The following is a 233,808-nucleotide window of genomic DNA, read 5'->3' on the forward strand; positions in this document are numbered from 1 at the left end:
GATTCAATTTCAGAGTCAAGAACCCATGGCGGGTCAATGAGCATAATTCATTAATAATAATTTAGTCTTGCTAATTCTGTAATATAATATGTAAAGTCATCTAACCTGATGACCTACTTGTCCAAGCTAAAATTAGACAGGTAAAGACACTAAATATTATTTAATGGCTCCCAAACGTGGAGCTTAATTATTATTTTATTATTCAATAAAATAATAATTAATTATCATTGACTCTGCTATGTAATGCTTATGCCACCACAATATGTGCATAACTATTTCCACTACAAGTACATGTCTTTATTACTTCAAGGCTAGACTATTGTATCGTGCTACTGCCAGGATGCACTAGCAGGAATTTAAGTAAACTTCTAATAGTTCAAAAGGCTGCAGCCAGAGTCTTCACAAAAACTTGAAAATTTGACCAGCCCAGGTTCTATCATCACTTCATTGACTGCCTGTTAAATTCTGCCGATGCTCCAGCTACCACCACCCTGACTTGGACTAGCTGCCCACCCTACATTGAAATTTTCATGGACTCCTAACTACTACTACTAGGGGTGCAACAAGGTCTCATGACACGAGATCTCGTAAGATTAAAACAAGCTTGAACCTGTCTCGCGTGGGGAAAAAAAATCAGTTGGTATTGTGAACATTTTAAGAGGGATTTGGGAGCACAGTGGCAATGGCAGTGAGTGTGACAGCTCAGCAGTTAGAGCAGCTCTCAGCAGAAGAGGTATAGCTTGTAATTCAATCTTATTTTGTCAGTTACAGAGTTAGAGAAAATTCTCATAGAAGATGCTCACACTAATTTTAAGTCATACTCAGAGTCTCAAATACAACTTTTTTAAGCTGGGTCATTCACAATATTTCATTCATTCATTCATTCATTATCTGTAACCGCTTATCCAATTCAGGGTCACGGTGGGTCCAGAGCCTACCTGGAATCATTGGGCGCAAGGCGGGAATACACCCTGGAGGGGGCGCCAGTCCTTCACAGGGCCACACAGACACACACACACATTCACTCACACACACACACACACACCTACGGACACTTTTGAGTCGCCAATCCACCGTCGTGTGTATCGTGTGTTTTTGGACTGTGGGAGGAAACCGAAGCACCCGGAGGAAACCCACGCGGACACGGGGAGAACACACCAACTCCTACAATGTTTCATATAACTAAATAATAGGAAATAAAACACGAACATGCTCCATTTGTGTGTTTCTGGGGTTGTGTTTGGGGCTGCACGTTGGCCAGAGCTGTGGCTCTGGTTAAGTTTCTCCGCTGTTCACAAGCTCAGCCTTGGTTTATTCAAAATTTAATTTTTATGTTCAATTTGTGGAAATCTATACCCATTTAAGTCTCAGAAGAGTTCATACAGGAGAGAAACCAGTCTGTTGAGTTTGCGTTTTTTAAATTTGTCAAATAAAATATTTCCCAGATATATTTTTCATCTTTCCTTCCGTTTTCTTAAAAATATTTAAAAATCTCGACTTGTCTCTTTCTTGAGAACCCAATATTGTGCCTCATCTCATTCCTAACTACTACTACTACTACTACTAATTATAATAATAATAATAATAATAATAGTAATAACTAGAATATTGTCATCATCATATTATATTATTATATAATCACATTATATAAACTATGATTATATCAGTACAAAACAGCACTATAAATACAAATCTGATTTGATTTGATTTAATGATGAGGATGTAATGAGGGTGACTGATGGACAACATACTGATAATGTAACACATGAAATATGGCATCATCACATAAGAACACTGACATCACTCCTAACAGAGTTCACACTGCTTTTATCTGTGGTGTCTTTTTCTCATCAGTAAACTTCACTGTGTTCCTGCAGTGCAGGGAGACTGTGTAGCAGTGCATTGTGGTAAGGAAGTTGGGAGATGGAAGTTAAAAGCTCTCATTTCAAGTTTTGTTTAAATCATAAGCAACTGATGAAACTGGATTTTATGTGAAAGCTTGACTTGGATTAATACTCTCCTCTGACTTTATGAACCACATAAACTACATGCAGTACTTTCAGTAGAAATACACAACATTTACTTACTGTTAAACTTTCCTAAATCATCCAAGAGAAAGAAAGATAAAATATGAAATATTAGAGAGAAATGTTGACTGTACACAATATATAAACACTATAGACAATGTATTATTTGTAAAGTGTGAGAAAGTCCTGCAGCTCCGTCTGTTAGATTTTCAGTTCAGACCTGGGGTCATCCATTTTGTAAATAAATGAAGGTTTAGATCTCAGCTGCTGTTTTATCCTCTTAAACATTTACAGGATGTTTGTTTATGCACCGATGATGTAATTAAGGAGACTGTAGTGATAATGATTATGATGTAATAAGGAAGACTGTAATGGTAATGTAAATAAAGAGTCAGTCATGATGATACACTGAGGGACACTAATGGTGATGACGATGCAATGAGGGAGATTGTTATATGATGTAATGAGGAAGACTAATGTTGCTGTAATTAAAAAAACTTTAATGAAAATGATGATGCTGATGTAATAATGGAAACTGTAATGATGTAATCAAAGAGAGTGCAATGATGATGATGATGAAATAATTGGAGAGACTGTAATGTTAATGTAATAATGAAGATGGTAACAATAATGTAATAAAGAAAACTAATGATAATCATGAAGAGGATGACTAATGATGATGTAATGAGAAGATTAATGATGATGTAATGAGGGTCAGTGTTATGATGATATAATGAGGAAAAACTGTAATGATGATGATGATGATGATGATGTAGTAATGAGGGAGAATGGGTGATGATGTAGCACCTGAAATATTGCATCATCACAGAAGAACAGTGACATCACTCCCAACAGAATCCACACTGCTTTTATCTGTGGTGTCTTCTTCTCATCAGTAAACTTCACTGTCTCTAAGTTCCTGCAGTGCAGTGGGATTATGCAGCAGTGTGTTGTGGGACGGAAGGTGGGAGATGTAAGTTAAAAGCTCTCATTTCAAGCTTTGTTTAAAACATAAGCAACTGATGAAACTGGATTTTATGTGAGAGCTTGACTTGGATTAAAACTCTCCTCTGACTTTATAAACTATACAAACTACATTCAGTAGTTTCAGTTGAAATACACAACATTCACTTACCACTTCAGCTCCCTAAAACATCAACGAAAAACAAAGATAAAAAGATGAAATGTTAGACAGAAATGTTGACTGTACACAATATATAAACACTACAGACAATGTATTATTTGTGAAGTGTGAGAAAGTCCTGTCTCTCTTATTTACTGCAGCTCCGTCCGTTAGACTTTCAGTTCAGACCTGGTGTCATCCACTTTGTAAATAAATGAAGGTTTAGAGCTCAGCTGCTGTTTTACCCTCTTAAACATTTACAGGATGTTTATTCATTTAATGAGGGAGACTGTAATGATGATGTAATGAGGGAGACTGTAATGATGATGTAATTAAGGAGACGGTAATGATGTAATCAGTGAGTGTAATGATAATGAAGTAATTAGAGAGACTGTAATGGTGATGTAAGAATGAAGACCTTAACAATAATATAATGAAGAAAACTATAATGATAATCATGAAAGAAGATGACTAATGATGATGTAATGATGGAAACTGTAATGATGTAAAAATGAAATGAGGGAGGCTTTAATGATGATGTCTTGAGGAAGACTGTAATAATAATATAATAATGGTGTTGGGGAATAATGGAATATATATCAGCTTTACGTTTTCAAAATACAAAATATGAGCACAAAATATAAGTAACTGTATTCGGTTACAGTGACAATGAGAAAAGACTGTATTCAGTACAGTGTTTAATTTGTAAAATTAATGGATTACATTATTTATCTAATTAAACACAGAGTTTAAATTTCTCAGTCAATGTGGCAAATATTCCTCACTGTCAGTGTGAGATTTACCTTAATAGAGGGTCTGAATAACAGAGGATTAGAATGAGCCAACATTTGCGACACCCACTGACAGAAAAGAAATTACAGCTTCAAGATGAAGGAGAAATCCCTGCTGACGGAAACAAGCTATATAAAACACATCCAGTACTTTCAGTGGAAATACACAACATCCACTTACCGTTATACTTTCCTAAAACATCAAAGAGAAAGAAAGATAAAAAGATGAAATGTTAGACAGAAATGTTGACTGTACACAATATATAAACACTATAGACAATGTATTATTTGTAAAGTGTGCACTCTAAAAAGAGAACAGTTGATCCAACTTAATTGAATTGCTTCAATTGGTAACAAGTAATTCAATTAAGTTTATCCAACTTAATTTTTTAAGTTCAACCTTCAAAAACTTAAAAAATTAAGTTGGATAAACTTAATTGAATTACTTGTTACCAATTGAAGCAATTCAATTAAGTTGGTTGTTTTTAGAGTGTGAGAAGGTCCTGTCTCTCTTATTTACTGCAGCTCCATCCGTTAGACTTTCAGTTCAGACCTGGGGTCATCCACTTTGTAAATAAATAAAGGTTTAGAGCTCAGCTGCTGTTTTATCCTCTTAAACATTTACAGGATATTTGTTTATGTAATGAGGGAGACTGTTATGATGACATAATGAGGGAGACTTTAATGATGTAATCAGAGAAAATGTAATGATGATAATGAAGTAATTAGAGAGACTGTAATGGTGATGTATTAATGAAGACTATAACAATAATGTAATGAAGAAAATGGCCATGATAATCATGAAAGGAGGATCTTTAATAATAATGTAATGAGGAGGACTAATAATGATTTTATAAGGGAGACTGTTATTATGATGTAATGCGAAAAAATAATGATGGTGATGATGATGAAATTGATGTAATGAGGGAGACTGAATGATGGTGCAACACCTGAAATATTGCACGTAAGAATAGTGACATCACTCCCAACAGAGTGGACACTGCTTATATCTGTGATGTCTTTCTCATCAGTAAACTTCAATGTTTCTAAGTTACTGCAGTGCAGTGGGATTATGCAGCAGTGCATTGTGGGAAGGAAGGTAGGAGATGGAAGTTAAAAGCTCTCATTTCAAGCTTTGTTTAAAACATGAGCAATTGATGAAACTGGATTTTATGTGAGAGCTTGACTTGGATTAAAACTCTCATCTGACTTTATAAACTACACAAACTACATCCAGTACTTTCAGTAGAAATACATAACATTCACTTACCCTTAAACTTTCCTTTACCTCCTCATCTTCCTAAAGTATCAAAGTGAAAGAAAGATAAAAAGATGAAATGTTAGAGAGAAATGTTGACAATGTATAAACACTATAGGCAATGTATTATTTGTAAAGTGTGAGAAAGTCCTGAGATTGGCGACTCAAAAAGTGTCCGTAGGTGTGAGTGTGTGAGTGAATGTGTGTGTGTCTGTGTTGCCCTGTGAAGGACTGGTGCCCCCTCCAGGGTGTATTCCCGCCTTGTGCCCAATGATTCCGGGTAGGCTCTGGACCCACCACGAGCCTGAACTGGATAAGCAGTTACAGATAATGACTGACTGACTGAGAAAGTCCTGTCTCTCTTATTTACTGCAGCTCCGTCCGTTAGACTTTCAGTTCAGACCTGGGGTCATCCACTTTGTGAATAAATGAAGGTTTAGAGCTCAGCTGCTGTTTTATCCTCTTAAACATTTACAGGATGTTTGTTTATGTAATGATGGAGACTGTAATGATGCTGACAAAGATGATGTAATGAGGGAGACTGTAATGATGTAATCAGAGGGTTTAATGATAATGAAGTATTTTGAGAGACTGGAATGGTGATGTAAGAATGAAGACCGTAACAATAATGTAATGATGAAAACTAATGATAATCATGAAAGAGGATGACATATGATGATGTAACGATGGAGACTGTAATGACAAAGTAATTAGGGAGATTGTAAAGATGAAATGAGGGAGGCTGGAATGATGATGTAAGGAGGAAGACTGTAATAATTATATAATAACGGTGTTGAGTAATGGGAGTAATGGAATATATGTAACAGCGTTATGTTTTCAGAATACAAAATATAAGTAACTGTATTCCATTACTGTGACAATGAAAAAAGATGCTTTTTTTAAAGACGTATAATTTAATGTCCACATATGCATATGTTATTAAGTGTGTGCACTATGCATATGTTAATAAGTGTGTTATTTTTCTAAATTTATATATACAGGGTTTTTTTTTCTCTGTGAGAATGGGATGGGATGTTAGGTTAAGCTTCTTTCCTGGAGGTAGCAAGACAGGATGTCCTTACAAGTTATCTTTCTTTTCCAGTACAGGAAATGATATAAACAAAAGCTAAACCATTTATCTTACGTAGACACAAACCAACCTATATAAGTGAGGAGTGTAGGACCGAACGGAGAGAGATGAAAGGAGAGAGGAATGGAATTGGCTGATTCTCTCCCAGCCTTTACGGCTGGTAAGATGATGTTCTTTTGTGAAATTAAAATGTATTTAAAACTCTAGACAGTGTCTGGCAGAGAATCTTCTACATCACCCACTCCACAACACCCCAGAGGGAACACAACACTAATTTAACACAGGGTTTAAATGTCTCAGTCAATGTGATGGATTTTCGTCACAGTCAGTGTGAGATTAATCTTAATGGAGGGTCTGAATAACAAGATTAGAACGAGCCAAAATTTGCGACACCTGCAGACAGAAAAGTACGACGGAGTTTTAGGGCCACAGCTTTGAAAAAAAAAAAAAAAACAAGATTCCGAGATTAAAGTCAGAATTCCGAGAAAAAATCTCAGAATAATTCTGAGAAAAAAACTCGGAATAATTCTGAGAAAAAAACTCGGAATAATTCTATAATAATAATAATTATTCCAGAATTCTGACTTTAATCTCGGAATCTTGTTTTTTTTTTTTAACGCTGTGGCCCTAAAACTCCGTCGTAGAGACAGCTTCAAGATACAGGAGAAATCCCTGCTGACGGAAACAAGCTATATAAACTACATCCAGTACTTTCAGTAGAAATACACAACATTCACTTACCGTTAAACTTTCCTAAAACATCAAAGCGAAACAAAGATAAAAAGATGAAATGTTGGAGAGAAATGTTGACTGTACACAATATATAAACACTATAGACAATGTATTATTTGTAAAGTGTGAGAAAGTCCTGTCTCTCTTATTTACTGCAGCTCTGTCCGTTAGACTTTCAGTTCAGACCTGGGGTCATCCACTTTGTAAATAAGTGAAGGTTCAGAGCTCAGCTGCTGTTTTATCCTCTTAAACATTTACAGGATGTGTGTTTATGCAATAAGGAAGACTGTTATGATGACATAATGATGGAGACTTTAATGATGTAATCAGAGAAAGTGTAATGATGATAATGAAGTAATTAGAGAGAATGTAATGGTGATGTAATAATGAAGACTATAACAATAATGTAATAAAGAAAACGGCCATGATAATCATGAAAATAGGATGACTAATAATTAAGGCTGGGCAATAAACCGAAAATTAATCGAAATCAACATTCAGAACTTCTAATTGACATTATCATGTGTATATCAATTATTTTTATTCTGTTATGTCCCCCTATGTTTTCATGTACTGGCCCTTTCAAACCACGCTACCAAGTTGTTGTCACGTGACTCTGCCCCTATCTGGCACATAGAAGCAACCTAAACAACTCGAGCAGCTTGTACCAAAGAAAAACACAGTATCTGTGGTTTGGACGTGCTGTGTTTGGTTATAATTAAGACAACACTGAACAAAAAGAAGTCAGATGTAAATGCTGAGAAAAAAAAAAGAGAGGAACAAGCTCCCAGCAAAAAATATAGTACAAGCCTCGTCACTGAACTATGAGGGTCAAAAATACAAAAACAAAATATTCCCTCATTAATCATAATCGTGGTAAGATGTTAAATTAATTGTGATATTGATTTGTGCTCATATCGCCCAGCACTACTATAAATAGTATAATGAAGAAGAAGAATAATGGTTTAGGGAGACTGTTATCATGATGTAATAGGGAAAACTGTAATGACAATGGTGATGATGGTGATTAAAATGATGCAGTGAGTGAGGCTGAGTAAACTTCACTGTCTCTAAGTTCCTGCAGTCCAGTGGGATTATGCCATAGTGCATTGTGGGAAGGAAGGTGGGAGATGGAAGTTAAAAGCTCTCATTTCAAGCTTTGTTTTAAAACATGAGCAACTGATGAAACTGGATTTTATGTGAGAGCTCGACTTGGATTAAAACTCTCCTCTGACTTTATAAACTACACAAACTATATCCAGTACTTTCAGTAGAAATACACAACATTCACTTACCTGATAACGTTCCTAAAACATCAAAGAGAAAAAAAAATAAAAAGATGAAATGTTAGAGAAAAATGTTGACTGTACACAATATATAAACACTATATACAATGTACAATGCTCAAAATAATAAAGGGAACACTTAAACAACACAATGTAACTCCAAGTCAATCACATTTCTGCGAAATCAACATTTTTAATCAAACTTTTGGGAAAATACTCTGATGAGTAGACTGACGAGACAAAAGTTGAAAATTGTGATAAATTGAACCATGAATTCTGCTGTCTACCAAAAAATCCGGAAGGTGAATATCCAGCCATCTGTTTGTGACCTCAAGCTGAAATTAACTTGGGTTCTCCAGCAGGACAATGATCCAAAACACACCAGTAAGTCCACCTCTGAATGACTGAAGAAAAACAAAGTGAAGACTTTGGAATGGCCTAGTCAAAGTCCTGACCTGAATCCTATTGAGATTCTTTGGCATGACTTTAAAAGGTGGTTCATGCTCGAAAACCCTCCAATGTGGATGAATTACAACAATTCTGCAAAGATGAGTGGGCCAAAATTTCTCTAAAGCGCTGTGAATGACTCATTGCAAGTTTCCACAAACACTTGATTGCAGTTGTTGCTGCTAAGGGCAGCCCAACCAGTTATTTTGTGTTTACTTGTGTTGGCTTTGACTAATATTTAAATTTGTTTAATGATCTGAAATATTTAAGCAAAAAAAAAAAAAATCATGAAGGGGACAAACACTTTTTCACACCACTGTATACCCTGCAAACTCACGTCATTTCCACGTTGGAAAAACTTGCTGCATTTGGCTAAAATAACAGGTAAGTAAGAATGTGCATAACATTTTAAGCAATTTTAAGCACATTTATCAGCAATAACTAAGTGTTCAATATATTTGTATGATCAAAATTCAACACCAGTTATTTGTTGAAATGCAGCAACATGCATAAACAAACAAAATGATTTTAAAATATTAGAACAACTAACTATTGTAAGCACCTGATGTCCTTGCTCACCTGACTGTTACTAGTTGGTAATTGCCAGTTTACCAAGTCTGTCACACATTGTCCAGATCATCATGTACAGCAGCATATAATTAATCTTTGCCCAGGTTCAATAAAGTTCATTAAAAAGACAAACAAACACAGCAACAAACAGGTAAACAGCATTGTAGTCTGGAGTCAACAGAGTAGTGTCACCCTATGTTCTGAGTTATTAGTTCAGGTTCTAAGATTTTAAGTTATCAAAATGACAAGGAACTTGAATGAAGTGCAAAGTTTTTTTTTAAGACTCTGTTTCTAGGTGAACAAGGCATGGTGCCTAGTAAGACATGACAGTCTCTTGCTCCAGCCTCTTTCTCCTCATTCCCTACTTTTGGAGTAATAGACGCTACAGATGTAAAAACACCCCTGAAACAGTGATCATGTTTAACAAAGTTTCAGGCTCATGTTTTACTTCCAAAAATCAAAAAACATTGTTTCTCTTAAAACACTATTGGTACTTGATTATATAAATAAAGCTCTTAATGGCTGTGGACATTTTGGTCATTTTTTACAAGACAAATCACTGAAGATATTTTGTGTTTACTTACTCTTATAGTCTTTACTCCTTTACAACAAATGTTGTAAAGCTCTTATACATTTAACTAGTTCTTACAGTAGAACACAACAGGATATTCTTCATGAGTAATGGGGTGAATACCACATTCACACTGTTAAAAATGTAAGAAAATGTTGAAGTATCCAAAAGTATTCAGAGTATGTTACTCATATTGAGTAAAGTAACAGCATATGTTACAAAATACATTTTAGGGCATGTACTTTGTATTCTGTAACAGAATACATTTTAAAAGTAACCCTCCCAACACTTTATAATAAGGGAGACTTTTATGATGATGTAATTAGGGAGACTGTAATCATGATGTAAGAAGGCTGTAATGATGATGTAATGAGGGAAAATAATGATGACATACTGAGGTAGATATAGTGATGATGTAACTTGAAATGTTGCATCATCACATAAGAACCCTCACATCACTCCCAACAGAGTCCACACTGCTTTTATCTGAGGTGTGTTTTTCTCATCAATAAACTTCACTGTCTCCAAGTTCCTGCAGTGCAGTGGGATTATACAGCAGTGTATTGTGGGAAGGATGGTGGGAGATGGGGCATTGTTTAAAACATGAGCAACTAATGAAACTGGATTTTATGTGAGAGCTTGCCTTGGATTAAATGTCTCCTCTGACTTTATAAACTACACAAACTACAATCATTACTTCAGTAGAAATACACAAAATTCACTTACCAGTGCAACTCCCTAAAACATCAAAGAGAAAGAAAGATAAAAAAAAATAAATGTTAGAGAGAAATTTTGACTGTACATAATATTTAAAAAAGATAGACAATGTATTATTTGTAAAGTGTCCTGTCTCTCTTATTTACTGCAGCTCCGTTCATTAGACTTTCAGTTCAGACAAATTAAAGTTTAGAAGACCACACAGAGGTTGATCTGGACCATTTTCATGCCTGTGCATTGTGAGAAAGAAGAGGAACAGTCTTCATTCTGTGATGGGAGACTTCTTCAGGTGAATATTCCCTGAAATAACTGAGGTCACTGTCTGATTTCTGGATTAAACTGTAATAGATGTGATATGTTTATAAACACAGCAGACATTGTGATCAGTATGAGGAGGGAGGAGTGATTTACTCACCACAGGAACTGTGTAAAAGAAAAGAACAGAGCACAGTGTGAGATAAAACCCAATGAGAAAATACTAACATCATGGACGGGGTCATTTACAAAGTTTCATATAAATAAATAATAGGAAATAAGACAAGAACACTCTCTGTTGGTATGTGTTTCTGGGGCTGTGTTTGGCACAAGACCATGCGTGTTCTCCACTGTTCACATGTATTAAACACTTACACATGTATTTCACAGAGCGTGGAGGACTGCAGAATTTATATATTATCATGTGAGTGTGTGTATCTTTGCCTGAAATATTGTAAAAGGAAGTGGTGGGAAGACATTTTGTGGCATTAATATGTTTATAAAACCCGATTTAGATGCACACAGCCACATTAAACTTCACTTGCTTTACAATAATTTGTTACATTGAATAAATAAGTAATTGTAATCCTTAAAATCAACAAAATGTTCTTAGTTTTCTTTGTTCTTTGGTGGTAGATCATCTAGTATTTATTGTTAAATCAAATGAACAAGAAAAACACTGATGCTCTTGTTATATGTTATGGACACAACCTTGTGCTCCTGTTTACATTTCTGCATTTATTAATCTTGCCCTCCATATTTTCTGTACAATACAATAACACAATAAGAACCACATGTAAACAATGACCTAGAAAAGGTTTTAATAACTTTTAATAACGTTATGTTTTTTATGTTTTAAAAGTGTTTTCTATGTAGTCCGTGTATTCTGAGGTTGTTTTGAGTGTGATCAGTAAAAGCTAAACCAGGGGTCACCAGTCATATCCATAAAAGGCCAGTGTGGCTGCAGGCTTTCATTCCAGCCAAACAGGAGCACAATTTGTATTTCTGTTTAAAGATTAGATTAGATTAGATTAGATTAGATTAGATTAGATTCAACTTTATTGTCATTGTGCAGTACAGGGCCAATGAAATGTAGTTAGCATCTAACCAGAAGTGCAATATATAACATTATTTACATAATTTACATAAAGTGCAGTTGTGATATAACATTGTGATTATGGAAGTTGTAACCATATATACATATTGAAATATAAAACATGTAAACAAAGTAACATTGTGTAGATGATGCATTATGTACTGAAGCATGAATGAAATACAACTTTACAGAAGGTGCAGTGAAATTATTGTGCAATTTTTATTTAAAGTGTCTGAATAGTGTTCATCAGGATAACAGCCTCAGGAAAAAAACTTTTACGAAGCCTGCTAGTGCGGGAACGGAGGCTCCTGTAATGTCTGCCAGATGGTAAAAGGCTGAAAAGTCCATGATTTGGGTGGGTGATGTCCTTGACAATATTTCTTGCCTTGCCCAGGCAGTGTTTGTGGTAGATGTCCTCGATGGTAGGTAATTCGGTGCCTATGGTGCGCTGTGCTGTTTTTACCACCCGCTGGAGAGCTTTGTGGTCTGCAACATAGTGAAAAAGTTCACCAGTATCCTGGGAGACAAGTAAGGACAGAGGAGTTCAAGGACCAGGTAAGATCACTGGAAATGTGGAGACCAAGGAACATGAAACTGGACAATTAACCCACAGCAGTTCAGTTGATGTAAATCTATCTATCATTTATATAGTGCTTTTCACAACAAAAGGTCGTCACAAAGCAGCTTTACAGAGATCCGGGTCCAAACCTCCTATGAGCAAACCAGGGGCAACAGTGGCAAGGAAAAACTCCCTCAGCACACGAGGAAGAAACCTTGGAAGGAACCAAAAGGAAGGAACCATCTAGAAATCTGCAAACCAGATTCCAAAAAAGTTGGGACACTAAACAAATTGTTAATAAAAACAGAATGCAATGATGTGGAGATGGCAAATGTCAGAATTTTATTCGTAATAGAACATAGATGACGGATCAAAAGTTTAATCTGAGTAAATGTAACATTTTAAAGGAAAAATATGTTGATTCAAAATTTCACAGTGTCAACAAATCCCAAAAAAGTTGGGACAAGTAGCAATAAGTGGCTGGAAAAAGGAAATTGAGCATATAACAAACAGCTGGAAAACCAATTTACACTAATTAGGTCAATTGACAACATGATTGGGTATAAAAAGAGCTTCTCGGAGTGTCAGTGTCTCTCTGAAGCCAAGATGGTAAGTGGATCACCAATTCCACCATTGTTGCTCAGAAAGATAGTGCAGCAATACCAGAATGGTGTTACCCAGCGTAAAATAGCAAAGACTTTTAAGTTATCATCATCAACCGTGCATAACATCATCAAAAGATTCAGAGAATCTGGAACAATTGCTGTGCATAAGGGTCAAGGCCGTAAAACTCTACTGGATGCTCGTGATCTCCGGGCCCTTAAACGTCACTGCACCTCAGACAGGAATTCCACTGTCAAGGAAATAACAGAATGGGCTCAGGAATACTTCCAGAAAGCATTGTCAGTGAACACAATCCACCGTGCCATCCGCCGTTGCCAGCTGAAACTCTACAGTGCAAAGAGGAAGCCATTTCTAAGCAAGCTCCACAAGCTCAGACGTTTGCACTGGGCCAGGGGTCTTTTAAAATGGAGTGTGGCAAAATGGAAGACTGTTCTGTGGTCAGATGAGCCACGATTTGAAGTTCTTTATGGAACACTGGGACGCCATGTCATCTGGACCAGAGAGGACAAGGATAACCTAAGTTGTTATCAACGCTCCGTTCAGAAGCCTGCATCACTGATGGTATGGGGTTGCATGAGTGCTTGTGGCATGGGCAGCTTGCATGTCTGGAAAGGCACCATTAATGCAGAGAACTATGTTCAGGTTCTAGAACAACATATGCTCCCATCTAGACGTCATCTCTTTCAGGGAAGACCCTGCATTTTTCAACAAGATAATGCCAGACCACATTCTGCAGCAATCACAACATCATGGCTACGTAGGAGAAGGATCCGGGTACTGAAATGGCCAGCCTGCAGTCCAGATCCTTCACCTATAGAGAACATTTGGCGCATCATAAAGAGGAAGGTGCGACAAAGAAGGCCCAAGACGATTGAACAGTTAGAGGCCTGTATTAGACATGAATGGGAGAGCATTCCTATTTCTAAACTTGAGAAACTGGTCTCCTCTGTCCCCAGACGTCTGTTGAGTGTTGTAAGAAGAAGGGGGATGCCACACAGTGGTAAAAAATGGCCTTGTCCCAACTTTTTTGGGATTTGTTGATGCCATGAAATTTTGAAACAACATATTTTTCCCTTAAAATGATACATTCTCTCAGTTTAAACTGTTGATCTGTGATTTGTGTTCTATTCTGAATAAAATATTAGATGTTGGTGCCTCCACATCATTGCATTCAGTTTTTATTCATAATTTGTTAGTGTCCCAACTCTTTTGGAATCCGGTTTGTATATAACTACTTGTAAATTGGTTTTAAGGATGTATTCAACCCAAGTACTCCACATTCATATAAAATATAATGTAGTTGCCGAAGAAAGACTGGAAACTTTTTACCTACAAATTGTCTAATTACAAGCCTATTTTTAAACTACCATTTGATCTTAGATTAAAAGCTGTGGCCCAACAACTCAGTTATCAACATAAGAACCATATATATGAAAAATTCCAAAATGGATTCAGGGCACATCATAGCACTGAGGCAGCCCTAGCCAAGATAACAAATGATTATCTTCTTGCCTCTGGTCTTGTCACGGCTGAGGGAAGGTCGAGGAGGCGGACGTACACGCAAGGACTAACATTTTTGACACAAAAAAAAGTGGCCGGACCTGAGCTGAAAGGAGTCTGGTAAATAGCACACCTGGCCCATAGAAGACCCACCTTGTCTGACTCACTGCCAAAACATGATCATTTTCAAAATAAAGGTTTGTGGTAGATGTCCTCGATGGTAGGTAATTCGGTGCCTATGATGCGCTGTGCTGTTTTTACCACCCGCTGGAGAGCTTTGCGGTCTGCAGCACAGCAACTGCCGTACCATACAGATATGCAGTTAGTAAGTATGCTCTCGATGGTGCAGCGGTAAAAGTTCACCAGTATCCTGGGAGACAAGTAAGCTTTCTTCAGAAGAAAATAGAGGCGCTGCTGCATCTTTTTGATGAGGATGGAGGAGTTCAAGGACCAGGTAAGATCACTGGAAATGTGGAGACCGAGGAACTTGAAACTGGACAACTGACCCACTGCAGTTCCGTTGATGTAAATCTATCTATCTATCGTTACACTTATATAGCGCCTTTCTAGATACCCAAGGACGCTTTACAATCCACACTGTTCAGAACGCTCAGAACACTCAATCCACACACTGGCGAAAAGCGGCAGCCAAACGCGCACAGCGTACTCTCGACCAGGAACGACTGTCCACCTGGAGGACTGCATCGGCCACTAGGATTTCACCCAGGACAGAGTGCCAATCCATATCTGGGTGCACACACATTCACTCACACATACACACTCATTCACTCACACAGTAGGACAGTTATTAGACACAATTCACCTACCCTCCATGTTTTTGGACTGTGGGAGGAAACCGGAGACCCCGGAGGAAACCCACGCAGACACGAGGAGAACATGGAAACTCCACCCAGATGGGATTTGAACCGAAGATCCCAGCGCTGGGAGGCAAACGTGCTAACCACTAAGCCACAATTCCGCCAGTGTTGAGGTAAAGTGCTCCTCAATCTGGCGTTTGTAGCAGTGCTTGGCTATAGCTATTCCTCTCCTCAGGTTAGCTCTGGCCAAGCTGTATGCTTCCCGGTCTCCTGATCTGAAGGCAGCATCTCTGGCTTTGAGCAGAGTGCGAACCTCTCTGTTCATCCAGGGCTTCTGATTAGGAAATGTTATTATTGTCTTTTTTGATGTCACTCTGTCCACACAGTTGTTGATGTGTTTCAGGACAGAGTTAGTGTAGTGTAGATTAAAGACTGAGACGAGTTGATTGAACAAGTAGAATCAGGTGTACTCCTGCTTAATTTGAATAAAAACCTGCAGTACACCGGCAACTTTATGAATAAGACTGGTGACCCATGATCTAAACTCTTTATTGTACTCTTCCTATAGAAGTCTACATACAAAATTCTGACTGAATCTCTGAGCCATGTGGAGATTTCTGTCAGAAACAGAGTTACTGTTAATTTTACTGAAATGCTCTGTCCTTCACTCCACATTACCATCATTTATCCTCTGTGTGATTTACCTCCTGTTTCTGAACACAACTCACTTCTGAACATCTGTGTTTCTCACTTCTGTCTTTTCATGTTTTATTCTGAGATGAGACACTGATGATGAGGCTGAGTTCATACAGAGGGGAGTTCTGAGATACTTACCCACTGTTGCTGTACACTCCAGTGTTGTGTCTCCATCAGTGACCTGACACAGGTAATATCCTACATCTGACCCTATGCTGTTAGTGATCTGTAAGGACACGTTGCTTCTCTGCAGCCCCTGAGTGAACAGACTCACTCTGCCCTCGTAGCCCCGCCCCTCTGTCACCTGTCTGTTCTTATAGAGACAAGCACACTCCGTCTCCTTAAACCACCTGATTTCCAGGTCAACAGCACTGACTTCAGGAGACAGGTGACAGGAGAGAGTGACAGCAGAGCCTAAATCAAATTCATCATCACAGGGCCCAATGAGTTTAAACTCTGTGAAGGGAAACACATCGCAATGTTCACAGTTAAACCTGTTGTAGGAAACAATAATAATATGAAAAACTGATCAATATATGGTTTTTTGTCTCACTGTTGCTTGCAGTCTCCATTTTTTCTCTTTATCTCCTCCTACAGAGAGAGAGAGAGAAAGAGTGAGAGAAAGAGAGAGAGAGTTTGTGTGTGTGTGTGTGAGAGAGAGAGATGTAAGTTTGTGTACCTAGCAGTGTTGTGGTCAAGACTGCAAGAGGCCAGTCCAAGATAAAACAAAGACTTTATCATATAAACATAAGAAAATGGAAACCAATTTGAATTCATTTGTAATTAATTTTAGGGCGGCACGGTGGTGCAGCAGGTAGTGTCGCAGTCACACAGCTCCAGGAACCTGGAGGTTGTGGGTTTGATTCCCGCTCCGGGTGACTGTCTGTGAGGAGTTGGTGTGTTCTCCCTGTGTCCCTGGTTTCCTCCAGGTGCTCCGGTTTCCTCCCACAGTCCAAAAACACACGTTGGTAGGTGGATTGGCGACTCCAAAGTGTCCGTAGGTGTGTGTGTCTGTGTTGCCCTGTGAAGGACTGGCGCCCCCTCCAGAGGAGTATTCCCGCCTTGCGCCCAATGATTCCAGGTAGGCTCTGGACCCACCGCGACCCTGACTTGGATAAGTGGTTACAGATAATGAATGAATGTAATTAATTTTATTTTTCTTATATTATTCCACATTTATTAATACATGTTTCAGCATATATTTTGATATAATTATTAAATATTATTGAGCTAAAAGTATTTTCAATTACTATTTTAGTCTTAGTCAATTTAAGTTGTCCCTCAGTTTTTTTTTTAAACTGAATCAGAAATAATTTTACATTGTCAACTGAATACAAACCAACAACATCCATTGCATTCGTTTATTCATGAATGAGAAAAACATAGTAATTTGCCCTCATACAAAATCGGTTCATTTACGCCGTCTTGGATACTGAAGGAGAATGTCCCTCTATCAGACGGACACTAATTAAATTCGGCATTTCTGTATGAAGATTTCCCTCGTCCTTGTTTTTTGCTGGCTGTCTGTTAACGGACTGCTTAATTGTCCCTTTTAGACCCTGTTTAATATCACTCCGCTATTTTTTTTCTAAATAAATCGTCCGCAAGCGTCGGTGCCGCCCCGAGCGCCTTTGAGAAAACACGGTTACACCGCACGTCAGATTTTTTCCCGCACATATACTAGTGACTTAACGGTAATACTCAATGCGGTGAAGACCTGAAAGCAAGCCCTTCACTTTAAAGGTAAAGTAACAAACTGTGATATAACTATATTGTTTTTAGTAAATGGAATCGACTGCTCTTAAATATGAGTCAGGTTTACTGCTTTAAGTCATTATATTTAATAAGTAGCCCATACAACCATCGGATATCAGTTCAGTTTTTACCATACTATGTACATGAGAAATGGAATAAAATTACTGTACTTATTTTAAAATATTATTTTATGGAGCCTGGTACTTAAAAATTATTTCAATTATTTGTAATTGGACGCCATTTACTCAAACTCTATACAGTAATATATATTTCATAGGTACACAGCATGTTAGACACTGAACTGATATCTGTATTTATTAAGTACCTATTAGAAATGACCATTTTATAAACCGCTTAAGGGCTTTCTTTCTTCTTCACGCGCATTGAGTTTTACCGCTCAGTGTCTGCGCACAAAAATATGACGTGCGGCGAGTGTAACTGTGTTTCTGAAAAGGCGGTTGATTAAACCGGACTCCCGTTACAGAAAAGAGTAGTAACTTGTTTCTCCGTTAGTCAACGGTGCGGATTGAAACCGAGTCCTACAGCACTTCTCACAACACAACACATCCAACAAATGCTCATCTGAAACTCTGAATGTAAATGTGACGGCATTATTGTTTTTGTCCACCACAGGAATTTGAATCCCAGAAAACGGGAAACTGCTCGGCCTCTGCTGCCCTTCCTTTCGCTCTCCTTCAGAGTTATAGGACTGCTTCAGGAGAAACCTGCTCCACTTTAAAGCAGCTCAAATCCGCTCTCTCCACAAAAACGTAAATCTTAAAAAATAACAATAAATAAATAATAAATATAATATAATTTATCCACAAATGCAACACGCACCTCTCTCTCGATTCCAGCGTCCAGAGCAGAGCACTTGAGTTTCAGTTTCTCCTGCAGCTCAGTCCCCCCCCCCCCTACATGTTCCTGCAGTAACCGGAGGCTACAGTTTCAGGATCACAAGTGTAGGACCCTGTGTTTTCGTGACACTGCCCTCTAACGGTATAAGCAGACGAGAAGACTACAGTTTTAGGACCCCATTAGCGATGTACCTAAAGGCTTATTAAACAGAAAAAAATTATAAATTTTTTTTAAAGCTTATTCCGCCCCAAAAAAGTGCAGTCTAAACGGTTATTTATTCCGCCGGTCGGTCCTGTTTCTCATTTCCACTGTCACTGACGTTTTGTTCTCTTCAGTCTGTCCGTATCTCTAGTTTGTCTGTATCCCTCTTTAGTTTGTTTAGCTCTCTGTCCTGTGTTAGTCTGTTTAGCTCTCTGTGTCCAAGTTTAGTTCGTTTAGCTCCCTTTGTCCATGTCTCTGTTAGCTCCCTGTTTGTTGTCTTTCTGTCGAAGTCTCTCTGTTTTGTTATATCTTGTTTAAATAAAAAGTATACTGTGTTTTAGCAAGTGTGTCCGCCTCCGTCAGTCTGCTCCGCGATCCTGACAGTTAAATAATTAAATGTTAGAGACTGACACAGGTGTTTCTGCAGAAAAAAAAAACATGAAACATAATGTGTAAAATGGCCATGTAAAAGATATATGCATTTATATCAAATAGACTCATAAAGCATAAACATCACTGTAATAACTGTGTTTAGTTTACCTAACTGTTGACACCATGGTCTTTATCATTGTTGCTATCATTATTTTTTTAATAATAAACATGAACATTTTCAAAGATCACATTACAAACATTTGATCTCGTTTGTTGATTTGTTCTCATGTAATACCTATAAATATATTTGTAAAAATGTTGGAAATTAACATGGCCCCTGATGCTTTTGAGAAGAATCTTTTCTCAGAAAGAGAAGTGCCCTGATCTAAGAAGATTGTCCTTTACAGGGTTTTATTGCAGAGCTCTAATAACAAAACTGTCTGCTCTGCCCCTGACCCTCAACAATAAATATTCATCTGAACCAATATATAATTATTACACAGTAAACACACAGTGATGTTAGAACAGAGAACACTCCTCTCTTTCTGTAATAAAATGTAAACAGATTTACCAGTTCATTAAACACATCTATTGTGTAGTTTGTGAATTCACCTGGTGCCAGTGTGTAGTGGATAAACTACAGCCGTGAAAGAAGGGTCAGAAATAATGTTCAGAAACACTGCCCTGAGGAAAAAATGAAAATTATCCAGGAAATATATCTATTATTTATCATTATTAGAAACTCATTCATTCATTCATTATCTGTAACCACTTATCCAATTCAGGGTCGCAGTGGGTCCAGAGCCTACCTGGAATCATTGGTCGCAAGGCAGGAATACACCCTGGAGGGAGAGCCAGTCCTTTACAGGGCAACACAGACACACACACATTCACTCACACCTACAGACACTTTGGAGTCACCAATCCACCTACCAACATGTGTTTTTGGACTGGGAGGAAACCGGAGCACCCGGAGGAAACCCACGCAGACACGGGGAGAACACACCAACTCCTCACAGACAGTCACCCGGAGCGGGAATCCTGGAGGTCCCTGGAGCTGTGTGACTGCAACACTACCTGCTGTGCCACCGTGCCGCCCATTATTAGAAACTGTTAAATATTAAAATATTGTTCAACTTCTAGATGTTATTTTTATTGCTTAAGTTATTTTGTGAAAGCCACCGTTTCACTTGTAGATGGTCCACCTTGTAGCTGCAAGGTCAGAGACAGTAGCTCATCTGTTAATGAACAATTTGTGTTGTCATCCTCTAGTCACAGGACACAGGACACTGACCACAGAGCACTGCTGAATATTACTGCTGTGGCCCTGCATAGTGTTAGTCCCCCTTCTACTCTGTTCTTCACTGGTCAGGACCTCCACAGAGCAGGTATGATTTCTGTGGTGGATCAGTCTCGGTGCTGTAGTGACACTGATGTGGTGGTGGTGTGTTAGTGTGTGTGGTGCTGTTATAAGTGCTGTGGTTGTAGAACAATAAAGTGCTACTGTATGGTCAGTGGAGCTCAAAGAATGGACAGTGAATATAGAAACAATGAGGTCCTCTTAATGGTGTAATCTCACATTCTCTTAACATCAGACAACAACTGATTCAATTAAGAATTTGTATTTAAAATATTTTAAAGACTTTGTATTAAAATATTTTGTTCTGTTTGGATTTCAGAAAAAATTACAGACATTTGTAACAAAATGAATAATCATTTACAGATTACAGTTCTGCTCAAATGTGTTTCTCAATCTACATTTTCTGATAAAACAGGAACAAATGTTGTGAGACGTCACATTAATCACAACTCCTAAGTGTCCTTAGTCATAAAGTCATCAATTATGAACTCATCATGAAGTTTCTGGTTAAAGATTTACATCTGCCTCATCCACATTCACAAACTGAAACACATTTACAGACTGACTTTACAAGAAAGGAACAGATTTAACCGACTTGACTCAAGCTCGACTCTACACTGCAAAAAGTGAAATCTAAACAAGTCAGAAAAACTTAAATTTTTTTAATAAATCTTATTTTTTTAATTTTAAGAAAAACTGACTTGAATAGATTTTTTTGTGCAAGATAAATAATCTAGTTTTTAGAAACTTTTTCTAGGATTGTCTTATTAAGAAAAAAAGAGATAATTTTAAGGACAACTTAAAATGATATAAGAAATTTGTTTTAGAGACCAGAAAAATTAAGACGATCCCCACTCCAAATTAAGAAATTCAAGAAAGCTTTACTTAATTTAAGAACTTTTTTAAACATTTCCACTCATACATTTTTCTCTTTCATGACAAAACATTTTTGTGATTAAATAGTATTTTATTGCTATTTTACTTCAAGTTGAGCAAACTTTTAAACTGAGAACAAAGTTTAAAATGAGGTAACATTTCACAAAACTGTAATAAATTCAGCAAAACTCTAAAATCAAAGCATTTTTAGTAATGTAAGTTCATTAAGATTCAGACATTCTGGGTTTTATCACACAAAAACTAAAACAATGAAACTTTGATGGCCAGAATACTAGCAGACATTTGTGCATCTGTGTACTTCAATCACATCACCGAGGTAGTATTTCAGAGGAATGTAGGTATGGTTCTTAAAGCTAATGGCATAGTATGCAGTGTAGTCAACAATCTTATCTGCATCCACCAATGTAGCTTGAGCAAGATTTGGCACCTGAATTTCATAAGAGAGAAACTCAGGGTTGAAAGTTATAGTGTTATACAGCTGACATTCAAAACAATACAATGAAGAATTTGCAATGAATATGTCTTTTATAAGTCCAAATACAGGAGTGCCTTCAACTTCATTACTGATGATCATTGACTTCTGACAAACATACTTATTGCCATTTAGTTCAAGCCACTTTACAGACACAACATGATTCACGTTTTCTATGCCCAAAAAATCTCTCAATTTGTCCTGTACACACTACGCATTTCTCACCTCAGACATTGGCCCTATTACCACCTCCTTTGAGAAAATTGGGTGTTCCACACTGCTGACATTTTGACAGCATTCAAACAACTGGTTGTGCTTTACCAGGGACTTGCACACATTCTTAAAATTTAAGTTTGAAGACCACTGCTTGAAAAAACAATGTTTGGATTCAAACCTCATGCACATATGTCTTACCATTGGTCCTAAAGCTTTCATCTGTGCTGGAATGTGTACCAGATAATGCTGCTTTGGTGTAATGGTGTTTTCAGGAAACAACTGCTTCATATGAAGTAAGTGTTGCTTGATAAGTGATTTCAAGTTTGATATAGTTGCAAGAGAAATTACTGGGGCAAACAGAATCTGAACTATCTGTATTAGTTCAGTAAGTACTTGAATATAGGCATTTCTTTCACAACTGCCCAAAACAAAGGGTAAAATCTTGAGGAGGACAAGCATTTGACCAGAAGATTGCTTCAATTTGTTGTCATTTGAGGATAAGGTTGTAACAGTGATGGGGCATGGCTTGTCTCTGACATCAACTGAGTATGGATATCCCAGTACAGCACAATTAAATGTGTCCAAGTCAAGCTGCCCTGACAGCACAAGATATTTCAACACACTTTTCACTTCTAGAGGCGCTACTCCCTCTAGTACTACATGCATTATATCTTGCGGAGTTTGCTTAATTAGGTCAAAGGATGGAAAGTCAACCAATTTGCTTTTCCTGTTTACTCCATATGTGGTTTTCAAACTATTTTTCAAGAAATCAGTTGTTGCCCTCTCAATTTCATTACACTGTTTGAGATGTCTACTTAATGTCCTTTGAACAAAGCTGTCCTCATCAAATTGAACCTGCATGTCTTCAAAACTGCACTCACAGTGTCTACATTTACAGAATGAAAATCCAACTCCCTCCTTAAACCCTGTTACCTCATGCTGAGCCAAGGTGTCACCACAAAGAGAGACTAATGCACCATATACAGTTCTCTCCTCATCACAGATTTTGATTTTCACACCATGGTACAGCATGTTCAGATCTTTGTATATTCTGTCCAATATTACATCAACACTACTCTGAGCAATATCAGTTGCCTTTGCAATGGCAAGTAAACGGATAGCAGCCAGCTTAGACCTATATTTCGGATTTATATTCCCTAAGGTATAGTACACCATTAGAAGTTTGTTTTTAGAGGCATGTGAACCCAGAGGATTACACAGTTCTATTTCATCCGTGTACAGTATCAGTTGTAGGGCATTGGGTTTAACAGAGAATAATGGATGTGATTTCATAATATCACCATCAATTATGTCTTTTAAAAATCCAGCCTTGCATTTCTCTATACCTTTGTCGAACATGGCTAGAACCACAGGATGTGAAAGTAATTGTTCCAAACTTTTGACCAAAGGTATGTAGTAAAAGTATTGAGATCTTATAGATAAAGCCCGAGAGGATTCCTTTGTTTTATAGCATGCAGACTGGCCAATCTCGATTTCCTCTGCTTCAACTAATCCAAATAACTTCTTGATAGTTGAGTCTTGCATATATGTAGTGGAAACTCTGACAAATGGGTCTTCAAACTGATCAAAAATGTCCATTGCCTCACGATGCAGTTCATCTGTAACTTGTGAATGTCTCTGAAGTACCAGTGCCATCTGATTCCGCAAGTTCTCCAGCAATGATGCTTGGAATTGCTGCACTCCAGATACAATATCATTGACTGCGCTCTAAAAGGTAACAAAATATTTTTGCAAGTTATTTACTCACAATGTGTAATACAGTATTTCTCAATATTAAATCTAAGTCATGTGTAAATTTAATAAAACATTATGACCATGACTACATTCACAACCCTGTCAACATTATAGACGGTCACATAAAAAAAAAAAAATTATAAAAATTAAAAAATTATATGAACCTTTCCATCAATAGCATCCGACAACATCCCAATATTGCAGTGTGTGTAATTTTAAAATCAGAGCATCATTAATTTTTGCTTGTTTTGTTATGTATATGCATGTAGTACTTTCCATGTACAAAATGTAATTCAGTGATTTTCCCCCCAACATTCCCCAAGCTTTATTAGTTACTGCATAAATACATAAATTATGCAATTAAAGCCAGCCAGCAGTACTGACAAAGGTTGGTGTCAGTGTATATGCACAAGCAGCACAAATGACAAATTTTGTAGTCAGTTTTAGATGTGTAAATTTCAGCTTAGCATATTATATCTTACCTGTGATAGATGATGTTTCTCTCTAGCAGAGAGCACAAGGGCAGTGGCATGTTTTCTCAGTACCATTTCCTCAAGCTCTTCATGTGTGGCACCTCCTACCTGTTGCAATTAGATAGGTATTTTAATTATACATAAAGACGCACAGCAATTAATAAAAAACTCAGCTTTAAGTATAATAAATATTATTATTTAATAGTATTTAATAATTCAACGCTTTTGCAATTACTGCCCCGCAAATTTTACATTTTCAAAAAAAATGGTTCAGGATTGACACCGACTCCACGAAGAACCGATATATTCGAGTCAATTCTCTTTACTCCAAGTGTAGTTTTTACAGCTGTAAATACTGTTCGTAATGGTCTTTTTGCTTTTTAGTAATCCAACGCTTATGCAATTGCTATCCCACAAATTAAAATGATCAGAGAAATTGGTGGAGTCGACACCGACTAGTCCAAGAACCGACTCTTAGAAGTCAAACGTCTTAGCTCCAAGTGTAGTTTTACAGCGGAAAATGCTTTTCTTAACGGTCAATTTCTCATTACTCATGAAAACATAGTCATGAAAAATGTTCTGTTTTGTCTATCATGATTCTGGTATTACACACGCTTATCTTAAATGTGCTATAAATGTTTAACTCCGTCATAAACAAAGTGACCGAAAGTTGAACTACGACCTTTATAGTGCACTACAGGCAAAATCTGTGGCTTATGTACCCTAACATTACATTAAATATGTAGCTAATAGTGATGATTAATAGAAAAACTTCTATTAAACACATAGCGAACTTGCTATTTTGCTATATAAAAGTTATTTAATCACACTGTGCGAAGACAGTCCAATTCGGGATGCAGCCTGCAGTCTAATTCAAACTTGGTCACCGTTTTTTTATTTTTTTAAATAAAGCTAATAAGTACTGTAAGCTGAAAGGTACTGGTAAAAGGGTTATATAGAATTAATACTGTGTTATACAAATAAACATGTTTGTGAACTTACTTGTGTAGACTGGAGCTGTGTCGTATTTTGTTGAGTCTGGGTTGTGATTTGGGCTCCAGGAGTAGAGGGATATGGATTATCATCACGGGGAGCTGAAGCTGAGGGACCTCGGCTATATTCACCATCATTCACACAGTCAGTATTACACACTGCATGACCTGCTGCTGGTGGTCCACTTTCTTCCAACACTGACTGAATGCTAGGTATATCAAAATTCTCGAAATATCTCTCTCTCGGTTGAATTCGGAAAGTTGTAGATGCACAGGGGCCTGCATCGTCCTCTGTGGCATTATCAGACCCTCGGACTCCACTCGACCTGATGCATTTGCGACTGAGAAGATGTGAAGAATGGCTCCGTTTGATATGATAATAAAACGAGTTGTACACTCTGTATTCCTGAGTACAACCATCAATACCGCAAATTACTCGAAAATTCGGGCTACGGCTATGCACAGTATTTATGTGGTTCAGCAATGCTCTTAATGTTACTGCCACAAAAAGGCAACAAATAACACACTGCCAACTCATTTTTATTTTATGCTCAACCACAGAGAGGAAAGCCAAAAATACATTAGCGGAAGGTTACATTACTGAGAAAGGGGGTGGCGGTAAGTCACAATTAGTCGACATTTCATTTTATATATAACGTTACCTGTATAACATAAAAAGACAGGTTAACATCCATTCTTATCATAGTCTTCATATTTGAACTTTGGCAATAGAAAAGATTTTCGGTATTTTACTATGTTAACAGCATAGGTTGAACCCTACTGATCCATCGAGTGGAATCACCCTACTTCATCTGAGCGGGAACGTTCGTTAAGCAGAGCTTGGAAAACCTCAGCGCAAAGGTATTTGAGAATGCAAATACATTTTAACTCTGTATAAACTGGGTAAGATAAACCAGATAAATTAATGAATTAAATATATACGTTTATTTTACTATTTTAAGTAATGTTTAACTATAGTTTTTATTTTCAAATCGGCAACTTGGTTTGATTAAACTAATTCAGTTAACTGTCATGCTAGCCTAGCTGAACCTAGCTAGCTATTAGCTTATTAGTCCGTGCTACACTAAGTGTTGTTATTTTAACCTCACATTACTAGTGAACTTTTACCATCAACGTGACCTGTCTGGACGTTACTCCTTTAGATTATGGATGATGTTACAAGAGCTACGTTACAAGGTAAAAATCCTCCTGCCCATTCTCTAAATTGATTCTAATAAGCCATTAATGACTGTTCATTTTCATATTTGAAAGTACAGAATCGTCTTATGCTTTGCTAAAATCATTACACATTCAAGTGATATTTGTTTTTAGTCATGTCTTTAAAAAATCTTTTGACATTTTCTATTTATTTTGTTTCTTAATTAACAGAGTTTATATAATTCGCTATAAAACAATTAATACAGAACAGAAAAGAGGACATATCCAGAATGGGCTTCAACCCCATAAACCCCTTAAAGTGCTAATACAAAACATTTAACAAAAAATATTTTCTTTTTGCATAAGATTCAATGGATTTTATAAAGCAAATTATTTTACACTAAAATGTATACTAACTTTTGTATGTGGACTTACTATAAGCTATCCCCTAATAAGTAATTAAAGTTAGTAATCATTTTTATTCCCTAGAGTAGGAAATGTTCAAGGTTTCACAGTTAAAGGAATTGGTATAAATGTTTACTTAATTCAGACGAATTCAGGAAGTTAAAGACACATTTGGAGTGCATCTAATGTGGTTTTATAGTTTAGTACTGTACTTGCAAAGCTAATTTTTCTAACAGGTGCTACAAATGGATAAAGTTAATCACCCCAAAAATTCTGTTAATAAATGCCCTGCCCTTCTCTCAATCTGCTCATACATTAAGGTCAACCAGTGTTGTTTAGGACATCGTATGTGTTAGTTAAAAATAAATAAAAAACGAAAAACCATATATAGCTTAATACTGTGACAGCCATTTTAGACATAAAATTCGGAGCACCCGTTATGTTCACAAAGGAATGCTACAGATGTGTGTTTTTTGTTGTCTCCTCAGGTTTTTAGATTAGATTGTATGACTTGGGCTATCCTGTTATCTTGTGGACTACTGAAATGGAAACTATAAAATGGCAAATTTGTGTCTGTATGCTTGATGCATGTGAATCTGGAAGTAAGTCGACAAATTGGCTACAATTGCTGTCATCTTCAGCTATATAATAGCAGTTGTGTTTTTTGGCTTTTATAACTTAAAAATAACTTCTTTGTCCCTGACCATGTCAACAAGGTGACGTTAATTAAAATCTGGATCTGCGGTTTGATGCGTCTGAGTTTTGGGAATATGTTTACATAGAATATTTACCTATAAATCCTTGTGTTTGTTAAAAAATGAAACTAAATTTAAAAATAACTAAATGTGTCATTCATGTGGGACTCGATGTCACTAGTTATTTAAATTTAATTATCTTACAATGAAGCTTGAATTGCCTGTGGTATTGGATAGTTATAATGTGGGAGTCCTACTGTGAAAGATCTGTTTTAAAATAAATTTTTGGTTGGGGTACAAGTCCCAGGAATATTAGGGCATTTGTGTTTGTTATTACTTATTACTACTTACTTACTAACTTACTTATTAATAGCAGCGAACATCAGTGAAGCCCTGTTACCAACCCTGTCTCGTGAAGATATACGTGATCTTTTACCTGGACCTGAACATTTTCTTAGAAGAAAGGCGATATGGGACCTCTTTCACAAGGAACAGGAGGTACACATTAAGCTCATCCTGATTGGCTTAGCATGTTTAATGTCATATTATCATTTTATTTCAATAATTTACTAATAGCTTTTTAAGTTTCACAGTAATTTGCTGTATTATATTTACTGTAATTGTTTTAATAGTCCCAGTCATATACATTAAAATATTTTGTAGTCTGCTGCATAATCAATAGCCAGGTTTCCATCCATACGTTTCACAAATTTGATCTGGATTTATGGAATTATGTCAGGAAAAAAATGATATTTGTTTTTTGATATTTGAACAAAAGTTGTTTTCATCCATAATTAAAAGAAAGTTATTAATTGGTTATATTCATGTAATTTTAGCTTAATACTCTTCATCAGGGCCATCAGGCAGCAACCCCCACTCAAGAGAAAGGTTCAAGTGACAGAAGGCTGACTGCAGTACAAATGAACCCCAGTATCTCAGAAACTCCTAGGTCCAGCAACCCTGTCCCTTCCAGACCTGATGTACACAAATCAGTGGATCCTCCAAGAACCCTGCAGCTACCAAATCCTGAATATATAGTATATACTGACAGTGAGCTAGAACATGTTAGAGGGCAGTATTTTGAAATGCAGCGTGTTGGCCAAGAAGATGTATGCTTCCTGTCAAAAGAACTTCGTTGCCGATTAGTGAGAAACACAGTGACCAACATGGTGTCAATCATCAGAGCAACAACGTCTGAATTTATGTATCCATCCAAAAATGATGTCCAAGCTATGGCAAAGCGGCTTGTGGAGTATTATCCTATGCTTCGTGACAACTCTGCAAACTGCAGACACAGTTGGGTAAGTGATTGTTCTGTCTGTGAAATGAGTCTGTAACTTGTTAGTAATGTCATAGAAGACAGCCAAATTACTCTGTGATTGAAAACATATTACACCATGCCCTCTAAGTGTTGGTGTAATACCCAGCAGATTCTAACTATTGTGGAGAATAATGGCATTGAAAAATATCTTATTATTTGAATACATATTTTTGAGCAACTCAGTGTAGTGTTTACCTAAGCTGAAAGTTGAAATAATTATTTGTAATCAGAACACAGTTAAACTTCTGTAAAATTTAGATTCATGACTGTTAAACAACAACACATGGACCTTTTCAGGTGCTGACTCTGTATATTACTTTAGATAGAAAAAAAATGTACATGGCCTTCAGTGTGTAATTAATAATATCTAGAATCTGTTGGGGATATATAGTTAAAATACATTATTATGTCTTGTTACACATGTTTTGTATGCAGGAACAGCTTTTCAAGCAATTAATGAAAAGACTTAACAACATAAAAACACCAAAAAAGAGGCAGGGACCTACACCACAAAGACAGAGGAAAAGAAGACAGTTGGATTTTGAGTGTTCTGATGGCGACTCAAGTGAATCCACCTTTAATACATCAGGAAGCACTGCGGCAACTGTAATCTTGGAGAGAAAAAGAACCAGCACACCATCATCAGAGGGCAATGATTCTATTGAAGGTAAATCCATTTCATTTTAAGAATATCCCATTGTCCAGTAATCAAACCTGAATGTGGCTAGAGAAATTGAACCTAATTGTCAACTGAATTTGGAAAACTGGTTGATTAATTAGGTAAGGGGCAATTTCTTGTTCACTGGGGACAGATAGGGATGAAGAGCATTTTTTTCTTAAATAATTGGAACAATCATTTAAAATCTGCATTTTATGTTTAATCTTGTTGTATTAATCTTATATTACAGTTTTTTACATTCGCTAACATCATTTTTTCCAATCTGTAGTCACATTTATAAAACTCTAAGTTTAATTAGGGAACATAATTGTATCACACTCCTTTATAATTGTAGATTTTAAAGTTGTGTTTATTTCAGTTGTTCTTAAAGAGAAGAGAATGTAATGTACCTTTAGGGAACCCAACTGAACTCCGAAACCGCTGTTGTACCTTCAAAGATACATTCACACTGTTTTTACCTTTAGTGACAATGATGCACCTGTACATTATCTTTTTTTCTCCGACAGTGTACATTTATAAATACTTTTACCATACCATGGTTGTCTACCATACAGTAAATATTATTCATTCACCTCTAGATAGTATGTTACCATAAATGCACACATTTGACCCTAAAGCAAAAAATGTTGTAGATGTCATAACACCTATTGTTTGCTGATAGAACTGAAACATGGAAAGTAAAGCTGTTTCTGGAATGCCATCAACTGTTAGAATTATTAGAGTTGTTTTGCTGTGATTGACTATGTTCCTCTTGGACAGAAAATGTGCCAGTGTTTTGAAAGAATGACTCAATATTGAGGCATGTTTGCCATGTTTTGATAGAGTTTGTGTATGTAGAGAATGTTTTGTTTGAATATTGAAATGAAGACTTGGTATTTAATGAACAAAATCTGGTTTGGAGCAGAAAATTATCTACTTGGCTATGTGTATAAGGTAAGATGAGTTGCTGTGTTATACAGACTGTAATACAGAGTCTTATGTTTATTAAAAAGCAGAAGCTGTTGACCAGAGTGGAGAAGGTATTCATACTGAAGAACTGGAAGGCCATTCTAACACTGACAGTCAGCAAAGCCAAGCGAGACATTATCGCACCCTGCAAGAATTGTATAAAAGACCAAAACCTAATAAGGAAGCTGTTTCTCAGCTGCTAGACCTTGAGTTTGATGCCCGTCGAGCCTTCATCAACTCTGACACTTTGAGAGACCAGGACAGGCCAGCTAACATACTGCAAGCATACCCCTGTTTCAAAGAATTAGATCATGCAAGTATTTATTTTAGCTATGTTCCTAACTTGAAGATTGCTTAAAATTTTATTAATTTTATTAAATCTTTATGTATGATTTTATTTTTCCCATTTCTTATGATAGGTCATGGAAGAACTTGGTCGCATCCTTGACAGACAAAACCCTCAATTAATTTCACATCTGAAGACGCGCTGGGAGAGCTTTTATCGCAAAGCTCAGTTCTATGGGGTTTTTAAAAAGGTTTTGAGGCCACCGACAACACTTGACAAAAGTGAGAAACTTAACAGGATGTACTACTTTTCTGTTATCCTTACAGCTTAACATACACTTAACCCAGATGGTGGAATTCAATTCTGACTTAGACATGAGCTTGACTTTTGAAAAACTAAATGGAATGTTATGATAAAAATGCATTAATACGAACGGACCTTGTTATAGGCAACATTCAGGATTTTAATAAAAAAAAGAAAAGAAAAAAAACACTTTTAACAAAATTCTGAGGATGTTTCATTTGCTGCTCTCCAGTCGGTTTTCATGCTAAATCAATCTAATGTGTTTACAAACCTAAAGTGTCAGTAAATGGGGTTTAAAAAAAAAAAGTGTCTCGGCCCGGTATGCTAGGCTTTGTTTCTGGAAGCTTTTATTCAATGAATCGACCTTTGAAAAGCATGAACTGATATGAGGTTATTGCTCTATTCTTGCTACATAGATGTATAATATTGACTTATTTTTGCTATAGATGGAACTGACTCTAAATTCAGGAGAGAGCGAACTCAAGTTACAAATGACTTTCTGTGGTAATTCCAACAGTGAATAATAACTTACAGATAAGTTTAACATCAGCCACCTACAAGCAACAATCACCCCCCCCCCCAACCATACCATTCCACCTAGACAAATGAAAGAACAGCGTTTTTCCACTTTTGTAGATGTTGCCTTTAACACGCCCTGTAAATTTGAGACACTTTATTAGATTGATAGCAAATTAGTTAGACATCAAATCTATGTCAGATTAAAACGATGAAACTCAAGTCCAATTTTAATGCATCAGTGCAGTGTATAATGTATCATACTGCTTATGTCTCAAACAGTGACCCACTGTATAGCCATGATGAAGGCTCTGCCTGGGATGTTCCCATCACCTGTGGCCCCACCCAAGAAGCTGGGACATCCAAGTGAGGCGATAGTGCATGTTCTTGAGGTAAGCAATTAATGGGAATGCTTTAAGTGAAGTTTATCAGAATCATGAATATAATGATCTGAATAACTAGGAGAGGGATTTTTAATTGCATTTTGTCAAATAATTTCTGTTTGTATATTACTGTCAGAAACAAGTCATGATCCTTACATTTTGGACCCTCTATCCTTGTCCACCTCAGCACATTTTATAATCTTTTTTAATTGATTTTAAACTTTTCTCCATTACAAATTTTGAAAGTAAAGTTCAGTTGAAGTGTTAATAACTCTTATATTTCTAATATTCTAATATTTTTTTATGTTACAGCCCACAGAAGACCCAAACACCTATCTTCAGAGAAGACCTATCTTTAGTCCTTTTTGATGGTTTGTGATAGCAACTGCATGCTGGCCATTGGTTCTTCACCTGTGACAACATTTCCAAAAGAGAACATAGACACAGGTGTGCTTTACCTTCTGGCATACTACTACACATTTCATCTGACCTATCCAAAGTGCATTGCAACACTCCTGTCAGTACTTCAGACAGAAGTCCTACAGGATGCCATTCATGATCGAGATGCAACTTCATCCTACAAAAAAGCCTTATCTGAGTGGAAAAAATTCATTGGAGAATAGGGAAATTCCATTGGCCATTCAGCAGTTGCTGTGTTGCAGTATTGTTACAGTAGGGGTAATAATAATAATGTAATAATAGCATATAATCCAGTTTGATTCACAATATTGAGATTATTTGACATTCTCAGAATATTCTAAACATATTATGGTGGAGAGGGGTGTTGGTTGTCATTGGTAATTAGACAAAACAACTGCATTATATTTCATAATAATAATAAAACCCTTCTAAACAATGCACATTTATCTTATTTTTACATTAGGCTTCCAGAATTTCTTGGTGCATTGTCATACCCTGAATAAAGTAAAAAGCATAATGAATATGTTGTACACACTTATGTAGTGCCTGTTGGTTTCTTGGTTTTTACAATGCATCTGATTTGTTTTGTAAGCAAGTGCTATGCATATTCTGATAATAAAGCTGTTCATTATTATATTTAATTTTCCAATTTGTTTCTCATTTCAAGAAGAATTTAAAAAATGGTGTCTAATTTTAAGCATTATATTTTTAATTTAAGAAAATGTAAAATATATTTATATTTATTTTATTACAATATTTTCCATTTTAAGGTTTAAAGTGTGCTCAATGTTTCTAATTTAAAGTAAATTTTTACCAAATTAGGTTTTTTGAAAGTAAGATTATTAGGCTAGTTTTGGTGATTTTTGAATCATTATTATGAGATGGAATCCAGTGATTGTTACTTAAATCTAGCCATAATGCCTCAAATCAATACAATTTTTACTTATTTCAAGATTATAAGACCATTAACAATGCAAGATATTTTTTCTAATTTTAAGAAAGCTTAACAAGATAAATTTACTCACTATATTGGCAGATAATTTTACTTGATTCAGGTAATTTCTTTCTTGATTTGTGTTTATTTTTCTTATTTTTTGACATAGATTTTTTGCAGTGTATGTAGACAGAACCTCTATCATTGATACTCTGGGCTCAGCTCTGCAGAAACTGCACTATGTAATTCTTAGTGGAGGGTAGGAAACCACCACCCCCTCTCCACTGAGGAGTACAGGAGTTTCAGTACAGTGCTATAAATATGAATTACACTTGGCGGAGCCCCTGGAGCAAAAAACCCAAATCTTATGTAGTGTTCACTTAAATTATCTTTTCATTTGCATATTTTTCTAAGCAGCATTTGTGTAGATGTGATCTGGACCTAAGCAGTCCTCCTTCTGCATCCTGCCACCACACAATATCTACACGCAGCAGCACTGAAGCTCTAAATCCAGGCTGGAAAGCAGTGACACTCTTTGATTGAAGGGGAGAGAGCATTTGTCTTAATAAAACTGTCTCTCTTTCAACAAGCTTGCACTTTGAAATCATATCTCTATGACAATAAGTGTGGTCCAACTCTCCCCTGCTCCTCCGGTCTCCTCGTCCTGTGCAAGACCAGGAACACCCCCCTGTTGATGATTGGCTGGAGTAATGTTTTAATATTCAGTCCAAACCTCTTTGTGTTTCCCATCCTTAGGCTTAGGCTTTTTAGAAGGTCACTTCATTACTCCTCTACACTGAGTTCACACGCTCCTCCTGATGCCCCTCTCTCCATAATCATCACATCAAACTGAATAAATGCCTTTGTGCACAACTGAGTATAATTGTTTCATCAGTGAAACACTGAGGAAACCCCAACTTTATCTAAAATTCTGAATAATCTTAGAGAGGTTGTTGACCCATGGAAACTTTATAAACACTTTTAGTAACACAGTCTAATATGTACCTCTTCTATAATAAAAAAACACGGTTATTTACCACCACAAACACCTGAGCTAAAGATGAGTAGCCCACCGTGGTCAGAAGACCCTCCACACCCTCACAAAAAAAAAAAGAAAAAGAAAAATCTTTTAAGGCGATGATCACAATTTCTTTTTGTTAGTTTCCTCACTGGTCTGTTTGTGTGCTGTCTGGTGTTTGTACACATCCCTGGCTAGGTAACTGGGACCAAAAGTCTTTCATCTCGGTCTGAAATGGTTCAGAAGCCCGCTGCCGTTCAGGCACAACAGAGAAACAGCATCTGGAGGCATTGGACAGTGGGGAGTAAAAAATATTTAAATGAAATTAAACATGAATAGGATGTTGCTTTATTCCTGCTCCATATGTGGGTAATATTGACTTATTTTTGGTTTCAGACGCATAACATAAAGTCAAACCGACTCTGGAGAAATTCTGGAGAGTGCTTACTGCATGAAAGTAAACACAGACCGAGTTACAAATGAGTTTCTGTGATAATTCAAACAGTGAATAAAGGCATACAGACCAGTTAAACTTCGACTACAAACAAGCTACAGTCACTTCTGACTCAAACACACTGTTCCACCTTAAAAGACACAGAGCTTCTGAATGAACACAAACAGCACGGGGAGTTTGTTTTGCTGTGAGAACTGTAGATCTCTGGAATTTTAAAAGTTTCCTCACCCCAGGACCACACATTCTCACCAGCTGCTGCTCTTTGAGCAGGTCCAGATCTCTTGGTTAACTTTAGTGCACACAGTGATTTCAGCAACAAACACGACAAAGACCACCTCCCTTTTCTGTTGTTGTCTATTTCTAAAGAACTCAGAACCATGAACACAATTGGCACTTAAATAAAAAGTAAATAAACAATAATTCATGGTCAGTTATCAATGTGATGATTTGTTTCATTTTCCCAGGTACTGCTCCTCTTAACACCTCCACAGTTGCCTCGTTATAACAACAACTGATGTGGCTATGCACGCACATGCAACTGCTGTCCTAAAATACTGATCAGACTTAGGCCCTTGAGTCTTGCAGTTCGGACACTCAGCCTTTGACTTTGAAGCCAAAATATTTCTCCGGATTTCAGGCAGCAGGATCTTCATTAAGTTTCTCTCTGCTTCAGCTCTGGCTTCTCCTTCATACGTCTCCATGATCTCCTCCATCTGTCTGTGTCTCTCCTCCATCTCACACCTCTTTCTCTCTTCTCTTTCAGTCTCTTCACCTTTTCTTCCATTTCTGTCCTTCGCTCTAACTCTCTCTCCAACTCTCGTTCCAGTCCTCTCCTTTTCTCTTTATCCCTCTCTTCTTTCATTCTTCTCTCTAGGTCAGTTGTTCGGTCGTTAAGTTGTTTTATTTCTCCTTCGTGCTCTTGTACTGCTCCCTCTATCCTTCTCAGAGAGTTCTGCAGCTCCTTTTCATGTTTTTCCTTCATTTCTTTCTCTTCCTTCATCCTCTTTTCCTCCATTTCTTTCATGATCTTTGTCTCCATTGCTCTGATCTGAGCTTCTGTCTCCAGGAAGATCTCACTGCTGTAGAATTCTCTCTGTTTCCTTCCACCTTCTTCTTGATCTTCTCCAGCAGCTCTGAGACCTGAGACCTCTCTCCACTCTCCTTAATGTTGAGACAGTGAAACCTGTTCCCACATTTCTCCACAAGGCTCTGGACCTCCTGGTTTCCTGACTGGACAAACTCTTCAATCTTCTTCTCTTGGTCTTCATCAGTGACGGTGAAGAGGATCATGGTGTTCCTCCAGCATCTCTCTCCAAACATCTCCTCCATTTTCTGCAGCATGTCTCTCTCCTCTCCTGAGGTCTGCTTCACTGGTATGACTAGGAGGAAGGCGTGGGGTCCTGGGGCTGACAGACGGACACAGAGTCCCACGTCCTGTCTCAGCTCGTCCAGAGAGAGTCCAGGACTGAAATAGTCAGGAGTGTCCACCACAGTCACCTGCCTCCCAGCCACCTAGCCCTGTCTGCTCTCACTCTGCTGCCTCACTGTAGACGCTCCAGCCCTGCTCCTCTCCTCTCGGCCCAGGAGCCTGTTTCCTGCTGCACTCTTCCCACTTCCAGTCCTCCCCAGCAGGACCAGCCTCAGCTTTGATACACCACCAGACTCTGGAGGAGACTCTCCACTCACTGCAGATCAACAAGAATGAAGGGGTTAATTTATTACTAAGCATGAGAATGGTCTGTCTAGAGAAACATTTCAGAAACTATATGAATGTGTGATTATTTACTGTGTGGAGGAAGTTCTTCTTTACTGTTTCTCCTCCTGAGTGGAGCTGGGTCTGGAGTCTCTTCACTGACTGAGAAACCACAGAACCAGAATAAACACACATTCTTAAGGAGAGTTTGTGGAGAGTTAATGCTGTAAAATTAAGGTAGACAGTTAATGTTTCATTCAGCCAAAATACCTATTTTTAAAGAGCTGTGTGCAGATATGCAATTATGTGAATTAATGTGGGAATTAGCTTTTTTAAATTAATTTCACAACCTCTACAGAGAATACAATCCTGCAATTTACACACACAATTAATCTTTATTTATTGAACTGTGGCCCTGAACCTACCAGGAATCACTGAGCACAAGGCAGGAATACACCCCAGAGGGGGCACCAGAACTTTGCAGGGCGACACACACTCACACATTCACTCACACCTAGGGACACTTCTAGTAGCCAATCCACCTACCAATGTGTGTTTTTGGACTGTGGGTGGAAACCGAAGCACCTGGAGCATGAGGAGAACACACCAAACTCCTCACGGTCAACTACCTGGGGGAATATATATATATATGAGCACAAGGCAAGTACACACATTTGAGTGGGCACCAGAACTTTTCAGGGAGTGTTCCTGCCTTGCCAATATATATAAATATATATATATATACACAAACCACTATTCTAATTTGCTGAACAGTGTGTGATATAACCTTCACAGTACAAGAAATATTCTGAAAAATATAAACTACTCATTGCAGAAATCAATGTAAGTGACCTGGTCAGTTACTTACAGTCTGGAGGTCTCCCCTCCTTGCTGTTTCTCCTCCTGACTGGAACTGATGATGGAGGATGTGTTCTTTCCTGCAGCTGCTTGTTTCTCTCCTCTAGAAGTCTCTCTTTCTCTTTAACCTGCTCCTCTCTCTCCATTAGCTGTGTGTGTATCTCACTTACAATCCTCTCCTTCTCTTCAAGCTGTTTGTCTTTTTCACTCACTTCAGTTTTCTGTTCTTCCAGTTGGACCTTCATCTTCTGGAGTGTGCTGCTCTTTTCCTGCAGCTCCTTTCTCTGTGTCTCCAGTTGATTTTTACAGCTGTCCACCTCTTTCACTGTGTCCTCCAGTAGAGACTCTCTCTCTCTCAGCAGTTTCCTCACATTCTCCAGCTTTGTGTCTTTCTCCTTAAACTGTTCACTAACACCTTCAAGTCTTTCATTTGTCTCCTTTAATAACACATCTCTTTTATCAATTGTCTCTAAATGTTCTTTTATAACTGTGTCTTTCTCCTGAAGTCTTTTCTCCATCTCTTCCATTTGTATTCTATGATTCTGCTCTAATTCACTTCTGGTTTGTCTCAGTTCATCTCTGACCTCTGTGAGAAGTCTGTCTTTCTCCTGAAGCTGTATCTCTATTAGCTGTTTATCTTTATCTGTTATAATGTTCTGTTTCTCTTCCAGCTGTTTGGCCTTTTCTTCTAAATCTGTAAGGAATCATGAATTCTACATTTTAGATCATAATTAAACAGGTTCACACGTTCTCCACACTGAGAAACACAATCATAGAGCAGTCATCTCTGTTTTTCAGCCAGTGCAGAAACAAGAGCACTGTTTAGATTCTGTCTCTGTGTCAGGAACGGCGTGTGGAAAAGAGCAGTTAAACACATTCATGAGGAACTAATAACACAGACAAATTAATGACAATTATTAGTAATTATTCACAGACATTAATTAACAGTTAATAAAGACTGAGATTGATGGATTAAATGGTAAAAACTCACCAGTCTTCTGTGAAGAAACAACACTTCTCAGACTTTGAGTTTGAGTTTGTAGATCAGAATTCTGTTGTGCTGAAATGATAAAGACAGAGCATTCATTTAATCACACAGATATTGTATATGAATATTGAGCAGACGTCAGAACCATATCTCCATTAAAGCTGGATCTATACTCCACAAACACAACACATCTGAAAAGAACAACAGAGAACCTTTCCTCAAAAATACTATTCACATCTGGAATAAAGCACATCTGCATATTAAACATCCTCCTCCCATTTCTCTCTTTTCTCCCACATTGGGTAGTACATAGTGCAAGGGAATATGAAGGGTTAATGTGGACGTACATTACCCTGTTAAACTTGAAACACGGCTCCCCTGACATTCTGGAAACTTCTGTTAAACATGACATATGCAGCCCTTTTCCACAAGGGAACACAGTTCTGGGATTTAATGAAGCATCTGTGACCTGCTTTGGTCAAAACACCACAAGAATCACAGGACACCTACAGAGCAAACAGACCCAGCTCAGTGTGCCAGCCCTCACCTGCCAGTGGATCACCAACTTTCTCACTGGCAGAGAACAGCAGGAGAGGCTGGGAATCCAGATCACAAGTACGAGTGCTCCACACTCCCCACTGCACATCAATGACTGTACCCCCATGGACCCAGGTGAGCAGCCAAAGACGACAGTGGCAGTATCACCAGTTCAGTCTGTCATTTTGCTATAGTGTAGTTATACTAGAGTAATGATGTAAGAGTGATAGAAGTACTGGGGTAAAAGCAATAATAATAATAACAACAACAACAGTGACAGTGACATCAGTCTGGGACAATAATAATTATAATAGTGCTGGAAGCATCAGTCTGAGGGTTAGTAATCTGAGTCCATGTCTACTTCAACGTAATTTATGGTGGTGGGTGATGGTGAGTGGTCTGAGGCTGGCAGCAGTAGACGAAGTGTGAGCAGCTGGTCTGGTGTGGAACACAGGAGAATACACACAGCAAAGCAGCTACATCAGGCAAGACACATGAGGTCTGTTTTAACACAGTTTTATTTCTCCTCCACATCTTTTTACATTTACTGCTCTTATTTTGGCTCTGTTTTCTCATTTCTCCACTGTGTCTGTTTAACACAGTTTAACCCCACCTTTGCTTCTGGGTCCAGTTCTGTGATTGGAGATCCTCAGAGTGTGGGCAGTGTCATTCTGATGTCAACACAAATTCAGAATGGCTCATGTTAGAGAGAGAATATGAGGCACTATTTGTAACTTCGTTTTGACAGGTCATTTGGTCCAATCAGAGCGTGCCACGTGCCCCGCCCCCTTTTGGGAGGGAAGCCCCCTTGTCCAATCAGAAGCGTCTATTTGACAGGAAGCCCCGCCCTCTCATCCAATCAGAAGTGTCTATTTGATCGGAAGTCCCGCCCTGTCATCGACCAATCATAAGCGTGTATTTTCCCGCCCTTGCTCAAAAGTCCCACCCTCGCTTCGTCCAATCACAAGCGTGTATTTTACCCCGGATTTCCCTGCCCTCCCCTCAACCAATCATAAACGTGTAATTTAACCGTAATTCCCGCCCTTCGCTCTGTTTTATTACAGGTATCTACGATCTACAACCCCCCACGATGAAGCCCTTTATCGTGCGCACACATACGCTAACCCGCACCCCTTTATTGCGCACACACATACGCGAACCCCCCACCCTTTATCACGCACACACATACACAAACACCTTACGGGAATTACAGCAATCGCCCAACGGTCTCCCAACCCCCCCCCCCCCCCCCCCCCCCCCCCCAATCAAACGGTCATGACACACGCACATACCCACACACACACACACACAAGTTCTAAATGATTAATGGTGTTTTAGTGATTAAAGATTGTTTTAAAATCGTTCATCTTCTCCCCCGTTCAAAAAGTGGTCTATGACCCTCACCCCAAAAACATACTGTTTTAATATGATAAAAATGACATTTGAAGATGTCTTAACGCTGCCCCTCCTAAACCCTCCTCCTCGCTGTATGTCAGAAAGTTTCCGATAAGTGACTCAGTATATCTAGGAGCTCAATGGCTGTCCAAAATCTACACATTACACGCTGACATTCAGCTTTGGATGACATACAGCTCGGACTGGAACCAAAATCTACAGGTAAGAACTGACATTCTGTTATTTATCACGGAAAATAAGATTAATTTAAGAATATTATTTTATATTTCATTTAAAAATATGTTATTTATTTATTTATTTATTTTAGATTAAGAACAAAGAAGAACAGACGTGATGGCTAATATTTTACAAGCTCCAAGACTAAGTCCTTAGGGTAAGTAAATATATATATATATATATATATATATATATATATATATATATATATAAATGTATATATATTTATATAGATAATATGTATTTTATAATGTTATTCATGAAAATTTTCGTATCTCTTTAGTCAAACGTCCTAAACAGTTATAAACTGGAGACACCTCCTACTTGAACACATCCACTTATGATGAAGCTCTTCCCCGTAAGTAAAGTACAATATGTTATTCATAATTTTGTGTGTATCTCCTAGTCCTAATTGAAACTTTTTTTTTTTCATCTTTAGATTTCAGTAAAAACAATCTGACACTATTATGATGCTACTTTCTACAAATGCTGTTATCTGTGAAGAGCCATCGACTGCTGACTCAAGAATGTAATACTTCATTCATTCATTCATTATCTGTAACCGCTTATCCAGTTATTTTATTTTAATGTTTATTTATTCATTTTGCATTATTGTATTAGTCAAATAGCCCAAAAACGCCCTAACAATGAGGTTTTAAACAATCAAGCTAAGAAGCCTAACATCAGTCCTTTTTCACATGATTTAAATAGCACTCAGAGAATCTGCGAACTAAAACGCAGTATTTCAAAATTAGAAACTAAATTGAATGAACACGAAACGTGCACAACTCTGAATGCTTTTCTGTTAGAAGCTGTAAATCAGCTTAATGACAGTTTGTCAGTAAATCCGACCCCAAACTTTGAATGTTTAACATCTCCTAACAATACTGAAGAAAATACAGCTAAAAGTTTGCATGATGTTTTCTTTGAACTGGAGCAGAGCTTATCGAAATTACAAAACACACTCAATGAATATGATACGTGTACAACTCTGAATCCTTTTCTGTTAGACGCTGTAAAACAGCTTAATTATAGTTTGTCAGAACCTTCTAATCCAACCTCAAACTTTGAATGTTTAACGTCTCCTGTTAATACCTCAGAAAATAATCCTGAAAATTTGTCAGATTTTTTTCTATGAACTAAATCAAAGTCTTTTGAGATTAAATGATATTCTGATAAACTTAAGTCAAAATTCATTAACCAGTCCTGATTATCATGACAATTCTCCTCCACCCCCCAGTGTTGAATCAGAGAATGACCCCAATGACAATTCTCCTCCTTCACCTAATATTGAGAATAACCCCAATGACAATCCTCCTCCACCTGACGATGGTGATGTACAAATGGGGGGGTGTTATTGACCCAAATATCAATATTAATCGCTTAGACAGATTCCGCACCACAGAAATTAGAAGAAGGATAAACTTTTTTTCTCTCGGCAACGTCGACAGCTTTGCAGAATTTTACAATTATGTTCTTGAGATTTTAAATGAAATGCTCAATGTTGCCAATGATGAAATAGGTGGTCCGAGTGATGGTGTGTTTGTAGAAATTCAGGGTGATTTGCTCAATGTTTCGTCGCGTGTTCAGATAAATGATGGGGGTATCGACCTGAATTCCTTTCTGATGTTGTTGGAAAACGCCATTCAGAGTAAATTTGAAATACTTTCCGATGAAACTTTACAAGTAGTTATTCAGATTGTGCATGCTCCTCAGGGTGGAGGGGAAAAAAAAGCTATCGGGTATCTTCAGCACAGATTTTGTTCAGAAAAAGATGAAACATCTGTATGTTTTTCACAACAAAGATAACCTCTGTTTTGCCTTATGCGTTTCTCAAATATTGAATCCTGAGAAAAACATTTTTGAAGTAGAACAAATAGCGAGGCAACTGCAAAATGATGTAGGTTTATCCACAGATGAAATGGTTAGCTTTGCACATATCGCACGCTTTGAGCAACATTTGAACTGCAAAATCATAGTGTTGTACCGAAGTGATGAAAAGAAGGGGTATACTTTGTTTCAGAACACTAACATGCCTCATGACAAAACCGTTTACCTGTTCTTGCAAGATAACCATTATTACGGTGTCAAAAATCTTAAAGGAGTTTTAGGTACATCCTATGCTTGCCCTTACTGTTCCACCGGCTTTAACAATCAGAAACATCACAAATGTGATTTTCATTGCAACGTATGTCTTGACAAAGACTGTCCTAAACAGCCTAAAAAGACTGTACAATGTGAAGATTGTCTAAGGGTTTGTAGATCGCAGCATTGTTATGATAAACATAAAACAGTGATCGATTCAAGCGATGATCAAACTTTATGCAAAACTAGATTCTACTGCCCTAAATGTAATACCGTGCAGGATCAGAGTAAAGGATCGAAAAAGCATCAGTGTCAAACCAGTCGTTGTAAAAACTGCGGAGCCAAAGTTGATTCAGAAATCACGCATGAATGTTTTATGCAACCTATAATATTTGAAATTCCCGATGAAAAGTACGTCTTTTATGATTTTGAGACGAATCAACAAACAGGTTACCACATAGCTAATTATATATGTTGCATTGATTTCAAAGGTAGGGAGTGGACAGCAAAAGGGGACAAATGCATGGCATCATTCTTTAGGAAGTATCGCAAGGAAAAGTATAAAAGTTATACATTCATAGCGCACAACGCTAGAGGGTATGATTCATACCTTTTGTTGAACCATTTAGTAAAGGAAGGTATCACCCCTAATATCATAGCGCAAGGTGGTAAAATCTTGTGTTTTCAAGATGTTGAGTATAAACAGAGATACATCGATAGTCTCTCTTTTCTCCCTATGAGACTGAGTGCTATTCCAAAGGCTATGGGGTTCACAACAGACAAAAAAAGATATTTTCCACATTTTTGGAATACTGTGGAAAATCAGAATTATGTAGGACCTTATCCAAAACCTGAGTTCTACGGGGTAGACACCATGATGGCCAAAGAAAGAGAAGAATTTTTTGAATGGTACAATACATGTACAGGAATGCTCTTTCACTTTAAGAAAGAAATGGCTCAATATTGTAAGAACGATGTCCACATTCTGAGAAAAGGCTGTATAGCTTTCAGGGATGAGATACTGAGCAGTACAATGGTTGACCCGTTCAAATGCAGCTAGTGTCTGTTTGCAAATATTCAGAATCAGCTTTCTGTCTGAAAACATTTTAGCTATCCCACCTTTAGATAATTACATCGACAGTCAGAAATCTTTCTCAACACCTTCCATACAATGGCTCAAGTACATCTCTGAGAGAGACAAGATCCCCATCCGACATGCCCTCAATGAAGGTGAGGTCAAATTCGGAAACTATTTTGTGGATGGTTATTATGACGATGGTAGTGAACGAAAGGCTTTTGAGTTTTTAGGATGTTTTTATCACGGATGTGATAAATGTTTTCCTTCAAATTTACCACATCCTCTAAGTAAGAGTTCACAATCCTTTGGGGATGTTTTTCAAAATTCTATGGATAGAATTCAGACTTTGCAAAACACTTTCAAACTGAACGTAACTATGATGTGGGAGCATACCTGGAATGAGATGAAAAGATCAAACCAGGATGTTAAATTGTTTATGACCCGCTTTGACTTTCCTGAGCGCATAAAACCGCAAGATGCTCTATTCGGTGGTCGAACAAACGCATTGCATCTCCATTATGTAGCACAGCCCGGTGAAAGGATTGATTACTATTATTTCACGTCCCTCTATCCTTATGTAAATAAAACAAAGAGGTACCCCACTATCATAGTTCACCCCACTATCATATTTCGTGATTTTCAACCGTTGGAAAAATATTTTGGGCTCAGTAGAGCAAAAGTTCTCCCCCTTAAGGGATTGTGGGCCCCTGTTCTCCCTTATAGAGTGAAAAGCAAACTCTTGTTTCCTTTGTGTCGAACGTGTGCTGAACAACAAATGCAAAATTGTAAACACACGGATGAGGAGAGGGCCCTGACAGGTAGTTGGTGTAGCGTTGAGGTGATGAAAGCCATTGAGAAGGGATACAGAGTGTTGAAGGTGATTGAAATATGGCACTTCCCTAATCATTCGAAATATTTGTTTACAGAATACATCGACAGGTTTCTGCAGACAAAACAGGCGAGTTCAGGTTATCCCTCCTGGGTGGTTGATGAGGCCGATAAAAAAGAGTACATTCAAAAGTATGAGGAGAATGAAGGAATCAAACTAGAACAATCACGCATTGAAGTTAATCCTGCACAGAGATCTGTGGCTAAACTGGCATTGAATTCTTTATGGGGAAAAATGTGTCAGAGAACTGACAGGACAAACACTACGCTGATCAAAGACCCTAGTGAGTTTTTACAATTCATATTCTCGGATATGTGTAAACCAAACCGGGTAATGCTAATGTATTTATCGGTATTTTCACCACAGCCTATGCTAGACTTGAATTATACAATGTGATAGATCAACTACAGCAGAGATGCTTATACACGAATACTGACAGCGTTATTTTCAAAAGTAAAGAAGGTGACTGGATGCCTCCTCTAAGTGATTACTTAGGAGGCCTTACGAGTGAACTGGACACAGGTGATCAAATAGTAGAATTTGTCAGCGGGGGTCCGAAAACCTATGGTTACCGCACTCTCAAAGGTAAAACTACGATGAAAGTTAAGGGTATTACTTTAAACTACACCAATGGTGAAATTGTTAACTTGAAATCCTTGACAGAACTGGTTAATGAACATGTGAAAAATCCTAATTCTGACGCAGAAATTATGACTACCCACAATCAAATTGTGAGAGATAAAAGAGGCTTTCACTTAAAAAACAAATCACTGATGAAAAGATTCAGAGTTGTGTACGATAAACGTGTTCTCTTACCTGATTTCACAACATTACCATACGGATATTAAATAACTAACTAAATTAACTAAAAATGATTAATCCAAAGGAATTTGATTCTAGACTTCAGCTTCCTTTTTCTTGTATAGTGTGTGGACCAAGCAATAGTGGAAAATCTTTTTTTATCAAAATGTTGTTGGAAAATTGTACGGATTCCATGTCAAAAACCCCGGATCAAATTGTATGGTGTTATACGTGCTGGCAACCTCTCTATGATGAACTGCTGAACAAAATAAACATACGTTTTGTTCAAGGAATACCCAACTCTTTGTGTGATGATGAACTATTTCCACCGCACAAAACAAATTTATTGGTAATTGATGATCTGATGGAAACAGCTAGAAAGAACGAGGAGGTAGAGAAGGCCTTTACAAAATATACACACCACAGAAACCTGAGTGTCATCTATTTGGTTCAAAATCTGTTTTTTCAAGGAAAAAGTAGCAGAACCATCAACTTAAACACCAACTATATGGTGCTTTTTAAAAATCCTAGAGATAAACTACAGATAAGCATACTGGAACGTCAAATGTATCCGGGAAACAACAAGTACTTTTTAGAATGTTACCAAGAAGCAACTGCTAGACCTTATGGGTATTTATTTGTAAATTTAAAAGCATCAACGCCAGATGAACTTCGTCTCAGGTCAGGATTGTTTGCGTGGGAGAATCCTGCAGTGTATATTCCAAAGAAAAAATTTGTAAAGTACTGAAAAATGTCTGCGTGTCTAAAGAGAAATTTTCAGATGTTGACATCTCTATTTCATGCTACCCCTGGAGAAAGGAAGGTTATATTACGTAAAGCTTCCTCAGATCTCATATTAGCCATCTGCGAATTAGCCCTAAATCTATTGAGAGGAAACATTCCTTTAACGTCTTGTCAATATCATCAGTTTAAAAGACAGAAAAAATTAATTAAACTATTTGCTAATAAAAGAACATCTGTGGAGGCTAAAAGAAAATCTGTTAACCAATCCGGAGGTTTTCTTCTCCCTTTATTAAGTGTCGCAGTCCCCTTCATCAGCAGTTTAATAACATCTGGTCAGAGATAACATGGAAACCGCTGATAAGATGTATTTGGTGCCTCAACACCAATTAGATAAACTTAAAAACATGACGAGTGGAAAAGAAACTGTTAGAAAAATGGTGGAAAATGATATAGACGATATGATGCGTCATATATTGAACAGATCTGATTTGATTCCTTATGAAAAGGCTAAACTTTATGCATCAGCCTTGCAAAGATTTTTAAACATTGTCAAACAGGGAGAAGAGGAAACGTCTCAATTAACCCTTTCCCTACCTGCTGAAAATAAGCCATCGACGGAGGCGACTGAAAATAAACCTTTGACGGAGGATTTACAAACAACCAAAGATGAAATTATTAAAGAGGTTATAGCAAATGTTCCAGCCAGAACCCAAAAAAATGCTTCTTACATCATGGAGAATATATTAAAGTCTGATGATGTAGCTTCATGGAATGATGAAGGAGAATTTATTTTCAATGGTCAAACAGTAAAAGGATCACACATGTTGGATTTGATTAAAAATCTCACAGCTCCTCAAAAAGTATCTGATGACCGGAGACCGTTAGGCTGGGCTGAACTGTTACAAACTGTCGCTAACTTAAACATTCCATTTTCAACCATTCCTAATGCAGGGGTTAGACGAAAAATATCTGATGTTAAAAAATCAAAAATGTTGTATTCTCCCCCTGCTTCCTCCCCTAAAAGTTATGATTCCTCTAATCTTGAACCTGTTTTTAAATCTCCTAGATTTACCGCTTCAAACTGGTTGAATTTTTAATTAATCATATTGTAATTTTATTTCATAAATGATGAATCTTTGTAACAATTAATCATGTAATGTTTGTCTTTATTTAAATAAAATGCAATTTCAATGATTTTACATGTATCATCGTTATTATTTTATTTCAGATACATTGTAAATCTTTCACCAGAGTTAACACATTGAATACAATTCATAACGTGTGTGTTATTTTTTCTAGGGTACATTTTTTTAACAAAAGCTACAACCATATCATCGTTTCTTTTTAAATCATCACTATACATAGACATAATTTCATTTAAATTATAACCTTTAGCTTTATGATATAAAAAGAATAAACAATGTTGTCCGCAACAAACAGATTCGAACCTCTGAACTTGTTTAGAGTTATGTATTATTTCCACACAGTTCCTTTTTAAAAAATAATAAATAGATTCAGGAAAGATGGGGGAATTTGGACGATTTCCGTATGAATCGAAAAAATATCCTGTGGTTTCATTGATTAGATATAAAGCCAGCCAATGTCCCCCGGGCATGTGACTCGGATCAGTATTTACGATGAATAACGCAGGAAACTGCGTCAATCTATTCTCGGGTAACTCATCACTAGCAAAAACACCGTAAAAGACTTTTCTTAGAGACGGACAACTTCTCATCAACTCTGTAAGTTCTCCGGTATCCATGGTTATTGATAATCTATGAGAACGTTTCGACGACTATTGATTTCCAAAATTGAATCAAAACTGGCATACACAATTAGATTCACAGTCCTCGGAAGAGGGTTTCGAAATCTGAGTTCCAGTCTCATATTACCCGACTTTATTAAAGATAGATGCTGCCCACAGTCATCATCGGGTGTCAGGTTGAATGCGACCAGAGTGTAACCTTGGGTGTAGTCTTGTCTGTTTATAGACAACCCCTGATCTTTAAGCTGTTTTCCTGAAGCTAAAATTAAGGAATGAAACTCACGGACCACATTCCCGTTTTGAAAATCTGGCTGGAATGGCTTTGCAGGGTGTTGTGTTCCGTCTACATAGAGAGCTATAAACTCTGTATCGTAATGTTTAAAATTAAACAGATTTTTATTGTATACCCCGCTGAAAGCGTCATTATCGACCATTCCGAAAATTAATGTTTTAGGAAGGGGTCAGAGGAACAGGTTCTCTTGGGTACAGATACGACTGCCTGCGGGTAGACTGAAGGTTTTCATAGAGACCCTCTCTAACGGATATTTAGCTGTAGAGTTAAGTAAAGCCTGCACATGACCCAGTTTCACAGCTGGAGAAACTGTTACTTTTTTCACAAACAGTAATGCTGAGAGTAATTTCAGTTTGTAATCCCTCAGTCCTTCTTTCATTAGACAAAATTCCTATTTACTTCGAACCATTTTAATTTTTAAATCAACTCCGTTTAGTAAAGGTTTATTTTGAAAAAATATATCAGAGTGGATGTGCCTGATCAAATCAAAGGTTTTACTTTCTGAGCTAAAAAGAGCCCTGTTTTTTAATCCATTATTACGACCTTGAGAGTCGGTTACATCCATCTGACCGGCTGTATCTTTATAAAACAACCCGGTTGAAAATTGCGTTTGCAAGGCGTCTGCGCCATAATTCATAATACACTCCATTATTGATCTGTAAAGGTAAGTATTGCTTGATTGACTGATGAGGCGATCCCCGAGCATAACATCTACTTGTGAAAATAGAGATGCTATAGGGTAGTTAATAATTCCGACCTTGGCATCGTTAGCAATATTTGACCCGTCAGAATTTGTAATCTTACATCTTAGATGTAAAAAGGTGTTGTTCAAGTCCAGGTAGTCTTCCCCATTTCCTGCTACGTAAAACTCCAAGGGCCTGTTATCCGTCAAGGCGGAAAGTGGCGGTATTTCGACATAAGTATATTTTTCAATACTTGTTTGAGTGTAAGGTAAGATAAAAATGTCTAGCTCAGATTTGGTGCATTCAGTTGAAAGACTGTGTAAGAAAGCCATTGTGTTAGAAAATGTTCAATCTTCTTCGTTTGATAGAGGAGGACGAAGCACGCTTGTTGTCTCTTCGTTTGTTCTTTTTCACTCTGCCTTTACTCTCTGTGAGCTTTCGCTTTTTATCTGTAATTACAACGCGCCTCCCAGGAGGCCTCTTAACATTCTTGCGCGCAATCACAGCAATTCCTGATCCATCCTGTTTTTGATTCCTGTTAATAATATTGCTCACGACGTCACTTACTATGCCTTGCGCGGCTGTTTTAAAATGTGGTTTTACAATAGATATACCCTTTTAATAACGGGCACAGCCATCCTAAAAAGCGCTTTGAAGATTCCGCCTAACCCGGAACCATACATAGTTGGTGTTCCTTGATACCCCGGCAGACCACTTCCTGCTTGGTTTGTATAATATTCTATAAGATTTCTGGGGTCCGTGTAGCTTATACCGGTCATTTTCAAATGCGAAATGAATGTTTTGCGGGTCTAAAGTGAAGTTTAGCAATGAATTTTCCGTAGAGAAAAGGAATATGTTGATTCTGGTCTGATTTAATTTCAATAACTATATCGTTTATAAAACTCTTGCTCACAGGTACGTAGTGTGGCTTGTCATAAGTTATTGTGACAATTTCGTTGTTCTCACCGGTTATATGTACACATCTCAACAATGGTACAAAACTATCCCCTACCCTTTGATAATGAACAATATCTGTATACACGTACAGGGTATAAAATCCTGTGCGGACGTCTACCGGATAGGGAGCCTCAGGTTCATCACGTGTAAGATTTTTCTTTGGTTCCAGACCTTATATAATTGATAGAATCCCGTGAGCCCCCAGCGAATAACTTTTATCAGTTACCATACATATTTTGTATGTACTAACATTATATTGGATTTTTATTTCAAGAGCTAACTTTCTTATCGCTCTATTCATTTCCTGAACCAGAGCATCTATGTTGCTGTAATACCCCGGACTCATCTGGCAGTTATAAAATTCTTTTTTCATTCCGTCATCGAATCGGATAAAAAATATGCTTTCCCACGCTGTCAACGAGTACCATGAATGAGGATATTGTACTTCAGTGAGAGCCACCTCCCAGTCACCCGTCAATTTAATAGGCTTGGCAAATTTGGTCGTATAACATGAAATCTTGTTTTCAGGATAGATGTCTTTGGATGCGTTGCTCGGGAGAGTCACGTAGAACCCTGTCTCTTCCATGACTATATGATTATGATTTTCAAGGCATTCATATCAAATCTTTTTAAACTTTGATGTCAATTACGTCCTTTGCAGGAATCCAAGAGTTAAATTTTTCAGGCCACCCCACCCATTTCACTAAACACACCTTTCTCCTATTTTGTATTTTTTCATCTAAAATTTTCTCAATTTTATAGGTTTTATTTTTTCTGACTATAATTTTTTGTAGCTCCTGTTCATAAAATGCCCCATCAATGTTTTCACCATCCATATCTTGCAGCTTGTAAACCGGAGGATCTCTGGGTATCTGTTCCGAAACCGTGAAATTTTCATTCATATAGTTTTGTGCATATCCTTTTTCAAAATGTCTTTTCACACGTGAAATCTTTACAATGTCCCCGATCTTAAACTTAAAACGTAGTTTCTTGGTTCTTGAAGGAATCAACCCGTACAAGTTTTTAAAAACTTTGAATGAATTTGATTCATTAACATCAAGAGGTTTCATTTTGATAGAGCTGTGGTAATTATTATTGTAAGCAAGGACCACATCAACGTATTTTCTCGTATTAACAGCTGTGAAATATTTCCACATTTTATTTTTAAGCGTCTTGTTAAAACGTTCACAGACCGAAGCTTTCTGCCCTGTGCCTGTTGCAAAATGTACGATATTATACCTGTTCATTAATCCTTGAAAGCTTTTGTTAAAAAATTCTTTTCCTTGGTCAGTTTGTAGTTTTTTAGGAACTCTCCCATCCATCAGAATAGACTCAAAAGCTTTTGTCACCTCAGCTCCTGCTCCTGACCCAAGCATATTTAGATAAAATATCTATACAAGTTAACATAAATTTCATATTCTCATTATTCTCTGATAAACTAGTCATATCCACTAAATCGGCTTGCCATTGCTCATCCATGTTTTTCACAAAAACTCTGTTTTTCTTAAATTTAACAGAAACAGGTTTATGCAGAGTGTATGCATCCTGCTCTGCTAGCCAGGTTTTAAGTTCACCATCGTTTACCCGTTTACCAATTTTCTCAACAATAGCTCTTTGCAAACTCTCAACCCCTCCGTAAGATCCTGGGTCTGAGGGTGTGTAATAGATGTGCCTCATTAACTGCTTCGTCATTTTTGTAATAATGAGTCAAATATGTGTGAACTCAATATTTTATTGATTTATATTCAGAAACCTTGGGGGTCTAAAATAAAAGTGTTAGATAAATAATATACTTTAGTTTAATAATTAAACAAAACACCGCAGAGTCAAACATTTTATTTTCAAAACACACACTGTATGAATTAAATTTATATTATTACTTTTCAAAAAAATCACACATTGTTTAAGATACATGAAATAATTTTATTATTAGTTTTCAAAAATCACACACAATTGGTTACATACTTTTAAAAGAATAAAAAAAATATATACAAAAAAAAATAAAATAAAATAAATAAATAAAATAAAATAAAATAAAATAAAAATATATACATAAAATAAATTAAAAATTAAAATTAAAAAGTTCAGAGGTGTTAGCAGCACATTCAGACGTTTTATTGAGTAGGTGAGGTGAAATGGTCCATGAGATGTTGAATTTGGTAGCCCCAGTAATCTACATTGTCGTTATTGACTTGTTCGGAGTACATGGGCAGAGCTTTGTCTTTGATCTCTTTTAGAGCTGTTGCGATATTCATCTCGTTTCGCAAATCGCACACAATCGTTTCAAACGACCCCAACAATTTATCTAAAGATGGCAGATGCATGTACCCACAGAGATGCAATACTCTCGCTAAGAGAAATTTAAGACACGGGCGATTGAGTTTCTTGAGAAGCCTTTTAGCGTTGATGTGTAGGTAAAATTCTTCCGGATCGTAGAGGCATGAATGTTGGTGTTGCGACGGATGGTCAACGACACAGCCGTTGCAGTTTTCAACCATATCCTTCTGAATCACCTTCTCAAGGAGGTCCGCTGTGAAAGCCCGAATGACGGAGAGCATAGACGGGGTCACAAACTCGTCATCCTGAGCCGTGGTTTTGAAAGATTCTGAAGTTCCATCCTCACCAGTAGTTTGAAAAAGTTCTGAAGTGGTGTTGTCACAGTTTTGAGCGTAGTACAGGTTGACATATTCCTAAGCCATTTTCAGCAGACGTTGCGTTGTCACTTTCTGAGACACGAGTGACTTGTTGAGAGAGAGAGAGTGTAGCTTGTTTTTATCTCTCAAGAGTTTTGGGTGTGTACTTTGGCACCTCCTCCAACACCCCCTACAAGGAAAGCTGGTGTCGGATTCAAAAATGGTCGTCTAATCTTATTTTTAATCTCTGAAGACTTTTAATCAATTCGGTTTCTTCAAACAATTGTTCAATGTTTTCAAACCATTCTTTATATATTTCTTTCCAATCTTCCCATTCTATTTTCACGCAGGAATCACGATGTGAAGAAAATCCCATATCAGGTGCATTTCTTTTGTGACTGTATAACATCGACAAGCATACAAAACACGTTCCTTTAACATTCTTTACAATTTGGAGAGCAAAAGTGTGCAATGTCACAGTTCTTGTTGAATTCCAAGGTTTGATGAGGATCTTGAATTGTTGCGAAGGATACAAATTACCAGACATAATTTTAGTGTTGAGCTCGTAGCAATGGTTAGTGAAACTGCCCCAATCGTTCCGATGAAGCGTAAACATTTCTGTGGCATCTTTGCAACTCTCTGTTGAGCTGTTGAAAAATGATACGCTGTCTCTCTCATGATCAAACTTAAATCCTAAGTACAATCCATTTCTTAATTGAAATGTTTTAACCTTGTCTGATTCAGAGATCCGTGAAGAAGTACAGAATGTCAGTTCTTACCTGTAGATTTTGGTTCCAGTCCGAGCTGTATGTCATCCAAAGCTGAATGTCAGCGTGTAATGTGTAGATTTTTGACAGCTATTGAGCTCCTAGATATACTGAGTCACTTATCGGAAACTTTCTGACGTACAGCGAGGAGGAGGGTTTAGGAGGGGCAGCGTTAAGACATCTTCAAATGTCATTTTTATCGTATTAAAACAGTATGTTTTTGGGGTGAGGGTCATAGACCACTTTTTGAACGGGGGAGAAAATGAACGATTTTAAAACAATCTTTAATCACTAAAACACCATTAATCATTTAGAAAATAAAATTTTACTTATGTATACCCTTGTGTGTGTGTGTGTGGGTATGTGCGTGTGTCATGACCGTTTGATGGGGGGGGTTGGGAGACCGTTGGGCGATTGCTGTAATTCCCGTAAGGTGTTCGTGTATGTGTGTGCGCAATAAAGGGGTGGGGGTAGTTGATCGTTAGCGATTACGGTAGCGAGTGTGCGCCTGATAAAGCGTAGCAACTTGATACCTGTGATAAAAACAGAGCCTGTGCGCGCGTGTGTGCGCGATAAAGGGGTGGGGGGTTCGCGTATGTGTGCGCGCGATAAAGGGGTTCATCGTGGGGGGTCGTAGATCGTAGTTACCTGTAATAAAACAGAGTGAAGGGCGGGAATTACGGTTAAATTACATGTTTATGATTGGTTGAGGGGAGGGCAGGGAATTCCGGGGTAAAATACACGCTTGTGATTGGACGAAGCGAGGGCAGGACTTTTGAGCAAGGGCGGGAAAATACACGCGTATGATTGGTCGATGACAGGGCGGGACTGTGGTCCCGCAGCAATATCACAGCAATACGTGTGTCCTTGGTTGTTCCTCCGCTCCAGAGTAAAAATTACAGAGAGAAAACACATACATAGGTCTAAACTGAACGTTTTAAACACAATTAAACATTTATGAGAACACACAACATCTTTGGGAAAAGGTATTAAACATTTTGAAAGAAAAGCAAAGGAGAAACGAGAGAGAGTTCAGTTTAATATTTATCAATTATGCACTTTAGGTGAAAACAGCACAGAGCTCTGAGCAGGTCTCACAATGGCTCTCGGCGCTTGTGTTAAACTGTGTTAAGACTCTAATGACATGAAGAATGGCCACAGTTTACCTTCAGCATGTACAGAACACTCGCATTGTTTCTCTCTTTTTGCCTCTGGATGTTGCACTGCTGGACTCTGGAGTATTTCTCAGTGTGTTCTCGTGCTCGGTCTCGGCTTGTTTTCTCATTTCCACTTTGGCCATTTTGTAAATAGAGTCCAAACTGCTCACATCTGTCTCTAGCTTATGTTCAGAAAGTAAGCAGCTGAAACAGTAAGCTTTCTGTACATGGATTTATCAAAACACTGAGGATCACGGCCCCTACCTGGAAAAAGCAGGAGAACGCTATCTTCCCCACCCTCTTCCCTTATAGACGTAATAAACTATGGTGCATGTGCAGCCCGTGTTTATTATTTTTAACACCAAAAAATTATTAAATTTACACCTGAAAAATTTAGGTATTCAGTTCTTAATAAATTATTAAGTAATAAGTAAATTTGGTAACACTTTCTATAAACCCCACATTTATAAGCCTTTATAAGTGCAGTTATAACTGTTTATAACTCTAAAATAATGCTTTCTTTTGCATAAATAATAAAGTCCAACAATAAGTCAAAAACACTCTTACAATGAGCTATTATTTATTATTTTGCAAGTTATAAACATATAACACAAGTGTCAATATTCATTACACTGTCTTTCAAATGGGTAATGACCTGTGTATAATTATATAGCACCTATAATAAAAATGAATGGTTTTAAATGCATTATAAATGTTTAAAATTCCATCATTGTTTACTTAGCTATTCCTCATGTTTTAAATAATAAATAATAATATAAACTGTCAATCACTTTATTTGAAGCAGTCAGTGATGGCATTTTAAACATTTATAATGTATTTATAATTGTTCACACATTTTGTAGGTGTTTTATAATTCTGCACGAGTCATTATCCATTTAAAGGGTTTTAAAATGAAGAGTGAGACTTGTGTTAATATATGTTTATAACTTACAAAATAAACAATAATAGCTCATTATAAGAGCCACATGAGGCATTACTGGAGTTTATATGTATGCTTAAAAAGCATTATTACCATGTTATAAAGGGTTATAACTGCACTTTTAAAGGCTTATAAATATGGGCTCATAGAAAGTGTCACTGTAAATATTTCGAGGTCAATGGCGTACCACCTCTTACTGCTTCATGTACCATCAGTGGTTCTGATTCTATTAAAGGTGATCAGTCTAAAATGTTCTGAACCTCTCTCAGTATCAGTTTATAGATCAGTTATCTGTGTGAGTGTGAGTGTGTGTGTGTGATTATATAAATGTCCTCTCAGTCTCTCCAGGCTGCTGTGAGCGCTACACACAGTGCAGAAGTGTGTGAGGAAACTCTCTGCTGATGATGTTGAGCTGAACACTGCTCTGACACAAAGCACAGCTCAATACATTCAGTCTCTACAACAAACAGCTTCTTCATAAAGAATCAACACAGCAGCATTAGAGCAGACATTTCTCTTCCACTCAGTTACACTCACCTCTGGACTCTCTGTCAGACGACTCCCGCTGCTGGAGGAAATAATAGAATGTGAATATTCCTTTAATATTTTCATAACCTAATAATTACATTTAAATCAGTGGAAAGTGATGATGAATGTTTTCAAAATGAAATAATCTCTTAATTAAAATACATTTCTACAGAGCCCCTAAAGTCTCATGGTGTAAAAATATTTTTTACAGACTTAATCTGTTCCCTCAGTTTAGACATGACACAGGCTCTGCGTTAGGACACACGTTTGATCTCCTGTCCATTCCTTATTTACACGTTACAACCATGAGTTAATAGACTAAAAGGTATAGGTTTAGTACAGGAGGTTGATCACTCGAGTCACACTCTGCAACTCCATGTTTAAAATGCATCTCTGGAGAAATGTCATGATGTTTTCAGGTGTGCAGGGTATTCAATTTTGAAGTCGTGATACATACAGGTGTTTGTGAAGAAGGCCTCATCTACTGCACTATGACAGCAAACCTCAACTCAGCTTTCACCACACTCTGGCTTCCTCTGGAAACACCAGTTTCCCAGTCCTGATCTTTCAGCTGAATTATCAGATATAATGTTGTAGGTTCACCCTACAGAAAAACAGAAATAGACTTGGCATGACACACTAAGACATAATACTGACTTTCCATTGACTGTGACTATTTCAGTTGGTGTGGCAACAGTTTACTTTATCATACTTAATGAGGGGGTCAGAGTTGTAAGTCAAGAAAAACAACTTTATTCTTGAAGTCAATGCCTATACATCATGAAGAAAAATGCTTTAATAATGATCCAATACCTATTAACTATTAATTTATACTGGTGCCCCCCTCTGGAGTTTGGTGTTTTCTTACTGTGTCTGTATGGGTTTCCTCTGTGTGCTCCTGGTTTCCTCCCATGATCCAAACACACATTGGCAGGTGGATTGGCTACTCAAAAGTGTCCATTGTGTGAGTGCGTGAGTGAAATTGTGGGTGTGTGGTGCCCTGTGAAGGACTAGTGCCCTGTCTAGGGTGTGTTCCCACCTTGCGCAGAGTGACTCCAGGTAGTATGTAAATATTTTGTACCCACCACAACCTTGAACTGGACAAGCAGACAATGAATGAATACATGAATGAATGAAAGCACAGAAGCCACATTGATGCAATAATTGTTAAATTATTATTTAGGTCAAATGTTTAAATCAAACCTGTAAGCTTTGAAGTCTTCTCTCATCTCAACGTCAGTGTGGCGATGTGTATTTTAGGGAGTACAGCTGTAAATCCATTGCTGAACTAGTGAATTTTGTTCACTGTTAGAGTATGGATTCCATATGGAAGCTTTATTATAATAATCCAATAAATTATATCAATAAAGACAATAGTGTAGCGCAAATAAGATAGAATAAGGAAACGATATTAGACAAATATTAATATAATAGAATATTAATAATGGTCTTACAGTAAAAAAAAACTAATATAAATCTAGTATTATATTATAGTATTATATTATAAATATTATAATAATATATATAATATTTTCAGAATTATAAAAGATACAATAATACTTATATGATGTTGGTTCACTTGCTACCAGCACTGGGCATTTGGTGACAATGCTGTTGATGCATCTGTTGACTTCCTTGCCTGATAAAATTACTGAAACCTTCAGATTTCTGCAACATTGAAAAGTGGCACATTTTCTAGCTTTTGCTTGAGTGACATATGCAAGGTCTGCTGGAGGATGGACAGTATTGACTCAAAACATGTATGCTTTCATTAATAATCAGATCACAGCTTATAAGTTTTAAAATATTATTACTAATTCTACAATATAATAAAATACATACTTGCATTAGTGTTCCCCGCAACATTTATATTTCACAGTTAAACCTTTGGGAACATGAACATACTCCAAGTTAGTTGGATACCTGAGTGGGAAAAAATTGTCAGTCTAACAAAATATTGTATCATATGTAAATGTTTTGGTGCACCTCATAAAATTATATGTATTGATTTTCTAAGTAAAAGTAATAACAGAGTACAATACATCGATATTTTACACACAACTTCAGATAAAAATACCATTCATCTGATGTTTTTCACATATTTGGAAAAGCACAAATGTGGCCTGTGCAAATGGTATTGTATGATTTTACTTTCCAGCCCAGCACTTCTTTTGATATTTGGTTAACATTCACATTGTTAGCAAGGTGGCTTGCATGTAACTGCAACCCAGACCTGCTGAAATAAATGTCAAATATTACTTTGAATTTTTTATACAGAATGGGTTAACTATTATCCTCCTCTACTCCTTCACTTGTCTTCACTGAGATGCTAACCTAGCATAGCTGTTGCTTTGCTAGAGCTCTTTAAATACTTATACTTTACCAGAATGAGTGAAACTAAAGTTTTATTAAGATTAAATATCACTTACCTCTGAATATACGAGCCTCCTCCGCTGTTTTAGTAATGCCTGCTTCAACAAACAGTTGAAAAATCATCCACTGAAACTTATTTTGATGCTGTATTCGAACTCAGAGTAACTGTTATCTGAAGGGGAGGGGCTCTCTCTCTCTCAAACACACACACATTCTCTCTCTCTCTCTCTTTTAACTGATTTAAAACGCATTTCGGACGTCCACTGATGATATTAATTTGTCCCAAAATAACAGACACATTTTGGACATCCACTGACGTTAACTGGTCCTGAAGTAACTGACTTGTTTAAAACGCATTCTGGACGTCCACAGACGTTATCAATTGGTCCCGGAATAACCAACTTGTTTTCAATGCATTTTGGATGTCCATTGAGGTTATCAATTGGTCCCGAAATAACTGACTTGTTTTCAATGCATTTCGGACATCCATTGACGTTGTCAGTTGGTCCCGAAATAACTGACTTGTTTTCAATGCATTTCGGACGTCCATTGACGTTATCAATTGGTCCCGAAACAACTGACCTGTTTTCAACGCATTTCGGACGTCCATTGATGTTATCAATTAGTCCCAAAATAACGGACTTGTTTTCAACGCATTTCAGAAGTCCATTGACGTTATCAATTGGTCCCGAAATGACGGACTTGTTTTCAATTAATTTTGGACGTCCACTGACGTTTAAAATATGTCCTTGACGGACCGACTAACTTTAGACCTTTTTTGAACGTCCAGGGACGTTCCTTGTTTACTGGGTAGCATAGGTACGTTTCAGCAATGATATCAGGTTGTTATAAATTAAATAAAAGTGGACCAAGAATAGAGCCCTGGGGGACACCACAGGTCACTGGCATATTCTCTGAAATATTATTTTCTATTTCTACAAAGTAGTTCCTGCCTTCCAGGTAAGACACAAACCACTTCAGGACTGTTCCTGAGAGTCCAACCCAGTTTGCGAGTCTATCTATAAGAATCTTATGGTCAATGGTATCAAAGGCAGCACTTAGGTCAAGAAGTAATAGAAGAGATACCTTTTCAGTCTCCATATTTAAGCGAATATCATTAATTTTATTTGCTACTGAAACAACCCTTTGGTGTTCTATTTAAATCACAGTGTGATAATGATGATATAACTCTCATTTGGATTTATCACAATCACTATATTCACCAACACAGTGATGTTGGTAGATTCACTGATATTTATTGGATTTTTCGTTGGTGGAATCCTTCCCATGAAATAAATGAATCTACACAGTGCTTATAGACAACATACAACAGCACAAACAGCTTTAACACACAGAATATGCCAAGTCAGACCTGACCAAGTCCAAACTATATAATGCATTGGAGATGCAAACTGAACACTGAACCTAGCAGCACAGTGTACAGAACGTGAGGTGTGTGTTTAATAATGGAAAAAATACACACAGCAGATGCACGAAGACACACACAACTGTCTTTGTAGTGTAGGAGAAACATCTGGCCACATGCTGGAATAGTACAAAGCTTTTTCTAAAGCTCAAAAGTTAAACATCCTGAACATCACCTGATTTTTACATCTTGTCCTTCATTCTGAGGAGCCACTTCAGCCCTCCTCCACTGCTCTTTCTTTAGGCTCTTTTCCTGATGATGTTCCTTGTTTCTCTGTCTCTGTAAACTTCTGCACAGTTATGTGATGAATCTCCTTTGTAAGTGAATGTATTTCACTCAGCTGTGAATGTGTCTGTCTCAGTTTCTCCAGCTCCATGTTCTTCTCCTCCATCTGTTTGCTGAACTGCTCCTGCATCTTTGACTTTGAAGCCAAAATATTTCTCCGGATTTCTGGCAGCAGGATCTTCATTAAGTTTCTCTCTGCTTCAGCTCTGGCTTCTCCTTCATACGTCTTCATGATCTCCTCCATCTCCCGTCTGTGTCTCTCCTCCATCTCACACCTGTCCCTCTCGCTCTTCTCTTTCAGTCTCTTCACTTTTTCTTCCAGTTCTGTCCTTTGCTGTTTCTCTCTCTCCAGCTCTCGTTCCAGTCCTCTCCTTTTCTCTTCGTCCCTCTCTTCTTTCATTCTTCTCTCTAGGTCAGTTGTTCGGATGTTAAGTTGTTTTATCTCTCCTTCGTGCTCTTGTACTGCTACCTCTATCCTTCTCAGAGAGTTCTGTAGCTCCTTTTCATGTTTTTCCTTCATTTCTCCCTCTTCTTTCACCCTCTTTTCCTCCATTTCTTTCATGATTTTTGTGTCCATTGCTCTGATCTGAGCTTCTGTCTCCAGGTAGATCTCACTGCTATAGAACTCCTCTCTGTTTCCTTCCACCATCTTCTCGATCTTCTCCAGCAGCTCTGAGACCTGAGACCCCTCTCCACTCTCCTTAATGTTGAGACATTGAAACCTGTTCCCACATTTCTCCACAAGGCTCTGGACCTCCTGGTTTCCTGACTGGACAAACTCTTCAATCTTCTTCTCTTGGTCTTCATCAGTGACGGTGAAGAGGATAATGGTGTTCCTCCAGCATCTCTCTCCAAACATCTCCTCCATTTTCTGCAGCATGTCTCTCTCCTCTCCTGAGGTCTGCTTCACTGGTATGACTAGGAGGAAGGCGTGGGGTCCTGGGGCCGACAGACGGACACAGAGTCCCACGTCCTGTCTCAGCTCGTCCAGAGAGAGTCCAGGCCTGAAATAGTCAGGAGTATCCACCACAGTCACCTGCCTCCCAGCCACCTGGCCCTGTCTGCTCTCACTCTGCTGCCTCACTGTAGACGCTCCAGCCCTGCTCCTCTCCTCTCGGCCCAGGAGCCTGTTTCCTGCTTCCCTCTTCCTATTTCCAGTCCTCCCCAGCAGAACCAGCCTCAGCTCTGATACACCACCAGACTCTGGAGGAGTCTCTCCACTCACTGCAGATCAACAAGAATGAAGGGGTTCATTTATTACTGAGGGTGAGAGAATGGTCTGTCTAGAGAAACATTTCAGAAACTATATGAATGTGTGATTATTTACTGCTTGGAGGACGTCCTATACTGTTTCTCCTCCTGAGTGGAGCTGGGTCTGGAGTCTCTTCTCTGACTGAGAAACCACAGAACCACAATAAACACGTTCTTAAAGTCAGTTTGTGGGCAGTTAATGGTGTAGAAATGAGTGTCTATTTACACACAACTACTGTTTATTTACTAAACTGTGGTCAGAGCAAAACATTGAACTTAGCAAATAAATATAAAGAGAGCAAAAATAATATGAAATATTAATTACGGTACATATGTTATAATATTGTTTTAATCATAAATCAAATCCTCCATTACATTAATAACAGAGAGTGTGCCATAAAACATTCACAGTAATAAAAATATTTTGAAAATGTACTTCTTGCAGGAAGTATTTGAAGTGACCTGGTCAGTTACTTACAGTCTGGAGGTCTCTCCTTGCTGTTTCTCCTCCTGACTGGAACTGATGATGGAGGATGTGTTCTTTCCTGCAGCTGCTTGTGTCTCTCCTCTAGAAGTCTCTCTTTCTCTTTAACCTGCTCCTCTCTCTCCATTAGCTGTGTGTGTATCTCACTTACAATCCTCCACTTCTCTTCAAGCTGTTTGTCTTTTTCACTCACTTCAGTTTTCTGTTCTTCCAGTTGGATCTTCATCTTCTGGAGTGTGCTGCTCTTTTCCTGCAGCTCCTTTCTCTGTGTCTCCAGTTGATTTTTACAGCTGTCCACCTCTTTCACTGTGTCCTCCAGTAGAGACTCTTTCTCTCTCAGCAGTTTCCTCACATTCTCCAGCTCTGTGTCTTTCTCCTTAAACTGTTCACTAACACCTTCAAGTCTTTCATTTGTCTCCTTTAATAACGCGTCTCTTTTCTCAATCGTCTCTAAATGTTCTTTTAGAACTGTGTCTTTCTCCTGAAGTCTTTTCTCCATCTCTTCCATTTGTATTCTATGATTCTGCTCTAATTCACTTCTGGTTTGTCTCAGTTCATCTCTGACCTCCGTGAGAAGTCTGTCTTTCTCCTGAAGCTGTCTCTCTTTCTCTTGAATTTGTTTATCTTTTTCTCTCAGTTCTTCATTTCTCTCCATTAAAAGTCTCTCTGTGTCTTTAACAATGACATTGAGAACCACATTAAAAAACACTCAAACTGGTCACTGTCCTCATTTCACATAAATTTATACACATTTGTAAATAGGAATAATGACAGTTTGTTTGTTACATTTAAGACACCACAATAATAATAATGTGAAAATTATGCCACATTTTATATTCCATGCTCCATTCAATATGTTCAATTAAGAAAAAAACAGTGTGCATCTAAATCTGCAGATTCTAACTTCCCTGTAATTTCATTCATTCATTCATTCATTATCTGTAACCGCTTATCCAATTCAGGGTCGCAGTGGGTCCAGAGCCTACCTGGAATCATTGGGCGCAAGGCGGGAATACACCCTGGAGGGGCACCAGTCCTTCACAGGGCAACACACACACTCACACATTCACTCACACACTCACACCTACGGACACTTTGAGTCGCCAATCCACCTACTAACGTGTGTTTTTGGACTGTGGGAGGAAACCGGAGCACCCGGAGGAAACCCACACGGACACAGGGAGAACACACCAACTCCTCACAGACAGTCACCCGGAGCGGGAATCGAACCCACAACCTCCAGGTCCCTGGAGCTGTGTGACTGCGACACTACCTGCTGCACCACCGTGCCACCCTCCCTGTAATTTACACTTAGAAAATAAAATGTGATTTGAGAAGAGTGTAAAAGTGATATAAACACATTGGACTCTTCTGTTACTAAACAGAGAATGAAAGACAGAACTGTCTGTGGCTTTTATTTTGTATCTTTTCATTACTCACCCGTCCTCAGAGCAGATTCCTCCATTTTCTTTCTCTCCTCTTCTGTCCATTCTCTGTCGCTCTGTAGAAGTGAATAAAACAGTGTGAAGGTTCATGTATGAAGTTAATATTGATGTGATATGAACAATAACTGAGTCTCTGTTTAAATCACTGTTGAAGTGTGGGTCTGAATCACTGAGAGCTGAGATCACTAACAGAGAATAGAGCCTCTCTTGTGGCTACGCCGGGTCCTCTGCTGGTTTACTGCACTAAGCAACTTCTGAATCACGGGGTGGGGGGCTCTCGCAAGAAATGTGTAACACTTTACAGCACAAATCTCACGAGTGTTTACCTCTCTACAAGAAGAATCTAGCTCAGTATTCACAGTAATGACATCACAGAGAGAGAGAGAGAGAGAGGATGAGCAGCGGTACAAGAGTTAATACTGGACTGAATTTACACAGTAGAGTGAACTGAAACATACCTGAGGGCACAAGTTGGAGCAGTAAGTATTTGTTGCGGTGCTACTGATAGTTTTGTTTATGAAAATGTTATAATCAGTTTTTGAGAGTCAAAGAGCAGTGAGCCAAGGTTTACAGCTGCTAACTTTAGCCGGATTAGCTCAGGAGACAAAAAAGCCAGTTCTTACATTGTATTCCTTTAAAGCGACAGGAAAGGAGAGGCACAGACAAGATTTGAACACGATCTGATCCAACAGAGTCAAACTGAGCCAATAAAATCTAAACACAGTGTTTAATACAGACACTGTGCTGTGGTCAAAGTAACAAAGTATTTTGAAGTGAAAAGAAAAAATGAAAAAGTGAAAAGAATTTTTTAAAGGAGAAATGAACATCCAACAAACAAAGTACATTCATCTAAAGACTCTGAACAACAACACGCTCTGCACCACTTTATACACGGTTTATGTCTACAGATAATATTAACTCTGATTATTACTAGATATTAGAAGATAATGTGCTCACCTGAAAAATGATGACTTTATAAACTAGAGAATCAGATTAGAGACAAAATTAGAAGATTTAAATACAGAAAGTACATAATAACACAAACAGATTCACCTGTAAGTTCTGTATCACATGAAGACGTGTAGAAGCTCTAAGGAACTGTAACTGAACATCTGTTACTCTCTTAGTATTTAAAATAATAATAATACTGCTCTGTTTCTGCAGTGTTTCTAGTTTGAGAGATAAAAGTAAAGAGCACTAAAACCTCAGCTCCAGACTAAAGAGCTCAGAGTGTGAAATCTTGTGTGTAGTTTGAGACGTGCTGCTATGGAGCTTTAGAGAACTTCTCCTGATGGGTTCCTCAGTAAGTCTGACTTTCTGATTGTCTGAATCCTGTTTGATTTCTTCACTTCACTCTGTAATAAACACATTCCCTCCATGTTTCAGCCGATCAGTCGCTTCTATTTCATTATTAAACAGTGTTTCCTTCATGGAACAGTATTAAATAGAAACACTGACATAAACACGTCTCTGCTGTTAAACACGTTAGGACAGTGCTTCTCAAACTTTTTACACCAAGTACCACTCATTATCAAACCACAACCTCCAAGTAACACCTATGAGTCTTATCACAGCAATACGTGTGTCCTTGGTTGTTCCTCCGCTCCAGAGTAAAAATTACAGAGAGAAAACACATACATAGGTCTAAACTGAACATTTTAAACACAATTAAACATTTTTGGAAAAGGTATTAAACATTTTGAAAGAAAAGCAAAGGAGAAACGAGAGAGTTCAGTTTAATATTTATCAATTATGCACTTTAGGTGAAAACAGCACAGAGCTCTGAGCAGGTCTCACAATGGCTCTCGGCGCTTGTGTTAAACTGTGTTAAGACTCTAATGACACGAAGAATGGCCACAGTTTACCTTCAGCATGTACAGAACACTCGCATTGTTTCTCTCTTTTTGCCTCTGGATGTTGCACTGCTGGACTCTGGAGTATTTCTCAGTGTGTTCTCGTGCTCGGTCTCGGCTTGTTTTCTCATTTCCACTTTGGCCATTTTGTAAATAGAGTCCAAACTGCTCACATCTGTCTCTAGCTTATGTTCAGAAAGTAAGCAGCTGAAACAGTAAGCTTTCTGTACATGGATTTAGCAAAACACTGAGGATCACGGTCCCTACCTGGAAAAAGCAGGAGAACCCACCACCCTCTTCCCTTCCAGAATCTTCCCCACCCTCTTCCCTTATAGACGTAATAAACTATGGTGTATGTGCAGCCCGTGTTTTTATTAATTTTAACACCAACAAATGTTATTAAAGTATAATTATGAAAACTGTGAAAGATTATGAAATTTACACATGAATAATTTAGGTATTCAGTTTTTAATAAATTATTAAGTAATAAGTAAATTTGGTAACACTTTCTATAAACCCCACATTTATAAGCCTTTATAAGTGCAGTTATAACTATTTATAACTTAAAATAATGCTTTGTTTTGCATAAATAATAAAGTCCAACAATACGTCAAAAACACTCTTACAATGAGCTATTATTTATTATTTTGCAAGTTATAAACATATAACACAAGTGTCAATATTCATTACACTGCCTTTCAAATGGTTATATGTATGCTTACAAGCCATTATTACCATGTTATAAAGGGTTATAACTGAACTTTTAAAGGCTTATAAATAGGGGCTCATAGAAAGTGTCACTGTAAATATTTCGAGGTCAATGGCGTACCACCTCTTACTGCTTCACGTACCATCAGTGGTTCTGATTCTATTAAAGGTGATCAGTCTAAAATGTTCTGAACCTCTCTCAGTATCAGTTTATAGATCAGTTATCTGTGTGTGTGTGTGTGTTTGTGTGTGTGTGTGTGTGTGTGTGTGATTGTATAAATGTCCTCTCAGTCTCTCCAGGCTGCTGTGAGCTACACACAGTGCAGAAGTGTGTGAGGAAACTCTCTGCTGATGATGTTGAGCTGAACACTGCTCTGACACAAAGCACAGCTCAATACATTCAGTCTCTACAACAAACAGCTTCTTCATAAAGAATCAACACAGCAGCATCAGAGCAGACATTTCTCTTCCACTCAGTTACACTCACCTCTGGACTCTCTGTCAGACGACTCCCGCTGCTGGAGGAAATAATATGTGAATATTCCTTTAATATTTTCATAACTTAATAATTACATTTAATTCAGTGGAAAGTGATGATGACTGTTTTCAAAATGAAACAATCTCTTCATAAAAATACATTTCTACGGAGCCCCTAAAGTCTCATGGTGTAAAAATATTATTTAGAGACTTAATCCTTTCCCTCAGTTTAGACATGACACAGGCTCTGCGTTAGGACACACGTTTGATCTCCTGTCCATTCCTTATTTACACGTTACAGCCATGTGTTAATAGACTAAAACATTATGCTTATTTGTAATGATCTGATTAATTTAGGGGCGGCACGGTGGCGCAGCAGGTAGTGTCACACAGCTCCAGGGACCTGGAGGTTGTGGGTTCGATTCCCGCTCCGGGTGACTGTCTGTGAGTAGTTGGTGTGTTCTCCCCGTGTCCGCGTGGGTTTCTTCCGGGTGCTCCGGATTCCTCCCACAGTCCAAAAACACATGTTGCAGGTGGATTGGCGACTCAAAAGTGTCCGTAGGTGTGAGTGAATGTGTGTGTGTGTGTCGCCCTGTGAAGGACTGGCGCCCCCTCCAGGGTGTAGTCCCGCCTTGCGCCCAATGATTCCAGGTAGGCTCTAGACCCACCTCGACCCTGAATTGGATAAGCGGTTACAGATAATGAATGAATGAATGAATGAATGATTAATTGTGTATGTTTATAACTATTTTCTTCATTCTCTATTGTCTGCAGCAAAGTGTAGCCTACGAAATAAAGGTACAATACTTTTAATAAACAGATACAAGATGAAGGTGACATATGAAAGCTGGAGCTGTCCTTTTTCCATTGGAGGAGTGTAATTTATGTGAATATTAATTACAAACATACATTGCATGGATTGTGTTATGGACATGAGAAATTGGGCAATATTCGGTTCTGAGCAGCAATAATGGACTCACTAGGTGTGTAACTGTGTCCTTTTTGTAAAAATTGGGGTCACAAATCCCCGAAGTGTCATATTATCACACAATGCCCCATTACATTGAATGAGGTGTCAAATTAAATCTGAGGGTGCCCTCTTGTGGCCGATATGAGGTATTGCCTGATCTCATTTTCAGGCTTAAATCTGTCCACAAAATCCCCGTTAGGTTTTGTTTATTTATTTATTATTATTAACGGTAATTGATAAATAAAGACAATAGCAGATCGACTGGATTTTACGGAATAATTTGCTTTAGAATGAGATGTGACTTTTGTCAGGCTATGTAAACTGGATAGACGCTCGCGGGTTTTTAGCAGGAAGTTTTAGTTCACAGAAGTTAAAGTGCAAAACACACCTTAAAAAGAGAGCAATCACAACCAAAAGGGGAAATCCAGAAAATTGTAATGCACAGGCCGAGGTCAAAAACCCAAAATATTAAAGCCTAGTAGTCCGGATCCAAAAGACAGAGTCAAGAGAAACGTAAGAGTGGGTCATACACGAGATGGCTTTCATAAACAAGATACGCTCAGTATGTAACAGAAGGGTTAGCAATACTTCCCAAATCGCAGATGCCAAAGCCTGGGTTAATATACTAACTGAGTAATTATGTCCAGAAACAAAACAGCTGTGACTCAAAACTCAAGTGACCTGGAGCGCAGCAAAGAGTTCCCATTGGTTGATGGAGTCATGTGACTATCCGCTGAACCATGGGAACTGAAGTCCCCAGAGTAATTCACAGACTCAAATGGCAATGCGGCGTGAAGTGAGGGAGGAGGCGAGGCGTCCACAGAGTAGAGATGGGTGGGAGTTTTGGTATCGATCCGATACCAAGTAAAAACAGGGCCAGTAACGCCGATATTGATACCGATACCGCTAGTCTTCACCACGTGCTGGTGCCGAAGCAAAAGACAGGAGCTGGTGGGGGGGGGATGCCTGCTCTGCGCTGACCCACCCGTATGGCGTTATTTTTGTGCCACAATTCTGCACACGCGCGCGGATATTTCGAGCGAGCAAGAAGGTTTCTGCGTGCGCCCGGATATTTTTGAGCGAGCAAGAAGTTTGTGCGTGCGATGTCTCTGACCTCTGACCTCAGTTTTTTTGTGTGTGTGTGTGCGTGTGTGTGTGTGTGTGTGTGTGTAAAACTCAGGAGGGTTGCTCAGGTGGGTTGATTTAAACCTGCCTTCCTCTCTCTACATGAACAGTTTTTGAACTGCAGTATTAAGCTTCCTTCAGAATGTTATTTACTGGTCTCCGGCCTGTATGTCCTTCCCATTTGGCGGTCAAGCCATCCAATCAGAAATAACCTTTGTCATTTGACGTTTCTGATTGGCTGAAACTGAGGCACATTGTAATGGCTGTAAGTGTGAAGCGAGCGCGCGGGTCAGAGACATCGCGCAGGACAGGAGATCAAGATGTGTAGGTTGTAGTGTGCGTTCAAGAAACCTCCTTGCTCGCTTAAAATATCCACGCGAACTCGCAAAAAACTTCTTGCTCGCTTAAAATATCCACGCGCGCGTGCAGAATGGTGGCACAAAAATAACGACATACACCCACAGACTTTAGCGGGAGAGAAAAAAGTTTGAGTATCGATCTTTTTCCACGAGTATTGATCAATACTAATACCAGCGTTGGTATCGATATTATCGATATTTGGATCGATCTGCCCACCTCTACCACAGAGACAGGTGTGACAAGTTTGGCCGCGGCTATGTGCTACACAACAGGAGCCCACTGCCCCACCTCCGGCTGAATGTGCCGCGACAAACTCGCTCAGTTAAAAACAAAATGGATTCCCGTCAGATTCACTCACTCCTCGACCTGAACTATTAATGTTTTAGTTATAAAAAGTGGTTGTAATGTGTGAATAAGGAATGGACAGGAGAGATCAAACAAGTGTCCTAGTCATGTCTAGTGTCCTAGTCTGAAAAGGATTGTTAAATCGAGGGAACCAATTACTAAATTGAGGGAACAGATGAAGTCTCTAAATAATATTTTTCCACCGTGAGACTTTAGGGGCTCCGTACATTTCTGATGAAAACTGCAGATTTATTTTGACATTTTATTTGTTGCATTAGTCCTTTCTCTTTGAAAAAAGTCAGTTGAATTACAGCAGAAAAGGAAACTGAATTTACTCACAGCTCTAATGTGAACACTACACACTGGAACAGAGAATCTGGACGTTACAATGGTCATAAATATGAGGAGTAAGAAGTGAAGTGGAGGAGACGAGAGGATCTCAGGAATCAACTCTCTCACTGATGCTGACACTAATTATTTGATTTTCTGATTTAGAGACTAATGCAGTCAGACAAATAGTGTGTGTGTGTGTGTGTGTGTGTGTTTAAATGTGTCTTTTGTCCTACTGTTTTCAGTAATGATGATGATGATGATGATGTAATTAGTGAAACTGAGGATTGTGATGATGATGTAACGCCTCAAATAATGCATCATCACATAAAATGACTTGGATTAAAACTCTCCTCTGACTTTATAAACTACACAAACTACACCCAGTACTTTCAGTAGAAATACACAACATTCACTTACCTTAAAACTTCTCTAAAACATCAAAGAGAAAGAAAGATAAAAAGATGAAATGTTAGCGAGAAATGTGGACTGTACACAATATATAAACACTATAGACAATGTATTATTTGTAAAGTGTGAGAAAGTCCTGTCTCTCTTATTTACTGCAGCTCCGTCCGTTAGACTTTCAGTTCAGACCTGGGGTCATCAGTAACATCTGTGCTCTCAGACCAAAATGTTCAGGAGAACAAAGGAAAGTTTAGAAGAACACAGAGAGGTCGATCTGAACCATTGTCACTAAAATAATAAACTGGATTTACAGGAGGTTCAGTGCAGACGTGTTTGAGAACTGAGAAAATGTGGACGTTGGTGAATTTAAAGTGAAGGAAAGTGGATTATTGAGAGTGTGTTTATATTAATCAAAGCAGGGAAACGGTTTCGTTAAATTAAAGAGGGAGGTTTTTACGTCTAAAGACAATGTTTTTAAGATGGAAGCTATATCTGAGATGAGCTAATGCTAAAGCTAACACTGGCTGCTCAGAGCAATGTTAGATGCTGAGGAGGTGCAGGTGCATTGTGGGAAAGAATGTGAACAGTCTTCAATCTGTGATGGGAGACTTTATCAGGTGAATATTCCCTGAAAGAACTGAGGTCACTGTCTGATTTCTGGATTAAACTGTAATAGATGTGATACGTTTATAAACACAGCAGACATTGTGATCAGTGTGAGGAGGGAAAAGTGATTTACTCACCCAATAAACTGTGTAAAAGAAAAGAACAGAGCACAGATAAAAGATAAAACCCAATGAGAAAACACTCACATCATTTACAAACACTACTTGAGAAACAGTCTTTAACACTTCATCTTCCTCATCAGAAATCTCCTTATTCATCTGTGCTGGAGTTTCTCATCCTTCGCTACTGCACCGTCACCCAATGCTTTCACTACAACTCCATGAAGATGTTCAGCTAAACGCTTAAACCCTAAACCTACAGCAGACTCTCAGCCTTATAGAAATGTTTCTGTTTCCACTACATTCATTACTTCCTCAGGTGTTTCTCTCTTAACAGTCCTGTGCTCCTCCATCAACTACAGTAACGTATGAGTGATAGATTCTTGTTGTGGAGGAAAAGCCGCTCACAGAAACACAAAGCTACAACACTCCCAGAGTCACTTAGAGATGTGGAAGTGTGAGAATAAACAGCTTCTGAGGTTCTGCTCTGTTCTGTAGAAATGTCTTCACCTGGATGAACTAAATGTGTGGGGTTTAGGGAAGTGTTTACAGATGCAGCACAGATGTTGGGTCACAGTTAAATCTGACCTCTACATCAGCGTCCATGCTCCTCTAACAGACTGTGGACTTTATATAAACGTATATATGACAGATACAGTGTGTGGTGTGTTAATGGTCTCTGTGTGTTTTCTCTGAGTGTAAGAGTTTGTTGTGGTCAGCACTGGATTTTAAACTCAGTGACCTCATGTGAAGTGAAAGATTTGAGTCTGGGATCAGGAACAGCTCGGCTCTTTTCTAAACCGTGTGTTTAAAGTTATTAATAAATGTTTTTTTAAACATTTCCTCTCTTTCACTACATTTCTAACAGAATGTCACGCCCTGGTCCTGTCATGTGTCTGTTTGCAAGAGCACATGGTTCTGTTTATTATGGTTCATGTCTCCACCCTAGTCCCGCCTTAGTTCCACCTCCTCGTCAGTGTCTCCATCTGTGTCTCCTTTGTAATCCTGCCCCTCGTTGTCTGTCTCAGGTGTCCTTGTGTGTGTTTAAGTTCCTTTGTTGGCCAATCGCTCATCTTTCACTAGTCTGTTTGTCTTGTCTGTTTCTCGCTTCGATTCGTTTCCCTTTGTATGTCAGTCTGGTCTGTCTGTTCCTTCCTTGTGCTTTGTGTTACTTGTTTGGCTTTTCTGTTAGCATTTCCCTGTCTCTGGTCTGTCAGTATTTCCCTCTGTCTGTAGTCAGTAAGTCATTCCCTATCCTGGTCTCTGTATCTGTCTCTCAGTCTAGGTCTCTCTGTATCTGTCTCTCAGTCTAGGTCTCTGTTTAGCTCTCCATGTCTAGGTTTGTCTGTTTAGCTCCTTCTGTCTAGGTTTAGTTTCTCTCTCTCTGTCCAAGTCTCTTTCTGTCTGGATCTTCCTCTGTCAAGTTTGTTGTATCATTATCCCTGTCTATACCTCTATGTATTAGTTTCCCTGTCTAGGGATTTTAGGATCCTGTCAAGTTTTCCAAGTCTGTCTCTTATCTTTTGTTATAAATAAAGTCACTGTGTTACAGCGTGTGTGTCCGCCTCCGTCAGTCCGCCCGGTCCTGACACAGAAGCAGAATCACTAGATTATTCTCCTTCCTGCTGAAAACTCACTGATTAAAGACTTTAGTAATAATTATTAATTAATACAACTTACAAAATGATATATTAGATCAATAAATGGTTTTAAAGGTACAGTTAAATTATATTAATCATTTCCCTGTAGTCAGTGTATCTGAGGTTGTTCTGAGTGTGATCAGTAAAATCTAAACTCTTTATTGTACTCTTCCTATATAAGTCTATATACAGAATTCTGACTGAGTCTCTGAGCCGTGTGGAGATTTCTATCAGAAACAGAGTTACTGTTTATTTTACTGAAATGCTCCGTCTGTCCTTCACTCCACATTAACATCATTTATCCTCTGTGTGATTTACCTCCTGTTTCTGAACACAACTCACTTCTTAACATCTGTGTTTCTCACTGTCTTTTCATGTTTTATTCTGAGATGAGACACTGATGATGAGGCTGAGTTTATACAGAGGGGAGTTCTGAGATACTTACCACTCACTTCTACTGTACACTCCTCTGTTGTGTCTCCATCAGTGACCTGACACAGGTAATGTCCTGTATCTGACCATGTGCAGTTTCTGATCTGTAAGGAGACGTTTCCTCTCTGCAGCTCCTGAGTGAACAGACTCACTCTGCCCTCGTAGCCCCGCCCCTCTGTCACCTGTCTGTTCTTATAGAGACAAACACACTCCGTCCCCTTAAACCACCTGATCTCCAGGTCAACAGCACTGACTTCAGGAGACAGGTGACAGGAGAGAGTGGCAGCAGAGCCGGACTGTTCATCTCTACCACGGGGTCCAATGAGTTTAAACTCTGTGAAGGAAAACACACACCACGATGTTCAGTTAAATCTGTTACAGGAAACAATCACAAATCAATATCAAACACTGATCAATATCTGGACGTTTGACTCACTGTTGATTGCAGTTGCCATATTTATCTCTTCACCTCCTCCTACAGCTTCAGACTAATGACCTCCTACAGAGAGAGAGAGAGAGAGAGAGAGAGATTTTGTCTCTAGTTCATTAAACAAATGTTTATCAGAAAATCTAAATGTAAATTCAACTGCATTATTTTTGTTGCCCACCACAATAATCTGAATCCCCAAAAGAGAAGTTGATACCTCCGCCTCTGCAGCTCTTTCCTTCGCTCTTCTTCAGAGTTATATCACTGTTTTAGGAGAAACCTGAAGCAGAACAAATCCGCTCTTTGTCTCAAACACAACGATCCACAAAAACAAGCCCGAGTTTAAACCTTTATCCACAAATCTTACACCTCTCTCTCCATTTCAGCGCCCAGAGCGGAGCACTGCACTCTTTCACTTTCACCTGCAGCTCACTCTGGGTTGCCAGATTGGGGGAAGAGACTCCACACTAACACTTTACCAAGTCCGGCGAAAACATGGCTATAATTTGAATACAATTAATTAAACCAATGGAAACGACGGAATATATAATAACAATATGAATAACATGAATCAGAATGATATAGTGTTGTCTGCAGAGCTGGAGAGTCTTCAGAGCAGGAGCTCCAGGGAGTGCAGTAGTTTTAGAGCTGTAGGTGGGAGCACAGTGTTAATTGAACATAATGCTTCCTTTCTCTGATGGAAGTTTCCCAGTCACCATTTTACAGTAAAACACTATGAAGAAACATTGAGTAGTGATTGTAAGTAGCTCATTTATAAAGAGGGAGAGAGAGTAATTCTAGCCCTGTTTCCAAATTCTTCATTACTTCACATTAAATGAGATTATAGACCATTAATAAATTCTTTAGTTTGATGGAAAGTTATTTGATAAGTAACTAAAGTATGCATTTCTCAACATTACGTTACAAGCAATGATATTTTCATTTATTATTATTATTTGATTATTTTATGATTATTAAATAATTAATCATGACGATCTTTGTGTTCTTTATATTTATGTTCAGGTTTGTTACTGCGGTGCGGTGCTGGGGATAACAGCTGTCTGTGGCTGCTCTGCTTGTATTATTCTTCATGTCCTATGAGGAAATATTTTCAAACACCAAGTGAAAAGAATTCAGGTCCAGTTTCTTTGAAACAGTCAAGTTTCTCTTCAGTCGTGTCTAAGTTTAACAGCTTCACCAAGTAAATAACATTATCACTGTGCAGGATGTTTTAAATATTGCAGTCAGCAACAAACACTTTTGATACATTTTTTTTGACCTTCAGGAACTACACATGAACACTGTAATTATTACTTTAACTTTTAACTTATTCTTTCACTCATTAATCTTCTGTAACTGCTGTAGTCTATCGCTGTGTGTCTGTAGCCTTCCTGAAAAGCACTGGGCTCAGAAGCAGCTCTGACTGGATTCAGTGAACAGAGATCAGGAATAAAACCATCACATCATTTTAAAACAGGTGACTTTAATGGGCGTGTACTCACATCACACAGTTTAACATATGAATATTTTTTTGTAAAATGTAATAAAAATTGTTTGTCTCACTGGCAATTTCCAAATGTAGAGCATGTAAACAAATAAAAATGTATGTACATTACACTTTGAGGCACTTTTGAGAATTATATAAAAGATTTGATTCTAAAAGCATTCATTCATTCATTCATTATCTGTAACCGCTTATCCAGTTCAGGGTCACAGTGGGTCCAGTGCCTACCTGGAATCATTGGGCACAAGGCGGGAATACACCCTGGAGGGGGCGCCAGTCCTTCACAGGGCAACACAGACACACACACATTCACTCACACCTATGGACACTTTTGAGTCGCCAATCCACCTACCAACGTGTGTTTTTGGACTGTGGGAGGAAACCCACACGGAGACATGGGGAGAACACACCAACTCCTTACAGACAGTCACCCGGAGCGGGAATCGAACCCACAACCTCCAGGCCAAGAAAATTCCTAGAACTCAAATCACACTAACAGTGAACATAAGTTGATCACTATTTCATCATTTAAATTTGGGAGGACATCAATAAAGAATATTATAAATAGCAAATCATAATCTACCAGAACAACACAGGAAAACCATCACCACCCACTGCTCTTCTCCACCGAGCGTACAGACGTGTGGCACACCGCTATCTGTAAACATTATAAACATGTGAATAAACGTGGAATAAGCAAAGGTCATCAGATTTACATCTTTGAGGACTATGAGAAACAACCAGATAGAAAATTCCTAACAGTCAACTTCTACCAAAACAGGACAGTCGTGATACAAGGAAATGAAGCTGCACTTACACTTTGTGAAGAGACCTTTCCCTCGCTCAAAGCACTTTGTGAAACTGAGAGAACAGCATATCACAACCTGACTGTCCCATCTGAAACATTCAGTACACAAGGAGAATCACAGCCCCCCCACAGCCACACCACAGCTGTAGAAGACATAGCCCCCAGACCCAGTACTGACCCTTTCCTAGGCCCACACCTCCACACCACTGTAACTCAGCTCAGAGACAGTCTCTCTCTGTTAGCGGCAGAGCTAGTAGGACTGAAGGAGCAGATACAAACCCACAGTTCCACCATTTTAGACATCGGACACCTCAGAGATCAGCTCAGTCAGGCCCAAATCAGCTGAAGGTCACTGTGCAGGAGCTGAGGAGAGACATACACAGACAGCGTGGTGACATGAGAAATGAGCTAGCAGAACATAAGGACAGCGCTGAACACAGAATTATCAGGGCTCAGACAGGACATACACCAGCACAACACTGTCCTAGAGTCCCTCACAGCACAGCTGCAGTCCCATGCCAGTCCAGACAACACCCAGACACTGCCCCCACACAGAAAGAACACACTGAGACAGTCTCAATCACTGCCACAGCCCCCAAAAGCAGGCAAAAAACCTGTCAGAGAAAACTCCTACTACCCCAGCCCAAGATCCCAATACCAGCAGATCAGGTGGGTCACGCAGAGACACTGACATCGCAGTCCTTATAGACTCTAATGGAAAGTTCTTAGAAGAAAAACTTTTCCCAGAAAGAAGAACGTCATAAATATGGCGTCCAAGAACGAGGGACATTCATACAATCCTCTCTAACCACATCCTCGGCAACCACCATCATCCTCATCCACAGGTACAAACGACCTCAGAGCTGAGCAGGAGAGAGTTGGTGGAGCAGAGGAGAGTTGTGGTGTGCAGCTCTGTCAAAGCCCGGGACAGTATGTTGTCAATGGTAGGACACGAGGGGCTCTTTAGGGAGATACACATTTTGTTCACATCTTGGGAATAGTACAGTAGATAACATTATTACAGATTTAGACCCTTTCTCTCTCAGTGCATTCACCGTTAAACCACTAACCCCTCTGTCTGACCACAGCCAAATCACTGTTCATCAGAGGGACACAGACTAACAGCACTGCACACACACACACACACACACACACACACACACACACACACACACACACACACAGCCCAGTAAGCTGTAGAACTTCCACAGACCATACAGATGAACCCAAAACAGCACAGAGAGTAATGGAATGCAATCGGGCACCACGATATTCAAACACTTTTAGACACCTTTCTGGACACCACATACACTAATGAAGGCATCAGTGAGGTGCCTAATTAATCTAAATAAAATCATTAAGAAAACATCGGAAAAAGCTCATTTGAAAATTAGGAGAACATCCAAACAGCACTAACATACACCTTCTTTACTGTGAGACATTAAAACTATATAAACTCTCTGTGCTCTCAGAACACAGAAAAAAGGCACAGTACACTCACAAACAACTGACACTCATTCAGGAGTCAAATCAAAACAAACCGGTTCTGGGAAAACTGGAACAACCTTAAAAAAGACCACAGAGAATGTGGTGATACAAGACTGTGAAATCTGGACAACCCACTTTCAAACACTATTCAAAAACATAGAGACAGCTTCAAATCCACAGCAGAATCCTATCAACCAAAAGCTTGAGCAACTAGAACTGACTATTAAAGATAATCAAAACCCCTTAGACCCCTCAGTTACTGAGCAGGAACTCAAAGAGAACATTAACAAACTAAAACTGATAAAAGAAAGCGGGCCTGACGGCATACTCCATAAAATGATCAACAGTTCAAGTTCTAAATGGAGTTATTTAACCTGGTTCTGAGTGTGGGTTACTTCCCTGAGATCTGGAACCGTGGACTGATGACACCCATCTTTAAAAATGGAAATAAATTTGACCTGAATAATTACAGAGGCATTTGTGTGGACAGTAACCTGGGGAAGTTGATGTGTAGCGTCTTAAATTCCAGACTTTTAAACTTCCTTATGCAGCACAGTGTCTTGAGTAAAAGTCAAACTGGATTTTTACCAAATCACTGCACCACTGATCACATTTACACCCTACACACACTGATTGATAAATACGTTATCCAAAAGAAAAACTACTTTTTTTTTTTGCTGTTTGTTCTATTGAGTTCCAAAAGGCATTTGATTCAATTTAGCACCAAGGATTATTTTATATAAATAAATTGGCCATGATTCTGGAGCACTCTGCAGCACCCGGTCTTACTGAGCACGACTCAGAGATCAAATTCATGCTTTACCTGGTTCTGCTGTTCCCCACAGAGCAGGGTCTACAGCAGAACCTGGACCTGCTGGAGCAGTACTGTCAGAACTGGGCTCTGGCAGTAAACCTAAACAAGACAAACATTTTGACATTTCAGTAGAGATCCAGATCTCAGGGAAATAAGCACACATTTAGATCAGATAAACACAATACTGAACATTTAAATAATTACAGTTATTTAGGTATTAAAATCACTTCAACTGGAAATTCTAACTTGGCAGTGAATGACTTTTAAAGGAATTTTCTACCCCATAAAACAACAAACTCCTGTAGAAATTCCAATTAGAACTTGGCTAAAAATGTCTAAAGCAGTAATTGACCCTATTGCCCTTTATGGCAGTGAAGTGTGGGGTTCGCTTAATTATCAGGAGTGTGGCAAATAGGACAAACATCCGATTGAGATCCTGCATGGAGAATTCTGTAGAATTATTCTAAAGGTGCACAGGAGCACCACAAAGAACACATTCAGGGCAGAATTGGGCGATTTTCCACTCATTTTAAAAATACAAAAAGGGCGATCAAGCCTTTATTTATTCAGTATTCAAAAATATCATAAACACGCTACATCAAATATCATTTGAAATTTTGTTTCCATTTTCAACTCCACAGACAGAGAAGGGCCAGCTTCCCCAGGGTGTAGAACAAGGCCATAGCACCACTCCCCCTCAAACACCTCCAAATTACTTGTGGCTTTGTAAAATTTAACTCAAGCACAAGTCTAGATTTCACCAAACAAGAAACAGAGGGAAAGCCTCCTACCCAGGTCTGTCCTCCACATTGTTCCTCCTCCAGTTATATATTGCCAGCTTTGCTTGGCCACTGATGAAGTTCAATAACTGCACTGTGTCCGTTCTGTTGTAACCAGCACTAAAGATAAAAACAAGGTGTAAAATTTTGCCCACAGTTCTTAAACAATCGGCTCAGAGTGTGGAACAGAGATCAGAGTCTGGTACTTTCTAAAGAACAGTGAAAAACAGTTTGTTTGTAAATGGCATCCAAATCCCCATAATTTTCCAATGTTTTAATGATGAGTCAAATTTACTGCTTTATAAAATGGTCATTTTTAATAAGTAGTTCATGCAACCATCAGATATCAGTTCAGTGTTTACCACACTATGTACCCATGAAATATGAAGAGACAATTATCAATTATGGGGATGCCATTTACTCAAAAACTGTACAGTAATATCACTTCATATATTCACACACACACACATATATATATAGGATTTGGCAAATTATTCATGGGAGCAACCCACATAATCAGCTCTACTGCTCATCCCACAAATGCATACTCCTTACAAATGTGGCTCCATTTAAAAGGGAAATTAACAGGCTTTTCAACAGTATAAGATTTATTGTCAAGAAACATTGTTACAATAAAAAAATAATCAACCAAACACAAATTTCCTTACTTTTTGTGCTATGTTTATGTAACAATATAAGATTTTTAAAGGTACTTTAACTATTTATAATGTCCTCTTGTTGTGTTTTTTTACACAATTTTTTTCATATTTAAGGCCCTCATTTATGTTAAAATGTTGCCAGGCAGCCTGACTACTTGCTATAAAATGGCATAAGAATAAGAATATTATAATATTGGAAATAACAAGACATCGGGAATATACACACTGACATTCAGTGTTTAAACAAACACAACTTTATGAATTAAATGCTACAGCACAGAGAGCAGCAGAGGCTTTTCCCAACGCCAACACTGTGATCTGCACCCTCCTGCCTCACAAGGACTTTCATCCAGCCACCATCCAGTCCCCATGCAGAGATCTCTAAAGGATGTGCCCTGATCCCCAACCTGCACCTGGCCCACCACTCCAGCATCATTCCCCACCACCTGTATGATCACGTGCATGTAAACAGACAAACTATCAAGATGTCTGCCTTAACGTTGAAGGGCGTAGCACTGGGTCGACACGTGTCCAAAGCTCATAATCCCATGTACAGTGGAGGAGAGCATTCAACAAAGCAGAGAGCATCAACACACACACTCCCCCGAAGACCACAGCCAGGACACCAGCCACACCACCGCAACCTGCCTCAGTCTCCTCAGCACACCCCACCTGTCCAACCTGCACCTCGGTCTCCACCACCCAGACGTCCCATCAGCTCACCAGACCCAACAGTACAGCAGAGCTACAGAAGCCCCACTGTCACAGAAACACAGCCCACAGCAGCAGCGCAGCTAAGCTGACGGCCTCAGAGGAGCCCACACCACTCTAGACTTGGGTGAGACCAAGCAGTTACTGCAGTGCATCTGCACCAGACTCGAATAAAGACTGCACAACTCCAAATGGGGGCAAAAATAAATAAATAAATGATTGTACATGAGTTACATTTACATGTTGAAACTTGTTTTATAAAATGCTAAAAGAAATGTACATATTCTTTTTTTCTTAGTTGATTTCATTTTAATAGAAAAACAGAAAATGGAAAAGAAACAAAAATGAATCCCTTTCAAGCTCTATGTGGAATATCCAAGTCTTGAACCCTTCAGCCTTTGGCCTAAAAGTTTAAACAGGGAATTCCAAAACTGCACCAAAAGCCTTGACATCATCATCCTACAGGTGACGTGGTGCAAGGCTGATGTGGTCACTCACTGTCCTAAAAATTACAGAGAGATTAAAATACAGCCCCAGAAACTGTGCACAGTACATCAGGGTCGATTCTCAGGGGGAACAGTTCAAATCTGGTACAAATCAGATCTTCATCAATTTATAGACATTCTAAAAGCAGGAGAATATTAGATTTGTCTTAAAAAGAAACACTATAACTTACTCACAGAAGGACAGTTTCCTCTCTGCCATTTAAACCCTCCTCAGAGTCGCCCTACTACTCCGAAGTTATGTTTTCTGAGTTGGAGAAAGAGATGTGCCATTTTCAGGCCCAGGGAAATGGTGTCATCTGTGGGGACCTGAATGTGAGAACAGGGACACAACCTGACTTCATATACACACAAAATGATCATTTCATAACTAAGAAAATGTCTTTAATTAACAACAGTCCTCTTTATCCCCACAGAAACAACCATGACTTCATAATAAACAGAAGCGGTAAAGCCCTCCTGCAGCTCTGTCAAAGCCTGGGACAGTATATTGTCAATGGTAGGACATGAGGGGCTCTTTAGGAAGATACACATTTTGTTCACATCTTGGGAATAGTACAGTAGATTACATTATTACAGATTTAGACACTTTCTCTCTCAGTGCATTCACCGTTAAACCACTAACCCCTCTGTCTGACCACAGCCAAATCACTGTTCATCAGAGGGACACAGACTAACAGCACTGCACACACACACACACACACACAGCCCAGTAAGCTGTAGAACTTCCACAGACCATACAGATGAACCCAAAACAGCACAGAAGAGTAATGGAATGCAATCGGGCACCACGATATTCAAACACTTTTAGACACCTTTCTGGATGCCACATACACTCACAGTAACGAAGGCATCCGTGAGGTGCCTAATTAATCTAAATAAAATCATTAAAACATCAGAAAAAGCTCATTTGAAAATTAGGAGAACATCTAAACATCACTAACATACACCTTCTTTACTGTGAGACATTAAAACTATATAAACTCTCTGTGCTCTCAGAACACAGAAAAAGGCAGAGTACACAAACAACTGACACTCATTCAGGAGTCAAATCGAAACAAACTGGTTCTGGGAAAACTGGAACAACCTTAAAAAAGACCACAGAGAATGTGGCGATACAAGACTGTGAAATCTGGACAAACCACTTCCAAACACTATTCAAAAACATAGAGACAGCTTCAAATCCACAGCAGAATCCTATCAACCAAAAGCTTGAGCAACTAGAACTGGCTATTAAAGATAATAAAAACCCCTTAGACCCCTCAGTTACTGAGCAGGAACTCAAAGAGAACATTAACAAACTAAAACTGATAAAAGAAAGCGGGCCTGACGGCATACTCCATAAAATGATCAACAGTTCAAGTTCTAAATTCCAGCGGACTATTCTGAAGTTATTTAACCTGGTTCTGAGTGTGGGTTACTTCCCTGAGATCTGGAACTGTGGACTGATGACACCATCTTTAAAAATGGAAATAAATTCGACCTGAATTATTACAGAGGCATTTGTGTGGACAGTAACCTGGGGAAGTTGATGTGTAGCGTCTTAAATTCCAGACTTTTAAACTTCCTTATGAAGAACAGTGTCTTGAGTAAATGTCAAATTGGATTTTTACCAAATCACTGCACCACTGATCACATTTACACCCTACACACACTGATTGATAAATACGTTATCCAAAATAAAAACTACATTTTTGCATGTTTTATTGATTTCAAAAAGGCATTTGTTTAAATTTGGCTCCAAGAATGTTTAATGAACTTATAGAACAGGAATGGGCAAATTTTTATCTGAAGGGCCACACTGGGATTTAACAATCAACAGGCGGACCGAGAGGTGGGGATTTAATTAATTAAATTATTTATTTATTTAATTCAATCATTTAATTATGTGAACGTTTCTGCGTGAATGTGATTTCTTAATGTATTTCTTCTTATCTTTGTTTCTGTTGGTGTATCGCAGTCTAAACAAAACCAATAGAGTTTAAAGCAGCACTTTCAACAGAAGTTAACGGTTTATGTGTGACGTCAGTCGAGTGGTTAGATCACACCGGGGTGATCAGTGAGTCCAGAGGAGTAGCAGCACTCAACCTAGTGACAAAGGTGACGAATTAATAACTGTAGACAGACTCGGCTTTAGCAGAGGTCAGTAGTGTTTAACGCGCGCCATCTAGTGGACTCAGTTAAATGCAGGATATTGCAGGAAAAAGATTAAATTAATGCAGTTTTGGGAAAATGTTGTAAATACTCAGAGGGTATGATAAAGCAGCCTAATAGGCCTTAGTTTGCCCGCCACTGTTAAAGAAAGTGGTGTAGGGGTAATCAGGTGTGGAATTAAAATTTTCAATAAACAAACTCGTTCTCTCAGGAGTGTGGAGTGAGACGGGGCTGCTGCTTAAGCCCAACACTATTTAACATTTATTTAAACGAATTGGCCAGCACCCGGTCTCACTCTGCACGACTCAGAGAACAAATTCCTGCTCTACGCAGAGGACCTGGTTCTGAGCAGGGTCTACAGCAGAACCTTGACCTGCTGGAGCACTACTGTCAGATCTCAGGGAAATAAACACACATTTAGATTAGTGTCACGATAGTCAAGTGAAGGAGACACGAGGGACGAAGACGTACGCTGAAGAGGACATTCAACGACACAGACACAGGAACCCCAGCAAACACACAACGTTGTCAAAAAGAAGGTGGAACTGTCAACTTTATCTAAACAAAGTTGTCACAACGTGGTCACAACGTCATAATCAAGTAACGTTGTTGTATGGTATAATTATCACCTACTGGCAACTTAGCAACATTCCATGCAAAATATATTTTTTCCACAGGCAAAAATTGCTTTGTATTGGACAGTTTTTGGTGGTTTTTACATGCCATGTTTACCTTCCAAGCACACATACCAACAGAACTGCTGGTGTCTTACCTTTAGAGGTGTACAAAAGAATTTAAATCTGCTTATGACTGGACATTTGCTTTGCCTCAAACTCAAGTATGAGATCAAACTAGATTCTACCATTACCTGCCACAGCACATTTCTTCCAACAATCCTGATATATGAACCCTTAAATTAATTGGATTTGGCTTTAAGTGGGATTAACTATACTATTGCTATAGAGAGATTAAAAAGGAACGCTTACTGTTGTGACATATAAGCCCCAATATGATGCACATGACAATGGTGGAGACCTATGAATCTAACATAAAATAAATTAGATTGGATTAAGAAAACTGAACTCTCCCTTTTTGCACTCGCTGTCTCCATGAGTACTGTGATAGGGATAAAGGCAATTGTAAATTTGACATCAAACGTAAATTGCTCATTTTGGTTTTGTTATTTGACTAAATGACTTAGATGAAAATAGTTAGTTCAAAGATTTAAAAATGTCATTCTGAAATTCTGTGATTTGCTGAAATAATTAATATATCCTGAACTGGATAAGCAGTTTGTCAGGAACCACGGGGCAGACTGACGGAGATGGACGCACTCGCTAAAACACAGTAAACTTTAATGAAACAAAATTACAAAACAAACACAAACAGGCTTAAGGGCAAACACGAAGCGGGGAACAGATGAGACAGACCAGGCAACACGACGACTGAGAACTGGAACGAAACTATAGCAGAGACAGACTAGACTGGGGAACGAAATGGTGATAGGAAACTAAACAACTGGATATGAAACAACCAAGGTGAAACGAGAGCGAGAGCGACACAAAACGACCTGACTTGGAAACAAACAATACAAATGACCGATAACAGGAAGTAATACAAGGGGACTTAAATACTAGACAAAGACGCACCTGAGACAGTTAATGAGAGGGCAGGGTAACAAATGAGACACAGACGAGGAGGCGGAACAAAGGCGGGACTAGGGCGGAGACAAGAACAATAACAGACAAAGCCATGTGCAGATAGAGCACATGGCGGGGAAAACAGACCTGACAGGACGAGGGAGTGACAGATGCCCCCTCCTGAACGCGCAACTCCCGGGGCGCGTACACCTAGACCCCCCAGGAGCTGGCGCAGGAGAGAGCACGGAAAACAAGACAGACTAAGACAAGACAAGGAACCATTAGGAGACAGGACAGGACAGGAGACTGACAAAGGGTAGCGACAGGAGACTAAACAAGAGACTGGACAGGTAACTTACAAAATGAAACAGGAGACGGAACTAGGGACTGGAATGGACTAGACAGGACAGGAGTAGAAACACAAGACTTAACAGGAGACTGGGGTTGCACATTGCACAGGAACTGAGACAAGACTGAGGACAGGACAGGACCCGAGACGGAAGACTGGACAGGGGTATGTGACTGGACAGAGGTTGGGTGCTGGGACTGGACAGAAGACAGGACAGGTGACAGGACTGGGTAATGGGACTGGACAGGAGACCGGACAGAGAGTTGAAAAGGGGACTGGACTGGAGACTGGACAGAGGGTTGAAAAGGGGACTGGACTGGAGACGAGACTTGAGACAGGACAGAGAGAACAGGGACCAGAACATTTACAGGGACTGACACAAACACAGTGACAGGGATTGGGACAGAGACAAAGGCAGACATAGGTACAGGGACAAAGACAAAGGCAGACACAGGTACAGGGACAAAGACAGAGACAGGAACTAGGACAGGAACAGACATGGGAATCAAAATAACAGGGACTGGCCCGAAGGACTGGCAAATGTCTGTGGAAAAGTCTGAGGAACCAGCCTGGGCACAGTTCTGGGGAACTGACCTACACAACCAGGGGCCACATTCACGGGTGCAGAAGCGGCCGGGGCCACAGTCATGGGTGCAGAGGTGGCCGGGGCCACAGTCACTGGTGCAGAGGTGGCGGGGGCCGCCGCCTTCGCAGGATCAGGTGCGGCGGGGGACGCCGCCTTCGCTGGGACAGGAGTGGCGGGGCACGCCGCCTTTGCTGGGACAGGAGCGGTGGGTGCCGCGTTCACGGTGACAGGAGCGGCTGGTGCCGTGTTCACGGTGACAGGAGCGGCTGGTGCCGTGTTCACAGGTGCAGAAGCGGCTGAGGAAGCCGCTTTCACGGGGACAGGAGCGGCTGGTGCCGTGTTCACAGGTGCAGAAGCGGCTGAGGAAGCCGCTTTCACGGGGACAGGAGCGGCTGGAGGCGCCGCTTTCACGGAGACAGAAGCGGCTGGAGGCGCCGCTTTCATGGAGACAGGAGCAGCTGTGGAAGCCGCCTTCACGGGGACAGGAGCGGCCTGGGTGGCCGCCTTCTCTGGAGCATGTGCGGCGTATTCCGCCTTCTCAAAAGCTTCCAGATATGCCAGGAGGCTTGCAATCTTCTCCTGGGCGGTAGAAGGGACTGCAGTGCCGTCCTTGGGAACAGCAGGCCCTGCAACAACGTCCACGGAGGCAGGGGGCCCTGCGACAACGTCCACGGAGGCAGGGGGCCCTGCGACAACGTCCACGGAGGCAGGGGGCCCTGCGACAACGTCCTGGAGTGGAGCTGTTAAGGGTTTAGGGGGTCTGATGGGCGCACTCTTGAGGGATTTCTTTATCCATGGATCCCCCAGAGGTGCGACACTGTTAGCCTCACTTCCTTTGTCCTGAGGTTGGAGGCTAACAGCCCCTCCCCTTAACCTGCCCCAAAAATTTCCCCAGACCTGAGGGGGTAATCCTCCAGCGAGGGGGAGACTCCAGCCCGCTTCTTTCGCCGACTCCTTGGATTCGCACTGGCGCAATCACTCAATTCACGAGTTGACTCTTCCGATAGGGGATAAGGAACCGCGCCGGGCATGAGCTGGAGCCAGCTATTCCATTCCACAACCCTGTCATACAGACTCTTTGTGCTAGCTGCGTCCTTAGGGTGGGACATTCTGTCATGAATCACGGGGTGGACTGACGGAGGCGGACGCACTCGCTAAAACACAGTAAACTTTAATGAAACAAAATTACAAAACAAACACAAACAGGCTTAAGGGCAAACACGAAGCGGGGAACAGATGAGACAGACCAGGCAACACGACGACTGAGAACTGGAACGAAACTATAGCAGAGACAGACTAGACTGGGGAACGAAATGGTGATAGGAAACGAAACAACTGGATTTGAAAACACCAAGGTGAAACGAGAGCGAGAATGACACAAAACTACCTGACTTGGAAACAAACAATACAAATGACAGATAACAGGAAGTAATACAAGGGGACTTAAATACTAAACACAGACAAGACGCACCTGAGACAGTTAATGAGAGGGCAGGGTAACAAATGAGACACAGACGAGGAGGCGGAACAAAGGCGGGACTAGGGCGGAGACAAGGACAATAACAGACAAAGCCATGTGCAGATAGAGCACATGGCGGGGAAAACAGACCTGACAGGACGAGGGCGTGACATGGTTACAGATAATGAATGAATTATTTAATATATATGATATGAGCAATAAACAAATAATCAAAATAAAGGTCATATTTTTATTTTTTTAAATTTCATCAAAATGCTTTCTCCAAGTTTAACTCAAAAGCAAAAGGTTTTTAGGAGAGGCCTGCAAGAATAAGTGCTTCTCTTATTTCAGTTGGGAGGAATCACAGATGCAGAGGGGAGGAGTTCACTCTCAATGTTCAGGACCTGTAAACACAAAAAGTAAAACTGCTTATTCAATCATGATCAGTTCATGTGTTAATACCTACCGGTCAATGTGTACTATGTGCTGCAAGTGTCTGGAAATATTATTATTACTGTACAATTTGAGTGATGTAGACAAGCTTTGTTAATTTACCACTTTTATTGGGAATGGTGTGGTATAGGGCTGGGCCTCGATTAACTGGTTTATGGTCTAGTCATTGGCTGTGTCAGAAATGGCTCCCTATTTATGATTTAGGGCACTATAACTCTTAAGTGTCTGATTTGTGAAGTCAAATTTGAGGATGATTTTGAGGACACTATAATCTCCCAAAATGTACCTGTAATTTATAGTAAAGATTTTTGTTTACTACAGCAGAATGTGGACCAAATGCTTCAAGAGGTTCTACTTAACACAGAACCTCTTGAACTTCTATGGACAGTTCAAGTGTCTGAATTAAATTTTGGTTTTAATGCTAATAGTGCTTTACTATATAGTAATATATTAATGAAAAATCAATTTTGTTCCATTTGGAGCCATTTTGTTCACAGCCATTGAGTCCCAGCAGAATGCTACTACTAGATGCCTGTGTAGTCGGAGTGCGTATAATGTAAATGTTTAGTATATTTTTGTACAATTTCTTTGGTGTTTGTCACATTGCACAAATAAAGCACTCTTTTTTGCACATTACTTCTGAGCCTCTGGTTTGATATGTGCTGATCCACCCTCACAGACCTTGATTGCTAAGCTATATGCAAGTTTGGTGCTACCATGCTACCACCAATTACCACCTAAAATCCTAAAATATTATTACTAATTTATCATTTGCATTCTGATTTTAACTTTGTGCATGTTTTATGTTTGTGATTGGTGCTCTTTTTTACATGTCCCAGCAACAACTGAAAGTGTGTCTGTAAATTAAATATGTTCATCAATCTTTAAATTAAGTCTGCTTTAGTAAAATGTGTTAGATTTGACTGATTGATAAATTGATGTCTATGACAGATTTGTTTTATGCATGATGTGCATGTTTGGGCATGTTTTATTTGCTCGTCAACTAAGCACCTGTGAAGGGAATTTTTTTATGCATGCTTTTTATCCTGTATGAGTGCTCATTGAATCACTGTTATTAATAATCAATAATAATTAGTAGTAATCACTGACAATTAACAGAAGTCTTTGTTTTATATGAAGATGAGCTGTTTTATGAAATGTATGTTGCATTATTCTGTTGTCTCAAAGTGGTTTACTAACTGAGTCTTTTGTAGAAAAAGGAATGTGACAGGAGGATAAGGGAGTGAAGCTTGAAAGAGTTACACTTCTGCGTACAGGAGATCAAGGACGTTTTTCATTCTAACGAGCACTGGATGAAGCTGATTCGTAGAACTCATTTTCTGCACAAAACTGTTAACTCTTTCTTCCCTTATAGGTGGCTCAGTTACAAAATAACTCCTGTTATGATGATGAAGTGCTTATGTGTGTGTAAGGTATAAAAATAGTTTTTCCTTTTGTTAGAGCATAGCAGAGGGTTAGTGCATGCTTTTAGCTGCTCTCAATAAAGGTCACTCAAAGACTACTTTCAGTCTGTTATTATTAGTTGGTAATTTCCATGACACACCTTATAATTCTGCCTTGTGTTTTCTGGTTCTGTCTGTGTGTGAATTACTTATCTCTTATAAGTCAACATTTAACATCACCAGTGACTGCAAAAGAAATATATCCATATGGCACTATCTGGTAGATTTGCATTATAAACAATGTTTATTAATGTATATTGTCCCTTTTAAGTAAATAATACAATCACATTGCGGTATTTTAATGGTATTCCCATTCTAAATGTTATTTACATATGTAGCCAGTAAATGTTAATGTTAGTAAATGTGTGTTCTGACAGAGACTTGCATAAAAAGAGCATGGTTTGAGGAAAGATTTACCTTTTTTGAAGTTAAGCTTGAGATGACTCTGCAGATAGTGGAGGAGGACTTGTGCTCATATAAACAATCAATCAGACCTTATTCTTCTCCATTCTGTCAAACTAATTACACTATTTGGGCTTCTTATGTTCCCTGTAGAGGATATAAAAATGTTGTTATTATATTTCAACCAAACCAAAAATAAATAAATAAATAAATAAATAAATAAAAATCTCACAGAGATAAATATACAAAACACAAAGTTGGTTTAAATGGAAACATCTCACCATTCATTGTTATATTTAAAATGCACAGAGGAGGGGAAATGAATGTTGGTTGGCACAGCAAATTGCTTACATAAAATACATAAAGTGGTGTTGGAGGTTTGATTGTTGGGTCATTCCTACAATTCGGTGCCTTTTGCATCCCCATTACTAATCACTGTATTTAATATGTAAAAATGTAAACAATATAATTTCTGTAAATTCTACTGAAATAAGTAACTCTTCAAATGTTAAACATAATGCTGTCTACTCCAAAAATATATTTTTTTCACAATTTACACAGTTTTTATTTATCAGACACTGTCCACCCTGTTATGTCTAAATACTGTCTCTTTAAATGAAGAGCTGTGTGCATACTGTCAAATTCCTGGAGTTCACAACATATTTTTGAAGGGAAAACATGTTAATGTCTATTTTTCCTCATTTTATCCCATTAGTCAACCACAACATGTCCACACTGTCAGGAGAAATATGAGGAAAAAGCAGTAATTTATGATTTGAAAATCACCAGATTAAAAAGCATACAATGTCTAATTTTAACTTTTTGATAGGCTGGTATTGCACACACACTGGATAATTGCTAACTTTATGTCAGAATGTCCACCCTGTTATGGGGTTATGTAATGAGAATAATTTAAACCCTATATTTAATTGAAAATATAACAAAGAGGATGCTTAAATGATGAAACTGAGATATTTTAATGTTTATTTTAAACTATACACTCATTATCAAACTTCATGCCAGCAACACATTACAAGTCTACAAGTAGAAAAGAAGCCATAAAAGACTGGCAAATATACTGCTACAAAAAAAAAAAGAGAAGCAAAGTCTTTCAAAAATAAAGATATGGGCTTGTTTTACTACTCTGTTGTAGACTGTCCAGTCCAACAATTCAAACACGATTTGTCTTTGATTTGAAGAGGAGAAATAAACGAGATGAATAGCTGGAGTGTAGCCCTATCACACATGTTCATGTCTCGCAAATTATATTCTGTTAATGTTCTATGAATGGCCGTTATATCAGAGACAGTTCGCTGATATTCAAACACAGAAACATTAGACAGATAAGAAAATTGCAGTTTCAGTACACTTCTGCACAGTTTGGGATTCGTTAAGGTACATATTACAATTAAATATTTATGTATTAATCAAGTGTACGGTAACAGAAACCAACTAAAATTGAACCTTTGTAAACCTTTACTCCACTGAATAGCTATAAGCCAAGCCATGGATAAACTTCTGAAAAGCTATCACAGGGTCATCGCCTGGAAAAAGACAACAGGCACGCCCTGAGTATTACTGGTAATTTATGTATCCTAACTGGACACATACAGTAGATAAGGTAAAGACCGTTGCTAAGAACTGTGTTTCACAATTTGATCACATACGGCAAAAAAATTTTTAGAAAAAAAAAGTTTACCCATGTACACCCAATTATATGTCCTGCATTCACAACTCAACTTAAAATAGTCTAAAAACATAGTGAAAGAACTCACTACACCGCCGGGCCCGAGATCATAGTCCAAAGCGGCCACAGTCGGTTCATTTTAATACTGACTCTGCCTCACGAAACATGCTCAACCTACAAAAAGTTACAACTAAAAAAAAATATCAGTCTCCGTCACAGCCGCTCTGTCCACACGCAGACTGAGTCATGTTTTAGCTTTTTGTGTGTTGATTCAAAGTTTATTATTTTTTTAAGACATTGGTACACAAAATACACCACCACCCCAGAAAAAAACTGAGAATTTATCTGAATTATTTACATGTATGAATCTAATGCATCTTAAATCGGTTATAACATCTGAATAAATGTTTTTGTCAGCAAAATTGCATGCAAGTACTAAACACCTTGACAACTGTTTGGCTTCTTAAAATTTTAAAATTTAAGACAAAAAAATCCCACTTGCAATTTCACATACAACATTTTGCTAGGAATGATACTTTTTTTTAATTTAAGTTTCAAGTTAGTAAAAGTTATTGTTAGTAATAAACATTTCTTTCTACAACAGACCGAATGTTACACATTTTACTGAAACTGGACACAATAATGGATGTTCAAAAGAAACACACACAACTATTGGAGCAGCTACTTCAAGGAAAAAATAAAGAGGAAATTGCAACAAATGTAATTTTGAAGCCTTTTGACAGTGTGGCAGAGTTACTGTCTTTTGAGGAGAACCTTCATGATGAGTTACAGAAAAAACTAGTATGTACAACATTGCCTTTTTATCAGTATTGTTCATTTGACATGTCACATTAACCTACTTTAAAAAATTCAGAATGGTGTTCCTTCTCCCGCTAGGTCACAATTTTGGAGATGTCTTTGGACAGTTCCTATAATCTGAGTTTTAAGAACACAGTACTAATGCTGCCTTCACATGCTAGTCAGAAGACCCCAATTCCCACTTGTGAAGATGGAATTCTAAGCACATCACTTGCTAGTGTTTTGTTTTCGAAGTCTCAGCTGTGCACAAGGCAAACATAGCATTTGCTGCATCAGCTAATATAATGTTAAAATATTGCACCATGTAAGCAAAGTAATCAATTTGCTCTGAACAGAAAGATAAACAGCATTCATTCATATAGTCAATATATATTATTCATCCTAAGTTATAGTCACATAGATTACATATAAAATAATGTGCACAAACAAACATTAACATCAGCTGCAGTGTTAAAAATACAGAATTATATAATCTAATATTGTTTCCTCATCTGCCAGTTTAAAAGGTTGAGGGTCACTTCAACTCAGAAACTCGAGTGTAAAAATTATCGCACGAGAAATTACAACTTGAGGGGGGTGTTCATGTGCAACTTCCAAGTCATAAAATTGTATTTATCATTCTGCCAATAGCACTCGAAGCTGCATCAATTGCAGTTCTAAAACCTGTGTTTTAAAATAAACAAATCTTTTAATATTTGAATAAATTGAAAATGACTATTGATTCCTATAATATTTTTCTTTAGGTTGAATGCCTGTTTAAAGTAGGAGGGTCCAGTTTAGGAGAGCTGGTGAGAAAGATGATGAAAAAAGTGGCTTGTACAAATGTATGGGCAGAATTTAGCCTTAAAGGCAAGAAGGGGAAAAGGAACCTGATGGAACTTTAAATTCATCGAGTGCTCATCAGTAAGACCTTCCATTTCACTGTGTGGTACCTCATTTATCCTGAAAATCGGTATTTACGATAATTCACACTACACAGAGTAATCTAGCCAAACTAAAACTTTACTAACAAATTTCAACAACAGTTAAAAGGGCAAGAATAAACCACTATAAAGTCTGCAAAGTTGCTTTGTGCAATTATCTGTAAAACATGCTGCTGTGATGACATTGGTTAGCCTCAACAAATCACCAGTATTGCTTTAAGAGGCAGAGTGCAAATTTGTGTACTATGAACTTAAACGTGTACTTACCTGCTGTGATCTAACTAACAGCCCCGGTGATCCTGATGTTTTCTTCAGGTTCAGAAGGGTTCAAGTTGATCCAGGGGAAGTGGGAACCTGTGGAAAGGGAAAAACAGAGTGATTTAGTTAAGACATGTCAGTACTTTAAAATAGGACTGCACTTATAAATGCTTATAAATGTTTTGAAATCTGTTAATTAATAGTTCTCAATTAAGATATTAACACATTAATAGTAATCAATAATCTGTTATAAGACAGACAGAAAGGGCAACAGTAATTTGTAGTTTACCAAATAGTGAACCCATATCCATCATCAGATGTTAAACATCAGATCTTGCCGATACTGGCCTTTGTCTTTTCCATTCGTCAGAATGAAGCCTACTGGCTTCATCACATTTTTGTTGGCAAGTTTCACCATTTAATGTATTAACTACCAACAGTGAATTAACAGATGCCAACATAGTGTCTTCTTATACATAAATGATAATGTGGTGTTTAATTTAACATATGAAATGTCTAAATTCACATTCTCAGGTCCTAGCTATTTTCAGTACGTTTCCTGACACCTTCAGTATTAGACAAAAAAGAGGTCACTATCACACTCCATATCTCTGTGTTACAAATGATTATTAATGACATTTAAAGTGTTTACAACCTAATTAATAACCATGTAATAAACAGGCAAACCATTTATAAATCTTTATAAATGTAGTCTTATTTTAAAGTGGTGGTGATATGTCTTGTAATATTTATGAATTGTACCATTCTGAATCTGAAAGAGCAGGAGGGAAACAGAAGAAGGAGAAAGAGGAGAAGAGGAAGAATTGAGAGTGAACTCTCATGAGCCTGTAACTTGCAGTAAAAGATTAGTTGGTGTGCTGGGAATAGCATCTTATTCCCTCAGAAATAACAATTTTCTTTTGTTGAAGGAGATACGACAACATACTTCGTATACTTCTGTTGTTCCTTTTTACACTATTTATAAGAGTGTAGATATTTGTGTGTGTGTATGAAACCTAATATACCAAGAGCATTTTTGGACTGTATTTTCGTTATCATGTCCATACTTATGTCTCCAGTACACTGAGCCAACAAAATCACCAAAAAAAAAAAAAAAGGTGGTGCCGTGGTGTATAAATTTGATTTAATGCAATATTAATTACTTTTTACAGATGCTGCAATGAATGCCAAGAGTGACAGAAAGTGACACTGAGCTGCACATAAGTGAAACATTAAAACATGCACCTGCACAAATGAGAAGAAAATAAAGTGTGAGTATATTATTAAGAATAATCATTACTGATAATAGCATGGGCGGCACGGTGGCGCAGCAGGTAGTGTCATAGTCACACAGGGACCTGGAGGTTGTGGGTTCGATTCCCGCTCCGGGTGACTGTCTGTGAGAAGTTGGTGTGTTCTCCCCTTGTCTGCGTGGGTTTCCTCCGGGTGCTCCGGTTTCCACCCGTTTCCTCCCACATTCCAAAAACACACGTTGGTAGGTGGATTGGCGACTTAAAAGTGTCCGTAGGTGTGAGTGTGTGAGTGAATGTGTGTGTGTGTGTGTCTGTGTTGCCCTGTGAAGGACTGGCGCCCCCTCCAGGGTGTATTCCTGCCTTGCGTCCAATGATTCCAGGTAGGCTCTGGACCCACCGTGACCCTGAACTGGATAAGCGGTTACAGATAATGAATGAATGAATGAATGATAATAGCATATTCAGCCAAATAAGGTTAAAAATTTCACAGCAGGAATCACTGCAGCATAGAAAGTACAACCTGTATTATGTGACCAAAGGAGCCTCACAATGGAAATTCATATGTATTAATTAAATGACGCTGTTTCTGTATGCAGGCACAACTCGCTGAACATTCCAGGGATCTGTCTGAGTAATTATAAAGTAACAACAGGGCCTACATATTTTGTTACAATTTACAAAAATAAATTAAACTAGTCCCTATTGCAACACACCAGACACCTGATCAAATCCCTAATGATTATTTGATGAGCTGGATCAGGTGTTTTGAATTAGAAAATAAATGAAACTGCTAAGAGTAATATTACTTTTTTAAAGGAACAGTAAGTAAACCTTAGGGGGATCATACTTACCAACCTCTAAAAGTTACATTTTCTGCAATGCTGAACCCAAAGGAGCAATGACAGATGCTCTATACTCCCTATCATTGTAAAACCTCAAAATGATTTTTTTTTAAATTACCATTTTGAGGTCATTATGTAGTGTTCCTTTAAAAGATTTTCATTAGATGTCTGCATGAAAACACCCAAACCCATGGGCGAAATCATACACAATCAGATATGACAGGTACTGTTAAATTAGAGGGCGCAGCAGGTAGTGTCGCAGTCACACAGCTCCAGGTTGTGGGTTCAATTCCCGCTCCGGGTGACTGTCTGTGAGGAGTTTGGTGTGTTCTCCCCGTGTCCGCGTGGGTTTCCTCCGGGTGCTCCGATTTCCTCCCACAGACAACACACGTTGATAGGTTGATTAGTGACTCAAAAGTGTCCGTAGGTGTGAGTGTGTGAGTGAATGTGTGTGTGTCTGTGTTGCCCTGTGAAGGACTGGCGCCCCCTCCAGGGTGTATTCCCGCCTTGCGCCCAATGATTCCAGGTAGGCTCTGGACCCACCGCGATTCCAGGTAAGCGGTTAAGCGGTTACAGATAATGAATGAATGAATGTTAAATTAGAAACCAAAGAAGACCAAAACCTACTACTCCAAATTAAACTATGACATGTTGTGTGATCAAAAACAAAGAAAAACTTCCACGGTACAATGCAACAAGCTTAAACCAAGGGAGGATGCGGGTGTACAGTCTTTCCTTTCTTGGGAAGAAAAGAGGGTGGCCCCCACAATATATCATTAGTATAACATTTTAAATAATGTAAGAAGAACCTGTGCTATTTATAGACACAAAACTAATTATTTTTATGCCTTTACGTCACCCCTTCATATGCATATATTCATAGAAAATATTTTGCTAACGTGTGAATGTGTCTGAAAATGGTTACTGTGTATTTGTGATACAGCCAACAGCACAGCATTTACAAAGACCATTTTAACAGTCATATGAATAAATTAATTACAATAATTTAGAAATTATACATACAATAATGCAATTATATAATAAAACAAATCAAATATACAATAATATATGTATAATCATTATAAATGTATTTATTTTTAAATCTGAGCTAAACGATTTCATTTCGTAAACCTATTATTATAATAATCACTCAGTTCCACCAGTTTGACCCAGTTAAAGTGGTTCATTATAACACAGAGCGATTGGTTCGTGAGGTAGGTCTCCTCATGTAATGGAGCCTTGTCGAGGCGAGGAGGTTTGCATAAATTAATAATACTGAAAAAGCAGAAAGTTTTGCTGCCTGGAGTTTTAACTACTTTCTTCACGGTTCTCCTGGCAGAAAGGCTTTGGGAGAGGTGACAGAATGAACCTAGCCCCTGTTACCTGCATCCAAGTAGCTGTGAACCTCTCTGTCACAACGAGCTTCAGCAGAGGGAATGTTTCTCACCATACACCTGTTTAAGACAAGAATTCATAAAACGCAACAAATACGCAAATATACTATTAGAAACTGGTAGAACCTATGACACATTTTCATTTTATCAGAATATAACATGATTAAAGCAAACACAGCAGTGCCTACAGCGGGGCTTAACCCATAAGAGCCCAGAATCAGTTCACCGTAAAGCCAAACTATTATAGACATAAAACAGAACAAAGAAACAACATGGAACACATTTTTGAACATTTCTTGCCATATTCTGTAATTAATTTGGGGTTAAAATACCAATTTAAAAAATAAATGATAAAAAATATAAAAAATAGACGAAAACCAGGGTTCGGCGAACTTTTCAGCTCAAGGGCCACACTGGGATTTAAAAACTGACAGGAGGCCGAGAGGTGGGGGTTATGCGGAGTGGGAACTAATTACATGTGAAACAGTAAATGTGTCCTTCCTACCTTTCCCTCCCGCTGCACTCTCCCTGACGAACAGAATCAGCACATTCAAACCTTTACGATTCAACATATTGAATGAATTATGAATTTTCGAATAAAAGTGAAATGCCAGACTAAAAACAGCACTTTCAACAAAAGTTAACAGTTTTTGTGTGACGTCTAAACCCAGCCGAGTGGTTACAACACTGGCGTGATCGGTGACTCAAGGAGGTAGATCTAACAGACTCGGCTTTAGCAGAGGGCAGCAGTGTTTGGGACGCCATCTAGTGGAGCCAGTTAAATGCAGGATATTGCAAGAAAAAACTTTAATTAATGCGGTTTTAGGACAGTTTTTTCATTATTACTGAGAGGGCCGGATAAACAGCCCAATCATTGACCTAAACAGAAAATGTTTCAAGAACGTTTCATACCACTGATTGTATGTATATTTCTCTTTGAGACTTCCGGCATCACTGTCTGCACAGCCCCCACAGTTAAGCAGTTCACATCTGTCCTGTTGTCTTTCAAAATCCTTTTTTTAAAGTTGATGTTAATAAATACATAAAAGAAAATGAAATTAAATCATTTAGTCGTTTCAATAAAATCTTCTTGAGAAAAACAACCTGTTTCACTCTAGGCACAAGATATTTGCACATTGCTTTACTTGTTTTATCCCAGCTTTATTGCGCTTAGACTACTGTGACAGACGACAGCTTCAAGGCAGATGACACACGACCAAATCACATCAGTTTCATCACACACAACAACTTTCAGTGTACACATGTGATTAGACCATAGTGGTAATACCAATATTAGAATTTAAGACAGTGCACAGGAACTGATGAACATGAAAGTATAATTACTCTGGTCTATTATTAATAAATAACAAAATCGATTAATAAATAGGCATATTTGTGTGTACCAATATTTTTTATTAGTAATAATAAATTTTATGAGGCGTTCCAGTTTAGCTATGTGTGAGAGAGAGAGCGCACCACAAGGGAGCTCCAACGAAAATAGACTTTTTTCAGTTCATTTTAGCGACAATTGACATTTTAGTTCGTGTTAATCGTATCTCTGGAGGTGTCTATTTATATTGTATCATACAATGACAACAAAATCTCAACGTCAGCAGAGGAATAAAGGACAAGAGACGACCTCCGAAGAGTCGACGCTAGCCGAAGCTAAGCTAGCTCCTCAATTAAACACCCCAGCTCTTCCAGTTGAGTGGGAAAACCTCCGTAAGGCATTAACGGCGGAGCTTACAAGCGCTCTAACCACATCTTTAAACGCAAATCTGGAGAATGCATTAGCTTCGATATTAACTACCCTCACCTCTATCCACCAACTGGCAGACTCACAGAACCAACGTATAACAGATTCAGAATCTGCGTTATCAAGCTACAGCGATAGGATTGTTAACATGGAAGAAACACTCACTCAACTAAAGACAGAGAGCAAACGTCTCGTCGATAAAGTGGACGACCTAGAAAACCGTTCTAGGTTCTCCAATATGCGGATTATAGGCCTGCCGGAGGGAGCTGAAGGCTCAGATGCAGTGGGCTTTGTAGCCGATCTGCTTTCAGAAACGCTGGGCCTGGAGTGCCTTCCTACTCCTCCGATTTTAGATCGGGCTCACAGAATTGGTGGAGTAGACAACACGCGCTCGAAATCCAGAGCAATGATCGTTCGCTTTCATTATTTTCAGGATAAAGATAAAGTGCTGCGGAAGAGCAGAGAAATCGTGGACCACCTTACTTTCAAAGGCAGGAAGATCAGCCTTTTCCCAGGTTTCAGTGCCAGTGTCATCCAGAGGAGAGCGGGTTTCAAACAAGTGAAGTCTCGACTAATTGAAAGAGGGATATACCCTGCTCGTCTGTGGATCCTGTCTGACAACAACAAACGCTTTTTCGAAACTCCCCAGGATGCTCAGATGTTTCTGCACCGTCTGAACCCTCCAGAGTGAGAATGTCTGGAGCTAAATGATCATCTGTAACATAAGTGTCACACGAAGCGGCTATTATAGTTCCAAATATCCTTAACTTTCATTATGTTGTCGCTTTGTGATTCCCTTTATTATCTTTTTATTTCGTATGGAGCCCCTTGTTGATATAATCTAAGTTTTTGTTTTTGTCTTAATGACAGTATTTGTTAGATGGGAACTAAAAGGTTTTGCTGGCCCGCTGCCGTCTTCATTTGGGGAAGGGGTCTTAGGGCATAAAGTGTATATTTGTTACACCTTAAGTGGAAATCTGTTAGCACACACACATGATTTAAATAAGGAGACATTTATGCAAATTTTTCCCCTCCCCTCCTCCCTCTGTGGCTTACTTAATTAATGGCTGATACAGTTATTACTGGTGGAGGCTGTCATAGACCTCAAATTAATTTCATTTCTTGAAATGTGAAAGGTTTGAACGGTCCAATCAAAAGGTCCAAAATTATTTCTCATCTAAAACACTTACAAACAGATATTGCATTTATACAAGAAACACACTTACGCCCTAAATACCAAGCTAGGCTTAAAGGTTCTTGGATTGGCCAATCATTTTTCTCAAATTTCAGTAGCAGAGCTAGGTGGGTTACCATTCTAGTACACAGAAAAGTAAATTTAAAACACACAAAGGTCATTTCTGATCCCAAAGGCAGATATGTCATAGTTACTGGAATCATTTTCCAAACCCCAGTACTTTGATGAACGTTTATGCACCTAACTGGGATGATATTACTTTTGCAAACAAACTACTATCCTCATTACCTGATATGGATATCTACAATTTATTTTTCGATGGAGACCTCAATTGTGTTATTGACCGCCTGTTGGACCGTTCAAACCCAAAATCTCTAACACCCTCAGCGATGTCTAAAGTCTTCTCTTCTTTTATGAACAGAAACGGCAGGGTTGACCCTTGGAGACACTATAATCCCAACAGAAAAAAATTCTCATTGTACTCCATGGTCCACCAAGCTTTCTCATGTATAGATTATTTTTTATTGACCGCAAACTAGTAACAACCGTAACTAGAACAGAATACTTGCCGGCCGTCATCTCTGATCACAATCCCTTATTGCTCAAAATGAATCTTTCTCACTTTCCCCAACCCAAAGCTAACTGGAGACTTGATCCTCTTTTACTTTCGGATAAGGCATTTATTATATATATATCCTCTGCTATAGATACTGTAGTGGAGTATGGATCAAATGAAGAAATGAAAGATTCTGAGTGGGGAACTCTCCACTCTAATAAGGATTGTGTTTGGAACAGAACCCCACATTCCACAGGATTGTGTGTGTGCGCACAGACTCTGTTCCCCACACACACACACACACACACACACACACACACACACACACACACACACACGCACACACCTAAGGCCTGCATCAAAGGACGCCTGGCTACGACCCCCCCTCTAAAGATAACAAACCCAGTTTATGATGCTCTTAGGCAAAGAGAAGATCAAACAAAGTGGTGAAAACCGTAATTAAAAAGGACTCTTTATGGCTGTGGCGCCTAAATGGCGAAACGTTATCTCTTGTGGAAATCAACAGATGGCGAACACTGACTGACCTCGGTCTGAACTCCTGTTAACCCATCCGCACAGGACGAACAGCATGGACCAACAGCGACCCCAAGTGGACGTTTGCGAAATCGTGTTTCGCCCTACTGACTCCTAAATGCATACCGAGCGCAACGAGTGTTTATGAACATGTTTTATGCAAATCTGTATTAATGTCAACCCCTTTTATTGTCCTCAGATGAACGTCTACCAACTAATGAAGTGATGTGTATTACTGTTTCAATCATGAAAGAAAGTTTCTGTCTCTGATTAAGAAAACTAATTAGTATCTTCTAGCATAATATTGTAGTGGGATGTAATCATAAAATACCCAAGATATATATACGTAGATGTTTGATATTAATAATCCAGGACACTCATTGTGCTATATCACAAACATGTATAAGTAATTTTTGTGTATACGTGAATCTTTCCTCTCTCTCTCTCTCTCTCTCTCTCTCTCTGAAATGTGAAACAAGTCACGTGAGCCTCAGACCCAGGATCCAATCAAAGGAAGGACACCTCCCAATTGGGCGTGACCACGCCACCTTTGAAAAGAGAGTGCCGACTCATTTTCTGTCTCTCTTAAGCTTCCGCTCTTGCTCTCTCTGACTTCCGATCTTGCTCTCTTAAGCTTCCGCTCTTGGTCTCTCAAGCTTCCGCCTTACTCTCTCTAACTTCCGACCTCTCTCTAGTTTCTAACTGCTCTCACGCTCTTAAGTCTCTCTCGGCCGTTTTCGGAGACATCCTCACGTCGCGCTCAACCTCTCCAAGCGCGACGCTCTTCTTCTCCCTTACGCCGACGAAACCAAGACTCTAAAGGACCTCACTCAGCTCCAAGGGACGCCTTGCGCCAGCTAGCAGTGCGAGACAAAACTACAAGTAACGTCGAGTGACTCTAAATAATCCTTTGTTCTTTTTATTGTACTTATGTTTGATCGCCCTATCTAAGTTTAATTTCACGACTGATCAAAGCAGGTGAAACTAGGGCTGAACGATTTGGGGAAATAATCTAATTGCGATTTTTCTGTGCAATATTGCGATTGCGATTTAAATTGCAATTACTTATGACTTAAATTTCAAACCCATTTTAATCATCATCTTCCTACATGAAAGATCCACAGATGAAATGCAGTTTTACTTTTATTTTTAAAGCCTATGAGTAACAAGATAAATAAAATAAATTTACACATGTTTAAAAGTAACATCAATAAACTTAACAGTAACATCAAATGTTTGTTTTTCCACATAAATTACACAGTGAACAATAATTGTATTTAACAGTGAAACTTCATAATTCTTTCAAATAAAACTTAAAGCTGAAATCAGCCAAACTTTTAAGTTTTATATATGAAGTTGCATAAATTATATACCTACAGTGAAAAAATATTATAATAAATTAAAGATAAACAACACAAAATCACATTTTTGCATATAAAATCCAAAAATTATATTGTAGGAAAATTAAACTGTTTGCATATATGGCTAGTCAGAAACAAGTGTTCACGGGTTTCTTGCAAAAAAGACAAGCATATCTACTTTATGTGGCTTCAGGCATGAACGCTGACGTGTGATTTGAACCGACACTTGCCGATCGCAAGGTGGAGTCTGTGGCCAAAACACTGTAGCCTGGTCCACTTGTTCATTTCAGCTGCCTTAATCATGTTAGATGCGATATCTGTGGTAATGCACACTTGCCCCTCTTCATTCAGACCCCAGTTGGCCAACGCATCTTTCAATCCATTTGCAATGTTCTCTCCCGTATGATCAAGAGGAAAGTACGACGTCTGTAGACAACAAGTCTTTAATTCGAAAGCTTCACTTATGAAGTGAACAGTGAGGCTCTGGTATGGTTCAGCAGTTCGGCTCGACCACGTCTGTAGTTGTCGAGTAAAACTCCACATTTTTTAGCTCCATTTCAACTCTATTCCTACACGAAGCATACAGTCCTGGTATAGCGACTTGGCTGAAGTATGTGCGTGAGGGAATCTGGTATCTCTTATCAAGTGTTTGGAAAAGGTTTCGGAAGCCGTCTTTAGAAACTGAATCGGCACCATGTCTTTCGCCAAGTACTTCGCAATAGAGTCGGTTATCTCTCGGTGCCTTCGCGAACTTTTTTCATATGGAGTGACGCTTTTAAACGCCTCTGTGACTGAGGTTTGCTTGGTTGTCATGTTAGGAAATTGTGACGGTTGATGGCTGGGCCTTTTAGACATACATTCATCATAGAGATGTCTGTGATCTTTCTTTAAATGCTGATAGAGGTTTGTGGTGTTGCCTCGTGAGGTTAGCACCAACGCTCGACATGTCTTGCACAGTACCTGCTTTTGGCAAATGTCAATTTTCCTGAAACCAAAGTACTCCCAAACACATGACGTGCTGTTTTTCTTTCGTATGGAGTCGTCCTCTGGACCTTGGGTCTCACTCTCTTGCACAGATGAAGCACTCATCTTTTCCACGAACTGTAGTGCTAAGCTGCTTGTTAAAAAAATGTGCCCCAGGCACAGCCCCTGCATAATTGGCGGCATTTGATTGGCTGGTTGCGGGTTTATTTTTATTGGATGATTATTCCCTTGTAAAACGTGCAGTCTATTGGCTAATTCAAATTGCAGCTCCCGCGATTCAAAAATCGCGTCCACTCAAATTGCGATTTCGATTTAAATACGATTAACCGTTCAGCACTAGGTGAAACTTATTCATGGCCAGAGTAAGAAACACCGCCGAGATAGAAGAAAGTCGTAAAATAAGTATAAGCCTATTGACTCGATTTTCAGTTCTGGATCTGCAGGAACAAGCAAAACTTTTCTTCCAAAGCGTCCATATGGTTGGAACCTCCTATTCAGGACAGTGAGCCAAAGAGGGAAACCTGTCGTCTGCGTCACCACGCTCTGAGTACGCCCGAGGCGACTCGACCTGCGAGTGACTAACTCCACGCTGACCCAGCCTGAAAACTTCCACGGAAGAGCTGCGGGAACTAAGCGGGACTCCATCACCTCCAGGACCTCAAAGAGCCTCTGTACCCGTCGAGTAGTGGAGAATCGACGAAAAGTAAGCTAAACCTACGCACTTCCAGAACTGAAAATTGAACTAAGTCTCTTGATAAATTTATGCATTAATTAAATCTCAGTTAGCAACACATTAGTCACAAGTCATATCGCCTAGCTTATCTTTAAATTCGAATCGGCTTCACCTGCGTTGATGCCGTGAGATTTTGAGATTATGCTATGTTAAGTAAATATTGTTTTTCTTTTTAATAAATATTTCCATTATTTGAAATCACAGCGTGTGGAGTCTGTTCATTAAAAGTCTGAAGATCCTGAAGAACTCACGTAGCTAGGACATTATTCATTCTCTAACTACTTGTTAATGTTTTAATTATTTAAGTCAATCATAAAATTTTAATTATTATCATTAATCAAACATCAGTAATCATAAGAGTTTGAATAAGGTCAAACGCTACAAACACAATATATAAATATATATAATATATATATTTATATATATCACGGTGTATACACAACATACACTACAATACATTTTTAAGTATAAATAAAACAGACGAAATTTCATATTCTCTGCTCTGGGAATCCCTTAAAGCTTATCTTCGTGGTCAAATAATCTCCTATTCAGACCATGTTTATAAGACTCAACACACAGAGCTTGACAACTTAATAAACTCCATTACAAACTTAAACAATCAGATCTCTTCTAATTTTAATCCACACCTACTCAAAAAGAAAATTGATCTACAAGCTAAATTTGACTTACTATTGAAGAATTAATGTTCTTTTTGGACCGTTCCCAAAGTAATTAAAATTTAGAAGATCCAAAATACAACCTTCCTCCTCAGGAGGCGTGCTCGTTCCGGAAGTTTCACAAAGACCAGTCGAGTGAAGTTCGAAGCAAATCAAAGTATTTATTTTAATACTGGAACCAGGAGAACTAATACATAAGAAACGCAACCTAGTGCCCTTCCACGCAAAGTTCTGACTCATCGCATCTGACTCCACAGTTTTATACCCCAAATGACGTATACCCTGCTGGCAAGGCGTTTCTGGCTGATTAACATATATTAATATGCATAATTAGACATGTTAGTACTCAGGTTTCTCGCGTGCAAGTTTCACATGCACCTATGACCCCAAAACACTCATCATGCCCTTCTGACACTGTAGGTTTTATTTCCCACATTCCTTTTCTGTCACCAAGATTCAGAGGGGTCACTAATGGACTTAAGGTCACTGATGGACTTAAGGTCACTGAGATGCCCTAAAGTTTAACTCCCCCTTTTGGCTAACAGTTGTAATTTATGTGTTTCCTAAGTACAGATCTGTTCAATGTTAGAGGTCTAAGAATTTAGAAAGGTGTAAACACTGAGTCAGCATGCCAGTTAGTGTGCAGATTCTAAACTGTTTAAATGCATGGTTAAAATACTGGTTAATCATTCATATGAATACAAGGTTTCATACAATGAATATGTAATTATACTTTCTAATTTAACTAATCATCATTTAAGGATATTTGTCCACTAACACAAAGTAATAAAATTATTTTTCACAACAATTCCCCCTTTTGACCTGTCCAACTGACAGGTCAATACATTTAGATAAATGGTAAGCAATTAATGTTAGATTGGTCTGCCTAGGTCACCCCCGAGTTGGCGAGTGACTTAGGTAGAGCGTGATGGCAGATTGTGGTGGTAGTGGGCAATTACACCGCTCCTGTTGGGAGTGGACACCTCTGTCCTACCACTCACCCTCTGGACTAAGAGATTACAATGAGCCCTATATGTGTATGTGTTAAAGTGTATTCTTCATCCGTTGGTAGGGATCTGCGCTGGGGGCAAGGATAGACTTTCCTTGTCGTGCCCCTGCCTCAGGGGATTATTCTGCCCCTATGTTGGTTGAGGCTGCTTGATCAGCCTCTTCTGAGGTGTTGTTTTCCTTCAGTGAATGTTTGATGTTAGGTGTCGGTGCGGCTCTGCACTGTGTGAGGTGGTACCACTATAAGCCTTTACCCTTCAGCCGGACTGCACAACTGGTTCTCTCTGTCACCTGGTATAGTCCTGTCCAGCGAGGTTCGTACCACTTCCGCTTGATAACCTTCAGGAGGACCCAGGGTGAGACTGTCACTTCTGGATCCTTCTCCTCCGTTTCTTCTCCTTCTCTCCTTTCCTTCACCTGTATAGAGAAATCTTTACAAACAGCTTTTAGTTCTTCATATAGCTGTCGGTACTCTGCTTGAGGTAGTTTCTGGGGGGACGCAAGCGCGCTGGAGGGGCCTGGAAAAGGGATGCCCCTCCCTAATTCAACAGGAGTGAACCCTGTATTTCTGTTCACTTAACTACGGACACTAATTAAAACAATTGGAAGGGCATCAAGCCAATTCATGCCCGTGGCCAGTTTGATTTTTGCTAATTTGGATTTCAAATTTTGATTCATCCTCTCCACCTGACCTTGTGAAGCAGGATGATACACACAACCATAGCTATGGCGCAGCCCCAACGACTGCTCCACCCACTGCAGTGTTTTACTCGTGAAATGACTCCCGTTATCTGAAAAAAAAAAAAAAAAATTTTCTAGGAAACCCATGGTTCGTAATCCAAGAATTAATCAGAAACTTACAGACTGATTTTACATCTTCCCTCAGAGTGGGGAGTGCGTCTACCCACCCCGAGAATCGATCTACAACGACCAGGAGATATCTATATCTCCTAATGGGGTCAATCATATCTGTGTAATCCATTTGAATCTCATGTCCATGAGAATCTGGCAATGGAAACCTTCCTGGAGCTAGTTTAAATGCTTTTGTTACGTTCTTAGTGTTACAAATCTGACATTTAGTGATATAATCAACCACCAATGCTGACATGTGTGGGTGCCACCATTGTTTTAGATTTTCCAGTGTTTTGTTGTTTTCCTATATGTGCCACTTCTAATGCTGAAATTACTGCTAGCAGTTCTGCGTTCCCCCTTTTTCTGAAACAGTACACCATTAATCACAGTGTCTGTTTCAGAAACATCCATGTAAAAAAGTAGTCAATAGTCAGGTCTGGCTAAGTCAACTGCAACCGATAAGGCTTGTTTAACATCTATAAACGCCTGTTCAGACTCCACCGTCCAATTTAGCTTACCAGACAAATTTCTCATCCCTAGCGATTTCACCATGTCCCTAAAAGGTTATGTTCGTCCGACAAAGTCAGTAATGTATTGTCTGCTGTAACCAGTCAGTTCTAAAAATGCTAACATGTCTTACACAGTCTCTGTTTTTTTGTTCATATTGGGCAATCCAAATTGGTTGTGTAATATTCATACAAAAATAGACAAGTGTCTGATTAGTCTATCGTACATCATCTGGTCCTGTGGACCACAATGTGTTAGGTAGTGATGCTAATAATACCTCCATCTGTAGATAATCACAGTCCTCACAACCATGGTGTCTAGGCAGCAATTGATGGTGCAATGTGACTAAGATGGTTTAGTTATCAGTGATGTGATATGTCTGTGTGGACTGCGAAAACATGACCCCAAGCAGCTGTGTCCGGACCCAATCCGTGGCCTCATTTGCTCTTTTTACCATAGGGCCCAACTGCTTGGCCTCGTGTCTCTGATCGAGAGCTAGTGAAATGTGTGGTGCCGCCGTGTCAGACAGTTTGTACCAACAATGTTGTTGTGGTGTTAGTGAAACAGGAGATGCCACCCCTTCAGGACCCACACAAATCCCTGTGGTGTCAACCGACCACTGTGTACCCTCTAATTCTGTTTGAAAAGATTCATAATAAGTTAAATCTCCCCCTACATCATAGAACAGGGTGACATGGAATGGGTCGGGCAGAGGAACGTAGGGTGCCATGGCTGTAATCCAAGGCGACCACTGGTGGAACAAGGCAATGAGTCGTGGTGACGGGTCCGTCTGTCCAGTCACTAAAGCCCAGGAAATGTCTATCGACTCATCCTGCTGAGGTCTCATCAGGTACATACCATCAGTGTACCCCACCACTGCCACAGTTTTGTGTCCGTCCAACCACGTAAGTGTGATCCCATCAGGTTGGCATAAAATAGTAACTCCCATTTTCATCAACAAGTCTCTACCACAAATGTTCAAGGGTGCTTGTGGTGCAATTAAAAATGAATGTGACACAGTCTGTTTACCAGTACTGACTGGCAAATGTCTTGTTTTTGGCAGTGATGTAGATGTCCCCGAGAAGCCCCTTACTTGCACAGTGTGTTCGCTCATCAGATGTGCATGTAATACAGTGTTGATGGCTGACCATGTGGCTCCCGTGTCTACCAGAAAAATGATTTCGGAGGCCCCCACAGTTAATGACAGCATGGGTTCTGCCCTGGCCCTGCTGTCCTGGTGCTCCTCTGGGCCCCGTCAATGTCCACCCCACGGCTCCATGCTGTATTGGCCAGCAGGAAGATGTGATAGCTCCGGTTTTGGTGCCGCCTGTGGGTGTGGTGCCTCACATTGTGCTACCCAGTGGTCCAAAGCTCCACATCTTAGACACGCCCCTGTCCGACGGCCGGCCCTGCCCCTCCACCTACCATTACCACGCCCCCTGCCCCCTGAGTAGGGCTGATATGGGAAATATGGACTTGGTCCATAATTATACGGTTGGTTTTGTGGTGGCCCTGATTGGGTAGGCATGTATGTCTGTTTTTTATGTATGTTTGTGGTGATTGCATATGTGGCAGTGCAGTCATAGGCATCATGGTGTCAGACTTTGTTTGCTTTTTATTATCATTTTACAGATTTCCTGGCTTCTGCTAGTTGAACAGTTAGTAGGTCTCTTTGTAACTTAAGTATCTCCTTGTCTTTATTATCTAATTTTTCCTTATAATTGTTCATATAGAAAAGATCATATTTAGGTTTAGTAAATGTCAGAGCCTGTTTCTCTATTTCAGCTGCTTCCATGGAAGTAGCCGATCTTTTAATAATGTTTCTAAAATCCCCAAGTGCTATAGTCATGCCACCTGTCAGACTGTCCAGCTTTCTTATCCAGGCAGCCGCTCCACTACATAAAGGCGGAAGCTGATCGACCAAAGTCTGTGCATCAGTCAATGATAAAGGTACATATTTATATGTTCCTGTGCTAGTGGCCACTAATGTAAGCATAGTGTCAACGTTAATGTCATTTGTATATCTGTCAGGCGTTTGTCGAGGTCCGGTGCTATGTCTCAAAATGTCCGTTTTGTCTGAAGTGTGCATGTCGCATTCTAAAGTCTGTTGTTTTAAGTCCAATTGTCTCTGTTCTTCTAGTATAAGTTTTTCCATGGCACGCAATGTTTTGTTCAAATCAGTCATCCGTCTACCACCACGTCGTCCATTCGCACTGTCCTCATCATCTGCTATATGTCCGTCATCCTGATCACAGTCAGCCGTTGTGACATGTCCCTCTAAATCTGCTTTAATCCTGATGTTTTGTTTATTTTTACGTGGCATCTAGTTCTTAAATGGAGTTGTCAGTGTTTGTTTATCGACAAGGCGCGGTTTATCCTGTTCTATATAATTTCCTGTGGTATCTATAATGTCATAACAGTCAGTGTTAATATCTTTGTGTTGATTTGAAATTGACTCATGTTGCTTTCGCAATTGGAATGGGTCGTCTATGTTTGCTTTTGTATTTGTGTCACTTTGAGCTGGCTGCTCACAAGCAAAATCCCGGCCTCTTATGTCTGTCTGTACGCTCACTTTGCCTGAATCAACACTGAAAACAGGGAGGACATTATCAACTGGTGGGACGTGACCTATGTTATATGGGGGAGGCGGAGCTGTAGGAGCTGTAGGCTCCTCCCCCTTGTGGTTCGTATAGGCAATTTTCCACTTCCGGCTTCTCGGCAGTGAGTGATACAGCGCTCGAAGGTGACGGACCTGGTGTTTTCAATACCACGAGCTGCGGAATGAGACTGAGGAACGCCATTTTAAAAGTTTGAAGCTCCGCAATGTCCATTTTGGCTATATTTAAACTTTTGTTTGCCTTAGGTCTTTGGAAAAGGCTAGCCTTACTAACCTCTGCTTCAGCCTGACATAATATTTCCTCCAGCTCTCTTTTCAACTGATTAATACCGGTAATTAAAGAAGTGTTCTCTCCTTTTCATATTTTAGCCCACGTTTCAAATCTCTGTAGCACACTTTAGTGCACAATATCCCGCTTTTTCAAATGTATTTCTCCCTGTTTTAATCCCTCATTTATTATTTCAATTTGTTGTACGAACGGTTTCCATTCCCAATTCCCCACGCCGTAAATGCCGTTTAATTCATTATGTTAATCACTAGTAGTAGCCATAGTGTCTGTAAGAAGCTGATTAAAAAATTGTACCTTACCTGAATTGGTCTTCGTTCTAGTTCACCCTTTAATTGCAAATCAATTATCACCGCTAAATTTCATCACAATTCAGAGTGAACCAAAACAGTTTCCCAGCACCCACGCAAATCGCCCACGCAGCCGCCGCTGCTCTCAGCACAGTCCGCCTTAGTTTATATAAAAGAAAAAGTCCAAAGTTTTATAGTCAAGTTTAGAAACTCAGCCAAGAAAAGCATGACCACCTCAGCCCTGTGTAGAATTTCACAGGTGGATAGAAAACATAAGCTTGTCTTCAAACACAGTATTGAATTTAAAAGCAAGTCAAGCCTAATTTACATGAAGTATAAAACCGACCCACGGACCGAAAAAGCTCATAAGTCAGAAGCAAATAACACGCCAATATATGAAATAAAATTTGTACTCAACAAAAAAAAAAAAACTAGGAAGACAGGACAGTGAGCTCACAACACAGAATTAAACAAAAGACTATTTTTAAGGTACGAAAACAAATTTCCAGACACACTTAACAGTGAACAAGCCACAGTGCAATCACAAGATATATTCTATCAAGCAAAACAAAATTTATGAACTACTGAATTTATCAAGCAAGTTACAAAATATGTTATGATGAACGAAAAATTGAAACCGTGGCAGAAAATAAATTTTTTAGACGAACTACCATAGTTAAAAAATACAAACTAAACCGGAAAAATAATATTCTTAGGACAATAAGCAGTAAACAAAATACAAAATATATTTTATCCACTACCAGTCTAAATTAACAATATCAAAGAAACCAGATTCAAAATTAGAGCAAGTGTTCAATTAACAAATTTCCCTTTAATTCCCATGTTTAAAGCTTACAGTTTCCCCAATGTATCCTATTAATTACTCAGCTCTACACCTTGCTCTCCTTTCTCCTATTCTCAACCTCTAAAAACGTCTTTCTGGAGCTCATTGTCTATATTTTCTTAATTATAGTCTCCAAGAAAGCTCATTTAATTTACTTTATATATTTTGTTTTAAAACGTCTTCCGTTCAGGCTCATTGTCATAAATAAACAAACCCCTCATTTTATTGAGGTTCATATTCATTTAAATAGCTGTCCTTGAACGAAGCTCATAATTTATACCATTACAAATTTCTTTCCCTATTAATTTCTAAATCTCTCTTTCTGACACTTTCCGTTCTCTTTAAACACACTCTCTCTCTGACACTCTCTAGGCAGTGATGTCCTTTCCCCCCTTTTCTCTAAACACACTCACATAAAATTTATGGCTCTTTACAGCACATGGATAGTACTCCACACACACACACTCAAAAGCAACCGCAGAAGAAAAGGGGGTTGATCAGTCCCCCACTTTCTCCATTTTCTCCCAAAAAAAAAAAAAATTCTTTCAGCTGACACACACACATACACATACACAGCAAGACACTCCTCTATCGCCCTCTAGCGAGCAAAAACATACACGACAGTCACATAACAGCCTCTAAGAATAACAGAGGCAACCAAAACAGACATAAAACATGAATACACAATCAAATTTCATTAAAATATACAACAAACTGTGGCGGGAACAACATCCGCTCTTTTAATTTTAATCATTTCGCGGGGACAACTTCCGCTGCTATTTTTAAATTAATAAATATGCGGGAACAGCATCCGCGAATATTAATATACTTCTGAGGAGACGAACTCTCACGGCCTACCCTTAGACCAGGCAATTAACACGAAACCTCGTCAGGTTCCGAGCTGAGGACGCCACCACTCTGTCTCAGATGGGCACAACATCCATCTATACCATTTTAAATACCATGATGGGCACAACATCCATCTATACCATTTTAAATACCATGATGGGCACAACATCCATCTATACCATTTTAAATACCATGATGGGCACAACATCCATCTATTCCATTTTAAATTCCATAACCAAGCAACCCCAAATGTATAAACCAATAAAAAATTATAAAAACATATTTAAAATAAATTGATTTGCTCATTACCTCACTCCAGACCGCCTTCAGGCCTCCGCACCACTCTGATTTAGAAATTCCAATATGCAGAATTTGAATAAAACAGGGTCTGCTCACCCACCTCAATAAATTGCGGCCGCGAGTGGAAAGGAGTCCGAAGTCGGTCTTGTTCTCACACTTCCGCACGTCCGAGGTCACCAATTGAAGAATTAATGTTCTTTTTGGACCGTTCCCAAAGTAATTAAAATTTAGAAGATCTCCAAAAGATCCAAAATACAACCTTCCTCCTCAGGAGGCGTGCTCGTTCCGGAAGTTTCACAAAGACCAGTCGAGTGAAGTTCGAAGCAAATCAAAGTATTTATTTTAATACTGGAACCAGGAGAACTAATACATAAGAAACGCAACCTAGTGCCCTTCCACGCAAAGTTCTGACTCATCGCATCTGACTCCACAGTTTTATACCCCAAATGACGTATACCCTGCTGGCAAGGCGTTTCTGGCTGATTAACATATATTAATATGCATAATTAGACATGTTAGTACTCAGGTTTCTCGCGTGCAAGTTTCACATGCACCTATGACCCCAAAACACTCATCATGCCCTTCTGACACTGTAGGTTTTATTTCCCACATTCCTTTTCTGTCACCAAGATTCAGAGGGGTCACTAATGGACTTAAGGTCACTGATGGACTTAAGGTCACTGAGATGCCCTAAAGTTCAACTCCCCCTTTTGGCTAACAGTTGTAATTTATGTGTTTCCTAAGTACAGATCTGTTCAATGTTAGAGGTCTAAGAATTTAGAAAGGTGTAAACACTGAGTCAGCATGCCAGTTAGTGTGCAGATTCTAAACTGTTTAAATGCATGGTTAAAATACTGGTTAATCATTCATATGAATACAAGGTTTCATACAATGAATATGTAATTATACTTTCTAATTTTAACTAATCATCATTTAAGGATATTTGTCCACTAACACAAAGTAATAAAATTATTTTTCACAACACTATCTACAACTCAAGCGGAAAAAAGGCTATTACTATCTAAAGGTTTCTACTATGAATACGGAGAAAAGTCCAATCGGCTGTTGGCTCATCAACTAAAACAGAAAGAAGCTTCCAGATAGATTGATCAAATTAAAAATGAGGCTGGAGATATCATTTCTGATCCCTTAGAAATCAATAATACCTTCCTCGCGTACTACTCTACCCTTTATAAGACAGAGTTCCCAACAGGTTTATTTATGGAAAACTTTTTTGACAATATACAAATTCCTAAGTTAAATCCACATGCAGTGGATGAGTTAGAGACCCCCCTCACACTAGAAGAAATTGTTAAAACCATTCATAGTAACCATAAATTATAAGCAACCATAATTTTACTTCCAAAGAAAGGAAAAGACACAATAGAGTGCACATCATATAGGCCCATATCTCTTTTAAACACAGACTTTAAAATTCTATCTAAAACTTTAGCAACTAGACTAAGTCCATTTATGCCATCCATCATTGCCGAAGAACAGACTGGTTTTATACCTGGTTGACATCTTTTTTCCACCATAAGGAAGCTGTTAAGTATAGTTTACACCTCTTTACAATCGGACGATTCTGAGGCTGTAATTTCATTAGATGCCGAAAAGGCTTTTGACTGGATCGAATATCTGTTTACTACCCTTAGAAAGTTTGGTTTTGGAAACAACTTAATTAATTAGATCCAACTTTTGTACACCACTCCACAAGCAATTGTTTGCACCAACAACAACAGATCAAAATATTTTTCACTAACTAGAGGAACACATCAAGGTTGCCCACTATCTCCTTTATTATTTGCAATTGGATTAGAGCCACTTTCTATAGTTTTAAGAACATCCTCTAATTTCCGTGGTATTTTTAGAAATGATCGCGAATACCGATTGTCTTTATGCTGATGATCTCATACTGTTTCCAATCCACTGATATCCACCCCTAAAATAATTTCTATTCTTGAAAAATTTGGTAGCTTCTCAAGTTATAAATTGAATTATCAAAAAAGCTATCCTCTCAGCTATCCACGCTACCTTTTTGTATCTCTGAATCAGGCTTCAAATATCTAGGTAAGTTCATTACTCCTAGATTCTCCAAACTACATAAAGCCAATTTAGACACACTTATTCTTAAAACAAAATCAGACCTCCAGAAATGGAAAAGTCTCCCTCTTACACTTATGGGTAGAATACATGTGATCAAGATGACAGTATTACCTAAACTTTTATTTATCTTTCAATGTATTCCTTTATTATGGGCGGCACGGTGGTGCAGCAGGTAGGTGTCGCAGTCACACAGATCCAGGGACCTGGAGGTTGTGGGTTCGATTCCCGCTCCGGGTGACTGTCTGTGAGGAGTTGGTGTGTTCTCCCCGTGTCCGCGTGGGTTTCCTCCGGGTGCTCCGGTTTCCTCCCACAGTCCAAAAACACACGTTAGTAGGTGGATTGGCGACTCAAAAGTGTCCGTAGGTGTGAGTGAATGTGTGTGTGTGTCTGTGTTGCCCTGTGAAGGACTGGCGCCCCCTCCAGGGTGTAATCCCGCCTTGCGCCCAATGATTCCAGGTAGGCTCTGGACCCACCGCGACCCTGAATTGGATAAGCGGTTACAGATAATGAATGAATGAATGTTTTCTCTGGTGCATTACACAATCATAGTTCACTGTTATTATTAGTCTGAGTGTTCCAAAGCTGTACATGAATTAAATGTAAAACACTATAAAACCATTTTGTCACGCCCTGGCCCTGTCCTGTGTCTGTTTCCTCACCATGTGCTCATTTTGCACATGGCTCTGTTTGTTGTTGTTCTTGTCTCTGTCCTAGTCCTGCCTTAGCTCTGCCCTCTCGTCAGTGTCTCCTTTGTAGTCCTGCCCTCTCCTTATCAGTCCCAGGTGTTCCTTGTCAGTGCTTTGTATATATACCCCTTTGTCTGCTGTGCTCCCGTGTCAGTTCATGTGTGTGTGTAGATGTGTGTTTCTGTGCCTCTGTGTCTGTCTGTTTACATGTATCTACCCCAGTTTATGGCTCTCTGTCTGTCTTTGTGTAGTTCAGTTGAGTTTAATTCTGTCTGTATTCCATCTTTTCTGCCCATGTTTGTTTTGTATGTATCTTGTTTTCATTTTTGTGAATAAATTCTTTGCGTTCACGTCCACCTCCTCGTCTCCTGCCCAGCCTTGACACATTTCTTATCACTGTAGTAATCTTATATTATCTTTAATAAGGGGATTTGGGCTGTGCATATCTCCTGCTTATACTTCTGTAGGCAGCATCTTCTGATAAACTACATTTAGCTTACCTACTATTTTATTTAAACAACTGTACGTATAAAAGTACACCATGGCAGCACATTTCGACAAGGAAGCACAACTCATCAGAACACCGGCTGTCCCAGAGGCAAAGAAAACATGGAACATTTGTGTAAAGGCCTTGGAGGTCCACCAAGAAAGACAGCATTTTAAAACACCCCAATCACTTCACATCAACAAAGAACAGTATGCACTGCACATTTACAAAGTTAACCAAAACCATTCAGAAGTGTGTGGTTTTCTGAGATTTACGACTGAACTGAAAATCACTTTCAGGAATCAGTGCCCAAATATAGTCTCCCATCATGTTCTCACTATACTGTGCTTGGTGACGGTGTTCAAAGTTCATTACATCCTGGTGAAAGCGCTCACCTTTCTCCTCTGAATAAGCTCTATGTTCTCTCTGAATTTATCAAGATGGGCATCAAGGATATGGAGTCTGAGTGACGTCCTGCACCCCACTGCAGCAGAGTTCTTTACCAGAGTCTGAACCAGCTTGCATAGTTTTCATCAAGTATGCTTTGCAGGCCTCACGCATCTTAGCAGATGCTTTCACAGAGAACTTCTTCACTCGTCTTTATGAACTCACCACATACGTAGAAAAATGCGTCTGCTGAATGTATGCAAATTCTTGATGCCATTTAAATTAACTGTAGCTGTGTGCAGTAGTTCACTTATTCACCACAACATCGAATTAAATGGTTAGTTTAAGATGACTGTATTTATACTGCCATGTACACTTCTGGACAGACCCAGAAACCTCTAGATAATTCTGGACAGTTCTAGAAACGTCTTGATAGTTGTCACAGTTCCAGAAGCCTTTTGAAATCTACAGTGGTTTGAAAAAGTTTGGGCACATCTGATAATTATCAGGATTTTCCGTTATAAGTCATTGGTTGTTTGGATCAGCAATTTCAGTTAAATATATCATGTAGCAGATGAACACAGTGATATTTGAGAAGTGAAATGAAGTTTATAGGATTTACAGAAAGTGTGCAATAATTATTTAAACACAATTAGACAGGTGCATACATTTGGGCACCCCAAGAAAAAAAAATTTAGGTCAATATTACGTAGATCCTCCTTTCACAGGAATAACAGCCTCTAAACACTCCCTATAGCATCCAGTGAGTGTCTGGGTTCTGGTTGAAGGTATTTTGGACAGTTCTTCTTTACAAAACATCTCCAGTTCAGTCAGGTTGGATGGTTTCCGAGCATGGACAGCCTGCTTTAAATCACGCCACAGATTTTCATCATATTCATGTCTGGGGACTGAGATGGCCATTCCAGAACATTGTATTTGTTTCTCTGCATGAATGCCTTAGTAGATTTTGAGCAGTGTTTAGGGTCGTTGTCTTGTTGAAGTGTCCAGCCCCGGCACAACTTCAACTTTGTCACTGATTCTAGAACATTGTTCTCAAGAATCTGCTGATATTGACTGGAATCCATGCCACCCTCAACTACAAGATTCCCAGTACCTGCACTAGCCACACAGCCCCACAGCACGATGGAACCACCACCAAATTTTACTGTGATATCAAGTGTTTGTCTTGGAATGCTGTATTCTTTTTCCACCATGCATACCACCCGCTTATGTCCAAATGATGATGTTGTAGGTCTTTGGAGCTGGCCTGTGGGTTGACTATGACTGTTTTCACTATCCTTCGCCTCTGCTTATCTGAGATTTTTCTTGGCCTGCCACTCCGGGCCTTAACTAGAACTGTGCTTGTGGCCTTCCATTTCCTCACTATGTTCCTCACAGTGGAAACTGACAGCTGAAATCTCTTAGACAGATTTTTGTATCCTTCCCCTAAACCATGATGTAGAACAATCTTTGTTTTGAGGTCATTTGAGAGTTGTTAATGAATAATTTCTCTTAATTGGATTCACCTGTATATGTAGGTCAAGGGTTAATGAGCTTACAAAATAAATTGTTTGTTCCAGTAATCAGTGCTAAATGTATTCAAATCAATAAAACGACAAGGGTGACCAAATTTATGCACCTGTCTAATTGTGTTTAAATAATAATTACACATTTTCTGTAAATCCTATAAACTTCATTTCACTTCTCAAATATCACTGTGTTCGTCTGCTATATGATATATTTCACTGAAATTGCTGATCCAAATGTCAGGAACGAGGGGCGGATTGAGGGAGGCGGACGCATTCGCTAAAACACGGGATAATTTAATATAAACAAAACAACGATACTTAAACGGGACACAAACAAACAAGGAGCCAAACAAGCTAAATAAAACAAAGGAAACTGGACAGGGAAAACAGGACAGACGGACGAAAAGCGACACGACGAAAAAGGAGAAGAAACGGGGAAACTCTAGAGACAGACGGACAGACTAAATACCGTGACCAACTAAACACAGGAGAAAGGGGAAATGTACGACAAACGGATGAGAGACAAGAGGGCTTAAATACTCACACAAACGAGACGCACCTGAGACAGATAACGAGAAGGACGGGTTAACAGATGACACGGACGAGGAGGCGGAACAAAGGCGGAGACTCGAACATAAACAAAACAGAGCCATGTGCAAATAAAGCACATGGCGGGGACAACAGACTGACAGGACGAAGGCGTGACAGATGCCCCCCCCAAGAACGCGCAACTCCCGGGCGCGTACTCCTAAACCCCCCAGGAGCTGGCGCAGGAGAGGGCACGAAAAACATGACAGGACAACAAACCAACAGGTGACAGGACTCAGGACAGGACGGGAACCGACACAGGAGCTGGGGACACGACAGGACCGAATATACGAGACGGGACATGGGACATGACAGGAGACTGACAAAGGGGGGTAACAAGAGACGAGAACGGACTGGACAGGACAGGAGTGGACACATGGGAATTGACGGGAGACTGGACTGGAGACAAGACAGGGGACTGAACGGGAGCAGAGACTGGTGACAAGACACTGGACAGGATAGGAACATTAGACTGGACAGAAGACAGGACAGGTGACATGACACTAGACGGATACGGAGACTGGACATGACTAACAGGGGACTGAACATGAGACCGGACAGAGGGTTGGAACGGGGACTGGACAGGAGACGGGACAGCGGTTTGAGACAGAGACTGGACTGGAGACAAGACATTGGACAGATACGGAGACTGGACATGACTAACAGGGGACTGGACATGAGACAAGACAGAGGGTTGAAACAGGGACTGGACAGGACTGACAGGGGACTGGACAGGAGACGGGACTTGAGACAGGACCGAGGGTTGGAACGGGGACTGGACAGGACTGACAGGGGACTGGACATGACTCGGTAGGGGAACAGGGACCAAGACGTTTACGGGGACTGACACAAACACAGTGACCGGGACAGGGACAGAGATAAAGACAGACACAGGCACTGGAACAAGGACAGAGACAGGAACCAAGACAGGGACAGACACGGGAACCAATACAACAGGGGGGTGCCCAGGACTGGCTAATGTCTGTTGGGCAGTCTGAGGAACCAGCCTGGGCACAGTTCTGGGGATCGGCCCTGAAGTCCTTCGGGCCGACCTACGGACATGGACAGGAGCGGCCGTAGCCACAGACACGGGGACAGGAGCGGCCGTAGCCACAGTCACGGGGACAGGAGCGGCCGTAGCCACAGTCACGGGGACAGGAGAGGCCGTAGCCACAGACACGGGGACAGGAGAGGCCGTAGCCACAGTCACGGGGACAGGAGAGGCCGTAGCCACAGTCACGGGGACAGGAGCGGCGGGTGCCGCCATCACCGAGACAGGAGCGGCGGGTGCCGCCATCACCGAGACAGGAGCGGCGGGTGCCGCCATCACCGAGACAGGAGCGGCGGGTGCCGCCATCACCGAGACAGGAAGCCCTGCGACGTCGTCCACGGAGGCAGGGGAACCTGCGACGTCGTCCACGGAGGCAGGGGAACCTGCGACGTCGTCCACGGAGGCAGGGGAACCTGCGACGTCGTCCACGGAGGCAGGGGAACCTGCGACGTCGTCCACGGAGGCAGGGGAACCTGCGACGTCGTCCACGGAGGCAGGGGAACCTGCGACGACGTCCACGGAGGCAGGGGAACCTGCGATGACGTCCACGGAGGCAGGGGAACCTGCGACGACGTCCAAGGAGGCAGGGGAACCTGCGACGACGTCCAAGGAGGCAGGGGAACCTGCGACGACGTCCAAGGAGGCAGGGGAACCTGCGACGACGTCCACGGAGGCAGGGGAACCTGCGACGACGTCCACGGAGGCAGGGGAACCTGCGACGACGTCCAAGGAGGCAGGGGAACCTGCGACGACGTCCAAGGAGGCAGGGGAACCTGCGACGACGTCCAAGGAGGCAGGGGAACCTGCGACGACGTCCATGGAGGCAGGGGAACCTGCGACGACGTCCACGGAGGCAGGGGAACCTGCGACGACGTCCACGGAGGCAGGGGAACCTGCGACGACGTCCACGGAGGCAGGGGAACCTGCGACGACGTCCAAGGAGGCAGGGGAACCTGCGACGACGTCCAAGGAGGCAGGAGACAGTGCGACGACGTCCACGGAGGCAGAGGAATCTGCGACGTCGTCCACGAAGACTGGGGAACGTGCGACGACGTCCACGGAGGCAGGGGAACCTGCGACGTCGTCCACGGAGGCAGGGGAACCTGCGACGACGTCCACGGAGGCAGGGGAACCTGCGACGACGTCCACGGAGGCAGGGGAACCTGCGACGACGTCCACGGAGGCAGGGGAACCTGCGACGACGTCCAAGGAGGCAGGGGAACCTGCGACGACGTCCAAGGAGGCAGGGGAACCTGCGACGACGTCCACGGAGGCAGGGGAACCTGCGACGACGTCCACGGAGGCAGGGGAACCTGCGACGACGTCCACGGAGGCAGGGGAACCTGCGACGACGTCCAAGGAGGCAGGGGAACCTGCGACGACGTCCAAGGAGGCAGGGGAACCTGCGACGACGTCCAAGGAGGCAGGGGAACCTGCGACGACGTCCACGGAGGCAGGGGAACCTGCGACGACGTCCACGGAGGCAGGGGAACCTGCGACGACGTCCACGGAGGCAGGGGAACCTGCGACGACGTCCAAGGAGGCAGGGGAACCTGCGACGACGTCCAAGGAGGCAGGAGACAGTGCGACGACGTCCACGGAGGCAGAGGAATCTGCGACGTCGTCCACGAAGACTGGGGAACGTGCGACGACGTCCACGGAGGCAGGGGAACCTGCGACGTCGTCCACGGAGGCAGGGGAACCTGCGACGACGTCCACGGAGGCAGGGGAACCTGCGACGACGTCCACGGAGGCAGGGGAACCTGCGACGACGTCCACGGAGGCAGGGGAACCTGCGACGACGTCCAAGGAGGCAGGGGAACCTGCGACGACGTCCAAGGAGGCAGGGGAACCTGCGACGACGTCCACGGAGGCAGGGGAACCTGCGACGACGTCCACGGAGGCAGGGGAACCTGCGACGACGTCCACGGAGGCAGGGGAACCTGCGACGACGTCCAAGGAGGCAGGGGAACCTGCGACGACGTCCACGGAGGCAGGGGAACCTGCGACGACGTCCACGGAGGCAGGGGAACCTGCGACGACGTCCAAGGAGGCAGGGGAACCTGCGACGACATCCAAGGAGGCAGGAGACAGTGCGACGACGTCCACGGAGGCAGAGGAATCTGCGACGTCGTCCACGAAGACTGGGGAACGTGCAACGACGTCCACGGAGGCAGAGGAGTCTGCGCCGTCGTCCACGAAGACTGGGGAACGTGCGACGACGTCCACGGAGGCAGAGGAGTCTGCGCCGTCGTCCACGAAGACTGGGGAACGTGCGACGACGTCCACGGAGGCAGAGGAGTCTGCGCCGTCGTCCACGAAGACTGGGGAACGTGCGACGACGTCCACGGAGGCAGAGGAGTCTGCGACGTCGTCCACGGAGACTGGGGAACGTGCGACGACGTCCACGGAGGCAGAGGAATCTGCGCCGTCGTCCACGGAGACTGGGGAACGTGCGACGACGTCCACGGAGGCAGAGGAGTCTGCGCCGTCGTCCACGAAGACTGGGGAACGTGCGACGACGTCCACGGAGGCAGAGGAGTCTGCGCCGTCGTCCACGAAGACTGGGGAACGTGCGACGACGTCCACGGAGGCAGAGGAGTCTGCGACGTCGTCCACGGAGACTGGGGAACGTGCGACGACGTCCACGGAGGCAGGGGAGTCTGCGACGTCGTCCACGAAGACAGGAGAGGCGCGCGTCGCGCTCACGAAGATAGGAGAGGCGTGCGCCGCGCTCTCGAGGACAGGCGCGGCAGGAGGCGCCGCGTTAACGAAGACAGGCGCGGCAGGAGGTGCCGCGTTAACGAAGACAGGCGCGGCAGGAGGAGCCGCGTTAACAAAGACAGGCGCGGCAGGAGGAGCCGCGTTAACGAAGACAGGCGCGGCAGGAGGAGCCGCGTTAACAAAGACAGGCGCGGCAGGAGGAGCCGCGTTAACGAAGACAGGCGCGGCAGGAGGAGCCGCGCTCTCGAGGACAGGAGTTCGTGCTGCTCGCCGGGCTCGCGCTGGAGCTGTAAAGGGTTTAGGGGGTTTCACAGGCGCACCCATTAGATCCCCTCGAGGTGCGCCCCTGTTAGCCTCAGACCTCGGAGCTACGGAGGTGAGGCTAACAGCCCCTACCCTTAACGCCCCCCCAAAAATTTCCCCGGACCTGAGGGGGTAATCCTCGAGCGAGGGGGGAACTCCAGCACGCTTCTTTCGCCGACTCCTACGACTCGCGCTGGAGCAATCACTCGACTCATGAATTGACTCATGAATCGACTCCTCCCGAAGGCGTTGAGCCACTGTGGCATGTATCTGTCGGAGCCGGCTATTCCACATCGCAGCCCTGTCGAACATACTGTCTGTGCTAGCTGCGTCCTGGTGGTCGTACATTCTGTCAGGAACGAGGGGCGGATTGAGGGAGGCGGACGCATTCGCTAAAACACGGGATAATTTAATATAAACAAAACAACGATACTTAAACAGGACACAAACAAACAAGGAGCCAAACAAGCTAAATAAAACAAAGGAAACTGGACAGGGAAAACAGGACAGACGGACGAAAAGCGACACGACGAAAAAGGAGAAGAAACGGGGAAACTCTAGAGACAGACGGACAGACTAAATACCGTGACCAACTAAACACAGGAGAAAGGGGAAATGTACGACAAACGGATGAGAGACAAGAGGGCTTAAATACTCACACAAACGAGACGCACCTGAGACAGATAACGAGAAGGACGGGTTAACAGATGACACGGACGAGGAGGCGGAACAAAGGCGGAGACTCGAACATAAACAAAACAGAGCCATGTGCAAATAAAGCACATGGCGGGGACAACAGACTGACAGGACGAAGGCGTGACACCAAACAACCAATGATTTATAAAGGAAAATCCTGATAATTATCAGGGGTGCCCAAACTTTTTCATACCACTGTAGACTCAGCACTGAATATTTTGCAAATATTCTTAAAAAATATATCTATTTTAAAACATCATTTTGCTGACCTCAAAAGCAAAGTTAATGGAGAATAATAACTATTTTCTTTTCCATTTTAGGCACAAAGAAAAAAACACTTAACACCTGGGAATAAAAAACACTTGTATAATTGTTATATAGTAATTAGACAGGTTCACACGTTCTCCACACTGAGAAACACAATCATAGAGCAGTCATCTCTGTTTTTCAGCCAGTGCAGAAACAAGAGCACTGTTTAGATTCTGTCTCTGTGTCAGGAACGGCGTGTGGAAAAGAGCAGTTAAACACATTCATGAGGAACTAATAACACAGACAATTAATGACAATTATTAGTAATTATTCACAGACATTAATTAACAGTTAATAAACAATAAAGACTGAGATTGACGGATTAAATGGTAAAAACTCACCAGTCTTCTGTGAAGAAACAACACTTCTCAGACTTTGAGTTTGATCAGAATTCTGTTGTGCTGAAATGATAAAGACAGAGCATTCATTTAATCACACAGATACTGTATATGAATATTGAGCAGGCGTCAGAACCATATCTCCATTAAAGCTGGATCTATACTCCACAAACACAACACATCTGAAAAGAACAACAGAGAACCTTTCCTCAAAAATACTATTCACATCTGGAGTAAAGCACATCTGCATATTAAACATCCTCCTCCCATTTCTCACTTTTCTCCCACATGGAGTAGTACATAGTGCAGGGAATATTAAGGGTTAATGAGAGCTACAGTACCCTGCTCACACTGATATTTTATTAAAGATTCAGAGTTAAAGGGCACTGTATTTCATTTAATGTGGGACTGTGCAGAAATAAAACACTTTGGAAACATTGGACTCTTCTGTTACTAAACAGAAAATAAAAGGCAGAACCATCTGTGACTTTTATTTTGTATCATTTCATTACTCACCTGTCCTCAGAGCAGATTTCTCCATTTCCTTTCTCTCCTCTTCTGTCCATTTTCTGTCGCTTTGTAGAAGTGAATAAAACAGTGTGAAGGTTCATGTATGAAGTTAATATTGATGTGATATGAAACATAACTGAGTCTCTGTTTAAATCACTGAGAGAGAGAGAGAGAGAGAGATGGAGGGAGAAAGAGAGAGAGAGAGAGAGAGAGAGAGAGAGAGAGATGTTTGTGTGAATTACACTCAGCAGCAGGTAGGGGGCGCTCAGGAGACAAAAAAGCCCATTCTTACATTGTATTCCTTCTATTCCTTTAAAGCGACAGGAAAGGAGAGGCACAGACAAGATTTGAACACGATCTGATCCAACAGAGTCAAACTGAGCCAATAAAATCTAAACACAGTGTTTAATACAGACACTGTGCTGTGGTCAAAGTAACAAAGTATTTTGAAGTGAAAAGAAAAATGAAAAAGTGAAAAGAATTTTTTAAAGGAGAAATGAACATCCAACAAACAAAGTACATTCATCTAAAGACTCTGAACAACAACACGCTCTGCACCACTTTATACACTGTTTATGTCTACAGATAATATTAACTCTGATTATTACTAGATATTAGAAGATAATGTGCTCACCTGAGAAATGGAGACTGTATCAACTAGAGAATCAGATCAGAGACAAAATTAGAAGATTTAAATACAGAAAGTACATAATAACACAAACAGATTCACCTGTAAGTTCTGTATCACATGAAGACGTGTAGAAGCTCTAAGGAACTGTAACTGAACATCTGTTACTCTCTTAGTATTTAAAATAATAATAATACTGCTCTGTTTCTGCAGTGTTTCTAGTTTGAGAGATAAAAGTAAAGAGCACTAAAACCTCAGCTCCAGACTAAAGAGCTCAGAGTGTGAAATCTTGTGTGTAGTTTGAGACGTGCTGCTCTGGAGCTTTAGAGAACTTCTCCTGATGGGTTCCTCAGTAAGTCTGACTTTCTGATCGTCTGAATCCTGTTTGATTTCTTCACTTCACTCTGTAATAAACACATTCCCTCCATGTTTCAGCCGATCAGTCGCTTCTATTTCATTATTAAACAGTGTTTCCTTCATGGAACAGTATAAAATAGAAACACTGACATAAACACGTCTCTGTTGTTAAACACGTTAGGACAGTGCTTCTCAAACTTTTTACACCGAGTACCACTCATTATCAAACCACCACCTCCAAGTACCACCTATGAGTCTTATCACAGCAATACGTGTGTCCTTGGTTGTTCCTCCGCTCCAGAGTAAAAATTACAGAGAGAAAACACATACATAGGTCTAAACTGAACGTTTTAAACACAATTAAACATTTACGAGAACACACAACATCTTTGGGAAAAGGTATTAAACATTTTGAAAGAAAAGCAAAGGAGAAACGAGAGAGAGTTCAGTTTAATATTTATCAATTATGCACTTTAGGTGAAAACAGCACAGAGCTCTGAGCAGGTCTCACAATGGCTCTCGGCGCTTGTGTTAAACTGTGTTAAGACTCTAATGACACAAAGAATGGCCACAGTTTACCTTCAGCATGTACAGAACACTCGCATTGTTTCTCTCTTTTTGCCTCTGGATGTTGCACTGCTGGACTCTGGAGTATTTCTCAGTGTGTTCTCGTGCTCGGTCTCGGCTTGTTTTCTCACTTCCACTTTGGCCATTTTGTAAATAAAGTCCAAACTGCTCACATCTGTCTCTAGCTTATGTTCAGAAAGTAAGCAGCTGAAACAGTAAGCTTTCTGTACATGGATTTAGCAAAACACTGAGGATCACGGCCCCTACCTGAAAAAAGCAGGAGAACGCTATCTTCCCCACCCTCTTCCCTTATAAACGTAATAAACTATGGTGTATGTGCAGCCCATGTTTATTATTTTTAACACCAACACATTAAACCACAATTATGACAACTGAAAAATTATGAAATTTACTCTTGAATAATTTAGGTATTCAGTTTTTAATTAATTTCTTAATTATTAAGTAATAAGTAAATTTGGTAACACTTTCTATAAACCCCACATTTATAAGCCTTTATAAGTGCAGTTATAACTGTTCACAACTCAAAAATAATGCTTTGTAAGCTTAATTAATAAAGTCCAATAATACGTCAAAAACACTCTTACAATGAGCTGTTATTTATTATTTTGCAAGTTATAAACATATAACACAAGTGTCAATATTCATTACACTGCCTTTCAAATGGGTAATGACCTGTGCATAATTATATAGCACCTATAATAAAAATGAATGATTTTAAATGCATTATAAATGTTTAAAATTCCATCATTGTTTACTTAGCTATTCCTCGTGTTTTAAATAATAAATAATAATATAAACTTTAAATCACTTTACTTGAAGCACTCAGTGATGGCATTTTAATCATTTATAATGTATTTATGATAGGGGTGGGACTTTAACGCGTTAATTTCAATTGATTAATTAATTAGGGGGAAAATAACAAAATAAAAAAATTACGCATTTTAATCGCACTTTGCACCTTGGAAAGTTTCTCAGTGCATGAGTTCCAGGCGTACAAATTATAACGATGCACAATGTGATGAACATGATGGAGACTACGCTGGTGGATGGGAAATTTAAATACAACAAACTTCCAGATGGAAGTACAAACAAAAATTGTGTTATTTGCACTTTATGCAGAAAGGAGTTTGCTTATAACAGGAGCACTTCCACCGTTCGTTACCACCTCAACGCAAAACATGTTGGGGCTAGCGCGCAGGCCAGTAATGTTAACAGTACAGTGATCCCTCGTTTTTTACGGAGGATGCGTTCCAAGACCACCCGTGAAAAACGAATTTCCGCGAAGTAGAGGAAAGATATTTTTTCATGTATTTAACGAGTATTTGGACTCCCTGTACTGTTAACAACCCTTTGCATCAAACAGTCATTCTATGTTTTTCAGCTGGAACTACGTGTGATGTCCTACCAGTTTCTTTAATAGAGTAATTCCTAAGCTGTGATTTAGCGTAAGTAAATTTCACTCGCATGTGGACATGAACAATACATGTACTGTACGTAAGAAATACTTGTAAATTATATATTTTGTCACCTACAGGCCTAGTCTAATACACGTAAATAATAAAAAAGCCCCCTTGAAAAAACCCGCGAAGAAGCGAATCTTCGAAAGATGAACCACGAAGTAGCGAGCGATTACTGTAATGCTAACAGTGTAGCCAGTCAACACTCGACCACATGTCGGGGTTCACATTCAGAAACAAAATGGCAAAGTCCACGTCAGACAAACTGACTAATTTACTGGTAGTAGACTGGTGGGAAAATAAACACGATTTTCAATTTAAGCTTATGTTCGTTGATTAATTCATTAAACAAACGTTTTTCTCATGCTAAATATTGAAATGTGATTAAAATGTGATTAATTTTGATTAATTAATTACAAAGCTTCTAATTAATTTGATTAATTTTTTTAATCAAGTCCCACCCCTAATTTATAATTGTTAACACATTTTGTAGGTGTTTTATAATTCTGCACGAGTCATTATCCATTTAAAGGGTTTTAAAATGAAGAGTGAGACTTGTGTTAATATATGTTTATAACTTACAAAATAAACAATAATATTTAATTATTGTTATCACTAAGAGCCACATCAAGCATTACTGGAGTTTATATATGCTCACAATGCATTATTAACATGTTATAAAAAGACATGTTATAAAGAGTTATAACTGCACTTTTAAAGGCTTATAAATAGGGGCTCATAGAAAGTGTCACTGTAAATATTTCGAGGTCAATGGCGTACCACCTCTTACTGCTTCACGTACCATCAGTGGTTCTGATTCTATTAAAGGTGATCAGTCTAAAATGTTCTGAACCGCTCTCAGTATCAGTTTATAGATCAGTTATCTGTGTGTGTGTGTGTGTGTGTGTGTGTGTGATTGTATAAATGTCCTCTCAGTCTCTCCAGGCTGCTGTGAGCTACACACAGTGCAGAAGTGTGTGAGGAAATTCTCTGCTGATGATGTTGAGCTGAACACTGCTCTGACACAAAGCACAGCTCAATACATTCAGTCTCTACAACAAACAGCTTTTTAATAAACAATCAACACAGCAGCATCAGTGCAGACATTTCTCTTCCACTCAGTTACACTCACCTCTGCCCAGCTGTGGAAGAGAATAATATAATAATAAAATTTCTTTAATCTAAATCAGTGGAAAGTGTTCCATTTTCAAAAAGAAAACATTTAAAATTCTAATGAAAAACTGCTATTAGGGTTCAAGAAATCAGTGTGCTGAACCCTATGGTATTTGTTATGATTTTTCTTATTGTTATTCTTTTTCTCCTGTAAAAGTCGTTGTGTGGAAGAGTAGATGTAGTTTGTGTGTATCTCATATTAATATTATATTTGTTGTATTAGTTCTGTATGAATAACCTGCTGAATTACAGCAGAAAAGGAAAATTAATTTACACAACAAGAACAACACACAAATGCACGATGAGTAAACACCGCTTAACGTTACCACTGTCATTGTTGTTGATTCCAAAACATTTTGGAAGAAGGAGGGAATTTTACTGGAAAACTAACCCATACCAGGGAGCAAATAAAATGAGTAGAGTAGGTACTCTGCAGTGGAAACACGTCATAAGTTCCTGCAGTACAGTGGGATTATGCAGCAGTGCATTATGGGAAGGAAGGTGGGAGGAAGTTAAAAGCTCTCATTTCAAGCTTTGTTTAAAACATGAGCAACTGATGACACTGGATTGTATGTGAGAGCTTGACTTGGATTAAAACTCTCCTCTGACTTTATAAACTACACAAACTACATCCAGTACTTTCAGTAGAAATACACAACATTCACTTACCTCTTCATTTTATGAGAAAGAAAGATAAAAAGTTGAAATGTTAGAGAGAAATGTTTGTAACAGTATGGTTAAATTCACAAAAGTTATCAAAAAGAGCTCAAACACATTTGGCTTCAAGTCAGTAACAGGGACAGTGTCTGTTTAAGCTGCGCTGAACACAAACTTACCAGCTTTATTGAGTGTGTAAAAATTGATATGTTTTATGTATTTATTTTTTACAGCAGAAAGACGTGTTTTCCATTCATTGAGTTTTTGCAAATTATGAAAATGTGCATAAAAACCTGAATGAGAAAGGCTCAAAATCCGACAAAATGACGACATGCAAAATCAAAAATGTGTGTGACTTTTAACAGAATTCCCCAACTCTCCTTACCTTTCTTTCTTCACACTTTAGAACAGGAGTGCACAACTCCAGTCCTGGAGCGCCGGTATTCAGCAAAGGCTGGTGATTCCTCTGCTTACACACACCTGATTCAACTCATCTGTTAATTGACAGGTTTACGGGTTGTGTTTTAGCAAAGGAATCACCAAACTTTGCTGGATTCCGGCCCTCCAGGACTAGAGTTGTTCATCCCTGCTTTAGAACCACTGTTTTCATATCTGCACCACCTGAGCTATGTATTTTTGTGCTTATGTACAGCACTTTGCAAAAATCAGAGACCACACATTTATTTACTTCCTGTCAAAACATTAAGAACAAGTTACAACAGAAACAAACACATATTAAAACGTCCCAACAAATAAATATTAAAATCAATCTTTGTTTATAAATTTTGTTTTGATAAAGACTTCTGTAAAAATGATTCAGATTAAAGCAAAACTTTACTCAAATCTCTTTCATTTCACCACAGTCATGCAAGACATTCTTTTAGCCAACCAGGCCTCTTTTTTGTTATTAAACGTAGTGAATTATGTGGAATTATGTGTTATGTTCTATTTCTTATGGATGTCAATGTCTGTGCTCTTCTGCAAGTTCCCCCTCTCACTTACACGTTCTACCGTAAACCTGTAGATGTGCACAGGAAATCCTAGTGCAGATGGCGTGGCCACTGTCTCGTTTTGATGCCGCCCCTGATCACAGAGCCGCCATTTGATGTTTTTTCGATGGAAAGACGACTCATTTTGCATATTTTTTACAAGTTCCCAAGATTTGGCAATGTCCCATGTTGACTGTATATAAACACTATAGACAATGTATTATTTGTAAAGTGTGAGAAAGTCCTGTCTCTCTTATTTACTGCAGCTCCGTCCGTTAGACTTTCAGTTCAGACCTGCGGTCATCCACTTTGTAAATAAATGAAGGTTTAGAGCTCAGCTGCTGTTTTATCCTCTTAAACATTTACAGGATGTTTGTTTATGTAATGAGGGAGACTGGGATGATAATGTTATGTGGAAGATGATGATGATGTAATGAGGGAGACTGTAATATGATGTAATGTGTGAATTTAATGATGATTTAATGAGGAGTCATTGGGTGCAAGGCAGAGGGGGCACCAGTCCTTCACAGGGTGACACACACTCACACGTTCACTCACACCCATGGACACATTTAACCCGCCAACATATGTTTTGGAATATGTGAGGAATCCAAAGCACCTAGAGGAAACCCATACAGAGAGAGCACACCAAACTCACACAGGGAGAGCACACCAAACCCCAGGACCCTGAGGCTGTGTGACTGAGACACTACCTGCTGCACTACTGTGCCACTCAGTCTGTTAAACAAACATGGCTAACTTTATGACAGTGCACCAGGAAATCAGATTATGTTTATGGCCTTGGTTGTTTATGGCTTGTTTTACGACAGTGGCCCATGATGTGTGATGACGGTGTGTTCATCCTGTTTTCAGATCCTGTTTCTGATAACTTCAATCCATATGTAAGATTGCAAAATGTGGTATAAAGTTGTGTGCTTCTCAGACTAGACCAGATCATATTCCAGATCATACTTATGGAACCAGAGAACTCAATAACCAGCATTATATCCAGACTGATCTCCTCTCTTCGTTGGATACAGTTGGTATTCTTAAGTGTGTTTCCTTAAGACAAAAGGCACAGTAGAGCAGTGTGTTCCTCATGACCATACAGGTGCTTATATTTTCTTTAGTTGAAAGATAAAAGGGGGAACTAGAGTTCCTGGTAAAATAGATGCAAGGGTAAAACAGAATTTTGTCTAAGTTGTGGTTGTTTGATTTATTTTTTTTTTTGTGTTAAAGTGTCTAAATCATATATTGACATGGCAACAGCATTTGTATAATAGAGCTTAATTTGAATCTGGTCAATTTAAATCTGGACAAAGATATTAGACAAATTATGCTCCAAATGAAAGCTAAGCTATGTAAGAAATGTAATATTCCAGAAGAAGGACATTAAGGGGTGTGTTCGGGTGTTCAGACACTGGCATTCTGTACTAATGAATGAGCAGAAAGAACAAAATGCACAACTATTACAGGAGTGTTCTAGTCATAAGCGTGCAGCCACTAGTGCACAGAACACTTGTGAACACAAGGCACTCTCAATGCACTACAAGCTAAAGTAGATACATTTATAAAAGAGAAAAGGGAACTTAAGGATTTAGTTGCAAAAAAGTAAAAAAGCTGTATCCATCACTTACAGAATTCCAAAGAAGTCCAGAAAAGAAATATTCCAGCTCAGAATCTGATGACAGCACGGATGAAGAAAGTTATGATCTAACAATGTTAGAAGCTGTTTCAATTGTGAAACAAGTAAAATCTAGAGGGGGGACACTAAAATCTCAATTAAGCAAAACCCACTTAATCCAGAGCAGATAGACCATCTGTCAAAAAGTTTAAGCACACAAAAGAAATAGGCATTGGTCCTTTCTTGACGCAAATGTCACGTAAAATCTAACTGCATTCTCTCCATCCATTAGACGTCATATTGGTGTGCTCCATGGGGGTTGTTCAGAGTTTGTTTCAGTAGCAGAAGTTCTGAATTCTTGGGTGTCAGTGGCTCAATGGGCCAATGGCTTATCTGAGGAAATGAGGAAGGTTTTGCTTCTGTTGAAGCCCAAATGGCTCACTAGTAGACTGACTGATTTGTCTGAGTATTTAACAGCGTATTTGAGAGTTAAAATACATGTCGTCTCTATGTTGCAATCTGCTCACCAGCTGACAAGTAGCCAGGTCACATAGAGTAAACATAAATTTGAGACAACTCACAGTCTTTGTCAGACAGTGAGTTAAAACGTATACAACAGGCTACTCAGCTGATCCCCCCCCCCCCCCCCATAATTAAACTAGAGATGTCAACTGTGAGAGCGACATTGTAGAGCCAATTCTCCCAAAACATGATAATAGGTTACATGTGAGAACCACTGTGAATGTAAATGAATGTGATATTTTTGATTGACATAGGAGCACAAGCTACATTACTACCCACAGCAACGGCTAAAAAATTCAGACTGTCTTTAATTAATACTGCTACTGTGATTATAGGAGTAACAGGTGAAAGCTACAATACATAAACAGAGCCTGTGTGTTTAAGGTTTGGTCCTAAATCCATTTCTCTCTCCCTCATAGTAGCTCCAAATAAGTCACCTCCAATTTTGGGTATTGATGCCAGTTGAAAATGCAATTTGATTTTGGAGCTGGGAATTATATGGCTATCTGTCCTTCTAGTCCAAGTGTTTGACCCTACAATTAAATGTCATCCTATTGGACATTGAACCAGTTAAGTTCAAGGAAAACCTCCACTGGTGACAAAGCAATGTCCACTGGCCAATTGAGGGTGTTAAATTTATACAAATAACAAAAACAAATTCTATAAAAATTGCTTGATAAAGTTATATTAATTGAGATTTCTCAGATTTAAACTAGACATGTCAGCTGTGAGACCATGGTTGGCCATTTCTTTTGACAGTGAAATGTTTCAGTGGTGAAGACTGCCACTGTGATTCTGTGTATTTTAGGTCTGGCTGAAGTCCCAAATAAATGAAACTTGCCTTCTTGTCAAGATAAGCAAAATCAGACAGCTCTGAATTCTAAAACCACACATCTGACTCATTTAATAGTGTTTATCATTAGCAATACAGTACTCATTCATTTTTGACTGCAAAGGCTGACAGTCCATCACAGGGCATTATATACTCATCCAGTCACTCGCTCACTTACACTTACGGACCCTTTTTGAATAGCCAATCTACCTATCACCATGTGTGCTTAGACTGTGGGAGGAAACCCATGCAGACACATAATAATATAAAATGCAGAATGTGCAAAGAAGAGATCAAAAGCCTGGCCTGATCCATCGCTTCCATTATATCAAGAAAGGTTCAACCTGACCAGTCCAGTAAAAGTCTGTGTTGGACCTCCTATTGTTTTTAGTAATGACTGTAGAATACATCGGAAAAGCTCAAAAATGAAGCCAACATCGGTGTAGTGCCTCTGCTGGCTGGTGGCAGTATGATGTGAAGCTCCTCTTTTTATTAGAATGCTCTACCTTAAGAGGTGCAGCTACTGGCACTTACCAACATCCCTTTCCAAGTTAAATGGGGCAACAGTGACATTTCTGGCATCAGCAGAACTTATCACTCCACATTAAATAGTGCAGCATTTACATTCTGTAGCCTACAGAACATTCCATTCCACATTAAATGGAGCCAAAATTAGTGTGGCTAGGGTAGAATTATTTGTTCCACTTTAATGGTGCAGGGTTTACTGTATGGCCCCTGTTAGAATAGTCTGTTTTGCCTTAAATGCTGCACTGTTTAAGGTGGAATGAAAATGTGTTAACTTTTAATGTGGAAAGAAGGGTATATGAAGAGTAATATGAAGAGTATTTGTAGTTTGAGAAATAGAAAAATAGAAATGAAGGTTGTTTGCATGCTTTAAGAATCTTCCAGCATGGTGCTCTGAGAGACTCAGAGAGCACTGAGGAAGGGGTGTGTCTACCCAAATGAAGAGGCCTGTCGGTCTCAGCCCCTGGTCTCTCCTGTGTAGTCTCAGGATGCAAAACATGGCAGACAATTTTGGCTTCATTGTTATATAATGGAAGGGAATGGAGACACACCATTACTACAGTCATTTGACATTACTGAGGGTTGACCCTGATTTATATTTTCAGTTCACAGTCCACCACAGCTACAGTGAAGTCAGTTACCATTGTGTTGGCGTGGCACTGTTCTTTCACTGCTATTCACAAAGTTGCTGCTTTTTCACACACACTTTTTCTTAGAAGAGACACTTGATACTTTCTCCAGACTCCAGGTCCTGAGTCTTCTCAAGTTTTGAAAATCTCTCTCTTAGATTCTCCAGCTCCTTCTACTTTTCTTCCATCTGCCTGCTCAATTCTAACTGCATCTTTAAGTTTGAAGTCAAACTATCTTGCTAAACTTCTTGAGGGATGACCTCCACCAGGTTCTCCTCTGCCTCCGTCTTGGATTCTTCTTCATGCCTATCCTCCATCTCCTCTCTGTGTAATATCCTCTTAATATCCTCCTTCTGCCTCTCTCTCAAGCTGTTTATTATGTTCTCCATCTTAATTTTCCTCTGCTGGTATATTCTGAGTTCTTGTTCCAGTTCACTTTTTCGCTTGCTATTCTTTTCTTCCTTGAACTTTCTCTTTAGTTCAGTCATTTGCTTGTTCAGTTGTCTGAGCTCTTCTTCATGCTCTTGTATCACTCCATGAATCTTTCTCAAAGGGTTCTCCACCATTTCTCTAGAGTTAGGGTCTTCCCTAGCTTTCCTCTGTCCTCCTTCTTCCAGTGTGATCTTCTTTTCTGGTTCTCTGATCTGAGCTTCTGTCTCCAGGTAGATCTCACTGCTGTAGAACTTCTCTCTGTTCCCTTCTACTATATTCTGGATCTTCTCCAGCAGCTCTGAGACCTGAAACCCCTCTCCACTCTCCTTAATATTGAGACAGTGAAACCTGTTCCCACATTTCTCCACAAGGCTCTGGACCTCCTGGTTTCCTGACTGGACAAACTCTTCAATCTTCTTCTCTTGGTCTTCATCAGTGACGGTGAAGAGGATAATGGTGTTCCTCCAGCATCTCTCTCCAAACATCTCCTCCATTCTCTGCAGCATGTCTCTCTCCTCCCCTGAGGTCTGCTTCACTGGTATGACTAGGAGGAAGGCGTGGGGTCCTGGGGCCAACAGATGGACACAGAGTCCCACGTCCTGTCTCAGCTCTTCCAGAGAGAGTCCAGGACTGAAATAGTCAGGAGTGTCCACCACAGTCACCTGCCTCCCAGCCACCTGGCCCTGTCTGCTCTCACTCTGCTGCCTCACTGTAGATGCTCCAGCGCTGCTCCTCTCCTCTCGGCCCAGGAGCCTGTTTCCTGCTGCACTCTTCCCACTTCCAGTCCTCCCCAGCAGAACCAGCCTCAGCTCTGATACACCACCAGACTCTGGAGGAGACTCTCCACTCACTGCAGATCAACAAGAATGAAGGGGTTCATTTATTAGTGAGTGTGAGAGAATGGTCTGTCTAGAGAAATATTTCAGAAACTATATGAATGTGTGATTATTTACTGAATGGAGGAAGTCCTTCTTTACTGTTTCTCCTCCTGAGTGGAGCTGGGTCTGGAGTCTCTTCACTGACTGAGAAACCACAGAACCACAATAAACGCGTATTCTTAAAGACAGTTTGTGGATAGTTAATGCTGTGGAAATGAGTGAGTATCTCTTTATACACACAACTACTAGTTATTTACTGAAATGTGGCCAGAGCAAAATATTATACTCAACATATAAATAAAAACGAAGTATTAAAAATATTATAAAAAATAAACTTTAGTTATAATCATGTTATAATAATATTATTTTAATCATAAATCAAATCCTCTATTACATTAAACAGAGACATGTGTCATAAAACCTTCAGTAATAAAAAAATATTCTAAAAAAAGTTTCCTGCAGCTGCTTGTTTCTCTTGTCTAGAAGTCTGTCTTTCTCCTGAAGCTGTGTGCCTCTCTCTCCATTAGCTATGTGTCTCGTTCTGTTATAATGTTCTGTTTCTCTTTCAGCTCTCTGCCCATTTGTTCGAATTGTTCTTTTGTTTCTGTAAGAAGTGAGTCTTTCTCCTGCAGCATTTTGTCCTTCATCTGAAGTGTCTCTGTGTTATTTGTCACAAGTTTTTCTTTCTCTTTGTCTTTTTCTCTCAGTTCTTCATTTCTCTCCATTAAAAGTCTCTCTCTGTCTTTAACGATGACTTTCAGTCCTTTTAACTCTGTGAGAAACACATTAATAAAACACTCAGGATCAAACTGGTCACTTTCCTGATTTCACATAAATTTATACACATTTATAAATAGGAATAATGACTGTTTATTTATTACATTTAAGAAATCACAATAATTATAATGTGATGTGCAAAATTATGGCACATTTTATATTCCATGCTCCATTAAATATGTTCAATTAATAACATAAAGTGTGCATCTAAATCTGCAGATTCTAACTTCCCTGTAATTTACACTTAGAAAATAAAATGTGATTTGAGAAGAGTGTAAAAATGATATAAACACATTGGACTCTTCTGTTACTAAACAGAGAATAAAAGGCAGAACTATCTGTGACTTTTATTTTGTATCTTTTCATTACTCACCCGTCCTCAGAGCAGATTCCTCCATTTTCTTTCTCTCCTCTTCTGTCCATTCTCTGTCGCTCTGTAGACGTGAATAAAACAGTGTGAAGGTTCATGTATGAAGTTAATATTGATGTGATATGAACAATAACTGAGTCTCTGTTTAAATCACTGTTGAAGTGTGGGTCTGAATCACTGAGAGCTGAGATCACTAACAGTTCAGACTCTGAGGACTTTCACTGATTTAAACTCAGACTGTGTTTGAAAAACAGTGACATTTAAAGGAACACTGTAGTATTTCTAACTTAAAATTACAGCTTCTAAATGACTGATGTTCCACTGAGCTTTAACAGGGAGAATAGAGCCTCTGTTGTGGCTACGCCGGGTCCTCTGCTGGTTTACTGCACTAAGCAACTTCTGAATCAAGGGGCGGGGGGCTCTCACAAGAAAAGTGTAACACTTTACAGCACAAATCTCACGGGTGTTTACCTCTCTACAAGAATAATCTAGCTCAGTATTCACAGTACGGACATAATAGCAGAGAGAGAGAGAGAGAGAGAGAGAGAGAGAGAGAGAGAAAGAGAGAGAAAGAGATGTTTGTGTGAATTACACTCAGCAGCAGGTAGGGGGAGCTCAGGAGACAAAAGGAGAGGCACAGACAAGATTAAAACACGATCTGATCCAACAGAGTCAAACTGAGCTAATAAAATCTAAACAGTGTCACACCCTTGTTCTGTCTTGTCTGTTGTTGTCCCTGCCATGTGCTCACTTAGCACATGGCTCTATTTATTATTGTTTATGTCTCCGCCCTAGTCCCGCCTTTGTTCCTCCTCCTCATCAGTGTCTCATTTGTAACCCTGCCCCCTCATTATCTGTTTCAGGTGTCCCTTGTCTGTGTGGTGTATTTAAGTTCCCTTGTCTCTCTTCCTTGTGTTGGACATTCCATGTTTGCTTGTCTGTCTTGACTGTTTCTTGAGTTGATTCACATCCCTGGTCTGTCTGTTTCTTCCTTGTGCTTTGTGAGTTGTTTGGTTTGTCTATTTGTATTACTCTGTTTAGTTCTGTGTTCTAGTTTAACGTCTGTAGCTCTGTCTGTTTAGCTCTCTCTCTGTCCAGTTCCCTGTTTGTCCAGTTTTCTCTTTCTGTCCATGTCTCTCTGTCTAGATCTTTCTTTATCTAAGGTTCCTGTCATGTTGTCCTAGTTTGTTTATCTGTGTTGTTATCTTCTGTTTAATAAAAATTACTGTGTTTTAGCAAATACGTCTGCCTCCCATCAGTCCGGCGCGATCCTGACAGTGTTAATTTGACCACAGCACAGTGTCTGTATTAAACAAAGTATTTTTAAGTGAAAAGATTTTTTTAAAGGAGACATGAACATCCAACAAACAAAGTATATTCATCTAAAGACTCTGAACAACAACACACTCTGCACCACTTTATACACTTTTTATGTCTACAGATAATATTAACTCTGATTATTACTAGATATTAGAAGATAATGTGCTCACCTGAGAAATGATGACTTTATCAACTAGAGAATCAGATTAGAGACAAAATTAGAAGATTTAAATACAGAAAGTACATAATAACACAAACAGATTCACCTGTAAGTTCTGTATCACATGAAGACGTGTAGAAGCTCTAAGGAACTGTAACTGAACATCTGTTACTCTCTTAGTATTTAAAATAATAATAATACTGCTCTGTTTCTGCAGTGTTTCTAGTTTGAAAGATATAAGTAAAGAGCACTAAAACCTCAGCTCCAGACTAAAGAGCTCAGAGTGTGAAATCTTGTGTGTAGTTTGAGACGTTCTGCTGTGGAGCTTTAGAGAACTTCTCCTGATGGGTTCCTCAGTAAGTCTGACTTTCTGATCGTCTGAATCCTGTTTGATTTCTTCACTTCACTCTGTAATGAACACATTCCCTCCATGTTTCAGCCGATCAGTCGCTTCTATTTCATTATTAAACAGTGTTTCCTTCATGAAACAGTATTAAATAGAAACACTGACATAAACACGTCTCTGCTGTTAAACACGTTAGGACAGTGCTTCTCAAACTTTTTACACCAAGTACCACTCATTGTCAAACCACCAGCTCCAAGTACCACCTATGAGTCTTATCACAGCAATACGTGTGTCCTTGGTTGTTCCTCCGCTCCAGAGTAAAAATTACAGAGAGAAAACACATACATAGGTCTAAACTGAACATTTTAAACACAATTAAACATTTATGAGAACACACAACATCTTTGGGAAAAGGTATTAAACATTTTGAAAGAAAAGCAAAGGAGAAACGAGAGAGAGTTCAGTTTAATATTTATTAATTATGCACTTTAGGTGAAAACAGCACAGAGCTCTGAGCAGGTCTCACAATGGCTCTCGGCGCTTGTGTTAAACTGTGTTAAGACTCTAATGACACGAAGAATGGCCACAGTTTACCTTCAGCATGTACAGAACACTCGCATTGTTTCTCTCTTTTTGCCTCTGGATGTTGCACTGCTGGACTCTGGAGTATTTCTCAGTGTGTTCTCGTGCTCGGTCTCGGCTTGTTTTCTCACTTCCACTTTGGCCATTTTGTAAATAAAGTCCAAACTGCTCACATCTGTCTCTAGCTTATGTTCAGAAAGTAAGCAGCTGAAACAGTAAGCTTTCTGTACATGGATTTAGCAAAACACTGAGGATCACGGCCCTTACCTGGAAAAAGCAGGAGAACGCCATCTTCCCCACCCTCTTCCCTTTTTTTTTTTGCTTGAGAATGACACGTGATTTTCTATGACAATTTCTGTAATTTCTATGAATTACAGCAAAAAAGGAAACTGAATTTACACACAGCTCTAATGTGAACACTACACACTGGAACAGAGAATCTGGACGTTACAATGGTCATAAATATGAGGAGTAAGAACTCAACTCAAATTTATTTATAGAGCACTTTAAAAAACACCAACAGCTAAAACAAAGTGCTGTACAAAAGATGTTTATAAAACGAAATAAAATAAAATAACCAATAAGGAAAAATAAATAACTTAAATAAAAACAAAAGTAATAAAACAAAAGTCTCATGCTGGGTTGAAAGCCAAGGAATAAAAGTGGGTTTTAAGATCGAAATCGAAAGTGAAGAAGCCTGCCTAATCTGTAATGGCAGGCTATTCCACAGTTTCGGCGCAACAATTGAAGAGGCTCTATCTCCTCTGAGCTTACATTTTGACCTCGGCACCTCCAGGAGCAGCTGATCAGCTGAGACATGGGGATGTAGCAGCTCAGTGAGGTAAGGTGGGCGAGTCCATTTAAAGATTTAAAAACAAATAAGAGAATCTTAAAATGCACAGGCAACCAGTGGAGAGAGGCCAGAATGGGAGTTATATGCTCCCTCTTACGTGATCCCGTTAAGAGTCGGGCAGCAGCATTTTGAACTAATTGAAGACGTCTGAGGGAGGACTGGCTGACTCCAAAATACAGTGCATTGCAGTAATCCAGCCGGGATGTGATGAAGGCATGGATTACTGTTTGAAAGTGCTCGTGTGAGAGAAATGGCTTCACCTTTGCCAGTTGCCTCAGGTGGAAAAAGCTGGACCTAACCCTAACTACTGTGCCTAATTGGCGGTCCAATTTAATTTAGTGAAAGAAGTGAAGTGGAGGAGACGAGAGGATCTTAGGAATCAAGTCTCTCACTGATGCTGACACTAATTATTTGATTTTCTGATTTAGAGACTAATGCAGTCAGACAAATAGTGTGTGTGTGTGTCTTTTGTCCTACTGTTTTCAGTAATGGTGATGATAATGATGTAATTAGTGAAACTGATGATTGTGATGATAATGTAATACCTCAAATAATACATCATCACATAAGAACAGTGACATAACTCCCAACAGAGTCCACATTGCTTTTATATGTGATGTCTTTTTCTCATCAGTACACTTCACTGTCTCTAAATTCCTGCACTGCATAGTGCATTGTGGGAAGGAAGGGGAGAGATGGAAGTTAAAGGCTCTCATTTCAAGCTTTGTTTAAAACATGAGCAACTGATTAAACTGGATTTTATGTGAGAGCTTGACTTGGATTAAAACTCTCCTCTGACTTTATAAACTACACAAACTACATCCAGTACTTTCAGTAGAAATACATAACATTCACTTACCAGTCTCTGCCTCTAAAACATCAAAGAGAAAGATAAAAAGATGAAATGTTAGAGAGAAATATGGACTGTACACAATATATAAACACTATAGACAATGTATTATTTGTAAATTGTGAGAAAGTCCTGTCTCTCTTATTTACTGCAGCTCCATCCGTTAGACTTTCAGTTCAGACCTGGGGTCATCCACTTTGTAAATAAATGAAGGTTTAGAGCTCAGCTGCTGTTTTGTTTCTTAAACATTTACAGGATATTTGTTCATTTAATGAGGAAGACTGTAATGATGATGATGATGTAATGAGGGAGGCTGTAATAATGGTGTACTGTGGGACACTAATGATGAGGATGTAATGCCTCACATATAGCATCATCAACATAAGAACACTGACATTACTCTCAACAAAGTCCACACTGCTTTTATCTGTGGTGTCTTTTTCTCATCAATAAACTTTACTGTCTCTAAGTTCCTGCAGTGCAGTGGGATTATGCAGCAGTGCATTGTGGGAAGGAAGGTGGGAGATGGAAGTTAAAGGCTCCCATTTTCAAGCTTTGTTTAAAACATGAGCAACTGATGAACCTGGATTTTATGTGAGAGCTTGACTTGGATTAAAACTCTCCTCTGACTTTATAAACTACACAAACTACATCCAGTACTTTCAGTAGAAATACACAACATTCACCTACCAGTAGATTTGCCTAAAACATCAAAGAGAAAGAAAGATAAAAAGATGAAATGTTAGAGAGAAATGTGGACTGTACACAATATATAAACACTATAGACAATGTATTATTTGTAAATTGTGAGAAAGTCCTGTCTCTCTTATTTACTGCAGCTCCGTCCGTTAGACTTTCAGTTCAGACCTGGGGTCATCAGTAACATCTGTGCTCTCAGACCAAAATGTTCAGGAGAACAAAGGAAAGTTTAGAAGAACACAGAGAGGTCGATCTGAACCATTTTCACTAAAATAATAAACTGGATTTACAGGAGGTTCAGTGCAGACGTGTTTGAGAACTGAGAAAATGTGGACGTTGGTGAATTTAAAGTGAAGGAAAATGGATAATTGAGAGTGTGTTTACATTAATCAAAGCAGGGAAACGGTTTCGTTAAATTAAAGATTGAGGTTTTCACGTCTAAAGACAATGTTTTTAAGATGGAAGCTATATCTGAGATGAGCTAATGCTAAAGCTAACACTGGCTGCTCAGAGCAATGTTAGATGCTGAGGAGGTGCAGTTGCATTGTGGGAAAGAATGTGAACAGTCTTCATTCTGTGATGGGAGACTTTATCAGGTGAATATACCCTGAAAGAACTGAGGTCACTGTCTGATTTCTGGATTAAACTGTAATAGATGTGATACGTTTTTAAACACAGCAGACATTGTGATCAGTGTGAGGAGGGAGGAGTGATTTACTCACATTGTATGAAGGAACTGTGTAAAAGAAAAGAGCAGAGCACAGTGTGAGATAAAACCCAATGAGAAAACACTCACATCATTTACAAACACTACTTGAGAAACAGTCTTTAACACTTCATCTTCCTCATCAGAAATCTCCTTTATTCATCTGTGCTGGAGTTTCTCATCCTTCGCTACTGCACCGTCACCCAATGCTTTCACTACAACTCCATGAAGATGTTCAGCTAAACGCTTAAACCCTAAACCTACAGCAGACTCTCAGCCTTATAGAAATGTTTCTGTTTCCACTACATTCATTACTTCATCAGGTGTTTCTCTCTTAACAGTCCTGTGCTCCTCCATCAACTACAGTAACGTATGAGTGATAGATTCTTGTTGTGGAGGAAAAGCCGCTCACAGAAACACAAAGCTACAACACTCCCAGAGTCACTGAGAGATGTGGAAGTGTGAGAATAAACAGCTTCTGAGGTTCTGCTCTGTTCTGTAGAAATGTCTTCACCTGGATGAACTAAATGTGTGGGGTTTAGGGAAGTGTTTACAGATGCAGCACAGATGTTGGGTCACAGTTAAATCTGACCTCTACATCAGCGTCCATGCTCCTCTAACAGACTGTGGACTTTATATAAACGTATATATGACAGATACAGTGTGTGGTGTGTTAATGGTCTCTGTGTGTTTTCTCTGAGTGTAAGAGTTTGTTGTGGTCAGCACTGGATTTTAAACTCAGTGACCTCATGTGAAGTGAAAGATTTGAGTCTGGGATCAGGAACAGCTCGGCTCTTTTCTAAACTGTGTTAGGAGTTACTAATGAATGTATTATGATTTTAAACATCTCAGTTTAACTTTATAAATCCTACTGAAAGCACTGTGATGAAAGATATCTTTGAATATTATTCAGACCTTTCCCTGTAGTCAGTGTATCTGAGGTTGTTCTGAGTGTGATCAGTAAAATCTAAACTTTTTATTGTACTCTTCCTATAGAAGTCTATATACAGAATTCTGACTGAGTCTCTGAGCCATGTGGAGATTTCTATCAGAAACAGAGTTACTGTTTATTTTACTGAAATGCTCCGTCTGTCCTTCACTCCACATTAACATCATTTATCCTCTGTGTGATTTACCTCCTGTTTCTGAACACAACTCACTTCTGAACATCTGTGTTTCTCACTTCTGTCTTTTCATGTTTTATTCTGAGATGAGACACTGATGATGAGGCTGAGTTTATACAGAGGGGAGTTCTGAGATACTTACACACTTCTACTGTACACTCCTCTGTTGTGTCTCCATCAGTGACCTGACACAGGTAATGTCCTCTATCTGACAGTGTGCAGTTTCTGATCTGTAAACAGCGCAGTGCTTGGGGCAGGTCACAGTGGCTCTCTGCGCTTGTAGCAGGTGAAGGAGGTTAAATCTTGTTTTAGGGCTGTAATGATGCGAAGAACGTCCACGGTTTCCTTCAGCCGAGTGTTGTCTTCTATTTTATCTTCACGTGTACAAAATTCTCGCTTAGGTTTTCTCTATTTTTGCCCCTGGATTTCGTCCTTCTGGGAGTATTTCTCGGGCTTGGTCTCGGCTTGTCTTTTCTCGGTTTTGCTTTGCTCTTTTTATAATAAAATGCAAATTGCTCACGTCTGTCTGTAGCCTTCTGAAACTGGGTTTTCTTTACACGGATTTCTCAAAAAACCTTAGAGAATGCGTTCCCTCCCTCCCTGGAAAAAAAACGGAGGAACCCTGTATGTGTGTGTAGCTCGTTGTATTTTTTTACACCACAAATGAATTTCATTGGGGCATAAATATGAAAACTGTGAAACATTATGTAATTTACACATAAAATTTTAGATTTTCAGTTATGAATAAATTCCTTAATTAAGTAGTAAACATTTCTTGTCCTTTGGCGGACCTCCTCTTGCTGCTTCACGTACCACAGTTTGACAACCACTGTGTTATAGGAATCAGTCACAAATCAATATCAAACACTGATTAATATCTTCACTTTTGACTCACTGTTGCTTGCAGTTGCCATCTTTGTCTCTTTATCTGCTCCTACAGCTTCAGACCAAAAGAAAATGTACTACTTCCGCCTCTGCTGCTTTTCCCTTTGCTCTTCTTCGGAGTTATATCACTGCTTCAGGAGAAACCTGCTCCATTTTAAAGCAGCTCAGACCTGCTCTTTGTCTCAAACACAACGATCCACAAAAACAAGCCCGAGTTTATACCTTTATCCACAAATCACCCACAAACTCCTCTCTCTCCGTTTCAGCGCCCAGAACGGACTACTGCACTCTTTCACTTTCACCTGCAGCTCAGGTACACTGTGGGTTTGCCAGATTAGAGGGAGGAGACTCCACAAATCCTGCCAAAATATTACTTTAATCTGAATATTATTAATTAAACCAATGAAAACTCAATGCACACAAACTACATCTACCTTCCAAGTGGGGTGTCTGTACGAAATATGGTCTCTTCCGAACAACGAATTTTACAGGAGAAAAAGAATAATAAGAAAAACTGTAAAAAATACAATAGGGTTCAGAGTGCTTGAACCCTAATAACATGAATCAGAATGATATAGTGTTGTCTGCAGAGCTGGAGAGTCCAGAGCGTGCAGTAGTTTTAGAGCTGCGCCCTCTAGCGTCATGGATTGGAGCAGTAGGTGGGAGTACATTGTTATTTGAACGTAATGCTTTCTTTCTCTAATAGAAGTTTCCCAGTCACCATTTTACAATAAAACTCCGCCCGGTCCAGACCAAGTCCAGCAACATCCATAAGGTGACACAGTGTGAAGACACATCAGAGTGCCGTGCAATGAAGGTGAGTTCATGCAGATAGTGTCCAGCTGAGATCCAAAGACAAGGGCTTCCTCTAAGAGCCCGTGCAAAGTCTTGTCACCTGTTACTGTTACTTTATAAAAATTTAAAACCCTAAAAAGTCCACGAAAAAAACAGACAAGCCAGTGGTGTTCAGAGCATTACAGTTCATTAAAAACTGGGGCTCTGTCCAGCCCCAGTCCACTCACAGTTTGTAGGATCCTGAGTGCAACAGCTCTCCACACAAGATCTTTGGGACCAGTAAGGAGTCTCTGTACAAACTGCAGTCTAAATGCAGCAGTCCTGCTGGCCATGTGGACAAGCCCCTGCCCTCCTTCCTCTTTCGGCAAATGAAGGACAGCCTGAGGAATCTAATACAGCCGGTCCCAAAAGAAATCCACCAGCAGTTCATGAATATTGGATAAAAAATTTGGTGGGGGATCTACACAAACCAATTAATGCAATAGCGATGAGGCAGTGAGGTTATTAATCACTAGTACACGTCCCCCATATGACATCCGCGTACTAGCCACGCCCATCTTTTAAGACGACCTTTAACCTTGTCAATAATGACATCCCAAATTTTTGACACACTCACTGTCTCCCAAGTGCACTCCAAGATACTCCTGTTCTCCATGACAAACCATCAGGAGTGCAGGTCCCCCACCAGTCCATTCCCCAAGTAAAACAGCCTCACTCTTTGCCCAGTTCACTATTGCAGAAGATAAAATTCTAAAATCGTGTAAAACACCAACTAAAATGTCCACATCACTCTGTGAACTGTTCAGTACCACAAGGTCATCTGCACATGCTGACAAATGTACAGTCACATTGGTGTGAGGTACAGGAAGACCAGAGATCCGTTCTCTCAGCTTACACAGCAAGGGTTCAATAGATAATGCATACAACAAGCCAGATCTTGTCTTATACCTCGCTGTACTGTAAAAGGAGCACATGAACCACCGTTTACTTTCTATACACTCTCAATGCCATTGTACAGCACCTTGACCATGGCTATAAAACCAGGGTTGAACCCAAAGCCCTCCAGAACCTTCCATAAATATTCATGTTCAACCCGGTCAAATGCCTTTTCCTGGTCTAAGAAACTGAGAGCAGTCTGTAAGCCCAATAGCCCAGAGATGTCCAAAACATCTCAAAGCAAGTATATATTATCCAAAATAGACCTACCAGGCACACAGTATGCCTGGTCAATGTGAATGATCTGCTCCATAACCTTCCCCAGTCTAGAAGCTAACATTTTTGATACCAACTTGCAGTCGGTGCACAGTAATGCCACAGGGCATCAGTTCTTTAGCTCCATCAGGTCTCCTTTCTTTGGTAACAGTGTTACGGCGGCTCTCCGACAGCTTACAGGGAGCTTCCCTTTCTTTATGCTGTCTTTTAATACACTGAGCACGTCCTCACCTAACACTGACCAGAATGCCTTATAAAATTCAACAGGGAGACCATCGATGCCAGGAGCTCTGCCATTGTCCACACCCTGAAGGACCTCATACAGTTCCCCCATGGAGAGTTCAGCATCAAGTGCAGCGGCAGACTCCTCCATGACTCTGAAATTCCTCCTCCACGTCATGTGCCTGGATCTGCTCGCTCTCATACAGCTTTGAAAAACATTTGATTGTTTGCTGGCGTATCTCAGAAGGCTCAGAGACTAGATCCCCTGATTCTGTTCACACAGCAAGCACAAGCCTTTTCTGTCCATTCTTTCTCTCAAGACCAAAGAAGAACTTAGAAGGAGCATCAAATTCCGTTACATTCTGGAAACATGAGCGGACCAGCGCCCCCTGTGCTGTGACACCCAGCAGGTCAGCTAAAGTAGACTTTTACTTTTAAGAACTTTAATATGCTCTTGATTTCCGGTGGACTCTGCTAAGCCCTGGACTTCCACTACTTCATTCTCTAGAGCTTTTAGAGATCTGGTGGTGTCTCTAGTGACATTGAGAGTGTACTTTTCACAGAACAATTTAATCTGTATTTTCGCTACGTCCCACCACTGCTGTAAGGAATTAAAAGACGTTTATTGAGACTTAAAAACCTTCCAGAAAAAAAGTGATACACTCCTTAAAATGAACATAATTCAAGAGCTCTGTATTAAAATGCCGCTCTGAGGCTTTATGTTGGACTTTCTAATAGTGCACTGAACAATACAATGATCAGAAAACCCAACAGGAGAGATAAAACAGCGTGTAAAAACAGATAAATGAGGCTTAAAACAATAAAACCGATCAAGTCTGACTAAAGAGAGAGTATTGTCTATAGAATGTGTCCATACTGTCTCTGACCCCATGTAAAGTCCTCCATACATCACACAGATCATGGGTCTCTATGAATTCACACAACTGCCTGCGGGAAGCAGTGTGCGGTTCCATGTGGTTTCTGTCCAGGTCGTCAGCAGTGCAGTTAAAATCACCGCCCAGAATGAAAAGATCATTAAAATCACAGTTAGAAATCACAGTGCTCAAAGAGTGTAAGAAGATCGTCCTCTCATTTGCTGCAGTCGGAGCATAAACACAAATAAAAACAAATGTGTCATCCTCATAACTGGCTTCAACCTTCAGCAGCCTCCCGGGTAAAAGCTCATCTAGACCGTAAAACCGTAAGCCCCTCCCACTCTTTTTAGCCCAATCAACAGCATTTATTAAAATCACTGTGTTCTAGATCACCTCAGCAGTGTACTGTACAGGCAGCTTCTCATCCTGAGAACACACAGACCAGCCAGACTCAGAGAGAGAGCCATCACTGTCCGAGTCACTATCCTTCACAACACTGACCTCTCTTCTGGCCTGTTAAGTCCCTTTTCCTCGCCCCCGTTTATTCCTTTTTCCAGGAACTTTGAACACACGGTCCTCCACCATTTCAATATCCACACTACTGTCTAAGGCCTCAGGCACAACACCAACTGCCTCCTGTCCTTCACTGACCAGTGGCTCCACTGAAGGCCCCTCCATAACCGGTGCAGGCACAGAGGACCCCTCCTGAGCCAGTTCAGTCTCCACAATGACACCTGCATTGGAGGTGCCCACCTTGTCCCCCTCAGGTTCTGGGGCAGCAGCTGGGTCTTCCACCACCGAACTAGCAGCAGCCGCAGGGGGAACAGCCACCGCAGGCCCAGCAGGGTCAGGTCCCCGCTGCTCCTGTTCGGTATTTGCTGACCCATTAGTGTTTGGCTCAGCTGTGAAAGGTCAAGTAGGAACGAGATTTCCAACCTGCCCACACTCCAAACACTTCAATTCAGCGTCAGAACTCACATACACGGTGTAGTCAAACCCATCCATATTGAACTTTAAAGACAGTCCCAGAGACACTCTCTCTTTCAGCACCATGGACACCACTCTCCTGTAAGAAATCATATGTTTCAGTCTTGGGCTGATGATAAATTTCCTGATGGGGGACACAAGCTCACCAAACCAGGAGAGCACTTTAGCAAGCACCTCATCGTTCAGGAAAAGGGGGCACGTTGGACAGGATGATTTACTTAGGTTATGTACTCAGGCGCTGAACATGAGCCAGAAGTCCATTAAGAATGATTCCTTTCTGAATCGGTCCATGTGCAAGTTCCACCGTCTTAGCAAACATTACCACCGCTCTATTCATGCGGGACACAGCGAGCAATTGCCACGACCCTCCACATCCTCCGCCTCCAAACAGCATTCCTCTACACTCACTCGACACTCCACCTTAACGTCGTGCCAGCGAGTGAGGCTCTCATACAGGTGTCACTGTATGGAGCCTCCAAGCCCCAGCGAAACACCAAGAGTAAACACTCTCAAGCTTCACACACACCACTACTACACTCCTCACACACCACTACTACACTCCTCACACACTCACACACACACACCACTACTACACTCCTCACACACTCACCACACACTCATACACACACACCACTACTACACTCCTCACACACCACTACTACACTCCTCACACACTCACACACACACACCACTACTACACTCCTCACACACTCACCACACACTCATACACACACACCACTACTACACTCCTCACACACACCACTACTACACTCCTCACACACTCACCACACACTCATACACACACACCACTACTACACTCCTCACACACTCACACACACACCACTACTACACTCCTCACACACTCACACACACACCACTACTACACTCCTCACACACTCACACACACACACACACACCACTACTACACTCCTCACACACTCACACACACACACCACTACTACACTCCTCACACACCACTACTACACTCCTCACACACTCACACACACACACCACTACTACAATCCTCACACACTCACACACACACCACTACTACACTCCTCACACACTCACACACCACTACTACACTCCTCACACACTCACACACACACACCACTACTACACTCCTCACACACTCACACACACAAACCACTACTACACTCCTCACACACCACTACTACACTCCTCACACACTCACACACACACACCACTACTACAATCTTCACACACTCACACACACACCACTACTACACACCTCACACACTCATACACACACACCACTACTACACTCCTCACACACACCACTACTACACACCTCGCACACTCATACACACACACCACTACTACACTCCTCACACACTCACCACACACTCATACACACACACCACTACTACACTCCTCACACACTCACACCACTACTATACTCCTCACACACTCACCACACACTCACACACACACCACTACTACACTCCTCACACACTCACCACACACTCACACTCACACCACTACAACACTCCTCACACACTCACACACACACCACTACTACACTCCTCACACACTCACCACACACTCATACACACACACCACTACTACACTCCTCACACACACACACCACTACTACACTCCTCACACACTCACACACCACTACTACACTCCTCACACACTCACACACACACACCACTACTACACTCCTCACACACTCACACACACAAACCACTACTACACTCCTCACACACCACTACTACACTCCTCACACACTCACACACACACACCACTACTACAATCCTCACACACTCACACACACACCACTACTACACACCTCACACACTCATACACACACACCACTACTACACTCCTCACACACATCACTACTACACTCCTCACACACTCACCACACACTCATACACACACACCACTACTACACTCCTCACACACTCACCACACACTCACACACACACCACTACTACACTCCTCCCACACTCACCATACACTCACACACACACCACTACTACACTCCTCACACACACCACTACTACACTCCTCACACACTCACCACACACTCATACACACACACCACTACTATACTCCTCACACACACACACCACTACTACACTCCTCACACACACACACCACTACTACACTCCTCACACACCACTACTACACTCCTCACACACCACAACTACACTCCTCACACACCACTACTACACTCCTCACACACCACAACTACACTCCTCACACACTCACACACACACCACTACTACACTCCTCACACACTCACCACACACTCATACACACACACCACTACTACACTCCTCACACACACACACCACTACTACACTCCTCACACACCACTACTACACTCCTCACACACCACAACTACACTCCTCACACACCACAACTACACTCCTCACACACTCACACACACACCACTACTACACTCCTCACACAAAACACTCAAAACACCCAAAAACTATGAAAAAGTCAGCTCAAACGCTAACCGCTCACATTAACGCTCACTACAGAGAGAGAGGGAGAGAGAGAGAGAGAGAGAGAGAGAGAGAGAGAGAGAGAAATTTAGATTTTTACCAAAAGCCTCAGGACTTTATCCAGGACTCAAAAACATCATAAACTCACAGTTTATTTGAAATTGAATTGGACTGAAAAGGGCCAGCTCTCCCTCCACCAGGGTTCAGAACAAGGCCATAGCACCACTCCCCCTCAAACACCTCCAAATTACTCATGGCTTTTTATAACTTAAACTCAGCACAAGTCTAGATTTCACCAAACGAGAAACAGAGGGAAAGCCAGAGATAAAAACGTGAGGTGTATAATTTTGCCCACAGTTCTTAAACAATCCACTCAGAGTCTGGAACAGAGGTCGGGTGTTGGCCAACCAGAACACAATGCAACTCACTGCAGTGAAATGAACCGGCGAGCCTCTGGCCTCAAGCTCGCTTCTCTAATCTCAAGGCTACGGCAACAAGGAAAACTGATCTGTGAGAACTGGGACACAGAGCCATGTTCAGTCTAAACAACAAAAGCAACACACGAATACACGATCATTTACCATCATCATCGTTGTGTTTTTCAAAGCCAGTGATTCCTGTTAGAGACAGGGTTTTGCTACATCACCAGTTCCATTTCTCAGGAGAGCTGTGTCAGTGGAAAAGTGACCAGCTTTAAGCGAGCCGAGCCGTGTCGAGTCGAGTCGTGTAGAGCCGGACCCATGGGGTGGAAAAGCACCATTAGAGAACAACTTGAGATACATGCACAGGAGACTCACAGGTCTCCAGTTCTTAATATCCTGCAGGTCCCCATTCTTGGGCAGGAGGGTGATTGTGACCCTCCTGCAGCTCTGTGGCAGACCCCCCTCTGTGTGGCTCTTCTTGAGCACAGTCAGCAGTTCTACACCCAGCTCTGTCCAAAGGATCTATAAAACTCCACAGGCAGGTCGTCTATGCCCTGAGCTGTCCCACCGTCCATGTCGTTCAACTGCCCCAACACCTTCAGTAGACCTGAATAGAAACTCAAGGCTAGTTCTCCATTTGCCTCATACTCACTTCTGCACAATTCCTCACAGAAGCACACAGCACGTCTCCGTATTTCAGTGGGCTCTGTCAGTTCTAGCCCAGATTCAGAACGCAGAGAGTGAATGAAATGACTCTGAATGACTTCTTCTCAAAGCTAAAGAAGAACTAAGATGGCATTAAATCAGCATTAAATATTGAATGAAATTAAACATTGGGGACCAGATCCCCCTGTGCCCTATACCCAAGCAGATCAGTGCGGTGAGACATTAAAACCTTTTAGCATCTGTCTATTTTCTGAATTTCCATCTGAAATTACACGGCAAAATGTGAATGATTGTTACTTTCAAAATACTTGGAATGAATGAATATAGTGGGTTTTTTTGGTAATAAAATATATGGGGTTTTTAACCCTACGAAAGTTTACATAGGCTTCCAGTTTACTCCTAAATTCCTTTTTTTTACCACTTTATATATGACTTTAGAGACATCATCTGTGATCTGCAGGTGTGGATTTATATGTAGAAATGTACCAGAAAATGTTTAGAGTGTTCCAAATTTATTTATAAAATATTTATTCAAGTCTAAATAGAGGATCATGTGTGGTGTCTCATAGAGTTCATTTGTTTTTGGTAAAAAAAACTACTGTACTACTATATATCCTGATGTCTTTATGAATTACTACAAATAAACATTGCATGGTTTATGTTTTGGCCATAAAAAACCATATTGGGCAATATTAGGTTCTAACAAGCAATAATGGATTTACTAGGTGTGTAACAATTTGTTCTCTTTGAAAAATTGGGCTAATCTCCAAAGTGTCAAAGACAGTGACCTTGAATAAGGCGTTAAATGAATGGTTGGGGTGCCCTCTTGTGGCCGTGAAAAGGTATTGTATGAGGTGCGTGTCGCCCTGCAAAGGCCTGGCGCCCCCTCTATGCTGTGTTCCTGCCTTGCGCCATATGATTCCTGGTTGGCTCTGGACCCACCGCGACCCTGAACTGGATAAGGGTTACAGATAATGAATGAATGAATGAATGAATGAATGTAAATTCCCTAAAGAGTAAATGGTTTGTCTTCTTGGTTTCTCATTATTTACTGAACTGACTCAATAAATAACCTGGGGTCTGGAATGTAGCCCTCAACTACAACAACCTTCATATTTTAGTGCTTTGTTCAAATGATTTTATCTTGCTGACAGAGTATGAACTTCTTCAACTGCACCGACTCTTTACGTCCAAAAGGTCACTGTCTGAATTCTCCAAACCCACTCTCGGCTCCTGACAATCACTGTGACAATAACTCTTATTCTGTGCCAACGTCAAAACTGGCCAAAGCTAACTTTTACGGAGAGAGATGGGTCTCCAAATGCTCTACAAATGCGTAAATGTTAATTCAGAAATTAAACACAAGACACATATATTTCACTATTTCAAATGAATAAATCCCAATCTGTGTCTCACGGTCTGCAGTTTGTATAAATACAGTTATATTCACAAACACATGTTTTTGGTTCCTATCATAACTTTCTGCGAAAATAAATACATTTGTTTGGATTTACATTGTATATTTGTCTAACGTCGAAGCCACGAATTTCACCCGATCCAAATACAAATTCACCCTGATCCACAAATGTGGCCAGCAGGCGAACAAGCCACCGCTAGGTGGCACTGTTGTTCTCCTCTGTGTCTCAGGACTGACCTGCTGCTCTCAGGGTCGCAACAAAACAACCCCCTGTAGGCGGGACTGTGACTCCATTGGCTGCCGCAGTAAATGATAGACAGCTACTCTGGCTGTGGATTGGCTCAATAAAAGTGATGACCAATAAGAAGCGCATATTCTGTTTAGTGAAACGGTTGAGGGAGCACATCTGTCTGAAACTAATCAACGACGCTGAAGATGGCTACTCGCCAGTTTCTTTTTCGGATTTTCTTTCACCTTGTGCATAAAGTATAAACAAATAAATGATATAAATCCACTGGTGCCTTATGGTAGCGGTAGCAGTATGAATCCTTTGGTGCAGTGGGATTAGGGTAGTGTAGTATAGCAGTGAAGTGTATGAGTGCGGTGTTGAGTTCAGTAGAGTGAGGGATGTTGGAATGAGTCTGTTCCTAAGCCGACTGGTTCTGGCACAGATGCTCCTGTAGCCCCTGCCTGATGGTTGGAGGTTGTACAGAGTGTGGCTGGGCTGGGAGGAGGCCCTGATTGTTATGCGTTCTGCAAACACAGCGATGTTGATAAAGGTCTCCACTGGTTGCAAGCAAAACTTCAATGATGCACTAGGTGGTCTTCACTCTTTGCAGGGCCTTCCTGTCCTCCACAGTGCAGCTGCCTCATCATTCTCTTCCACACAGTGCAGCAGGTGGTTTATTTAACTAAGTGAGAGGTGCTGAGGGTCTGAGAAAGATCCTCAGAATTATAGACACCCAAGAATCTAAAGCCGTTGATATGGCTAGGAAGCAAACTTTTTTTTTTGTTTTCTGGTGATCAACAGTCATTTCTTTGGTCTTTTCTGTGGTTGCTGGAGGTGCACCATGCTGCCAGGTGCTAGATCTCCTCTCTGTGGTATCATCTGCATACCTGAAAATGTTTTTGGATCTTTACAAAGGTCAAGGGTAGACAGGGAGAAGAACAGAGGACTCATCACACAGCCCTGAGGCACACCAGTGTTCAGAGTGAGGCTGCAGTAATGTCACACAGCTCCAGGGTCTTGGATTTGTGTGTTCCGGCCCCACTCCAGTGACTGTCTGTGAGGATTTTGATATATTCTTCCTGTGTCTGCATGGGTTTCCTCTGAGTGCTCTGGTTTTCTCTCACAGTTGATAGGTGGATTGGCTACACAAAAGTGTCCATAGGTGTGAGTGTGTGATTGAATGTCACTGTGTGAAGGACTGGCAGGGTGTGTTCCGGACCCGCCTCGACCCTGTATTGGATAAACGGTTACAAACAAGGAATGAATTCTATATGTAGTTTGAGGCAGGATAACATTCAAACCCCACCACAGTCTGGGTGCTACATGCTTTGTGAGTCTGAGTACTGATCTTTGTTTTTTACTGACTTTAAACATTTTCAGTGTTTACTAAAGGGAGTTTCGGATCTCAGCAGTGCCTAGTTTTTTTGTTTGTACAAAGCTTTTCAGAAAGCCTATAAAACGAATGAATGTCTAGGTACAGTTTTTCAGCCTTTCTAAGACTGTAGGTCTGACTAGAGCCAACATTTTATTTGCTACTGAAACAACACTTTGGTGTTCTATTTAAATCACAGTTAGAAAATTATGACATAACTGTCATTTGGATTCAAGAGGTCCTTAACCTATGTAGTGGAGGAAGGACAAGGATGCTGGCCGTCTTCAAGATTATGGATTATTCAAATTGTTTGATTAAGGAATATAGGATTCTCCTCTGGCCCTCCACATCCTAACCCACGAGGCATCCTGTGTTCCTTAGCTTGGACTGTAAGGACGGCCATAAAATTACCCCCACACACAGTGTGTTTTGGAGACCCGAAGGTCATTTACCCCATGATGATCAGGATAAGGTCTGTCCCTACACTAAAAAGGTTTGTACACACGGTTTATGACCATCAGACCACCATTAGACCAACAGATAGCTCTTTTAAATTAGTCATGAGATCCTGATAACTAATTGGTAAAGTCATCACATGACGAAGCCCAGGACTCCCCAAAATCATTTGTCAACCTAACTGTCAGACCTAATCAAGGAAACAAAAATCAGCAGATGGCTCAAAGGAGAATAAGTCAACACCCTCTCAAGTTTTGTCTAAAAGAAAACTATTCAGGCTCTATATTAAAATTCTTGTTTCCTACTGATAAATCTCCACCGAAAACGAATATCAATGGACAGGACTTTATGAGACAATCAAAATGATACAACACTCGACGGCATGGAACCAACCGGCAAAAGGAGTTGGTCAGTACTTGGTGTAGTGGTTAGCAGATAACAAACCAAATATTTCCTGTAACCTGCTATTTTCTGTGTTTTGCAGGTAAGCTGGGTGATAAATCATTTATAAGTGAGAATACACAGAAGTAGTGACTCATAAGTACATTGTGTGGTGAAAATGGTGGACTCATGTTCGAGGGGTTGTGGTAATGTGCTGCAGAGCTGTTTATGTCTGTAAGTTTAGAGATAGATGCTAATGCTAAATGTGAAGTCAGACTGAGCCTCATGCTAGGCTATGGAGCACACGTGGTCTTATACCTGTACCAGTCCGGTCAGTCGGCTGGGATTAAAGTCTGTTTCAGCCATATAACTATTTTTGGTTTAAAGCTGCACTATATATCTTCTGTTTAGTGGAGGAAGTGTAAAATGCTTTCTGTTTATTTCATTAAGATGGAATGTCAAAGAAATATGCTAAAAAGATATCTATTTAAAATGGATTTAGTTTAAAATACAATTCATTAGAGTACTGGGTTGAAGGGGATTAAATACAAATTAAAATGGTTGTTAAAAACACTATAAAACTCTAATCAGAGTTCACAATGATACTGGTCTATACAGTAAAATGCGTTCTGGTGACTGAGTTCATGAGTTCAAGTGATGTGTGTAAAACTGTAGAAGTGCAGAGACAGTAATGTAATTGGTTATAATAAAGATTGTTCAAAGAGAAATGTTTCATTATTTGGGTTTACAATACAAGTGCATTGTGTCACGGTTGCTGTAAGAAAAAAGGAGTCCGTCAGTACTTGGTGTAGCGGTTAGCAGATAACACACAGAGTAGCTCCTGTAACCTGCTACTTTCTCTGTTTTGCATAAATTAAATAAATATGTTGCACCGGAGATGAGTTGGCCCATAATTTTCAGGAGTGTAACATCTGTAACCGCTTATCCAGTTCAGGGTCGCGGTAGGTACAGACCCTACCTGGAATCATTGGGCGCAAGGCGGGAATACACCCTGAAGGGGGCGCCAGTCCTTCACAGGGCAACACACACTCCCTCACACACTCACACTTACGGACACTTTGGAGTCACCAATCCACCTACCAACATGTGTTTTTGGACTGTGGGAGGAAACCGGAGCACCCGGAAACCCACGCGGACACAGGGAGAACACACCAACTCCTCACAGACAGTCACCCGGAGCAGGAATCGAACCCACAAGCTCCAGGTCCCTGGAGCTGTGTGACTGCGACACTACCTGCTGCACCACCGTGCCTCCCCACGTATGCTTGTGTAACTGAAATTGTTTTATTCCTAATTCTCTGTGTGAGACAGCAGACGTATGTGTGTGTGTTTCAAATAACAGCATATCGACACCTTCCGTTCAATCAACTCCCTTTGTCTCCAGACCACAGAGGGGAGATAACTGAGACCAAAGGGGTAGAGGGGAATGCACAGGGCACGTTTGGAATGGTGTTAGAAATACAGGAGAGAGTGGAAAACAAATGGTGGGGGACTTGGAGTCATGGGGGAGTCATGGGAACAGGATACATTGAAAGGTGATTGAAATGTAAAATAGTGAACAGATGGTGAACTTCAAAGAGCTTTCCAGGTATAAGAGACGCAAACCAAGAAATGATCAGTAGAGAGGTGAAAAGGTGCGCAGCATCCTCTCTCAAGTTAATAAATTGCTCTTTTATTTGATGCCGACTCAGAGACTCAGCTTTCTTATTTCTGTCATAATTTTCCACCACACTACCAACAGTGAATTAACAGATGCCAACATAGTGTCTTCTTATACATTAATGATAATGTGGTGTTTACTTTAACATATGAAATGTCTAAATTCACATTCTCAGGTCCTAGCTATTTTCAGTATGTTTCCTGACACCTTCAGTATTAGACAAAAAAGTAAGTAACAACAGGGCCTACATATTTTGTTACAATTTCCAAAAATAAATTAAACTAGTCCCTATTGCAACACACCAGACCCCTGATCAAATTCCTAATGATTATTTGATGAGCTGGATCAGGTGTTTTTTAATTAGAAAATAAATGAAACTGCTAAGAGTAATATTACTTATTTGAAGGAACAGTAAGTCAAACGTAGGGGGATCATTCTTACCACCCTCTAAAAGTTACATTTTGTAATGCTGAACCCAAAGGAGCAATGACAGATGCTCTATACTCCCTATCATTGTAAAACATCAAAATGATTTTTTAAACAATAATTTTGAGGTAATTATGTATTGTTCCTTTAAAAGATGTTCATTAGATGTCTGCATGAAAACACCCAAAACCCATGGGCGAGATCATACACAATCAGATATGACAGGTACTGTTAAATTAGAAACCAAAGAAGACCAAAACCTACTACTCCAAATTAAACTATGACATGTTGTGTGCACAAAAAAACAAAAAACAAACAAAAACTTCCACGGTATCAATGCAACAAGCTTAAACCAAGGGAGGATGCGGGTGTCCAGTCTTTCCTTTCTTGGGAAGAAAAGAGGGTGGCCCCCACAATATATCATTAGTATAACATTTTAAATAATGTAAGAAGAACCTGTGCTATTTATAGACACAAAACGAATTATTTTTATGCCTTTACGTCACCCCTTCATATGCATAGATTCATAGAAAATATTTTGCTAACGTGAATGTGTCTGAAAATGGTTACTGTGTAGTTGTGATACAGCCAACAGCACAGCATTTACAAAGACCATTTTAACAGTCATATGAATAAATTAATTACAATCATTTATAGATTATCCATACAATAATGCAATTATATAATAAAACAAATCACAAATATATAATAATATAATATGTATAATCATTATAAATGTATTTATTTTTAAATCTGAGCTAAAACGATTTCATTTCGTAAACCTATTATTATAATAATCACTCAGTTCCACCAGTTTGACCCAGTTAAAGTGGTTCATTATAACACAGAGCGATTGGTTCGTGAGGTAGGTCTCCTCATGTAATGGAGCCTTGTCGAGGCGAGGAGGTTTGCATAAATGAATAATACTGAAAAAGCAGAAAGTTTTGCTGCTTGGAGATTTAACTACTTTCTTCACGGTTCTCCTGGCAGAAAGGCTTTGGGAGAGGTGACAGAATGAACCTAGCCCCTGTTACCTGCATCCAAGTAGCTGTGAACCTCTCTGTCACAACGAGCTTCAGCAGAGGGAATGTTTCTCACCATACACCTGTTTAAGACAAGAATTCATAAAATGCAACCAATACGCAAATATACTATTAGAAACTGGTAGAACATATGACACCTTTTCATTTTATCAGAATATATCGTGATTAAAGCAAACACAACGGTGCCTACAGCGGGGCTGGGGTTTAAAAACTGACAGGAGGCCGAGAGGTGGGGGTTATGCGGAGTGGGAACTAATTACATGTGAAACAGTAAATGTGTCCTTCCTACCTTTCCCTCCCACTGCACTCTCCCTGACGAACAGAATCCGCACATTCAACCCTTTACGATTCAACATATTGAATGAATTATGAATTTTCGAATAAAAGTGAAATGCCAGACTAAAAACAGCACTTTCAACAAAAGTTAACAGTTTTTGTGTGACGTCTAAACCCAGCCGAGTGGTTACAACACTGGCGTGATCGGTGACTCAAGGAGGTAGATCTAACAGACTCGGCTTTAGCAGAGGGCAGCAGTGTTTGGGACGACATCTAGTGGCCTCAGTTAAATGCAGGACATTGCAGGGAAAAAAAATAATGAATGCGGTTTTAGGACAGTTTATTTATTACTGAGAGGGCCGGATAAACAGCCCAATCATTGACCTAAACAGATAAAATGTTTAAAGAATGCTTCATACCACTGGTTGTATGTATATTTCTCTTTCAGACTTCCGGCATCACTGTCTGCACAGCCCCCACAGTTAAGCAGTTCAAATCTGTCCTGTTGTTTTACAAAATCCTTTTTTGAAGTTGATGTTAATAAATACATAAAAAAGTGAAATTAAATCATTTAGTCGTTTCAGTAAAATTACATGAACTTTCAGTTTATATTTGTCTTCTTGAGAAAAACAACCTGCTTCACTCTAGGCACAAGATATTTGCTCATTGCTTTACTTGTTTTATCCCAGCTCCATTGCGCTTAGACTACTGTGACAGACGACAGCTTCAAGGCAGATGACACACGACCAAATCACATTAGTTTCTTCACACACAACAACTTTCAGTGTACACATGTGATTAGACCATAGTGGTAATACCAATATTAGAATTTAAGACACAGAAACTGATGAACATGAAAGTATAATTACTTTGTTGTATTATTAATAAATAAAAAAATTGATTAATAAATAGGCATATTTGTGGGTACCAATAATTTTTATTAGTAATAATAAATTGTATTAATAATAATTTTTATTAAGGGGAGGCACACCACATAAAATGCTGTACAACGGTAACAAACAAGGTTAGGTTGTGACAACATAGTGACAACCAAAAAAAAACAACAACAACGCTGCAGGCACGAACAAATAGGTTGTCACGGAAAATTGTCAAATAATGTTTTCTACAACGAATGCCAGGCGGAGCACTGGTTAGCTGGCAAGCCTGTTAACATCTGCGCTTTTCCTACACGATGTCACACGGCCGTATTATCATTCAAATAAATTCCTGTGAAATTAAAACTGTGAGAGAACAGCACCTATTATACCGCCTATTCGAGCAATATTCTATTAATGTAAGCAGTACTCATAAAGGAACAGAAGTATTATTTTAAGCACAGAATTACAGAAGTGATATCATTACAGAATGTAATTAGTCCCGTTTCACTGAATTTAGTGAAGTTCAGTATGTGAAAGTTTGTTTAGTAATCATAGGGCTAAATGGTTTTTGATAGTCATTTTAAAAATGTTTTTGCGCCAGCTTTTCTCGGGACATGTTGCATTTAAATTTCTTATTTTAATATTACGTCTTAAGATAATAGTTAAATATCATTTATTATTACTTAAGGCTGTATGCCACAACAATGGAACGTTTATGGGATAGTGTTTGTAGTTTACTAGCTAAATAATTTATCTTACCACCAACGTTTCAAAATTTTCCTCAGATTAAAGACTCCATGTTAACAGCTTCTTACAAGATCACCAGGGGGTAATTCATAAATCAGAATTTATTTTTAACGTTTTTTGTTGTGCCAAAATCAAGCCTGTCCAGTAGGAGAAGAACCAAGGAACATTCCAAAAGGAAAATCTTCAACTTAAATTTGTATACTGTGAAATCCTGCTCTCAGATTACATATGTAATGTACTTCTGAATTCTCTGTATGACTGTTTGCACACATTAGACATAAATATTTAATGCACATATTCACACAGTAATAGACTGATTAACAGATTCCAGTTTGCAAAGCAGTGATCCTTTTTTACGTAAAGGAGATGTGTTGCTCATTTCTTAATGTGATTTCTGAAATATAATTAATCCATAAATGTTAATGTATGGCTTGACTTATGACATAAGTGTTTAGTATTCTGCATCATGCCCTTCTCTAGTGTCTCTGCTTTCATCCTGCGAGAGACAAGGCAACACAGTCATTGTTCAAAGCTCCAGGGAGGATAGCAGGTTCAGTGACTAGGCTTTAAACCTGTGTAATTTAAAGTGCTGTGTTGTGGCACTTTTTTGTCTACAAATATAAGAGTAATATTTTTATTTTAATTATTTGTGGTTACCCTTTGCAGGCAACAGGGAGGTCAAAGGCCATGCCAGTAGGCCCCTAGACCTACAGTTCAGACAGAAATGACAAGGTTTAGATAATAGTTGTGTAGTATTTTATATTTAAAAAATTGGTATGTATTTGATTTTTATTTCTTTCTACCTTCTCCAGGGCCTTTCCAGCCGTTTATTCCAAAGGGAAGGCCAAGCGACGATGTATAGGAGGACTCCAGGCAGGAGTTCCACATAAAAAAAATTAAGAAAATAAGTGTCACTTACTATCTCTTACCAAGTATGTACGAGAAGTCGCCAAACGATTCAGAGCAGTTGGTGCATTTACAGGCTGGTTTAGGCAGAAGGACTGTCACTCTTGATGAAGACGTAACACATGAGGAGGTAAGCACATATAATGAACTAAAGACATCTTTGTTATTGGTATTTATATATGTGCAGTTAGTTCAATTTATAATAATTGTAAGAATGATTTACCAATTACCAAACAGGGAGACCCTAGCATTGCTACCAAAGAAACCTAATATTTGAATCATTATATTAAAGGAACAATAGTTAGGGTTTGGGGGTTTTCTGCACCTGGGTCTCCCCCAGTGTAATTCATATTTACAGGACTGTACTGGACCCAGTGGGGGAGGGAGTGGGAGGGGTTTCCTAGTCTCCTGGCTTCTTTACAAAGCATCAGGTATAGATTTAATGTTGGTTTTATGTAGACACTTATTTTCTTGCCTACACCCTTAAAAAGATTATCCTTAAATGGTTCTTTATAGAACTGTGTGTGAACTTTGTGTGATTTTTGCATCAGGAAACGGTTCTTCAGACTGATAGAGAATCTAATCTAAACCATCTAATCGTGCAAAGCGTTCTCTTAATGGTTCTCTTAGTTCTGTACAGAAGAGGTTTTTTTTCTTTGCTAAAGGACCATTGAAAAACTTTAGGACAATAACTAATTTTTTCTTATTTATTAAGGAGGATGGGGTAATCGGAAGCTTTCTCTTGTGTCCCCAGATGATTGTGGCTATACTGGCAGAATTCTGAAAGCAGCTAGTAAAGGTCCCCTTTATATAACTCCTCTTCAAGAAGTGCTGGACACTAGTCCATTGCCCCCTACTTCTGAAGCATTCAGCAACATGCCAAAAGCTGCATGCCAAAAAGTGTGAAACATTGTACCCACTCCAAGTCCTGAACGCGTAAAGTCATGTGAAGTCACAGTTGTCGAAGCATCTGACAACGTAGACTGTGATGTTAATGAACCAAATGAGAACAAATGTTAGTGCTTTTTGTATAGTTCTGAAATCACAGTTGTGACAATGTGAATTGTGTGCTTTTATTTTCTCAGCATCTATTCATCAGACCTGTCCAATATGCTTGAAAGATTTCCTTTCTGAGGCTATTGAAATACATGCAAGTTCATGCGGTGAAAGGTATTCACAGAATTATTAATCAGAACTGCATCTCCATTTTTGTAAATCTTACTTGATTTTGCCTACTTCCCCATAAATACAACATTTTCTAAATTAAATTGGAGTGGAATAGGAATGGTAAAAAATTACAAGAAATGTAATTTCTGCATTTTAATGGATTTCAAATTGTTACCTTTTTGGTTATGTAAGATTTTGTTCTGATAGCAACAATGTATTTCCCCCTTTTTTATGTATTTATTTATTTATTTATTTATTTATTTATTTATTGCTCTGTTCTTGCTAATGTACTTCTGCTGATAATTCAGAAGTTGCAGAAGAAATATTGCCCAGCTGTAATTCCAAACTTCTGGATGGCTGGTTCTTAATTGTATTACAAATTAAAAGTACTCTTAATTTTGTGTATGTTATACTGGTCATTATGGGGTGTTTGTGTTTCCCAATTTCCCAATCTATAGAGTGGCAGTCAATCCCAGCCCCATCAAAGCTATATCACAGTTTCGAGAGACACAACACATGCAATCATGCTACACAGGCACCCTTGAATCTACACATGGATATGAGGAGCACCCCAGAGGAACGAGATAGAGCTTCTACAAGTAGACTCATGTGGAATGGGCTCGACCTTTAAACTGCAGACTGGAAGGTACATTACATTTACAGTAGGAATAAGTTGTTAAAGAATGCATGTTTTGTTAAAAAATGAAATCATTTTCACAGGTGATTGTGCTGTTGGGGAGGGTGTTACATGGTTCTTTTTCTCAGCCTGTATTAACAGACCGAAGTCTGGGTTTTCTGTGAACTTAGGTAATTCATCCTCATTTTGTAGTAAAGGATAAGAAACAGCCAGTGGGATACTTCAAGTGCTATACATATTGCTTTTAAATATTCAACTTACTTTGTTGTATTTTAACAAAAATAACACTACAGCTTGACTGAATTTATTTCTCCATTTCAGCAAACACTGGGGTCACCAGACTTTTCGAGGGAGAGACAGATCATTTGGTGCCATCTTCCTCCCACTTTCTTGTTGACAGTGACTTGTTTATTGTGGCTGGGAGAATTTTAGGACATTCATTCATACATGGAAGGCCACGTCTGTCTGGTTTAAGCCCCGCTTTCGTATATGTCCTTCTGGGAGGAAATCCTGACACAGCAACTGTGCAGCTAATTGACTGTCCAGACTTGGATATTCGTGATACAATCAGGCTTGTAAGCTAAACCTTCAGAGACTCAGTGTATCGTCATTTCATTGTACTATTGTTAACATTTGTTTGTTACAGTCATTCAGTCAACATGCCATATCTTACCTTTTTTCTTTTTTGTGTGTTAAAGCTTGAGAAGTTTGAACTTTCAGTGCAAGAAAAGAAGAGAGTCCAGGACTTGGCATATGCCTGGGATCTCCCTGGTGTAACTGATAAAAACAGGAGATGGCTTTTTGAAAAGATCGTCATTCATGCTGTAGGATTTTCACTCATACATATGCATGGTTTAATACAGGATTCATTGTTTGTGCTGTATAACACTGACATTTTACCTGTATTGCTCTTTATAATTTTAAGAGGTAATTGGACGAATCTCACGGCAAATCAAACAAATGAGACGTGGCTTTAAGGAAACCCCAGTGTGGGCTGTTTTGTCCCAATGCCAAGACACTGTGCCTCTGCTTTTCCCAAGAGAATCACTAGAGTGTTTCCCAGAGGTTGGTCCAAAGTTTTTCCTCTATTTAATGTTCAAAATTAAACTAAACTGTTTTGCTGTGGTTTAAGTTTTTAATGTTTTTTAAAGTATCAAAATATGATCAGTCAGTTAATAGCTTTAAAAATGTATCTTTTGAGATATTCTAAACTTATTTTAAAGTTTTTTTTGTGTAGTTTATCCTTCAGATTGTTTGCTGGCCTGAACGAGTGTCAGGCACGAGGAGGCGGACTGACTGAGGCGGACGCACTCGCTAAAACACAACAAACTTTAATAACAAAAAATAACAAAAGAAAGAGACTTTAACAGAAGGACAAGAAACGGGGAGCCAAGCAGGCAAAATGGGTCACGGGTTGCTAAACAAGGCAAACGGGACAGACAAACTAATGAACCAAACGACAGAAGAAATGAAACGACAACAAGGAAAACAATAACAGAGGAACTTGCAGAGACAGACAGACAGACTTGATAACACGGATGACTTGACACAGTACAAAGAACGAATGACCAACAAACAGGAAGTGCAGGAAGGGGACTTAAATACAAAACACAGACGAGACACACCTGAGACAGATAACAAGGGGGCAGGGTAACAAATGACACAGACGAGGAGGCAGAAGAAAGGCGGGACTAGAACATAAACAAACATAGCCATGTGCTAAAAGAGCACATGGCCGGGGAAAACAGACGACATGACGAGATGAGGGCGTGACAACGAGAGGAAGACGATTCTGATTCTGAAGATCCACTAGCTACCAAATGTCGCATTTCTGGATTCCTCCAACAGTTTATTGAAACTGGTAATTTTTGGGAAACTGTCCACTTATGATAAGGCTCTGGTATCATTTAAAAAATTGGCACGGGTCATAAATTAACATCAAGTGATTTAAAAACTTGTTCCATTCACAGCATCAGCTGCTGAAGTCAAAAGCCTGCTGAAGTTCTGGACAGGGTGTGAGGTTCTACCTAGAAAGCTCACCTTTGAAATGGTTAAAAGTAGCCTCCCAACAGCATCTACCTGCTTTGAGGTGCTCAAGCTTCCTGGACATTATGAGGACTTTGAATCTTTCAGAAATGATTTACTGTCATGCATTGGTACACATCATACTGGGTTTGGGCTCATTTAGATATAAGTTTTATGTGGGGTGTATTAGTGGTGTCTGTCTTAAATGTTTTAACGACTACTTTTTTTTAATTGCCAGCGCATGAAGAACATTGTTTAAAGTGCAGAATGCCCTTTCTGAAAGATGAGTTATTTTTGCAAGGTCAGTTTAAATATTTTTCACAAGCTTACCCATTCTGAAAATGGCAGATTTAGCTATTAGTTATTTAGCTAAAATAAAACACAAACTCTCACCCGTGTAGCCCCCCCCCCCCCATGTGCATTAATGTATTGCATGTAATGGTTTTTAAAAAAAGTCTCAAGTCAGAAAAGGTTTACCTCTAGTTTGATGTCACACATTTTAGGCAGTGACTAAAGTGTGCACCGTGACTTAATTATAATTTAAAATTCACATCCATCTAAAAAGTAACAAAAATGTTTTCATCAATTTTTATTTGTGCTCAAACTCTCTTACTTCCACTCAATTTAAATGAGCTGATTAGCTGGTTCTATGGTGCAAAGACAACTGAAATATGTATATCAGGGTTTGGAACAACTGAGTTACGTCAGCTGGGTCTTCCTCTACACTAAGTGTTTTTTTTTGTTTTGTTTTTTTTTAAACTTTGTACTCTTATTTTAACTATATTCCAGAGCAGAGGTCCTAGAAAGCCAGAGTCTGGTTTGGGGTTTTTTACATATTATAACATGCACCAAAAATAGTTTGCGTGGTGCTGGTTGTCTCTAGCATGTTCTTGGAAAAGGCACAATCCTGGGATACATTCTTTGAAGTCACTTCTTTCCCACTGTTTGTACACAAGAAAAGAGAGAAAGCAATAACATTTTGCATGGGATTTGTACATATCCACAGGTTAAAAAAGTGTTCCTAAATGTAACAAAAATATATACAAGGGGGAACCATGTAAATATGAAAATCTAATAGGACAGTGAATATGCAACACACTAACCACCACTGTGCTCTGCTTTTCAAAACATACCTTAATGATTCTCCAACAAATATAAAGCATGGCGCAGACATGTTAGATAGATATCACGGCCAAAGTTAGTTGATGAAGCAATTGGTTGTACAGCTAATGTAAGCAGCTCAAGGCTCCCAGGATCCAACGGACATTCCATGTCTGGCAAGACAACACCTTGGTTAGGTCCTTGGACAGTTAATCCAGAATGTTCCCAGTTAATGGAATCAATCTGAATTCCCTAAATATGCACAACACAGTAATAACTTACTTGTAAGCATTAATAATCACAAAAGCAGTTTTTTTTGTTTTGTTTTGTTTACCCTCACCCCCTTATCACCTCTAACATTTCTGGTTCTCTGATTGGGCTCTGCATGAGGCCAAGGTGCCACAGCTGATTTGGCGTCATGTTTTGTTCAGTTCAGATTGGATGGTTATCCCAGCCACCTGCAAACCTGGATAGGTCATCTTTTAGTCGTGGCAGAAAAGTGTTGTGAACACAGTAGAGATGCACGCTGTCAGTAATGTCAAGAAGACCATTGTGGTGGAAAATTATGACAGAAATAAGAAAGCTGAGTCTCTGAGTCCGCTTTAAATAAAAGAACAATTTATTAACTGAGAGAGGACGCTGCGTGCAACACTGTTCCTCTCTGTCTGACCATTTCTCAACTAACATCTCTTATACATGGAACTTCTTTTGAAGTTACCATCTGTTTGCTCATTTACATTTCAATCACCTTTCAATGTATCCTGCTCCCATGACTCCAAGTCTTTTGCCATTTGTTTTTTTACTCTTTTTTGTATTTCTAACACCTTTCCAGACGTGCTCTGTGCATCCCCCTCTACCCCTTTGGTCTCAGTTATCTCCCCTCTGTGGTCTGGAGACAAAAGGAGTTGATTGAACGGAAGGTGCCGATATGCTGTTATTTGAAACACACACACACATAAGTCTGCCTTTTCACACAGAATTAGGAATAAAACAATTTCAGTTACACAAGAATGCATGGTCATTGCTGATTAAAAATATCTCTATTGATTATGAATCATTTCTATTAACAAATTTCCATCACACAACGTGATCACCTTACCTCACCAAAATTCTTTTCATGATGTTATGCATGGTTGATGATGAACTTAAAAGTCTTTGCTATTTTATGCTGGGTAACACCATTCTGGTATTGCTGCACTATCTTTCTGCTCCATCAGGTTTCTCCATCAGGTAAATCTCGTCCTGGTCCTGGAACTGGGTTCTTTTTTAGTCCCTGTTCTCTCGTGGTTCAGAGCGAGCCGAGTAGGGACTAAACCATGGTGTGTAAACCTTGCAGAACACTGATTGTCCAGAAAGACAATCTTATCAAAATATTCCCAATATACACTTATTATCTAGTTGCCAATTTCTAATGTAAACAAATGAGCTCCTAAAAGTGCAGAAGCAGGTGCTTTACAGATATAATAATAACCTACAGAACAGCAAAAATGCTATAAACTGACACTGAGCTTTATTTTACAGAATTTAAAACCATGTCACTGAGTGATGACGATAACAGTCTCTAGTACAGACAAACACCATGAAATATAATGGCCATGTCAAAAATAAATAGGCTTATATTTATTTCAAACTCATAAACATCTCTGTGTAAATATTATTAGTTTATCTAACTGTTGCCACCATGATCTTTATCATTATTATTACTATCATTATTTTCTTAATAATAAACATCATTTCAACTGAAATTCAGACACAAGTCACATTACAAATATTTGATCTCGTTTATTGATTTGTTCAAATATAAAACGTAAAAAATCTGAAAACATTTCAGAAAATGAAAAAAAATCAGACGACAACTGATGCAGTTGAGAAGAATCTTTTCTCAGAAAGAGAAGTGTCCTGATCTAAGAAGATTGTCCTTTACAGGTGTAGCGCCCCAACCAGGTACTGCGAGAAGGTACGGCTATTTAATGAATTAAATATAGCTGGGGCCCTGGTTCTTCTATATTATATGGTTGGGTATATGTTGTTAACAATAGATATATTAAAGTTATCTGAATGAATGGACCATAACCCTCAAACGAACTGCACAGCAAAACAACATACACAACCTAGACACCGGGAAATGCAAATCAAAGCACACAGAAAGAAATACACACAACACTAATATATATATCAACGGTTTGGAATGTATTGGACTTATCCAAAAATAATGAAAAATAAAAAACAGGGCCCACACTCACACTCTCAGACACCTATCTCCCTAAGAGCAGCAGTTAACTGTCTCACTCAACAGTTCTCTAACCCCCTTTTTGTTGCAGGCCTGATACCGTTGCTCGAGTGCGTAGTGGCCGGGTAAAACACAAATTGGCCCCTTCACTCCGAAGAGCCAGAAATAAAAGAAAGTTACCTCTGCACTGTATGCCTTTACTTTGATTTTCTCTCTCTCTCTCGGTCGTAGGGTTGAGCCTGTTGTCATGCATTCACATACACCGGGTCTTGGGCATCCGCCATCCAATACCGCCGGTAGAGATGAAACCCTGCAGGTCACTAACTAGAAAGTTCAATCAGCCAATGGAACTGGACGGCTACGTTCATGCATTCAGCAGAGAAATAAAGTCCGACTGAGCTAACCGGGCTTAAAGTCTCTGTTAGCAGTGTTCCCGCTAACGATAGCAGCCTGAACTAGCCTACTATAGAGCACATAAAATAGCAGCCTGAATTAGCCTACTATAGATATATCTGAGTGGAACACGAGGGGGAAAATTAGCAGCCCGAGCTAGTCTGCTAGCACTCGACTTGAACAGTTGATTAACAGTGTGTTAACATCCTACACTGGTCCCCAGTCCGACAACCATACAGCGGAATGTACTCACGTACAGTCAGTCACATGCCCGCTTGAGAATAATAACATTACTGCGTGTTGTTCACTCATATTCGTCCACATTCTCCGCCATTCCCTCGTGTTCTCTCTCGACTCCCTCGCTTTTTCTTTCTTTCTTTCTTTCTTTCTCCTCCCTCCTCTCTCCCGCCCCCCTCCAAGCTGATAGGCTCCTAGACCTCCGACCCTTGAATGTTATTGGCTCACCAAAGAGAAAGAGACTAAAACTAATAGAAAGGTACATAACCAGATAAACAAACACATTAAATTCACTGGAACATGTATCAGAACATATACACCACTTTAAAATAAAATATATAAAATATTAACAGTTAGTTTTTTAACCGGGCTACACAGGGTTTTATTACAGAGCTCTAATAACAAAACTGTCTGCTCTGCCCCTGACCCTCAACAATCAATATTCATCTGAACCAATATATAATTATTACACAGTGAACACACAGTGATGTTAGAACAGAGAACACTCCTCTCTTTCTGTAATAAATTATAAAGAGATTTACCAGTTCATTAAACACATCTACACTGTCAGAAAAACGGTTACTTTGGTGGTGCCTTGTGCTGTCTCTGTGGTGGTACCCTCACGGATACATATTCACTATCTTTAGTCAAGGAACGTAATCTTATTCTATAACATTTGTAGATTTTAAAGTGTTGTTGATTTCATACGCCCCACTTCAACTCCAGAACTTATATTATGTTCTTTAATTTTACACAGTTCTATAATGAAATGTTCTAAATATTCACCTCTCCTTCTGGAGAAGTGCCTTTTTCAGAGAGTGTGTAGTGTGTTGTTTGTGAACTCACCTGGTGACAGTGTGTAATGAATAAACTACAGCCATGAAAGAAGAGTCAGTAACAATGTACACATCCAGTAAATACATCTAATATTTATCCTTATTAGAAACTGTTGAATACTAAAAGAAAACCAATCTTTTCTAGATGTTTTTTGATTGTTTAAGTGATTTTACTCAGTGAAATATGTCTTGTTTCATTGGAAGACCACTTGACTTGAATGGAGCTCCATCACTTCAGTGAACGCACACCTATTTCTCCACAGCCCAGTGCTGGGAGACTTTATATCCCTCTTGCTGGTTTTGGCAATAGTCATGATAAACTCATGTGTAGCTACTCCAGTGTCCTATTTTATACATTTTACGTACTGTGTCCAAAATGCTGCACTTAAAGCTGCTGAAGTCACTTGTTAAGTAGTGACTACCACATTTTACACACATCTGTGATTTTACCAACTGCTCCTTCAGAGCTCCTCTGTACTGGGTTCATACTCTTCCTCCTTTTCCACTCTCTCCATAATCATCACAATGGACAGAATAGCTCTTTTCTGCACGAGGGAGACTTCATACTCTGTTCATCAGTGAAACAGGTCTTTAAACCTCTGAGAGATTCCTTTAGACTCCCCTTCTGCAGCTGGAGCAGCTCCCTCTGACTCTGAGCTCCTTCTCACAGTTCTCTCATAGACCTCCTCCAGAAGTGAGTGAGTCTTCCTGAGCTCTGAGTAATGCTCTCTCAGTTTCTCCAGCTCCATGTTCTTCTCCTCCATCTGTCTGCTGAACTCCTCCTGCATCTTTGTCTTTGAAGCCAAAATGTCCCTCTGGAGTTCAGGCAGCAGGATCTTCATTAAGTTTCTCTCTGCTTCAGCTCTGGCTTCTCCTTCATACGTCTCCATCATCTCCTCCATCTCCTGTCTGTGTCTCTCCTCTATCTCACACCTGTCCCTCTCTCTCTTCTCTTTCAGTCTCTTCACCTTTTCTTCCATTTCTGTCCTTCGGTCTAACTCTCTCTCCAGCTCTCGTTCCAGTCCTCTCCTTTTCTCTTCATCCCTCTCTTCTTTCATTCTTCTCTCTAGGTCAGTTGTTCGGTCGTTAAGTTGTTTTATCTCTCCTTCATGCTCTTGTACTGCTCCCTCTATCTTTCTCAGAGAGTTCTGCAGCTCCTTTTCATGCTTTTCCTTAATTTCTCTCTCTTCTTTCACCCTCTTTTCCTCCATTTGTTTCATGATCTTTGTCTCCATTGCTCTGATCTGAGCTTCTGTCTCCAGGTAGATCTCACTGCTGTAGAACTTCTCTCTGTTTCCTTCCACCATCTTCTCGATCTTCTCCAGCAGCTCTGAGACCTGAGACCCCTCTCCACTCTCTTTAATGTTGAGACAGTGAAACCTGTTCCCACATTTCTCCACAAGGCTCTGGACCTCCTGGTTTCCTGACTGGACAAACTCTTCAAGCTTCTTCTCTTGGTCTTCATCAGTGACGGTGAAGAGGATCATGGTGTTCCTCCAGCATCTCTCTCCAAACATCTCCTCCATTTTCTGCAGCATGTCTCTCTCCTCTCCTGAGGTCTGCTTCACTGGTATGACTAGGAGGAAGGCATGGGGTCCTGGGGCGGACAGATGGACACAGAGTCCCACGTCCTGTCTCAGCTCGTCCAGAGAGAGTCCAGGACTGAAATAGTCAGGAGTGTCCACCACAGTCACCTGCCTCCCAGCCACCTGGCCCTGTCTGCTCTCACTCTGCTGCCTCACTGTAGACGCTCCAGCCCTGCTCCTCTCCTCTCGACCCAGGAGCCTGTTTCCTGCTGCACTCTTCCCACTTCCAGTCCTCCCCAGCAGAACCAGCCTCAGCTCTGATACACCACCAGACTCTGGAGGAGATGCTCCACTCACTGCAGATCAACAAGAATGAAGGGGTTCATTTATTACTGAGTGTTAGTGAATGCAGTATTCTGCATGGAGAAGTATATAAGAAACTTCATGAAACTGTATAATGTACTCTTTCTCCTCCTGAGTGGAGCTGGGCCTGGAGTCTCTACCCTGACTGAGAAACCACAGAACCAGAATGAACACATGTTCTTAAAGACAGTTTGTGGATAGTTCATGTTGGTACTGAAAAAAAAGACCTAAAAATGTGTGGCTGAAATTTTATAAGGTCAAAACTTTTATTACAGCAATATATGCAAAAGAAACTGGGTGTAACAATAACAGAAATAACTGTACATATAGTGTAAGAATCAATATTGTATTTGTATGGTAATATTAAATGCTCCCTAATTTCCTGAACTACACACATCTTTTCTGATCTGGTAAACTTTGTCAGTGTGTGATAAAACGTTCATAGTGAAATAAATATGAAAAATGTACTTATTGCATTAAGTGTTTTAAGTGACCAGTTCAGTTACTTACAGCCTGGAGGAATCCCCTCCTTGCTGTGTCTCCTCCTGACTGGAACTGATGATGGAGGATGTGTTCTTTCCTGCAGCTGCTTGTTTCTCTCCTCTAGAAGTCTCTCTTTCTCTTTAACCTGCTCCTCTCTCTCCATTAGCTGTGTGTGTATCTCACTTACAATCCTCTCCTTCTCTACAAGCTGTTTGTCTTTTTCACTCACTTCAGTTTTCTGTTCTTCCAGTTGGATCTTCATCTTCTGGAGTGTGCTGCTCTTTTCCTGCAGCTCCTTTCTCTGTGTCTCCAGTTGATTTTTACAGCTGTCCACCTCTTTCACTGTGTCCTCCAGTAGAGACTCTTTCTCTCTCAGCAGTTTCCTCACATTCTCCAGCTCTGTGTCTTTCTCCTGAAGCTGTAGCTGAGTCTCTTTGGTCATTTGTTCTAATTGTTCTTTAGTTTCTTTAAGAAGTTTGTCTGTCATTTGCAATTGTCTGTCTTTTTCCAGTCGTTCTTCATTTCTCTGCTTTAAAACACTCTCTATGTCTTTAAAAAGTTTGGCTTCTGTGAAAAACACATTAAAAACACATGTAAATTTCACCTATCTACACAGAAATGTAAATAAATTATCAGGATTAAGGTATGTATAGAATTTACAGCAAATTATTTTGTTGTTCCTTAAATAAATGTAACTTCATACTTTAAATAGGTATCAAATTATACAGTGCAATAAACAAACAAACAAAAAATCATTATGATAAAATGGCTTGTGCATGAGTTTCGCCACATTGTATATTTTTTGTTTTGTTTAGTATCTTCAATTTAAGCCAGTGGTTCTCAGTCCTGGTCATGGGTTTTTTCATCTCTCAAACAAACTCATTTCATCTTGGGAAAGGTTTATTAATGAGCTCATGAGTTGCATCAGGTTTGTTGGGAGTAGAGGAATCTATACAATGTGCAGGCAGTAGCCCACCAGGACCAGGACCAGTTAATTATGCAAATACAGGTGCATATCAGTAAATTAGAATATCATCAAAAAGTTAATTTATTTCAGTAATTCATTTCAAAAAGTGAAACATGTATTATACAGGACTAAACAGACATCATTTGTCCGTACCACAGCCCCCTTCCACCTTCACTGACTATGGCAGCCAATTACTTTGTCGGAGACTGAAGTTTCAGACACCCTGACTACCCCCACTGTGGGTCTACCACCCGCCTTTTAGTAACTTAGCCCCGCCCCTCTTCTAATTGGGCTAACCCAACTCTGGCTAAGGGGTAACAAATGTAACTGCAGGAGGACATTCATGCACAACAATACAACCGTTGACAAATTTTAAATGCCCATCTTATTCCTGCTTCACAGGTGAGTATTTACATATGTAAATAGTTTTTAACTTGTTTACTTTTTCTCTTTTACAGGTTCCCAGATCCAGCTCCTCCCCTCCTTCTCTATACTTCAGTGTGGGCCCTTCGGCTAGTACAAAGAGAGACCAGAAATTTTCCACCATTCCTCCAGGAACAGGACCAGGACCAGAGACACAAGATAAGAAATAATACAAGCATACATTCATTAATGTAAATTCCAGTCTTGGGGATGGGGCAGATTCACATTATATAAGAGCAATTTAAAAAATGATTTTTAATACAGACATTTTGGCCTACTGAAAAGTATGTACAGTACATGATCAATAATTGGTTGGGGCTCCTTTTATGAGAATTACTGCATCAATACGGCGTAGCATGGAGGCGATCAGCCTGTGGCAGGTGGCCAGGTTGCTTTGATAGCAGTCTTCAGCACTGTTGGGCCTGGTGTCTCTCATCTTCCTCTTGACAATACCCCATAGATCTTCTATGGTGTTTAGGTCAGGCGAGTTTGCTGGCCAATCAAGCACAGTGATACCGTGGTTATTAAACCAGGTACTGTTTTTTTGGCAGCGTGGACCTCTCCATAAAGCTTGTCAGCAGAGGTAAGCATGGGCTCTAAAATGTTCTGGTAGATGGCTGTGCTGACTTTGGACTTGATATAACATAGTGGCACAACACCAGCAGGTGACATGGTTCCCCAAACCTTCACTGATTGTGGAAACTTCACATCAGACTCAGGCAGCTTGGATTGTGTGCCTCTCCACTCTTCCTCCAGACTCTGTGAACTTGATTTCCAAATGAAATGCAACATTTACTTTCATTTGAATACAGACTTTGAACTGAGCCACAGTCCTGTCCTTTTTCTCCTGGCCCAGGTAAGACACTTCTGGCGTTGTCTCTGGGTCATCAGTGGCTTGACACAAGGAATGCAACAGTTGTAGCCATTTGGGGGGACATTTGCACCACAAATTATTCTTTAAGTCACTTAACTTTTGGAATGTGTAACTTTTTGTTACAGCCATAAAACATTACCGAAAATACAGTGCAGCATGTCTCTATGACACTAGTGGGCAGCCATTAGAAATTAGTCATATATTAAAAGGCGCATTGGTTGCTGAATAGAAATGGCTAAATTATCCAATATACGAAAAATGACGTTAGCAATGAAAAACACCAGTCTGAACACGCAAGTTCCACCGAGATGCCAATTACCAGTCTTACACACCCTTCTGCTCCAGTCTCAACCCCAGCTAATCAGCACTTTCAATCCAATTTGTGGCATATAAACCTATCTGAACTTTATTGAGAGTGGGCCATATCTAGCAATAATATCATTTCCAGTAAAGGATGGTCGAAAGTTTAAGAAAGAATGGTATGAAATTTATAGCTGGTTCAAATACAGCCCTACAGCTGATCTGGCTTTTTGTTTTGCCTGTCGTGCATTTGGAAGCCAGGAGGGCAAGACAGACACTTTTGAAACCACTGGATTTGGAAACTGGAACAAAGCTAATGAAAGATTCAAAGAACCCCAGAAAAGTGGCAGGCACATTTCTGCATTATTAAAGCTGAAACGATATGAACAGTTGCATAAAACGGGTAATTTTGCATCTCAGATCAACTGTGAATATGCGAAAAGAGTTGATGAAAACAAGAAGTAGTGCGGGGCGATATGAGTGCAAATCAATATCATGATTAATTGTACATTTTACCATGATTAAAGAACAATTAATGAATGATTAATGAACGATTATTTTATTTTTTAATTTTTGAACCTCATAGTTCAGTGACGAGGCATTTACTGTAAATATGCTCCAGTATTAAATATGGGATATTTTTCTGATGTTGCTGGGAGCTTTATTCTCTCTTGTATTTTGAGCACTGTCATCTTAATTATAGTCAAAACACAGCACATCCAAACTACAGACGCTGTGTTTCTCTTTGGTACTAGCTGCTCGAGTCGCTTGGTCGTCCTTAGTTTTAGGATGCATTCATGTGCCAGATAGGGGCAGAATCACGTGACTACAGCTTGGTAGATGCTGACTAAGCTTTGGGTTACTACAAGGAATTCTGTTTTGGTGTACTGGACAAAACCGTTCAAGAAACCCACGATTGGTTTCAGGAAAATGGTGTGAAAAGTCTGCAATGAACACCATTCTCAGCTCTAGATCACACATTGAGGAGGACCTGGCCTTTGTTTGTCAATGCTATGGTTTTCCCAAAGAGCAGACAAATGCAGACCTGTCCCTTATCAGTGCCATTCCATCAGAAGAAAGCTTCAATCAATGATTAGCACTTTTTAATTCATCAGATCTAGGCATTAGCCTAGTAAATGTGTGTAACCTTGCGCATCATGTGAACGGAACTTATTTTGCTTACATCAATTAAAAACCTACTCGAGAAACACTATTGCTCAGGAGAGACTGTCTGACATTGCAGTGCTGAATATTGAGCGGGCCATTCAAGTGAACTTGCAGAAAACAGTCAGTGAATTAGATGCTGTGCCCGGTGGGCGATCTCTTGCACTTCACTAAAGCAGGACAACATTTATATTACATATAGTATTTACCTATATACTAAATATCATTCGATAAATGGAGGATTTTTACTTTCATACAAATGTCAGTCATATTATATATAAACTACATTATTTTAATGATGTTGGCTGAGATGTCTTGCCCCCCCTGATATAAGTTTCAAATGTCGCCCATGGTTGTGGCCCATGTCCGGAATACGTCTGTATGTGGTGGCTCTTGAAGCACTGACTCCAGCAGCAGTCCCAACTCCTTGTGAATCTCCCCCAAATTTTTTTATGTCCTTTTCTTGACAATCTTTTCAGTGCTGTGGTTATCCTTGTTGCTTGGGGATCTTTTTCTACCACCCTTTTTCCTTCCACTCAACTTTCCATTAATATGCTTGGATACAGCAGGAGGGTGTCAGTGACTGCCTTCTGGACATCTGTCGAGTCAGCAGTCTTCCTCATGATTGTGTAGCCTACTGAACCAGGCTAAGGGACCATTTTAAAGGCTTAGGTTTTGTGTTGATTTTTCTAATTTTCTGAGATAATGACTTTTGGGTTTTCATTGGCTGTACGACATAACCATCAACATTAAAAGAAATAAGCACTTGAAATAGATCACTCTGTTTGTAATGAATCTATAAAATAAGAGTTTCACTTTTTGAATTGAATTACTGAAATAAATTACCTTTTTGATGATATTCTAATTTATTGATATGCACCTGTACATAGAAATATAGTTTATAAAACTTTATTAATGCACCGAACACCTGTGTTAATATTAAATAAAACAGAAAACCAGATCTAGTGTCTCTTTTATAACTCACCCCTCCTCAAAACAGATTCCTCCATTTTCTTTCTGTCCTCTTCTGTCCATTCTTGCTCTATCTGTAGAAGTGAACGGAAGTGTGAAATGAATGTAAAAATGTATGAAATTAATATTGATGTGATATGAACAATAACTGAGACTCTGTTTAAATCACTGTTGATGTGTGGGTCTGAATCACTGAGAGCTGAGATCACTAACAGTTCAGACTCTGAGGACTTTCACTGATTTAAACTGAGACTGTGTTTGAAAAACTACAGCATTTAAACCAACAGGAAAGAGGTGGAACAGACAAGCTGTGGAACTACTGCAGCGGCTGAGGATCAGGATCAATTAGAGAACTCTGATCAGCGTTTACACTAATGACACCCACATCAAACACCATTAAAGAGAAATTAACATCCAACAAACAAAGCACATTCATTTAAAGACTCTGAACAACACACCCTGCTTTACTTTATACGCTCTAATATTTATTTCCACAGATAATATCAACTCAGTGTATTATAATATAATGTACTCACCTGAGAAATGACAACTGTATCAGCTAGTGAATCAGATAAAAGAAAAAATAAGGATGTTTAAAACACAGAATGTACACAAAGAACAAAGAGTTTTAAGTGCTCTGTATCATGTGGAGATGTTGTGTAGAACTCCAAAGGACAGTATCTGACATCATCAGTTTCTGTCTTAAGCTGTAAATAATGTTGGCAGGTCGATTAGCTATTCTAAAGTGTCCAAAGGCGACAGTGTGTGAGAGAATGTGTGAGTACGTCTACAACAAACAGTCTCTGCATAAACAGCGGTGCCCACACAACTGAAGAATCACACTCATCTGGGAGAACTCCAACTTCCAGAATTCCCTGAGGGTCACGTGTTCAAACTGACAGTCGTACAGTCAGAGAAGTGTATGATGCTCCGGTTTGCAAGATTACTAATTAATTTCACCTGTGTGTTAGCCTTTATAAACTGTTTATTTTTATCTGTGCTTTGTTTTGCCTGTATCTCGATGCATGCTCTGCCTTTTTTGCAGTCATCTATATATTTATGTAGTTTTACAGAGGACAGTGACCACATGTCAGTCACCTTTCATGAAAAAATTAAGATTTGAGAAAGCAAATTGATACAAATTTTTTTTACACTCACCTCTGCCCAGCTGTGGAAGAATATAAAATAATGTGAAGATTTTATGAATGGATTCACATGTTAATTATTATATTTAAATCAGTGGAAAGTAACTATCCAACTTTTCAAAATGAATAAATTAATGAATAAAAACAAAAATACAAAACTGCAGAATTAAATGATTGTTATGTGTTGTCTATGTTCTCTCTCTCTCTAGTAATTTATTGTTTATGTGTATGTAGAATATTAATGTGTCTACATGGCATTAACATATGTGTCTCTAAGTTCCTGCAGTGCAGTGGGATTATGCAGCAGTGCATTTTGGGAAGGAAGGTGGGAGATGGAAGTTAAAAACTCTCATTTCAAGCTTTATTTAAAACATGAGCAGCTGATGAAACTGGATTTAATGTGAGAGCTTGACTTGGATTAAAACTCTCCTCTGACTTTATAAACTACACAAACTAAATCCAGTACTTTCAGTAGAAATACACAACATTCACTTACCGCCGTACATCCCTAAAACAGAGTTAAAAAAAGAAAGGTTATGAAGAAACATTCACAGCTCACATTAAAATAATTGATAATTCATGAAACTGTGAGAAAGTCCTGTCTCTCTTATTTACTGCAGCTCCGTCCGTTAGACTTTCAGTTCAGACCTGGGGTCATCAGTAACATCTGTGCTCTCAGACCAAAATGTTCAGGAGAACAAAGGAACGTTTAGAAGAACACAGAGAGGTCGATCTGAACCATTTTCACTAAAATAATAAACTGGATTTACAGGAGGTTCAGTGCAGACGTGTTTGAGAACTGAGAAAATGTGGACGTTGGTGAATTTAAAGTGAAGGAAAATGGATCATTGAGAGTGTGTTTACATTAATCAAATCTGAAATGGTTTCGTTAAATTAAAGAGGGAGGTTTTCACGTCTAAAGACAATGTTTTTAAGATGGAAGCTATATCTGAGATGAGCTAATGCTAAAGCTAACACTGGCTGCTCAGAGCAATGTTAGATGCTGAGGAGGTGCAGGTGCATTGTGGGAAAGAATGTGAACAGCCTTCATTCTGTGATGGGAGACTTTATCAGGTGAATATTCCCTGAAAGAACTGAGGTCAGTGTCTGATTTCTGGATTAAACTGTAATAGATGTGATACGTTTATAAACACAGCAGACATTGTGATCAGTGTGAGGAGGGAGGAGTGATTTACTCACCAAGTATGAAGGATCTGTATAAAAGAAAATAACAGAGCAGAGTGTGAGATAAAACCCAGTGAGTAAACACTAACATCATTTATAAACACTTCTTGTTCCTACAAACACTGACTCCTGTTCCTGAAGTGATTAATGAGCCCAATAGAATTTGTGGAGAAGAATTTGTGGCAGAGTTTCCCTAGTGTTTTTCCAGGATTTACACTGATGTGAGCTCCATTAAAAAAAAGTTATTGAGCTGAATTAATGTGATTATATTTATGGCAGTTGAAATTTTGCCTCTCTGTCAGATAGTTATTTTGGGGCTGTGTAATTCTGTGGCTGATTTGGATGTTGAGCTTCTTGAGATTTTCTTACTGAGGCTCAGAAAACAGATCCGTCTTTGGAGAGATTTAGGAAAATGAACATTAAATTTCATTCCTGTGATGAACCTGTGGCTGTTACTTGTTTGTGGGTTTGTTGTAAATATGGATCCCTTCATCTCTGACTGACTAAGAGTGTAATGGAATCTGTCAAATTATTGGTGGTGAACGTGTGTCAACAGCAAGTTTTAAAATTAGCTCTTGATCATTTGTTCAGTTGGAAATCTAGGGGTTACAAAAACCTACAGTCATATATAATTTATAAGGTGGGAATACACCCTGGAGGGGGCGCCAGTACAGGATAACACACACACACACTCACTTCTGAGTCGCCAATTCACCTACCAACATGCGTTTTTGAACTGTGGGAGGAAACCTAAGCACCTGGAGAAAACCCACACAGACACAGGGAGAACACACCAAACTCCTCACAGACAGTCACCAGGAACAGGAATCAAACCCACAACCTCCAGGTCCCTGGGGTTGTGTGACTGCGACACTACCTGCTGCGCCACCGTGCTGCCCATGAACACTGTACATGTTAATTTGTGTTAATACTGACTTACCACCCACTTCTACTGTACACTCCTCTGTTATTGTTCCATCAGTGACCTGACACAGGTAATGTCCTAAATCTGATCGTGTGCAGTTTCTGATCTGTAAGGAGACGTTGCCTCTCTGCAGCTCCTGAGTGAACAGACTCACTCTGCCCTTGTAGCCCCGCCCCTCTGTCACCTGTCTGTTCTTATAGAGACAAACACACTCCGTCTCCTTAAACCACCTGATCTCCAGGTCAACAGCACTGACTTCAGGAGACAGGTGACAGGAGAGAGTGGCGGCAGAGCTAGTCTGAACCTCATCACGGGGTCCAATGAGTTTAAACTCTGTGAAGGAAAACACACACCACGATGTTCACAGTTAAACCTGTTACAGATAATCAATAACTAATCAATATTAAACACTTATCAATATCTGGATTTGGCTCACTGTTGCTTGCATTCGCCATTTTTATCTCTATATCTCCTCTTCCAGCTTCAGACTCAAGACCTCCTACAGACAGAGAGAGAAAGAGAGAGAATGAGAGAAGGAGAGCTACACAAAAGCACTTAAAATACTGGTAAAATTATGCTGCCATTTCAAGCTTCAAAATAAATGTTAAGACATCAGCAGAAATGTTGCAAAACCCCCATAATCCCACACTCAAACTCCTCCCGATACTTCACTGCATTATAAACATATAATCCGTCTTTATCCATGCCTACACCAACATTTTAATAACCCAAACTACATCATAGTCCTGACCAGAGTCCCATTTTCTCTTTCTATTATAATAAATAGCAGTTTTAGCTGGAACCAACATAAACAAACAAGAAAAAAACGTTCCTCTCTCTGTAAAGGGAGAAATGAATGGAAAGGGGAAGGACTGAGAAAGGGGAAGAGATAGAGACTGAAAGATTCAGGAAGACAGAGACAGAAAGAGTCAGTTTAAATGCTTAGTTTAATGATTGTTTTCTCTTATTCGGAGGAAATGGACCCAGATCTACACATAAATGTAACACTTTTCCTCTTCTCAAATTAAACTAAACACTATTTTAGGAAATGTTTACTGACCACCTTCCAGAACCTGTTAGTTTCACCTCTGCTGCTCTTTCCTTCGTCCTTCTTCAGAGTCATATCACTGCTTCAGGAGAAACCTGCTCCATTTTAAAGCAGAAAGCAGCTCAGATCCGCTCTTTGTCTCAAACACAGTGATCCACAAAAACAAGCCGGAGTTAATCCTTCATCCACGAACCTTACACACACCTCTCTCTCCACTTCAGCGTCCAGAGCGAAGCACACTGCACTCTTTCACTTTCACCTACTGTTCAAGATACACTCTGGGTTACCACATTGGTGGAAGAGTCTCCACAATAACTAACAATTTTACTAAATGCTCCCATAAAAATGAAGAGCAGTGCAGTAGTTAGACCTGTGCCCTTTAGTTTCATGGAGTAAAGCAGCTGACGGGTAAATCAGTGTTCATTAGAAAACCATGTACCACTTCATCACTGATCATAATGCTCTCTGTCACAGAATTTTGCAAAACACTTTTAAAAAACATTAAAGAGACACAGCATGATAAAGTAAATGGTATTATCACATATCACCCGTGTGCTTATTTTTATATCTGTGTATAATAATTAATGAAGTATAGTAATGCATCCCAATACCAATACCAGAACTTGTTGTTTCAGACATAAAGAGGACAGGCTGATAATATTGATCTGAACAATGTAGTAAGGAACATATACTGGCATAAAAAAAAAACTGAAAGAAGAAGATAGAATTAACTAATTCATGAAGACAGAGAGCAATTCTGCAACCTCAAATTCTGAGAATAAAGTTGGAACATCTCTCACATTAAAGTCAGAAAAATTCAGAGGGAAAAAAGTCTGAGATTAATGTAAAAAATTATAAGAAAAAAGTCTGAATAATTCCAAGATCAAAGTCAGAATATTTAGAGAAACACTGTTTGGATTATTATCCATTATAATATTTAGACATGTGTTCTCACTATGTGCGCAGTGATTCCAGGTAGGATCCGGACCAACCGCGACCCTGAACTGGATAAGTGGTTTCAGACAATGAATGAATGAATGAGTGAATATTTAGACAGACAGACTCCCAGTCTGTGTGCCATAGAGTGAGTTGTGAAAGAAGCTGTCAAGTGAAGTGAACAGAACTATTTATTATACGCTTTCATCCACAATCTGGTCCTGATGTGCCAGAGGACTGAGTCTATACGACATTATGACTTCAACAATGCACTGCATTCCTCAATTACACTGCAAAGTAGTGATGTGTCGGTCACGAACCAGAGAACAACAAGCAAAGCTGAGACACTTGGTTTTCCCGAATGCCAATCTGCCTTCCAAGAAATAGTTGAAGAAAATGTTAAATCAGTTAAATGTTTGTAGACAGTTGTGGTTGTTTTAATCACTACCGTTGAATGCTGCTGTTTTGCACTTTGCAGAGTATTTGTTTATTTTATTACCCAGAAATGGATAATTATTTAATTTAATAAGCTCTTTTGTAATACCTACCTTTTGGGTTCCATTGGCTATAATTCAGAGTTTACCAGTGATTTTTTATTAAGGTGTTTAAATAAAAATCCAGTTATTTATACAATTGAATGTGTGAGTGCAATCAGTGAGTTATTACAAGACAGACATAAAAACAATTGGCCATTGCAACTATATTTATTATTTTTAATATTGAACAATAATATTTTCTCCATATAGTCATGTAAAATGTAGGTAATTTTGTTCTGTACCAGTGGAAATAAGTGGTAAAACAAAGAGCCATTTAGGAGCCAAAAGAGCCGGCTCCCCAAAGAGAGCCGAAATTCCCATCAATACTGCAAAGGGTTGTGTCTGTTTCATTAAACCTGCAGCGAAATTGTCTGACTTATTGTCTGAATTATTCTGTGTTGAATCTAAAAAGCTTCATCATTGTCACAGCTCTGCAGCAATCCTTCATTTCAACAGACCTTCAGGACACTTACAACTTCAGAACATTTAAAAAATGTTATTTACATTATAACACAAACAGTTTCACCTGTGTGTTCTGTTTCACATGACGACATCATGTAGAAGCTCTTAAACCTGTAGCTGTGCATCAGTTAAACACTTAAGCATTTAATAATTATAGTATCTTATAATAATCTAGTTTGAGAGATAAAAGTAAAACCTCACTAAAACCTCAGCTCCAGACTAAAGAGCTCAGAGTGTGAAATCTTGTGTGTAGTTTGAGACGTTCTGCTCTGGAGCTTTAGAGAACTTCTCCTGATGGGTTCCTCAGTAAGTCTGACTTTCTGATCGTCTGAATCCTGTTTGATTTCTTCACTTCACTTTGTAATAAACACATTCTTTAGCAGATCAATCGCTTCTATTCAAATCAAATCAAATTTATTTGTATAGTGCTTTTTACAACTGATTTTATCACAAAGCAGCCTCACAGAATTCCAGTAAATGACCATTTCATTATCAAACAGTGTTTCCTTCATTGAACAATATTAAATATAAACACGTCTCTGCTGTTAAACACGTTAGGACGGTATTCTATTAAATGTCACCAGTCCAAAAATATTCAGAACCTCTCTCTCTTAGAATCAGTGTTTAGATCTGTGTGTGTGTGTGTGTGTGTGTGTGTGTGTGTGTGTGTCTGTTCTGAACACAAAGCACAGCTCAGTACATTCACATCCCATCAGTTTCAAAGCAGCTCCACACTCATTTAAACTCACCTCTGTTCTCTCCATGAGTCAACGCCACCGGTGGAAGTAAACAATATGAATGTGAAGATTTAATGGATGGTTTCATAAGTTACTCATTACATTAAATTAGTGGAGAGTAACCAAGACGATTTTCAAGAACAGTGACATCACTCCCATCAGAGTCCACACTGCTTTTATCTGTGGTGTCTTTTCTCATCAGTAAACTTCACTGTCTCTAAGTTCCTGCAGTGCAGTGGGATTATGCAGCAGTGCATTGTGGGAAGGAAGGTGGGAGATGGAAGTTAAAAACTCTCATTTCAAGATTTGTTTAACCCTCCTGTTGTGTTCCAGTCAAATCAGACCGATTTACAAATTTACATTGAAAAAGTGTAGTAAATGTCATGTGTTTATCACGAGGTTCCATTACTGTGTTCAGACATGGTATTTGAACATCTAAAATATATCTGAAATGATCTTATAAAAATTGTGTTTTATGAAACATTATTAAGGGTAATTCTTTATATTATCATTATTCAAAATATTAAAAATATCTATCAGTGCATAATATGCAGTTTGACAATTACTAGAATCCATGAAGACAGAGTTATTCCTGTTTTTGTCATGACTATGATATATTCTGATGAAAACTGCCACATTTGCACTTTTCACTCCTTGCAGTTTAAGAGACAGCAGAATGCTACCGGTGACTGGCTGTTTATGTGCCACTCCCATCACAGTCCATTATAAAGGGATATGAAAGGCTGTTTTAGACCCAGGGCGAGAGATCTTTTTTTTTTTTTCTTAAACATTGTGCTTTCCTGACTATTCACAGGGCAGCAGGTGGTGTCGCAGTCACACAGCTCCAGGAACCTGGAGGTTGTGGGTTTGAGTTCCGCTCCGAGTCACTGTCTGTGAGGTGTGTTCTCCCTGTGTCCTTGTGGGTTTCCTCCCACAGTCCAAAAACACACATTGGTAGGTGGATCGTAGCCCCGCCCCTCTGTCACCTGTCTGTTCTTATAGAGACAAACACACTCCGTCTCCTTAAACCACCTGATCTCCAGGTCAACAGCACTGACTTCAGGAGACAGGTTACAGGAGAGAGTAGCAGCAGAGCCAGAGTAATATTCATCACAATGTTCACAGTTAAACCTGTTGTGAGAAGCAATAATTATATCAAAAACTGATCAATATGTGGATTTTTGTCTCACTGTTGCTTGCAGTCTCCGTTTTATCTCTATCTCCTCCTAGAGAGAAAGAGAGACGGTAATACTCAATGCGGTGAAGACCTGAAAGCAAGCCCTTCACTTTAAAGGTAAAGTAACAAACTGTGATATTACTATATTGTTTTTGAGTAAATGGTATCTATTGCTCTTAAAGATGAGTCAAATTTACTGCTTTAAATCGTTATATTTAATAAGTAGCCCATACAACCATATGATATCAGTTCAGTTTTTACCACTCTATGTACATGAGATATTGAATGAAATTACTGTACTTATTTTAAAATATAATTTTATGGAGCATACAATTACAATTGTTTGTGATTGGACGCCATTTACTCAAACTCTATACAGTAATATATATTTCATAGGTACACAGCATGTTAGACACTGAACTGATATCTGTATTTATTAAGTAACTATTAGAAATTATCATTTTATAAACCGCTTAAGGGCTTTCTTTCTTCTTCACGCGCACTGAGTTTTACCGCTCAGTGTCTGCGCACAAAAATATGACGTGCGGCGAGTGTAACTGTGTTTCTGAAAAGGCGGTTGATTAAACCGGACTCCCGTTACAGAAAAGAGTAGTAACTTGTTTCTCCGTTAGTCAACGGTGCGGATTGAAACCGAGTCCTACAGCACTTCTCACAACACAACACATCCAACAAATGCTCATCGGAAACTCTGAATGTAAATGTGGCGGCATTATTGTTTTTGTCCACCACAGGAATTTGAATCCCAGAAAACGGGAAACTGCTCGGCCTCTGCTGCCCTTCCTTTCGCTCTCCTTCAGAGTTATAGGACTGCTTCAGGAGAAACCTGCTCCACTTTAAAGCAGCTCAAATCCGCTCTCTCCACAAAAACGTAATAATATAATATAATATAATATAATATAAAATAGTGGGAGGCACGGTGGTGCAGCAGGTAGGTGTCGAGGTCACACAGCTCCAGGGACCTGGAGGTTGGGTTCCATTCCTGCTCCGGGTGACTGTCTGTGAGGAGTTGGTGTGTTCTCCCACAGTCCAAACACACACGTTGGTAGATGGATTGGTGACTCAAAAGTGTCCGTAGGTGTGTGTGTGTCTGTGTTGCCCTGTGAAGGACTGGCGCCCCCTCCAGGGTGTATTCCCGCCTTGTGCCCAATGATTCCAGGTAGGCTCTGGACCCCCCGCGACCCTAATATGGATAAGTGGTTACATATAATGGATGAATAATATAATTTATCCACAAATGTAACACGCACCTCTCTCTCTTAATTCCAGCGTCCAGAGCAGAGCACTTGAGTTTCAGTTTCTCCTGCAGCTCAGTCCCGACCCTCCCTCTCCCCACTACATGTTCCTGCAGTAACCGGAGGCTACAGTTTCAGGATCACAAGGGTAGGACCCTGTGATTTCGTGACACTGCCCTCTAAAGGTACAAGCAGGCGAGAAGACTGCAGCTTTAGGACCCCATTAGCGATGTATCTAAAGGCTTATTAAACAGAAAAAAATTATTAAAATATTAAAGAAAAAATATATATATTTTATTTTTAAAAATTGCAGTCTAAAGTGTTATTTATTCCGCCTATATAACTGCTTATAATTTAGTTTTAAAGGTTTATTAGACCCAAAAATAAACTAAATAAATAAATGTATCTGCTTACAGTTTAAAGGCTTGTTCCACCGAATGCTCCTTTATCCAACTTCATATAATTTATTTTTAAAGGATTTTTCCATGTAGTACTCTATATAACTAGTTTTAAGAACATGTTCAACCCAAATACTCCATATTGATATAAAATATAACGTAGTTGCCGAAGAAAGACTGGAAACTGGAATTGTCTAATTACAAGCTTATTTTTAATCTACCATTTGATTCTACATCAAAAGCTGTGGCCCAACAACTCAGTTCATATCAACATAAGAACCATACAGCTCTAGAAAAGATAACAAATGATTTTCTTCTTGCCTCTGGTTTTGTCACGGCTGAGGGGAAGATGAGGACTAACGTTTTTGACACAAACAAAAGTAAACACTAAACACAGTCTTAAAACCAACCCGAGCAGGAAAGGCAGAAACATGACCCAGTACAAAACCTGGCCAGGACCAAAAAGGGAACAGCCGCTATCTGGTGTAGACATAAGGAAACATGCAGACAGAAAAGCATACATGTATGCACACAGAAACATAGACCACAGACAAGGAACACCTGGGAAGGGTAACAAGAGGGCAGGGACTGAGGCGGGGCTAGGGTGGAGACAAGAACCAAAACAAAAAAGGAGCCCATGGTAAACAAGGGAACAGAAAATACAGAAATGGAGCAGGAAGTGTGATATAACTTGGGCTACTTGAAGGGCATGTGCTGGGGATGCTCGAGGAGCAAGTGCTGGAGCTGCTGAGGGTTCAGAAGGTCCAATGTGCACATTCATGAAGAGAATCCAAGAAGTCTCCTGAAAAAGGATCCTCATGAAATGTGCCCCTGAATTACCCCCCAAAAGTTTCCCTAGACTTGAAGCGGAAACCCTCCTCCAGAGAGGGGGAGACCCCAGCACGCTGCTTCCCCCGACTCCTACGGCTTCAGGTTGTGGAGGGTGCCGGTTCCTCCTTTACATACCCAACAGGTGTGCCAGGACCTGAGCTGAAAGGAGTCTGGTAAATAGCACACCTGGCCCATAGAAGACCCACCTTGTCTGACTCACTGCCAAAACATGATAATTTTCAAAATAAAAGTTTGCGGAAAAAAAAAAACTAAACATATTTTGGTTCCATGGTTTTATTTTGGTTCCAGGTAAGTTACTTTTATGTTCTCCTCTCTAGTGTTTTTTTTAGTATGTTTAAGGGCTATTAATGAAGCATTCATTGTCAGTGGTTGTGTTTTACTGAGTAAGCTTTATTGGTAAAACAGAAAGGCATAAAAGAGACATAAAAAGCTAATTTCTTCTGATTCCTTGTGCCACACCTGCAATACCTAGCCCCACACTTTGATAAACGTTGCTTTAAAGTAACACATAACAGTGTTTACAATCACAGTCTTTAAGTTTCACAGTTTATTTCATTGCTTGTTCTTTCTGTACTTTTTGTTTGTTCAGCAACATCTCTTAACTAGTTTAATTATAAAATTATATCCAGTTAAAGAGAAGTGTCCTGATCTAAGAAGATTGTCCTTTACAGGGTTTTATTGCAGAGCTCTAATAACAAAACTGTCTGCTCTGCCCCTGACCCTCAACAATCAATATTCATCTGAACCAATATATAATTATTACACAGTGAACACACAGTGATGTTAGAACAGAGAACACTCCTCTCTTTCTGTAATAAATTATAAACAGATTTACCAGTTCATTAAACACATCTATAGTGTAGTTTGTGAATTCACCTGGTGCCAGTGTGTAGTGGATAAACTACAGCCGTGAAAGAAGGGTCAGAAATAATGTTCAGAAACGCTGCCCTGAGGAAAAAATGAAAATATCTGATATCCTGGAAATATATCTATTATTTATCATTATTAGAAACTGTTAAATATTTAAAAATTGCTCAACCTCTAGACGTTATTTTTATTGCTTAAGTTATTTTGTGAAAGCCACCGTTTCACTTGTAGATGGTCCACCTTGTAGCTGCAAGGTCAGAGACAGTAGCTCATCTGTTACTGAACAATTTGTGTTGTCATCCTCTAGTCACAGGACACAGGACGCTGACCACAGAGCACTGCTGAATATTACTGCTGTGGCCCTGCATAGTGTTAGTCCCCCTTCTACTCTGTTCTTCACTGGTCAGGACCTCCACAGAGCAGGTATGATTTCTGTGGTGGATCAGTCTCTGTGCTGCAGTGACACTGATGTGGTGGTGGTGTGTTAGTGTGTGTGGTGCTGTCATAAGTGCTGTGGTTGTAGAACTATAAAGTGCTACTGTACGGTCAGTGGAGCTCAAAGAATGGACAGTGAATATAGAAACAATGAGGTGATCTTAATGGTGTAATCTCACATTCTCTTAACATCAGACAACAACTGATTCAATTAAGAATTTGTATTAAAATATTTTATTCTGTTTGATTTTCAGAAACAAATACATGTTTGTAACAAATTGAATAATCATTTACAGATTACAGTTCTAGATAGATACACAATATCTACACGCAGCAGCACTGAAGCTCTAAATCCAGGCTGGAAAGCAGTGACACTCTTTGAGAGAGCCAGGGGAGAGAGCATTTGTCTAAATAAAACTGTCTCTTTTTCAACAAGCTTGCACTTTGAAATCATATCTCTATGACAATAAGTGTGGTCCAACTCTCCCCTGCTCCTCCGGTCTCCTGTGCAAGACCAGGAACACCCACCTGTTGCTGATTGGCTGGAGTAGTGTTTTAATGTTCTGTCCAAACCACTTTGTGTTTCCCATCCTTAGGCTTAGGCTTTTTAGGAGGTCACTTCATTACTCCTCTACACTGAGTTCACACGCTCCTCCTGATGCCCCTCTCTCCATAATCATCACAATAAATAGAATAAATGCCTTTGTGCACAACTGAGTATAACTGTTTCATCAGTGAAATTAATCTTTAAACCTCTGAGATTCCTTTAGACCCTGAGGAATCCTTAATCTTTTCTCACAGTGGCTTGGTTCAAACGGCAGGGCAGGTTTGGTTTCTACTCATTTCTGATTTGAGGAAGAGGGATTTTTCTGTAGTCTGAACAGCAAAATTAAATCTGATGAAATCAAATCTGAGCCACATTTATAGGTGGTTTAATATCTGATTCAAATCTGTTTTCTGGACAGACGACTGAGTTTCACTGTGTGAAGTGGTTTTGTGTGTGTTTTACCATCATGTGACATCCCTACACACTGAGGAAACCCCACCTTCTTCTAAAATTCTGAATAATCTTGAAGAGGGTGTTGACCCATGGAAACTTCATAAACACTTTTAGTAACACAGCCGAATATGTACCTCTTCTATAATAAAAAACACTGTTATTTACCACCACAAACACCTGAGCTAAAGATGAGTAGCCCACTCTGGTCAGAAAACCCTCCACACCCTCACTGTTCCACCTTAAAAGACACAGAGCTTCTGAATGAACACAAACAGCAGGGGGAGTTTGTTTTGCTGTGAGAACTGTAGATCTCTAGAACTGTAAAAGTTTTCTCACCCCAGGACCACACATTCTCACCAGCTGCTGCTCTTTGAGCAGGTCCAGATCTCTTGGTTAACTTTAGTGCACGCAGTGATTTCAGCAACAAACACGACAAAGACCAACTCCCTTTTCTGTTGTTGTCTATTTCTAAAGAACTCAGAACCATGAACACAATTGGCACTTAAATAAAGAGTAAATAAACAATAATTCATGGTCCGTTATCAATGTGATGATTTGTTTCATTTTCCCAGGTACTGCTCCTCTTAACACCTCCACAGTTGCCTCGTTATAACAACAACTGATGTGGCTATGCACGCACATGCAACTGCGGTCCTAAAATACTGATCAGACTTGGGCCCTAGACTCTTGCACTTTGAAGCCAAAATATTTCTCCGGATTTCTGGCAGCAGGATCTTCATTAAGTTTCTCTCTGCTTCAGCTCTGGCTTCTCCTTCATACGTCTCCATGATCTCCTCCATCTCCCGTCTGTGTCTCTCCTCCATCTCACACCTGTCCCTCTCTCTCTTCTCTTTCAGTCTCTTCACCTTTTCTTCCAGTTCTGTCCTTCGCTCTAACTCTCTCTCCAGCTCTCGTTCCAGTCCTCTCCTTTTCTCTTCATCCCTCTCTTCTTTCATTCTTTTCTCTAGGTCAGTTGTTCGGTGGTTAAGTTGTTTTATCTCTCCTTCATGCTCTTGTACTGCTCCCTCTATCCTTCTCAGAGAGTTCTGTAGCTCCTTTTCTTGTTTTTCCTTAATTTCTCTCTCTTCTTTCACCCTCTTTTCCTCCATTTCTTTCATGATCTTTGTCTCCATTGCTCTGATCTGAGCTTCTGTCTCCAGGTAGATCTCACTGCTGTAGAACTCCTCTCTGTTTCCTTCCAGCTTCTCCAGCAGCTCTGAGACCTGAGACCCCTCTCCACTCTCCTTAATGTTGAGACAGTGAAACCTGTTCCCACATTTCTCCACAAGGCTCTGGACCTCCTGGTTTCCTGACTGGACAAACTCTTCAATCTTCTTCTCTTGGTCTTCATCAGTGACGGTGAAGAGGATCATGGTGTTCCTCCAGCATCTCTCTCCAAACATCTCCTCCATTTTCTGCAGCATGTCTCTCTCCTCTCCTGAGGTCTGCTTCACTGGTATGACTAGGAGGAAGGCGTGGGGTCCTGGGGCCGACAGACGGACACAGAGTCCCACGTCCTGTCTCAGCTCGTCCAGAGAGAGTCCAGGACTGAAATAGTCAGGAGTGTCCACCACAGTCACCTGCCTCCCAGCCACCTGGCCCTGTCTGCTCTCACTCTGCTGCCTCACTGTAGACGCTCCAGCCCTGCTCCTCTCCTCTCGGCCCAGGAGCCTGTTTCCTGCTGCACTCTTCCCACTTCCAGTCCTCCCCAGCAGAACCAGCCTCAGCTCTGATACACCACCAGACTCTGGAGGAGACTCTCCACTCACTGCAGATCAACAAGAATGAAGGGGGTCATTTATTACTGAGCGTGAGAGAATGGTCTGTCTAGAGAAACATTTCAGAAACTATATGAATGTGTGATTATTTACTGTGTGGAGGAAGTCCTTCTTTACTGTTTCTGAGTGGAGCTGGGTCTGGAGTCTCTTCACTGACTGAGAAACCACAGAACCACAATAAACACACGTTCTTAAAGAGAGTTTGTGGAGAGTTACATTAAACACAGACAGTGTGTGATAATAAAAAAATACTCTGAAAATTAAAATGCAGAAATTATTGTAAGGGACCTGGTCAGTTACTTACAGTGTGGAGGAATCCCCTCCTTGCTGTTTGTCCTCCTGACTGGAACTGATGATGGAGGATGTGTTCTTTCCTGCAGCTGCTTGTTTCTCTCCTCTAGAAGTCTCTCTTTCTCTTTAACCTGCTCCACTCTCTCCATTAGCTGTGTGTGTATCTCACTTACAATCCTCTCCTTCTCTTCAAGCTGTTTGTCTTTTTCACTCACTTCAGTTTTCTGTTCTTCCAGTTGGATCTTCATCTTCTGGAGTGTGCTGCTCTTTTCCTGCAGCTCCTTTCTCTGTGTCTCCAGTTGATTTTTACAGCTGTCCACCTCTTTCACTGTGTCCTCCAGTAGAGACTCTTTCTCTCTCAGCAGTTTCCTCACATTCTCCAGCTCTGTGTCTTTCTCCTTAAACTGTTCACTAACACCTTCAAGTCTTTCATTTGTCTCCTTTAATAACGCGTCTCTTTTATCAATCGTCTCTAAATGTTCTTTTAGAACTGTGTCTTTCTCCTGAAGTCTTTTCTCCATCTCTTCCATTTGTATTCTATGATTCTGCTCTAATTCACTTCTGGTTTGTCTCAGTTCATCTCTGACCTCCGTGAGAAGTCTGTCTTTCTCCTGAAGCTGTGTCTCTCTCTCCATTAGCTGCGTGTCTCGTTCTGTTATAATGTTCTGTTTCTCTTCCAGCAGTTTGGCCTTTTCCTCTAAATCTGTAAGAAATCATGAATTCTACATTTTAGATCATAACAATGTAACACAATCTTAGTTCCCGCGTTATAACTGTTATATTTCAACTGCTCACGTATAAACTTAATAAAAAAACACCAACATTCCTCATCAACTGTGATTTTGTGACAATGACCTACACTAGTTGTGTATTTATTGAGATAAAACACAAAATTAACTCGTGCTTGTGATTTATCACAGAAACAATCAACAATTCACTACAAATATGCAATGATTATGAAACTCCATCAATGCTGTTTATAATAGCTCAATAATGAGTATATTTTCTGGATCTGTAACTGTACTGTACGTCACTTTCTCTGAGGCCAGTTCTTTCTGCAATAGTGTGCACTTGTGTCCAGGTGTTCTGATGAGTTGTGCTGCCTTGTCGAAATGTGCTACTATGCAGCTCTGCACATGCTCAGACCAAACTTTTTAATGTTTTCATGTGTTTTTTGTGTTAAATGTGTTTTCTCTGGTGCATTACACAATCGTAGTTCACTGTTATTATTAGCTTGAGTATTCCAAATCTGTACATGAATTAAATGTAAAACACTATAAAACCATTTTGTCACGCCCTGGCCCTGTCCTGTGTCTGTTTTCCTCACCATGTGCTCATTTTGCACATGGCTCTGTTTGTTGTTGTTCTTGTCTCCGTCCTAGTCCTGCCTTAGCTCCGCCCTCTCGTCAGTGTCTCCTTTGTAGTCCTGCCCTCTCCTTATCGGTCCCAGGTGTTCCTTGTCAATGCTTTGTATATATACCCCTTTGTGTGCTGTGCTCCCGTGTCAGTTCATGTGTGTGTGTGTGTAGATGTGTGTTTCTATGCCTCTGTGTCTGTCTGTTTACATGTATCTACCCCAGTTTACGACTGTCTGTCTGTCTTTGTTTAGTTCAGTTGAGTTTAATCCTGTCTGTATTCCATCTTTTCTGCCCATGTTTGTTTTGTATGTATCTTGCTTTCGTTTTGTGAATAAATTATTTGCATTCATGTTCACCTCCTGGTCTCCTGCCCAGCCTTGACACATTTCTTATAACCGTAGTAATATTATAATATCTTTAATAAGGGGATTTGGGCTGTGCATATCTCCTGCTTATACTTCTGTAGACAGCATCTTCTGATACACTACATTTAACTTACCTACTATTTTATTTAAACAACTGTACGTATAGAAGTACACCATGGCACATTTCGACAAGGAAGCAGAAGTCGTCAGAACACCGGCTGTCCCAGAGGCAAAGAAAACATGGAACATTTGTGTAAAGGCCTTGGAGGTCCACCAAGAAAGACAGCATTTTAAAATACCCCAATCACTTCACATCAACAAAGAACAGTATGCATTGCACATATACAAAGTTAACCAAAACCATTCAGAAGTGTGTGGTTTTCTGAGATTTACGACTGAACTGAAAATCACTTTCACAAATCAGTGCCCAAATATAGTCTCTCATCATGTTCTCACTAAACTGTGCTTGGTGACGGTGTTCAAAGTTCATTACGTCCTGGTGAAAGCGCTTGCCTTTCTCCTCTGAATAAGCTCCATGTTCTCTCTGAATTTATCAAGATGGGCATCAAGGATATGAAGTCTGAGTGACGTCCTGCACCCCACTGCAGCAGAGCTCTTTATCAGAGTCTGAACCAGCTGTGCATAGTTTTCATCAAGTATGCTTTGCAGGCCTCACGCATCTTAGCAGATGCTTTCACAGAGAACTTCTTCACTCGTCTTTATGAACTCACCACATACGTAGCAAAATGCATCTGCTGAATGTATGCAACCTCTTGATGCCATTTAAATTAACTGCAGATGTGTGCAGAAGTTCACTTATTCACCACAACATCGATTTAAATGATTAGTTGAAGATGACTGTATTTATACTGCAATGTACACTTCTGGACAGACCCAGAAACCTCTAGATAATTCTGGACAGTTCTAGAAGCCGTTTGAAATCTACAGTGGTATGAAAAAGTTTGGGCACCGCTGATAATTATCAGGATTTTCCTTTATAAATCATTGGTTGTTTGGATCAGCAATTTCAGTTAAATATATCATGTAGCAGATGAACACAGTTATATTTGAGAAGTGAAATGAAGTTTATAGGATTTACAGAAAGTGTGCAATAATTATTTAAACACAATTAGGCAGGTGCATACATATGGGCACCCCAAAAAAATAAAATTACGTCAATATTTCGTAGATCCTCCTTTCACAGGAATAACAGCCTCTAAACACTCCCTATAGCGTCCAATGAGAGTCTGGGTTCTGGTTGAAGGTATTTTGAAGAATTCTTCTCCAGTTCAGTCAGGTTTGATGGTTTCCGAGCATGGACAGCCTGCTTTAAATCACGCCACAGATTTTCAATCATATTCATGTCTGGGGACTGAGATGGCCATTCCAGAACATTGTACTTGTTCCTCTGCATGAATGCCTTTGTAGATTTTGAGCAGTGTTTAGGGTCGTTGTCTTGTTGAAGTATCCAGCCCCAGCACAACTTCAACTTTGTCACTGATTCTAGAACATTGTTCTCAAGAATCTGCTGATATTGACTGGAATCCATGCCACCCTCAACTTTAACAAGATTCCCAGTACCTGCACTGGTCACACAGCCCCACAGCGCGATGGAACCACCACCAATTTTTACTGTGGGTATCAAGTGTTTGTCTTGGAATGCTGTATTCTTTTTCCACCATGCATACCACCCGTTATGTCCAAATGATGATGTTGTAGGTCTTTGGAGCTGGCCTGTGGGTAGACTATGACTCTTCTCACCATACTTTGCCTCTGCTTATCTGAGATTTTTCTTGTCCTGCCACTCCGGGCCTTAACTAGAACTGTGCCTGTGGCCTTCCATTTCCTCACTATGTTCCTCACAGTGGAAACTGACAGCTGAAATCCCTTAGACAGCTTTTTGTATCCTTCCCCTAAACCATGATGTAGAACAATCTTTGTTTTCAGGTCATTTGAGAGTTGTTAATGAATAATTTCTCATAATTGGATTAACCTGTGTATGTAGGTCAAGGGTTAATGAGCTTACAAAACAAATTGTGTGTTCCAATAATCAGTGCTAAAGGTATTCAAACCAATAAAACGACAAGGGTGACCACATTTATGCACCTGTCTAATTTTGTTTAAATAATTATTGCACACTTTCTGTAAATCCTATAAACTTCATTTCACTTCTCAAATATCACTGTGTTCGTCTGCTACATGATATATTTAACTGAAATTGCTGATCCAAACAACCAATGACTTATAAAGGAAAACCCAGATAATTTTCAGGGGTGCCCAAACTTTTTCATACCACTGTAGACTCAGCACTGAATATTTTGCGAATATCCATAAAAAATATGTCTATTTTAAAATATCATTGTGCTGACCTCAAAAGGCAAAGTTAATAGAGAATAATAACTATTTTCTTTTCCATTTTAGGCACAAAGAAAAAAACACTTAACACCTAAGCATAAACAAACATTGTATATGAATATTGAGCAGGCGTCAGAACCATATCTCCATTAAAGCTGGATCTATACTCCACAAACACAACACATCTGAAAAGAACAACAGAGAACCTTTCCTCAAAAATACTATTCACATCTGGAATAAAGCACATCTGCATATTAAACATCCTCCTCCCATTTCTCCCTTTTCTCCCACATGGGGTAGTACATAGTACAGTGGAATATTAAGGGTTAATGAGGAGCTACAGTACCCTGCTCACACTGATATTGTATTAAAGGTTCAGAGTTAAAGGGCACTGTATTTCATTTAATGTGAGACTGTGCAGAAATAAAACACACTGGAAACAGTCATTCATACAATATCAGAGACGTCTGGAGTAAAGTTTCCTCTGTGAGCTGTGTTCTGTAAATAGATCCAAAGAACTTTACTGTTAGTTCAGTACAGGGACCTCACCTGTGAGTTTAAGCTGCTGTTCTTTCTCTTCCAGCTCTTTCTGCTGAAGAGTGACTTCAGTTTTCTGTTCTTCCAGTTGGATCTTCATCTTCTGGAGTGTGCTGCTCTTTTCCTGCAGCTCCTTTCTCTGTGTCTCCAGTTGGTTTTTACAGCTGTCCACCTCTTTCACTGTGTCCTCCAGTAGAGACTCTTTCTCTCCCAGCAGTTTCCTCACATTCTCCAGCTCTGTGTCTTTCTCCTTAAACTGTTCACTAACACCTTCAAGTCTTTCATTTGTCTCCTTTAATAACGCGTCTCTTTTCTCAATCGTCTCTAAATGTTCTTTTAGAACTGTGTCTTTCTTCTGAAGTCTTTTCTCCATCTCTTCCATTTGTATTCTATGATTCTGCTCTAATTCACTTCTGGTTTGTCTCAGTTCATCTCTGACCTCCGTGAGAAGTCTGTCTTTCTCCTGAAGCTGTGTCTCTTTCTCTTCAATTTCTTTGTCTTTTTTTTCAGTTCTTCATTTCTCTCCATTAAAAGTCTCTCTCTGTCTTTAACAATGACATTCAGTCCTTTTAAGAGAAACACATTAATAAAACACTCAGGATCAAACTGGACAGATAATAAAAGGCAGAACCATCTGTGACTTTTATTTTGTATCTTTTCATTACTCACCCGTCCTCAGAGCAGATTCCTCCATTTTCTTTCTCTGCTCTTCTGTCCATTCTCTGTGTCTCTGTAGAAGTGAATAAAACAGTGTGAAGGTTCATGTATGAAGTTAATATTGATGTGATATGAACAATAACTGAGTCTCTGTTTAAATCACTGTTGAAGGGTGGGTCTGAATCACTGAGAGCTGAGATCACTAACAGAGAATAGAGCCTCTCTTGTGGCTATGCCGGGTCCTCTGCTGGTTTACTGCACTAAGCAACTTCTGAATGACGGGGCGGGGGGGCTCTCGCAAGAAATGTGTAACACTTTACAGCACAAATCTCACGAGTGTTTACCTCTCTACAAGAAGAATCTAGCTCAGTATTCACAGTAATGACATAATAGCAGAGAGAGAGAGAGAGAGAAAGGGAAAGAGAGAGAGACAGAGAGAGAGAGAGAGAGAGCGAGAGAGACAGACAGAGAAAGAGAGAGAGAGACAGAGAGAGAAAGAAAGAAAGAAAGAAAGAGAGAGAGATAGATAGAAAGAAAGAAAGAGAGACACGTTTTTTTTTTTTTACTTTTTTACTTTTTACTGTCAGTTGATGCAAACACTGAGTACACAAAACCGTCAACTCTAAACTTCAACACCAAGTCTAACATTTCAGCTCCTCCATTCAGCACCATGTAAACCACTCTCCTAAAGGTCACCAAGTGTTTAATTAGCGGCGACTCACAGGTTAAGGGGATCTTCCTGATCGGGGAGACGAGCTTCCCAAAGCGGGAAAGCTCCTGATCTGTTCATCCTTAATGAAGGGAGGGACCTTGGACAAAATAATCCATTCAGACGGGGTACTCAGGGGCAGCACAGGCGTGAACTGGTCATTTATCACCACACCTCTTTCCACCAAATCAGGTCAGACTCTCACACAGCCGGGTGTGGGAGGACGCCATGCTCCCGCCACTAGCTCCACACCAGAGGCAATTGCTCTAAGACTGCAAGGGAAGCTCAGCTTCCCCTAAAATGTCAAAAAATAAGTGATCAAATATATTCTGTTGTGTGCACATGTCATTGAATAAATGTGCACTACAACGCGCTCAATTTTTGTTCAAATTCAGCTTCTTATCACTGGTAAAGACGCGGCTTTCCTCTCAATCATTCCCTTCACGGTGCTTTAAAGTTCAATTGCGAGTGATTGGATAAATGCTGGGCTTTGTCCCGCCCATCGGACGCTCAGTGTCTCTGGGGGTCTATGGGGCAGTGGGCTGGCCTCGGCTGGCCCGGACGCTCAGCTTCTGCATGATGATTGGATGATCTGTCTGAGGCTGAATCCCTTTTTGATTGACAGCGAAATGAGCGAATCAGCGACCATTTGGTTTAGAGATCCGTGGGAGCATTACATTTTCATTCTGTTCTGAGTTGAACCGGTTGAACCTTTCTAAGTTCTCTTAGCGACATTTTCTTTGTTAAAAACGACTAGCGACAAATCGAGCTTCTATTTCTGGTGAGTTTTTTGTAGCTGCTTGTGTTTGGAGACTGACTTCACTCTTTCTGACTTCTATCGCAGTTTCTGTCCAGCGGGTGCTGCTGAGCCCCTCCACCGTCACAAAGCACTCACAGACGGACACACTTCACATGGGCCAGGGCCGTTTAAGCAGCCTAGCTCTGCTGGCCATTGAGAGGACACTAGTCAAGTCCCTGGAAAAGACGCCTTGTTGGTACGACAGGGTCACAGATCATTTTCTTGAAAAGGAACAGAGGGTAGAATTTACGTATAAATAAACCAACACATTTTATGATGTAGGCCGAAATTGAGCTTCCCCTCCTTGAAAGACCAGCATCCGCCACTGCTCCACACACACCACCAAACACACCACACACACGCACACACACAAACTCACGCAAACTTCAGAAACATCTGAAAGTAACGCACACACACAGAAAAAAAATTGGCAAAAACGTCAACTGCTCGCAATCACGCTCACAACGCCCCGCTCACTCCAACGCTCGCGCATACGCAGAGAGACAGAGAGAGAGAGATTAATATAGTAATTAATGATAATGTGCTTAAATAATCGGTTAATTAAGTATTTGTTTTTTTCCAAATATATAAAAAAATATATGTTCGGTGTAATTTTGTTTATGTGTATTGGCAACATTGTTACTGAAACAGTCATGCCAATAAAGCCAAGCTGAATTGAAAAAAATTTAATTGAATTGAGAGAGAGAGAGAGAGAGAGAGAGAGAGCATGCGAAACTTCATTCAAACTACATTCTAAGAACCACACTGAGGTAAGCACCTCCAACTCAATAAAATAAACTAAAGGAAATCATAGATAACAGTTAGCTCCTGTGCTAATTTAGCAAGCTACAGAGTGAGCTATGGCTGATGTAACCATGGGGACGCCCCTCCCCCTCACAATAACGTACCCTGCAGAACTGAAAACCTCACACAGCAGAAAAGCTTTCAAACACAGGGCACTGAAAGAAAATCCAGAAAAACTCACAGCAGATTCCAGTCAAGTAGGAGATAAAACCACCATCACACATCTCCTGCTGTACACAGAGCGTACAGGAGCCTGGCACAGCGCCATCTGTGCCCACTACAAGCACCACAAAAAGAGGGGCATATGCAATGGGATACAGATATCATACAGAATGAAGAGGGGGACACTTTCCTAACTGTGAATGTTTACCACAACAGGACTGTCATGTTTCAAGGGTCTGGGGGAGAGTCCGGGAGAACAAACACACCCCTCAGAGAGCAGTGCAGCACAGGACAGACAACTGCACAGCACCATGTCCCAGCTCAGAGAGAGCATTTCTCTGCAGGAGGTGGAGCTGATCGAACTCAAGCAAATGATTCTTTCCAGTGTACCATCCAATGACCCCCCCCCCCCCCCCCACCGCCAAATTTAACACCAGACCAAAAGAACATCACTGAAAAATCAAACTTGATAGAACTGGCAATAAAAGACTTCCAGAATCCCCTGGACTCCCCCATTACTGCGCAGGAACTTCAAAACAAAATATCCGCCCTAAAACCCAAAAAAGCATGTGGCACCGACCGCATCCTGAATGAAATGATCCGGCACACGAGGGAAAAATTCCAATTGGCCATTCTCTAATTATTCAACATGATTCTGAGTGTGGGTCACTTCCCTGACGTCTGGAGTCAAGGTCTGATAACGCCCATCTTTAAAAGCGGAGACAAATTCGACCCTAATAATTACAGAGGCATCTGTGTGAACAGTAACCTGGGGAAGTTACTGTGTAGTGTTTTAAACTCTAGATTATTAGACTTCCTCATGAAGCACAGTGTCCTGAGCAAGAGTCAGATTGGATTCATACCAAATCACCGCACGTCTGATCACATTTACACCCTACACGCCCTGATTGACTCACATGTTAAAAAGAATAAAAACTAAATATTTGCTTGTTTTATTGACTTCAAAAAAGCATTTGACTCCATTTGGCACCAAGGTCTATTCTACAAACTTATTGAGAGTAGTGTAGGGGGTAAAACATATGACATTATTAAATCCATGTACACAAACAATAAGTGCGGTATAAAGATTGGCAACAAAAGGACAGGGCTGTTCTCTCAGGAGCGCGGAGTGAGACAGGTCTACAGCAGAACCTGGACCTGCTGGAGCAGTACTGTCAGAACTGGGCCCTGACAGTCAACCTGAAAAAGACCAAAACCATCATTTTCCAAAAGAGACCCAGATCTCAGGGACACTCCCCCTGCTTCACACTAGGGACACACAGGTTAGACTCCAGTGGAGAGTATAACTATTTAGGGCTGAAGATCAGTTCAACAGGAAGCTTCAGTCCAGCGGTCAATGAACTGAGAGAGAAAGCACGCAGGTTATTCTACACCTTCAAACGGAGCATCAAACAAGAGCCTCACACAGCTGGTCCTGACCTTTACCTCACCAACACACACTAACCCCCGTCAGGACCAGCCTGAAACACCCCCAATCAGAGTCAACCAAATTATAACACTCCAAAAACACAACTACATCACCCATTGGAACACACAAACACACACACACATGCACAAAGCTGAATGCAGTGCTATCTGGCCCTAAATCGACAGTACACTGAAGCAGAGCACCTCAGCACAGTGACTGACCACACACTCAGAGCCACACTGACCAGGTACAGACTCAGCACCCACAGCCTGACCGTACAGACCGGCCGCTACAGACAAACCTGGCTCCCCAGAGCGGAGAGACACTGCCGGCAGTGCCAGAGCGGCGCTGTAGAGACAGAGCTGCACTTTCTTACAGAATGTGAGAAATACAAAAAATTAAGAGAAATTTATTTCCCAAAATTTGAGAAAATTCTTCCAAAATTCCACAGCTTCTCTAACGAAGCCAAACTGAGCGTCCTGCTCGGAGACACGGGGGAGAGCAGCGCCCTGGCAGCGAGATACGCATCTACCTGCCACACACTCAGGGACAGTGAGTGACAAACACACACACACACACACACACACACACACACCCTGTCTGTTACCATTCTTACACTTCATTAAAGTTTTATTATAATTATTACTTATTTATTTATTACGTTTATTGTTTTAACTTTTTTTCTCTACAGTTCTACTAGATTGTTCATTATTATTAATAACGTTCCATGTTGTTGTTGTTGTTGTATAATGCTTTGGCAATACTGTGTCTGAATATGGTCATGCCAATAAAGCTTATTGAATTGAATTGACACAGAGAGAGAGAGAGAGAGAGAGAGAGAGAGAGAGAGAGAGAGAGAGAGAAACAGAGAGAGAGAGAGAGAGAGAGAGAGAAACAGAGAGAGAGAGAGAGAGAGAGAGAGAGAGAGAGAGAGAGAGAGAGAGAGATGTTTGTGTGAATTACACTCAGCAGCAGGTAGGGGGAGCTCAGGAGACAAAAAAGCCAATTCTTACATTGTATTCCTTTAAAGCGACAGGAAAGGAGAGGCACAGACAAGATTTGAACACGATCTGATCCAACAGAGTCAAACTGAGCCAATAAAATCTAAACACAGTGTTTAATACAGACACTGTGCTGTGGTCAAAGTAACAAAGTATTTTGAAGTGAAAAGAAAAATGAAAAAGTGAAAAGAATGAACCTCCAACAAACAAAGTACATTCATCTAAAGACTCTGAACAACAACACGCTCTGCACCACTTTATACACTGTTTATGTCTACAGATAATATTAACTCTGATTATTATTAGATATTAGAAGATAATGTGCTCACCTGATGAATGTAGACAACTAGAGAATCAGATCAGAGACAAAATTAGAAGATTTAAATACAGAAAGTACATAATAACACAAACAGATTCACCTGTAAGTTCTGTATCACATGAAGACGTGTAGAAGCTCTAAGGAACTGTAACTGAACATCTGTTACTCTCTTAGTATTTAAAATAATAATAATACTGCTCTGTTTCTGCAGTGTTTCTAGTTTGAGATAAAAGTAAAGAGCACTAAAACCTCAGCTCCAGACTAAAGAGCTCAGAGTGTGAAATCTTGTGTGTAGTTTGAGACGTGCTGCTCTGGAGCTTTAGAGAACTTCTCCTGATGGGTTCCTCAGTAAGTCTGACTTTCTGATCGTCTGAATCCTGTTTGATTTCTTCACTTCACTCTGTAATAAACACATTCCCTCCATGTTTCAGCCGATCAGTCGCTTCTATTTCATTATTAAACAGTGTTTCCTTCATGGAACAGTATTAAATAGAAACACTGACATAAACACGTCTCTGCTGTTAAACACGTTAGGACAGTGCTTCTCAAACTTTTTACACCAAGTACCACTCATTATCAAACCACAACCTCCAAGTACCACCTATGAGTCTTATCACAGCAATACGTGTGTCCTTGATTGTTCCTCCGCTCCAGAGTAAAAATTACAGAGAGAAAACACATACATAGGTCTAAACTGAACGTTTTAAACACAATTAAACATTTATGAGAACACACAACATCTTTGGGAAAAGGTATTAAACATTTTGAAAGAAAAGCAAAGGAGAAACGAGAGAGAGTTCAGTTTAATATTTATCAATTATGCACTTTAGGTGAAAACAGCACAGAGCTCTGAGCAGGTCTCACAATGGCTCTCGGCGCTTGTGTTAAACTGTGTTAAGACTCTAATGACACGAAGAATGGCCACAGTTTACCTTCAGCACGTACAGAACACTCGCATTGTTTCTCTCTTTTTGCCTCTGGATGTTGCACTGCTGGACTCTGGAGTATTTCTCAGTATGTTCTCGTGTTCAGTCTCGGCTTGTTTTCTCATTTCCACTTTGGCCATTTTGTAAATAAAGTCCAAACTGCTCACATCTGTCTCTAGCTTATGTTCAGAAAGTAAGCAGCTGAAACAGTAAGCTTTCTGTACATGGATTTAATAAAATAAAATAAACAAGAGCCACATGAGGCATTACTGGAGTTTATATGGATGCTTACAAAGCATTATTACCATGTTATAAAGGGTTATAACTGCACTTTTAAAGGCTTACAAATAGGGGCTTATAGAAACTGTCACTGTAAATACTTCGAGGTCAATGGCGTACCACCTCTTACTGCTTCACGTACCATCAGTGGTTCTGATTCTATTAAAGGTGATCAGTCTAAAATGTTCTGACCCTCTCTTAGTATCAGTTTAGAGACCAGTTATCTCTCTCTGTGTGTGTGTGTGTGTGTGTGTGTGTGTGTGTGTGTGATTGTATAAATGTCCTCTCAGTCTCTCCAGGCTGCTGTGAGCTACACACAGTGCAGAAGTGTGTGAGGAAACTGTCTGCTGATGATGTTGAGCTGAACACTGCTCTGACACAAAGCACAGCTCAATACATTCAGTCTCTACAACAAACAGCTTCTTCATAAAGAATCAACACAGCAGCATCAGAGCAGACATTTCTCTTCCACTCAGTTACACTCACCTCTGGGCAGCTGTGGAAGAGAATAATGGAATGTGAAGATTCCTTTAATATTTTCATAACTTAATAATTACATTTAAATCAGTGGAAAGTGATGATGACTGTTTTCAAAATGAAATAATCTCTTCATAAAAATAAATTTCTACGGAGCCCCTAAAGTCTCATGGTGTAAAAATATTATTTCGAGACTTAATCCGTTCCCTCAGTTTAGACATGACACAGGCTCTGCGTTAGGACACACGTTTGATCTCCTGTCCATTCCTTATTTACACGTTACAGCCATGTGTTAATAGACTAAAACATTAATAGTTCAGGTCGAGGAGAGAGTGAATAAAGGCAGTATTTTGAATCCGACGGGACTCGTTTTTAACTGAGCATTCAGCTGGAGGTGGGACAGTGGGCTCCTGTTGTGTGGCACATAGCCGCGGCTTTAATCACTTCTCAGTCTCAAGCAAATTATTCAGTAAAATCCAATCGACCTGCTATTGTCATTGTTTTCAAGAATGAATGTTTAAAATATGAATAAAACCATGAAAAATAAGCGCGCTGTGTAGAGGATTACACCTGTCAGTGCCACTGTAAAGCTGCTTATTTGTAATGATCTGATTAATTTAGCCTATTGCATAGGTGTATGTTTATAACTATTTTCTTCATTCTCTATTGTCTGCAGCAAAGCGTAGCCTACGAAATAAAGGTACAATACTTTTAATAAACAGATACAAGATGAAGGTGACATATGAAAGCTGGAGCTGTCCTTTTTCCATTGGAGGAGTGTAATTTATGTGAATATTAATTACAAACATACATTGCATGGAGTGTGTTATGGACATGAGAAATTGGGCAATATTCGGTTCTGAGCAGCAATAATGGACTCACTAGGTGTGTAACTGTGTCCTTTTTGTAAAAATCGCGGTCACAAATCCCCGAAGTGTCATATTATCACACAATGCCCCATTACATTGAGAGAGGTGTCAGATTAAATCTGAGGGTGCCCTCTTGTGGACGATATGAGGTATTGCCTGATCTCATTTTCAGGCTTAATTCTGTCCACAAAAGCCCCGTTAGGTTTTATTTAATTTTTTATGTGGTAATTGATAATGAATGATATTAATGTGTTAGTTATAAAAAGTGGTTGTAATGTGTGAATAAGGAATGGACAGGAGAGATCAAACAAGTGTCCTAGTCATGTCTGTCTGAAAAGGATTGTTAAACTGAGGGAACCAATTACTAAATTGAGGGAACAGATGAAGTCTCTAAATAATATTTTTCCACCGTGAGACTTTAGGGGCTCCGTACATTTCTGATGAAAACTGCAGATTTATTTTGACATTTTATTTGTTGCATTAGTCCTTTCTCTTTGAAAAAAGTCAGTTGAATTACAGCAGAAAAGGAAACTGAATTTACACACAGCTCTAATGTGAACACTACACACTGGAACAGAGAATCTGGACGTTACAATGGTCATAAATATGAGGAGTAAGAAGTGAAGTGGAGGAGACGAGAGGATCTCAGGAATCAAGTCTCTCACTGATGCTGACACTAATTATTTGATTTTCTGACTTAGAGACTAACGCAGTCAGACAAATAGTGTGTGTGTGTGTGTGTGTGTGTGTGTGTGGGTGTGTGTGTGTGTTTAAATGTGTCTCTTGTCCTACTGTTTTCAGTAATGATGATGATAATGATTGGATTATGGATCCAATGGATAAATGGATTATTAAGAGTGTGTTTACATTAATCAAAGCAGGGAAACGGTTTCATTAAATTAAAGAGGGATGTTTTCACGTCTAAGAGCAAAGTTTAAACAATGGAAGCTATATCTGAGATGAGCTAATGCTAAAACTAACACTGGCTGCTCAGAGCAATGCTGAGGAGCAGATGCTGAGGAGGTGCAGGTGCATTGTGGGAAAGAATGTGAACAGTCTTCATTCTGTGATGGGAGACTTTATCAGGTGAATATTCCCTGAAAGAACTGAGGTCACTGTCTGATTTCTGGATTAAACTGTAATAGATGTGATACGTTTATAAACACAGCAGACATTGTGATCAGTGTGAGGTGGGAGGAGTGATTTACTCACCACAGGATCTGTGTAAAAGAAAAGAACAGAGCACAGTGTGAGATAAAACCCAATGAGAAAACACTCACATCATTTACAAACACTACTTGAGAAACAGTCTTTAACACTTCATCTTCCTCATCAGAAATCTCCTTTATTCATCTGTGCTGGAGTTTCTCATCCTTCGCTACTGCACCGTCACCCAATGCTTTCACTACAACTCCATGAAGATGTTCAGCTAAACGCTTAAACCCTAAACCTACAGCAGACTCTCAGCCTTATAGAAATGTTTCTGTTTCCACTACATTCATTACTTCATCAGGTGTTTCTCTCTTAACAGTCCGTCCTGTGCTCCTCCATCAACTACAGTAACGTATGAGTGATAGATTCTTGTTGTGGAGGAAAAGACGCTCACAGAAACACAAAGCTACAACACTCCCAGAGTCACTGAGAGATGTGGAAGTGTGAGAATAAACAGCTTCTGAGGTTCTGCTCTGTTCTGTAGAAATGTCTTCACCTGGATGAACTAAATGTGTGGGGTTTAGGGAAGTGTTTACAGATGCAGCACAGATGTTGGGTCACAGTTAAATCTGACCTATACATCAGCGTCCATGCTCCTCTAACAGACTGTGGACTTTATATAAACGTATATATGACAGATACAGTGTGTGGTGTGTTAATGGTCTCTGTGTGTTTTCTCTGAGTGTAAGAGTTTGTTGTGGTCAGCACTGGATTTTAAACTCAGTGACCTCATGTGAAGTGAGAGATTTGAGTCTGGGATCAGGAACAGCTCGGCTCTTTTCTAAACCGTGTTAGGAGTTACTAATAAATGTATTATGATTTTAAACATCTCAGTTTAACTCTATAAACTCCTACTGAAAGCACTGTGATGAAAGATATCTTTGAATATTATTCAGACCTTTCCCTGTAGTCAGTGTATCTGAGGTTGTTTTGAGTGTGATCAGTAAAATCTAAACTCTTTATTGTACTCTTCCTATAGAAGTCTATATACAGAATTCTGACTGAGTCTCTGAGCCGTGTGGAGATTTCTGTCAGAAACAGAGTTACTGTTTATTTTACTGAAATGCTCCGTCTGTCCTTCACTCCACATTAACATCATTTATCCTCTGTGTGATTTACCTCCTGTTTCTGAACACAACTCACTTCTGAACATCTGTGTTTCTCACTTCTGTCTTTTCATGTTTTATTCTGAGATGAGACACTGATGATGAGGCTGAGTTTATACAGAGGGGAGCTCTGAGATACTTACACACTCCTACTGTACACTCCTCTGTTGTGTCTCCATCAGTGACCTGACACAGGTAATGTCCTCTATCTGACTCTGTGCAGTTTCTGATCTGTAAGGAGACGTTTCCTCTCTGCAGCTCCTGAGTGAACAGACTCACTCTGCCCTCGTAGCCCCGCCCCTCTGTCACCTGTCTGTTCTTATAGAGACAAACACACTCCGTCTCCCTAAACCACCTGATCTCCAGGTCAACAGCACTGACTTCAGGAGACAGGTGACAGGAGAGAATGGCAGCAGAGCCAGGCTGTTCATCTATACTAACAGGTCCAATGAGTTTAAACTCTGTGAAGGAAAACACACACCATGATGTTCACAGTTAAATCTGTTACAGGAAACAATCACAAATCAATATCAAACACTGATCAATATCTGAACGTTTGGCTCACTGTTGCTTGCAGTTGCCATCTTTATCTCTTCATCTCCTCCTACAGCTTCAGACTAATGACCTCCTACAGAGAGAGAAAGAGAGAGAGAGAGAGAGAGAGAGAGAGAGACAGAGAGAGAGAGAGAGAGATTGTCTCTAGTTCATTAAACAAATGTTTATTAGAAAATCTAAATGTAAATTCAACTGCATTATTTTTGTTGCCCACCACAATAATCCGAATCCCCAAAAGAGAAGTTGATACCTCCGCCTCTGCAGCTCTTTCCTTCGCTCTTCTTCAGAGTTATATCACTGCTTTAGGAGAAACCTGAAGCAGAACAAATCCGCTCTTTGTCTCAAACACAACGATCCACAAAAACAAGCCCGAGTTTAAACCTTTATCCACAAATCTTACACCTCTCTCTCCATTTCATTTAGTGTTGTCTGCAGAGTCTTCAGAGCAGGAGCTCCAGAGAGTGTAGAGTAGAGTAGTTTTAGAGCTGCGTCATGGAGTGGAGCAGTAGGTGGGACCACAGTGTTAATTGAACATAATGCTTTCTTTCTCTATGAAGAAACATTGAGTAGTGATTGTAAGTAGCTCATTTATAAAGAGGGAGAGAGAGTAATTCTAGCCCTGTTTCCAAATTCTTCATTACTTCACATTAAATGAGACCATAGACCATTAATAAATTCTTTAGTTTGATGGAAAGTTATTTGATAAGTAACTAAAGTATGCTATTCTCAACATTACGTTACAAGCAATGATATTTTCATTTATTATTATTATTATATGATTATTAAATAATTAATCATGATGATCTCTGTGGTCTTTATATTTATGTTCAGTTTTGTTACTGCGGTGCGGTGCTGGGGATAACAGCTGTCTGTGGCTGCTCTGCTTGTATTATTCTTCATGTCCCGTGAGGAAATATTTTCAAACTCCAAGTGAAAAGAATTCAGGTCCAGTTTCTTTAAAACAGTCAAGTTTCTCTTCAGTCGTGTCTAAGTTTAACAGCTTCACCAAGTAAATAACATTATCACTGTGCAGGATGTTTTAAATATTGCAGTCAGCAACAAACACTTTTGATATTTTTTTGACTTTCAGGAACTACACATGAACACTGTAATTATTATTTTAACTTTTAATTTATTCTTTCACTCATTCATCTTCTGTAACTGCTGTAGTCTATCGCTGTGTGTCTGTAGCCTTCCTGAAAAGCACTGGGTTCAGAAGCAGCTCTGACTGGATTCAGTGAACAGAGATCAGGAATAAAACCATCACATCATTTTAAAACAGATGACTTTAATGGGCGTGTACTCACATCACACAGTTTAACATATGAATATTTTTTGTAAAATGTAATAAAAATTGTTTGTCTCACTGGCGATATCCAAACGTAGAGCATGTAAACAAATAAAAATGTATGTACATTACACTTTGAGGCACTTTTGAGAATTATATGAAAGATTTGATTCTAAAAACATTCATTTGTAAATATAAATAGTTTTAAAATATCTCAAATTCTCACAGTTTACAAACAGAAATATTACATCAGAGGAACATACAGCAACATGTTGGAGTTTTCCAGCACTGAAAAGAATGGCGCTGTTCTACATCCTGCACCTTTAGAGCTGTGTGAACTATGAGTTCATTTGTGAGAGCTGCTGTTGTTGTTGTGATTGTGGGAATCACTGAAGAATGACCATTCGTCCGGCTCTTCCAGCTCCACAAGCTCCTGAAGCTGCTACCCTTTCTCCATGAGCTCTGGCTCTTCCTCCTCGTGCCGTGGCCATCCCACCTCTTAGTCCTCCCCTTCCTCTTCCTCCTCCTCTAATTTCTCCTCTCCCTCTCCCTCGTCCCCTCCCTCCTTTGGGTGAGAGTCTCCTTGCAGACAACCTTCCTCTCAGCATCACACCTGCACCATGCCTAGGCCTTACCTAGAGAGAGAGAGAGACAGAATCTGTTACCACCTTTTGTGATCTTATAAACCTTGTGAATGTAACGTGAAAACGGGCGGGTGATTTGGCATTGGGCAGTGACACAGTCAGCACTGTTCCAGAAGAAGATGCTGGTGTCTGACTGTTTTCAGAAGAAAAGAGAGTTAGAGAATTAATTAAAACAGTACTGAATTAATGATGCAGTGAGGAACACTGAAGGTTTTCTGTAGAGATCCACATAACTTCTTATTTTCTGATATCTTTCCAACTTCCCCGTTCCCCTTGTCGCGGCAAACTGAACACAAATGAATCTTTTCAGTTTTCAAGTGTAAAGCTCCCTTTCTTAATGAGAGTTGTGAATACTCTTCAGTTTAAACACAGTGTTTCCTGCAGTGATTCACAGTTAGGGCGGCTGCCTTGACAACGTCGTTTATTTGTTTTTAGAGATTTTCTGGTTAAGAGGAAGTTGTAGTTGTTGTAGCACACTAGGGGTGTTATTGCTCATGATGTTGTTTACTAGCATGTATGTAATTGTAACTGTTATTGCACTTTAACTGCTTTGTTAATTCATAAATAAAGAGTAAATAACGTTAAAAGGTTGTTGCCCTGGTACCACCTTGACTAACAGATTTTCTGTGTTAAACCCTGAAACCTGTGAATCTGAATAACAAACATAAGTCAAACAGGTTAATACTCAAATTTACCCCTCTGTCTAATGTGAATGTCCGGCCTCCTCTCTGATGTCTCGCTATAAAAGCCTCCCTGAAATATGATTAAAAACAGAAAAAAAAAAATATTTCAGACACTTTTTATATCCAAACTGCATTTCTGGAAAAGCTGGGATGCTGGGCATAATGTAAATAAATGTAAACCACTAACCCCTCTGTCTCTGTCTGTCCCCCTCTCTGCTCTCAGAACACAGAAAAAGGCACAGTACACTCACAAACAACTGACACTCATTCAGGAGTCAAATCAAAACAAACTGGTTCTGGGAAAACTGGAACAACCTTAAAAAAGAGACCACGGAGAATGTGGCGATACAAGACTGTGAAATCTGGACAAACCACTTCCAAACACTATTCAAAAACATAGAGACAGCTTCAAATCCACAGCAGAATCCTATCAACCAAAAGCTTGAGCCACTAGAACTGACTATTAAAGATAATCAAAACCCCTTAGACTCCTCAGTTACTGAGCAGGAACTCAAAGAGAACATTAACAAACTAAAACCGATAAAAGAAAGCGGGCCTGACGGCATACTCCATAAAATGATCAACAGTTCAAGTTCTAAATTCCAGTGGACTGTTCTGAAGTTATTTAACCTGGTTCTGAGTGTGGGTTACTTCCCTGAGATCTGGAACCGTGGACTGATGACACCCATCTTTAAAAATGGAAATAAATTCGAACTGAATATTTACATAGGCATCTTTAATTTTAAATCAGTTTCAAAAGAAAAGAAAAGCTTTCTACGCCATAGAACAACAAACTCCTGTAGAAATTTCAATTAGAACTTGACTAAAAATGTCTAAAGCAGTAATTGACCCTATTGCTCTTTATGGAAGTGAAGTGTGGGGTCCGCTTAATTATCAGGAGTGTGGCAAATAGGACAAACATCCGATTGAGATCCTGCATGGAGAATTCTGTAGAACTATTCTAAAGGTGCACAGGAGCACCACAAAGAACACATTCAGAGCGGAATTGGGCCATTTTCCACTCATTTTAAAAAAACAAAAAGGGCGATCAAGCCTTTATTTATTCAGTATTCAAAAATATCATAAACACGCTACATCAAATATCATTTGAAATTTTGTTTCCATTTTCAACTCCACAGACAGAGAAGGGCCAGCTTCCCCAGGGTGTAGAACAAGGCCATAGCACCACTCCCCCTCAAACACCTCCAAATTACTCATGGCTTTGTAAAATGTAACTCAAGCACAAGTCTAGATTTCACCAAACAAGAAACAGAGGGAAAGCCTCCTGCCCAGGTCTGTCCTCCACCTTGTTCATATATTCACACACACACACACACACACACACACACATATATATATAGGATTTGGCAAAGTATTCATGGGCGCAACCCACATAATCAGCTCTACTGCTCATCCCACAAATGCATGTTCCTTACAAATGTGGCTCCATTTAAAAGGGAAATTAACAGGCTTTTCAACGGTATAAGATTTATTGCCAAGAAACATTGTTACAATAAAAAAATAATCTACCAAACACAAATTTCCTTACTTTTTGTGCTATGTTGATGTAACAATATAACATTTTTCAAGATACTTTATTTATAATGTCCTCTTATTGTCCTTTTTACACAATTTATTTTCATATTTCAGTTTCAAGTTTCAAAGAGTTTATTGTCATTTGCACAGTAAGGAACAGGTTCCATGTAAAATGAAATTCTTTCTTTTGCTCCTCACCAAGAATGCCAAATGGAAGAGAAAATACAACAAATAACTAGATAACTAATAAAGGGCAAAGTTCACTGAGATTATATACATGGGTGAAAGGTAAAGTGAACGAGTGCTATAATCAAAAACAGCAATAAGTAGAAACAATCATTTGTGTGACAGTAAATGACAGAGACATGTAAACATGTTGACAGTAAAGTGCAGAGTTATTTCTGAGGAAGGTTCAGGAGTCGGGTGGCAGTGGGGAAGAAAGAGTTATTTAACCTAGTGGTCTTGCATTTGACACTTCTGTACCTCTGGCCTGAGGGCAGAACAATTTAACTATTAATAATGTGCTCTTATTGTCCTTTTTACACAATTTATTTTCATATTTAAGGCCCTCATTTATGTTAAAATGTTGCCAGGCAGCCTGACTACTTGCTATAAAATGGCATAAAAATAAGAATAAAATAATACTGGAAATAACAAGACATCGGGATTATACACACTGACATTCAGTGTTTAAACAAACACAACTTTATGAATTAAACGCTACAGCACAGAGAGCAGCAGAGGCTTTCCCCAACGCCAACACCGTGATCTCCACCCTCCTGCCTCACAAGGACTTTCATCCAGCCACCATCCAGCCTCCATGCAGAGATCTCTAGAGGATGTGCCCTGATCCCCAACCTGCACCTGGCCCACCACTCCAGCATCATTCCCCACCACCTGTACGATCACGTGCATGTAAACAGGCAAACTATCAAGATGTCGGCCAAAACGTTTAAGGGTGTGCCACTGGGTCGACACATGTCCAAAGCTCGTAATCCCATGTACAGTGGAGGAGAGCATTCAACAAAGCAGAGAGCACCAACACACACACACTCCCCCGAAGACCACAGCCAGGACACCAGCCACACCACCACAACCTTCCTCAGTCTCCTCAGCACACCCCACCTGTCCGACCTGCACCTCGGTCTCCACCACCCAGACGTCCCATCAGCTCACCAGACCCAACAGTACAGCAGAGCTACAGAAGCCCCACTGTCACAGAAACACAGCCCACAGCAGCAGCGCAGCTAAGCTGACGCCCTCAGAGGAGCCCACACCACTCTAGACTTGGGTGAGACTAAGCAGTTACTGCAGTGCATCTGCACCAGACTCGAATAAAGACTCCAAGTGGGGACAAAAATAAATAAATAAATGATTGTACATGAGTTACATTTACATGTTGAAAACTTGTTTTATAAAATGCTAATAGAAATGTACATATTCCTTTTTTTCTTAGTTGATTTCATGTCAATAGAAAAACAGAAAAAAGGAAAAGAAACAAAAATGACATCCCTTTCAAGCTCTATGTGGAATATCCAAGTCTTGATCCCTTCAGCCTTTAGCCTAAAAAGTTTAAACAGGGAATTCCAAAACTGCACCAAAAACACTGACATCATCATCCTACAGGTGACGTGGTGCAAGGCTGATGTGGTCACTCACTGTCCTAAAAATTATAGAGAGATTAAAATACAGCCCCAGAAGCTGAGCACAGTACGTCAGGGTCGATTCTCAGGGGGAACAGTTCAAATCTGGTACAAATCAGATCTTCATCAATTTATAGACATTCTAAAAGCAGGTGAACATTAGATTTGTCTTAAAAAGAAACACTATAACTTGCTCACAGAAGGACAGTTTCCTCTCTGCCATTTACCCTCCTCAGAGTCGTCCTACCACTCCGAAGCTATGTTTTCTGAGTTGGAGAAAGAGATGTGCCATTTTCAGGCCCAGGGAAATGGTGTCATCTGTGGGGACCTGAATGTGAGAACAGGGACACAACCTGACTTCATATACACACAAAATGATCATTTCATAACTAAGAAAATGTTTTTAATTAACAACAGTCCTCTTTATCCCCACAGAAACAACCATGACTTCATAATAAACAGAAGCGGTAAAGCCCTCCTGCAGCTCTGTCAAAGCCTGGGACAATATATTGTCAATGGTAGGACACGAGGGGCTCTTTAGGAAGATACACATTTTGTTCACCTCTTGGGAATAGTACAGTAGATTACATTATTACAGATTTAGACCCTTTCTCTCTGATGTCTCGCTGTAAAAGCCTCCCTGAAATATTATTTCAGACACCATGGTATGAGCTTTTTATATCCAAACTGCATTTCTGGAAAAGCTGGGATGCTGGACATAATGTAAATAAAAACAGAATGCAATGCTGTGCAATGCTTAAGCCCTATACACAACAGAAAACAATACAAACTTTTCCCAGAAAGAAGAACGTCATAAATATGGCGTCCAGGAACGAGGGACGTTCATACAATCCTCTCTAACCACATCCTCGGCAACCAGCATCATCCTCATCCACACAGGTACAAACGACCTCAGAGCTGAGCAGGAGAGAGTTGGTGGAGCAGAGGAGAGTTGTGGTGTGCAGCTCTGTCAAAGCCTGGGACAGTATGTTGTCAATGGTAGGACACGAGGGGCTCTTTAGAAAGATACACATATTGTTCACCTCTTGGGAATAGTAGAGTAGATTACATTATTACAGATTTAGACCCTTTCTCTCTCAGTGCATTCACTGTTAAACCACTAACCCCTCTGTCTGACCACAGCCAAATCACTGTTCATCAGAAGGACACACACACACACACACATAATGGAATGCAATCGGGCACCATGACATTCAAACACTTTTGACACAACATACACTCACAGTAACAAAGGCATCAGTGAGGCACCTAAATAATCTAAATACAATCTTTAAGAAAACATCGGAAAAAATTAGGAGAACATCCAAACAACACTAACATACACCTTCTTTACTGTGAGACATTAAAACTATATCAACTCTCTGTGCTCTCAGAACACAGACAAAGGCACAGTACACTCACAAACAACTGACACTCATTCAGGAGTCAAATCAAAACAAACCGGTTCTGGGAAAACTGGAACAACCTTAAAAAAAGAGGCCACAGAGAATGTGGCGAGACAAGACTGTGAAATCTGGACAAACCACTTCCAAACACTATTCAAAAACATAGAGACAGCTTCAAATCCACAGCAGAATCCTATCAACCAAAAGCTTGAGCCACTAGAACTGACTATTAAAGATAATCAAAACCCCTTAGACTCCTCAGTTACTGAGCAGGAACTCAAAGAGAACATTAACAAACTAAAACCGATAAAAGAAAGCGGGGCCTGACGGCATACTCCATAAAATGATCAACAGTTCAAGTTCTAAATTCCAGCGGACTGTTCTGGAGTTATTTAACCTGGTTCTGAGTGTGGATTACTTCCCTGAGATCTGGAACCGTGGACTGATGACACCCATCTTTAAAAATGGAAATAAATTCGACCTGAATAATTACAGAGGCATCTGTGTGGACAGTAACCTGGGGAAGTTGATGTGTAGCGTCTTAAATTCCAGACTTTTAAACTTCCTTATGAAGCACAGTGTCTTGAGTAAAAGTCAAACTGGATTTTTACCAAATCACTGCACCACTGATCACATTTACACCCTACACACACTGATTGATAAATACATTATCCAAAATAAAAACTACATTTTTGCATGTTTCATTGATTTCAAAAAGACATTTGATTCAATTTAGCACCAAGGATTATTTTATATAAATTAATTGGCCATGATTCTGGAGCACTCTGCAGCACCCGGTCTTACTGAGCACGACTCATAGATCAAATTCATGCTTTACCTGGTTCTGCTGTTCCCCACAGAGCAGGGTCTACAGAAGAACCTGGACCTGCTGGAGCAGTACTGTCAGAACTGGGCCCTGGCAGTAAACCTAAACAAGACAAACATTTTGACATTTCAGTAGAGATCCAGATCTCAGGGAAATATGTACACATTTAGATCAGATAAACACAATACTGAACATTTAAATAATTACAGTTATTTAGGTATTAAAATCACTTCAACTGGAAATTCGAACTTGGCGGTGAATGACTTTTAAAGGAAAAACAAAGCTTTCTACGCCATAAAACAACAAACTCCTGTAGAAATTAGAACTCGACTAAAAATGTCTAAAGCAGTAATTGACCCTATTGCCCTTTATGGAAGTGAAGTGTGGGGTCCACTTAATTATCAGGAGTGTGGCAAATAGGACAAACATCCGATTGAGATCCTGCATGGAGAATTCTGTAGAATTATTGTAAAGGTGCACAGGAGCACCACAAAGAACACATTCAGGGCAGAATTGGGCCATTTTCCACTTATTTTAAAAATACAAAAAGGTCGATCAAGCCTTTATTTATTCAGTATTCAAAAATATCATAAACACGCTACATCAAATATCATTTGAAATTTTGTTTCCATTTTCAACTCCACACACAGAGAAGGACCAGCTTCGCCAGGGTGTAGAACAAGGCCATAGCACCACTCCCCCTCAAACACCTCCAAATTACTCATGGCTTTGTAAAATTTAACTCAATTTAACTAAAGTCTAGATTTCACCAAACAAGAAACAGAGGGAAAGCCTCCTGCCCAGTTCTGTCCTCCACCTTGTTCAAATATTCAGACACACACACACACATATATATATATAGGATTTGGCAAAGTATTCATGGGCACAACCCACATAATCAGCTCTACTGCTCATCCCACAAATGCATGTTCCTTACAAATGTGGCTCCATTTAAAAGGGAAATTAACAGGATTTTCAACGGTATAGGATTTATTGCCAAGAAACATTGTTACAATAAAGAAATAATCTACCAAACACAAATTTCCTTACTTTTTGTGATATGTTTATGTAACGATATAAAATGTTTCAAGGTACTTTAACTGTTTATAATGTCGTCTTGTTGTGTTTTTTACACAATTTATTTTCATATTTAAGGCCCTCGTTCATGTTAAAATGTTGCCAGGCATCCTGATTACTTGCTGTAAAATGGCATAAAAATAAGAGTATGATAATATTGGAAATAACAAGACATCGGGAATATACACAAATCGTTGAAGGGCGTGGCACTGGGTCGACACGTGTCCAAAGCTCATAATCCCATGTACAGTGGAGGAGAGCATTCAACAAAGCAGAGAGCACCAACACACACACACTCCCCCGAAGACCACAGCCAGGACACCAGCCACACCACCACAACCTGCCTCAGTCTCCTCAGCACACCCCACCTGTCCGACCTGCACCTCGGTCTCCACCACCCAGACGTCCCATCAGCTCACCAGACCCAACAGTACAGCAGAGCTACAGAAGCCCCACTGTCACAGAAACACAGCCCACAGCAGCAGCGCAGCTAAGCTGACGCCCTCAGAGGAGCCCACACCACTCTAGACTTGGGTGAGACAAAGCAGTTACTGCAGTGCATCTGCACCAGACTCGAATAAAGACTCCAAATGGGGACAAAAATAAATAAATAAATGATTGTACATGAGTTACATTTACATGTTGAAAACTTGTTTTATAAAATGCTAATAGAAATGTACATATTCCTTTTTTTCTTAGTTGATTTCATGTCAATAGAAAAACTGAAAAAAGGAAAAGAAACAAAAATGACATCCCTTTCAAGCTCTATGTGGAATTTCCAAGTCTTCATCAATTTATAGACATTCTAAAAGCAGGAGAATATCAGATTTGTCTTAAGAAGAAACACTATAACTTGCTCACAGAAGGACAGTTTACTCTCTGCCATTTACACCCTCCTCAGAGTCGCCCTACTACTCCGAAGCTATGTTTTCTAAGTTGGAGAAAGAGACGTGCAATTTTCAGGCCCAGACTAACAGCACTGCTCACACACACACACACACAGCCCAGTAAGCTGTACAGCATCCACAGACCATACAGATGAACCCAAAACAGCACAGAGAGTAATGGAATGCAATCGGGCACCACGACATTCAAACACTTTTAGACACTTTTCTGGACGCCACATACACTCACAGTAACGAAGGCATCAGTGAGGCACCTAAATAATCTAAAAACAATCTTTAAGAAAACATCGGAAAAAGCTCATTTGAAAATTAGGAGAACATCCAAACAACACTAACATACACCTTCTTTACTGTGAGACATTAAAACTATATAAACTCTCTGTGCTCTCAGAACACAGAAAAAGGCACAGTACACTCACAAACAACTGACACTCATTCAGGAGTCAAATCAAAACAAACCGGTTCTGGGAAAACTGGAACAACCTTAAAAAAAGAGACCACAGAGAATGTGGCGAGACAAGACTGTGAAATCTGGACAAACCACTTCCAAACACTATTCAAAAACATAGAGACAGCTTCAATCCACAGCAGAATCCTATCAACCAAAAGCTTGAGCCACTAGAACTGACTATTAAAGATAATCAAAACCCCTTAGACTCCTCAGTTACTGAGCAGGAACTCAAAGAGAACATTAACAAACTAAAACCGATAAAAGAAAGCGGGCCTGACGGCATACTCCATAAAATGATCAACAGTTCAAGTTCTAAATTCCAGTGGACTGTTCTGGAGTTATTTAACCTGGTTCTGAGTGTGGGTTACTTCCCTGAGATCTGGAACCGTGGACTGATGACACCCATCTTTGAAAATGGAAATAAATTCGACCTGAATAATTACAGAGGCATCTGTGTGGACAGTAACCTGGGGAAGTTGATGTGTAGCGTCTTAAATTCCAGACTTTTAAACTTCCTTATGAAGCACAGTGTCTTGAGTAAAAGTCAAACTGGATTTTTACCAAATCACTGCACCACTGATCACATTTACTGATCACATTTACACCCTACACACACTGATTGATAAATACATTATCCAAAACTACATTTTTGCATGTTTTATTGATTTCAAAAAGACATTTGATTCAGTTTGGCTCCAAGAATGTTTAATGACCTTACAGATCAGGAATGGGCAATTTTTTATCTGAAGGGCCACACTGGGATTTAACAATCAACAGGCGGACAGAGACGTGGGGGATTAATTAATTGAATCCTTTATTTATTTAATTCAATCATTTAATTATGTGAATGATTATGCGTGAATGATTTCTTAATGTATTTCTATTTATCTTTGTTTCTGTTGGTGTATCGCAGTCTAAACAAAACCAACACAGAGTTTAAAGCAGCACTTTCAACAGAAGTTAACGGTTTATGTGTGACGTCAGTCGAGTGTTTAGATCACACCGTGGTGATCAGTGAGTCCAGAGGAGTAGCAGCACTCAACCTAGTGACAAAGGTGACGAACTAATAACTGTAGACAGACTCGGCTTTAACAGGGGTCAGTAGTGTTTAACGCGCGCCATCTAGTGGACTCAGTTAAATGCAGGATATTGCAGGAAAAAGGTTACATTAATGTTTTGCGAAAATGTTGTAAATACTCAGAGGGCAGGATAAAGCAGCCTAATGGGCTTTAGTTTGCCCGCCACTGTTATAGAAAGTGGTGTAGGGGGTAAACAGGTGTGGAATTAAAATTTTCAATAAACAAACTCGTTCTCTCAGGAGCGCGGAGTGAGACGGGGCTGCTGCTTAAACCCAACACTATTTAACATTTATATAAACGAATTGGCACTGGAGTCAAGCTATCCGCACTTTGGAAACTGACGGTCAGGCCATCCGCGCTTCAAATCCGAATGCACGTATAGGCGCGTCATTACGGTTTTTCATTGCGGAGAACACCACGTCCGCTTTGGGGCAGATAGAGAGTCTGAAACACGCGTTTGAGCAGCGATGTCTCTGTTACTAAATAAATGCACGCAATGCTAAAATGGACTAAATGGGCTAAAATTAACAAGCCATTAGGAATATATTTCGTTTTACATCACTTTAAAGAGGCAAAACACGCTTTGATTATTTCATACATTTACGTATTTTTAACTGGCTTTGAATAGTAATCCTGGTGGACATGTAGAAATACAGATTACATTTTACTGTCATTAAACAGAGGTAGCTCACTGTATGATATTCTCATGGATTTATACTGAATACCTACCAATATGGATTTCTCAAAAATTACCCATAATGCCTAAACCATTCCACTGTCATTAAACAGAGGGACCTCTTGGCTATTAACTGTATGATTTTGGCAAAATTTCACTGTATACTTTTCTCATAAACTCATACTGAATACATTCCAATTTGGATTTCTCAAAAATTACCCATAATGCCTAAACCATTCCACTGTCATTAAAATTAGGGGCCCCTTGGCTATCAGCTGTATGATTTTGGTAGAATTTCACTGTGTACTTTTCTCATAAACTCATACTGAATATTACCAATATAGATTTCTCAAAAATTACCCATAATGCCTAAACCATTCCACTGTCATTAAACAGAGGGACCTCTTGGCTATTAACTGTATGATTTTGGTAGAATTTCACTGTGTACTTTTCTCATAAACACATATTACATACGTACTGATATGGATTTCTCAAAATTTACCCATAATGCCTAAACCATTCCACTGACATTAAACAGAGGGGCCTGTCAATTTGGAGAAAGCCATATCAGTACGTATGTAATATGTGTTTTTGAGAAAAGTACACAGTGAAATTCTACCAAAATCATACAGCTGATAGCTAAGAGGTCCCTCTGTTTAATGACAGTACAATGGTTTAGGCATTATGGGTAAATTTTGAGAAATCCATATCAGTATGTATGTAATATGACTTTATGAGAAAAGTACACAGTGAAATTCTACCAAAATCATACAGCTGATAGCCAGAAGGTCCCTCTGTTTAATGACCATAGAATGGTTTAGGCATTATGGGTAATTTTTGAGAAATCCATATTGGTAAATGTTCAGTATGAGTTTATGAGAAAAGTACACAGTGAAATTCTACCAAAATCATACAGGTAATAGCCTCGAGGTCCCTCTGTTTAATGACAGTACAATGGTTTAGGCATTATGGGTAATTTTTGAGAAATCCATATAAGTAAGTATGTAATATGTGTTTATGAGAAAAGTACACAGTGAAATTCTACCAAAATCATACAGCTGATAGCCAGGAGGCCCCTCTGTTTAATTACAGTACAATTGTTTAGGCATTATGGGTAAATTTGGAGAAATCCATATCAGTACGTATGTAATATGTGTTTTTGAGAAAAGTACACAGTGAAATTCTACCAAAATCATACAGCTGATAGCCAAGAGGTCCCTCTGTTTAATGGCAGTGGAATGGTTTAGGCATTATGGGTATTTTTTGAGAAATCCATATTGGTAATATTCAGTATGTGTTTATGAGAAAAGTACACAGTGAAATTCTACCAAAATCATACAGGTAATAGCCAAGAGGTCCCTCTGCTTAATAACAGTACAATGGTTTAGGCATTATGGGTAATTTTTGAGAAATCCATATTGGTAAATATTCAGTATGAGTTTATGAGAAAAGTACACAGTGAAATTCTACCAAAATCATACAGCTGATAGCCAAGAGGTCCCTCTGTTTAATGACAGTGGAATGGTTTAGGCATTATGGGTAATTTTTGAGAAATCCATATTGGTAGGTATTCAGTATAAATCCATGAGAATATCATACAGTGAGCTACCTCTGTTTAATGACAGTAAAATGTAATCTGTATTTATACATGTCCACCAGGATTACTATTCAAAACCAGTTAAGTGTTTATAGAAAAGTAAAAAAAATACGTAAATGTATGAAATAATAAAATCAAAGCGTGTTTTGCCTCTTTAAAGTGATTTAAAACGAAATATATTCCTAATGGCTTGTTAATTTTAGCCCATTTTGTCCATTTTAGCATTGCGTGCATTTATTTAGTAACAGAGACATCGCTGCTCAAACGCGTGTATTTATTTATTAACAGATGCTCAAACGCGGGTTTCAGACTCTCTATCTGACCCAAAGCGGACGTGGTGTTCTCCGCAATGAAAAACCGTAATGACGCGCCTATACGTGCATTTGGATTTGAAGCGCGGATGGCTTGACCGTCAGTTTCCAAAGTGCGGATAGCTTGACTCCAGTGCATTGGCCACGATTCTGGAGCGCTCTGCAGCACCCGGTCTCACTCTGCACGACTCAGAGAACAAATTCCTGCTCTACGCAGACGACCTGGTTCTGCTGTTCCCCACAGAGCAGGGTCTACAGCAGAACCTGGTCCTGCTGGAGCAGTACTGTCAGATCTCAGGGAAATAAACACATTTCGAGTGAAGGAGACACGAGGAACGAAGACGTACGCTGAAGAGGACATTCAACGACACAGAATAGAACGCCATTGTGCTCTAAACGTGTGAACACATGCGCGTTAACGCGTTATTAAAAATGTGCGTGTTAACACGTAAAACTTTGTCGTGATAACGTGACCAAAAATGACACGTTTACACGCTTCTTAAGGTTTTCGCCAATGGGAGGCCTCAAATCCGGGCGTACTTACATATTCATGATATGATTTACATCACACACTGTAACTGACACAAAACATAAATCCTTTCTGAACGTAGTCCCTACATTTCATCTGAATTATTCATAACATAGTGAGCGAAGCACTGGCCTATAGCTACGTTGAGCCCTACGTGAGCAGTGTGAAGACAGCAATACTAGTAAGCTGATCCCCACAACAACTGGAAGTTTATTTTTCACCATTAAAGATTGTGAATGTTTAGATATGTTTAATACCTTAGCATTTGTAAATATGCACATTATTATATAACTTCATTCATAACATGCTCTAAAGCTTTTCATAATTTTATGTCAAACAAACATCACTATTCTCTCACACTGTGTGTGTGACACATACTGAGGCGTAATTCATTCACATTGATAAATTATGTGCATTCCTTTAATAGCATACTGCTAAACAATACATTGTTAATACAAACCCATAGTGAAATTAACTTTCCAGATCCTCCTCTTACTGTAAACATGTATAATATGTTTAAAGATGCATTAAGTTACTCATGTTTTATTTAATTATGTGTATCTACTTCTATATATACATTAAAATGTGAGAGGTTAAATCTCCTTCAAAATAAAACTGAACAAAAAAATCTGAATTAAAAAAGGGCTTTTTTTCAGCAGTAAATTCTGTGGGGGTTGAAGTGAGGGGTTTTTATATATATATACGTTCAACAATATAATGTATTATATTTATATATGTATGATGTTTTTACAAACATTTTTCAGGATATTAAACACTGGAATGTTTCCGTTATTTGGTAAGTTAATGCTTTATGTTGTTTCAGCAATACACCAGTAGGTGGCAATAAAGCCACCAATAAATACACAAACTTAACGTGTTAATACGTTCATAACGCGTTAACACGTAAATACCTTAGCGAGTTAACACGAAATTATACGCTGCGTATTAACACGGATAATCCAACACGTTTAGAGACCAACGGCGTTCCATAGACACAGGAACCCCAGAAAAAACACAACGTTATCACAACGTTGTCTACTTTCTTACAACGTTGTGACAACGTTGTAAGAAGGTGGATCTGTCAACGTTATCTGAACAAAGTTGTCACAACGTGGTCACAACGCCATTATCAAGTAACGTTGCTGTATGGTATAATTATCACCTACTGGCAACTTAGCAACATTCCATGCAAAATATATTTTTCTCCACAGGCAAAAATTGCTTTGTATTGGACAGTCTTTGGTGATTTTTACATGCCATGTTTACCTTCCAAGCACACATACCAACAGAACTGCTGGTGTCTTACCTTTAGAGGTGTACAAAAGAATTTAAATCTGCTTATGACTGGACATTTGCTTTGCCTCAAACTCAAGTATGAGATCAAACTAGATTCTACCATTACCTGCCACAGCACATTTCTTCCAACAATCCTGATATATGAATCCTTAAATTAATTGGATTTGGCTTTAAGTGGGATTAACATACACTGCTATAGAGAGATTTAAAAAGAACGCTTACTGTTGTGACATATAAGCCCCAATATGATGCACATGACATTGGTGGAGACCTATGAATCTAACATAAAATAAATTAGATTGGATTAAAAAAACTGAACTCTCTCCCTTTTTGCACTCGTTACAAAGGTGAACTTGCATGAAATTAAACCCTTCAGCTTCACCAACACTTGGTGGATGAGACTGGTTATACCTTTCCCATCTCATCATGTAGCTGGGAACCTGCTGTCTCCACGAGTACTGTGATAGGGATAAAGGCAATTGTAAATTTGACATCAAACGTAAATTGCTCATTTTGGTTTTGCTATTTGACTAAATGACTTAGATGAAAATAGTTAATTCAAAGATTTAAAAATGTCATTCTGAAACTTTGTGATTTTGTGAAATAATTCATAGATCCTGAACTGGATAAGCGGTTACAGATAATGAATGAATTATTTAATATATTTGATATCAGCAATAAACAAATGATCAAAATAAAGGTCATATTTTTATTTTTTTAAATTTCATCAAAATGATTTCTCCAAGTTTAACTCAAAAGCAAAAGATTTTTAGGAGAGGCCTGAAAAAATAAGTGCTTCTCTTATTTCAGTTGGGAGGAATCACAGATGCAGAGGGGAGGAGTTCACTCTCAATGTTCAGTGTGAAACACAAAAAAGTACAACTGCTTATTCAGTCATGATCAGTTCATGTGTTAATACCTACCGATCAATGTGTACTAGGTGTTGCAAGTGTCTAGAGATATTGTTATTACTGTACAATTTGAGTGATGTAGACAAGCTTTGTTAATTTACCACTTTTATTGGGAATGGTGTGGTATAGGGCTGGGCATCGATTAACTGGTTTATGGTCTAGTCATTGGCTGTGTCAGAAATGGCTCCCTATTTATGTTTTAGGGCACTATAACTCTTAAGTGTCTGATTTGTGAAGTCAAATTTGAGGATGATTTTGAGGGCACTATAATCTCCCGAAAATGTACCTGTAATTTATAGTAAATATTTTAGTTTACTACAGCAGAATGTGGACCAAATGCTTCAAGAGGTTCTATGTTACTTAACACAGAACCTCTTGAACTTCTACGGACAGTTCAAGTGTCTGAATTAAATTTTGGTTTTAATGCTAATAGTGCTTTACTATATAGTAATATATTAATGAAAAATCTATTTTCTTCCATTTGGAGCCATTTTGTTCACAGCCATTGAGTCCCACCAGAATGCTACTACTAGATGCCTGTGTAGTCGGAGTGTGTATAATGTAAATGTTTAGTATATTTTTGTACAATTTCTTTGGTGTTTATCACATTGCACAAATAAAGCACTCTTTTTTGCACATTACTTCTGAGCCTCTGGTTTGATATGTGCTGATCCACCCTCACAGACCTTGATTGCTAAACTATATGCAAGTTCGAAATCCTCCATGCTACCACCAATTACCACCTAAAATCGTAAAATATTATTACTAATTTATCATTTGCATTCTGATTTTAACTTTGTGCATGTTTAATGTTTGTGATTGGTGCTCTTTTTTACATCTCCCAGCAACAACTGAAAGTCTGTCTGTAAATTAAATATGTTCATCAATCTTTAAATTAAGTCTGCTTTAGTAAAATGTGTTAGATTTGACTGATTGATAAATTGATGTCTATGACAGATTTGTTTTATGCATGATGTGCATGTTTTATTTGCTCCTCAACTAAGCACCTGTGAAGGGAATTTTTTATATGCATGCTTTTTATCCTGTATTAGTGCTCATTGAATCACTATTATTAAATAGTAATCAATAATAATTTGTAGTAATCACTGACAATTAACAGAAGTCTTTGTTTTATATGAAGATGAGCTGTTTTATGAAATGTATGTTGCATTATTCTGTTGTCTCAAAGTGGTTTACTAACTGAGTCTCTTGTAGAAAAAGGAATGTGACAGGAGGAGTTATATTTTTTAGAGTTTAGTTTAGAGTTATATTTAAAATGCACAGAGGAGAGGAAATGAATGTTGGTTGGCACAGCAAATTACTTACATAAAATACATAAAGTGGTGTTGGAGGTTTGATTGTTGGGTCATTCCTACAATTCGGTGCCTTTTTTGCATCCCCATTACTAATCACTGTATTTATCATGTAAAAATTGTAAAAAATATTTTTACAATTGACACTGTTTTTATTTATCAGACACTGTCCACCCTGTTATGTCTAAGTACTGTCTCTTTAAATGAAGAGCTGTTTGCATACTGTCAAATTCCTGGAGTTCACAACATATTTTTGAAGAGAAAACAACATGTTAATGTCGGTTTTTCCTCATTTTATCCCATTAGTCAACCACAACATGTCCACACTGTCAAGAGAAATATGAGGAAAAAGCAGTAATATGAGGAAAAAGCAGTAATTTATCATTTGAAAATCACCATATTAAAATCATACAAAGTCTAATTTAACTTTTTGATAGGCTGGTATTGCCCACACACTGGATAATGGCTAACTTTTTGTCAGAATGTCCACCCTGTTATGGGGTTATGTAATGAGAATAATTTAAACCCTATATTTAGTTGAAAATATAACAAAGAGAATGCTTAAATGTTGAAACTGAGATATTTTAATGTTTATTTTAAACTATACACTCAATATCAAACTTCATGCCAGCAACACATTACAAATCTACAAGTAGAAAAGAAGCCGTAAAAGACTGGCAAATATACTGCTACAAAAAAAAAAAAAAAAAAAAAGAAAGAAAAAATAAAAATAAAGAAAGTGCTTGTTTTACTACTTTGTTGTAGACTGTCCAGTCCAACAATTCAAACACGATTTGTCTTTGATTTGAAGAGGAGAAAGAAACGAGATAAATAGCTGGAGTGTAGCCCTATCACACATGTTCATGTCTCGCGAATTATATTCTGTTAATGTTCTATGAATGACCGTTATATCAGAGACAGTTCACTGATATTCAAACAAAGAAACATTAGACAGATAAGAAAACTGCAGTTTCAGTACACTTCTGCACAGTTTGGGGTTCGTTAAGGTACATATTACAATGAAATATTTATGTATTAATCAAGTGTACGGTAACAGAAAGCAACTAAAATTGAACCTTTGTAAACCTTTACTCCACTGAATAGCTGTAAGCCAAGCCGTGGATAAACATCTGAAAAGCTATCACAGGGTCATCGCCTGGAAAAAGACAACAGGCACGCCGTGAGTATTACTGGTAATTTATGTATCCTAACTGGACACATACAGTAGATAAGGTAAAGACCGTTGCTAGGAACTGCGTTTCACAATTTGATCACATACGGCAAAACAAAATTTAAAAAAAAAAAGTTTACCCAAGTACACTCAATTATATGTCCTGTTTTCACAACTCAACTTAAAATAGTCTAAAACATAGTGAAAGAACTCACTACATCGCCGAGCCCGAGATCATAGTCCAAAGCGGCCACAGTCGATTCATTTTAATACTGACTCTGCCTCACGAAATGTGCTCAACCTACAAAAAGTTACAACTTAAAATATATCAGTCTCGGTCACAGCTGCTCTGTCCACACGCAGACTGAGTCATGTTTTAGTTTTTTGTGTGTTGATTCAAAGTTTATTATTTTTTTAAGACATTGGTACACAAAATACACAACCACCCCAGCAAAAATCTGCACTGACTGCAAGACCTCCTACACCTCCACCACCTGGACATGGCTACATGTCTGAATGTAAACAACATGTTAATATACATCATTTTAATAGATATAATATATCTATATTTCTCTTTTTAGAGATGTGATGCGTTGGTTGTTATACTGTTTTCCATTTTCCAGGGCCACATACGTCAAAACCCACCACTGTAGCCAGTCAGTATTATATCACATATTTTCCATGTCGAAGGGTGTTAACCATATGTTTTTAACCCATTCATTTTATGCATTAATCAGATTTTACAAAAACTCATTAAAATATAATTATCTTTCTCCCAACATATTAGTGCGTGGGACTGTGAAACATGACATTAAATAACTTTGGTAATGCGTACAATATGCACAAAAATGTCCCAATAATTGTAAATAAAACATGATTGGTTGAATCCACTGGTGCATTCTATGTTTACGAATGATTTAAAAAAATTAAACAGTTTGAATATAGACGAGGAGACACTCTGCTCCAAATTTCCTGCATGATTATTTTTACCTTCTCGAATGTGCCTGACTCAGCATTTACTTGCCAAGATAGTTAGCAGTGTTAGAGTTTAGTTTATGTACCAGGGAGAAAAACACCTAAAAAGGCTTACTTTAAGTTCCACATAATTATTCTAAAGACACCAAAACATCTGATTCAGAGATGTTAAACAAAGAATACAACAAGTCACATTATAATAAATCTAAAGGCAATGCAAACATAGATTTACACATGAATGTGATTTTTTAACAGACCACATCAATGAATATGCACAAAATCACAGGCCTCAGAACAACAGTAAGGGAGATTCTTGACAGTGAGGTGTACTTCTATATTTATGTTTTTCTCGACTCAGTAATAATGACAAACTGTAATTTACAGCTGCCTGTCCATTAGATACATCCCGGGAGAGAAACCACAATTTTAATACCTCAAGTAGTAAGTAGTATATCAAGTCTATTGTATGCAAATGACCTTCTGAATCGCTAATATGTACATCAAACTCTAAAAGCTTTCAAAAAATGTTTAGGATACATTAAACTGTAGGTTAGTGCAGTGTAAATTAAACTGCAGTCTGCAATTTCTTTACAGACAGCCAAGACATCAGACAGTCCATACACCCACAAACTGAACATGAGAGTAAGAATTTATCTGAATTATTTACATGAATGAATCTAATGCATCTTAAATCAGTTATAACATCTGATTAAACGTTTTTGTCAGCAGAATTGCATGCAAGTACTAAACACCTTGACAACTATTTGGCTTCTTAAAGTTTTAAATTTTAAGACAAAAAATCCCACTTGCAATTTCACATACAACATTTTGTTAGGAATGATACTTTTTTTTTTATTTAAGTTTTAAGTTAGTAAAAATTATTGTGAGTAATAACCATTTCTTTCTACAACAGACCGAATGTTACACATTTAATGAAACTGGACACAATAATGGATGTTCAAAAGAAACACACACAACTATTGGAGCAGCTACTTCAAGGAAAAAATAAAGAGGAAATTGCAACAAATGTAATTTCGAAGCCTTTTGACAGTGTGGCAGAGTTACTGTCTTTTGAGGAGAATCTTCATGATGAGTTACAGAAAAAACTAGTATGTACAACATTGACTTTTTATCAGTATTTTTCATTTGACATGTCACATTAACCTACTTAAAAAAATTCAGAATGGTGTTCCTTCTCCCGCTAGGTCACAATTTTGGAGATGTCTTTGGACAGTTATGATGTTATTCCTATAATCTGAGTTTTAAGAACACAGCACTAATGCTGCCTTCACATGCTAGTCAGAAGACCCCAATTCCCACTTGTGAAGATGGAATTCTAAGCACATCACTTTCTAGTGTTTTTTTGTTTTCGAAGTCTCAGCTGTGCACAAGGCAAACATAGCATTTGCTGCATCAGCTAATATAATGGTAAAAAATTGCACCACGTAAGCAAAGTAATCAATTTGCTTCGAATAGAAAGATAAACAGCATTCATTCATATAGTCAATATATATTATTCATCCTAAGTTATAGTCACATAGATTACATATTAAATAATGTGGACAAACAAACATTAACATCAGCTGCAGTGTTAAAAATACAGAATTATATAATCTAATACTAATTTTGTTTCCTCATCTGCCATGTTAAAAAGTTGAGGGTCACTTCAACTCAGAAACTCGAGTGTAAAAATTATCGCACGAGAAATTACAACTTGACGGGGGTGTTCGTGTTTCCAAGTCATAAAATTGTATTTATCATTCTGCCAATAGCACACGAAGCTGCATCAATTGCAGTTCTAAAACCTGTGTTTTAAAATAAACAAATCTTTTAATATTTGAATAAATTGAAAATGATTATTGATTCCTACAATATTTTTCTTTAGGTTGGATGCCTGTTTAAAGTAGGAGGGTCCAGTTTAGGAGAGCTGGTGAGAAAGATGATGAAAAAAGTGGCTTGTACAAATGTATGGGCAGAATGTAGCCTTAAAGGCAAGTTGAGTGCTCATCAGTAAGACCTTCCATTTAACTGTGTGTTACCTCATTTAGCAGCATCCTGAAAATCTGTATTTAAGATAATTGTCACGCCCTCCTCCTGTCGTGTCGGTTTTCCCCGCCATGTGCTCTCTTAGCACATGGCTCTGTTTGTTGTTGTCCATGTCTCCGCCCATCTCCCGCCTTTCTTCCTCCCCCTCTTTATCTGTCTCAGGTGCGTCTCATCTGTGTTATGTTTTTAAGTCCCCTTGTCTCACTTCCTTTTGTCGGTCATGCGTTCTCGTTTAATTCTCCCTTGTCATGCTGTTTTGCTTCCATTGTCATGTTGCTCAGTCCAGTCTGTCTGTCCCTCGCTTCGGTTTGTTCTCTGTCTGGTTCCTTCATTGTGTCTCTCGTTGTCAATACCGTTCAGTGTGTTTAGCTCTCCGTGTTCAGGTTTAGATCTCTGTTTAGCTCTCTGTGTCAAGGTCAGTCTGCTTAGCTTTCTCTGTCTGTTTAGTTATCTTAGTCCAGGTTTGTCTGTATCTGTATCTCAGTTTAGTTCACTCCATGTATTGTTCGTCTGTCCAAGTCTCTCTGTCTCAGTCTTTCTTTTCTGTCTGTTATGGTAGTCTCTTTCTGTTGTGTTATATTTTGTAAATAAAAGTCAGTGTGTTTTATTCACACTACACAGGGTAATCTAGCCAAACTAAAATTTTACTAAAAAATTTCAACAACAATTAAAAGGGCAATTATAAACCACTATAAAGTCTGAAAAGTTGCTTTGTGCAATTACTTGTAAAACATGCTGCTGTGATGACATTGAGTAGCCTCAACAAATCACCAGTATTGCTTTAAGAGGCAGAGTGCAGGAAAAGATTTGTGTACTTACCTGCTATGATCTAACTAACAGCCCCGGTGATCCTGATATTTTCTTCATGTTCAGAAGGGTTCAAGTTGATCCAGGGGAAGTGGGAACCTGTGGAAAGAGAAAAACCGAGTGATTTAGTTAAGACATGTCGGTACTTTAAAATAGGACTACACTTAAAAAGGTTTATAAATGTTTTGAAATCTGTTTATTCATTCATTATCTGTAACCGCTTATCAAATTCAGGGTCGTGGTGGGTCCAGAGCCTACCTGGAATCATTGGGCGCAAGGCGGGAATACACCCTGGAGGGGGTGCCAGTCCTTCACAGGGCAAAACAGACACACACACAAACATTCACACCTATGGACACTTTGGAGTCGCCAATCCACCTACCAACGTGTGTTTTTGGACTGTAGGAGGAAACCGGAGCACCCGGAGGAAACCCACGCGGACACAGGGAGAACACACCAGCTCCTCACAGACAGTCACCCGGAGCGGGAATTGAACCCACAACCTCCAGGTTCCTGGAGCTGTGTGACTGCGACACTACCTGCTGCGCGACCGTGCAGCCCAAATCTGTTTATTAATAGTTTTTAATTAAGATGTTAACACATTACTAGTAATCAATAATCAGTTAAAAAACAGAGAGAAAGGGCAACAGTAACTTGTAGTTTACCAAATAGTGAACCCATATCCATCATCAGATGTTAAACATCAGATCTTGCCGAAACTGGCCTTTGTCTTTTCCATTCGTCAGAATGAAGCCTACTGGCTTCATCACATTTTTGTTGGCAAGTTTCACCATTTAATGAATTAACTACCAACAGTGAATTAACAGATGCCAACATAGTGTCTTCTTATACATTAATGATAATGTGGTGTTTACTTTAACATATGAAATGTCTAAATTCACATTCTCAGGTCCTAGCTATTTTCAGTACGTTTCCTGACACCTTCAGTATTAGACAAAAAAGAGGTCACTGTCACACTCCCTATCTCTGTGTTACAAATGTTTATTAATGACATTTAAAGTGTTTACAACAAAAAATAATATCCATGTAATAAAAAGGCAAACTGTTTAAATCTTTATAAATGTAGTCTTATTTTAAAGTGGTGGTGATATGTCTTGTAATATTTATGAATTGTACCATTTTGAATGTGTTTGTCCACAAATATGGGAATTACATTGTGGTGGTTTTCCATAAACATAGGAAAAATTAGTTGTTTTTGTTGTTGGAGGAAGAAAAAGAAGAAGATTAAGGAGAGGTAGAAGAAAGAGGAGGAGGGAAACAGAAGAAGGAGAAAGAGGAGAAGAGAGAGAATTGAGAGTGAACTCTCATGAGTCTGTAACTTGCAGTAAAATATTAGCTGGTGTGCTGGGAATAGCATCTTATTCCCTCAGAAATAACAATTTTCTTTTGTTGAAGGAGATACAACAACATACTTCTTATACTTCTGTTGTTCCTTTTTACACTATTTATAAGAGTGTAGATATGTGTGTGTGTGTGTGTGTGTGTGTGTGTGAGTGTGAAACCTAATATACCAAGAGCACTTTTGCACTGTATTTGCGTTACACACACACCACCAAATCACCTAATCAGTGACACTATATATTATGCATACTGTATATTATTAAGAATAATCATTACTGATAATACCATATTCAGCCAAACAAGGTTAATAATTTCACAGCAGGAATCACTGCAGCATAGAAAGTACAACCTGTATTATGTGACCAAAGGAGCCTCACAAAGGAAATTCATATGTATTAATTAAATGCTGCTGTTTCTGTATGCAGGCACAACTCGCTGAACATTCCAGGGATCTGTTTGAGTAATTATAATGTAAGTAACAACAGGGCCTACATATTTTGTTACATTTTACAAAAACAAATTAAACTAGTCCCTATTGCAACACATCAGACACCTGATCAAATTCCTAATGATTATTTGATGAGCTGGATCAGGTGTTTTGAATTAGAAAATAAATGAAACTGCTAAGAGTAATATTACTTTTTTAAAGGAACAGTAAGTAAACCTTAGAGGGACCATACTTACCACCCCCTAAAAGTTACATTTTGTAATGCTGAACCCAAAGGAGCAATGACAGATGCTCTATACTCCCTATCATTGTAAAACATCAAAATTATTTTTTAAACAATCATTTTGAGGTAATTATGTATTGTTCCTTTAAAAGATGTTCATTAGATGTCTGCATGAAAACACCCAAAACCCATGGGCGAGATCATACACAATCAGATATGACAGGTACTGTTAAATTAGAAACCAAAGAAGACCCAAACCTACTACTCCAAATTAAACTATGACATGTTGTTTGCACAAAAACAAAACAAAAAAAATTTCCACGGTATCAATGCAACAAGCTTAAACCAATGGAGGATGCAGGTGTCCAGTCTTTCCTTTCTTGGGAAGAAAAGAGGGTGGCCCCCACAATATATCATTAGTATAACATTTTAAATAATGTAAGAAGAACCTGTGCTATTTATAGACAAAAAACCAATTATTTTTATGCCTTTACGTCACCCCGTCATATGCATATATTCATAGAAAATATTTTGCTAACGTGAATGTGTCTGAAAATGGTTACTGTGTATTTGTGATACAGCCAACAGCACAGCATTTACAAAGACCATTTTAACAGTCATATGAATAAATTAATTACAATAATGTATAGATTATCCATACAATAATGCAATTATATAGTAAAACAAATATATACAAATCACAAATATATAATAATATAATATGTATAATCATTATAAATGTATTTATTTTTAAATCTGAGCTAAAACGATTTCATTTCGTAAACCTATTATTATAATAATCACTCAGTTCCACCAGTTTGACCCAGTTAAAGTGGTTCATTATAACACAGAGCGATTGGTTCGTGAGGTAGGTCTCCTCATGTAATGGAGCCTTGTCGAGGCGAGGAGACTTGCATAAATGAATAATACTGAAAAAGCAGAAAGTTTTGCTGCTTGGAGATTTAACTACTTTCTTCACGGTTCTCCTGGCAGAAAGGCTTTGGGAGAGGTGACAGAATGAACCTAGCCCCTGTTACCTGCATCCAAGTAGCTGTGAACCTCTCTGTCACAACGAGCTTCAGCAGAGGGAATGTTTCTCACCATACACCTGTTTAAGACAAGAATTCATAAAATGCAACCAATACGCAAATATACTATTAGAAACTGGTAGAACATATGACACCTTTTCATTTTATCAGAATATAACATGATTAAAGCAAACACAACAGTGCCTACATTAACCCATAAAAGCCCAGAATCAGTTCACCGTAAAGCCAAACTATTATAGACATAAAACAGAACAAAGAAACAACATGGAACACATTTTTTAACATTTCTTGCCATATTCTGTAATTAATTTGGGGTTAAATTACCAATTAAAAAATAATAAATA

The 233,808-nt window shown here is 39.6% G+C and overlaps 7 protein-coding genes and 1 long non-coding RNA gene across 15 annotated transcripts; 1 reads left to right on the plus strand and 7 right to left on the minus strand.

The window, feature by feature from the left end:
- Positions 1–11,944: 11,944 nt before the first annotated feature.
- Positions 11,945–185,764, minus strand: LOC136682975 (butyrophilin-like protein 3). 2 transcript variants are annotated; one of them, XM_066658960.1, is made up of 5 exons: positions 18,756–18,817; positions 16,840–17,269; positions 16,714–16,751; positions 16,299–16,616; positions 11,945–12,449 (listed from the first exon to the last, which is right to left on the minus strand). In XM_066658960.1, the coding sequence occupies exons 3-5, from the start codon at positions 16,730–16,732 to the stop codon at positions 12,187–12,189; spliced, it is 600 nt and encodes a 199-aa protein (XP_066515057.1). In that variant the 5' UTR covers positions 16,733–16,751; positions 16,840–17,269; positions 18,756–18,817; the 3' UTR covers positions 11,945–12,186. The 2 variants fall into 2 exon arrangements, with proteins under 2 accessions (XP_066515057.1, XP_066515058.1); XM_066658961.1 differs by lacking the exons at positions 16,840–17,269; positions 18,756–18,817 and adding an exon at positions 185,688–185,764.
- LOC136676473 (uncharacterized) lies at positions 21,685–24,615 on the minus strand. The gene is made up of 4 exons (XM_066653535.1): positions 24,529–24,615; positions 23,147–24,019; positions 21,902–22,030; positions 21,685–21,711 (listed from the first exon to the last, which is right to left on the minus strand). Exons 1-4 carry the CDS (start codon positions 24,592–24,594, stop codon positions 21,685–21,687), a joined length of 1,095 nt encoding a protein of 364 aa, XP_066509632.1. The 5' UTR covers positions 24,595–24,615.
- LOC136687581 (uncharacterized) lies at positions 26,038–33,239 on the plus strand. 6 transcript variants are annotated; one of them, XM_066662080.1, is made up of 10 exons: positions 26,038–26,129; positions 26,276–26,372; positions 26,629–26,708; positions 28,143–28,267; positions 28,606–29,070; positions 29,526–29,757; positions 30,762–31,030; positions 31,137–31,284; positions 32,105–32,214; positions 32,518–33,239. In XM_066662080.1, the coding sequence occupies exons 3-10, from the start codon at positions 26,678–26,680 to the stop codon at positions 32,572–32,574; spliced, it is 1,437 nt and encodes a 478-aa protein (XP_066518177.1). In that variant the 5' UTR covers positions 26,038–26,129; positions 26,276–26,372; positions 26,629–26,677; the 3' UTR covers positions 32,575–33,239. The 6 variants fall into 6 exon arrangements, with proteins under 6 accessions (XP_066518177.1, XP_066518178.1, XP_066518176.1 ...); XM_066662081.1 differs by having other exon boundaries at positions 28,146–28,267; XM_066662082.1 differs by lacking the exons at positions 26,038–26,129; positions 26,276–26,372 and adding exons at positions 27,563–27,676; positions 31,753–31,810 and having other exon boundaries at positions 26,650–26,708; positions 28,624–29,070.
- On the minus strand, positions 56,288–57,373 carry LOC136673294 (uncharacterized). The gene is made up of 3 exons (XR_010795918.1): positions 57,262–57,373; positions 56,927–57,155; positions 56,288–56,662 (listed from the first exon to the last, which is right to left on the minus strand). It is a non-coding gene; the product is annotated as an uncharacterized lncRNA (long non-coding RNA).
- LOC136686660 (trichohyalin-like) lies at positions 59,672–66,530 on the minus strand. Of its 2 annotated transcripts, XM_066660574.1 has the most exons (6): positions 66,371–66,530; positions 64,280–64,302; positions 63,318–63,378; positions 61,872–62,549; positions 61,470–61,535; positions 59,672–61,366 (listed from the first exon to the last, which is right to left on the minus strand). In XM_066660574.1, the coding sequence occupies exons 3-6, from the start codon at positions 63,340–63,342 to the stop codon at positions 60,072–60,074; spliced, it is 2,064 nt and encodes a 687-aa protein (XP_066516671.1). In that variant the 5' UTR covers positions 63,343–63,378; positions 64,280–64,302; positions 66,371–66,530; the 3' UTR covers positions 59,672–60,071. The 2 variants fall into 2 exon arrangements, with proteins under 2 accessions (XP_066516671.1, XP_066516672.1); XM_066660575.1 differs by lacking the exon at positions 66,371–66,530 and having other exon boundaries at positions 64,280–64,388.
- Positions 133,354–138,125, minus strand: LOC136676488 (GTPase IMAP family member 4-like). The gene is made up of 5 exons (XM_066653558.1): positions 138,035–138,125; positions 137,062–137,084; positions 135,575–135,635; positions 134,500–134,568; positions 133,354–134,396 (listed from the first exon to the last, which is right to left on the minus strand). The coding sequence occupies exons 1-5, from the start codon at positions 138,123–138,125 to the stop codon at positions 133,354–133,356; spliced, it is 1,287 nt and encodes a 428-aa protein (XP_066509655.1).
- On the minus strand, positions 167,365–180,646 carry LOC136676493 (golgin subfamily A member 6-like protein 22). Its single transcript, XM_066653570.1, has 8 exons — positions 180,610–180,646; positions 179,960–180,022; positions 179,539–179,856; positions 177,910–177,921; positions 176,805–176,827; positions 176,295–176,342; positions 171,596–171,992; positions 167,365–171,078 (listed from the first exon to the last, which is right to left on the minus strand). The coding sequence occupies exons 1-8, from the start codon at positions 180,644–180,646 to the stop codon at positions 169,772–169,774; spliced, it is 2,205 nt and encodes a 734-aa protein (XP_066509667.1). The 3' UTR covers positions 167,365–169,771.
- Positions 185,765–188,525: 2,761 nt separating the features above from the next.
- LOC136676500 (trichohyalin-like) lies at positions 188,526–196,281 on the minus strand. Its single transcript, XM_066653582.1, has 3 exons — positions 195,921–196,281; positions 191,307–191,996; positions 188,526–190,992 (listed from the first exon to the last, which is right to left on the minus strand). The coding sequence occupies exons 1-3, from the start codon at positions 196,279–196,281 to the stop codon at positions 189,809–189,811; spliced, it is 2,235 nt and encodes a 744-aa protein (XP_066509679.1). The 3' UTR covers positions 188,526–189,808.
- Positions 196,282–233,808: the final 37,527 nt, after the last annotated feature.

Source organism: Hoplias malabaricus, chromosome 2, assembly GCF_029633855.1.
Source record: "Hoplias malabaricus isolate fHopMal1 chromosome 2, fHopMal1.hap1, whole genome shotgun sequence".
Classification (NCBI taxonomy): domain Eukaryota; kingdom Metazoa; phylum Chordata; class Actinopteri; order Characiformes; family Erythrinidae; genus Hoplias; species Hoplias malabaricus.

Excerpts from the sequence above, each read along its gene's own strand:
- LOC136682975 (XM_066658961.1), bottom strand. Across the intron at positions 12,450-16,298 it reads GGAGTGTACAGCAACAGTGG|ACCACAAAGCTCTCCAGCGG; the intron begins GTAAGTATCTCA and ends ACTATGTTGCAG.
- LOC136676473 (XM_066653535.1), bottom strand. The coding sequence starts at position 24,594 with ATGGTACTGAGAAAACATGCCACTGCCCTTGTGCTCTCTGCTAGAGAG. Across the intron at positions 24,020-24,528 it reads AGAAACATCATCTATCACAG|AGCGCAGTCAATGATATTGT; the intron begins GTAAGATATAAT and ends GTTACCTTTTAG. Across the intron at positions 22,031-23,146 it reads GCAGTTTTGAAGACATGCAG|GTGCCAAATCTTGCTCAAGC; the intron begins GTTCAATTTGAT and ends TATGAAATTCAG.
- LOC136687581 (XM_066662077.1), top strand. The coding sequence starts at position 27,619 with ATGGAAACTATAAAATGGCAAATTTGTGTCTGTATGCTTGATGCATGT. Across the intron at positions 27,677-28,142 it reads TGATGCATGTGAATCTGGAA|CAGCGAACATCAGTGAAGCC; the intron begins GTAAGTCGACAA and ends ACTTATTAATAG. Across the intron at positions 29,071-29,525 it reads CAAACTGCAGACACAGTTGG|GAACAGCTTTTCAAGCAATT; the intron begins GTAAGTGATTGT and ends TTTTGTATGCAG.
- LOC136686660 (XM_066660574.1), bottom strand. The coding sequence starts at position 63,342 with ATGGAGGAATCTGCTCTGAGGACGG. Across the intron at positions 62,550-63,317 it reads GGAATCTGCTCTGAGGACGG|ACACAGAGAGACTTTTAATG; the intron begins GTGAGTAATGAA and ends TCATTGTTAAAG. Across the intron at positions 61,536-61,871 it reads CAAGGAGAGACCTCCAGACT|TCAGAGAAGAGACTCCAGAC; the intron begins GTAAGTAACTGA and ends GTGGTTTCTCAG.
- LOC136676488 (XM_066653558.1), bottom strand. The coding sequence starts at position 138,125 with ATGGCCAAAGTGGAAGTGAGAAAACAAGCCGAGACCGAGCACGAGAAC. Across the intron at positions 134,569-135,574 it reads GGAATCTGCTCTGAGGACGG|TCAGTGAAGAGACTCCAGAC; the intron begins GTGAGTAATGAA and ends GTGGTTTCTCAG. Across the intron at positions 134,397-134,499 it reads AGAAGGACTTCCTCCATTCA|TGAGTGGAGAGTCTCCTCCA; the intron begins GTAAATAATCAC and ends GTTGATCTGCAG.
- LOC136676493 (XM_066653570.1), bottom strand. The coding sequence starts at position 180,646 with ATGACTCTGAAGAAGGACGAAGGAAAGAGCAGCAGAG. Across the intron at positions 180,023-180,609 it reads CGAAGGAAAGAGCAGCAGAG|GAGGTCTTGAGTCTGAAGCT; the intron begins GTGAAACTAACA and ends CTCTGTCTGTAG. Across the intron at positions 171,993-176,294 it reads GAAAGAAAATGGAGGAATCT|CTACAGCTTCAGGAGAAAGA; the intron begins GTTTTGAGGAGG and ends AAAGAGACTCAG.
- LOC136676500 (XM_066653582.1), bottom strand. The coding sequence starts at position 196,281 with ATGGAGAAAAGACTTCAGAAGAAAGACACAGTTCTAAAAGAACATTTA. Across the intron at positions 191,997-195,920 it reads ACAGCAGCTTAAACTCACAG|ATTTAGAGGAAAAGGCCAAA; the intron begins GTGAGGTCCCTG and ends GATTTCTTACAG. Across the intron at positions 190,993-191,306 it reads GGAGGGGATTCCTCCACACT|TGAGTGGAGAGTCTCCTCCA; the intron begins GTAAGTAACTGA and ends GTTGATCTGCAG.